This window comes from Ahaetulla prasina, chromosome 7, assembly GCF_028640845.1.
Source record: "Ahaetulla prasina isolate Xishuangbanna chromosome 7, ASM2864084v1, whole genome shotgun sequence".
In the NCBI taxonomy this organism is placed as follows: Eukaryota; Metazoa; Chordata; class Lepidosauria; order Squamata; family Colubridae; genus Ahaetulla; species Ahaetulla prasina.
In genome coordinates, this window is record NC_080545.1 from 50,066,786 (window position 1) to 50,307,930 (window position 241,145).

A 241,145-nucleotide genomic window follows, 5' to 3' on the forward strand; every position below is an offset into this window, starting at 1 on the left:
GCATGGGGTGCCTCGGGTGGAAGAGATCCTGGGAGGCATAATGCAGGCACAAAGCCGCCTGCCTTGGATCTTCCACAGCCTACCTTACCACAAGATACCCCATGCTCCATTTCCCATCCATTGGGTAACTTGCATATATGCCCACCACACAGCTGACTGACTTGCTGGCAACAAACAATGTGGAAGGAAAAGATGGGGTGTGCCTGCCTTTCCTGGTTGCTGCTGCCCTGCTGTGGGGAAAAAAAGGATGGGTTTCCTAGCCTTTCAGTGCTATAATTTCAATATTTGCATATCTTCAGAAAATTTTACCCTCTCCCCCCAAATCCACATTTCTTCAATAAAGAAAACAAAAAAAGCTGAGAATGATAGACTTGTCCAACTTTCTCCCTCCCCCACCCATTAGGTTTTGAAATTAAACTCCCCATCTCTGCCCTCCAATCTCTATCCCTTTCAACAGCTTAATTTGCTAAATATAGCGCATGCCTGGAAAAATCTGTAAATTACTTATCTTGACCCAGGCTGAAGAGAATGGGAAAGGGATGGTGCAAGGCAAAAAAATCTTTCTGAAGCAATCTGGGTCATAAAAGCAGTCACATAGCAAAAAACTTTGTAAGAACTCCGCTTTTGTCCCGTTTGCTGCACGTGTTGTGCTCTAGCTGGCTAAACTTTCTGAGCTGAATATTTTCTTCAACTCCTTGAAGCAAAAAGCTGCACTAGGGGCATAGGATAATGCTTTAGGATTACTTCCCATAAAATAGAAATATACAATTTCTATCAGTTTGAAGACATGGTGAAGACAAGGCTTGGCACTGCTCCATTGCATCACTTAAATCCTTAAAAACAATATCAAATGCTTGGCTTCGATTAATTTTGGGTTAGCTCGAAAAGTAATGAAAGTTTTCAGACAGAGATGGAAAATAATGTCTGGCAGTAACAAATACCTAAACCTATCTAATTCAGCATCATTTCAGAAATTATATAGATAATTTTAATTAATATGTGGGATGTTGTAGGAGACCATATGTCTTGCTGAATCAAAGACACAGCAAGACATATTTAGACATTGGGAATATAGTTTTGAAGAAAAAAGTTAGACCAATAAAAAAATACCAGGTAAAAGTACTCAAGGATTCAGATAACTAACAATACTGTTTAATGTTCAATGTGCAAGACAAATATCTAGGCTATGGTCAGCAACTGGGGAAGCAAAAAGGAGGGAATGGGATAATGTGTCACTAGAAAATTTTCTGATAATGTTTTTTTTAAATTTATGTTTAGTACTTTCTCTTTGATTTATTCTGCTGTCACTATCAAATATAGTCTTTTTTATTTTATATTTCACTATTTAAATAATAAAAACACCCAGAACTGTTTTTTGTGAGGAAGGTGGCCATATACAGTAAATGTGATAGACAAACAGACATTGTTAAAATAAGAAACTGGAGAGACACACCAAAGTCCCACATTGAACTACTAGTAGACTTTCCCTTGTCCTGAGTTACATGTGGGATAAGGATAGACACTTTAAACATTTAAAGTGACATTTAAAATTAAGTGAAATTTAAAATTAAGTTGGAATGGGATTGGAGTAATAATTAACAAAACAGGTGCAGATCATGCTGGCTCTCCAGTTTTAATTGAACCATGATTCTCTATAGAATGGTAAAGAATGTCATGTGTTCTAATTCATCCATAACTAGAGCCACACGGGAGTCCAGCAGTGGGTTTCACATATTCTTACCAGTAGTTCGCTCCACATGCACATGCTCGCTTCGCGCATGCGACTTCTGTGCATGTGCCCGGCCTTCTGCACATGTGCTTTGCTCGTGTGTGCACCTTCTGTGCAAGTGCCCAGCCTCGAAAACGTGGCTAAATAGGACAGTATTAGGCCGGGGGGAGCCCACCCATAGTTACTACTACTGGTTCGCCTGAACGGGTCCGAACTGGCTGAATACCACCTCTGGGATAGTCATTCATGCTATGAAAGATTTAGGATGAATAACATTAACTCATTAAAAAATTCTCCATAATATTGGAATGAGACCTCATTCCAAATGGCAGGCACTGTGACAGAGATTGTGCACTTCCATGGTTCTGATAGAGGGTATTATTTAATGGGAGATAGTGATTTCTCAAGTAACCAGGACCTATGCCATGATGGGCTTTACAGATAACAGCCAGCACTTTGAATGGCACCCACATGCAAACTTACAAGAAGTGGAAATTACAAACTAAAGACGATTTATTTATTTATTTATTTTATTTATTTATTAAATTTGTATACCGCCCTTCTCCCGAAGGACTCAGGGCGGTTCACAGCCAAGTAAAATAGACAATATATAAATACAGTTTAAAATACACTTAAAAAACTTATTAAAATTGGCCACAATTAAAATTTAAAACTAAAACCCATTTAAAACCCATAAATTTAAAAACTAACCCAGGCCAGCGCAGATAAATAAGTAAGTTTTAAGCTCGCGGCGAAAGGTTCGGAGGTCCGGAAGTTGACGAAGTCCTGGGGGGAGGTCGTTCCAGAGGGCGGGAGCCCCACAGAGAAGGCCCTTCCTGGGCGCCGCCAGACGACACTGTCGCTACCGACGGCACCCTGAGGAGTCCCTCTGTGAGAGCGCACGGGTCGGTGAGAGGTATTCGGTAGCAGCAGGCGGTCCCGTAAGTAGCCCGGCCCTATGCCATGGAGCGCTTTAAAGTCGTTCACCAAAACCTTGAAGCGCACCCGGAAAGCCACAGGCAGCCAGTGGAGCCTGCGCAGGATAGGTGTCATTCCGGGGCCACGAGGGCTCCTCTATCACCCGCGCAGCTGCATTCTGACTAACTGTAGCCTCCGGATGCCCCTCAAGGGAGCCCCATGTAGAGAGCATTGCAGTAATCCAGACGAGACGTCACAAGGGCGTGAGTGACCGTGCATAGGGCATCCCGGTCTAGAAAGGGGCGCAACTGGCGCACCAGGCGAACCTGGTGGAAAGCTCTCCTGGAGACGGCCGTCAGGTGTTCATCAAAAGACAGCCGTTCATCCAGGAGAACGCCCAAATTGCGCACCCTCTCCATCGGGGCCAGTGACTCGCTCCCGACAGTCAGCCGTGGACTCAGCTGACTGTACCGGGATGCCGGCATCCACAGCCACTCTGTCTTGGAGGGATTGAGCTTGAGCCTGTTTCTCCCCATCCAGACCCGTACGGCTTCCAAACACCGGGACAGCACTTGATAGCTTCATTGGGGTGGCCCGGTGTGGAAAAGTACAGCTGAGTGTCATCAGCGTACAGCTGGTACCTCACACCGAAACCACTGATGATCTCACCCAGCGGCTTCATATAGATGTTGAACAGAAGGGGCGAGAGAATCGACCCCTGCGGCACCCCACAAGTGAGGCGCCGCGGGGTCGACCTCTGCCCCCCCGTCAACACCGTCTGCGACCGGTCGGAGAGATAGGAGGAGAACCACCGATAAACGGTGCCTCCCACTCCCAATCCCCCCAACCGGCGCAGCAGGATACCATGGTCGATGGTATCAAAAGCCGCTGAGAGGTCTAATAGGACCAGGGCAGAGGAACAACCCCTATCCCTGGCCCTCCAGAGATCATCCACCAACGCGACCAAAGCCGTCTCAGTGCTGTAACCGGGCCGGAAACCGGACTGGAGCAGGTCTAGATAGACAGTTTCCTCCAGGTGCAGGGGAAACTGATATGCCACCATACTCTCTACAACCTTCGCGAGCGGGTTGGAGACCGGACGATAATTACCTAAAACAGCGGGTCAGGAAGGCTTCTTGAGGAGGGCCTCACCACCGCCTCTTTCAAGGCGGCGGAAGACTCCTCCAACAAGGAAGCACTCGTAATCCCCTGGAGCCAGCCTCGTGTCACCTCCCGAGTGGCCAGCACCAGCCAGGAGTGGCACGGGTCCAGTAAACACGTGGTGGCATTCAGTCTACCCAGCAACCTGTCCATGTCCTCGGGAGTCACAGGGTCAAACTCATCCCAGACAACATCACCAAGACCGCCCTCGGACGCCCCATCCGAATCGCCACAATTTTGGTCCAGACCGTCCTTAAGCTGAACGATTTTATCGTATAGATAACCGTTAAACTCCTCAGCACGTCCCTGCAACGGGTCATCCCGCTCCCCCTGGTGAAGGAGGGAGCGGGTCACCCGAAACAGGGCAGCTGGGCGGTTATCTGCCGACGCAATGAGGGAGGAGGCGTAGCAACGCCTCGCTTCCCTCAGTGCCACTAGGTAGGTCCTAGTATAGGATCTAACTAGTGTCCGATCAGCCTCTGAACGGCTGGACCTCCAAGAACTCTCTAGGCGTCTTCTCCGGCGTTTCATCCCCCTCAGCTCCTCGGAGAACCAAGGAGCCGGTTGGGATCTGCGCCGGGTCAGAGGCCGCAAAGGCACGACACGGTCTAAGGCCCCAGCCGCAGCCCGTTCCCAGGCTGCAGCTAGTTCCTCTGCCGTGCCGTGAGCCAGACCCTCAGGAAGTGGCCCAAGCTCCGTCTGAAACCTCTCTGGGTCCATTAGGCGCCTGGGACGGTACCAACGTACTGGTTCCGTCTCCCTGCGGTGTTGGGTAGCGGTCAGAAAGTCCAGGCGAAGGAGAGAGTGATCTGACCATGACAAAGGTTCAATGACTATTTCCTTTAAGTCCAGATCTCTCAACCACTGACCAGAGACAAAATCAGGTCCAGTGTGCCTCCCCCGATGTGAGTGGGGCCATCCACTACTTGAGTCAGGTCCAAGGCCGTCATGGAAGCCAAGAACTCCCGAGCTACCGTCGATGACGAGCCAGCAGATGGCAGATTAAAGTCCCCCATGACTAAAAGTCTGGGGGTCTCCACTGCCACCCCGGCAAGCACCTCTAGAAGCTCGGGCAGGGCAGCTGTCACGCAGCAAGGAGCCAGGTACGCGACCAGCAAGCCCAACTGACATCTACGACCCCACCTCACAAGAGGATTCACACCCGGCAATCTGAGGTACAGTGGTCTCCTCGGCTCTAGACTCTCTTTAATAACAACCGCCACCCTCCACCCCTACCCTGGGCCTCGGCTGATGGAATGCACGGAAACCCGGTGGGCACATCTCGACCAGGGCACGCCTTCAGTACCCAACCAGGTCTCCGTGCGCCTATAATATCCGTGGCACCCCTGAATCAGATCATATATTAGGGGCCTTATTGGCCACGGACCGTGCGTTGCATAACATCAGACGAAGGCCCAGGCTCTGAGAGTCTTGACCATCCGGGAAACGGGTGAAGTCAGGGGGATCGGGGCACGCGATCGCCTGCATACATCGAACGCGTGACCCCTTGCATCGATACGATACCCCCCTTCCCCCATATCTCCCCCTCCCACTTACCGTGCAAATAGACTCACCTCACACAAAGGAACGCACTCCCCATAACCTCCGAACCCATTTGACAGTCGCCACGAGCATGCGCTGGAACTGGTTTCCCTCCCGACGGGCTACCCCCATCACCCGCCCTACCCCTCCCACCCCTTAAAATTGCCCTGTCTAAAAACCCCCAAAGGCTCTTTCTTCTCGCATGCCACCTCTGTGGGTCCCAAGACCCGTCATTGAGGCCGGCCCTTGGTAGCGATATGGGCCATTCCTGCGAGGCGGGGGCACCTCGCAGGCGCAAGAGTTCATGTACAGTGTAGCGCATAGAAAAAAGTGCGAATCGACGAGGGATGCTAAGATGGTAAAATCCCAAAGAAATAAAATGGTGAATCTTCCAGCGGGAGTCCAGTTGGTAAAAGGACCGATGGAGCCGGAACCGGATAGCGATGACAGAGCAGGAACAGACAGGCCGGCAATCTCCATAGTGTGCCTATGGGGAATAGTTCTACAAGGTCTTAGTCAAGTAGAAGTGGCTCTCGGTCTGTCCGGGTCCATAGACCAGTCCAAGCTATTCCAATCCAGTCCAATCCTCTCCATAACCCGCAGATGGACATGCATGACCGACCAGTTTAGGTGATCAAAGTCCGGTATGGGAGGGGGGGGGAAGGGGAGGTAGAAATATGATGGAGCAAGCCAGGCCTCCAAGGGCCATTTGATGACACGCAAAACAGGCCACAAGAGGGGACAACCCTCAGCCATGGATCCGCCCTCCCCTCCCACCAGGGCCTCACCACACCCATCCATTGGTGGGACTGCCATACACAGGGCGCCGTTGGGCAGGCGCCTCGCAGTCCACAAGGCCTCGCCGGGCCCAACCAGCACCGAAGAAACTGGCGCCGATGGAGCTGGCGCCAACGGAGCTGGCAGGCCCACTGACAGCCAGAAAACGGGTCGGGATTCAAATCCACAACCCGAAGCTGTCAGAGCCAGGCCGGGACCGCCGCCGACGATCTCCCGTCGCTGGAACTTGGCCAGGATCGCCGGGGTCGCCGCTGGAATCGCCGCTGGGATCGCCGCTGGGGCAGGGCCGAAATCACCGCTGGGGCAGGGCCGCTGGGGCAGGGCCGAGCCAAGGCCGGAGCCCGCAACAAGCCGCAGGCCTCCTCGCCTCTCGCCTCGCCGCCTCGCCACTGGGGCAGGGCCGAAATCACCGCTGGGGCAGGGCCGGAGCCAAGGCGGAGCCCGCAACAAGCCGCAGGCCTCCTCGCCTCTCTCGCCTCCTCGCCGCCTCGCCACTGGGGCAGGGCCGAAATCACCGCTGGGGCAGGGCCGGAGCCAAGGCCGGAGCCCGCAACAAGCCGCAGGCCGCAGGCCTCCCTCGCCTCTCTCGCCTCCTCCTCGCCGCCTCCAAAATGGCCGCCCCTTCCGGACCGCCTCTCCGTCCCTCGGCCCGTTCTCGGCTGCCGTATGTCCCGAGAGGCCACAAACCTCTCCAGCGGCAGCCAGATAGATCATACCCACACCGAGGGACCGGAGAAGCCTGGTGAGTCAGCCGAAGTCTCCATTTCCTGGGAAAGCCACCATCGCCGACTCGAGCTCTTCTAAACCGCCACCATTCTCGCGCATGCGCAGAGCCTATATACATGGATATCCTGCTTGCTCTGCTACATTCTGAACCAACTGAAGTTTCCAAGTGGTCTTCAAGGCAATCCATATAAAAGCTGTAGTCAAGCCATGAGTTGACCAGGTCATGAGCAATGTGTCTCCTGATTTACAAAAGGGTACAACTGACACACCAGATAAATCTATACAAACAACTTTCACCTTCTTGACCACAGCTGTTATTTGCTCATCAAATGAGAGATGTGAATCCAGGAAGGCCTGTAGGTTGTGCACCACTCTTAAGTGGAAAAGTGCAACCCTATCCAAAAGGCAGAAGTGGAATATCTCTAGGTCTCTGTTTTTGTAGAATGTCTCAGTTTTTGTAGAAAAACTGAATTGGAGACAGTTCCTACCCATCCAAATCCATACAGACTATAGGCACTGGGGCAGAAATTTGGTAATCTCAAGTGGCCAGGCTGGGATTGAGACATATAATTAACTATCATTAATATATTGATAATGCTGACTTCCAAACTGGATGGTACCCAGTAGTGGTTTCATGTAGATTTTGAAATGGAGGGTAGAATAGAATCCTATGGCATGCCACAAAGAAGAGGCCAGGAGAGTAATCTGTCCCCACCCCCTAACCAATACCAGCTGGAACCAGCCCTGGAAAAAGATTGCTTTTAACCTAGCTCCACCAGAGTGGCCATAATCTACAAGTGTGACCAAAGTTGTCTCAGTACTAAATCTGAGCCAGAAACCTGACTAAAAGAAGACTAGATATTCTGTTTTCTACAATGTTTTCATCAACTACAGATCAATCACGTTCTCAAAAACCATCTTCCAAAAGGGAAGGAGACTGTATGATAATTATCGAAAGCAGATGGGTTCAAGGATGGTCTTGTGCGGATGAGAGGACCATCACCTCTTTCATGACAAGTGGTACTATCTCCTCTGTTAAGCTGAGAACACAGCATGGACATAACTGCAAGTTGGCTCCCTGGCTGCTTTTACAGCTCAAGAAGAGCCTGAAAAGAGGGCCAGGTTAATAGCAGAGAGGCCCTCCAGGGAGGGATGACTGCAGTGATTTGAAAAGCAATCAAAGAGTGATATGTCTATAGCAAGGGATGAGGTCAATGTCTGCCATTTCCAGATTCTGTATTAATGCCACCATGACAAAAAGCAACAAGTATGCAGACTACTAGTAACTTGGCTCAGGCCACAAATTCCTAGGTGCTCAAGTAACTTAAAGCATCTGGATAGCAAAATAAAATTCAAAGGACCAACAGCCTTGACAACCTGGCAACAAATCCAGCAGCTTAGTCATGGATGCTTCTGGGCAGCAGGGAGAGAGGTACACTATCAGCAATCACAGATGTTACTCTAAACCCAACTTCAACACCTCACATCTGGTTATCTGTGAAGCGAAGTCCTTGAAAGCTTGCAACAACTCACAAATGGCCATAGTCACCCTCCTCACCTGGGCTGTCATTAGGTACAGAACCTGAAACCCCAGTAGGCCCATTTCTCCACTGATATGAGAGATAACAGAACTAGCAACAACACATATATGGCAGAACCTGGCTCTCTTTCCCAGTTTTAATTTACTTTAATGAAACATGGAACTATCATTTTTTTATATATAGTATCTTTTTTCAAATTCAAAATCAAACATTAAAATACAAATTAACATAAAGGAAAAGGGAAACTGAGTAATGTGGCAAAAATGATATCAGACTTTTTTTATACTAAAAATTAACAATACAGAGATATTAATAATATAGCCACCTCTACATTTAAACAAATAACACCAATCTATCATATATCTTCAAATATTAAGTCAACATACTAAGAAAACAGTATTCATAAAATATCCTCTTAAATTCATCTAAAAGATAGTGAATTATCAAACGCAAAAAAACTTATAATTATAATGCTACAATAGTTCTCTAGTCAAATACAATCTAATCTTTAAATCGCAAAGTCAAAAGTTGATCTTGTAAGAAATCTCTAGTCACATGAAATTTAGTCAAATTATTGTCTCTAAACAAGCAGTCAATCTCAGGCTAGCTCTATTAATTTTAATCCATTCTTAATTAATTATTTAATTAATTAATTAATTAATTTTGATTCACATATAGACATGAGGTTGAACTTAGCCTTGTGGTACGACCGTAACAATCTGGAACTGAACACACTCGGAACTGTTGAAATGATGGTAGACTTTAGGAGAAACCTTCCATACTTCCATCTCTCACAATACTAGACAACACACTATCAACAGTAGAAACCTTCAAATTTCTAGGTTCTATCATATTGCAAGATCTAAAATGGACAGTTAACATCAAAAATATCATCAAAAAAGGACAACAAAGACTGTTCTTTCTGCGCCAACTCAGAAAGCTCAAACTGCCCAAGGAGCTACTGATCCAGTTCTGCAGAGGAATTATTGAGTCTGTCATTTGCACCTCTATAACGGTCTAGTTCGGTTCTGCAACCCAACAAGAAAGACACAGACTTCAGATGATAATTAGAACTGCAGAAAAAATAATTGCTACCAACCTGCCTTCCATTGAGGACCTGTATACTGCACGAATCAAGAAGAGGGCCGTGAAAATATTTACAGATTCCTCACATCCAGAACATAAAATGTTTCAAAACGACGCTACAGAGCATTGCACACCAGAACAATTAGACACAAGAACAGTTTTTCCCCGAAAGCCATCACTCTGCTAAACAAACAATTCCCTCAACACTGTCAAACTATTTACTAAATCTATACTACTACTAATCTTCTCATCGTTTTCATCACCAATCTCTTTCCACTTATGACTGTATGACTGTAACTTTTTGTTGCTATCATTAAGGGTTAAATTGCAACCTATGACCATCATTTGTGTTGTAAATGTTGTACCTTTGATGTATTTTTTTTTCTTTCCTTTTTCTTTTATGTACACTGAGAGCATATGCACCAAGACAAATTCCTTGTGTGTCCAATCACACTTGGCCAATAAAAAAATTCTATTCATTGTGGGTATATATTCTTTTTTCCATCTTTGGCATATAATAATCTTGTTGCCAATGTCACATATAAAAACAAAGTCCCATGTTTTTTCTCCACATGTGGAGAAAAGTGTGCTAGTCCTATTTTTTTTAAAATATAGCAATCCTTCAAAATAGTATTAATACTTTCTTTGAAAGGAAAATCTAATGCTCTTCAAACATCATTAAATATGTGCTGGTCAGGAGCCTGCCAAAGTCTTGAAAACACTATGGAATGGAGCACTCAGATATTATTTCCACAGTAGTGTATATCGGAGGTGGTAACATTTTGAGAGCTGTATGCAATGAAATTTCATTTTAATGTATACCACTTAGTGTACATTTAAAGTGCAAATAAAGTTATTCTAAGTCTAAGCTAGTTCTGCAAAAGCCAGGTGTCTCGTATCTCCTGCAGCACAAATGACATGAATATGGAGGCCAATTCAAGGGCAATGACTGCAGAAGGCCAAAGTGTCCATAGGTACTGTGCAGATTCCTATTTCAGCAGTATTGTAGCAGAAACTGGGTAGTAGAAGAGGGGAAACACTACTTTAAACCTAGACCAGTTAGGATAACTTTAAAGAGACACTTGAAGACAATGACACAAGGACATAGTTAAAAAACAACAACACTTATTGACCATGTTTATGTAATGAATAAGGGGATGTGAAGAGCAACCTTGAATTTTTCCTGTTTGATTGGCCAACTTAAAACCATTGCATCTAAAGACTGGATATATACATGCTTGATAGTACATTGAACTTCATGCAAATTATTTTTTAATAAATACAATGTAAATTTCGCTTGTCTCTATTCCCTTGTCTACTATAGAAATAAACCCTAACAATTCTTAGAACTGAACTTCTCATAAATCTTTTGGATTTTCATCTATGTTAGATACAAGTTATCTAGGTTAATGGATTCTAGTTTTGTGTTCTAATTTTGTGCGGAATTTCATGAATAATTTTATTTCAATTTTTCTAAAATTGAAGAACTATTCCTATATTTTAAAAAATGATAAAAAAGAGTAGTGTAATAAATAGTGTGATTTTATATTTCAAATTATACATAATGTCCTAGTTACTGTTTGTGTTGAAGTGCCTTAAATCAGGGAAGACAAGCCCTCTCAATGTCATTGGATGTCCAATTAGCTGGCCATATAGAAATTGAGATCAAACAGCATCTGGAGTGCCATAGATTCCCAGTCCTTGTTTTGAATAATTTTTTTAAGGAAAACTATACTTTTTGAATTGGGTTTATTTTGTTTTTTAAATAATAATTACAAATTTACATTTTAATACATCAACTAAGATATATCACATTTGCTCAGCCATGTGGTTGAATGAAAAACAGCAATTATGTATTGCTCAATGATCTCTATCTGTAATTTTATGTATTTAGATGCAGTAATAAAACCTATGTGATATGTCAGATTACTACTGCACCTGAATTTAGTGTGGCTTACTTTTGAAAAACACATTCAGACTATAGAATATTTCTTGTATGGTAGTTCCTCCAAACTACTACAAAATGTATAGAATTGGGTTATACAGACATAAAACAGTGATGACAGTGGATAGTCCAGAACTCTGTTTCCAATAAAATGTGCCAATAAAATATGTTGGGTGGATCTCCAATTTCACAAGAGGAGAATGATGGAATAAATTACAGACATTACTTTGATGTGAAGCCTACATGTTAGGGCACACCCTCTTTCTTCTTCCAGTGCTGTTTTGTCTTTTAAGGAAGTGAGTCATGAGAGAGAGCCTAAATTCTTCCACATAAATGAAAGAATGTGAAATAAATTTAGAGTGGGCGAAAAGGAAACCCAGATCATTTTTTCTATTCTATTAGAAATTATTGTTATTGACAACTTACTATGACACGTTTAACATTTTCCCAGGATTCCCGGTGGTGAGTTTGAGATACATATTTCGCTTGCATTCCATAGTTGTTTGGATTTCAAAGCTGTTCAAGATTCTCAGTAACAGGTAAGTGATATCAATTTTGCTATTCTACATATTTATTTCTTCTGTTTCAATCTATGTTTTACATTTTTCTTTCTACCTGTACCACTGTGAGAAAATTCTACAAAATCTTCTAGTACAAATGAGGAATGTTTTCTTAATATAACTAGTGTAGTTAATATGCTGACATGTTTAGATGACAGTCATGAATGTATAGGTAGTTGCACAACAATCTCATTGCATTTAAGAGAATTTTATCCAAAGAATTCTAATTCAAATATTGGATTTCTTATACATATCTCTTCCGAAGCCCTATTGAAATCAGCAAGGCTTACTGCCAAGTAATTGCATAGAGATTTTTATTTATATTTACTTAAATTATTAGCAACATTATTTCACACAATATTTCATATATTCCTTACATTTGATGTGTGCTATATTTCTCATGTGTGTATAGTCAATATGCTTACCAATTAACAAACACAATTATAAAAAAATGAGAAATTGAATGGAAAAGAAATAATAAAAGAAAATAGAATTGGAGGTCAAATCTGTTGCTGCTGATGCTAGTAATAGAAATAGTAGTTTGCAACATTAATATATGCAATTGTAGAAAGGTGGTCTAAGATACCGCCCAAAACTGTTATTAAATGTCAGTAGTAGTGATGCAAGAGAATACAATCCACTACCTTCCTAGGGAAAACAACTAAGAGGAACAACTCCCTAGGTTCTTTTCTGGTTCACATTGCATCTGGTACTTGCTGATCAACAGCACTTGATTATTGCTGAGATTCTTTAGAAGGTAAGCTTTGCAAAAGGCATTCAGACAGTTTGGTTAGGAATAGGCTTTAAACTGTAATTGTTTATCAACTTTTCTTGACCAGCTTTTTAGATTTATTATTCAATCTTTTCTCTGAGTCTTAGTCCTCTTTCACCTGTGTAATCTCAAAATATTTTATTGTTAGAAATGGAATCTTATATGTTCTCTTCCCATCTTCAAGAAGAGCCAAGATTTTGCATAGTCTTGATGTAGTATTTGGATATCAGTTACTGCATTTATCTTTATAAGATGTTTTCTTTATCTTGGTCTCCCAGTTGTAAATTAGTATTATTTTAAAAGTATTTAGCTAGGGGAATATTATGTTGACTTTTAAAAAATATAATTCTTAGGCCAGCATTTATTACAAATTTAGTTTTTCTTATTGACAGGTTTCAACAAAACCTGTAATAGTAATGTACATGTTAATGTGTCTCGCCAGAGGAGGCAAAAAGTTCATGAACAGTTTTGAAGTTCTGTGATAACGCTGATATATGTAAGCTTAATATAGGCAACCCAAAATGGACCCAGCTGTTTTAGGTAATTATCGTCCAGTCTCCAACCTTCGTTTCACGGCGAAGGTTGTAGAGAGTGTGGTGGCATGTCAATTACCCCAGTACCTGGATGAAACTGTCTATCTAGACCCGTTCCAGTCCGGCTTCCGGCCCGGATACAGCACTGAGACGGCTTTGGTCGCGTTGGTGGATGATCTCTGGAGGGCCAGGGATAGGGGTTATTCCTCTGCCTTGGTCCTATTAGATCTCTCAGAGGCTTTTGATACCATCGACCATGGTATCCTGCTGCACCGGTTGGAGGGATTGGGGGTGGGAGGCACCGTTTTTCGGTGGTTCTCCTCCTATCTCTCCAATTGGTCGCAGACGGTGTTGACGGGGGGGCAGAGGTCGGCCCCGAGGCACCTCACTTGTGGGGTGCCGCAGGGGTCGATTCTCTCGCCCCTTCTGTTCAACATCTATATGAAGCCGCTGGGTGAGATCATCAGTGGTTTCGGTGTGAGGTACCAGCTGTACGCTGATGACACCCAGCTGTACTTTTCCACACCGGACCACCCCAACGAAGCTATCGAAGTGTTGTCCCAGTGTCTGGAAGCTGTACGGGTCTGGATGGGGAGAAACAGGCTCAAGCTCAATCCCTCCAAGACAGAGTGGCTGTGGATGCCGGCATCCCGGTACAGTCAGCTGCAACCGCGGCTGACTGTTGGTGGCGAGTCATTGGCCCCGATGGAGAGGGTGCGCAACTTGGGCGTTCTCCTGGATGAACAGCTGTCCTTTGAAGATCATCTGGCGGCCGTCTCCAGGAGAGCTTTTTACCAGGTTCGCCTGGTTCACCAGTTGCGCCCCTTTCTAGACCGGGATGCCCTATGCACGGTCACTCATGCTCTCGTGACATCTCGTCTGGATTACTGCAATGCTCTCTACATGGGGCTCCCCTTGAGGTGCACCCGGCGGCTCCAGTTAGTTCAGAACGCGGCTGCGCGGGTGATAGAGGGAGTCCCTCGTGGCTCCCATATGACACCTCTCCTGCACAGACTGCACTGGCTACCTGTGGTCTTCTGGGTGCGCTTCAAGCTTTTGGTGACTATCTTCAAAGCGCTCCATGGCATAGGGCCGGGATACTTACGGGACCGTCTGCTGCTACCGAATACCTCTCACCGACCCGTGCGCTCTCACAGAGAGGGACTCCTCAGGGTGCCGTCGGCCAGACAGTGCCGGCTGGCGACACCCAGGGGAAGGGCCTTCTCTGTGGGGGCTCCCACCCTCTGGAATGAGCTTCCCCCAGGACTTCGCCAACTTCCCGACCTCCGAACCTTTCACCGCGAGCTTAAGACTCATCTATTTATTTGCACAGGGCTGGACTAGATTTTAAATTCAAATTGGTTTTAATGGGGATTTTATTATTTTTATTTTATTATTTATTATTGTTATTTTAATTATTTTAATTATTCGACCAATTATAATAAGTTTTTTAATGGATGTTTTATTTATATTTATATATATGTTTTTATCTGGTTGTGAACCGCCCTGAGTCCCTAGGGAGATAGGGCGGTATAAAAATATGAAAAATAAATAAATAAAATAAATAAATAAAATGTGATCAGAAAAAGGAGTCAAATTCGTAAACAGAAGAAAAATTACGTACATAAAGGAACTGTTAAGTAAATGGGATAATTTTCAAACAACAGTGATTACCTGCTATCAGAAATTTAACACTTTCAAGAAAAAAAATATGACTACTTTTGATATTCAAGAACTGGGTTTTTCAGGTCAAACCTGGGATTAATCTGATGGCATCCAATAAATAGGCAGAAGTATTAGGAATGTTTGATGCCTTAAGTTGACCAAAAATATTTTTTAAAAGGCAGAGGAAAATTATAATAATAAAGGACTAAGTGGATAAAAATGTTAAATCCAGTCTAAACATCTGAATGTGAGATGAACCATAATGTTACGTTACATTACATTACATTACATTACATTACATTACATTACATTACATTACATTACATTACATTACATTACATTACATTACGTGTGTGTGTGTAATCTCCCTTAGTGAGGCACTGCCTTGATGTCATTAGGGGGCTTGTATGGTCTGAGAAAGATGAGAGCTGTGCCAGAGGTTCAACCATATTGGACAATGAAGAGTCAATGAAGAGCCAGATGAAGAGTCTCTCATAAATAACATGGTGAAATGTAATTTACAGAAACCCATTCTGGATCAGTCATTAACTGAGTCAACAAAGACTCAAATGCTACCATGTTTCCCTGAAAATATGACCTACCCCAAAAACAAGCCCTAGTTAAGCCCTGTCCACCATCTGATTGTACAAGGTCGGGTGAGGCACAGGCATAAAAATTAAGCTGGGGTGGGGGTTTGGAACTGCTCCACGTGCCCCGTACCTGCTTACCTTAAGACTGCTGCAGCCAGGCCTCCCATGCCCGACACCTGTCATGCCGCTGCCCAACTTCTTCTGCAGCCACTTATGGCCACTTGTGACTGGATGCCGTGAGGTGCATTGCGCTGTTGCCGCCGCAAGTGGCAGAATGCAGCGAGGCTCGTTGCACTGGTGCTGTGAGCAAGAGGAAGCCGCAAGGCTTGCCATGCTGGTGCCACCGTGAACAGCATCAGCGCAACGAGCCTGGCAGTGTTCTTTTTTTTTATTATTATTTGAATTTATATCCCGCCCTTCTCCGAAGACTCAGGGTGGCTTACAATGTGTTAAGCAATAGTCTTCATCCATTTGTATATTATATACAAAGTCAACTTTTATTGCCCCCAACAATCTGGGTCCTCATTTTACCTACCTTATAAAGGATGGAAGGCTGAGTCAACCTTGGGCCTGGTGGGACTTCAACTTGCAGTAATTGCAAGCAGCTGTGTTAATAACAGACAGACTTAGTCTGCTGAGCCACCAGAGGCCCTTAGGTGAGTGAGGTTCTGTCACTCACATGGCACCAGCCTTGTGGCATCCTACCACACACGGGGACACCAATGCGACGAGCCTCATGGCATCCTGCCACTCATCATATCATGAGCGGCTGCAAGCAGCCACAGAAGTAATCGGGCAGCAACATGCCAGGTATTGGGGCATGGGAGGCATGGCTGTGGTGGTCCTAAGGTAAACTGGAAAGACATCCCCCGAAAATAAGACCTGGTGCTTATTTTGGGGCCAGAAAGAAAATAAGATGGGCTCTTAGTTTGGGGAAATACGGTATGTGGAGTTCCCAAAAATATGGTGAAAAATGGGTTACAGGACTTAAGACTGTTAGCTGAGCAACTGGGACCAGCAGCTGCAAGACTATTGGAACCAACACAATGAAACAGCCTTTTTTTCTTTTAATGACCCTGAAATCTCTTGCATCAGTGTGGAGTTAGAGCAACTGAATGGACCTGTGTGTTTACTGGCTGGATGCCCTTCCTAACACCTACTTGGAACTCACAGCAGATATTTTCTCTTTACACCCAGAGAGACAAATACCTGCCACTACCTAGGATTAAATTTACAGCCTCCAGATTGTCAGGCAAGAACTCCACCTTCATGCACCACACTGCTCCAAAGAAACTCCAAAAATACAACTATTAAAAGATGCCAATATTGTAATATCAAATATAAATAGAGGCTTACTGCAAGAAACAAATCAAGTAATGAACAGAATGGCTGCCATTATAATTGAACACCTTGAATACAAAATCAGAAAAGAAAACAAACCCTGGAAAATAAGATAAGTATGCTAAGAGCAGATGCAAGCAAGTTAAGACAAATGAAAGAAAAGAAGCTGAAGAACAAAGAATACCTAATGGACAGCAGAAATAGTGGGGGGACGGGCAAGAATTGGTTAGCACCAGGTGAAGATAAACAGCATGGTTTTGAGGTAAAACATCTGACTGGTCTCCACCCACTCATTGCCAAACAGTTTAACATACTGAGAGGATGTAAAATTGAAGATCAATCCAAGCTACATTCAAGTTGGCTTTCTTTCTCTTGCAGTTTTCCAAGATCATCTTGTCAATTAGGAGTTGATCTTTTGTTCTTCTGCTATTGGGGTGATTTCTTTTTTGCTCAGGTGGAAAGAAGTTGTTTTCAACTAGATGCTGTTGGGCTGCATCAACTATCAATACCATAATGGTTTAAACAATCCAATCCAGCATGTCAGTAGTACAAAATAAAGAATTTATAACAGAACACTATATAAATGCTAAACATTGAGTTCACACAATGTAACCTTGTCATTGCTTACAATTAAGTCCCTAGAGCCTCTTTGGTAATATATCATTCTATTTTCAGTTTATGCTTTTATATCAATATAAAAATTATCCCTAGAATTTTCATCATAATGTAACTCCTGCACATTATTTTTGCCATAGTGTATGTCTACAGCATATTTATTTACAACCAGATCTTAATCATTCAGGCTCCTGTTTTCTGTGTAGATCTTCATTCATATCTGGAAAAAGTACTACTATTAGCACATAATTAGCCATTTCAAAGGTTCACAGCTTTTATAATTATAACAGTCATTGCTATTTAGAATTAGAAGGCTGCTCAGCTTCTAAATTACCATAAATGGACGGCCACCCTCCATGCACTCACATGTAGCACTCACCCAACTGTTCTCCACAGCGCCAACCTGGGGCACAATTTTAGCACCTCTTCCTGTGTCAAGGTCATGCGAGGTTCTCACTTATCAATAGCAACAGGAATTGCCAGGCTGCTGTCACTAAGCAATACAATTGCATTGTGCTTTATGATCATATTGCTTATCCAATCCCAATTACCACCCTAATTCAAGGGGAATCTGTAGTTACATCCAAATCAACAGGAAACACAGATCCCATGGAACTTTAATGGTATGCTTCAAAAACTAAAACATGTTTGTAAGCTAATGATATGATTGTAAGAGAGACAGATCTAATCAGTTGTTTATGTATAGAATAAATAATTCACTGAACTGAAACATTAGCCACACTGTTCTGAATTAACAGGACAGGCTAGACTAAAATGGTATTGATAGTTTGGGATGGAATGTGCTATAGAAACCACTTCCAAGATGTTTTGCATTGGCATAATTGAGGTATATTCAGATATAAGTGATATGGTTCACCAGAAGACATTGGAGCAATATATTAATCTGAGTGATGAGTGGAACTTTAATGATTTCTAAATAATTGTTTACTTAGCTACACCACCCATTGTAGTTGACAAAAGTAGCCAAATTCTTAAGCACTAGTGTTTGCAAAAACCCTCTTGAACATTAAAAACGAAGTACAATGTCTTTTAATTGATAAAAATTTATAATACAATCCTACAGTTATCCATTTAGAAAAAGGGGTATGAAGCGGGTAAGAGGGAAATCGGTCTTCCTGTCTGCAGCAGTGCAGTCTTTGAAATGAAAGCCCATTTTGGCTTTGCCTGTAGGAGAGAGAGCAGGCCACAAAACATCTGACTAATTTCAAGTGGTCATTTCCTAGTTCCGGTGAAGACCGGTTAATTGATTATGTCCAATCAAGTCATTTTTGATTCCTAGGAACCACATAGATTTTCTTCGTAATGATCTAACCCTTCACTGTTTTTTCAAGCCTCCCAACGGTGCATTGTCATCACTGTAACTGAATAAAAACCAATAAGCATAGTTATGGGTTTCTTCTGAAAAAACGCTAGTCTTTAAAAATGGGTTTAATATTCTGAAAAAGTACATTCTGTTCACATATAACCATGAACAGAACGAAACACTAATTGTCTAGAGACCTGTAATTTACTGAGCACAGGTGTAGAGCCTCACAATTGCTGTTCGGAAATAGCCTGACCAACAGGTTACAGGTACAAAGGAGGGAATGCAAAGATCACTGGGAGAGTTCCTAATTGCTTTACCCCACACCCTTTTATGCCTGAGCATATTACTTGAACCACCAGACAAGTTAGTTAAACCTGTATTCTAATCATCCATCTAAGTTCACCCCATCCTGCAATCTCCCACATTGTAAAAAGAGATTGGTGGTTGCTTTCCCCCAGTAGGATGACACGTGGTAGAAAGAAAACTAAGATAGTCACAAATCCTAACTCGTCTGCCTTGTTACTGTGGCAGAATAGATCTCAGCAATCAAAGACACAGTATATGCCAACATGACTTTTTGCCAACTCAAAGATTAATAGACTTCATGGTGAGGAACAGCTCTTAGCAGTATCCCTATGGATATTTTTACATAACAAAAATAAGGATTGTGGTAAGTGAAATATCAGTATTTATATATTTTTAAAAAATATAACCAAGCCAATATAATCTTCATTAAAAGACAGAAAACAGCCAACCTACACTTTCTTTTTTACTGAAATAATTGTTCACTTTATCTAACAGGGAAGACCATGACTTTGTCAGAATAAATAGGAATGAAGTAGAAAGATGATGTTGAACTGATTCATATTTGATTGTTACACTGACACAAATATTTTTACCCATATTGATAAGGTTTGAGTCACAGATTTCAGCTGCTTGATTAAATTGACCAGAATTATAGTCTTAAATTCTTTATGAATAGTTGTTATAAATGTACTTAATTTGAACAATAGCAATAGCACTTAGACTTATATACCACTTCACAGTGCTCTATAGCCCTCTCTAAGCGGTTTACAGCGTCATCATATTGCCCCCAACAATCTCGGTCCTCATTTTACCGACCTTGGAAGGATGGAAGGCTGAATCAGCTTTGAGCTTGCTGAGATTCGAACTGCCAAATTGCAGTCAGCAGTCACTGTAACCACTGCGCCACCTCAATGAAAAGGTTTAATGCAAACTTACGTTAAAACAATATCGTTTTTATATATTTTGACAGTATATCCAGTATTAAATGCCAACAGTACATTATTTCATAAAAAATTATTTTAAGCTATTATTTAATGTAAATTTTAGACCGTTTGCAACATGTTTTCCTATTGTTTAAGCATTATATCCCAATTCTTTGCCCATTAGATCATGCAATGCTTTACATATTCAGTCTCCAAATTCAATTTCAACAACAGTTTATAAACCTTGGCAATAACGTGTTCATCATTACCACACCAATTTCCAATTCATTTTTTACAAAGTCAAATCCATACGTTTTCTAATTTAAATCTTTCTTTCAATTGTAAATATGTAAACCAGTGACAGACACATTCTTCTGATTCCAGTTCTTTGAATTTCAGGGTAGGTTCACCTTGATTAAAAAGTATTATTGACCATAGGTCCACCAGTTTAGCCTCATCATCATTTCTTTTCTAAAAAAAGGCTTCCTGAGGTGACACCTGAAGAGGTACTTTTCCAGAGATTATTTTATATTTGTTCCAAACCCTTAGAATGGCACATCTAACAATGATTGTTAAAATCAACATTTAACTTTGTCATACCATTAGGCGTGCCATCCAAATCTTAGTTCATGGCCTTCTAATTCAAATAGTCTCTTGTTTTAGAATTGCCCACTCTTTTATCCAGACCAGACAGGCATCACGATACAATTTCAAATCTAGTAAACCCAAATCTTCTTTAGAATGAAATTTATATTTTTATCTTGGTTTTTTCTTGCCATATGAATTTGAAATATCAATTTGCTTTGTTTAAAAATGGAGTCTCAGTTATAAGTATCAGTAAATTCTGAAATAAAAAAATAACATCTTTGATAAAACATTTATCTTAATTACAGAGATTTTACCAGGGATGAAATGTAAAATTTGTTACTACTGGTTCTGTGGGCGTGGCTTGGTGGGGTGGTGGTAATGTGACTGGGTGGGCGTGGCCAACTTTTTTTCTTTTTTTTACTTTTAAAAGCATTTTTTCTACAACCTCTTCAGCCGAAGAGGTTGTAGGAAAAATGCTTTTAAAGGGTTCTGATGATCTCAGCTGAGTTGCCTGATCGCCAGAACCTTTTAAAAGCATTTTTTACAACCTCTTCAGCTGAAGAGGTTGTAGAAAAAATGCTTTTAAAAGGTTCTGATGATCCCAGCTGAGCCGCTTGATCATCAGAGGCTTTTTTTTTACTTTTAAAAGCATTTTTTCAGCCAAAGAAAAAATGCTTTTAAAAGAAAAAAAAAACCTCTGATGATCGCATGGCTCAGCTGGGCATGGGAGTGGGCAGGGATTTTTGCTACCAAACCACCTGCTGCCATCAGTCCCAGATCAGGCGATCCGGTCTGAACTGGGAACATTTCATCCCTGAATTCTATCCAGTAAAGATAATTGTAAGTTATTCCATCTTCATACGTTTTTTTATCATTCCACACAGGTACAAAGTTGTTTTGAAGCAACTTTGGTATTTGTCAAAAGATACAGTATTTTTACCCTTTTCTCCACTTTGAAACATGACTTTTTGGTCAATATTTCATAATCTCGAAATGCCATATTCTTAACATTTAGTTTTTTAATCAAGTATTCTATTCCAGTTTTTGGATCTTGCAGAAATATAACTAAGTCATCATCAAATAGTCTCAATTTATAAACTTTTTTAAAATACCTATGCCTCTTATTTTCTCATGTAATATTCCTATTCAAAATTTCCAGCACCAATATAAACAAAGGACATTCTTGTCTCATACCCTTTTGAATTTCACACATTTCAGTAAAGTGTTCATTACTAAGGATCTTTGCTTGCTGCAAAGTACAAATCACTTTGTCCCAAAGGTGCTTTTTCAAGAGGCAACTGGACTTTCTTTGAAGACATTTCGCTTCTCATCTAAAAAGCTCCTTCAGCTCTGACTGGATGGTGGGGAATGGAAGGATTTATATTTGATAGCTGGACATTTGCATTCTTTTTAGAGAGTTGCTGAAGCCACTTGAAGATTTATCTGTGTAGTGCAAATGGATATGGAGCCTTCTTGGAACTAATGAAAGGACTGTATTGTACACAGGAGATAAATAATGTCTCTCTCACTCTGTTGAGAGAGGGTTGTTCAATTTTGACATAAATGGCCTCTTTGACCTCTCTTTCAAACCAGCAATCCTCTCTGTCCAAAAGAGTGGCCTTTGTCTTTTAAATACAGATGTTGTGATGATCTCCTATGTTGTGCCATGTGTTTATGAAGTGGTTGTGTCAGACCTGGAAGCTATCTTTCTACTTTTATGCCTTCAAGCTTCAGGCCTGCCAAAAATCCTACTGTGGGAAATTGGGAGTGGGGATTACATAGAGGGAAGAAGATATGTAGTCAAAATAAAATTCTTTATAGGAAGTCAAGGCCATGGTGCCCTGCAGCTGTGTTGAGAAGAATGAGGAGGTATCTTCTGTTCCGGACGGTACCTGATTGGATGTGTGGTGGACATGTGGGAGAGGGGCAAGGTCTTGAACTTTCTTTTGGGTGTGGAAAACCTGGAAATTCTCAGGATTCGGGTTTTCCCAGATGTGCCAATATGATATATCTAATAAAAGTTAGTTTTGAGGAACTTCAAGCCCCGGAGTTTGATTTCGTTGGGGGGTTTCCTTGGAAGCCTGACAGAATGTTTTGTTTCCTCAATGTACAGATCTGCACATGTTTCATTGCATTGTACATATACCATATTGCTTAGTTTGTGTCTGGGTGTTTTATCTCAGATTTATGTTGCTAAGGGATTGGCAAGCCTTAGACTTAAGAGTATTCTTGGGTTTAAAGCAGGTGAAATGCTCCCGGTTCGGACTGGATTGGGTGATCCGGTAGCGATGGGGGCGGGTAGTTCGGAGAACCAGTAGCAAAAATCCCTCCCCCCTCCCGCCTATGTTCACCCAATCGCCCGGTCCCCACTTGCCTACTTGGCAGTTTGCTGCTTCTTTCGGGCTCGCTCGCTACGTTGCTTTGCTTCGGTTGCGGCAATCAATTGCATCAGCTAGCAACTCAATCTGCCTGCCTGCAATCCATTTCATTGGTGAGCACTCAATCTGCCTGCCTTGTCCCTTAAATTGGGTAAGTAACTGGGGGGGGGGGAGCTTTAAAAAAATAGTTAATTGGGTTTTTTTTAGCAGTTTTTTTATTTTTTTAGACATAGCAATTTAAAGTTAAGGAAGTTTTAAATTTAACTGCTTTTATCTAAAAATATAAATAAAATAAAATAAAATAATAAAATATTTGTGCAGCTTTCTGAGATTTGGTGTGTTTCTGTAGTTTCACTCTAACTACACAAACACACAAAATCTCACAAAGCTGTATGTGAATCAGTTGTGTGGTGTTGTGTTGTGTGTATTTAAAGTGTGAAAGTTGGTTTTTAAGCTTTTTGTGGCTGTGTGAGGTTCCTGCTTCTTGAAGGGGCCATTTTCGGTGAAGTGCAGCTGCTTTTACATTGTGTGGGAGTCAATTGTGTTGTGTTGTGTTGTGTGTGTGTAAAGTGTGAAAGTTGGTTTTTGGTACCTCTTATTGTTTTGTGTACTTTATTGTTTTTATTATTTATTGTTATTGGCCATGCCCACCTGGTCACCTGACCACCAAGCCACGCCCACCAATTAAGCCACACCCACGGAACCTGTAGGGAAATTTTTTAGATTTTACCCCTGGTTTAAAGTGTGCATGTACGTTGTGTTGGCTGAAGATCCTTTTGAGTTTTTCAGATATTCCTGCAATGTATGGAATAACAATATTACTTTGTTTTTTGTTCTCTTCTTTGTCTGTTAAGGAGCAGCTCTTGCTAGGTCTTTTGGGGGATTTGATGAAGGCCCACTTAGGATCACCACACATTCTGAGAGCTTCCTTGATGTGTTTTAGTCCTTTTTCTTTCCCATCTTTTCTGGTAGGCAGGCCTTCAGGTCAGTGGTGTAGGGTTCTGTTAACTCCCATTTTCTGCTTTAGTGGATGGTGAGAATCAAAATGTAAATATTGATCTGTGTGCGGGGGTTTTCTGTAAACTCCAATGTTAAGGCTTCTTTAACATTATGTCTTCCTTAATGTGTAGTGCACAGTCCAGGAAGGCTAGACTATTTTCCTTAACATCTTCTCATGTCAATTTATGTATTTGTCCACAGAGTTGATATGTTTGGGAAATACTTCCAATTTCTGTGTTTTGATTGTGACCCACATATCGTCACATACCTATTCTAATGAGTGAGTAGAATTATTGTGAAGGAGTTTAGAGTGATCCTGAGGACACAGATAAATCTCCAAGTGGCCTCAACAGCTCTCTAAAAAATACAAATGACCAGCTGTCTGCAAGGAATATAAATCCTTCCATTTACTACCATCCAGTCAGAGCTTATTGGATGAGAAGTAAAACATCTTCAAAGAAAAACAAGAAAGTCCAGTTGTCTCTTGAAAAAGCACCTTTCGGACAACCATGACCTAGGTAACTGAGCTTCTCCATAGACATACAAATCACTTTAACTCCTTGAATAAATTTCTGCCTGAAGTTCATATCTTCCAGGGCTATAAGCATACAGACCCATTTAAATTGTCAAAGGCTTTCTCTGCATCCAAAAATATTATGCTTCTCATTATAGTATTGTAAGTATTCAATAATGTTCAAAACAGTTCTCACATTATCTCTAAATTGTCTTTTTGGCAAAAAGCCAGATTGGTCTTCATAAATATAAGACTGTAAGACACTCTTCATTTCCATCATTACTACATAGTACAATTTCAAATCCATAACTTCTTTGATCTAATTTAAATGCCTTTTTTCAATTGTAAATATGGAAACCACTGACAGAATATTTCTTGATCTTTCTGTAAAGGTAAATTGTATGATAAGAAGTTTTCCAAATTCAAATTAATCCAAAAAGAAAATTGCCTAAAATAAACAGGACATATAAGTATAGAGTCAACATTGCTTCCCAGCAGTACTGTTTAAAGTTACCCAAATCATTTTAAGGCAGGGTTCCCCAACATGATCAATATCCACCCCAAGGATCAATTGGACTAGTTGTTATTTTGTTATTATTAATAATAGAATTATTAGTTAAGTAATATTAAATTATTTTCATATAACAGATTTTTGGGGTTGATGAACAATCTAAAGAATCATGAAGAAATTAATGAGCTGAAGAATTGGACCACTTTTTTAAAGACTGATGGCCAAAAAAATCTTTGGCTGTCACTATAATCAATGTGCAAACATCTTGAAAATAAATTTGTTTATATTCACTCAGAGCTGGATGCTAGAGATATCTTTGGGAAAGGAATGGTGACCTATTAAGAAAGAGCGAAATGGCAACTTACTTCTGAGAAAGTGGAAAACAAGAAAGAAACACAAAATAGCCCTGCCTTTATTATATTTGGTATAAGATGGAATACAGCAAAACTTTGATATCAGTCTTCAGAGCCTCTCAAAATCTTCCTCTAAGATCAGGCAGCTCAGCTGTGACTGTCAGAGCCATTTTTTTTACTTTTAAAAGCATTTTTTACAACCTATTCTACCGAATAGGTTGTAAAAAATGCTTTTAAAAGTAAAAAAAGGCTCTAACGATCACACGGCTCTGCTGTGATTGTCAGAGCCTTTTTTTACTTTTAAAAGCATTTTTTACACTCTATTTGGCTGAATAGGTTGTAAAAAATGCTTTTAAAAGTAAAAAAAAGGCTCTGACGATCACACAGTTCAGCTGTGATCATCAGAGCTTTTTTTAACTTTTTAAAAGCATTTTTTAAAAGAAGCAGCAAGCAGGCGACCGGGTGATTAGGTGGGCATAGGAGGGGGGGGGCAGGGATTTTTGCTACCGGTTCTCCGAAACACCAACTGCCATTGCTACCGGATTGGCCATCTGGTCCAAACTGGGAGTATTTCACCCCTGATCTGACCAGTTCAAATATTTAAGATTCATCATTTACAGTTTCTAAAAAACAGATTAGGAACATAATGTGTTAAAGAGCCAAGGTGGCACAGTGGTTAGAGTGCAGTACTGCAGGCTACTTCAGCTGACTGCTAACTGCAGTTCAGCAGATCGAATCTCACTGGCTCAAGGTAGACTCAGCCTTCCATCCTTCTGAGGTGGATAAAATGAGGACCCAGATTGTTGGGGGCAATATGCTGACTCTGTAAACCGCTTAGAGAGGGCTGTAAAAGCACTATGAAGCGGTATATAAGTCTAAGTGCTATTGCTATTGCTATTGGTATAAGTTAAAATAGGAAAGAAAATGATAAGTTAGCATCTGTCTACCCTAGATGAGTTCATATCACCAGGACTGGATGGATTATACCCCAAGGTTCTGAAGGAACTGGCTGACGAGATCTCAGAACCATTAACTATATCTTTCAAAGATCGTGGAGCACCGGGGAACTGCCAGAGAATTGGAAAAGAGCAAATGTAGTTCCCATCTTCAAAAAAGGAAAAAAAAAATAGATCCAGGAAACTACAAAGCTATCAGCCTGACCTTAATACCAGGAAAGATTCTGGAAAAGATAATCAAGCAACACATCTGCAAACACCTACAAGCAAACAAAGTAATAATCAAAACATGGGTTTGTCAAATACAGATCATGCCAGACGAATCTTATTGCATTCTTTGTCAAAGCGTCAAAATTAATGGATCAGAGGAATGCTTTCGATATAATTTACTTGGACTTCAATAAGGCATTTAATAAAGTAGACCATAACCTACTACTTGATAAAACAGGAAAATGTGGGTTAGACAGCATCACTACCAGATGGATTCATAACTGGCTGACCAACTGCATTCAACATGTAGTCCTCAATGGAACTGCATCTACATGGAGGGATGTATGCAGTGGGTACCCCAAGGCTCTGTTTTAAACCCAGTACTCTTCACCATCTTCATCAATGATTTGGATGAGGGGATAGATGGAGAATTCATCAAATTTGCAGACAACACATGTTAGCAAGAATAGCCAACACTCCAGAAGATAGGCTTAAGACACAGAAGGATCTTAATTGGGTGCTATCTAACAAAATAAAATTCAGCGGTGAAGAAAGTAAGGTTCTACATTTAGGCAAGAAAAACAAAATGCTCAGGTATAGTATATGTCATACCTTGCTCAATAGTAGTAACTGTGAGAGGGATCTTGGAGTCCTAGTGGACAATCACTTAAGTATGAGCCAGCAGTGTGCTGCAGCTGCCAAAAAAGCCAACACAGTTCTAGGCTGCATAAACAGGGATAGAATCAAGATCACGTGAAGTATTAATACCACTTTATAATGCCTTGGTAAGGCCACACTTGGAATACTGCATTCAGTTTTGGTTACCATGATGTAAAAAAGATGTTAAAACTCTAGAAAGAGTGCAGAGAAGAGCAACAAAGATGATTAGGGGACTCGAGGCTAAAACATATAAAGAATGGTTGCTGGAACTGGGTATGTCTAGTTAATGAAAAGGACATGGGGTGACATGATAGCAGTGTTCCAATATCTCAGGGGCTGCCACAAAGAAGAGGGAGTCAATCTACTCTTCCAAGCACCTGATGGTAGGACAAGAAGCAATGGGTGGAAATTAATCTAAATTAAACTAAAGGAGAGAAGCAACTTAGAACTAAGGAGAAATTTCCTGACAGGTAGAACAATTAATCAGTGGAACAATTTGCCTCCAGAAGTTGTAAATGCTCCAACACTGGAAGTTTTTAAGAAAAGATTGGATAACCATTTGTCTGAAGTGGTGTAAGATATGCTGCCTAAGCAGAGGGTTGGAGTAGAACAGGGGTCTCCAACCTTGGCAACTTTAAGACTTGTGAACTTCAACTCCCAGAATTCCTCAGCAAAGCTGGCTGAGAAATTCTGGGAGTTGAAGTCCATAAGCCTTAAAGTTGCTAAGGTTGGAGACCCCTGGACTAGAAGACCTCCAAGGTCCCTTCCAACTCTTGTTATTCTATTCTATTTATGAAGGGGGAATGCAGATAAAATGTTAACTTTGCTTAGAAAAAAATCTCATTAAATTTATTACTGTTTATGCATTTAAAAGTGAAACTTGTAAAACTAAATTCTTTTCTACTTTATTTATTTATTTATTTATTTATTTATTTTGTCAAACACAACAGTATATATAAGCATGAAATAACCATATAAATTGGATACAATCAAGGGGAACATTAGGACAGGAACGGTAGGCACGCAGTTACGAAGTGCTCTTATGCACTTCAGGGGTTTGATTTGGTTAGGGAAGGACAGAAAACTTTTTAAGTACTGAAAATTGCTGGTGGGGTGACTGAGCTTCAGTTGTGTATAGCAATTGTAGGAAAAGCCAGCCATTTAGATGGAAGCAATGGAGCCCATAAAAAGAAAAACGTGTTAATGAGGAAGAAAGCGGCCTAAAAAGCGCCCGCGGCGATCTTAACTTTTCCTGATGAAAAATAAAGTTCTAAAGCTCAACTTTAACCCATTCATGAAGACGCATGCGCGTAAGAAGTAGACAACTAGAGATAGGAATAAAATAGAATGATAATAAATGTCCTACGCCGAGATCACCCTTGATTTGATAGTGTTTATTCCATTATCCATTATCACAAATTGGAAACGATGGCTATGATACATTCTTGAACTGCCAGTATAGATTAAGAAAATATAATTGTGGTGATTCATGGGGAAACCGCCCAAATGAGATGACAGTCGTCCTAATAAAAGCATCAATCAAGAATTCTCTGCTTTGCAAAATCCGATGTTACTTTAAGTAACCTTGTTTGAACCTAGAGATTCGTTTGCATGCTTTTGGTGGAGATGCTACGTATTTTTTTTTTACAATGCAGCCCTCTCCATGTTACTCAGAAGTTATTGTATGATAACCGGTCTTGATTAAAATATTCTCATATATATGCTGAATATTCTATAAAAAAATATTCCCACTCTCGTCCTCTGCTGCTGCGTTTAGCGTTTTGCCTCAGCAGAGAGGAAGGCAAGCTGCCGTCCAAAGAATTGATTTTTTTCCTCCTTATTCCCCGGAAGGAGGAAACCGAAGCTGCTCAAGATTAATTCGGAAGAGTCAGCCTTCGTATGAGTCTTTAGGCTATGAATCTATGGCCTTAGGGTTGCAGCTGGGTTCGGCGCTGATGGGGCTCCCGTGCCGTCTCGCCGGTTTGATCCGCGTCTCGCTGGGAAGAGGATGGAAGAGTATCTCCCTCCTCAAGAAGGTCGGCTGAAGCCAGGCGAGGCCCTAGTAGCCCTGAGGTGTGTCAGGAAAGCTGAGATGCAAACTCTGCAGGCTCTCGGCGCCTTTTAGGCGAGCCGCTCATGCTTCTTCCCCAGGACCGTCAGAGACGGAGCTGCGTTACTCGTAGGACCGCCGTTTGCCAACAGAGCATTTTAGGCTCTATAAATGAGTGGAATTAAATAAGAAGCCCGAAGTGGAGGGTAATGTGAGCGGAGGTATCTTTAAACACACGCGCGTGTATAGGTACAGCGAATTCATCGCAGTAATCGAACACTTCGCCGTTTATCAGAATGCCTGGAAGAAGATGGTGGCAATTTAACTGTTTCCCCATAGTTTACATTGTTGAGGGCTTCCCCCCTGCCTAGGCTCTTTCGATTTGTGTGCTTCCAAAGAGTAACTCTATCCTGTACTATACATACATGCCGGAAGTTTTTCCAAAGGGTATGACATATGCATATTTCCAATATTAAAATATATTGAAAATAGCCATTGAATTGTATACATTCTGGATATCTATTTCAATTTGGACTATTTATTTATTTATTTGTCTAACTTGTACAAGATAGCAGGTATAGGTTTAAACATAAACATAGGAAGTAAATACAGATCAATAGGGACAGTAGGACAGGGACAGTAGGCACCCTAGTGCGCTTATGCACATCCCCTTTACCGACCTCTTAGGAATGGGGTGAGGTCCACGGTAGACAGTTTGAGGTTGAAGCTATGAGAGTTTGAGGATGTAACAACAGAGTTGGCTAGAGCATTCCAGGCATTGACCAATCTGTTGCTGAAGTCATATTTTCTGCAATCGAGTTTGGAGCGGTTTACCTTGAGTTTGTATCAATTGTTTGCCCGTGTATTATTGTGGTTGAAACTGAAGAAGTCATTTACAGGTAAGACGTTGTAGCAGATAATTTTGTGTACTTTGCTTAGATCAGACTACAGAGGCACAGTTCTAGATTGTCCAAAATTTTGAGTCTGGTGGTATAAGGCATTCTATTGTGAGTAGAGGAGTGGAGTAATCTTCTCATGAAATGCCTCGGGACCTGATCAATTGTGTTAATATCCAGGCGGATGAGCTGTATTCAAGAATTGGTCTGGCAAAGGGTTTGTATGCCGTAGTTAGCAGTACAATGTTACAGGAGAAGAAGCTTCGTAGGATTAGGTTAACAATTCTTTATGTCTTTTTGGCAATGCTGTTAAAGTGAGCTCTGGGGCTTAAATCGTTTGAGATGAGTACTCCTAGGTCCTTGACAAAGTGAGGGTCGTCTACAAAATCGTTTCCGCCCAACTTGTATTCTGTGGTCTGATTTTTATTTTTATTATTTATTTATTTTTTTGCTAATGTGCAGGACAGAGCATATATTAGTTGAGCACAACCTCTGACACATAGTCAAAGTCGCTTTGTAGGGCAGCAGTATTGTCAGTGGTATTAAATAATTTTACGTCATCAGCAAAGAGGACACAGCTGCTTTTAATATGATCACATAAGTCATTGATGTAAAGCAGAAAGAGTGTGGGATCTAAAACATTGCCTTGGGGGACACCTGTTAATGGGTGCTGGATATGATTGGGCCCTCCCTATTTTGTCTATTTGTTGCCTGTTGAACAGGAACGTGGCTATCCCACTTGTGCAGGGATCCAGAGATGCCGTAAATACCTTTGAGGTTTGCATTGAATTGGTAGTGAATTATTAAAACTTGTAAGTTAACAGCAGAAAGGATAGTTGTATAGAAGATGATAACTTTTGACTAGTATCTTGTTTGCACAAGTTCTTTTTTTTAAAAAATAATAATACAGTGACAACAGTTTATAGCCTGTCACTCCAGATCTCATCTCCCAGTGTAGCTTTAGTAGTTTGGATTATCAGGTATCTTGAATAGGCAAAGGCAAACAGATAACTGGAAAGGACAAGTGGGGACAAAGGAATTTACCTTTCTTGACATCTTTGAAAACATTTACAGCAAAAAAAATGTACTTAATCCTTCATGTATACAAAATCACTTTTTCCAGCACTGAAAAACTAGTTCTTCAATTGTAATATTTTTTTCAACAAATCTTATTTTCAGGAACATATGTAGCTCTAATACAGAATTTGCAACCATGTGCTTTGTGAGTATCACCATAGAAAGGTATGGCAGATCATGTGGTCTCACAAACTACAGTGATCATGGATTTGATGGGGCTGAATTGAAGCCAATTGCTGGAGGCAGGAAATAAATTAAGAAAATCTAGGTTATTGATAGACAAAGAAAAGAAAGAAGAAAAGAGAATTTACAGGGCTGCAGTATAGGAAAGTTTGACCACTGTTGTGAAAACAGTTTAAAATTTTAAAACACCCAGATACCAAAAAAACCTCTCTGTGTTACACTAAGATTATGCCTGACACATGTCCTCTTTTTTCTGAATGATAACCCTATATTAGTGGTAATGAGTTTGACTCGGACAAATATTTGCAGTAGTAATAGTGCAAGGTGAGGAAGGATTCTACTTTACTCACCTATGCATCCCTTTTCTGCTATGTTGCATTCAAAATGTACTTCCTGAGATGAATTGCCAGCATTTATATTACAGGTAAGCACCCATGCCAAGTTACTTGTACACACAATAACAAAAAAACGTAAAATCTGAATGGTTGTCCTATTAAAGATTTAAGGCATTGCATTATATTTTAACTGGGCAAATTTGTACACAGATATTTTCTTTATCTCCACAAAGATAACAAAATTCTCCCCATGGAAATGTGTTTCTCATCATGGAAATTTAGTTCATTCTTTCTGACATTGTATGATTTTTCATATATTTTATTAATCTATATATATATTATTTATCTAAACATTTTCTGCTTTCTTCTATACACAGGTGATCAATTCTGGATTTTCCATGCTGTTTTATTCCTGGAATGATTTCAATAAAGATTACTTCAAAATGATAACAAACATCATCATTTTGAGTATACTTATATGTATTTCTTTATCTTTCTGGATTGTGTCCATGACCGCAAGCACATATTATGGTAAATTTTTAAAGTGATTACATATTTATGAAATGTTTGTTTATTGCATTCACATTTTAATTATTTTAATAGCTAATGTTGATATGTAAGCACACTTTTGCCATATTTCTATACCTGAAATATTTTAGGTTACTGCTGAAGTTTATCAAAAATATTCAACTATTCATATTAAAAACTATATATTTTAAGAACTTTAATATTTGAAATATATGTATAGCTAGTGGTTTAATTGGTAGTTAGTAGAAATAATGTATACATTATGTCAATAATTTATTTTAACTGATACTCCTTCCTCCTTCTATTTGCTTCACAATTAGGTATGTTCATCACCTTGAATTATTTATAAAAATAATAAAAGCTACATGTGTGTGTGTGTGTGTGTGTATAGCTGGTATTTTGAGAAAACAAAAATATCTATTTCTTAATTAAAATATTGTCATCTGTATGTCGCAGTGATATCTATCAATTAAAATAACTTTTGCCAACAGATTTTGGCAATGTAATTTCAGATGGTGTGAGACCTCAAAACCAGTGTTTCCATCTTTAGCAGCTTTAAGATGTGTGGACACCAACTCCCTAAATTCCCTAGGCAGCTTAAAGTTGCTAAAGTGAGAAACACTTCTATATAATGGTAACATATATTAGCCAATAGTCTAAACTGGATTGTTGCATAAATAAAATGAAAGCAATTAGATAGGATATGTTTCCTAATCTTCTTCAAAGAAAAGAGATAGTTACATCTGGTACATTTGGAATCCAGGATGTACATGTTTGTGGTTTAGTATGCATTTACTTTCTTTTCTCTTTTATAAGGCTTACAAAGCACTTCATAATTTCAAATTCATTAAGCATATTATAGCTTAATGTTAAGAAAATATGTTAAGGAGGCTATGAAAAAAAGAGTAAAACATACTCTCAACAATCTGGCTCCTCATTTTCCCGACCTTGGAAGATGGAAGACTGAGTCTACCATGAGCCGATCAAACTTTCGCCGCGAGCTTAAGACACATCTATTTATCTGCGCAGGACTGGACTAGAATTTTAAATTTTAAATTTGGTTTTTAACGGGGTTTTATTATTTTAATCATAATTTTAATATTCAGCCTTATTTAATAAGTTTTTTAATTGGTGTTTTATCTTGTATTTATATTTGTGTTTTTTATCAGGCTGTAAACCGCCCTGAGTCCCTCGGGAGATAGGGCGGATAAAAATGTGATTAAATAAATAAATAAATAAATAAACTCCTGGCAGTGGGTAGAGTCAGCCTACAATACTGCATTTTAACCAGTGGTGGGATTCAGCCAGTTTGCATCACTTCAGTAGAACCGATTGTTAACTTTCTGAGCAGTTTGGCAAACTGGTTGTTGGAAGAAATCATTCGGGCAGAGAACCGGTTGTTAAATTACTTGAATCCCATCACTGATTTTAACAATTCAAAATACTGCTTTTAACGTGCAGAGTCTTTATGTCTCAGTCACTAGCTACTGGCAGGGCATCCTGTTTCAGGTAAAACTGATTTGATCAGTTTATTTAGGTCCAGAAGGCCATCTTGAGAATTCAAATGAAATCAGCAAAGGGGCTAGAACCTGGTGGGGTTTTATCATGCATTGCCTCTATGCTTAACACTGGTTTCCAGAGATCTGGATGGTGCTGTCCCTTCTAGTTTTCCACTTGCAGTCATGACAGCGTTTTATCATAGCACATTTGATTGCTGAAAATGTAGAGGGTTGTTATGATTTTTATGTATTTTGTTTGATTATAAACTGCCAGGAATCTGTAAGAAGTTGTTAGTGTAAATATAGTCAATAGGTAACTAAATGAATAAGAACATTTTGGCTGTGGATGAAAAATATGTGTGAATTCAGAATGTTTCTAGATTCCACAAAGGGTAAAAATTACTTCCATTTTATGTCCTACAGCAGCAGCCTTCAACCTTTTGGGCACCAGGAACCGGTTCCCTGGAGAAAGGGTTTTTCCATGGACCGGAGGGGGCGTGGTTTTGTGTAATGCCTGCATCCCGTGGATGGGGCTTCACTTGTTGTATGGCCTGGTTGGTGGCATGCTGCGGACTGGTGCCAGTCCATGGATCAGGGATTGGAACCCCTGCCCTACAGGATAATTCTTCAATTGGCCCAATGTCATTAGAGGTTGTTGTTTTTTTCAAAGAACCTAACTGCTCACCTATCCCACCAGAATATTTTACTGTACTTGTATATAAAATGATACAATTTCAAGTGTATATTACTTAAAAAAGAATAAAAACTGCTTTTACTCTTCAACAGTTTTTAAAAAACATTATGGTTTGTACAATAGAATATTGGTCTTGACATTGTGTACTATTTTCAATATACTTTTTAGGTAGCTTGCGGCCAATTTCTCCATGGCGCTGGCTTTTTTCAATTTTGATCCCGCTAATAATTGCTTCACGAGCATTTAGGAAAAAGAGTCTTGATCATGGTGGAGCAATAGGAGGTATGGCTTTATCTCTTAATTTTGATTGTATAGATTTTTGAGATGTATTTTCCTTCACCTTTCAACTTAGCATTAAGATGATAATGTTTATTGTCATTATGCTTTTTTTAAAAAAGTTACCTGCATGTGCAAGCTTTCAGTTAAAATAATATTCTATTCTTACTGTGGTAATAATTTGTTCCCATCACTTTGCAGGGATAAATATACGTAAATTATTTATTATTTGATGTATCATTTGGCAAATTGTCTTCAGCATTCTGGATGGAAAATAAAGTAGAATTCAGGAGGTGGCTTGACTCTAAATCGATGCAAAACTATTTTTTACACCTCATATAATGCTGTCTAATCTAGATTACTATTCTGGGTTATGAGTTCTCATTACTTGAATAGATATTTATGTTCAAATTATGTAATTAATGTAAATATAAATGTTATTCAAATAATAAGTTACTCATAACAAAGATGTTACATTTAGATGTGTGTATATATTTATACCTACATGTACACACACACATATACATAGATCAAATTTCATCTGATATTAGATGAAATTTGATCTGTGTATATGTGTTTGTACATGTAGGCATATGTATGAATGTGTGTGTGTACTAATACATATTCAGTCAAGTTGTCCTATACCCCTAAATATCGAAAATAGTCTGAGGAAGCTTAGGATCCTATGTCTGGTTAACCAAAAGTAAGACACTGGGGTGCTTTTAGAAGAAATTTGATATTTCTTCTGATATCTGATATCAGAACAGGTAAATAAAGGTTATTGACAGTAGATTACTACGGCAGCTATGTAAGCTTTTTTCTTTGTATGTTTTAGCATATTCAAAATAATTTATTAATGTAGGCATACTAATTCTTTATTAGTACAGTCGAGAAAATTGCCTATACTAGAAATACTGTGCTAAAAAGCTGGGACTCATTATTGTGCAACCTTTTCTTTATGGAATTCATAGTCTAATTATGATTCTTAGCAAGTTTAATCTAACTTGTTTAACAGAAACCAATCTTGATTATTCCATGCTACCTCTTCAAGATGACCTACAGTTTTAAGTTACATAGGAAGAGTGGGAAATATAAGTTTATTTATGACAGTTTGTATGAATCTAGCATTTATAATAAAATTTGGAATACTGAGAAAAAAGGAATTTAGGAGACATACCAGATTCTATCAGAAACATCAAATGTAGTACGGTATGTAAAAAAAAAATTAATATGACTGTATCTTCAGATACCTGGATTATGAATGGATGATATTTTTCCAGTCATATTACCAGAATATTCTACCTATAAAGGTAGAAGCAACAGGTCTGAAGAGAGATAGGAACAGAACTAAAGGTGTAGTGCTTTCCTCCAATCAAGATAAGGTAGAATAATTAATGGGCATATTAATTGGAATGATGGCATTTAGACCATTACAAATGGAATGCAGAAACATGGGGAAGCTAGCTTAGTTTACTCCCATATTATGTAGAAATACTGCATACATACTGAATTTGTAGATCTTATTGCCTAATACTTTCAAAGATTATGTTCAGTACTATAGAAAAATGCAGTGGAATATCATAAAACAAGATATGGCTGGCTAGAAAACTGAATAGGAGTATTCCATACTGCCACTGTTTTGTGATTCTTTTTGATATTGTTACTAACGACATAGTGTTTTCTTTCTGCAAGATTGCTTTAACTTGCACAGTCTGTACAAAACAATAAAATTATTGGACTATTATTTCAATGTAGGTTGATGCCAAATACTTTTAAAAAGTCAAATAATTAAATTTCTGGAAGAAAATGATTGCAAAAAGTAAATTGTAATTTTTTCTCCAACTTTCCCTTTTCCTTTAGGTTTAATTGTTGGATTTATCCTCACTGTTGCAAATTATAGCTTTTTTACCTCCATGCTTATGTTTTTCATTACTTCTTCCAAACTCACCAAGTGGAAAGGAGAAGTAAAAAAGCAAATAGATTCAGAATACAAAGAAGGTAAGCTTTTATTTTAAGAAATTTAATAATGATTTCCCCTGATTTTAGGGAAGGAATGGTGTAATGCTTAGATTGGATCTGGGTAGGAAGAAGCTGGCCTTCTCCACTTCACTTTTGCCCTTTTCTTATCAGTCCACAAGATCCTGGAAATATTTCTTTGGGGAACAGGATTCTATTGAGAAAAAGGATGAATAATGTGTTTGGAATAAGAAAGCATTTGTGAAAAAATATGGAAACTTTTTTATAAGCCAGCACTGGTAGAGGCCAATTTTTGTGGTCTTTGGAAAGTTGCAAGTGGGATGGGTAGAAAAATATATTTAATCACCAATATCTACTGGAAGGCTAAATCCCAAATAAATATTTCTTGATATCATCTTTCTAATGAATCACCTGAATTATGCATGTAAACAACATAATAATTTTGTATTAATTTTTGCTTTGAGTTAAAATTGAAAACTTTAATGATTTGAGATAAGCATAGTATTATTCAATTTTTCTCTAAGTGTGTACTCTCCAGGCTACTAAATGTTTGTTTCCTCTTAACAGCTTATAGCTTCTCTGTTTGTATACAGGTGGACAAAGAAATTGGGTGCAAGTATTTTGCAATGGTGGTGTACCTGCAGAATTGGCTCTGCTATATATGATTGAAAATGGACCTGGTGAAATTCCAGTAGATTTCTCTAAACAATATACAGCATCCTGGATGTGTCTATCATTACTGGGTGCTTTGGCCTGCTGTGCTGGGGACACCTGGGCTTCAGAAATTGGCACTGTCATAGGTCATGAACCTCGGCTAATAACAACCTGGAAAAAAGTTCCTGTAGGTGAGCTTGAATTTCAAAATTATCTTAGCTGAATGAATGGTAGTAGATAGTCTCACAACATTCTAGATATGGATTGATGAGCATGTGATTTTCTTAATAATTTCAGTGACTTGCTTAACATCTGTAATAAAAATAGTCATAAGATCAACTCTGTTCACACAGTGACTTAACTTACAATCATAACAACTTACAATTAAAATTCTGGGTTCAATTTTGGTCACAAGTCGAGGATTAGTGTCTTCCTATTGTGAACTGTCCGTCAGGGAAGGCATTTTTACACATAGCTTTCTGATGCGCTTTCTGATTGAAATATGCCTGGAATTAATTTTATTGTGTTTAAAATGCCAGGCAAAGACTTTTTATTCTTGCAATTTGCTGCAAAGAAACTTTCAGTACTCTGTTGCTTTTATGTTATTATGCACTATGTATTAATCTGTTCTTGTAATATTGTAAGTCCCCTTGGAAAACTTGAGTTTGAGTAAAAACCTATATATATATATTATATTGGTATAATACAAATGTTTCTCAGTTCAACTATAACAATATCATCACTTGCTAAAAGCATAATGCAGTTCTTTGGGTGATACATTTGTGTCATGTATTAACCAGGACATTACTATTTAAAACAAATCTCAGTTGAATACAATATGGTAATCTGGTCACTGAAATGAACATGATTGGAATGCTGTTTGAAGTTCACTTATGGGTATGGTTGGTATCAGTATTAATACTGCATTTCTGGGAAGAGAAAAACTGAGCTTTGTTCCAAGTTTTTTAATTAAGTGGATTTAGCTAGAATGCTGCATCAGTGTTAGCACATGGTATTGCTGAGGTTAGTTTAAAATGGATTCTCCTTTTTGTCTTACTAGTTTGCTGTGCTGCAAAAAGAACAAAGATGGATATTGTCAATGTTATTTTATTTAAAATTAGATTATATTGACCAAGTACGTGCAATATGTCAGGTGCAAAATTATGTTATGCTGTATGTAATGCAAATTTTAAACATTTAGGATGCTAATTTTGGAATGTTTTATTTTAGGTACTAATGGAGGTGTTACTTTAGTGGGTTTAATTTCAAGTCTGCTTGGAGGCACATTCGTTGGCATGGCTTACTTCATTTCCCAGTTGATTTTTGTGAATGATTTGGATATATCTGCTCCACAATGGCCAATTATTGTGTTTGGTGGTTCTGCTGGTTTATTAGGCTCTATCATTGATTCCTACTTAGGAGCAACAATGCAATACAGTGGTAAGTTTTTAAATAAATCTTTAGATTAGTAGAAAAGTAATGTAATCTTACCATTTAGAACATGTAGGATTGATAACCATAGAGTAAGTTTATCTTAAATACTTTTGTTTTATATTAAATAAATTAAAAATACTAGTCGATATTGCTATTCCAATTAGCATCAGATAATGACTGAAGGAGGACGTGGTGGCTCAGTGGCTAAGACGCTGAGCTTGTCGATCGAATCCCTAGTGCCGCGTAATGGGATGAGCTCCCATTACTTGTCCCAGTTTCTGCCAACCTAGCACGTAAAAAATGCAAGTAGAAAAATAGGGACCATCTTTAGAGGGAAGGTAACAGTGCTTCGTGTGCCTTTGGCGTTGAATCATGCTGGCCACATGACTATGGAGAGGTCTTCGGACAGCGCTGGCTCTTCGGCTTTGAAATGGAGATGAGCACCACCCCCTAGAGTTGGGAGCGACTAGCACATATGTGCGAGGGGTACCTTTACCTTTACCTTTTAATAAAGACTAATGCTGAAAAATTCTTAACAAGACATAACAAACATTGTACTGAAGTTAAGCAACTTAGCTGGGAGCTTAATTTAGAGTTCGATTCTATTAGCATTTGGGGGAGTGGAAGTTGATATTCTTCCTAAATCTAAATAATTAAAACTATTCTAGTGAAAATGGAAACAATGGGTTTGTCTGCAAGTCTTTCATGAATCAATGACTTTTCTTGGACTTGCATAGATGCTGCCTTAAGACTTGCAGACAGGCTGTCCACAAGCACTTTCATGCACTCCAAAGTGTCTAACTGCAATCAGATCCAAAGCTGTGTGCAGCCCTGCTACCTACAACATTAAAATAACAGGTTTATAAATCCCTTGGCTAACCAACAGAAATATAAACAATTACACAAGAACAATTTTTTCCCTTCATGTTTAGACATGTCTAATCTAAAAAAGAACATTTTCCCTGTCTGAAATGGAATAGATTGAAATTAAAAGTTGATGGAGCGTCACAGAGCTGTTTTTGAAAAAAGTATATATAGGATTACAGCCTACCTTATCCTCAGATACATTTTTTTCAATCATTTGTTGCTCTGATGTCTAGTGTTCCACCTTCCACTAGCAATAAATCTCACAATTTGTCAATAGCTGGCTCAAAGTGAAGTAAACTCTTACCTGGGAAACTCTTACCTTGAGAATGACAAAATTCACAATTAATAGAAGAGTGATTTAATGGCAGGGTTTTTCAATAACGTATCTATCTCTTAGGAAAATTAAATCAGTTGCCCTTAATCTTCTACTATTGTCCTTTCTATTCAGTCAGATACAGGTCTTAATTTTGATCTTAATTGATGTAAGTATTATAAGACCTTATTATTTTAGCAGGCAAGCCACATATGAACTCTAGAAAAGTGGCTGAATTTTGTTCACTTGCTGATGTGGGTTACAATGCTACTGTAGAATATTAATCTCACAGTTTAAGTTTTAGGATATTGTGGTTGTTGACCATAAATAAATATTCTAGCCTTAAATTCTTTTTGTAATGATTGATTCCTGATGAAAAATAAGGAATACCATTTTATGTAAAACAGTTTTTTAAACAAGCATTTTGAGTGTTTAAATATTGTTTTCAATAAAAGTAAAATTAAGATCTTTACAATGGTTTTAAATTGTGGTCATTGGAACATATAGTTGATGCTATATTATGTTATTGAAGACTGTTTTCTCCATTTGGTTAACATGCTATCTTACTGCTTCTTCAGGTTTTGATAAACGTACTGGAATGGTTGTCAACCATCAGACAGAAAATGCAACACATATTTCTGGTAAACCAATCCTGGATAACAATGCAGTTAATCTCTTCTCCTCTGTAGTCATTGCTTTGTTATTGCCAGGAATAGCATGGGGATTTTGGCCAAGAGGATGAAGACAAGTATCGACTTGCATTTTTTTTCTTCAAACAAGCTGTGACCTAAAAGATTCTCCACCAAAAGTCTTTATAATTCTAGACTGGAATACATTCCTGCAACTGTTCTGAAAGCATGAGGAATCACTAGGTTATTAAAGTGATACTTCCTGCAGCAGTTTTAGGTAGCTAAGACAGATAGGAAGAGGCGGAGTCCTGATTTAATATTCTTCTTATGTAATAGACTATAGTTATCACTTGAGTTATTACTTGATAGAATATTTGATTGCACTTCATTCTCTATAATCTATTAGGCAAATGGGAACTTGGAAGACTAAAATAACCTGTGGATATAATGCCACTACAACTACCTGAACAAGTAAAGGATCTTGGTCTAGTGACTAAACTAAATGCTAAACTTTCCATATTATTTTGAAATCTATTTTTTTTGTGGGGACCTATTGTACTATAGCTAGTGAACTGACCACTCTAGGTACAATGTTCAATACAATCACAACTTTGCTTTTTGCCATTAAAATACTTTTTAAAATGTGTATAGTATGAAACCTAATACTGTCCTGTTGGTGCTTAAAGTTTAAAATTTAATTTATTGGGTTTAAAATATTATGCTTAAAAAACAAGAATTTATGCTTTGGCCACTGTCTGTAACTTATTAGCTATAGTTTTATCCTGGCATATAGAACAAATACTTATATTTGTTCAAAATTTGTTTGATCTTTGAGATGGATGTTGTATTTTAAATTGTAATAACTTACCACTGATATCTGAATAGATAGGTTTATTTCTTCATAAAGATTGGGCCAAAAGTGAAATTCAATTAAACTGAAAACAACTCTTACTGATAAATTACTTTTTATTTTTCCTTGTATAATTTTTTAAAAATACATTGGCAAGTTATATTACAAATGCAATGAAAATAGATAATAAAATCTTAATGCAACCCAAGAAATTGATTGGATTGATGAAGATCTGGTTAAAATATAGATATCAGTGAAGCATTGTGAATTAATTATAAATAAGAAAAATAGAAAACACAATATTTAATGGAATGTATGAGTTGGAGAGAGGAATGCAAATTGAAATCTTTTCTGTGCCTCGAGGTATTTATACATCATGATAGAGCAGTAGGCATCTTTTTTGAAAATACATGTAGAAAATGTGTCCCAAATGAAGCTCTTACAAATATGTTCAAATAAAAATGACTTTAAAATGGCAGTCAGTCTGTTTTGTTTAATCATTACAGAACACTGATATGTTGACAAAAATCATACAACTTTAATATCATTTTGGTTAACTTAACACTTTAGCTAGGATCAATTCTAAAAAATGGCAACTCTTTTTGCTATCAAGAATCATTATAGAAAAGCAAATTATCATAAAAGATGGACATTTTAACAAACACAAATTAAAAGTTAAGAATTTTCTATTTCACTTTGCATCAATTAACAGTCAAATAATGGAGAACATCCTCAACAAGTTCAACATTGAATTATATCTTCAGTGTCTCCTGGAGTTTGCCCAAATTCATGTTCATTTCATTAATGACATTATCTAACCATCTCATCCTCTTTCATTCTCTTCTCCTTTTGTCTTCAATCTTTTCCAACTTCAGAGTTTTTTCCAATGAGTCCTTTCTTCTTAACTGGTGGCCAAAGTACTTGAGCTTCAGTTTCAGTATCTGTCCTTCCAAAGAACACTCAGGGTTCATTTCCTTTAGGATTAACTGATTTGATGTCCCTGCAGTCCAGGGAACTCTAGTAAGTCTTCTCCAATACCACAATTTGAAAATACCAATTCTTTGGTGCTCAGCCTTCTTTATGATCCAACTTTCACAGCCATACATTGGTACTGGGAACCACAATGGCTGGTTCGTGTAAGATGTTGAACCCCAAAAGTACTTTTGGAACAGTGCATTTGTTATAATTATCATCACTTGGGTTGCTGCTAACTAATATACTGCCAATGACTTACACATCCTTTTTAGTTAAATTCATAGCACTAGCATTTAGCAATAGTACTTAAGACTGCCCCATAATGCTTTATAGTACTCTCTGGGCAGTTTATAGAGCCAGCATATTGCCTGCAACAGTCTGGATCCACATCAGGGGTGAAATGCTCCCGGATCGGACCGGATCGCGCGATCCGGTAGCGATGGCGGCTGCTGGTTCAGAGGACCGGTAGCAAAAATCCCTGGCCCCGCCCCCCCTGCCTCTGTTGAGCCGCACCATCTGCAGAGGTTTTTTTTTACTTTTAAAAGCCAGTTTTGCTTCAGCCAAAACAGGCCTTTAAAAGTAAAAAAAAAGCCTTTGAGGATCCCACCCCTCAGCTGCGATCGGCAGAGACTTTAAACTTTTTTTAAAAAAAATTAAAGTCTCCTCTGGCGATCTCACCCGAGTTCCTCATCAGCAGAACCTTACTTGTACTCTTACTTGTAGAAAACATGTTTTCTACAAGTAAGAGTAGAGATTCTAAGGCACTTACCTGATTACTGATGAACGCATGGCCACAGCCCGAAAGCAGTTTCAGTTGTTTTTTTTTAAAAAAATCCTTTAACTCTCCTAGCAAAAGGACAATGTAGAAAAAAAATGGCCCAAGGCTTTTTTATCCTGAGCCTTTCTGCTGTAGCCTTATCCCTCTAGAAATGACTTGTGACCACCACCTTTTCTGATCACCTACCAAATTGGACTATGTAAACCTAGTCTATGTAGGATTATTAGGAGCAGAGGTGGCGCAAAGGTTAGAGTGCAGTACTGCAGGCTACTTCTGCTGACTGCAATTTGGCAGTTCGAATCTCACCAGGCTGAAGGTTGACGTTCATCCGGTAAAATGAGGACCCAGATTGTCGGGGGTATTATGCCGACTCTGTAAACCTCTTAGAGAGGACTGTAAAAGCACAGTGAAGTGGTATATAAGTCTAAGTGCTATTGCTATTATCTAGCTACATTTGCAGAATTATAGCTGTAGTAGCATTAAGGAAGGGGGAGAGAAATCCATCTGTTCCATGGGCATATAGTCCTGGAAATAAGAATCCTAGCTTAGTATCTCCTTGATATGAAGAGTACCGGTACTACTTTAATGCAACTTATATTCAAACATGCAATCTATTTTGTCTTTAGCCACTCTTTGAAATGGATTCTGAAAATATAAGTATTTTAGACTGATCCAGATCTTACATTTTTAACCTTTAAAAAAATACTACTCATATGATTATTGATTATTCCCCTTTCCTAAAGCATCTGTGAATGCAGCGTCCTCTTAAATCTAACAAATACATTTTAACGTTGGTGAAATAGAGTTGTGTGTTAAACTCATTCTGTTAGAGCCTGTATTAATTTCCTCTGATCCAGGAGTAAACATACCATGTCTTAAAAAGAAAGCCAGTACTACTGTTTCTATATGTCAAAATTGAGATCTTTCACCAAGCAAATGTGGCTGATATTCCTTCATATGTGTCATCATTGAATAAACAAATTAATCATATCTGAATATGGAGGAGTGGAAATACTAATATATACCTAATATAAACATAGTTACAGAGCCTTTAATTCTGCCTCAAAATTTAATGATTTTCATAAAGGTGTTATTGAATAACAGAAATTGTGTTTTAAGTTAATGAAAATATTTCAGTATTTCCAAGTGAAAGAGACTGAATCCAAAACACTGTGGAACCCTATTTCTCATAAAAAGAGCAAATAAAAAAAATAAGCTGTTACACTAAGACTTTTTTTAACACTGATGAAATATGCCACAATATGCACACTTATACATCCCAGTTTAATAATTAATGTAAAAAATGTAAGCAAAAATAGTATAATGTTACTATTGTGTACTTTTTGCTAAACAGTAACAAATATTCCTCATTCAAAAACTATTCCATGGTTTTGTAAGTTTAATAGGCATTATTTTAAGCAACAAATGACAAGGAACTGCTGCCATTGGAATAGTTGTAACCTGAGACCGTTGGAGAGCCTCAATTCTGGTAGGATTGCCTTAAACTGTACTCAGGAGCAGGTTTGGGCTGGTGACAGAGCTATTGCTATGAGTTTAAAGGCTGTCAAATGAATACCCTGATCCAAAGATTGAGTTTATACACAGTTTTGCTGCCAGACTCTGCTCTGGCTAGACAAGCTGGCATTGTCTGATAGTTTTATTTATTGCAAGCCACACTATTGTCAGATTTATGCTTGGTTAAATATCTTAATACCCTAATATCTTGTACATGTATTTTGCACAATGAAGTTTCAGCATTCCTGTATCACATATTTCTCATAATGTGTGTCAAAATGTTGGGATGAATCCAGTTTATACTATTTAGGATCTAAACCTGAGTGTTTACTGTGAGATTAATTGCACTGAAACAAGCAAAAAAATTACATTTGACCATAGAGTTCAAAGATTTTTCTCTGCAGTAGTCTATCTGTTGTAGTGAGGAAGTAGAAACTAGCAGGTAAGAATTTGTAATAATAGAAAGATAAAGATAAAATAGAATTTAAGGGATTTCACAATGTTAGTATATGGTTAAATGAACTGATGTCCATATTCATGCTTGGTCAAAATACACATTAAGTCTTGTATACATATTTTGCAATGAACTATACTTTATATACTTGTTACTATGCATGCATTTCCAGCTTCATTCCTAGCCATTCATACCCTTCAAGATTTTCCACAGTGGTTGTAAGTGAAGGGAATACAGCATTGGCAACAAACACCATAGGAATTTGGTAGTTAGTGAAAGCATGATGAAAGTTTGAATTAGATTAGCTCCATCCCTTTGATATTCTGAAAATCCCTCAAGACTTGGTTATGTAATCAGGCTGTGAGCTGCCAGGAAAGCAGAGAATAGCTCAAATTGTCCTTTTGTTAGGTGCTTATTCTTATCCACCATTTGCTTAGGATTGGTATATTTGTTTTTATAATTTCTATTTTAATCTGGATTTTATATTTTTATATTGCTTATTTTTATATCTGTTATTTGATTGTTTATATGCTGCCCTTTATGAAAAGGGTGACTATATAAATTTGATCAATAAATACATAAACAAGCATCACCTGCCAAAAAATAGAGGTTCATAATGCATATCTTTGTATCACACTTCAATTAATAGAAATTCTATTTATTATACATGTGTAAAATTATTTATTTCAAATGCTTCTATACTGGTTTGTACAATTCTGAGCGGCTTATTTGTAAACAACCTTTTCTGGCTTTCCTATTTTTAATTAGTGATAAAATGAGAAATCTTCAACCTGCAGATGGAAGAATTAAACTGTACTTCCCGCTAGTCCAAAACAAACATCACCAAGGGTAAGAGACAATGTAAGTTATAGTTCAGGAACAAGTAGGGTCATAGATTCTCTCAGCTGTGATCTAAAAATTTTATTAAAACAAGCAATACACAAGGGAGACAGTTTTTATAATATATTTGAACAAAATAATTATAAATGATAGTGGCACAGAACATTAAAATATGGGAATAATAATGCTATATACAAGGCATTACATTATTGCCTCAATCTCTGGTGCTGACCATTTTGTATGCATGTGATTATTTTGGTTAAGATTTTCTTTTCTGTCCTGGCTGAAACAGTAACCATACTCCAGTGTAAAGTGTCATTAAACAACTAGACAAAAAAACCCCAAATGTTTAATGCTGTCGTGCTAGATATTTCAGAAAATTACCTGATATAATTTTCAATCATGAGTAAAACTGGATTATATAGGCAAAGACTGGTATAATATTTTTATAAGACTTTCTCATGTATATTTTAAGTTCTACCATTTGCTTAGATCAGTGATAGCTAACCTTTTCTGGACCAGGTCCCAAAGCACGTGCCCGAACTGTCAAAATGCAATGCCCCGTGCCCCTTCGCACGTGAACTCCCCCCCCACGCATGCGTCCCCTCTGTGGCAGAGACCAGAAGAGCAGCTGGCTGGTGAGAGGCGAGCGCACATCCGCAACAGAGCTGAACTGGGGTACATGTGCCATAGTTTAATTGCAATAATACTAGAGCAACTAATAGATTTAAACTTAATGTCAACCACTTTAATCTAGATTGCAGAAAATATGACTTCTGTAACAGAATCATCAGTGTTTGGAATACTTTACCTGACTCTGTGGTCTCTTCTCATAATCCTAAAAGCTTTAACCAAAAACTTTCTACTATTGACCTCACCCCATTCCTAAGAGGACCATAAGGGGCGTGCATAAGCGCACAAACGTGCCTACCGTTCCTGTCCTATTGTTTTTCTTTTCTTCTTCCTATATATATATATATGCTTATACCTCCTTATATTTACTCATATATATGTTTATATACTATATAATCTTTTTTGTATGATACCTACATATATTGTTGTGACAAAATAAATAAATAAATAAGTTTTGCCATCACGGACTTAGATGAAATGACTGCTCATTCCATCCCATATGAGTATTGATATACTATAACAGCATTAAAAATCCATCACAATAAACATAGATTACAATTATTTATTTTCTAGGTGCATTTGATTGCAATCTGAATTTTCATTAATATTGCATGAACTGTCATTTTAAACATGAAAAGATGTTTTGTTCAATAATGATTTACCAATGGGAACAGCACCACCTATTGGTTTCTTTATGCTCCAATTGGCAGTATGGAAAATCCAAAATGTGAAATCTCATTATAGCCAAATAAGACACATTAATATTTGAAAAGCCATTCATTTTTCAGTATACATCCTCTTTGTCCTGAATTTAGGACATCAGCTTGAAGGCATATATGGCAATGATTGAATATTTTTAATCAAAAATATACCCCCAAACTTCTTGCTTATCTTGAAGTAAGCAGCATTATTTTGAACATTATGCTTGCACCAACCCTCCATTATAAAAAAACAACTGATTTCATAGGTAAAAGATGTGACAATAAGAAATTCTAACATACTATATTTCTGATGCAACATGGGAGACCGTTTCTGCCTAAGCTTAGGCAGCTCTAAAACTCCTTTTAGGGAAACAAGTTTTTTTTCCACAGAAATAGATTGACCTTAAAGTAGTCTCCCTCAAAATCAAGTTCCTCTCCTGGTAACTACAAATCCAAATCCAATCCATACTATTATCTAGCTATTAATATATTATGTTGATAGCCGTAGAGCTTTGCAGACACTCATAATCTAGCCTACAGCTTTGGGAATTCAAATTAAATCTTTTATCCAAGTACTAACCAGTCTGACTCGATTTTCAAGATCATTCAAGGCTGGGTAGCTGCTACCCTTTGATGATGCCTTGATTTACCATGATCTGAAGATTAACATGGACAGATATTACCATGAATCATGAGTTCTTGCAAAAGTATTCTTTCTATAAAAGTTCCTGTAGCAATTCATCTGAAGTTAGAACTTTTCCCCTTGAAAACACTTATCTCTTTTCCTTCAAAGACTTCCTTCAATGCACATTGGAGGGAACTAAATAATTAAGTCCCCTAAATTTTCTAAAGTAATCTTTAATAAGACATAGTTTGAAATCTGGGAACAATTTAAAACTATGTTGTGGCCAACTCACCTTTGATAACTGTTCTTTGGTTGCTTTTGATTTCTTATTTGGAGTTCCTAGTTTTCCAATGCTGTTGTAAGAGCTATAGTTCCATTTGGGGGGGAAAATTAAAGACATGTATAATTTAAAGTTACGGTAATTATCACATTGAAGCCATGTTTAGCACTGCATCATGTGAAAAGCCATTATGATTTATTCAGCCAACACAATTAAAACAAGTCACTTAGTCTGCATGAAATCACAGTAGAATGGAACACCATGTCTACCACATTCATCTTATTTCATTATGTGCAGCATCAGAAATATTTAAAAATGCTTTACAAAGTTATATGGGCATAATTGAAGGCAAAGGTAAAAATATAAATCAACTTGATTTATAGTACCTTCATATTGTATCCAATTACATTTAAAAGTCACTCCTAAAAATAGAGTCTTTTTCATCCTAGCTGGATCATGAATTTCATTTTAAAGGTACAGATGCAAATAGATAAATGTACATATTTTTAAAATGTGTGCAAATTAATCTAAGTAATACCATGAAATGTACTAGAAGGGTAAGCATCAAGGCTGACAGTGTTTGATGTATACAAATCTTGCAACCATCCTTGAATTAAAACATTCTAATCAAAATGAAAACTTAAAAAATAGCTTTCTTCAGGAATCTGTAGGGACATATCAGATGTAGGTAGCTAAAATTATCCTAAGAAATGTGTGAAAAATTGATAGTTTTTAACAAACTTTTTAATATTTCAAGCTACCTGGAAAACTTCAGAGAAAAAGTGATCTAGAAATGTTTAAAACGAATTGGAAAAAAAATAATTTTGAATAATTACTTTGCTCGGTCCCTAAATGCATTTATACAGAGACAAAGGTATTGTGTTAAAGTAATTTGCTGAATAAGCCACAAGAATTAATTTGTATATTATTCTAAGCAGACACCACACGTACATGCAAGTTCAGGTTTTACATGCAACAGAATGGCAGCTGAATTTCACAGGATAATAGTATCAGGTTGATAATGACAGCTAGCAGCCTAGAAAATGTTTTTCCTCATACTTTTTGGTTGATAAACTTGTTTCATATTTTTGTTGCTTGCATCAGGTTGGTGGAAGCAGATTAGGAACGTATGAATCTTAGACATGATCCTATGATTTTCACATTATCTAGATTTACTGTTTGAAAATCTTTAATCTAAACAGGAAATATGTGGTCACCTTTCTTGCCACCAGACGATAGCCCCTTGCATAACAAATTACAAGGCGTGGTGTATGAGTTCCTATGACGCTAAATGAGCCATCAATGAAAGATAATCTGCATTTTATCAGCAACCATTTGTAAACAGCTACTTATAAATCAGCACGAATTTTTTCCGTTTTACTTCCTTGGACTTCACTCTTTACTCCCCGTTTGCTGTTCCCGAGTCTATGCGTACGCGGTCCTTTAGGATTACTGCCTCCTCCTCCATCTGACATAGACGTTTATTAGCCTTGAAGGGACCCAAAAGTTCTTCATAGAAAAAACGTTTACGGCAAACCGAAAAGATACAGGCCGTATTTTGACTAAACTTTTTCACACTTGCAATTTCTCTGCAGGCTTTCCCAAGACCAGAAGCAAACCTCATGGAAACAAAGTCCTGTAAACGTTCCCACTCCCACCCCAAGTATGAACACACAAAGATCACGGTTGCAGGAAAGCAACAGCCTTCTCCTCCAACCCTCCTTGTTTTTCGTGGACAGCCCTGAGCAGGAAACATTGCTTCAGAAGCAGTGACGCTGCAGGCCGACTTAATAACGGTCTATCTTCTCCTCTACCGCCGATAGCACACTCAGCCACTGGTACCAAAAGCCTACCCCCGTAGAAAAAGATGGGAGCGACACGGGCCCCACGGCTGTATCGCATCCACTTATAACAGATCTCACATTACCCGCGTCATCTCCGCCCGGCCTAGTTTAAGGCAGGGGTCTCCGACCTTGGCGACTTTAAGCCTGGCGGACTTCAACTCCCAGAATTCCCCAGCCAGCTTTGCTTTGCTTTGCTGGCTGGGGAATTCTGGGAGTTGAAGTCCGCCAGGTTTAAAGTCGCCAAGGTCGGAGACCCCCTGATTTAAGAGACTCAAGTTTCTCCTCTCCCGCTGGGTTTTTGGGGCGGAGCTTCGGAAGGGCGAAACGTCAGTTGCCAACGGCGCGTCGCGTGACCGTCCGTCGAATGACGTAGGAGGAAGAAGAAGAAGACGCCATTAGAAAGGAGGCTGAGCGAGACGCCCCGGTGTGGGAGGAGGGTGGCTCGGGGTTCCTCTCTCGCTCTCTCGCTCTCTCTCTTTCTTTCCCCCACCCTCGCCGCTTCGTTTCTCCTTCTGTGCTTTGCTTCCCCCTCGCAGTCTTCCTCCGCGCGGCCTCCTCTCCTTTCCCCCCTCCCCCCGCTCCTCTTTTACGGTTCTTCTTGGGCTCTGCCGAGCGCCCCCGAATCAGAGCGGAGTTGGGCGGTTTGCCGATGTGAGGCCGCGGGAGCGGCGGCCACTTCGCTGCGGATGGCGACGGCAGCGGCCACTTCGGGCGCGGGAGGCGGCGGCGCTGGTGCCGCCGCTGCTGCCGGCGGGCGAAGTTTCTCCTTCAAGGTGGTGCTGCTCGGGGAAGGCTGCGTGGGGAAGACTTCCCTAGTACTCCGTTACTGTGAGAACAAGTTCAATGACAAGCATATCACCACTCTGCAGGTAGGCCCGGGAGGCTGCAGTGTAGGAGGCCGCTCGGCAGGGGTGGAATTCGGCTTCCTTCTTTTAAGATGGGCTTGTTTCTCCTATCGCACTTTTGAGGAGGGGACGACAGTGGGTCCCCGACTGCTTTCCTCCCCCCCCCCCTACCTAATCCGAACAGCGAGAGAGTGAAGCGCTTCGAAGTTTCCAGCCCGGACCACCCACTGTTTAGAAAAATAGCCATTAATGTTTATCAAACCTACCTTTATTGGAGATAAATAAAAATGACTGTGTCAGACAACATGGAATCACGAAACGGGTAGTAGGAAAAGCTGAAAAAAAATAGGTAACATCGGTTCTAGCTTAGAAATGGTACAGTAAACTATTAATTTCTCTGGAATTTGAACACATTTGGGTATTTTAATGTACGCATGAACCAAAGCCCGCTCAATGTTCTGTTTTTCACTCCTAGTATTATGTTTCATAAGTAGGTCCTTATGAATCGTTTTACTATTGTAGAAGCCCAAACTTTAGAAGGGCAGTATCGTTAAAATAAATGTCCCATAGAGTTTTGCAAACTGATATTTCTGAAACTCTGTAATTCTGGAATTAAGGTAGAAATGATAGGTATTGAGAATAGAAGTAAATCGAAGTGACTGTGTGGCTTTCTTGCTGTATAGAAATACAGTATTCAATGTTAGAGATCAGCAGGAATTAATAAAATGTTATGGTAATTGTAGAATTTATTTTTTATTTCAAAATTGCAGAAATCTCTAAGACAGCTTGGTTGTTTATTATTTTTTTCTTTCAAGAATTTCACGTGATCATCAGATGTTCTGGATAAAAATTATACTCTGAAATTATCCTTATCTGACCTTAACAAGATTTTTTAAAAAAAACAACATACGTTTATCTATTTACTTTCCACTGACTAGTTTTCAAATTAGTTAATAAACATGTTGATTTATATATAGTAAAATCTTGAATGGTTCAGTAATTTGAAACTCTTGTTGCTACAGTTCATTTGCTTTGCCCATACTTTTTAGAGAATAGTAATGGAATAGGTTGTCAGATCTAGTGTTTAGTCACATGCAGAGCTGAAATAGACTGTGAATAATTCAGATTATTCTGAAGGATATATTTGTAATGATGCCTCTCCAAGGATACAAATAAGACCGTTTAAAAAGGAAGCTAAGTTTCCATACACTTCTATAACTAAACTTGATCAAGTTTAACTTTCATTTTCAGCTGTTAGGGTCCATATGATTCTTCAAAGGAATAGATTTCCATACCAAAATTCTGTGTTCCATCTACATTTCTGTTTAAGATGGCATTAAGGATAATTAAATTGAATTTATGAATACAGTACAACTGTATCCTTTTGCTTTCTAAAACAAACATGCAAGAGAGAATATATCCCATTTTTGCAAGCAATTATTGCAGTTATTTGTCTTCAGTACAGGAAAAACACTTCCCACTGTTCATTAATAAATCACAGGTTTATTTTGTTTCTTATTATATATAGGATATCAGTACTTTTAAATATGGAGTTAAACAAATTTTGCTAGACTTGTTAAGTAGATTCTTGGGATTTTACTTTTATCACTATTAGTTGAGTGAATAGAAACTTTGTGCACTTGAATGTTAAGATTTGTTCTCTCTTGCAAATGACCATTATAATGGGAAACTAGCAGTCTGTAGCTATGAATTAGTTACTGGGAGGGAATCCATTCTGGATATGATACTAGTTAAGGACTTCTTTTAAAATTGAGAAGTGTCAGTTCATAATTGCTAATTGTAACTTCCTCTAAAGATTAATTTTGTTGTTCTTTAACATCCTGCTCTTTCTCAAAGAAACCCCAGGAGACTTACATAATTCTTTGTTTCCATTCCATACCAGTTTTATTGCAACACTCCTACAAGACAAGTTATGTCTTAAAGCAGTCTGTTTTATTTTGTTTTGTTTTTTAAAAAACTACTGTAGTATAATCTAAAATGCAGCATTCTACAGTTCTGTTAATCTTGATTGTTTTAAACAGTGATTAATTAACCTGGTATGAAATTGGTTATGAAGGTAGTGCTCAACTTATAACAGTTCATTTAGTGTCTCTTCAAAGTTACAGTGGCACTTTAAAAAGTGTCTTGTGACTTTTTCACACTTACAACTATTGCAGCATCCCCATGGTCACATAATTAAAATTCAGATATTTGGCAACTGGCTCATGTTTATGACCGTTGTGATCATCTTTGTGACTTTCTGACAAGCAAAGTCAATAGGGAAGCCAGATTCACTTAACAGCACTGTTACTAATTTAACAGTTGTAATTATTCGCTGAATAACTGTGACAAGAAAGATTATAAAATGAGGCAAAATTCATTTAACTGTCTCACTTAGCAGTATAAATCTGGGGCTCATTTGTGATCATAAGCCAAGGACTACCGGTAATATGCTTAATGTAAACTGAGAATAAATAAATGAAAGGACCAGTTTGATAAGATTCAGTGTACCGGTGATTGAAACAAAGTTCATTTCTTAGATTTAACATGTGATTTTACATTCTTTTGAAGTGCCATCTAGAATATATTAGAATAGAATAGAATTTTTTATTGGCCAAGTGTGATTGGACACACAAGGAATTTGTCTTGGTGCATATGCTCTCAGTGTACATAAAAGAAAAGATACGTTCATCAAGGTACAACATTTACAACACAATTGATGATCAATATATCAATGTAAATCATAAGGATTGCCAGCAACAAGTTATAGTCATACAGTCATAAATGGAAAGAGATTGGTGATGGGAACTATGAAACGATTAATAGTAGTGCAGATTCAGTAAATAGTCTGACAGTGTTGATGGAATTATTTGTTTAGCAGAGTGATGGCCTTCGGGAAAAAACTGTTCTTGTGTCTAGTTGTTCTGGTGTGCAGTGCTCTATAGCATCGTTTTGAGGGTAGGAGTTGAAACAGTTTATGTCCAGGATGCGAGGGATCTGCAAATATTTTCAAATATTTGAATATTATATTCAAATATTATAACAGATTTTTCAGAGTTGCTTTATTATAAACTGAAAAAAGATAAGTCCATTTTTATTTATTTAAATGCCTCAGACCAATGCTGGCCTGCAAGCATTTGTCTTCTGGTGTTAAACCAGAGGTTGGTAGATGTCATAATAAAATGTTTTTCAAGCAGTCATTAACTTACAGTGTTACGTGTCTGTTATCTGCCATTCATTTTATTGTTGGTGTTGGGAAAGGCAGGGGGTTCTCTTTGTTGAGGAAATATCTTCATTCATGCCTCTTTTCTAAAATAATATGAACTGTAGTATCTTAATACTTTGTCCCAAATCAGATTGATAGGCTGTTGTCTGATTAAATTGGATTTAACCAGGCAGCCAGTTTTTATATCTTACAAAATCTGCTTCAGATCAGAATGTTAAAACTAATTAAACATTTTCCAGTTTTGAAATATAATCAGTTTATTTAACGTTTGCTTTATTACTGTATAAACATCTATTTTGTATACATTAAAGGTGACTCAAGGCAGTATATAGAATCAGTTAAAACACAATGTAACAATAAAAGAACTGAAAATAATATGATGGAGTTTACAGTGGGAATAAAAATATAAAGAAGCACCTGCCCGTTTGGGTAGTGTAGAACTTCACATATGATCTCCCAGATGTTTAGAATAGAAGCAGTATTCTCTGCAACACCTTAAAGCAACTGCATCTTTTTGTGAGACGAGCTTGAAGGCAATTGTGCAATATTAGAAAAGGATGAGATGCTTTAAGGTGCTGCAGGTAGTGTTTTACTTGTGTTGCTTCATACTTCACGGCATCTTTTGGAATTATGAGTCCAATATGCAGCACATTCCTATTCTTCACTGAAAGAAAGGTTTTATTCACAAGCTTTTATTTCTTCTCCATTATCCAAAAGAAGTACAAAATGCATCACAGACAATAGCTCTCTCAGTATGTTGAAATTTCTTGAAGTATTTCTCTGAACTAATCAATAATTTTGCCAAAAACAGAACATTTAATTCCCTAGTTAATATTTTTCACCCCAGACCTTCATTTCAGCAATAGACTTTCTTATAAATAACATTGTGCAAAGTGAAGAAAAGGAATAAAAAGTCATTAGTCAAAACTATAATATTGAAATAAATTAAAGGAATTGATGGAAATCTTATTAAATAAGAGGAAAATATAGATAACTTTAGTTTAGCACCATTTAAATCCATTTTTTTATTCTTGCAAAACATCGTTTCTTCTAATACTAGTCATATTTTTATTTAAGTTAGTAAAATGACCTCGGGGGCTTGTTTTGTTTTTATATTTACAAAACTCATTGAAATACATTATTAGCATGAATCAGTGAAATCTGGGCATTAATTTTATGGTGTTTTTCCACTTGCAGGCATCTTTTCTAACCAAGAAGCTAAATATTGGAGGGAAAAGAGTAAACCTTGCAATATGGGTAAGTGGTGTAATCATGTCATAATATTGCATTTAAATATCAAACTTTACTTAGGAAAATAATTTACTATTTGAGTAGATTAAATGAGATCAGTATTTGTGTATCATGCAGGATACAGCTGGACAAGAACGATTTCATGCACTAGGTCCTATTTACTACAGAGACTCTAATGGAGCTATTTTAGTTTATGATATAACAGATGAAGATTCTTTTCAAAAGGTAACTATACCATTTCCCTGTATCAAATAAGCAACCGCAGCAAGAACATTTTTTTTCCAAATTAAATTTCACTCTTATATTTTAGAAATAACCTGGTGGATAAACTTATCTCATTATACTGTGGACTTGAGTTGAATAAAAAGTGATATCTAAATGGGCTTATGCTCTGGAGGAATAGCATTAACTAATGAAATAGTGCTCCCAGATTTCACTGCATGATTCTGAATGTATGCTGAAAGTTGCATTGGAGAAAAGGTGCAAAGGAAGTCCCATTTTATAGAGTAGGCCTATGTGTCGATAATTGATTTAAAAGCATTTTTAATGTACAATCCAGAAGTAAGTTCCATTAAATTAAATTTAGTAGGATTTACTTCCAAGAAAGCAGTTATAAGATTGCAATTCCTGTAAAAACAAAAGAGACTGGGATTTCTGATTAGAAAATTTTAAAATAACTCTTTTAAAAACTTAAAAATTGTAATATTGAAATACATTTTCTTGTTACTTTCATAGGTAAAAAACTGGGTAAAGGAATTAAGAAAAATGTTGGGGAATGAAATTTGCCTATGCATAGTTGGTAAGATTTGAGTTTTTACATCTTATTGTTCACTTTTAGTGGAATGTTGCATTTAAATGATTGCATAAAACCTATAAGTTCTTTTTAAAAACCCTTTTAATTTTGGTACTGATCTGGCTTCAGTAAGAAAAATAATATCTAAGGATTGTAAAAGTAAACAGAAGGAAAAAATGGAAAGCAGAATGCCAGTAGCAAGAATATGAAAGTTTTTTGGGAAATTTCTGAATGTGTTTGAATCCCTATTACAATTCTGAGTCCATTTAGTTCTACACTAGATATTCTTTGTGAACAAGTTAGTATAAAATTGCTTTAGAAATAAGATTAAAAGGTTTCCCTGAACTACCCTGTTTCCCCCAAAATAAGACATCCCCTGAGAATAAACCAACTGGTCTTTTGAGTGCATGGCAATAAGGCCAAGCGCTTATTTCAGGGTTCAAAAAAATATAAGACAGAGTCTTATTTTCAGGGAAACACGGTATACAAATTACTTGCCATTTTGGGAAGTTCTTTGGTATCTCAAATTAAGTTTAGCTGCAATTTATCTGTTTGAAATAACCACAGCTTCCTGTTTAACTATATTAGTGAACATGTCTTTTAGAGATTAGCCAAAGATTTCAGAATGGAGCAGGATTCTATCATGCTATTCAATACTTTCATGGTGAAGAATTACAAAAATGTTTCAGCGTGTTCTTTTGTATTCTTGCTAATGTGATAATGTGAAATTGATAATGTGACAATTTTTGACAATAATTATAATAATAATAAATAATAATAATAATTTGACAATTCTGGATACCTGAATGGATTCAGATGTAGAAGAGTAAATGCCACTCATGCTAGAAACAATGAAGACAGAAATCAGTTAGAAACATATTGTTGATGTTGAGCAGATTGTATCTTTCTGATTTATTTTGAATATTAATGGAATCTGAATTCTTGACAGGTAACAAGATAGATTTGGAGAAGGAAAGACATGTGTCTATTCAAGAAGCAGAATCGTAAGTTTTTGACTCTTAATTTCAATACTTTCTTGAAGATGCCATCACATATAGAGCATACAGTAATCCTCATTTAGCAACTGCTTAGACAGCAACCAATGGCAGTTACAACAGAGATGAAATAGTAACTTTGTGACCAGTGCCTTTGCAGAATCTCTCTTGCACATGTTCATCATCACAATCGGTAGTAACCTGTTGTTCTGTGCCTGACCTGATTTTCTGCCCCGTCCCTCCCCAAAAGCTGGAGAGATTGCCTAGACATGATATTGCCCTGAGTTGCTTTTCTCTGTTGCACAGCCTATTCCTAAAAAGGGTTAACCACAAGTTAAGAAACTTAGCTTTGTGGTCTTAATTAGTTGATTAGAATGTTGGGTGAGCTTGCAGTTACTGCCTAAAATTGACAAGACCCTAATTAGTTTTACAGTAAAGGATTTAGTTTGCTTCTTAAATAGCTTTTTAGGTAAACAATTAGCAGTAGCACGTTTCTTTCCCTGTGTATTTCCCATTGAATGCCTGCTGACTGTCTTATAGTGCCGCCTTCTCCAAAGAATGTAGATACAAGAATCAATTCTGCTAATTACCCCAGCGCTGGGGTGACTATTCAAAAGGATATGGGGTGGAAAAAAAGGCTGTAAGAAATGTCCTTTTGTCCAAGTTCTTCACAAGTTGAATTCTGGAAAGCTTCCCCGTTGTTTGGCCTTATCTGGCTGTTTGTGGTTATATCCTTCAGGTAATCTTACTTATTTTGGCCCTGTCATGGGGAATTCACTTATGTTAGGAAGAGTTAGCAGTAAAAAGAAAATTAGTCCTCCAAAAACATGATGGCTGGACACCATCAAAGCTGATACCAGTCAGAGCATAGAACAGCTCAAAGAAGTAGTGCAAGATTGGCAGATGTAGAGAAACCTGGCTCATAGAATTGCCACGATTCGGACATGACTGAATAGATAATACCAACATCATTCTCCTCTTTTTGACATTTTAAAGCAAAGGAGAGTAAAGTGAAGTAAACTTGTAAGGCCAATCATGGTCATGTGATTTTTCACTTAGTGACTGCTTTGCTTAACAATGAGTTGCCAGTCCCAAGTATAGTTGCTAAATGAGGACCACCTGTATTCATATTTAAATTATGAAATATTAAAACATTTTATGCAATTAGTGTACTTAAAATCTACATTTACTGCCTCAATTCTGCTGTTACTTAATGTTATTTTCCTAGCTAATTTAAATAGTCTGTATCCAGATCCAAATATTTTATTATGATCAATGACCAGATGTAATTACAATTCAATTACAATTTACATGGAAGAAAAGACAATGGGATATTTTTCCTGTGCATTAGATGTATTAAGATTTACACGGTCTGTATAATTTGCTTACAACATAGAAAATGCATGCAAATTTTAATTTTCAGTCACAAGATAAGGTGTTTTTTCTTGCAGATATGCAGAATCAGTGGGAGCAAAACACTATCATACATCTGCCAAACAGAACAAAGGAATAGAAGAACTCTTTCTTGATTTGTGTAAACGTAGGTTTGTCTAATATATGGGTTAATGTTTCTGTTATGAAAGGAAATGCCTCCTGAACGATGAGCTATTGTTTTATATCCAGTTTTATTTGCACTAGATTTAAGCTATGTAAGACAGTTTGCATATGAATTTCTATTTTTTTAAATTAACATTCTTAACATAAACAATTAACAAAACAATCTTTAAACTTAAGGAAAAATAATAGAAACCAGAAGAGAAAAGAAACAACTCCATACAAACTAAGAATGGAAAGAAAAAAAATACTTTATATTTTATACTTAACAATAGTCACTCATTATTAATAAATACACTATTGTAAATAAATTACAAAACATTTATCATAAAATACCATAAACTTTCTGCCATAGTAACGCATATGGCTGCATCCTATTCCTTAAGAGGCCCTTAACTGGGCCTCTGGTGGCTCAGACTGCTAAGACAGTCTGTTATTAACACAGCTGCTTGCAATTACTGCAGGTTCAAGTCCCACCAGGCCCAAGGTTGACTCAGCCTTCCATCCTTTATAAGGTAGGTAAAATGAGGACCCAGATTGTTGGGGGCAATAAGTTGACTTTGCATATAATATACAAATGGATGAGGACTATTGCTAACATAATGTAAGCCGCCCTGAGTCTTCGGAGAAGGGCGGGATATAAATGCAAATAAAAAAAAAAACATTTGGAATAATACCACATTTCTAGTTTTTCAGTAAGATACTTTTAGCCACTTCCCACTCTTGATATAAACCATAATTCCTGATCAACAATCAGATTCCAAAGCCTTGGTATATACTTCAATTTCCCTACTTATATACTATCCCGCTAAGATACCAAATTATCACATGACCATGTGATATAAAACAGCAGTTTTTCATATTAAAATTTTGTAATTTTATTTAAGCACATTAGTGCAGGACCTTCTGTCCACATTAATATTCTGACATCACAAAGTGGTTATGATGCAATTCTGAATATTTTCAAACATAGTATATCATTGAATGTTAAAATAATGTTACTATTTAAAATTGAACTGCAGCATTTATGAACTAACTTCAAATATATTACATTACTTTATATTTTATACTTAACAATAGTCACTCATTATTAATAAATACACTATTGTAAATAAATTACAAAACATTTATCATAAAATACCATAAACTTTCTGCCATAGTAACGCATATGGCTGCATCCTATTCCTTAAGAGGCCCTTAACTGGGCCTCTGGTGGCTCAGACTGCTAAGACAGTCTGTTATTAACACAGCTGCTTGCAATTACTGCAGGTTCAAGTCCCACCAGGCCCAAGGTTGACTCAGCCTTCCATCCTTTATAAGGTAGGTAAAATGAGGACCCAGATTGTTGGGGGCAATAAGTTGACTTTGCATATAATATACAAATGGATGAGGACTATTGCTAACATAATGTAAGCCGCCCTGAGTCTTCGGAGAAGGGCGGGATATAAATGCAAATAAATAATAAATAAATAAATAAATAAATAAATATCTGTAGTTGCAGGTATACCATTATCTGTTCCTGTTCAAGATAATTTCTATTTATAGGATTAATGATCCCATCCAAATGGCATAATTTTCATATTTTTGTCTTTGTTTTCTGCGGTAGTACAGGATGAGGAGGATAGTAGATTGAGCGGTAATTGTGAGAAAAACAGTTGTAGGTCAGAAATGGCACTGCTTATTGATTAAGGCTCATAATTTGTAGCATGAAGTCATGCTTCCAGTAGCATGCACTTTGATTACTGGCTGCTAGACCCATCCTGGAACATGTGTTGGGATATTATATATAGAGAGGCAGGAATCACAGGTCTGCTAAAAAATGAACAAAATATAAGTTTAACTTGTTAAATTGGTGCTTGGCAAGTGTGATATTATTTAAGATATAGCCTCTTAATTCCATATGAGAAGATGATTCAGTTCCTGCTTATTTCTACTGAAATGTTAAACTTAATGCCTGATATATAAACCTAGGACAGAAAAAAAAAAATATGACAGTAATATAAGGCTTCAAAATACAGTTCTGCAGAAGTTAAATTTGGTTAAATAATAAGCATTTAAAAAGAATGGCAGGTATGAGATACTAACAGTGCTGACATTTAAATCATAATACAGTTTATGGACCACAAACTGTTTTATGGTGTTGCATCTGTTCCTTCTTATTTTGCAGTAACTACATAGGAAGAAATTGAAGACTACTGCTTATTACTAATACTGTGCATGCCCATTTATTAGCCTCATCAGAGTTTAGGAATCTTTTGGATACAGAAATATGGTGGTACCCATTAGCTAATGGGCTGCTGTAGAATAATCTGGGATGGTAATCACTGAAATAGAATGGTTATTATCTGAAAAGTGATAAGCGCTCTGTAACAGTGACATATTCAAATTGATGTTAGATAATTATCTTTGCTGTTGCATTTGATTCTTTGAAGACAATTTGACTAATTTTAGTTCAGTAATACACATGGGGTTTCAGATAATATTGGGTATTTAAAATTAGGTTCTGTTTATAAATTAACTTAAAAGTAAAGTGTGTTTAAAGAATATTTTACAAAATTTGCATATGTTACATTTATATAAAATATGATTAGCTTTTCTGTTCAATGATTAGAAATTCTCTAATATATTTTTGTATTGTAGGAATGATAGAAACTGCGCAAGTTGATGAGAGAGCACGAGGCAACGGTTCTAGTCAATCAGGAGCTGCAAGGCGGGGAGTACAAATAATTGATGATGAGCCAGCAGCTCAGAGTAGTGGAGGTTGCTGCTCCTCTGGATAATTGTACAAGAGACTGTGCTTCTTGCCCTTTAGTGAAGACTGCCACATTCAGAGTCTCATTCTTTATCAGTGGAGAATTGGAATTAACAGTATTTAAAATCATTTGTAACAATTCAATACCATTAAGTGCTAAACTAGTGGAGTATGTGACCAGAGAATTGGCATTTTCTACAATGATTAACAAAGCAAACCAATGGCCTTTTTACATATTTGTTTAATAATGAATAATATTGCATGTGAGAAGGACTTATGGCTTCATTTATATTTTCAATGAGATCATTATTTAATAACTTATACACCTTATTGGAATTAGACATTTTTTGCAGCTCTTTGTATTTTGTGGTAGATCAAGCTGTATCTCTTCACAATTGCAAATCCATTTCTTTTTAATTAGCAGATATCTGGATACTATTTTTGCAGGGGTACCATTGATATATAACTGCTTGACTACTTTGATATATTCATCTTGTACTCCATGCTGGTAAAATAAATGATAAATTACACATTAAATATTTTATCTGCTTTTATAAGTGCAGGTGCAGAAATATGTACACAAGTCTTGTCAGTGATTGTGAGGTGAAAAACAGTTGGTGGAAAGATACAAGTTCTATTACTTACTGCTGACTTTCTCTTTGTTAGATTATGATAATTAGTTTTCCTTGCTCTAAACTTTACATACGTTTCTAAATATTTTTCTAGAAGCTATTGATCTATAACACTCTCAGTCCAAAACATTAGTTGGAATGTTGTGAACTGTTAACTTTTATTTTTACTAATACAAGTTTGACATGGCTACAATACTGCTTGTAACACACAGAAATTATATCTGTGAATAAGCCTTTTTTTATCTGATCATCTCTAGGAAAGGCCTGCTCATAAACCTTCATTTGTCCTTATATTCTTGCTTCCTTATATATACTGTTAAAAATGGAAATTAAAATAACTTGGCTGCGACATATAAAAATTCATTAAAATGGATATGAATTATTGAACTTTGATCAGCTTTGTTTAAATCCACTTTTTGAGAGCTTCCAGTTATCAAGTATGTCTAAGGTATCTCTGGAAAAAAAATAGAAATACAGAAAGCATACTTGAAAGTGTTTTTGTTTCAGAATAATGTTACATCAAAAGTAGGACATTGTTGAGTTCCTGAAGGAAATTCCACATGGTTATTTGGTAAATGGGAGTATTTTGGCATGGAACATACATAATTTTGCTTTTAGAAATTTAATTGTTTGAGTCTAACTTCACTTCAGATGGCTTGAATTTTCAGTACTACGATGAATATAATGAATATGCAAGCTTAAACACTGAACACTGGGAATTGGATATACATCCCATAAAGGTCATTTTCCAGATTTTCCAAAGGCTTTTAAACACAGCCTTTAAGAGTGGCATTTTAGAAAACACTGCATGCATTTATAATACTATTAAAGTTGATGTACAAAAATCAGTGGAAGTCAACAAGAAGAAATTAACCGTCACGTATGGGCATAAACTGGGTAAACATATATGTTATACTCTGTACCTTAACCCCTACTGAAACTAAATTAAATGATTTGTTAAAATACATATGTTCAAATAGCTTGGTTATTGTGACTTCTACCATGTGCTGCTGTAAGCTACCCTATATTCATTAAATATATTTAGTATCTTCTTTTTAAAGCTATTTGTCTGAACTGTGTTTGACATAGACAATTATGAGTGTCTGTTCAAAGGCAAAAATGATACTTATTTTAGAAATAATGGTTTCATTTTTCATATTCATGATATAAAAAATCCTTTGGTTTTGCCTATTTTTCCCTTTCTTGTTAAATATGCTCTTGGAATGAACCTTGGTGCATTATTGTATAATTGGGCATTGGATGATTCAGAGAGCACCCACTTATAAAATTCTTTAGTAAGTGAGCACGATACTGCTGAAGTTTGAGGGAAGTTCCAGATTAAAATTGGTACCCTTATCGTAGACAAGAACACAATTTACGTAATGGAAATACTCTGGTTATACTTATAAGTTTCTTACTTCATATTCCTCCTGATTCAATACATGTAATAACTGAAAGTTTTTTCTATAAAAAACACTTTATACAAAGCTTTTTAGAAATAGAAAGTGAAAATGGGCATTTTGCCAATTAGTCCTTGTAAGGTGGCAGATACTGCTTACCAGTAGAAGCAAGCTGCAAGTTTACTTCTCAAAATCTTACTGGAGAACCATCTTTGAAAAACCATCTACTTGGCACTCATGACATAATTGTATGTTTTTTATTTATTCAATTTCTATCTATTTCATAGTGGCCATTTACACATGTGTTTGAAGTATACAGCTTTTAGGGTGATTCTTTTTTCCTTTAAATCCATGATCCCTTATTTATGTTTCTGATATATGTTTATGTTGGAAGACTAATGGAAGAATTGTGTATATTAGTAAACAGATGTTACTGATATGTTAACCTTATTAATGGTTTTATAATTTGTGTAGTGGATGCTATAGTCTTAAAAAAGAAAATACACCCTCTTGTGAGTTCTATGGTTTTAGATATTGGGATATAGTAAAAATCTTTTACCTATAAGTAGGTAAATACAACTTCAGATGTACAGCAACACATGACATTTTACACAATGTCATCTATTTTACAAAAAAAAAAAAAAGCCAAAACGAAGAGGGTATGTGTGAAAAACTAAGTACACTTTATGATTCAATAACTTGTAGGACCACTTTTAGCAGCAATAACTTGAAATAATCATTTTCTGTGTGTCTCTCACATCATTGTGGAGGAAGTTTGGCCCAATTTTCTTTACAACATTGCTTCAGCTCATTGAAGTTTTTGGGCATTTGTTTATGCACAGCTCTCTTGAGGTCCCACCACAGCATTTCAATAGGATTGAGCCATTGCAACACATTGATTATTTCCCTTTTCAGCCATTTTATTGTAGATTTGCTGGTGTGCTTAGAATCATTATCCTGTTACATGACCCAATGTCGGTTTAGCTGTCAGGCAGATGGCCTACATTTGACTCTAGAATACGGTGGCCAGTAAGCAACCATTAAATGAACCATTATATCCAATGAGAATTTTTTTTGCTCGAGACCAAAAGTAAAATCTGAAAAATGGCCAAAAAAAAAAAAAAGTACAAAATGATTATATGGCTGAAGCATTGCAAATGGCTGTAAGGGTGAGCCAATTGTCAAGTGCCCAAAGTGCAAACATGACCATGGGAGAGTATGTGACCATCATAACTTCAAAATCAGATCATACGTACTTTTTGTGAGTCCTTTCCTAACATACGGTCACACCTTTCAGTTTAAATCAAGGACTGACTAAGAATTTGATTTTAAGATATTGGTCCATAATACAGAATTGCTAGTTGGTCCAGTTTTAGATGTTTCAGTTTTAGATGTTCCATTATTGGGAACAATTTTTATATAGTTTGAGCATCTATTTAAAAAGCATTGAAATATTCAATTTGTTTAAGATAAGCTTCATTTCATGAGTAATTGTATAGTTGTATTAGATTATCAACATTCTCAATAAACAATAGATAGATATTGTATAGTATATACCATTCTTGCCCCAGCTCCTGCTTACCTAGCAGTTTGAAAGCATGCAAATGCGAGTATATAAATAGGTACCATTCACTGGGAAGGTAACAGTATTCACTTTGGCGTATAGATATGCTGGCCCTGCAACCACGGCAGCATCTTCAGACAACTCTGGCTCTCTCAGCTAAGAAACAGATGAGCACATCCTAGACTCAGACCTGACTGGACAGGAGAAACCTTTACCTTTATATTTAATTGAATAGTTAGATCATTATGACTGAGTGTGAATTTCATTGTGGTTTATTCATTAAGCCACTACATTTATTCAGTATACTGTACCAACAAAATATATCCTTTATTTCCAAAATGGTCTTAGAACATACACATATCCTTCAGGCATTTATTTAAAATAAGAATAAAGAGTAGGTGCAACAAGCACAATTTGCCTTCTTGCCCCCCAATCCTCCAATACAAGTGGCAGAGAGCATTCTGGGAACCATAACAATAAGTAAGAAATAATCCATAATTAATAGATGTGTCACACCCCCAGGAGCTATTTTGTAACATCCATGGAATGTCAATTTTTTAAATACCTACAGATCTGAAAGTTTGATGATCATGGAAGTAAAATATTTTTGGCTGGAATTGAAGATCATGCTAAGCCAAAACCAAATATAGTATATTATGGTATAGCATGTTCTGTCAATTCAGATGCTATAATACTCTTTCAGTGATCTTATTTTATATATTTTTCTTTTTTCTCTCTCTCTTTTCTCCCTCCCCACCGTTCTAAAATGGTAACTATGCAGACCCGACCCTACATTAATTATATTTCTTCAATAATCCCTGTACATTAACCATCACTCCATCTCTACCAAACCCCCAATTCCCTCCCCTTACCCCCACCCCCACCCCGACTTCCCAGAACAAAATGCAGGGTATCAAAACTAACAATCATAATCCAAAATAATTCCTAAATTATAATCTTTAGTCACACCACACTTAGTCACACCCTCAATTCCCCTCTCCTTCAAAAATATATCTAATACAAAATATTTCCTAAATTTACTCATATGCTATTCGATATTTTTTTATCTGATACTTATTTTGAATATAATCAATCCACATTTTCCATTCTAAAATATATTTTTCTAGTATATAGTCTTTCAAGTAAGCGGAGATTTTGTCATCTCTGCCAGATTTGATACTTTGAGTGTCCATTTGTTGTTTTGTTTTGTCCATTCTTGATTGTAGGTAATTCTTCTTTCTTCCAATACTGAGCAATCAAAAGTCTTGCGACTGTTATTAAGTTCAAAATCAATTTAGTCTCTATAGCTGTATAGTCCATAATTATTCCTAGTAGAAAGAACTGCGGAGTAAACTTAATCTTCTTTTTCAAAATATTCTGCATGATCCACCAGCCTTTAATCCAAAATACTTTAACTTTTTTACAAGTCCACCATATATGGTAATAAGTAGCATCTTCACAATCGCATCTCCAACATTTAGCAAGATCTAATATGTGTTTCTTGTAAACAGGTAATGTCATTTTTAAATTATTTCAAATAATGAAATACTTTCCTTCTCTTCTGCGGTGAATTCAGGCCATTAACATTCCAAGATAATAGTTTAATTACCATTATCGGCCAAAGGAAACTTTTGGAACAAAAGTTTTATATATTTTTCTTTATGCGCTTCCTAAGTACAGTAATTTAATTCATACCAGAAAACCCAAAAATTCACAATTTGATTTAGCAAGAGAAAATTAACATTCAAAATCAATCAACAATTAAATTATCTTATCAAGAATAGATATGATATGGATGTCAACAGAACTTGGCTTTTAATAGTAATTCATTAAATACTTGCAGCATCACATTATTTTATATATTTTCTTTTTCTCTCTCTCTTTTCTCCCTCCCCACCGTTCTAAAATGGTAACTATGCAGACCCGACCCTACATTAATTATATTTCTTCAATAATCCCTGTACATTAACCATCACTCCATCTCTACCAAACCCCCAATTCCTCCCCTTACCCCCACCCCCACCCCGACTTCCCAGAACAAAATGCAGGGTATCAAAACTAACAATCATAATCCAAAATAATTCCTAAATTATAATCTTTAGTCACACCACACTTAGTCACACTCTCAATTCCCCTCTCCTTCAAAAATATATCTAATACAAAATATTTCCTAAATTTACTCATATGCTATTCGATTTTCTATTTTTATCTGATACTTATTTTAAATATAATCAATCCACATTTTCCATTCTAAAATATATTTTTCTAGTATATAGTCTTTCAAGTAAGCGGAGATTTTTGTCATCTCTGCCAGATTTGATACTTTGAGTGTCCATTTGTTGTTTTGTTTTGTCCATTCTTCGATTGTAGGTAATTCTTCTTTCTTCCAATACTGAGCAATCAAAAGTCTTGCGACTGTTATTAAGTTCAAAATCAATTTAGTCTCTATAGCTGTATAGTCCATAATTATTCCTAGTAGAAAGAACTGCGGAGTAAACTTAATCTTCTTTTTCAAAATATTCTGCATGATCCACCAGCCTTTAATCCAAAATACTTTAACTTTTTTACAAGTCCACCATATATGGTAATAAGTAGCATCTTCACAATCGCATCTCCAACATTTAGCAAGATCTAATATGTGTTTCTTGTAAACAGGTAATGTCATTTTTAAATTATTTCAAATAATGAAATACTTTCCTTCTCTTCTGCGGTGAATTCAGGCCATTAACATTCCAAGATAATAGTTTAATTACCATTATCGGCCAAAGGAAACTTTTGGAACAAAAGTTTTATATATTTTTCTTTATGCGCTTCCTAAGTACAGTAATTTAATTCATACCAGAAAACCCAAAAATTCACAATTTGATTTAGCAAGAGAAAATTAACATTCAAAATCAATCAACAAATTATCTTATCAAGAATAGATATGATATGGATGTCAACAGAACTTGGCTTTTAATAGTAATTCATTAAATACTTGCAGCATCACATTACTTAATACATCTTGTAGCGTTTTATATACCTCTGCTGGTAATCCATCCGGACCTGGTGTTTTCCCCATTCTTTTGTCTATTGATTCCCTCCACTAATTCCATCACTGATATTCTTTTTTCTAGCATTTTTAAAATATTTTTTGGAATCTTGGGTATTTCCACTTTTTCTAAATATTGTTCTATCTTTTCCTCTGCAACTATCTCTTGTTGATACAGACCATTATATTATTTCTTAATTATTCTTTTCCTCATTTTTGTAACATACATTTCCATCTTGGTCTAATAATCAGCTTATTAATTGGTCTTATTAGCTTCTTTTCTTTCTCTTTTTTCATTTTATATGCTAGCCACCGCCTTGGTTTATTTGCATTTTCAGAAAAGTTTTGCTTTGTAGATTTTATTTTGTTCATCAGCTCTTCACTTTCCATTAAGTTCAATGTGTTTTTTCAAGTCCATCAGATTCTTAATCTTTTTATCTTGTGGATTTTTCTGTAACTCCATCTCTAACTTCTTGTACTCCTCTAATTTCTTACGCATTTGTCTATTTTGCTTATTCCATTTTCCTAAATATGTCATTGTCAATCTTCCAATATATGTTTTACTAGTGTCCCACACATTTTGTAGTAATATATCTTCTTTCCTGCTCTCTTTAAAGAAGAAAGTCAATTCTTTTTCCATGTATTGTTGAAAGCTCTTTTCATTTAGTAATTTTTTATTTAATGTCCATCTCATTTTTTTCTTGCACCCCTTCCATGTCATTGTTATTGGATTATGGTCTGCCCATGTACTTGTTTCTATATCAATCCTTTGTATTTTAGATATTAAATTCCGGATTCATGGATGGAGGCATATATAATCTTGATACCAAAAGAAGAGTCAGATTTACAACAAGTAAAGAATTACATGCCGATATCCCTATTAAATGTGGATTATAAAATTTTTGCATCAATTATACTGAAAGATTGAAAAAACTTAAATGAATTTATACATATGGACCAAATTGGTTTCTTACCGAAAAGGCAGAGACAATATGCAGATTATATTAAACACTTTGGAATATTATGAAGCACATTCAGAGAAGCAAATAGCGTTGCTGTTTTTAGATGCACAGAAAACATTTGATAATGTGAATTGGCAATTTATGATAATACGGTTAAAAATGATGGACTTTGGGATAGATTTATAAATATGATTAAAACTATATACCAATTGGCAAAGGTGATGGTAAATGGTGAAATGACAGGAAAAGTGGATATTAGAAAAGGAACAAGACAGGGATGCCGTTATCTCCGTTGTTACTCATATTGACATTAGAGATTTTAAATAGAAAAGAGAGGATAAGGATATAAAAGGAATGAAAATTTAAAAAGAAGAATATAAATTGCAAGCATTTGCAGATGATTTGGTGTTTATTATGGAAGATCCAATAGAGACAGCTCCAAAGCTTCTTGAGCAAATAGAAGAATATGGAGAAGTAGCAGGATTGAAAATCAATAAGGATAAAACAAAAATATTAGTAAAAAATATGAGAGGAAATAAAAAAGGAAATAATGGAGAAATTGGACATTCAAATATTGAAGAAAGTGAAATATTTGGGCATTCATATAACATCAAGATGTGTAACTATCAAGGAAGATAATTACTATAAATCGAAAAAACAAACTGAAATAGACTTGGGAGAAATGGAAGAATCTGCAACTATCATTAATGGGAAGAATAGCATTAATCAAGATGAACATATTACCAAAACTGTTATTTCTCTTTCAAATAATACCAATAAAATTGGAGAAAAAGTACTTTGAAAATCTGAAGAAAATAATATGGAAATATGTATGGCAAGGAAAAAGAGCAAGAATTAATATAAAAATGCTACAAGACACAAGAACTAGAGATGGGTTTGGATTACCGAACTGGGAACTATATTACCAAGCAGCAGCATTAACGTGGATTAAAGAATGGATTTTATTGAGAAATACAATTATTGATGTTGGAGGGACATGATTTACAACTAGGTTGGCATGCTTTCCTATGGTATGGGAAACAAAGGATATATGGATATTTCCAGAGACATTATATAAGAAATGGTTTGTTATTAGTGTGGGAGAGAATGAAAGAAAAACATTATTTGAAAATACCAATGTGGCTTTCAACAATAGAAGCTTTAACATACCCAAATATTGTAAATATGGGGAATATTGTTAGATACAAGGATATTTTAACAGAATGGAGAGAATTGAAACAAAAGCAAGAGTTAGAAAACCAAGGGATTGTGACAGATTGGTATACAAGATTGCAAATACAATCAAGATTTGAAGCAGATCGTAGACAGAATGGTTTTAATTTGGGGAAATCAGAATTGAATGAGATATTGATAGGAACAGATGAAAAAATGATTAAGAAATTATACAATTAACTATTGCAAATTAGATTAGAAGAAGTAGCTAAATGTTGGAAATGTCGTCAACTGCCGGGATCATATGTGGTGGTCATGTAAAAAAGCAAAGAACTATTGGGTTAAAATACAGATATGGTTAGAGAAAATGCTACAGCAACGTATAGAGCTAAGATATTCTTATTGGGAATACTACCAGAAAAATATAGTAAAGAAGATACATATTTAATTATTCACATAATAACAGCGGCTAGAATAGCATTTGCAAAAAACTGGAACACAGACAAAATCCTGTCAGAAGGAAAGATAATAAAGAAAATTTTAGAATGTGCAGAAATTATAGATTAAAATTGAGAATAAAAGATAAAGAGGAATCGATGTATTTCAAGACATGGGGAAGTTTTTATGATTGGTTAGAAAAGGAATATGAATAAAGATTTAGAGATGAAGTGGATAAGGAAAAAACAAATAAGAGAAAAGACAATAAAAAGAATAGAAACTCAGATGATGCCTATGTAAATGGAAAAAGGGGAAGGGGAAGAGAAAAAAATGTTATTATAAAAGTGTACATGAATGATAAAATAGATGTAATTATTAAACAAAAAAGAATTTGAAATGAAGATGTATGGAAATAGAAAATCAGGGCTGCTCAAATACCATTCTAGACTGAATTGAAAATGGAAACAAAAAAGGAATGGGAAAGGAGAGAGTAGAGAGAGAGGGAAGGCGAAGAGAAGAGAGGAAAGGAGAGAGAGGGATAGAAAAGAGGGGAAAGGAGAGGAAGAAAAGGGAGGGAAAAGAAAAATAGGAGAGAGTGTTAGAAAGGGAGGAAGAAGTGAGGAGTGGGGGAAGGGGAGAGGAAGTAGAAAAGAGGAGGAGGAGGAACGAAGAAAGTAGAAAGGGACAGAAGAAGGAAGAGAAGAGAAGAAGAAGAAAAAGAGGAAAGGTTGTGGTAAAACAGAAGAGGAAATGGTAAAAGAGCAGCCCCGAACAAATAAAAATGAAAGTTAAAGGATAAGAAAATGATCAATGATGGATAAAGAGATTGTATATTTAAATATGTTTATGAGAAATAAAAAAATGTATATATATAAAAAATAAAATTATGCAGGGTGGGTCATAAATCTGTTAACAGATGCATTGTGATTTCACTGTAGAATGAAGACTATGTTAGCCTACAGGGTCAAAAATCAGACTGGTTGCATTTTTTTCAGGCTTAAAAAGTATTAAAAGGTATGGTTTTTCATGACCTAGCCCTAGAGCTTACTTTGATGCATGAAGTAGCTAAACTGATGCAGAATTTAAATTAGGATGAAGTGGTGGAAGGAAGGAAGGGGAAAATAGGTTATGCAGATGAAGTTTACGTGTGAAAGATATCAAGTAATAGTAATATGTCAAGCACTTATTTTGTTTGTCCAGGATGTGGATGATTGAAATCTGATGTATGCGAGTTCAAGAGTCTCAGTTGTGCTGCTAATTTTTCTGAGCAGGCTTACACATCCATATAATATTTTATGGTGAACTTTTTTGAATATAGATCAAATCTATGGATGGTGGGGTGGTTATTATTGAGATTTTAATGGAACTTTGAGATATACTTTTCCATGGATTCAGATGATGAAAATGTTAATAAATCTAAAATAATGAAGGGTTTAGGGAATAAGAGTGGATAAAATTGTCCTGCTGATTTTCAGGAATATGTTTCTGTTAGATTCGGGCAATAACGAGGCAGGAGACCAGATGAGTGACAACAGCTCTTTAGTTTATAGTGAACCCAGCAACCAACAACGGAAAAACCCCTCTTTATATACAGTTCAGTCGGAGGCTTCAGCCAATCAGCAACGTGCTATTTCCCGCTCTATTTTCCCTCCAAAACACTTAAAGATACATTACACTCCTTCCCTCCCAGAAAACATTTTACCCCTATTTACATGAAATTAGCATCTTATTTCTCTACGTAGTCACGCAAGTAGACTGGGCGTCTCCTAACTCTTTCGGACCTGCGCAATTCATTCTCTGGGAGTGAGTCGAGCTGGCCGGAGGGACTGTTTGTTCCTCTCAGCTCCTCCTCTAGGCCATCCGGCCCTGGATTATTTGCAGAGTCGTCCCTGCTTTCTTCAGGAGGGACCGGTTGGTGTCGCTGGACCTCATCCAACTCAGATAAGTCCCGCGTTTGCCCCGGGTTTGAGTTAGCGGTGGATTCGAACATTGGATAGTCAGGGCCTGTTTCGTCTGTCTCTGGATTTTTGGTTCTTTTCCTTAATTGGTCTATGTGGCGCTTCCAAACCCGGCCATCCTCTATCTCTACCAGATACGATTTGGGCCCGGTTATTTCAAGGATTGTCCCCTTTACCCAATTTGGGCCTTCTCCGTAATTGTGTGCCCATACTGGACTTCCCACTGTCATTTCTCTTGTTTTACCGTGTGTCCCTTTGTACCCGTCTGGGGTGTAGTTTGGGTTTAACCGGTCTAACGGGCACCTAAGCTTCCTCCCCATCAGTAGCTCTGCTGGGCTGCGGCCAGTTGCTACACAGGGGGTTCTGTGTTGTACTGCTAGGAAGGTGTCAATTTTTAATTGCCAATCGCCTGGCCTGATTCTGGACAATGCTTCCTTTGCGCTCCGAACGAAACGTTCTGCAAGGCCGTTCGTCGCAGGGTGGAAAGGCGCCGAGAGGACATGCCGGATGCCCTCTTCCGCCAAGTACCCCTCAAATAGGGTCGCTGTGAATTGCGGACCGTTGTCGGAAACTAGGGTGTCGGGTAACCCGTGGGTTACAAATAGGCGCCGAAGGACTGAGATTACGGCCTCGGCTGTCATGGATCTCATAAGAATGATTTCCAGCCATTTGGAATAGGCATCGACTACCACTAGGAATGTTTGCCCGTGGAAGGGGCCGGCAAAATCGATGTGGATCCTAGACCATGGGCCCTGGGGTTTCTCCCACTCTCGAGTTGGGGCCGTTGGTGGTAGTGGTCTGGACTCCTGGCAGGCTTGGCATTTTCCTACCCTGTCACTAATCTCCGTGTCCATCAAGGGCCACCACACATAGCTCCTTGCTAAACCCTTCATTCTCACGATCCCAGGGTGGCCCTCGTGCAGGAGTTCCAAAACTTTTTTCCGCAATTTCTCCGGGATCACCACTCTATCCCCCCAGAGCAAACACCCTCCTTGAGCCGACAACTCCCCGCGTTTCTTTACATATTCCTTAAACCGCTCGCCCGGCGCAGCGGGCCATCCTCTTTGCACCCAACCAATTACAGTTCTTATTGTAATGTCCTTGTAAAGCCGAGCCACCTCCTTGGAAGTGACTGGACCAGAGTCCAAAGAGTCAATTAGCAGGACGGGTGTGCCGGAGTGGGGTCTTGATAGTCTCTGGTAATGGGCATCTGCTCAAAGCGTCCGCATGCCTAACTCCTTTCCTGGCCGATGCAGTAATTTGTAAGAATCGCAGCCAGAAAAATAGTCCATCGGGTCAGTCTAGGCGAAAGTGCCACGGGCGTTGGGCGATCGCCTGCCAGCAGACCTAGTAGGGTCTATGGTCTGTGACGATTTCGAAGTCACGACCAAATACATATTCATGGAACTTCTTTACCCCGGAGACTATGGCCAAGGCTTCTCTATCTAGCTGGCTATAGTTTCTTTCAGCCGGTGACATTGTTCGGGAGTAAAATGCCATAAGGGGTTCTGTGCCACTTGGCAACCTGTGGCTGAGCACAGCCCCACCCGTGGGAGATGCATCACAAACTAACACCAATGGCAGCGTGCCATTGTATTGAATCAGTAGGCTATCGCTAGACAGAAGGTTTTTTACTGCTTCGAATGCCCTAGCTTCCGCCTTTCCCCAAGACCACACAGCTGTCTTTGTTAGTAATTTGTGTAGCGGTTCGGCTATGGTCGCTTTATTTTTCAAAAATACCGCGTAAAAGTTGACCAGACCTAAGAATGCCTGTAACTCCGTTTTGTTTTGGGGAGCTGGGGCCTTCCTGATTGCCCTAACCTTGCTCTCAGTGGGGTGGATTCCTTCCCTGTCTATCCGGTAGCCCAGGAATTCCACGGATCCCACCCCGATCTGGCATGTATTCAGTTTAACTTTGAGACCGGCGGACCGGAAAATGCCCAAAACTTTTCTCAGCCGTACCCCTAAGTCTTCTAGATTGTCGGCGGATACCAGTACGTCATCAAAGTACGGTACCACCCCGGGGAGTCCCTGCAATAGCCGCTCCATTAGGTTCTGAAATAACCCTGGAGCCACACTAACCCCAAACTGTAACTGGGTGCATTTAAAAGCACCCCTGTGCGTTACGATTGTTTGTGCTTCGGCCGTGCTGCTATCTACGGGTAACTGCTGATAGGCTTGGGCCAAGTCTAGCTTGGCGAAAACCTGGCCTTGCCCCAAAGAGTGCAGTAAGTGTTGTACTACTGGGACGGGGTAGGCACTCTTCTGCAACGCTTTATTAAGCGTTGCCTTGTAGTCAGCACAAATCCGGACCGACCCGTCCGGTTTGATTGGGGTGACTATGGGTGTCTCCCACTTCGCATGGTCAACTGGCACTAGTATTCCCTGGCTTACTAGTTTGTCCAGCTCCCGGTCAATTTTGGGCTTTAGGGCGAACGGAACCCTCCTAGCCTTTAACCGGATAGGGGCAACCTGTGGGTCAAGGTTAAAGGAGATCGGGGTCCCCTCGTACTTGCCCAAACAGTCTTTGAAGACGTCCCCGAACTCCTTCATTAGTTCGTCTTTTAGGTCGACGTCGTTTCGGAAGACTCCGGTCACTCCCATGCCCAATGCCCGGAACCAGTCCAGTCCCAACAAGCTCAGCAAGGTTCCGTCGACCACGGTGATGGGCAGGGTCTTGTTGTGCAGTCCATACTTGACTTGGACGGACGTTACCCCTCGGACGGGGATGCGATTTCCTTGGTAATCTTGTACCCTTAGTTTCTGTGGTTGCAGCTTGCGCTTCGCGATGGCTGGCAAACGTTTCACGAGAGTGTCCCAGGACATGATCGTGATCGATGAACCGGTGTCCACTTCCATTCGGCACGGCACCCCTTCAATGTGCCGTGGCTGCTTGGCCTACTCTCACGGCAGTCTGATTAAGTTTCGCGCCTTTTTTGAATCGACCAATCACGGGCCTCTTCGGCGTTCCCGCGCTCTGATTGGTCGGTTTGAATTTTTGGCGGGAAGGTTGGGGCGCTCGAGAGGCCTGCGCTATGTGCCCCTTCCTTTCGCACCGCCGACAAGTCGCATCCTTAAACTTGCAGTCTTGTCGTTTGTGTTGTCCCCCGCAACCCGCGCATTCGCCCCGGTCTTCTTTCTCTGGCCTCCCGGTGTGGAAGACTTCTTCCTCTTCCTCGCCTTCCTCCTCGGCCTAGACTTCCTCATTGTGGACCGGGGTTGTTTTCGCCCCAGTCCCCGGCGCGATCGGCGTTTACAGGGTTTCTGCCGCTTGGGTGGACATCTCATGAGCCCTGGCTTCATCCAAGGCGACTGCCAGTGTTAGGTTGCTTCTGGACAGCAGCCGCCGTCGCAATCGGATGTCTCTGACCCCGCAAATGAGTTGGTCGAGTAATGCGTCTTCCAAGTCTCGATATTCGCAATGGTTGGCGGCTTTTCTCAGTGCTGCCATGTACACGCGAATCGATTCGCCCTTTCGTTGCATCCGTTGCCGCAATTCGAACCTTTGAACAAATTTTGAGGGCGTCGGTGCATAGTGAGCCCGAAGGGCGGTCTGCAGGGTTTGCCACGGTACCGACTGTACCGGCGTTGGCTCCGAAAGCGACTCTGCGGTGTCGAAAACTTCCGAATCGCAGTGGCTTAGGAAGTACGCTCTCTTCCTGTTGTCGGAGACCCCCTGGAGTTCGTTTGCTTCGAGGAAACACTCGAAACGAGCCATGTATGACCCCCATTTTTCTTTGGTTGGGTCGAATGGCGCTGGCGGTGTGTAGCTGGACATCGCTGCTATCCGCCCTTATTTTGCTGGGTTCGCGTATTCCTGGTTAGCTCAGCTCTTTCCTGGCGCTCTTTTGCCTCGAGATCCCACCTTCGTCGCCAGTGTTAGATTCGGGCAATAACGAGGCAGGAGACCAGATGAGTGACAACAGCTCTTTAGTTTATAGTGAACCCAGCAACCAACAACGGAAAAACCCCTCTTTATATACAGTTCAGTCGGAGGCTTCAGCCAATCAGCAACGTGCTATTTCCCGCTCTATTTTCCCTCCAAAACTCTTAAAGATACATTACAGTTTCCGCTAAAGATAATGCAGCTATAGTTGAGTATAGAGTTACACAATCTGGTGACAATTTGTATGCCTTTAGGAATTTTTCTTTCATTAGATTGCTTATGTCTTTCTGAGAAGTTATTGAAGGATCTGAGGATAGAAATTGGTAGAATTTGATGTTAGTTACTTCTTGGCTTCCTTGCTCATAAAGAAAACTGTCCCTCCTTTGTCATCTTATTTCATTATGATATTGTTATTCCTGATGCTTTAGAAATATCTGGAAACTACCTACACAATGAGATCATAGGTCCAATTTGATTCCCAGCACCTATTAAAAAACTGACCACAAAAACAGAATAATAGAATAGCACTGGTTGTCAGGTACAGCTCAGCTCAACCACTCAACTACAGTCTATATTGGACAATGACATTGCAATTTCTCAACTATGGGCAGAGATTTATACTTGCATCCAACCCGAAGAAGTGTCTCACAAGAAATAGGACAAAGATGCTAACAAGGGAAGTAATCCCTCAACAAACCCAGAGGTCTTCTTTGCTCATGCATTTGTATCAAAATAAACAATATATTTTCCAACAACTTCATAATAAAGATTAAAGATATCTTCACATGCTCTTACTTTAACACAATACAAGCCATCATCTACCAGCAAGGATCTAGACCAGTGAAGGCTAACCATTTTGCCATCGCCTGTCAAAAGCGGGGGGAGCGGGTGGCAGGGGGATAGCACATACGCATGCTGACACCCATAATGCAATGTTCCCCCATGCACCTTGCCCCCCCCATGCAAGTGCATATGACCCCCTCATGCTCCCCCTGCCCCTGCATATGCGTGCCCGATCCCCCCCACGCTTCCACCGCGCCACCCCCTCGTGGCCTATTTTGGACCTAGTAGGCCTCCCTGAAGCCTCCTGGGGCCAAAAAAGGGCAATCGGGGGCACACTGCACCCCCCCATGCTCCCCCACCCACCGCGCATGCATGCATGTCTCCCACATGCGCCCTGCCCCTGCACCAGAGACCAGAAAATCAGCTGGCCAGTGGGAGGCGCGTGTGCATGCGTGGTGGAGCTGAGTTGGGCTATAGCTCACGTGCCCACAGGGAGAGTTCTGGGTGCCATCTGTAGCACACACGTGCCATAGGTTCACCATCACAGATCTAGATTAACTAGCTGCAGCCAGCTTGGCTTGGCCAACTCACTATTATCAAGTCACCACTGCCAAGTTGCCACAGGACAACTCCACTTGGCCAACTTAAGTTGTCCATCGGGACAACTTGCCATAGATGGCTGGAGATAGAGCCAGGTAAGTGAGTGGGCAGGTAGTATGGCAGTCAGGGGCTTCCCATTTTTACAACCCTGCCACTGCCGCTGAGTTCTGGACCAAAGAGGCCAGGGATGGTGGTGTGTTTGTGTGTGAAAATAGGATGCACCCAACCACCACTGCCTCCCTGCTCACTGCCGTCGCCATCCCCAACCTCTTTGGCCCGGAGTTTTGTGCAGCTGCAGTGGCCAAGGTAGGGTGTGTGAAAATGGGTACTTCTGACCACTGTCACCTCCCTGCCACCCACTGCGTCTGCTGTTCCTGGTCTCTTCAGCTCAGAGCCTGGCATGGTGGCAGCAGCAGGGTGTGTGAAAATGGGAAGCTCCTGGCTGCCACTGCACACAGTTGCTCACCCGCCCATCTGGCTCTCCAACAGTCCACTGACAGGCAGACTGTGGATAAATGGAATGGAGGTAAATCTGTGCCACTATCATCCTCCGAAGAGTAATCGGCCTATCGAGAACACACCAAGAACAAGACATGTAATACTCTGGAGGTCTCCAAAACCACACACAAAAACCTTCAGAGTAACGTCTAAGGAACTAAAGGCTGCTTATGTATTGGTGTCAGTGTTCATGAGACTGCCATCAGAATACTGAAAAGTTGTGCGTTGTCCCAAGGAGGCAACTGGACTTTCTGGTTTTTCTTTGAAGATGTTCTGCTTCTCATCCAAGAAACTTCTTCGGCTCTTGGATGAAAAGCAAAACATCTTCAAAGAAAAACCAAAAAGTCCAGTTGTCTCTTGAAAAAAAGCACCTTTGAAACAACCATGACCTGGACGACTGAGAATCTCCATAGACAATGAAGTGCATTGCAGGATTGCAAGGACAAGGACAATACTCTCAACCCTCTTCCCCCCAAAAAACAAGTACTGCTCATCAAGCTGCTCGTTTTCAGCTGGTAGAAGACCACATGGATAAGCCAAGGCTATTGGAAGACTATTCTATGGATGGATTACACCAAAAGAAATTCTTTTACTTGGTGGTTGTATCATAGTTTGGGCCAGTTTTGTAGCCCTTGGACCAGGATGACTTGCTACAATTTATGGAACAGTGAATTCTAAATTGTACCAGCAAATTTTACAGGAATATCAGAATATCTGTCCATTAACTGAAGCTCAAGAGCATGTGGGTCCTATGTGGCAAAACAATGTCTCCCGAAACACACAAGTCATATATCCAAGAATGTATAAAGCAGGAGAAACGTAATTTTTTGGAATGGTCAGGTCAACGTCCTAACCTTAATCCAACAGAAATATTATGGAAGCATCTGAAGTGGGCAGTTCATACAAAGAAGCCCACTAACATCGCTGAGTTGAAGCTGTTTTGTAAGGAGGAATGAGCCAAAATTCTTCCAAATTGATTAGCAAGTTTAATCAACAGTTACTGGAAACATTTAGTTGAACTTGTTGCTGCCCAAAATGGACATATCAGTAACTTAAGGGAAAGGTCAACATATTTTTCCACACACAAACGTGGGTTTGGATCATAGGGCTGGGAAGTGGCTCAGGCTGCTAATGCAGCCTGTTATTAACACACAGCTGCCTGCAATTACAATTACTGCAGGCTCGAGTCCCACCAGGCCCAAGGTTGACTCAGCCTTCCATCCTTTATAAGGTAGGTAAAATGAGGACCCAGATTGTTGGGGGGGCAATAAGTTGACTTTGTATATAAATATACAAATAGGATGAGACTATTGCCTTACACAATGTAAGCCGTCCTGAGTCTTCGGAGAAGGGCGGGATATAAATTCAAAAAAAAAATCTTCAATAAATAAATGGAAAAGTATTATCTTTTTGATTTATTTAATTGGATTCTCCTTATCTAAGTTTAAGATATGAAGATAACAGATAACATTTTAGATCATATTTATGCAAAAACATTGAAAATTCAAAAGGGTTCACAAATTTTAAACATCACTGAATCTGCAATTTGCTTTTAAAAGGTATGACTTACAACATTTCTTGGATGAGAAGGCAATATTGATAATTAGACTTTCTATTTATTCCTCAAAACATTTCAAATCACATGCTCTGTACAGTATTGCAAATTCTTTCATTTGGAATTCCGAACAAGAATTGATATTGTTAGCATACATGGCAACTTTTCCGTTTTTATTATATTATCAAGAGATGGGGAAAAGGTGACACATGATCACAACATCAGAATCTTACAGGCTGCCATGCTTGTGTTCCTTTTGAATATTTTCCAACTGCTGTATTCCAAAGAAGAGAGATGCTCAGATCTGTTATATTTTTAAATCGTATTTTCCTCTTGTGTTAAGAGCTCAAGCTCATCTTTATGAATATAAATGCACATATAATGAAAGTGATCTTTCACGTGAAACAAGTATCCTTTCTTCCTATACAACTGTATGCTTTAACATCAGGCACCTTTTTACTAGTTTTATGCTGGTGGTAAAGTTGCCACTATTTTTCTGCCACCATTGCATGCAATTTATTCAAGCTTTATCAAAAGTCTCTAAGACCAGCTTCTGGAGAACAACACTTGAATATAATTCATCATGATTTGTTTGCTTATGATTTTGCAACTGTGAAAGAGACTAATACCTGTATTTCCTGATATTTAAAAAAACTATTATGAAAAAGCCCTACTAAAATATACTAATGAAAAGTAAGATTAAATGATTTAACAAGAATACACATGTAAACATGGGCTCATATTTGGTCTTTTCTGGAATGTAGCTGTGTGGCACCCTACTCTGAAGGGACATACATATAATGAAGATAAGTTTGTCCCATTCTGTTTGTGCATTTAATAGTGGACAAAAGTTTGGAAACTAACCAATGTAGAGGAGGAGAAATCAAAGTAATTTGCTGACTGAAAAAATATAGAGGAAGGAATGTTAAGATGTAGTAGCCCTCTTGAAAAACAAGATTTTAGTCAAATTTAGGTATTGTCTTAGAAATGTAATGCTAGTATTCCTGGGAGCTGTAAAAAAAAACACACCTAGAAGATATAATGCTGCTTCTGACTATAGTTATAGTCTTTCAACTGTAGTCACTTTAAGAGATGTGGACTTTTTATTTATTTATTTTGTCACACAGTATATATAAGCATAAGCATGAAATAACTATACAATATATAAGCATATATATGAGTATTTAGTAACTATATTAATTGGATATAACGAAAGGAAACAATAGGACAGGAATGGTAGGCACGTTTGTGCTCTTATGCATGCCCCTTACAGACCTCTTAGGAATGGGGTGAGGTCATTAGTAGAGTTTTTGGTTGAAGCTTTGGGGATTTTGGGAAGAGACCACAGAGTCCGGTAGTGTATTCAAAGCATTAACAACTCTGTTACTGAAGTCATATTTTCTGCAATCAAGATTGGAGCAGTTAACATTAAGCTTAAGTCTATTGTGTGCTCGTGTATTGTTGCAATTGAAGCTGAAGTAGTCTTCAACAGGAAGGACATTGTAATAGATCAGGGGTCTCCAACCTTGGTCCCTTCAAGCAAAGCTGGCTGAGGAACTCTGGGAGTTGAAGTCCACAAGTCTTAAAGGGACCAAGGTTGGAGACCCCTTTAATAGATGATTCTATGAGTTAAACTCAGGCCATGTCGAAGGCAGCATAGTTCTGAATTTTCTAAACCTAGGATTTCAAGACTGGTGGGATAAGGTATTTTGTTGTATTCAGAGGAGTGAAGAACTCTTCTTGTAAAATATTTCTGGACACGTTCAATTGTATTGATGTCTGAAATGTGGTATGGGTTCCAGACAGTCTTCAACTCCGAGAATTCCCCAGCCACCATTGCTGGGGAATTTAAAGTGGCTGAATGGCTACGGTTGAGAAAAACTGGTATATATTATCATTCCACGAAAAGTCAAGCTCATCATTCTACTCCAATACATAAACAGACCGAGTACTGGAAATGACGCTCACAGGAACGGCCCAAACCGTGACAAACGGCAGGTAGAAGCAGCCCCAAAACAAGCTCCTCCCTTTACTACCCTCGTTGGTTTCTGTCACTACTTACTGCGCAAACTCCTAATCCTCCTCTCCCTTGCGCATGCGTTGAGCCGCCGATACCGGTGAGATTCGGTTGGGTGGGGGTTGTTGTGAAGCTGCTGGGAACACGTGAAGCAACGTCATCATAAACATTAGTAGCCAAGATGGCAGCTCCGGCAGGGGGAAAGGTAAGGGAGAGGAATAAAAATCTTTGAGTCGCGGTGACTGTAATGTTGCCTTGAGAGCAGAGTAAATTTCATTATGGGAGCTCTAAAACGGTTGGGACGGAAATCCCGGACTGAGCTGGGAGGATGTCAGGCCGCCGGCTGAACCGGTCTTGCTTCGAGGGGTGTCCTCCGGATTCGTCGGGGCAATAGCCCGCAGACTTCGGACGGGGCTGGATCTGGTGTCAACGGAGGCCCGAGGCTGAGGCGTTTTGCCCTCGTTTGAAGAGGAGGACCGCCTCTTGACCTGTCGGAATCGGGACAGGTGTATGACACGTGAAAGATTTCCCGCATATGTGATCAGGTTGCGGTTAAAAGGAAGGGGCATGGCTTGGTGCTGTTGAACAGGGAAGTAGTGCAAAGGAGGTTTGGGGAAGAGAACATACCCTCAGCGCCACTAGAAGGCTTTCGTTTTACGGTTTTCTGTAACTTTCCTGTTTATATGTACGTTTCTGAATGAATCGTCAGGTGGAAGCCAGCCCATCCTTTTTACTGCATTCTGACCTGTTAGGCTCGTAGGCTTTTTGACTGATTCTTTCAAAGGAGCTGTCTGATACGGTTAAATTGCAGGAAAAACAACAACCCTGATTTACAAAACTTCCCAACACAAATCTGTCTTTTTTTATTCTGGTATTTTAAAAAAATGATATCAACCTAATGATTGTTTGGAGGCTCCAACTAAGACATCTGAGAAATAGATGGAAGGTGGACTACTGAGGTGCTTAGGATCTACTGAATTAAAATAGAAATGGTTTAAATGGGGGTATTTTTTCACCACAGCATTGCCATATTTATATGGTCTGGTACATATAAGTGATGTATAGCATTGGGTAGTCATCCACTTTTACATTTAGATCATTTTCAGTGGGAGCACAACTGTTTGCTTCTCAGATATTTAATTCTTCTCCAAAGCTAGTAATACTTCTCAATGTAGAATATTTCCAGTAACTAGGAATCAATGTTTGCGTTGTTGGATTATAGCTTTCAATCCATTCTGATTCAATAAACAAATACCTGAACTCAAAAATTTTATTTTTATTGCTTAATGGTACAACTGGAGTATAAACAGAAAAGATATACAAACAAAAAAAGAACATTCCTAAAAACACATTACAGGTATGTAAAAGCAACTCAATTTTAAACAACACATTAAATATTAACTGCATAATATATCAATCAGTTTTCTCATTAGAGATACATTGAGAGTGAATGGATTTAGATCTAGGTGATAATTTTTCTCAACAGCAAAATTATTTGGCTCCTTTCCCCAAGGTAGCTAAAATTCATCAGTTGATAAATCTCAAGTTTTCATTATCCAACTTTGTACCAATTTTTAGACTTTATATATCTTTCTAAATTCATATTAGCTATTGTATAATGATTAAACTAACAGGACAATTATAGGGCATGTGTCAGTGTTCTTAGATTTATTACAATACTAGCATAAAAAGTTTTATGCACAGTCCTTAAATGGCCACTAAGATGTTCAGCAAACATAAAAATAGTTTAATGAAATTCATTTTAAGATTATAAGAAAGTTTATTTAAATTCAAGACAATTGACTTACTGTGTTGCAACCCTTCACAGAGTTCTTGCAAACTATAAAATCTATCTTAATAATACTTTTCATATATCTGTACAAGTAAACTTGGTGTCTTCCAAAATACTTTTCAATAGAAGGAATGCATCATTTCTTAAGCTGCTTATGTATCACATCAAAATTGAGAAATCAAAATAGGTTTAAATTGAATGTAGTTCATTCAATTTAACTTTCAGTAATTTTAGGGAATCCAAATTCTTCTTAGAGTACATGTAATGTTTTAAGGAATGTTTCCAAGTTGGCTCAAATATTAATAGCTTTTTTTATTCAAATATTTGTTTTAAAAGATTTTGCAGTGATTTTTCAAGTTAAAATTATTCCAAAATGTTAGTTATTTCAAGTGAACAGAGATTAAATTTCCATCTGTAAATAGATGGAAGTGCCGACTGGCGACACCCAGGGGAAGGGCCTTTTCTGTGGGGGCCCCCACCCTCTGGAACGAGCTTCCCCCAGGTCTTCACCAACTTAAGACACATCTATTTATCTGCGCAGGACTGGACTAGAATTTTAAATTTTTAAATGTTTAAATTTTAAATTTGGTTTTAAATGGGTTTTATTATTTATATCTCTATTTTAAATATTCGGCCTATGTAATAAGTTTTTTAAATTAATGTTTTACCTTGTATATATATATGTTTTTTTTATATGGCTGTAAACCGCCCTGAGTCCCTAGGGAGATAGGGCGGTATAAAAGTGTGAATAATAAATAATAAATAAATAAATAAATAAATAAATTCCAAAATCATCAAACCTTGGTCATTACAGGAAATGCCCTAAATACTTGCAAGTGGCAAAAAATGTGATTTATTCCAGCCCACTGTACCCACAAAATATCATTTGATTACATAATAAAACAAGCTGTTGGATCCAAAGACAAATTAATAAAAGACATCCTTGATAAATTTCACAGAACTTCTTCATGTTGAGGTTCTCAAACAGTAATCAGACCTAGGATTCCAGCATTTTTTTATCCTTGGTCAAAATATCTTCTGCTGCTTTTCGCCAGAAGCTTTCTTCTCTCATCCAGAAATGGATTGAATTACTCCAGCAACTAAGTTAAAAATAACCATGGCAATATTGTCCAAAAGACATTGACAAGGAGGGTGAATCTATTTCAGTTTGAGGGAAAAGCAGTGCTAACTCATTCCATACATAATATCCAGGCTGACATCTGTTCGTGTCCTGATTTTGCCCTTTAGACTGCAATTTCTATATGGTACTTACCGATTACAGTTACTGAGGTGGAAAGAATGTCTACAGGACTGATTTTAGCTGGAGTTGGCCACCCTAGGTTGATAGGTATGGAAGGTAGATAGGTTACAGAATTTTTATGGTTTTTTCCTCCTCTCCCACCAAATTTTCCCTTGGAGATCATATCAGATTTTCTAGGGTTATGCTGGCTGGTAACTTCTGATATCGTATATAGTATATTGGTAAGATTTGTTTAGGAATGAAAAGAAAATTCACTTACATTTATTCATTAAATTATTATTTATTTATATTTATATATTTTATATATTTATATATAATTATTCATTATTCACTTTAACATAAGGTTTGAAAAGTCCTATCTTATTTGCAAAGAAATAATTTTATTGTAATAACGCTATCTGAAAAAAAATAACATACTCCCAGTACAGTTACTCTAAATACTAAACAGGAGAATCCATTTTCCAGAAATTAAATCTGTACAATAGAGAACTTTTGTATACCATGAAGTCACTGCGTTGATTTAGGGTTTTCTGCCTGTATTTTCTATCTCTAAAATATCAATGAACAGTTATTGCCTGAAGCTTGCTACCCTTTTATAAAACCAGATTGTGCAAGATGAATTTCAGGAGTAATATACCAGGAGTAATGTAGTTTGCAATCTTTGTCTTGCCTTTTGTATCAGGTTAGTTTACTGGTTCTTAAACTTTTCTTCACCACAGACCCCTTTAAATACCTTTTATGGCCATGGACCCCCAAGACAACTCAATATTTAAATCATAACATTTCTTCAAGCCTTCATGGACCCCCTGTGACAACACTGCGGACCCCCAGAGGTCTGCAGACCACAGGTTGAGAACCACTGAGTTAGTTAATTTCTGGGTTATAATTTTTTAACAAATAGAATGGGTCTCATCAGGGTGGATTTGATTTAAATCAAGTTGATTTAAATCACGATTTAAACCATGATTTAAATCACTAGTATAAAAACTTGATCTAAATCAACTCAATTTAAATAATAATTGTTAAAGAGCAACTGTCCTTTCTGTCCCACAGCGACTCCTCTGACCCCGCTGTTGACTCACTGATAGTCCCATTCACTTTAATGGGATGGCTGGTGATGCGGCAGTGACACAACAAGGTGAGGGACGTGATGGGCAGCATGCCTGCTAACAGGCGCTGCCATGATGGATCTGAAATGACAGGTGCTTTTTAAATGTAAGGAGTCATTCTTGCTGGTAGTTAAATCTTTAATATTATTATTTGCAAACAAAATGAAGATTTCCTATTTAGCTTGCAGAGCTTGGATTCATTGAATGAGTTTACCAAAAATGTAAATATTGCAGAATATACAGCCTCATGCTACATTACTAAGCTCCATTTCATGCTGAATAAACTAAATTATTTATGTATCTTAAATAAAAAATTATCTTTAGATATATTTTTACTCCAAAAGCATTTTATTAAAATAAATTGATAAAAATAAAAAAAATCAATTTAAAATTTAAAAAATCCGATTTTTAAATATTTTTTTAAAAAAAAAACATTGATTTTTTTATCCACTGTGGTTCTCATGAGCCTAAGCAAACCTAAAAGCCTCCCATCTTTGGTACAGAGAAATATAGTACTTGGTTTGGAGATGGGGAAAAATCCTCAAATATTTCTTTCACTTGTAATCATTGTTAAAGTTACAGGATTATCATGACAGAATTGGTAGGAAGTTATGTTATCAGGCAATGATATGTGTTCTTTCATTTTATGATATAAATGCGAAATAGTTAATTGGCTGGTGTGATGTAGGAAATCCATTCACTTTTGCTTGGTTTCTGAAGCAATGATTTATTTTGAGCAGAGGCATATCTGCATACGAGTGTTACATGTGAACCTAAAAATGTTCATGTGTTGCCAGTGCCATGATTTTAAGGCTTAGACAACTGGACAAGAAGTTAAATCTAACACTTTCAGATTAATTATCTAAAATATAAGCAAATCCAATTTAGTTTAACTTGAATTTAATGAAATAGATTCATAAACATAGAATATATCTTAAAATATTTAAAGGCATGTCTCTTCCCATTTGTTTCTGTCCTTGAAAGCCTGTTCCAAGGGTCCATGCCCTCTGAAGTGGCTGGTGGCAAGGGTCCATGCCTGGGAAGTGGCTGATGGGAATGGTCTTTTTTAAGGGTTGCTTATTTTCATATGAAGCATTATTTTCTCAGAACTTTTAATTATTTTTCTATTTGAGCTTCTGTGTAGTATTCTGTTTTAACTAGCCTGCCTTTTTTATTTCTGATATCATTATTTAAAAGCTTTAAATCCATAGCTTTTTATTTTAATAGTTCCTTGCCTTATGACTAACAAGCTTTAGGAATCAATAAAAGTGGACTACACTGTTTCTGAGCTCTTGATTTTAGTATAGCTTGTATTGCAAAATTAGTCTTGTTTATTTTTCCATCCATAACATTATATCCCCAGGCATGCTATGTTCTATTCTAATAGAAACTCTGCCCAATTTATTACTTGACTGGCCTAGTGAGTATGCAATATAAGCTTGTCATTTTCTCTGAAAGACCCAAATTGCATTACAGTAATTGGTTTTGTCCCCAGAGCAGGCTCAAAACAGATTGCCAAAAAATCTCTTAATGAAACAACTCTACTTTATTTGTTATTTTTGTTTTTTATCTTTTAGATTGTATATGAGCAAGGAGGAGTTTTCATTCATTCTTCAAGTGAAAATGATGAAGATCATGATGCTTTACAATCTGGGTTATTGCGAGTCGTTGAAAAGGTTACACATCAAAATGTAGGGTTTTCTCTTTTGAATATAACTGTATAGTATGTTGCCTGTGAATTTACCTTCCACCGTTTATGAAGGATGACAGATTGTTTGTATAGAATAAGTTAATATTATTTTGCAAATAGAAACATACGACATTACTGAGTTACTTTGTGAATAATTGCATCATTTATGTTTTAGGGCACTGAGGTGATAATAGATTGGAGACCTCTAGATGATTCACTAGACTCTTCTAACATTCTATATGCTAAAAAGGTATGTTGCTTATTTGTAGCATTTTTTGTTAAAGCTAGGGGTCCCCAAACTTGGCAGCTTTAAGACTTGTGGATTTCAACTCCCAGAATTCTCCAGCCAGCATAGCAGGCTGAAGAATTCTGGGAGTTGAAATCCATAAGTCTTAAAGCTGCCAAGTTTAAAGACCTCTGCTTTAGAAATATACCTTAGAAAACTGAAATAAAAATAAAACGAAGGTTGAAACAATCAGATTGCCTCACAAATATTTTATATTTTAACTCCCAGAAGCCCTAATGAATATTTCTAAGGGTCAGAATTTTGAAATTCCTTTTCTAAAATATCAAAGTAAGCCAGATCAGGAAACAAACAAACAAGTAGAACTCTGCTGTACTGATGCAGGTGATTATAACATAATCTTCAGAGTTTAATATATTCTCTTCATGTTTTATCAAAGAGACTCAAGTTGGGACAACTTTAATTGTCTTTCTCACAATATCTTGTTTTCCTAGGCATAGCTCATGTTTTTTAATAGTCTCCTTCTCATAGGTCATCCCTCTGGTCCTTTATAAGGATAGGTAATATTTTGATTCTTAATCTTTTTAGAAAACAGAGGATCAGAATTTGTGAATGTTGATGCAGATGCCATATATCCATGTGACTGTTTTTCTGTGATTTTCTTTTTTAATTGCTTTATCTTTATAGTAAGCTAAGTGATAAGAAACAACAATTTGACTTTTGAATTAACGGAATTGTGAACTGAGGACTAATTTCTCAGTCATGATCGTGAAGATGGAAGATTGTCTTTCCAAGCCTAAAAGGTTATTTGCACCATCCAATAATAGATTATCTTGGGAGGAAAAGAACTTAGAAAAATTATTTCCTTATCTCTAGTGGGCGTAATCACCACAGAAAGCAATAATATACAGCACAATTACTATGCATGTTTATTGACTCAAAGCTTGAATACAGTTGTCCTTTTAATATATTTCTCTATTCTGGCATATCTAATTGGAGATACAAATTGTTGGTCAACATGATTTTAATTATAATCAGGTTATTTCTTTTAATACTCTGGTAATTCCCAAACATCTTGTAATTCTTTGATTTTCTAATGTTGAAAAGATAAGAAATAACAGATAAAAAGCAGCAAATGAAACAGCAAATTGTAGAATGTTTTATATTTTATACAGACCCTTATACACTTCATGTACTTTTCATAACTTACATATAGAATTTCTCTTTGTCTTCAATTACAATGATAATGAACTTTGCAACCAATACTTGCATTTACGACATTTATAAGTCTGTAAAACAAAGGGAAGTAAGATTGTAAGCACAGACACAGTTTCACTTGGCGACTGCTTCACTTAATGACTGAATTGCTGGTGCCAATAGCATTCCTAAACAAGGATTATTTGTAGTGCAATCCTGTGTTCTTCTGTTGAGAATTAAGTGTCAGTGGGTTTTATATTCAGCTAAGCGTCTTTAGGATGACAGCCTAACACTGCAATTCTGTCACAGTGTATCAAAAATACCCAGAATGAATACTATCTAATTACTTAATGTAATACCAATCTCACTAAATCAAATGAAGATAGATACAACAAGATATATTTTTCTGACAGTGATCACTGGGCTCCTTGCCAAAAGAAAACCGGGATAATTACAAAGTCCACAAGTTTATAGCTGATACACTTTGAAGTGATACATAGAACTCCTTTACAGCAGAAAGTAGACTTGATAATAACATGGGTTGATCTTAAAATAAGCTGACCTGCTGTATCTATTGTATATTCTGCTTTTCTGAGCCGGCTCCAAACCTGCCTTTTCTACTGATAGCACTTGCTATCCATAGTTTGACTTCCTTCACAGAAAAAACAACCTGATTTTTTTTTATCTGTCTCTTACCTATCCAGAGTTTCAGTTTACCTGCTCTGCCTAATCTGCACTTTAGAACCATACTATATATGTAAGGCAAGAATATTATTTGTCCCTTACACCAGAGGAAGACTCAGCTTACAAAACAGAACTTCTCTTTGTTTTCTATTTTGTAATCTAAATGTGTTGGACTCTGACAAATTGCTTTGGATTAATCTGCTGATAGAGTACTGTTACAATTTTAGAAGACAGTTTGGGGAATGATCAGCTGCCCATTGTTCCATTCTTGATCATGGAAATTCATGTCCTCAATTCTTGGTATTTTTATCTGTCATACTTTGGTGTTCTACTCTTTGGTACATCAGTGTTTTAGTTGACCCTGCTATGTTATTGCATTGTCATGCACTTTTGCATTCATATGAATTGAATGTCATTCATTAGCCTGAATAGTCACAGTTCACTAAGCTTTTATAGTTTATAGAATTATATTCCATTATTATCCATCATGATTATTTGTGGGATAAGCCTACAAAATGATTACAGTATGTTGAAACATGAATTGTGTCTGCTTCAGCTAGTGTTTGGTTCTTGTATATTCTTTAAATGTATTATAAACTTCATAGATTCTGGGCCTTGTCATGAGAGAGATAAATCTCTCATGTTCTCCTCTGCTACTGGTATAGAAGACAGATATCTTGGTTGACATCCAGCATTTAAAGATTTTTGATTTGATTTAGAGATGCTTCAGAGAGATAGCTCAAGCCTGTGAAATGATTTTGTGAACTAATGCAGAGCCTTGAAGAATATTATACATTTGTGTAAGTAGTAATCATTAAAAAATATTCCCAGACCATAAGACTAGAAAATCAAGGGTCTTTGATTTTTTTAACTATAACATGACAGCTTGCATTAAAGTTTTAAAGGAAATCTGTCATAGTTTGAACTTTACATACCGTAGTTCACATTTGTTGTTTGTTCAGCTATAGATGTATGAACTCTTTTTTTGTTTATTTGTATTGTTTGTGGGGAATGGAAAGCAAATTACCCCACTTATAGTTCTACTATGTCATTTGAGAAAGAAGTTGCAAAAGCATAAAGATGAAATGGGACTAATGCTCTAAACAAGCCAAGGATTGAATAATGCTATATCTGAGCAAGACTATTTTTCTTCTGAAGCTAAAATGCTGTTTTTTTTCCTTTCCTTGAGCTGAACTATAAAACAAAGTTTTATTATTTCTTGATTTGCAGTTTTCTTCAAAATAAATTGTTTTACACCTTGGCTTACTGCACTTTTTTATTTTAAATATGTATATGACAAAAATGATGTTCCTTGAACAAATTTGCTTTATAGTTGTATACAGAAAATTTGCTTTTATAAGTAGTTTACAAGAAAAATGGCTGCTGATGTTGTTTTGATATTTTATTTAGGATTCCAGTTCAGTTGTAGAATGGGTGCAGACTCCTAAGGAGAAGACTTTCAGAGGGCCAGAACATATGAACAGTTATGAAGCAGAATGGGATATGGTCAACACTGTCTCTTTTAAAAAGAAGCCACATTCAAATGGAGGTACTTAAGTAACATCGTTATTAAAATATGAAAGTGACTTTATTGCTTGAGCCCTATGAGATATGTTCCTGGGTATAGAGCTTTTTACTCCTGGTACTTGCTTGCTGCTGTGCTTGTGAAATTTATTTCAGCTAATAATGCTGATCATCTGTCTTTCATAACAAAGGTGATTCTGAATTCAGGTACGTATACAGAAAAATAATACTTAATTAATTCACTGAAAATATTCCATCTGTAGCAGAAGACTCATTTTGGATAGCGAGATGGGTGGCATATAAATTTAATAAATGAAAATACAATGCATCTGTATCTGCTAAAGGCATTTTTATTTACAGAGAAGCCAGTTACTCATCCATTAGTTTTTATTTATTTTTTGTTATTGCTGAAAATTGTTGACGCTGCTTTCATAAGATTTCTATACATTATTCAAATAATTTGAAACAAAATGACTGTGTGTTAAGATATCACCTTAGGACTTAAAATATATGTGTTGTGTGTAAGCTTTGTTAATTGCAGAAAACAAGACTCTAACGATATTTTTAATTTACTTATTACAAAAAGTTGTTATATAGTGAAATCTTATTTAGTGGATCTAGATGGGTGGGCTTTAGATTTAATGAATTAAATTCTACTGACTTCATTTGGAACTAAAAGGATGTTCATTTGTTAGAAATCTATATGGACAAATATGTCTGTGCATTATTTGTTTATTTTTACAGTTTGTTTATGTCTCATCCCTAGTGGACCTTGGACTGTGAACATATATTATAATAAGGAATACATTACCTTAAATCATTAAAACAGAAATAGCTCATCATCTAAGAAAACATTATGCATAAGAAAAGGAAAATGTAAGGGCATTTTTTTTTCTAAAAAAGTAGTACTTATCAGTCAGCCAAAGCATCATTATAACACCCATCAGTGTCATTTTACTAACCAAGAGTCTGTAGAAAGTGATTTTTAGGGGAAGTATTGATTGCTATTGAGGAAGAATTTTACAAATAAATAAATAAAAATGGCAACTCAGTACAGAATCTCTAAAATTATGGTTTGCTGTTGCAGACCCCCATTTTGATGCAATTTGGGCAGTAAACAGTATTCAAAATTTCATCAGCAGAAAACCTGGAGTCTGAAGATTTGGTTTCCTAAAACATTACAAAAAGCTTGGGAAGCAAGCAACTATGCATTATTAGTTGATTAGGAGATTGAGAGTGATCCTGGATACGAGATCATGAGGGAAGTAGGAAGAATTGGATCAGAGAATGAAGAGTGGTGAGGAAGAGGAGGAAAAGCTGCCAACACAAAAAATAAAGTTGTCTATAATGAATTCATATTTGAATCATCTGGTTTCATACATTTATTCCTCCTCAGGATTATTACCTCCATTTATGTATTACAAGGAAAATAATCATTCAGAATAAACATGCTTAAAAGATTAAATGTACAGTTGTGAAACCAGTTAGCACAGTGGTGAAATGTGAACCGGTTTACTACCGGTTTGCTGGTTGTGCATGTGTGCTGCGCGCGCATGCGCAGTGCACACCATGCACAAAATTGTGCATGTGCGCAGTGCACACCATGCACAAAATTGTGCATGTGCGCAGTGCACACCAAAAGGAGGCATGCGGTAAGTAAAACAGCATGCGGGGGTGTGATCAGCTGTGGCATGCAATCTTTTTTTTTACTTTTAAAAGCGTTTTTTTTAAATGCTCTTTGGCCGAAGAGGTTGTAGAAAAAATGCTTTTAAAAGTAAAAAAAAAGGCTCTGATGATAGCGCAGCTCAGCTGTGATCGTCAGAGCCTTTTTTTACCTTTTAAAAGCATTTTTTACAACCTATTCGGCTGAATAGGTTGTAAAAAATGCTTTTAAAAGTAAAAAAAAGGCTGACAATCACATGGCTCAGCTGGGCATGGGTGGGGGGTGGGGGGCGGGATTTTTGCTACCGGTTCTCTGAGCCTCCTGCTGCCATCGCTACCGGATCAGCCGATCCAGTCCAAACTGGGAGCATTTCACCCCTGAGTTAGCACATTTAGTTTCTTACAATGTTTGCAAAGCTTCATAACATAGAATGTTAACAGATAAACTTTGTGTACGTTATTCTTGATAATTACTCTACGAGGAGGTTCCTTTGTGATTTACTATAATGCTTCCTTTATTGCTGTAAGACAGCATGTGTTTAGAATTGCTCAATAGAAAAGAATGCAATTAAAAAAAATAGAATAATAGAATAACAGAATTGGAAAGGACCTTGGAGGTCATCTAGTCCACCCACTGCTTGAGCAGGAGATCTTATATCATTTCAGACAAATGACTGTCTAGTCTCTTCTTGAAAGCATCTAGTGATGGAGCAGCCAAAACTTCTGAAAGCAAGCCATTCCATTGATTGATTGTTCTCATGTTAAGAAATTTCTCCTTAGGTCTAGGTTGCTTCTCTCTAAATCTTTGAAAACATTTGATTCACATGTTACATCATTAAGAATTTATCCTGATCATTAGTCATTGGTAAAAAGACAGTTCACTAATTATATAGTAATTATATGTTTTATTTATCTTCTTGAATAACAAAGAACCAGTAACAAATGCTAATGTTACTTACCATATTTTTTGGAATATAAGACGCACTTCCCCCTCCTAAAAGTGGGTGGAAATGTCTGTGCGTCTTATGCAGCGAATTGCTGAAACCCCACCCACCCGCCTGCCTCCACCCTTTGGCCTTTTTTTGGCCTTTGTGTGTCGAGTTTTCAGCCTCTGCATACCCTGTTTTAGACCCTCCAGGTTATGAGGATTGCCACAGCACTTAGCTGCCGATCGCTGCCTCCATGCGTTGCATTTTCAGCCTCTGCATGCCCTATTTTTGGCCTCTGCGTGTTGTGTTTTCAGCCCGTTCCATGCTGCCTGGAACTGGCCGAAAACGTGACACGCAGAAGCCAAAAACAGGGAGTGCGGACGCTGAATATGTGACCTGTGGCGGCCAAAAATGCGATGCACGGAGGCGGCGATTGGCAGTGATGTGCTATGGTGATCCTGGCAGTCTGGAACGGGTCTAAAATGGAGTGTGCAGAGGCCGAAAATACGATGCGCGAGGGCCAAAATCATGACACACGGAGGCCAAAAATGTGATGCGCAAAGGTGGTGATGGGCTGTGGCGATCCCTGCAGCCTGGAACAGCTGATTGGTGGTATTCCAGGAGGCTAATCCAACCGCCAATCAGCTGCTCGTGCTGAATTGGGCTACAATAATGTACTGAAGCTGACCAGGCTGTTTGCTGTTTGCTGCAATGACGTTAGCCAGATGAATACCGATGGATGCTGGTAGGCAGAGGCAGAATTTTTTTTCTTGTTTTCCTCCTCAAAAACTAATGTGCATTTTATACTCTGGAGCGTGTTATACTCCAAAAAATATGATATTTATGAAACGTGTGCTGCCTATTTTGCCAAAGGCGACTCTATAAAATATTTTATAGAATCGCCTTTATTTTATTAAAACGTTTTAAATGTGTTTCATCAGATTTCATGATTTCAGCATATTGTTTTTCACCTCTTTGCTATCAAGTAATCAAAAAAGGATTTAAAAAAGAGGATTCAGTAATAACATGATATTCCATCTGTTCTCCATAGTGGTAGGACTGAATAGGACTGAATCTGTCAGAGTTGTTAACTCCTGCCCTTGTTGCGAGGGGCTTCCAGTTTTTGACTCAGTCCTTCAAACTGGACGGACTTGTCTGACTGTTTCTTTTGTTACATTTCTGGTTGGTGTTTCTTTTTCTAGTTTAGAATTTATGGACTTCTAAAATTCGAATTGTGAGTGACAGGGCTAAATCCACACCTTGGTTGGATCGTGCCCTTCCCCTGCGGCTAGCTTCAGCTTTGCCTGCTAACAGGGTATCCCGTCTCCCTGGCAGGTATTTTCTTGATTAAACTGGTACCCGAGTCTCCGTTGAACAGTGGGCGATCAGGAGCGGCGTGGAGTTTCGTGCTCCTGTGGGAGCTGGGATTGTGGTCTTGAGGAGCTTTCACACTCCCCTGAGCCAGAAAGATCTTGAGTGGAGCTTTGTGCTCTCGAGCGGGCTGGTCAGGTGGCCATTTTGTCCCTTTCAACTCGGAGAAGCCACTCAACATTTCAATCTGTTGGAGGAGCTTCACGCTCCCATTTCGCCTGCCTGCACATTAGGCGATAGCCCAGTGTTTTCTCTGGCTTGGCGGCGGCGGCTTCAGCAAATTGGGATACAGCCGTTTTTGTGGAGCTTCAAGCTCTCCCTTCTGCTGCCATAGGAGCTTCACGCTCCTCTGAATAGTGATGAGCCGCCATTTTGAGCTTCATGCCCAAATTCGTTTGGCGCAATTGCGCTTCGGAGCGGAGCCCCGTGCTTCTATTTGATAATTCTGACCCTTGCTGCCTTGAATTTTACTTTGGACTCTTGACCCTTCAGGACTTGGCTTGGGTCTCTGCCCTTAAACAGCTGCTGCAACAGGACCGTTGCATCCTCAGTGGATGGTGCTGCCCCACACTTGAGCGGCCATTTTAGGAGGCCCCTTTTAGCTGATGCTTGAGCTGCCCTCACTTCATTGACTGACAGTGCTTAGTTGGATGTCCTGTTGTCACTGGATCTTTGCGGACTGTGTCAAGTGCTGGTGATTCCTTGGCAGTGCAGAACAATGTCTAAGGTGCTGGGCAAATCAAAGAATGACCAAAAGGTTGAAGCAGCCAAGCTGGCTGACTTGGTTCCAATGGACACGTGCCCAGGGATGTCTCAGGCCAGCAGTCCAATGGACGGGGCCATGGGCAGCAAGGGCTCATGCTCCCATCACAAGGCTCATAGTCACAGTAAGGCATCTCTCTGGGATGAGAGGCACAGGGATCAGGCCCTGCAAAAGATCTGCAACAAGGCCAGCAAGCATGCGGCCTCAGCCTTGGTACCCAAGGGTGAGCCTTCCCCTTCCTCCCATGAGCAATCTCTTGGAGTGGCTCCGGACTAGGTTTCCATCCCAAACTGTCCTTTGTCAATTTTGACAGCTGGGTTGTGGGGACCCACAATTGAAACATCACCACCACCTGCGGGTGATGCGGCTTCCGTTCGGGGCCAATCTTTGGGCCCTCCTTCTGCCCACATCCCAGTGCTGGCAAGGATCTCTGATGTGCAACAACAGGAATTTATGCTTCCTGACAACACTCAGGATATTATTTCCAGAGCTATACAGTAGTCACTATCAGCTGGGTATCAGCAGCCCAGTAGGGCATTTTCTGAGATGTCCGTCGTATCTGGTTAACCTGTCGATAATTGTCAGGATGATCTTCTGTCCTTTCTGTCCCTGGCTCCTTCTCATGGGAGCAGTCCATCGCTCCTTGAAGAGGTAGAGCACCCAGATCTTTCAGAGGATGTTACCAGCGCAGCCTGCTTTTACCGGCCTCTTCCCACTGGCCATTTTTAAATTTTTGCTCTTCAAAGCATCTAATGCAGTGCAACTCGATTCCCCTTCTGCTGGGGATGCTCCCCCACCTTCACGTGAGATGTCGAATCCCCTATTTTTGGAACCAACTAAACCTGTGGATGCTCTTCCTGCACCTGGCTTGTTCCTTGATGTTGTCCAATGGCAGGTTGGCCCTGGTACCTTCTTCCTCTGATAGGTGGTTCTTCAACATAACACCGGAATTGGTGGCATTGCTCCAAGTTCCAGCGGTGGACGCCCCAATAGCCTTACTGCCAAACACCTCCATTCCGGGTGAAGTGGATGAAGGGTTATGCCTGGAAGAACGACGGTTGGACCAGTCCAGGGGTGAAATGCTCCCGGATCGGACTGGCTTGCGCGATCCGGTAGCAATGGCGGCTGCTGGTTCGGAGGACCGGTAGCAAAAATCCCTGGCCCCGCCCCCTCGCCTCTGCTGAGCCGCACCATCAGCAGAGGTTTTTTTTTTACTTTTAAAAGAAGGTTTTGCTTCAGCTGAAACCTGCCTTTAAAAGTAAAAAAAAGCCTTTGAGGATCCCGCCCCTCAGCTGAGATCGGCAGCCTTTAAATTTAAAATAAAAATAAAAATTAAAGGCTACTCTGGGGATCTCACCTGAGTTCCTCATCAGCAGAACCTTAAAAAACATGTTTTCTGTAGAAAACATGTAGAAAAACTCCTTTTACAAGAGTCTAAGACACTTACCTGATTACTGATCGACCTCATGGCTTTTCTCACAGCCGGAAAGCCCCACTTTCGCTTTTAGCACCAGACTGAACTAATCTAAACTTAGCTAATCTATTTCACCACTGAGTGATTAATGCTGTCTGCCTGAGGAACTCTGGGAATTGAAGTCCACAATAATAAAAAAAATAAAAATAAAATATTTGTGCAGCTTTCTGAGATTTGGTGTGTTTCTGTAGTGTTTCACTCTAACTAGACAAACACACAAAATCTCAGAAAGCTGTATGTGGTATTTTGTGTGTGTGTGTGTGTGTGTGTAAACTGTGAAAGCTGGTTTTTGAGCTTTTTGTGGCTGTGTGAAGTGTGAAGTGCAGCTGCTTTTACATTGTGTGTGAGTCAGTTGTGTTGTGTGTGTGTAAAGTGTAAAAGTTGGTTTTTGGTACCTCTTATTGTTTTTTTATACTTTGTTTATTATTTTTATTATTTATTGTTATTGGCCACGCCCACCCAGTCATCTGAACACCAAGCCACGCCCACCAATTAAGCCACGCCCACAGAACCAGGAGGGAAAATTTTTAGATTTCACCCCTGGACCAGTCCCTTCAACAAATGCACCAGGAAGCAGCCTGGGCAATTTGATCAGCCACCACGGTGTCGTTCTTGTTTTGGTTGCGACAGCTACAAGAGAAATTGCCAGCAGATGACACCAGACAGCAGCAGGATCTTAATAAGATCATAGCTGCAGTTCAGTTCTCAGCTGATACTACACTAAATTCTGCCCACTTTGCTTCTAAGTCCATGGCTTCCATGGTGGCATCGCATTGCCTGGTCTGGCTCCAGCATTGGCAGGCTGACGCCTGTCATAAATAACACCTCGCTTCTGCTTCCTTTAGGGGAGCCTTTGCTGGTGGAGGCGAAGAACAAGAGTAAGATGCTGCCTACATCTCAGCAAAGTGGCGACTTCGGCTATTCCCCCTTTTCTTCAGGCTGCCCTTTCGGGGATACGATTGGGATGCTAGAACCTCCCATTCCCAAGGGTATTTTGGGCCTAGACAGAAGGGACATCAAGACAGGCTGTCTCAAGGTAGAACCTTCCCAGGCCCTTTCGAAGGGGAGGAAGTCATTTGTTCCGATGCCACAGATAACTGCATGTCCAACCCTCCCATCGGGGGCAGACTGGCTCTCTTTGCTGACTGATGGGACAATCTTACATCAGACATCTGGGTCACGGATACAGTAAGATCTTGTCTATCCCTTGAATTCCTCTGCACCCCTCCTCCGAGGTTCTTTATCCTCTGCCCTGTCTCTAAAGATAAAAACAAAAAGGTTTTCATGGATTTGGCCATGCAACACCTTCTGGACATTAGAGCTATCCAGAAGGTACCTGAGGATCAAGCAGGGCAGGGGTTCTATTCTCTTGTTTCTCAATCCCAAGTTCTTGGGTGGGTGGAGATCTATTCTAGACCTTAAAAGTCTGAACCAATACCTTCTGTATAAATGGCTCAAAATGCCGTCTCTTCAATCTATTCTGGCTGGTGTCAGGAAGGGCAACTTCCTCACCTCTATTGACCTCACTGAGATGTATTTGCACATTCCAATATTTTCCCCGCATCGCAGATTTCTTAGATTCTATTATGCCAGTACTTGCTATCAGTACCATGTGTTACCCTTCGGGCTTTCTTCTGCTCCCCGTATCTTTATTAAGGTATTATCTGCCTTAGCGGCTCACCTTCGAGACCTGTCCGTGTCCACTGTTACTTGGATGATGTTTTAATTCATTTCTCTTCTAGACAGCTTTCCATAGAGGCTCTCCAAGTAACTATTCATTGTCTCAAGGATCACGGTTTCTCTATTAGCATGGAGAAAAGTCAGTTGACCCCTTCGATTCGCTTGCTCCATCTTGGGGCGGTAATGGATTCACTGGAGGGCAAGGTATACTTGTCGCAGGAGTGGCAAGTCAGCCTCAAAGAGCTAGCTAGTAGGGTTCAGAAAGAACGTAGAGTTCTCTTGGCACTGCTGTCAAAGCTCTTATGCAAAATGGTGTTGGCCATTCATATCACTCCGTGGGCACGCCTTCATGCAAGAGACCTTCAATGGTTTCTTTTGCCTTTTCAGAAGGCAGGCAGAGGCAATTCACCAGCCAGGGTCCAGTTTCCCCTCAGCATCAGCAGATCTGTCACCTGGTGGAGGTCACTGGCCACATCCAAGGGGTGGCTGTTCCACAAGCCTCATCATCTGATGCTGACAAGAGTCACCAGCCTCTTCAGTTGAGAGGGTGCATCTTCAGTCACAGGTGGCTCAGGGCAGATGGTCGGACCGCGATCTGCAACAAGACATCAATTGGCTGGAACTGCGAGCAGTTTATTTAGCCCTTCTGCACTTTCAGCAGTTGATCACCGATGAACAGGTGTTGGTACTCACCGACAATGTGGCCACGAAGGAAAAAAATGCCGGGGGGCACCAGATCCACAGGTCTGATGTTGCAGGCCAAGAGATTAGGCCTCTGGGCAGAGAGACATCTGCGCTCCTTTACAGCGGAGCACATCTCTGGGGTGTCCAACGTGCAGGTGGACTGGCTCATCCGGACAGTTATCGACCACATGGAGTGGTGCCTGCACCCGTCTCTCTTCCGGGACCTGGTGTACTGTTTTGGCATCCCAGAGGTGGACTTGTTTGCTACCCCAGAGAATGTGCAGCTCCCACAATTTTATTCGAGGTTTCCGACTCTACAAGCGGAGGGAGTAGACGCTCTCCGCAGCCCATGGCCATGGGGACTCCTGTACGTGTTTCCCCCTCTACCATTCCTTCCGAGGGTGATGTGGAAAATTCTGGAGGAAAGGGCAGAGGTCCTAGTTCTCGCGCCTCATTGTCTCAGGAGGCCTTGGTTTGCCAACCTTAGGACATTGTCAGTGGCTCCACTCTGGAGGATCTTTCAGGGAGTTGCTTCGCTCAGCCAGGGGGCATTGGTCCACTCAGATCCACAGTCGCTCCAACTGACTACCCGGCACTTCAGCGGTACGCTCTGAGTGGGTACAATTTATCCTCCAGGGTCATCAGGACTATTCAGGCTTCTCAGAGGCCTTCCACGGAGCATATTCTGCCTCTTGGCGGGCCTTTTGTACTTGGTGTGACCACACCGGTATTTCTCCCCTCCAGGCCTCAATAGCCCATTTCTCCAGGATGGACTGGATAGTGGGCTATCACCTAACACCATTCGGAGGCACGTGGCAGCTCTCTCATCTGTCCTGACTTGTGGGTCTCTTTCTTCTCTGTCTCAACATCCCACCATACGGAGATTCCTGAAGGGTGCCACTAATTCATGTCCCCCCGTGGTAACAGGTACCCTATATGGGATGGGTTCATACTGAAGGGGGGGTCTTCTGACCAGACTGGGGCCCGCTGGTAGTTAGGGACAATCAGCTTTGGTAGGTCCCATTCCTGGCTGCTGTCTCCACCACTATAGAGAAGTGGCGTTGGTCTTACCTGAGATGCACATTCTCGTTGGGTGGAGACAGCAGCCAGCCCCACCCTTAGTCAGTCTAGTCTTTATTGCTAACTCTTTTTTTCTCCCGACATGTCGAGTCTGTTTCTTCATCTTCACCAAAAGCTGGAAGCCCCTAGCAACAAGGGCGGGACCTAACAACTCTGACAGACTCAGTCCTTCAACGGAACAGATGAGTACAACCCATTCCTGGCTGCTATCGCCACACAACGAGAAGGTGTGTCTCAGGTAAGACCAACGCCCCCTTCTAATTAGAAGTACAGTGTTTCTGAGAGAGGTAAAATTGAAATTGAAGAAATGATAATTCAGTTTTGGGTTGGTTGGGTGCTCTGTGTGGTACCTGTGAGTATTTTTGGAGCGTTTTTCATTAACTGAAATTGGTGTGTTACTTGATACCTCTCTTGATAGAATTAACCTTTCTTTGATAATATCTTATCATAAACATGAGAAGGTCCAGATTGTGTGTTGATTCATCTTTCACAGAAAGAGAACTTTGGTACCAAAGTGATCTACTTTCTTCTATGACTTCCATACTTCCTTCTCAATACATGGATGCTAAATCCTTGATTCCTTGTTCATGTTTAAGTGATATGATAAAATGATAAGAAATAATAATTAAAAACTAAAATATGTGAAAATGGGACAACCATTTGCTTTTTTATATTATTCACATTTAGCCAGAAAGTATTGAAATATCAAATATTTATTTTAGAAGAAATTTTTCCAGTTGCAAGGAAATCATAATTATGGTCAAATATTGCAGTTGTGAAAATGCTCTTTATTTTTTTTATCCTTTTAGATGTTGCAGTTCGTACAACTGGCGAGAACAAGTGGTCCTTCCTTTTCAGTTTAGCAGATTTAAAGTCAATTAAACAAAACAAAGAAGGAATGGGATGGTCCTATTTGGTATTCTGCTTAAAGGATGATGTTGTCCTTCCAGCTCTTCATTTTCATCATGGTGATAGCAATTTATTCATCCAAACACTTAGAAAATATGTGGTGCTTTGTGAGTAAGTATTCTTGGGTTTAAACAACAACAAAAGATGTACTTACAATGGTACTTAAAAGTTTGTGAATTCTTTTGAATTCTCAATATTTCTGCATAAATATATTCTAAGATGTTATCTGTTGTCCACACAAGTTCTAAAATTAGATAGAGAGTACCCATTTAAACAAGTGAGTTGCATGGGAACCAGCATATTATTCTATATTATAACTTTTTCACTAAACTGAGAATTGCGTTCTTTAAAGCTGGATTTAACATTCCTCCCTTTGACACTTCTTAAAGGCAGGTATAGTAAAATCCCTGTAGCTGAGTGTATTTGCCCATGTGGTGATGAGGAAATTGAAACCATTTCACATGTATTATGCTGTGAATTTTACAGAGATAGTAGGTCAATCTACATTGTATCCCCAATAGATAAATTCCCTGGGAGACCAGATAAATTTCATATTAACTTTCTCACTCAGGATTTAAAACTATTCATTACATGTGGAGTAGCTAAATGTTGTGTTGCTGTGATAAAAGCAAGATATAATTGGTTAAATATATATTTATCTTTGTTTTGAATGTTATTTTTGGTCTGGTGCATCTCAACTAATAAATTGTAGAAGATTTGTAAATTTTATTTTTTATTTTATATATCAATGCTCTAGATGTATCTCCCAGGTAGCAGTTGTATTAACAGTTGTTAATAGAGGAGTGAATGTTATATTTTGTGATTGTTCTGTCCCCCTCGCCTCAGTCCGAGCGATGACTTAATTAGCTGGCACTATCAGCTCTGGCAGCAAACTAGCCAGCGTCTGGCAAGTGTCTCTGTTATCTCTCTTGATGAGTCAACCAGGAACAAACAGTACTTCAGCTCTAGTTAAGCAGTTGATTTGCTTGCTACGAAGAGGTATAGCTTGCTGCTTTTATATCCTGTGGGGTGTGGCTCCATGACTCAGCACTTCCTAGGCCTGCCCCACCCCTGCTTCTGTTGTTCCCGCCTCCCCTGCCTACGAAACCTAGGGTCCAGCCAGGCCTGATTGCCATCAGCCGGGTCTGGAAGCGTGGCCTGTGGGGGGAAAGAGTCAGGACGGAGCCCTCATCTCCTCCACCTGGCCTGCCTCTGGCTCCTGGAGCTGAGCCAGGGAAGCGGGTGCTCCCGAGATAAGTCCTGATGGCCCTTCCCCCTCACTTTCCAAGTCACTTTCTGGCAGGGGGCCCGGCTCGGGGGCGCAGACACAACAGTGATTCTCCTAGTTGATAGTATATTATTGTATTTATTTGCTTCACTTTGGTTTTATTATTTTAATTTTTTGCTAGTCCAATAAATATGATTATTGAGTGAGTCAAAAACTTTTTACTTGTTCATTGATTTATTGAGTGAAATGATCCAAAGCCACATCAAAGCTACAGACAAATGTTTGTGACTCATTTATTTAATTAACAAATCTATTGAGTTTTAAGACTTGTATGTAGAACAGATAATAGTTTAGATCGTATTGATGCAGAAATATTGAAAATTCAAAATGGTTCAAAACTTTTAACCACCTGTGTAGATTGTAGAAGCAGAGTAAATTTACGAAGTGACTTTTAATGCATAATGATACAATAAAACATTTGGTAATTCTTTTGAAGATCAGTAATATAGAGCACTGGTTTTTAAATTGTTTAAGCAATTATCCCTTTTCACAATTTTGAATAAGTCATTACCTCCACAAAAAATAGATACACTGTTGTTTCAATAATATCAGTCCCAAACTTGATTCTTACCTCACAAGCAAGCAATTACAAATTGCTTCATTAGCCCCAGGATATGCCCAAATTACCAAATTATCTAAAATGCAATTTGCAAAAGTAGTAATAAATTAAAATAGACTTTTAAGCAGTCTTCTGTGTGTCTCCCAAGAGATTTTCCACCTTAGTTATTTCCTTGCTCCAGGACAAACTTCTTAAATTTTTAATTTGTATGTATACAGTAATATGAACAACTTCATATACTAAAGGATTTAATTGTAGAAAACCTCTAGCCTTTAGTTGATTTGGTATTATTCAAGTAAATGACAAGACATTCCAGAGTTCTTTGGAATAGTCTGTTTGCAAAGATGAAATGTTTGCATGTGTCTAATCTATTGAACTCATGGAAAAATTGAATTTGAAAATAAATTGATTTTGTTATAGATGAATATTAGACAGTAGGTGGCTAGTTTCTTTTGACACTGAGAAATCTTCAGTGTGAAGATTTCTAAAGCATGACATTAGCAATAGGAGTAATGGGATTGGATGGAGTGAGCTTTGAATCCATATCTGACTCTGCAGAAACTTAAAATAAGCCACTGACCATCCATAATTGAGTATTTGTGTTCTCTCCTGCACTCAAGATGAGAGTTATTCATTTTAAAAGAAAAACCAGTAAAGCTAAATAATATTATTTTTTCTTTACTTTATCCCTATAGAGCTTTGAATATGATGCATTATCTGATTGACCAATTCAACAACTTTATTAATCATTGGTTTCAAATTAAAATTTTAAATCAATGAGGAAAAAAATTAATATTGGGGGAGGATGGGGGGGACTAAGTTAATGATGCTGGAGCAGTCCTTATGTCCATAGTAGCATTAATGTAAATAACTGCTCTGAGCAAGCTAAGTAATTCTCATTTATCGTAAACCTTAGCAAAGGCACGTTTAATTAAAATGCAGCCATTTTAAGGGGTTTTCATTTTGATAGTTTAGCTAAACATGACTCAGTACAACTTTTGTTTCCTGTGCCATATTAGCAAACCACAGTTTTTGTTTATTAACATCCCATTTTCAGAAGGCCAAGATACAATCTTCTGTTGAATTTCATATCCTCTGTCACAGATACATCCACTCACGTTAGTATTGAAGAATGATAAGATTTATTAAAGTCTTAAGCTTTAATAACAGAATAGGTGATAGTTCCCCCCCCCGGTATATTAAAAATATTAGTATTTTGTTTCAGAAACTGGCAGTAGTGAATTTAAGTCTAAAAGTAACAATCAAGTATTTTCAACTTCATTACCAGTAATGTAATGTATGCGTAGAAAATGCATACATATCTACCTAAAGTATTATATGAACAGTTCATAATCTGTAGCTGCTGTTTTTTCAAATGCATGTTTTATAGTTATCCTTAAAGGTAAAGGTAAAGGTTCCCCTCACACATACGTGCTAGTCATTGCCGACTCTAGGGGGCGGTGCTCATCTCCATTTCAAAACCGAAGAGCCAGCGCTGTCCGAAGACGTCTTCCTGGTCATGTGGCCGGCATGACTCAACGCCAAAGGCGCACAGAACGCTGTTACCTTCCCACCAAAGGTGGTCCGTATTTTTTCTACTTGCATTTTTACGTGCTTTCGAAACCGCTAGGTTGGCAGAAGCTGGGACAACAGGAGCTCACCCTGTTACATGGCAGCACTAGGGATTTGAACCGCTGTGCTGCCGACCTTTCGATCGACAAGCTCAACGTCCTAGCCCCTGAGCCACCGCGTCCCTTGTAGTTATCCTTAGCTTATCCCAAAGTATGAAACAATTATAGAAGGAAATGTAGAAAAATATGCTTTTTCTCCCTTCTCAGATCTGAACAGGATAAAAGAGTTCTTGTGAACTATCAGAGTATTTCACAGTCCTTTGAAAATCTCCTTGATGAACCAACATGTGGCTTAATACAGGTTAGTATAATGTATTATTTATGGTGAAAATTAAATGTAAGATTTAAGATATTAAAATAGCTGTTGTCGTTTTTTTTGTTTTTTTTTAAAAAACCAGGGGTGGGGTGGAGTGGGAGAAGCCAAAATCTTGCAGTAAGAGAAAGCTTGCAACTTTATTAAGTTTTATAAAAAGCCTAATATGCGCATAGTCATAGACAAAAGAACCCCTGAAATCTGGAAAGGATGAGTGACTAACATACATCAATAAGCCCGGGGTATAAAGCAAGAAAGCCAAGCAGTAGCCAGAGTGAGGAGAAAAGAGCTTAGACCTATGGCACGACCTATAGGAGTCCCTGAAGGCTGGGGACAGCAAAAAAGTCCCTTCCTGTCCAACCGGAAGTTGGGAAATGGGCCGTTTCTGGCCTCCGGAGGGTCTCCAGGGATGTGTGGGTGGGAAAGGCCATTTTCGCCCTTCCCAGACTCATAGAGAGGCTCTGGAGCCAGGTGAGAGAGAAAAACAGGCCTACCAGGCCATTGCATGCCTGAAGTGGGGGGCAGCGGGGGATCACAAGCGCATGCTTGGGGATGAGGTACATAGAATTATGGGTGTGGGCACACGTGCGTGCAACTCCCCCAACACCCCCCTCCTGGTACGCAATGACAAAAAGTTAGCCATCACTAACCTTTTATTGCTGTTCTCCTGAAGATGGAAACGTATCTGTAGAGCATATACCCATTCCTGACAAGCAGAGTAGTACAAGGCAAAGACATCTGCTGAAAACCAAATGGTTTCAGATCCTTCACTGGAAGTTTCTGAGACTGAAGGTGAAAGCTAAACCAACCGAGCAGAGCCATGGGTAAATGTTATAAAAAGTATGCTGCATCAGCAACAAAAGAGATGGGAAGAGGAGGTGGAGAAAATGTTGAAACTGGGAATAATTGAACCATCTCAAATTGAATAGTATTCCCCTGTTTTTGTTGCCATCACAACTTACGCAAAAAGTAACAAATAACTAAGGCAGAATATCAACAAATAGCCCGAGGCTGTAAAGATGAAGTGAGGAAAGCTAAGGCTCACAACGAACAAAGGCTAGCGACAAAAGTAAAAAATAACAAAAAAAGCTTCTTCCAACATGTTAAAAACAAGAAAAAAGTCAAGGAAACAATTGGCCCATTGCTGGGAGAAAGTAAGCAAGGAGGTGACAAGCAACAGGGAGAAAGCAGATCTACTTGATTCATTTTTTGCATCTGTCTTTACACAAAAGGAAGAAACAATCCAACCTATCAAAAACAGCACCACAAAAAACAGATTAGGACACAAGTTAAAATAGGGGAAGAAAATGGTAAGTGAACACCTATCTACCCTAGATGGTTCAATTTTTTTTTTTTTTTACATTTATATCCCGCCTTTCTCCGAAGATTCAGGGCGGCTTACATTGTGTAAGGCAATAGTCTCATCCTATTTGTATATTTATATACAAAGTCAACTTATTGCCCCCCCAACAATCTGGGTCCTCATTTTACCTACCTTATAAAGGATGGAAGGCTGAGTGAACCTTGGGCCTGGTGGGACTCGAGCCTGCAGTAATTGCAAGCAGCTGTGTTTAGTAACAGGCTTCTTACAGCCTGAGCCACCCACGGCCCTAATCACCAGAACCAGATGGATCACCAGAACCAGATGGATTACACCCCAAGGTTCTGAAGGAACTGGCAAATGAGATCTCAGAACCACCGAACTATATCTTTCAAAGATCCTGGAGCACAGGGGAACTGCCAGAGGACTAGAAAAGAGCTGATCTAGTTCCCATCTTCAAAAAAGGAAGAAAAAAAAAACAGATCCAGGAAACTACAGACCTATCAGCCTGACCTCAATACCAGGGAAGATTCTGGAAAAGATAATCAAGCAACAAATCATTGAACACCTAGAAGCAAACAAAGTAATAACCAAAAGCCAACATGGGTTTGTCAAAAACAGATCATGCCAGACTAATCTCATTGCATTCTTTGACAAAATGACAAAATTAGTGGACCAGAAGAATGCTGTCGATATAATTTACTTGGACTTCAGTAAAGCATTTGATAAAGTAGACCATAACCTACTACTAGATAAGGTAGAAAAATGTGGGTTAGACAGCATCACCACCAGATGGATTCATAACTGGTTGACCAACTGCACTCAGCGTGTGGTCCTCAATGGAACTACATGCACCTGGAAGGAAATATGCAGTGGAGTACCCCAAGGCTCGGTTTTGGGCCCAGTACTCTTCAATATCTTCATCAATGACTTGGACAAGGAGATAGATGGGGAACTCATCAAATTTGCAGATGACACCAAGCTGGCAGAAACAGCCAACACTCCAGAAGATAGGCTCAAGATACAGAAGGATCTTGACAGACTTGAACATTGGGCGCTATCTAACAAAATGAAATTCAACAGTGAAAAAAGTAAGGTTCTACATTTAGGCAAAAAAACCACAAAATCCACAGGTACCGTATACTGTATGTGGTACCTTGCTCAATAGTAATAACTGTGAGAGGGATCTTGGAGTCCTAGTGGACAACCATTTAGATATTAGCCAGCAGTGTGCAGCAGCTGCCAAAAAAGCCAACACAGTTCTGAGCTGCATAAACAGAGGGATAGAATCAAGATCACGTGAAGTGTTAATACCACTTTATAATGCCTTGGTAAGGCCACACTTGGAATACTGCATTCAGTTTTGGTTGCCACGATGTAAAAAAGATATTGAAACTCTAGAAAGAGTGCAGAGAAGAGCAACAAAGATGATTAGGGGACTGGAGACTAAAACGTATGAAGAACGGTTGCAGGAACTGGGTATGTCTAGTTTAATGAAAAGAAGGACTAGGGGAGACATGATAGCAGTGTTCCAATATCTCAGGGGCTGCCACAAAGAAGAGGGAGTCAAGCTATTCTCCAAAGCACTTGAAGGCAGGACAAGAAGCAATGGGTGGAAACTAATCAAGGAGAGAAGCAGCTTAGAACTAAGGAGAAATTTCCTGACAGTTAGAACAATAAGTGGAACAACTTGCCTGCGGAAGTTGTGAATGGTCCAACACTAGAAATTTTTAAGAAAATGTCGGATAGCCATTTGTCTGAAATGGTGTAGGGTTTTCTGCCTGGGCAGGGGGTTGGATTAGAAGACCTCCAAGGTCCCTTCCAACTCTGTTATTATGTTATGTTGTGTTGCGTTGCGTTGCGTTGTGTTATGTTATGTTATGTTAAGTGCCTTTATACACTAATTAAATAGCTATCTGATGCCTAGTATAGAAGGTCTTCTAGGTAGACTAAGTAATACCTAGGTAGACTAAGTAATATCTCTCTACCATCATCTTGACACCTGGATTTTGACAAGCACCATTAAAGAAATCAAGGGTAAACCTCCCCCAAACCCCTGTATAATATGGCAGGTCGTCTGCTTCTAATTCCGTTTAGTGACAGAGTGATATACTCACTCAGCACTCATCTAGGGAAGGAAATCTAATAGCTGTCCTTTCCTTATCTGGGAATTGGGATGAGAAAGAGAAGGGGGAGTACTCCAAAGAGAGGCTAACACTGCGGAGATAGCCGGCTTTCCTATGTATGGTGGAACCTTAAATAAAAAGGAATACTTCCTGTGTTTTATGGATTGTGTAGATCTGTAATGGAGAAGTTGATCTAGTAGGTAACTTAAACCCAGATTGTTTTAAGTTTTTTGTGTCAGCAGTAAGATATTGAAACTGGCTATATAGCTGATTATGCGGCCAGCATTATTGTAAATGTAACATGTATAGTCCATAATACACAGCATCCTGTCTGCAAAATTCTGCACCAGTTGCAAATTCTAGATGAAGTATTCCAGTTATCCGTCTTAATTCTGTTTCATTAAAGACACACACCCACACACCTTATTTTAATGTAATATTGTGATGAGTCTTGTCTTCATCATAGTACCTCCCCAGTTCTTCATATGTTCATGCATAGATCCAAATAAACTTTACCTTTGTTTTTCTTAGAAATTGAAAAAGGATCCTTACACAACAACAATGGGAGGATTTTCCAAAGTGACAAACTATATTTTTGATAGCTTACGAGGAAATGACTCAGTAAATCAGCAGCGGCCTCCATCAGAAATGGCAGATTTCATTAGTGATGCTATTCCGGGACTAAAAATAAATCAACAGGAAGAACCAGGTTTTGAAGTCATTACACGTGTGAGTTTTAAGTTCTTGGAAATTTATATGGTAACAGGACATTCATCTGATGGTTTTAAAATTAAGGTCTTGGCAATAATGTAACAGATTTTTAATGCATGTCTTAGATTGATTTAGGAAAACGACCTGAAGCTCATAGAAAGCAACCAGTATCAGAGTGGACTAAGCATATGGATTCTGAAGGAAGAATATTGAATGTAGACGTTATGAAACAAATGATATTCAGAGGGGTAATATCTTAAGTTATCTCTTTTTTATTAATTTTTGTTGTTTTTAAAATAATGACAAAAAAGAAATAGAAAAAACTGCAAAGATGAAAATGCATACATTGTCAAAAAAAAGTAAAACACATAAAGTGCTTTTAAAGAAAATGGAAAAAAATATAACAAAGGAAATTTAAAAATAATAATATATCATTTTAACAGTAAATTACAATTCTACATATAGTTGTCTAATTGACCACACCTACTGGTCTATCTCCATACCACTTGAACAGCTGCCTAAATCTTTCAAAGCAAAGACAAAACTTCCTTTGTTACTGTACTTCATAATGATTTTAAAATAAATTTTAAATCACTAAAATGCAATGGTTTAATAACTGTACCAACTGTAGGAAGTAATATTACTTCTAAAGGATTCTCAGTCTAAAAACTGATGATACAAGCTAAGGGAAAACTAGAGAGGTGACAGAGAGAGATAATGTAGAAACCAAGTGTTGGCAGGAGAGACTATTAATTTTTTATTAGTAAACAGTGTTGTAAAATTAAGTCTGGGAAACCAAAATAAGTAATATTATTAAAAAAAGATAGAACATTAGCCTACTTATGAGACCTTGACTACCTTACAAGAAATGAAACAAAGAACTTTGAGCAAAGAACCCAGAGAAACTGTAAATAGCAATTAAGTATGGTAGTGCTACCCTTGTAGAATGACTTGGTTTCTTTGTTCCTGGTCTTCGTGTTTTACTTATAAAGGGTCTAGTTTTACCTTTATCCCTTTTTTTTTTGTCCAAGGGGCTTTGTCATGCTTTGAGGAAGGAAGTGTGGAAATTCCTGTTGGGTTATTATTCATGGAATAGTACAAGGGATGAGAGGACAAGTATGCAGAAAAGGAAAACGTAAGCATGATATATTAAAACAGTGACATGGTAGCGGCATGTTTAAACAGAAAGCAGCAAAATTGTGGTGGCTGGATATTATGCCTTTCTGCGGGATTAGGGAAGATGGCTTCCCTAAGATGGTTTGTTGGCTAATGACATTATGAGTGGTTGTACTAAGATTTGGGGGGCATGTGGAGTTGCTTCTATTTGGGTATGTTAAATCTAAGATTTGCACACTGATTTTATTTTGTCAATTATCTTGACAATAATGCATGTGTTTATAGTTTGCTGGTTTGCTGCCAAAGTTCTGTTGTATTTTTTATGATATTCCTTAGCCCCCAAAAAGAGTGATTGTCCATTCCTTCACTAAATAGGTGCAACCAGGCTTTAGAATCAGGATATCTGTTGTGTGTTTGGAGGACATATTAAATACTATCACCTAGATTGTGAAGTTATATTTTGTGTTCTTAAAGAATTATATAATTTAAAGACTAAGCAAAAGTCATAAAAGTATAAATGTTATTCCCACGCAAAGTAGTAACTACCAACTAGTTACTTGCAAATGAAAAATGTTGAACTATCTTTCTTTTAAATGCTTCATATTTTAAATTATACAATATCTTTATCATGATTTCTGATTTTTGTAATTCTTCAGAGATGAGTATTTCAGGATGAAGCTTCAGTGGAAATCTGTCAGCGAAGAACAAGAAAAAAGAAACTGTAGACTGAGGGATTACAGAAGTCTTATTGGTAATTTTTAGAAGTATAAAATTCCATAAGATACAAATATTAAAGATAAATGTTTTTTTCCTATTAGATGAAAATATACTGTATATTTTTAAAAGATTATTTCAGATCATCTGAGTTGTTCAATTCTTTTCCCTTCCTTTTTATCTTCACATGTATACAGGTAACTTCCTAAGGAGATGCACAATATAAAGTAACAATATAATGGCCTGAGTCCATTCATGCATTTCTATCATAGTTATTTCAGTATGTTAAATTAAACTGGGTTTTTTTTTAGTCTGGAATATAAATCAATATCCTTTTAAAAGCTCTATAAGAGGCTCTTTTGCTTGCTTCTTTATTTAATTAATCTATACAGTTGCCCGTTTGCCGTGTAATCATGGTGGCTAACAATAGTAAACCAAAAATTATAAATATATTGCACTGAGGACAAATTTATACAAGCAATTGAAATTCACAAAACCTACTGACCCAGTGTCTAGGGGAAAAGCCAGGTCTTTAAAGCCTTTCAGAAAAGGCAAGTGCGGTCAGAGTCATCTGGATCTCAGGGGAAATTTTGTTCTAAAAGACAGAGAAGGATGTCTCCTGGGTCCTGCAAGATGACACTGCTTGAGTGATGGGACCTAGATTATGCCAACCCTCTGAAATCTTATTTCAAGTGGAACCAATGTTGTACAAGCATTGGCATAGAGACAACACATTGTTTTCCAGTAGGTTTAATTGAAAATCAGATTGTAATGGTGTGAATTATATGGCATATTCAGTGGCAGAAAAGCATCTAAACACTCAGCATAACAATAATTAAGCTACATAATATGATAAAGTTTCCCACTGATGTCATCTGATGTCAGAACAAGAGTCACTTTGGTGTAGTGCTTAAGTCATAAGCTAGAAACCACCATGAGTTATAATCCTGCTTTAGGCACAAAGCCAGCTAGGAGACCTTGGCCAGTAAATTTTTCTCACCCCTAAGAAGGAAGCATTTTTTTTTAAAATTTGAATTTATATCCCGCCCTTCTCCGAAGACTCAGGGCGGCTTACATTGTGTAAGGCAATGGCAAACTACTTCTGAAAAACTTTGAAAGAAAACTGCAGGGACTTGTTCAGACAGTGTCTGAGAATTGGACATGATTGAAAGGAAGAAAACAACAACACAGAACATCCAATTGGAACCCCAACAAAATTTAAACTTGACTGCATATCATTTTATTACCATTAAATATAAAACAATACCATATACCTAGAGTTTGAGCCACATTTAACATATTTAAAGTATATATTTGTTTCATTGATTTGTTTTATTTTGTTTTAATCGCAACTTTCTATAAAATGTAACGTTTAGAAAGGGTTTGAAAATTTGTTTACTGGTAATCTTCACTGGTCACTTAGCAATTGTTTAAAACTGGTCACTGGTCACATAATTGCTTAAAATTATGATGGTTCCCCCAACCATCAAGACCCAATTTTGAAGTTTCAGCATCGCCTTCCCCATGGTCACATGACTGCATTTTGGGCAGCCAGCAACCGTCCTGCATTTATGGCGGCTTGCAGTGCCCTGTAATCATGTGTCCGTGATTTACAACATATTTGATGAAAATGGGGTGTTTACTTCCAGTTTCCAGTAAAAACTGTCCCATGGTGAATGGTAGGTTCGCTTAATGACTGTGATGTTTGCTTAACATTGTGAAAAAGGGTCAGTTCACATCATGGTCACTCACCTTATGACTGTCACAACTTACAACCATAATTCCCAGGCTCAATTTTAACTCAAGAACTATTTATATTAGAAATAATTTTGAGACAGAAATATTTTTTCTTTCAAATTACTATATTTTTAACAGCTGTTTTAATGCCTTTATTTTGCTAGCTATTTTAAATTCAGCAGTGTTAAAAATGGAAATTGAAAGATATAGTCTTCAAGCTGTTTTGAAAATTCATTAAATCTATGCTTTTTTTTCTAGAAAAGGATGTAAACAGAACTGATAGAACAAATAAATTTTATGAGGGTCAAGATAATCCTGGATTGATACTGCTTCATGACATTTTGATGACCTATTGTATGTATGACTTTGATCTGGGTAAGTAAAGCTTTATTTTTTATTGACCCTTTGAAGTATTATTTCTTGAAATTATTCAAAGACAGTCTGATATATTCAATTTTAAAATTTTAATTAAGAGAAGAATAAGAAAAAGTAAATTATATTAGGTAACATCTTAAAATGCAGAATATATCTATAGTATATTTATACTGTAACCTGTCATGGAGGTCTAGTACTATTAGGCATTCTCACTTAATACTTTATAAAATACTTATTAAAAAGTATTGTAAATTTTAAAATTGTATTTATTTCTATATCTTGATTTGTGTCTGTTTATCTGTGTGTTGTATGTATGTATCTATAGATCAGTGGTTCTCAACCTTTATAGTGCTGCGACCCCTTTAATACAATTCCCCACGATGTGGTGACCCCAGCCGTAAAATTATTATTTTTTTAGGCAGTGATCTCAACACGCCTCAGCAGCAGCTGAAGGGGGGGAAAGCGGCAAACTGATTTTTTGAATTTATCGCGCTTGAAGCCGTATTGGCCAGCGATCTGAACTGCTTGCGATTGCCTTGAGGACGGAGGCATTAAAGTGGAGACTCCTCCCCTATTAGGTTTATCACGCCTGAAGCCAGATTAGACTAGCGATTGGGAGTGATTGCAGCTGGCTTGAGAGGGAGACATCAGAGCAAAGATTTCTGTCTTTTTTAATTCATCGTGCCTGAAGCTGAATTCGCGATTCTTCGACTCGCAAGTATACTTCCCATATTTCCGTTGGTCTTAGGCGACCCCTGGCAAATCGTCATTCGACCCCCAACGGGGTCACGACCCACAGGTTGAGAACCGCTGCTATAGATGGATATCTTTTCTAACTATTTGTTCTTAATTCCAGAATTTGTCACCTGAGAGAAAAGAAATGTTCAACAATTCATTTTTTTTTTCTTTTAAGGATATGTTCAAGGAATGAGTGACTTACTTTCACCTATTTTATATGTGATGGAGAATGAAGTGGATGCTTTCTGGTGCTTCGCATTGTACATGGATCAAATGGTAAATATTTTCATCTTCTGTATTATTCTATTAAGTTAAGACTGAAAAATATTATTCTCTTAGTAGTATATTCAGACATAAAATTGCTTTTCTTTTCTTTATTTATTTTTTTATAAAAAAAGTTTTATTTCCATTTTCCAACAACCTATTCAATGTATAGTCTCTTATTCAACATTAATCATTAACTTTCATTTGTTACTTATTCGGGCCTGCTCAGCTACCACTTCCTTCCTTAACACAACCTTTCCGCCTCCCTTCTCTCTTTCACTTTTCTACTTCCTCTCCTCCTTCCCCACTCTTCTCTTCTTCCACCCTTTCTAACCCTCTCTCTTTCCCCTGTCTTCTTCCTCTCCTTTCACACTCTTCTACCTCTCTCTTTCCTACCTACTTTCTTCCTTCACTCTCTCTACTCCTCTCTCCCTTCCCATTCCTTTCTGAAATGGCAGCTGAGCAGCCCCAATTTTATTTCAAATTATTTCTATTTGTTAATTACATATCTTCAATCATTCCTGTACATTAATCCTTCATCTTCCACCCCTTCCCCTCCCTCCCGCCCTTCCCCCCTGAGACTTCCAAGAACAAAGTACAGGGTATAAAATTAACAATCATAAATTAAAATACAACATAAATCATAATCCACAGTCACTCCTCTCTCTAAAACCTTAACTCCCCTTCCAGAAACAAAAAAGTACATTCTTCTTCCAATCCATTATATATCAGTCCATTCCACTCCTAAAGTCTTCAGAATCTTCCGATTAAATTGGTATTTCCAGTTAATCGATAAAATACATAGTTTTTAATATCCAGTCTTCATCGATCAACACCAAAACAACGTTCCATCTTCCAGTATTCATCAGAAATTCTTCTATAATATACCTTTCTTCCTTAAACAGTCTCTCAAATATAATTCATATTTCCAGCTTAAATTCTTAGATTTTACTATCCAATCTCCAAAAATAAACAGTATTCTATCTTCTCATATCTTTGATATCACTTACATACATCAAATAGCATTACTAATATTAATATTAAACCTATATTGTATCCAAAATATATCAATTATAATAATTAAACTCTTCAATTTACCTTACATATGTCAAATAACATTATTGAAATTACACCTATAACTTATATCCAAAATATATCAATTATAACAATTAAATTCTGTTTGACCAAATGGCAACATTACATCCATAAACAATCTCTCAAATATAATATTTAATCCAAATTCATAAATTTTACTATCCTCCAAAATTAAACAATATTCCATTTTCCCATTTCTTTGTACCTCACATATATCAAATAATATCCCTAAAATTACATCTATAATTTATATCCAGAATAAATCAATTATAAAAATTAACATAATCAAATAACATTATTAGAATTACACCTATAATTTATATCCAAAATATAGCAATTATAACAATAACACTACTAAATAACACCTATAACATATCCAAAATAAATCAATTATAAAAATTAAACCCTATATTAAAAAAAAACAACCCATCACAATCACATCTTAAGCATTCTCTCTCCCCTTGTCTTCAATCTTACACATTTTCCACCATCTGCTCACAAATCAACTTAACATCTAGCAATAAAGGATTTCCAATCTTTAATACATTGGTGTAAAAATCTCTTGCTTTAAAAACTGTATTAAGAAAATACTTTCTTCCTTTATAATTCACTGTTAAGCCAGCTGGAACCTCCCATCTAAAATATATCTGATGTTTCTTAAGCTCATCCACTAAAAAGGCAAATTCTTTTCTCTTTCTTAATATTTTAAGAGGAATTTCCTTCATCATTATTATATCTTGAATTATAATATTTGAAATTTATTTTTATAAAATGCTTGTAAAATTTCATACCTAATCATCTTAGTTGTAAAATAAATAACCACATCTCTTGGTAATTGCTTCTGCCTTGCCAACCAAGAATTAACACAATAGATTTTTTCAATATTAACTTCAAAATCTTCTGGTTCCACTCCATTTATCTGAACAAAGGCCTGAGTAAAAATCTCTTTTAAATTTTCCTGCCTGCATTCCTTTAATCCCCTCACCCTTATAGCATATTCCATTAATCTATATTGTAATATAACCCTTTCTTCATCTGCCCTATCCACCTTAACCTGAATATCATCTATTTTATTCTTTAAATTCAAATTAATTTGATTCGTTTGAACTTCCTCTATTTTCCTTTGCAAGTCTAAATTAATTTGATTAAGTTCTCCTAGTCTTTCCTCCATCTGAATACTAGATATCAATAATGGCATAATTGTATCCTTTACCATTTTCATATCCCTCCTCTGCTCTTCCACCATATCTTTAAAATCCGATATTTCTTTCTCCATTTCATTAAATTTTTGATCTATTTCTAAAAGATGAGCCTCCAAAAGTTCCTGTAAAAAATTCCTTAAACCTTCCTTGATATCTTCTTTTAATTTCCGTATCTGAACTGAAGAAATTTCCAAGATTTTAGTAGTAGTTAATTCTGTTTGCTTAAGAGCCATTTTTAAACTGTATAATCTACCAAAAAGAAAAAAAACAATTCAATAAACTTTTCTTCTTAAACACTGTGATAGAAAAAAAGGTAAAAAGAAAAAAATCATAAACAGTTATTTCTTAAAGTTAAAATTAGTAAAGTCTTTTTAAATTTGTCTGCAACCACAGTCTTAAAATCTCTTCCTTTATCCTTTTGTAGTTATATTTAAAAATCTCCAACAGTCTCTGGCAGAAATATTAACTAATTATAGTTCTTCCAATTAATTCCAACTGTCTTTTATCAAATAGAAACAGCGGCTTTAAGCATCGCTAAAAACACTGATGGCTTTAACAAACAGCTCTTTAACTTTCACTTTCCTTTGTGTATTGCGAGCGCCATTTTAGGTCCACTCAGGTTGAAAGTTAGTTCAAAGGAAAGCTATTTAAAGACCGAAGTTAAGATTTATTACTTGCAATTCCTCCTGCTTCGTTCTGTCTGCGTTGAGTTCTCTTTAAAAATAATCCTCGGCACAGAGATGGATGCGGCTTCTCGTTCTGTATAAACAGAAGCACCCTGGGTACAGAGCTTCATCAGGCTGGAGGGGGGCTCTCACCCTTCGGTCCCCTGGTTTGATTCCAGGGGCTCCCGGGAAGCTCTACCCAAACCTGATCACTCTTCTCTTCCCCTTTTCCCGGGGGAAGAATTTTCAAACTGTGTGACAGCTGATTTGCGCTGTCAGAGACAGTTTGATGAAACCCAGGGCAGACAATCCCAAAGGGATGTCCACGAAGCCTGCGTTGCTACCGGAAGTCCCCCATAAAATGGCTACATGAAGTCAGAAACAGATAAAATATTCTGAATTGTACCTATATAATCAAAGTGTAAAAATTGCTTTTTTAAAGGAGTCGGCACATATAATTTGTGACTCTTCAATTAGTAACTTGAATCTGGTTGTACTTTCCATTGTAGTTGATCATTGTTACATTTGTATTTAAGTCTAAGAACTATTGCCAAATTTTTTGTTCTCTTCCCTCCTGAGCTATTTTCCCAGGTATTATTTAAATTATAAGCTAGTAGATAGCAATTGATTTTGCCAAACATTTGTAAGCTGTTCTGAGTCTCTGTGGCTGAATAATAGAGTAAAATGCTTAGAGTATCTGAAATCAGACATAGTAATGCATTGAATGCTTGTTCACAAGGATTTTGACCTAAAATATACTGCAGTATGACTAGTATAATTGTAGCTTGATTAATACTAAACTATAACAGGAAGGAGGGTAAAATTTATTTTGAGAATTCCTTTATAGCTGTTCTTTCTGCTGAAAAGAGTGAAACTCATACAAGGTTCGTTCATTAATAAATGTAAATGAACTTTGGGTAGATTTCATCTATGTATAGGTATAGCTATATATTTATCTATATGTGTGTGTGTGTGTGTGTGTGAGAGAGAGAGAGAGAGAGAGAGAGAGAGGGAGGGAGGGAGGGGGAGGGAGGGACGGACAGACAGAGAATGCACATACGTCCTCTACATTTTCATTTAAAGCCAGCAGTTCAGCATACACAGTGGAATTCTGTGTTCATTATAAGGCAGATAATTATTTCTGAATTATTATCATGTAATAATACTAACATCTGTACTCTGTTAATATTATCCCAATTATTTTCAGAATACAGCTGTCATACATTTTGTGTACATGTATATAACTTCAGTGAATTCACATACATGGACAGCCATATGTGAATACATCTGGGCAAGTCTATGACAACTCACCACAGCCAACTTGCTACATCAACTTGCCACATTGCTATGGCTAATTTGCTATGGTCAATTTGCTGTGGGACACTTTCCCATGGCCAACTCGCTGCGGGAGAAGAGTTACGCTAATACCAAAGAAATAGTGGAATAGAATAATTAAAGAAAGGATGCCAAAGGAGGAACAAAATGAAATGTGAATGTCACAAATTAAAATATTTTTTAATTATTTTAATTAAATTGAAGTGTTGAATTGTCCCACAATGAGCTGTCTCATGGTGAGTTGGCTGTGGTGAGTTGACTGTGGCGAGTTGTCCCATTCTGCCTGGCACACATAGTGCAATCTGTTTAGAAACAGATGGAGGTAGCTACACTAACCATAGTTTTCATTTATGTTTCTGTTAAATTACATTATGATATCAATTGAGAGATTAACTTCATCCTTGACATCCTTTCGATGTTTTCTCTCAAAACATGGTTGTGTCAGCAGACCTGGGAATCTCAAGGAAGTAGCAATTTGATGAGATCGTTGCATTGTTTTTAACATCAGTTATCTCCACTATCTTGTTACTAATAACATTATTGATGCCTTTTAATTTATTTATTTATTTATTTATTAAATTTATATACCGCCCTTCTCCCAAAGGACTCAGGGCGGTTTACAGCCAGATAAAAACACAATTGCACAAAAATTAAAACACTTTTAAAAAACTGATTCAATTAAGGCCGAAACAAAATTTAAAACTATAATTAAAACCATAATAACCCCTATTAAAATTACTTTAAGCCAGACCTTCAGCTCGTGATGGAAGGTCCGGAGGTCAGGGAGTTGTCGTATCTCTGGAGGCAGCTCATTCCAGAGGGCAGGTGCCCCCACAGAGAAGGCCCTCCCCCTGGGGGTCGCCAGCTGACATTGTTTGACTGACAGCACCCTGAGGAGGCCCTCCCTATGGGAGCGCACAGGTCAATGGGAGGCTATTGGTGGCAGTAGGCGGTCTCATAAATAACCCGGTCATGCCATGGAGCACTTTAAAGGTGATAACCAACACCTTGAATTGCACTTGGAAGACCACTGGAAGCCAGTGCAGCTTGCGCAGGAGAGGTGTTATATGGGAGCCTCGAGTTGCTCCCTCTATTACCTGCGCAGCCCTATTCTGGACCAGCTGGAGCCTCCGGGTGCTCTTCAAGGGGAGCCCCATGTAGAGAGTGTTACAGTAGTCCAGGCGGGAAGTGATGAGGGCGTGAGTGACCGTGCCTAAGGAATTAGTTTTTAACATTTGGATTTTATTATTGTTTTTATGTAAGCCACCGAGAGTTGCTTAATTATGAGATGTGGCTGTATAAATGTAATAGATAAACAAGCAATTAAGTCCAGAATTAGATCTTAACTTAAATATGTTTAAGTTTCTGAGTACTCACATAAAATATGTTTGTCATCTGTCATCAAGCATCAAAATTTTGAAGAGCAAATGCAAGGCATGAAAACACAGCTAATTCAACTGAGCACTTTACTTCGCTTATTAGATAGTGGATTCTGCAACTATTTGGGTATGTATACTTTTTTAAAAAAAAATTCTAGATATTTCTTTACACCATTTTCTTGCATCAATTATTTTATTAGTTTTCAAGAGTCTTTGGTTTTAGATAGCAACTTTCTTTATGCATAATCTTGACCCAAGTTTTTTTAACCATGTTTTGTAGAGTGTTAAATTTATATTTATCAACAAATAAAGTGGTTTGTAGAGCAAGCCATCCTGGTCCACACATCTCTAACCCTAAAAAGCAGTCTTTATGCCCTAGAATTAAATATAATTCAGATGACTGTTTCAGCCTCTTTGTTTTATTCTATTTGTATTTATAGTTAAAATAACTTTAGGTATAACTTTGGATATTACTGCATTTTTCCTGAACTAACAATGAAACAGTTATGGCAGTATTATATAAATTACCGTATTTTTTGCTCCATAAGACGCACTTCCTTCTCCCAAAAGTGTATGGAAACGGTGCCGGTCGTTTGGTGACTAGTAGCCGGGCCGTAGCGGCGAGGTCCTATTACAGTGCTGAACCCCGCCACTTCTGTCTTTGTCATTACTCACCTTTTCTGTCTCTTTTCCGCAGTGCCGGAGTCAATAGGCAGAGCTGGCACATGAGAGGACACCTATCTGTGGTTCTCTCAGGCTCTGCCTGATATTTTTTTGTCTTGTTTTTTTCCTTTAAACCTAAGTGCGTCTTATGGTCTGGTGCATCTTATGGAGTGAAAAATATGATACCATGTTTATTCATAGCTTGATTATTTCACCCAATAATTTCTTTCTAATTGTCTTTTATTGTGAAGTTAAAATAACCTTCTAAGAGGACTTATGGATGTATTTCCCCCCCCATTTCTTTAGAATCTCAAGATTCAGGCTATCTTTATTTTTGTTTCCGATGGCTTCTAATAAGATTTAAAAGAGAATTTAGTTTTCAAGATATTCTTCGCTTATGGGAGGTAAGATGTGCTTTATGACAACATTTAACTTTTGATACTCAACAAGAATGTTCAAATTTTTAAAAACATACTGAATATTTGTCATATTGAAAAAACATACTGAATATTTGTATTTGCACAGAATACAATTTAAAAAAATTACCTAATGAAGTGTACATAATGTTCTTTAGCCACACCAGCATGATACATCAATACATCATGATACTTCTAAAAGCAGATGGATCTGGATTCATTTTTGTATGGATCTGGAATTTTAAAGGGAAAAGTTAAGTTTCTACAATCTCTGCTCCTTAACATTATCCTTTCTTACATATACTAAAACAGCAAAAATAAAGAAACTGAAAAAGCCAAAATCTTTGATATGGAAGACATAAAAATATGCTGTCAGGCTAAATTTTTTGTATCCCTGATACCAGAAAGTAACAATTTGGTAGAAGGGTTTGCCTTTATTTTTTCTCAAAATGGTGACTTAGACCTTTTTTATATGAAAAATAATTTTATCATTAAAAATGAATAAACTAAAACATACGCAGTATAGAAAAATTAAATAGAGGACACTCAAGGTACAGATACTGTTAAATTTTGTAAAGAAAAAAAAAGATTTATGCATACATTGAGATCAATACACATTTCAAAGCCAAAATTATATAATCCTGCAGAATCAAAATTTTAGTTTTTTTAATCGCATAAAATGGAAATCATAACATTGATATCTAGTTGAAGGACAGAATCTGGAAAGAATCAAGTTTCCTGGAACAATCTGAGTCACATATATATAGATGGCTATAGCCATTTATCCTTGGATCTGGTGTTCAAACTATCACACATCAAATCTAGGTCATGCCCATGTTATTTCATTGCCTTCTTTTGAATCATACTGCTGAGTATTAGATGTAGAATTTTAGATGAGATCTATCTAATGTAGAAATACACCTTTTTAAAACTGTAATATACTCTAAAATATTATTACTGTCCAGAGCCCCTCTATGAGAAAGATGGATAGATAAGTTTGATAAATAATTAAAGTTATCTTTTTTGGGTAGCACTGCATTGTTGATTGAAGTTCAGCTTATCGAATAGTTCACATCTGAAATTTTTAGTGTGTATCAAAATGAGCAAGGTAAAGGTAGTTTTCTCTGTCCAGTCTTGTCCAACTCTAGGGCGCAGTGCTTATCTCTGGTACTTGACTGAGGGAGCCAGCGTTGTCCGAAGACATTTTCCGTGGTCATGTGACCACCATGGCTATATGTCAAAGACACACGGAATTCTGTTAACTTCCCACTGATGTGGTAGTTATTAATCTACTCACATTTTTGTATGCTTTTGAACTGCTAGGTGAGCAAGAGCTGGGGCAGGAATGGGAGCTCACCCCATTGTGTGGCACTCTGGTCTCAAACCTGTTTTTTAGCACTCCCTTATTAGCAGCATAAGAAGAACCTGTCTACCTTACTAGTTGGAAACCAACTGTGTTACTTTTTATTAGATTTTTTTATTCAACATATTTATTCATTTATTACAAGCAGTGTAGTGGCCTAGTGGTGAAGACACTCAAGCCCTACTTGGAAAGTTGACAGCTCAATCCTAGGTAGGGGCAGATGTTTCTGTTAGTGCTCAAAGAAAAAAAATATCTGCTGCAAATTCCATATGGCATCAAGAAGGGCATCCGGCTAGTAAACACTCAGCTCCCTCCACCCACCCCTCTTTTAAGGGATTGCAGGGTTGTAAAAAGGGAATTTTAAAAATTTATTAATTTATTAAATAATGTACCCTACTACCCTGCACTACAAACAAATAAATATTTTCTCCCCATCTTCTGTACTTTTTGCAAGAGATGAGATAATGTCCCATTTGTAAAAAAATAAAAATAAAAAGAGACAAAGACTACTGAGCTGTCAAATGTCAGGAGCAAACATGAGAAATATTAATGAAACCATCTAATTTCTCAACACTTGCTTTTACATTATCAGAATTCTTGTTCGTTTTTATTCTTCTCTTGAAGAATATATAGATTCATTCTTAGTCATGCTGAAGTAGTTTTGTTTCCTGACTGTCTACAGTATGTTACTTACCCTATTATGCCAATTTTTGTTTTTGTTCCCTGATTTTCTATAACATGTATTCCATTGTAATAATTTTTAAGTCTCATTAGAGATATCTAATGTTAGTTGTAGAAGGCTGATGCTAACGGCATATTGATTGCTCTGCCTTTTTTCTTGTCAGGGCCTTCAGAAAAAGCTGTAATAAAAAATGAACTATACAGACAAAATACAATACTCTGTTCATAAATTATATAGATAAGGGTTTCATTAGAACTACCAACATTGAAATAGTCATAGCATTTAATGAAATCAATAATTAAAAGTTATCTTTTTGGGTAGCACTGCATTGTTGATTGAAGTTCAGCTTATCGAATAGTTCACATCTGAAATTTTTAGTGTGTATCAAAATGAGCAAGGTAAAGGTAGTTTTCCCTGTCCAGTCTTGTCCAACTCTAGGGCGCAGTGCTTATCTCTGGTACTTGACTGAGGGAGCCAGCGTTGTCCGAAGACATTTTTCGTGGTCATGTGACCACCATGGCTATATGTCAAAGACACACGGAATTCTGTTAACTTCCCACTGATGTGGTAGTTATTAATCTACTCACATTTTTGTATGCTTTTGAACTGCTAGGTGAGCAAGAGCTGGGGCAGGAATGGGAGCTCACCCCATTGTGTGGCACTCTGGTCTCAAACCTGTTTTTTAGCACTCCCTTATTAGCAGCATAAGAAGAACCTGTCTACCTTACTAGTTGGAAACCAACTGTGTTACTTTTTATTAGATTTTTTTATTCAACATATTTATTCATTTATTACAAGCAGTGTAGTGGCCTAGTGGTGAAGACACTCAAGCCCTACTTGGAAAGTTGACAGCTCAATCCTAGGTAGGGGCAGATGTTTCTGTTAGTGCTCAAAGAAAAAAAATATCTGCTGCAAATTCCACATGGCATCAAGAAGGGCATCCGGCTAGTAAACACTCAGCTCCCTCCACCCACCCCTCTTTTAAGGGATTGCAGGGTTGTAAAAAGGGAATTTTAAAATAGATTATTTAGGAAAAGTTAGGGTTTCTTTTCAGATACAATTATAGAGAACTAAATTTTAATTCTAGTGGTGAAGACACTCAAGCCCTACTTGGAAAGTTGACAGCTCAATCCTAGGTAGGGGCAGATGTTTCTGTTAGTGCTCAAAGAAAAAATATCTGCTGCAAATTCCATATGGCATCAAGAAGGGCATCCGGCTAGTAAACACTCAGCTCCTCCACCCACCCCTCTTTTAAGGGATTGCAGGGTTGTAAAAGGAATTTTAAAATAGATTATTTAGGAAAAGTTAGGGTTTCTTTTCAGATACAATTATAGAGAACTAAATTTTAATTCTAGTGGTGAAGACACTCAAGCCCTACTTGGAAAGTTGACAGCTCAATCCTAGGTAGGGGCAGATGTTTCTGTTAGTGCTCAAAGAAAAAATATCTGCTGCAAATTCCATATGGCATCAAGAAGGGCATCCGGCTAGTAAACACTCAGCTCCTCCACCCACCCCTCTTTTAAGGGATTGCAGGGTTGTAAAAGGAATTTTAAAATAGATTATTTAGGAAAAGTTAGGGTTTCTTTTCAGATACAATTATAGAGAACTAAATTTTAATTCTAGTGGTGAAGACACTCAAGCCCTACTTGGAAAGTTGACAGCTCAATCCTAGGTAGGGGCAGATGTTTCTGTTAGTGCTCAAAGAAAAAATATCTGCTGCAAATTCCATATGGCATCAAGAAGGGCATCCGGCTAGTAAACACTCAGCTCCTCCACCCACCCCTCTTTTAAGGGATTGCAGGGTTGTAAAAGGAATTTTAAAATAGATTATTTAGGAAAAGTTAGGGTTTCTTTTCAGATACAATTATAGAGAACTAAATTTTAATTCTAGTGGTGAAGACACTCAAGCCCTACTTGGAAAGTTGACAGCTCAATCCTAGGTAGGGGCAGATGTTTCTGTTAGTGCTCAAAGAAAAAATATCTGCTGCAAATTCCATATGGCATCAAGAAGGGCATCCGGCTAGTAAACACTCAGCTCCTCCACCCACCCCTCTTTTAAGGGATTGCAGGGTTGTAAAAGGAATTTTAAAATAGATTATTTAGGAAAAGTTAGGGTTTCTTTTCAGATACAATTATAGAGAACTAAATTTTAATTCTAGTGGTGAAGACACTCAAGCCCTACTTGGAAAGTTGACAGCTCAATCCTAGGTAGGGGCAGATGTTTCTGTTAGTGCTCAAAGAAAAAAAAAAAAAAAAAAAAAAAAGTGACCACGCAACATTGAAATAGTCATAGCATTTAATGAAATCAATAATTAAAAGTTAGCCAACTATTTTTCTCCTGATGTGATTATCTCTCCAGAAAAAATAATAATTTGGTGACTGGATATTATAGATATAATCAGTCTTAACTGACATGTAAACTGAACGATGATTCAACTCAAATATCAAATACAGGCTCACACAGCTGTTAAAGAAAATGTAAGAGGTGAACTAACGCAGTGAGCTTTATTTAAAATGAGTTGCATTTAATTTTATTTAAAAGATTTGTATGTTTGCCCTTCTTAATATTTTTTTATTAAAATGGCCAGAGTCTTGTCTTTTATTTATCAGCAACTTTAATGTTTTACCAGGTGATGTGGACAGATTTGCCTTGTCAGAATTTCCACCTTCTTATATGCTGTGCTATTCTGGAATCTGAAAAACAACAAATAATGGAGAAACATTATGGCTTCAATGAAATACTTAAGGTATCTGTTAAATTGAATTAAATTGAGACTATTTTTCTATCCTTTCTGTTTTGGATTTGCAAAATGAATAGCATTTCATTCTAGAAATAGAGCACAACAATGATGAAAATCATCTTGAATGTATTTGGGTCAATATAAAAGGGGTGAAAAACGATATTGCCATAGGTCTATACTATAGGCCACCCAACCAAACAGAGGAAGTAGATGAACTTTTTGCTAGTCAGCTAACTTAAGGTATGTAGGAAGCACATCACAGTAGTAATGGGGGATTTTAACTACCCTGACATCAACTGGGAAACAAACTCTGCACCAAGTGGAAAATCCAACAGGTTCCTAACAAACCTAGCAGACAACTTTGTTTCCCAAAAAATAGAGAAGGCGACAAGGGGGTCAGCCATATTGGACTTAATTCTCACTAACAGAGATGAAATGATAGAAGGTGTTGAAGCTACAGGAACCTTGGGGGCAAGTTTAGGGCCGGTTTAGCTCTGCCTGGTAAGGCCTGTTATTAAGAACACAAAGCCTGCAATTACTGCAGGTTCGAGCCCGGCCCAAGGTTGACTCAGCCTTCCATCCTTTATAAGGTAGGTAAAATGAGGACCCAGATTGTTGGGGGGGCAATAAGTTGACTTTGTAAATATATACAAATAGAATGAGACTATTGCCCTATACATTGTAAGCCGCCCTGAGTCTTCGGAGAAGGGCGGGGTATAAATGTAAACAAAAAAAAAAAAAAAAAAGTGACCACGCAATATTGGAATTCAACATTAAGCAAATACAAGTAGTAGAACAAAGTCAAACTAGAGTCTTGGACTTTAAGAGAGCTAATTTCAATAAACTTAGAGAGATCTTGAGAAGGATTCAATGGATGAGAATCCTCAGGGGGAAAACAACTCAAGAAGCTTGGGAAATTTTGAAAAGTGAGATTATAAAAGCACAGTCTAACACAATACCAATGAAGAAGAAAAATAGTAGATCACAAAAGAAACCAGCATGGATGCATAAAGAACTATCTGACAAATTGAAAGACAAAAAGGACAAATATAAAAAGTGGAAAGAGGGGCAAATAACTAAGGCAGAATATCAGCAAATAGCCCGAGCCTGTAAAGATGAAGTGAGGAAAGCTAAGGCTCACAATGAACAAAGGCTAGCGACAAAAGTAAAAAATAATAAAAAAAGCTTCTTCCAACATGTTAAAAACAAGAAAAAAGTCAAGGAAACAATTGGCCCATTGCTGGGAGAAAGTGGCAAGAAGATGACAAGCAACAGGGAGAAAGCAGATCTACTTAACTCATATTTTGCATCTGTCTTTACACAAAAGGAAAAAACAATCCAACCTATCAAAAACAGCACTACAAAAAACAGATTAGAAACACAAGTTAAAATAGGGAAGAAAATGGTAAGTGAACACCTGTCTACCCTAGACGAGTTCAAATCACCAGGACCGGATGGATTACACCCCAAGGTTCTGAAGGAACTGGCAGACGTGATCTCAGAACCACTGAACTATATCTTTCAAAGATCCTGGAGCACAGGGGAGCTGCCAGAGGACTGGAAAAGAGCTGATGTAGTTCCCATCTTCAAAAAAGGAAAAAAAACAGATCCAGGAAACTACAGACCTATCAGTCTGACCTCAATACCGGGGAAGATTCTGGAAAAGATAATCAAGCAACGAATCACCGAACACCTAGAAGCAAACAAAGTAATAACCAAAAGCCAACATGGGTTTGTCAAAACAGATCATGCCAGACTAATCTTATCGCATTCTTTGACAAAATGACAAAATTAGTAGACCAGAGGAATGCTGTTGATATAATTTACTTGGACTTCAGTAAAGCATTTGATAAAGTAGACCATAACCTACTACTAGATAAAGTAGAAAATGTGGGTTAGACAGCACCACCACCAGATGGATTCGTAACTGGCTGACCAACCGCACTCAACGTGTAGTCCTCAACGGAACTACATCCACATGGAGGAAGTATGCAGTGGAGTACCCCAAGGCTCTGTTTTAGGCCCAGTACTCTTCAACATCTTCATCAATGACTTGGACGAGGGATAGATGGGGAACTCATCAAATTTGCAGATGACACCAAGCTGGCAGGAATAGCCAACACTCCAGAAGATAGGCTCAAGTTACAGAAAGATCTTGACAGACTTGAACATTGGGCGCTATCTAACAAAATGAAATTCAACAGTGAAAAAGTAAGGTTCTACATTTAGGCCAAAAGAACAAAATGCACCAGTACCGTATATGTGGTACCTTGCTCAATAGTAGTACCTGTGAGAGGGATCTTGGAGTCCTAGTGGATAACCATCTAGATATGAGCCAGCAGTGTGCAGCAGCTGTTAAAAGAGCCAACACAGTTCTGGGCTGCATAAACAGAGGATAGAACCAAGATCACGTGAAGTGCTAGTACCACTTTATAATGCCTTGGTAAGGCCACACTTGGAATATTGCATCCAGTTTTGGTCGCCACGATGTAAAAAAGATGTTGAGACTCTAGAAAGAGTGCAGAGAAGAGCAACAAAGATGATTAGGGGACTGGAGGATAAAACATATGAAGAACGGTTGCAGGAACTGGGTATGTCTAGTTTAACAAAAAGAAGGACCAGGGGAGACATGATAGCAGTGTTCCAATATCTCAGGGGCTGCCACAGAGAAGTGGGAGTCGGGCTGTTCTCCAGAGCACCTGAGGGTAGAACAAGAAGCAATGGGTGGAAACTGATCAAGGAAAGAAGCAACTTAGAACTAAGGAGAAATTTCCTGACAGTTAGAACAATTAATAAGTGGAACGACTTGCCTTCAGAAGTTGTGAATGCTCCAACACTGGAAATTTTTAAGAAAATGTTGGATAACCATCTGACTGAGATGGTGTAGGGTTTCCTGCCTGGGCAGGGGGTTGGACTAGAAGGCCTCCAAGGTCCCTTCCAACTCTGATGTATATTGAAGATATAGAATAAGAAGTGAGAGAGGGTTAATGAATGTTAGTAGTCAGCCGTAGTTTTTTTGTGATGAAAGATGTTCAATGTTGAATTATTTATTAAGAGTTTTTATAAATCAGATTATTCATATACAGAATGACGGTTATTTGATTTATAAAGCATGTAGTAGAGTGAGTTTCTTGTTCTGAAGCAGCCACAAAGCTTCTTATGTGCATTGCTCTAGGACAGAGGCGTCAAGGTGAAATAGGAAGTTCTTGGTTGAGTGAAATTAAGCTATGGAATAATAAAGTTACCCATGGTTATAATACAAGCAAAACACTCAAGTCTATTTCAGTGTATTAGTTCACAGAAAAATGGCAATCCATATAGTATGTTGTCCAATCTTAGTAAGCAGCTTGTTGGCTGTGGCCTAGCAAAAAGAACTGGCCAGCTTAAAACAATTGTATCAAGAATACTAAATCCAATTGGTGTGTAATTTATGTACCATACTTTATCCAAAAGATATTTCGAAATTTAGAAAAAATTACAGTATATTTCCAGTGAAAAGAAAGATTGGATAAATAATAAGAATGTCACATTGTTACCATATTCTCTGTATCTAAAATGCTCCTTCAATTTTAAAATAGATTATTTAGGAAAAGTTAGGGTTTCTTTTCAGATACAATTATAGAGAACTAAATTTTAATTCTAGTGGTGAAAATGTTTTAAACAAGATAGCAATAACTTTTAATAAAATATGCTATATATAAATTAAAAATAACACACCAGCTTTTTTGAGGCTGACCTTTTTTGCTTTATTTTATAAGCATATCAATGAATTGTCTATGAAAATGGACGTGGATGATGTACTTTGCAAAGCAGAAGCTGTTTCTATGCAGATGATGAATTGCAAGGTAAACAGTGAAATGTATTTTATAAGCATTCTATGAAGAAATCATGGGTTGTTCCAACTGATCCTTCAAAAGGTGGACAACAGTGTTTGGAAATATAGAACACACAGAGTGATTGCCTATCTTGCTGCTGCTTTTCCTATGGCAACTTTGTCTTTTAAAAAAAATATATCATTTTTATATTGCAACATGTTATTATACCCTGTCCAGAGTCCCTCTAAGGGAGAGATGAGTGATTTAAAAGTGAAAAATAAAATGAAACAAACAAATAAATACATCTTACTTTCAGATTTTGCATTTCCTCTATTAGGAAAACATAATATGTTGCGGAATTCCTTGAGACTGAACCTTTTCCCCTCCTTTTTCGTTAACTTCAAGGTTGTGTGCACACGTGAGACAAGATTAAAGAAAAGCAGTAAGCCATATTAATGTGCAGCATTTCCCTAGCCTAGGAAAGTAATAGGTTCTGTTGCAGTATTGTGACTCCTGGCTATTGTATTTTGTTGCTTTTTTAGGGCTACTTGCTACTCACTTTTTCCTATCAAACAATAAATTGTATAATTTGATACTTCATATATCTACATTTATAAGTCATGTTCATGTCATTTAATTTAGTTCTGCATTAGGAAGTTTGGTATTTTTGGCTGGGATATTGTTTCAAAGGGTATAATTAGAGAGGAATAACATCCTAGCAATCAAAAAGAACTTTTGTCTTCTTTTCTTCAAAGGAATTACCTCAAGCAATTTGTGAAATTTTGGGATTAGAAAATAGTGCTATGACAACACCAGATTCAGATGCTGGGGAAGATGAGGCTGTTGATGGGATGAGTTGCCTTGCATCAGCATATCCAAACGTCTCTTTGCCTGTTGCTGTTGCCAACAAAAGAAATGAAAGAATTCAACAAGTGATACACACAGACTCCACAAACTAATGCTTGTGTAATTGGTTGTATTGTTCAACAGGCAGTTTATTACAACTGTTTTGTTTCGGGCACTTGGGTTGATATTTTGTGTTGACTAAGCTTTAATGAATTGGGAAAGAAATCATGTACTGTAATACTTCTGCATCAAAGCTTTACATGACATTATTTTTATAGTTTCTTCTACCAAAATAGCCTTCCGTTTTTCCAGTAACATTCCTTAATACATTTGTATAAAAGTGCTTTTTTTTTGTCTTCAATGAAATGAGAATCAGGCAGTGTGAATGGCATGAAATAAGGGATCTATTCCTTGTATTTTGAAAATACCTGGGCATGGATAGTTTTTGGATATCATTAAAGTGTTACAACTCTTCTATACTATTTCCTAAGTTAAAGTTGGCAACTTCCATAACACAGCTTTGTAAATGAAAGGATTGTGTTCTTTTTCTAATGTTTACAAAGACACTTAAGTATTTGTGCGGACTGAATGTAGATTTGAAATGAAAATTTACATCTGTGAAGTCCCTGATCCTGAGTTTTGCATAATCTAGGATGGCATTTTTACATTTCGCACCTTTCTTATGCATACATACTTATGCTTTCAGAATTTCAGATGTATGAATATTAAAGGATAACTCTATTTTTGACTAAAATAACTTTGGTTGGTAATTCAGACAATTTTGTCCAGATTTTAATATACAGTTCAAGCCTAACTATTTTTGAAAACCATTTTTCTAAATAAGGATACATGTCTGAATATATTCAGGTTCTCAACTTAATATTCTTAGCAAGGGTTTCTTGCTCATTTAACTAATAATGTTTATCTTTGCTGAATAGTAGTATTACTGTTTAATAATAACCAATCTAAATTGCCTTTATATTAGACTAAACTTTTTGAGAACGGATAAAAATAAAGATGAAATTTTAATTTCCTTCCTTTGGTTCTGCCTAAGCTCGCTCTGGTGACTAAGCAAAACCTGGAGTTTCCTACGGTAGATAATTATATGCATATGAGAAAAATATAAGATTATACTATGCGATTATTTGATGTTTTACAGTAATGTAAAATATAATTTCATGTATTTGTTTCTATCTGAAGAGTATTGTACATATTATGAAATAAAATGCAAAGTTTACTTAAAGATGTTTAATTAAGACATATTTAGTTGAAAACCAAAAAAAGAGTTCATACATTTCCAATGTTTCATGAGAGACATTTAGTTCTTTTATGGCATAACACTTTGGTTATAAAATAAACAGGCTAGTGATGGAAAAAATTAAATTCCTTGTCCTATAGTAATCAGTGGGGTTGTATTCGTAAATAAGCAGTTGAATTTTGGTTTTCTGAAGATAAGCTTGAAAACACAAATGTGATCCTCATGACATTTGTCAGGATCTAGAAATCCCTTTTTCGTAATGACTTCCTAATCCATGTTCTGGTAATAGAAAATCTGGCTTGCTTTCTCCAATATGATTAAAGGTAGCAGGGTAGCTGTAGGAAAAAGGGAAGGAAATATTAAGTCATTCCCAATTATCAAATGCAATCTGTCTCCAAAAGATTCGATTTCTTGTATATGCATTCTGAAAAAGAACTTCCGGAGAGTGAAGAAATATGCTGTGATTTTGGTTGCTCAAAAGATAAAGCAAATGGTTGCATTAATGTGAGAGAACTGATGAAATGGCAAGTAATTAACACAGATATCAGAAGGTGAGATCTCTGTAGTCCTTGGCTTTAATTTGTTTGGGATTCTTATCTTTTATCAGTTAATAACAAAATACCCCATTTGGCAAATGGCAAGAAAGCAAGACCCAGCATCTCTAGGTTTTCATTTCCTGCTTACAGGAAATAATTTTTGGATTATCTTGCCCTTTTTGTTCTCTCATAGAACTTTGGCTTTTACATTATCATGTTAATACAATTGCAGGATATATATTTTTTCTACTGCTGTCTGTTGGCATGATTCCAAAATGAACACAAAGCTGACATGGAATCTCTCTCTCTTTCTCTTTCTCTCTCTCTCTCTCTCCCTCTCCCTCTCTCTCTCTCTTTCTCACACACACACACACACACACATACACACTCTTTCCTTAATACTTTCTTTCCACGTCCTAACATAGAAAGAAATCTGGAAAGTATAATTAGGATATTTATACGCATAGTAGGAATTCTTATTTTTTTCCATTTTATTTACCTTACATGACAACTTCATTATCAAAACCATGCTGTATATATCTTCCTAAAAATAGTCAGAACTGAATGATTGTAACACAATAGTCCCAGTGATAATATTTATTTAAAAAATATCTGACATGCATAAAGCCTGTCTAATTTAAGTCAGCCAGTTGGAATCAGAGGAGACTGTTAAGGAAGGTAGTCCCACCATTTACAGTAGATGCAACCACAGGCATCCTCATGCAACCAAATTAGCTCTTCAATAGATATAGGAGTGGGACTTTAACGAAGTAATGAGCATTATGGCACTTGTCCCATAATGAATTGTTAGAATTCTAGAAACCTATATCTAAATCGTGCCAAAATTCTTAGGAATTTAGCTTCACCTGTATTTGATTAAAGAACACATCCATGACTCTAAGCAGAATTGCCTAATTGGATTCTTATTTTCTGGAATTGGATAATAAAATATATTTAAACATTTGCACAATCTCTACACTTCAGAATTCATGCACTAAGTAAAATTTATTTTTATATATGATACTTCACCAATAAGTAACAGAAGGATGCCTTTGGTCTAATGTCAGTTGCTAAAGTCAATCTTTCACACAGTTGCCTCATTTATATATTCAAAGTAAGTAAAGGAGGAATGGTAACTCAATAAAACATCTATATAATACTTCTAATCCTGTAATCGCACTCATTGGATTATAGTGTGAAGGCTTCTGACAAAATTAAAACACTTCTGGGAAAAGTATCAAATTCTCTTCATTCTTTTTTAAAATGTAATGTTTATTCAGTGACATGAAAGGTGTATTTCTTGTTAACTGAAACATCAAGCTGCCCATCTTGCTTTGAGTATCAATCTTTGTAATGGAATGCCATGCAAATGTTCAAATGGCTCCCTTAGAGAAAGTGCTAAACCATTTCTGAGGTCTACTGATAAAAGTATAGTACTTTTAAAAAATAGTCCAAGTCCAAGGAAGCAAACAGAAATTGCTAGTTGCTGTATAAGAGGACAGAAGAGGAGTCGAGAAAGAAGTGTGCTTCTCTGCCACTTTCATGTGACAATCCTCATCAGTCTTTCATCAGTTCTTCACGAGGCGTATATAAACCCTTGCTGGGGGAGGTGAGAGGCACTTGAAGTGTTTCTTGTTCAGCATCAGAGTGCTGAACAGCTGGACAGCTCCCTGCGGGCAGCATTGCAAGCCTGTTTCCTTCTGCTCTGAACAGAAAAAACACAGTAGGGCTCCCACCATGCAGCCAGCAATGATGATGTTCTCCAGCAAATACTGGGCGCGACGGGGCCTTTCACTGGACTCAGCTGTGCCTCAAGAGTACCCATTATCCAGGAATGTAACTGTAAGTATCAAGCGTTTAAAGATACCAAACCATTATCTTGTCAGATTGTTTTAGAAATGTTCAGGCATTTCCAGATGACTGTTCTTTGGGGCCTTTTTACTGAACAAATTTATTTGTTTGCTTGTTCAGAAAAAGCTTAGGAATCATTACTTTCTCTCTGCAACACAATTGTCTCATTACAAATTATCAATTTTTTTTTTAGAGAAGACATATTTTTTGAGACAGAACTTTAATTTGATTGTAGCCTTCATTTTTGTGATGAATGTTCCTAATGGTGGAAGTTAATCCAGTCTTTGTGTTGAAGACTTACTTTCTCTGCCTTCGATGTTTTTTAAGTCCACATTTTCTAGCCACTTACAGCAACTTATATATATATAAATACATTTGGAAAGTAAGTTTTTTCCCCCAGGGAAAACGGTTGAATTTACATATAAGATTAAAAAAAAAAGATTGAATGCATTGCTGAAATCATAAAACACAGGGATGGCAGTCATTGTGGCTGTCATTTAAAATAAAAGCAGAAGGGTATAATATTTCAAACTATGTGAATACATAGTATACTACTATTACTACAACAAATCATATTATGATCTGGCCCTCTATTAAAAAGATGATAAAGCTTTTCTTGAAAATTCAATCATACCTCTTTGGGCTTAGTTTTATACATAAAAGAAGACATAGAGAAGAAACAAATCTACCTGTTACACACAACCTTTGTTATAACATTAAAATGTTTAACCCTAAATAAATATTGAAATTCTACACATTTTACAATGTTTCCTCAAATAATTTAAGATTAAGAAGCTGGTTCTTGCTCTCTGATGGTGTTATTGTCACAAAGTTATTTCTGTGTGTGTGTTTATACTTACATCCATCTGTCTATATATCCATTTCTATCTGTCTCTAGGATGGTGGTAATGATGATGTTTCCTAGAACAGCCCTATTGGCTGTTTTCAATTTAGCAATCCACAACTATATTGTGATTCTGATTATGTTTCCTTCACAAACTGGCTGGCTATATTGTAATATAATGGACTTGTACTTCTGTATATAAAGCCTCATATTGTACACAATTATATATGTCTTATCACATTTACTTCACATTCTCTGATTGTTTGAGATATCGACCTTTTAGCTTCTCCCAGAAAGTATTTCATTTTCATAAAAACTAAACATGCTACATCATTTTTTATTTGGGTTAAGATAGGCAACGTTTGAGAGACTCTCTTAGGTGTATTTTTTAAAGATTACTAAAATACACTATAAGTATGTATTTACAGCATTTTAGTAGGGTTTTTAAAATATCATATAGCTGTATAATCACTTGATTGTGATGTTAAGACTAGTGTGGTTTTCTTAAGCCAAGTCTAGCAGATTAGTTCAATTGATAATTTAACAGCAGTTACTTTGTATAAAAAACTTCTAAATTTATGTAAGAATATAGGTTGTTGTGAACAAACACCATATCTAAGTAACATGTTTTACTAGATTAGAGCTACTGCTAATTTCTATGTTGGTTTTCTTGATCTTCATGGTTTTAGGTGGACAAAAGTAATTATCACAATTCTAAATGTTGTTTGAAATGTGGCAGGAAACAATTAAACATGAATTATACTTAGGAATAGCCAAAAGTTGAATATGAATATTTTTGGGAAGTTATCAGTGTAGATTATTTTCCTTTCCAGAGCAAAATAAGGTACTTGTTATTTTTTATTTAAGTGTAGCACAAATGCATAGACTTGTGTTAAACTGATTGAACTTGGCCTGTTCAGTTAGGAATCCTCCAAATTACATGGATAATTATTTTCTATTTGGAGGATTACATGCAAACCATATGACAATTGAAACATTTCTGTTTAACTTCATGCACAGTATAGCATCTGTTTGGGAGGCATAATTGGATAGAGTTTCTCAACTTGTATACCTTCTATTCATATAAAAAACCCCAGAAAAATACATATGGTTGTCATGACAATTTGCAAATTTTTTGCAGGCTAGGTGTACCAAACAAATACATTTTGGGGGATTATTTATTTATTTTTCCAAGGAATAGATTTTTTAAACTTATAATCAAAGACCTGAAAATCTCAATAAAAGGATTTTTGTATTGTTTGACTAACCAATAAAATATATGTATTTAATATTTAAATAAAGATTAAATGCTTGTAAAATGATAGAACTAAGATAAAAGAGTTCAGTTTGATAAACTTTACATGTAGTAAAAGAAATTTTTGCAACACTGACAGAGATATCATTTTGGTCAAATGACGGTAAATATCAAAGGTAAATTTAAATTGAGTGGCTGTAACAATTGCAATCTATTCAAGTATTTGCCACTGCTTATGTGTCCCTAAGAACCCTTTGCTTTATCTTTCATGCTAACTATACTTGAGCAACAATAAGGAATGGCTTTCAGTAGATTTTTAAAACTCTCCTTCCTACATTAGCTGCCTCATATGATTAAGAGAATTCATTGATGTTAATGGAAATAGCTCTAATGAATATCCTCATGTTAAAGGATACTAAATTCTTATCAACCAGGAACTGAAGCATGCTAATGTTGATGCCCATTGAAATTATATGGAGATATATGGCTTGCTTTTTGCAAGTTTACTGAGAAGTAATAAGGAAAAAAATAGATATGAATGAGAAAGGAGATTGTATTGAAGAAACCAAGAAAGGAATAGTAGAAGGAAAATTAAAGGAGAATACTGTCATACACTTTATGAAGCAGCAAATCCAGCTTTATTGCTCAACATTAAGTTGAAAAGGAGCCTAATGATACAGATCCCTAAAAAAGGATATCTGTATAATAATAATTATTTTTAGCAGAAAAATAGATCTACAAATTTTTAACTCTAACCACTGTAAAAGATATTCAAATGATGTGTAATATATCCTGAGATAATCTATAAAAGTGAAAGTTGGATTTTAAAGAAGCAGAATAGGAAGAGCTTATACACTTTTGAACTTTAGTGTTGAAGAAGATACCCAAGAAAATCATAGACAGCCAAGAAAACAAACGAAGAATCATCAAATCAATCAATCCAGAGTTCAAATGATGAGACTCAAGTAATCTTACTTTGACACATTATGTGAAGACCTAGCTGTCTGAAAAAGGTTCTAATGCTAGGAAAACTGAAAGGGAAAAAGAAAAAAAGGAAGATCAGCTGCAAGGTGAATGGATTCAGCTAGAGTAGTACAGCATGGCGAGAAAAGGTTAGAAATAGATCATCAGGGAGAAAATCAATGTGATCATTTGGAGTTACTTAAACAATAAAATCAATCAACACTAATTTAATTGTCTTTTCATCGATCCCACTTCAAATGAATGCATATTCATGATTCAAAATTAAGCTTCCTAAGAAAAAAAGGCAGAGATAGGATGGCCTTGACCATTCTCAAAATACTTTAGAAGTTGTTGTACCCTTATAGCAGAAATATGTAAGCTTCATTTAGCCAAGGGCTAAAATATTAAAATTCTAAATATTACAACACTTAGACTGGGAGAATAGAATAGAATAGAATAGAATAGAATTTTTTATTGTTTTTTTTAATTGTATTTTTTATTTAAGTGTGATTGGACACAAAAGGAATTTGTCTTGGTGCATATGCTCTCAGTGTACATAAAAGAAAAGAAAAGATAGGTTCATCAAGAATTCTAAGGTGCAACATTTAATGATAGTCGTAGGGTACAAATAAGCAATCAGGAAACAATATCAATATAAATCATAAGGATACAAGCAATAGAGTTACAGTCATACAGTCATAAGTGGAAGGAGATGGGTGATGGGAGTAACATCCCCCAAAGTGAAAGGGCAGAATAACAACTTTGATTTAAAGTTATCTAGGTTTAACTTATCCTACTCAAATTAATGTTTATTTTTATATCTTTAATTTTAAAATTATATCATTTGTAGTAAACTTTGAGGACCCTCTGGAGGCATCATCCAGGACTTTGTTGATAGTACAAGTTCTGAATATCCAAGTTATATATCCTAATTAACCATGTGATTGGAAGTAAACAGCTTTTTGTTAGATTTGTTAGTTTGTAGGCAGATAAAAAGATTGAAACCTTTCTATCTTGGAAATATTCAGAGGCTGTTCAATCTTTGCACTCACGAATAATGACTGATATGAGTGATTGAAACAGGATAAGAATTACTATTGGTCCACAATCAAAGATCCAGCTATTAGATGCATAATATTAATGTTCTGTAAGTTTTATTGATTCCCCATTTGACTCCAGATTAAAATAAAGATACTTGTCCATGTCTTTAATAGCATTGTAGATAATGATTTTGTTATGCAGAAAAGAGTAGCTGTCCCCCATGTTTGTTCATTCGTTCATTCATTCATTCATTCATTCATTCATTCATCCATACATCATTCAACATCATGACATTGTTAGCTTCTGTGTTACAGCCTGTATATTTAATTTCCTGTAGAGTGTCCGCTGAATAGGTTATTATAAATATAATAAACAAATATCTTCTCTTATTATAATCAGTTTCATAATAAGTGAGACTAAATATTCTCTTCCTTCATCTCCATCCAATAATTTTAATTCTTTAATTATAAAGTTAGGTTAAAACATTAAAAATGTAAGAACTGTAAAACAAGAGAAATAGTAAATATTTATATAATGGTATGAAATATATAAAGTATGAACATTTTGAATAAAAAACTACTAAAAGCACATTTTAAAAAAATTATATAAGTATATTTTGGCTATTTAAGTAAGCATCATATTAAACCTTGTTTCAATTCTTTTTTCCCCACATAATAAATGTTGAATAAATTGCTATGGTATCATTTAACTGTTATTCTAAATTCCTGCTACAGATGGGCAATGCTGAAAGCAAGATAATCCATTCAACCATGTGATCAAATATTTCCTTAATTAAACAAAGTTAATTGTGTTTTAATTAAAGTAGTGTAAGGGCATTCAGTGTTGATGAAAATTATGAACAACAATTTTTCATCACTTTGATATAGGGGATGTGTTGATTTTTCCAAGGAATTGTATTTATATGAGAAATTTCACTTTGAAAAATGTCTGTGGAGATTCTCAGTCATCCAGGTCATAGTTTACTCAAAGATGCTTTTTCAAAAGGCAACTGAATTGTTTTTTCCTAAGGAAGAAGAAGACATTTTGCTTCTCTTCCAAGAAGCCTAATTGAGTCTGGCAATGGAAAGATTACTTCTGACAGAATGGGGGAGGAGGTGGAAGGATCGTATTCCTTTGCAGTCATCTGATTGTTAACACTCTCCCTGAGAGCTCTTGAAGCTCAAGCTCACCTGTATCAGAATGCAAATGGGGGTGGAATCTTCTTGGAACAGCTTCAAGGGCTGCATTGTAGACTGGAGATAGGTGGTACCTCTCCCCCTCTGTTGCGAGAGGGCTGTTCAATTTTAACATTAATGCCCTGTCTCTTAATAGAGACTAATGTTAACATTGGGCATCCCTCTCTCAACAGATAAACCCCCAAATGGTCTCAAAAGCTCTCAGGGAGAATGCTAATGACAGATGACTGCAAAATAAATAAATAAATAATCCTTCCACCACCACTACCCATCCTGTCAGAACTAATCCTTCCTTCATCCCCACCATCCTTCCAGAACTCTTGAAGCTTCTTGGATAAGAAGTGAAACATCTTCTTCCTTAGGAAAAAACAGTTCAGTTGCCTTTTGAAAAAGCACCTTTGAGTTCACTTTGCAGAGTTGTTCTTCCATATAGAACAAGTTTTCATCCTATATAGAAAGATGCTTTAAGCCTGTTTTGCACTGAGCCTGTAAGTATGAATTGATATTTTTAAAATATGTACAGGTAATCCTTGAGTTACAACTGTAATGGAGCCTCCTCATAATGATTCTAAGCTGTTATGGTCATAAAATGGATCTGTCAAGTGATTGACCCAATTTTACTTTTTTTGTGGCGTCAATATCCAAATCGTCCTTTCATTTTATTTATCAAAGCTTAGGAAGTTTTCTCTGTTCTTTCCCTCAACCAATAAATGCTTTAAATTGTTGCTCAGTAAAACCATGCATTTTAGCCTTCCCCCAGCCCTATTGCAGACCCACTAGAATGAGAAATTCAGTTGTAAGCAAAAATGAACAAATCTTTCTAAGACAATAAAGAAAGTGCAAATTATATTTTCTATCAACTGCTTCTTTTATAATTTGAAAATTGTGCTCTTTGACTCTTTCCCTGGAATTCAAAGGCACCTGTGATGGAAAAGGGATGTAATGTTCTGCACATGATTCATGTTTGAATTTATAATGTAGACCTCAGACTCCATAAATGTTTTCCAAAAACTTGAGAAGTTTTTATTTTCAATAGGGAGCAAAATGTTACTTTTAAAAATAAAGAAAAACTGAGATTATAACAGCTTTCATTCCACAATGCTCTTTTGTTAATTTCATTTAGAATAATCTTTCTTTTATGTTTGCAACCTATAATTGCTAACAATCTGTAAAGGCCCTGAATGTGCTTTTTAAGAAAGAGGAAAAAAACCTAAGCAAACTTCACTTTTCAAAGAGCTGTATAAATTCTAAAATCAAATAGAGGAAAGGTTAATTATTGTTGAGGGGTACGTGGAAATGCTTATGATCTGTATTTTCTTTCAGCTAAACAAAACAAATTCTGGTAGAAGTGAGGATAAAAAGGCTAATAAAGGTACAAGCAAGAATGAGTCAACATCTGAAGGTGGTAAAACTGCTGTGGTGTTTTCTTTAAAAAATGAAGTTGGTGGCTTGGTAAAAGCTCTCAGACTTTTCCAGGTAAAAATTATTTTACTATTTATTTTCATAATAATATATTGATTGAAAAATGTGCATCGTGTTTGTATAAAAGATAATGTGCATGTTATGTCTATCACTGCAAATCACAAGACAGTAGATTCACTTACCACACCAATCGGTTGATTAGTGAGTAATCCAGCTGAGTTCACACACTGTGCTTGACCATTCCATGATTTATTAGCCAAACTGCCTTGGTTTGCACAATATGAACAATTAAAGTCAAGCAAACCACATTACAGCATAAAGTGAAGCTAATCATTTTATCATATATTAACTGAAAATCAGAATCTTGCTTCTGACATGCTAGAAGTAATTGTTTATTATGAATTGGCTTAGTAATAGTTTTGTAATTATTAATATCCTTGGATACCAAGATTGGTAGCAATACCTAGAAATGTTTTCTGTTAGCTTCAGCTAACATAGTCACCTAGAGTATGTTAGGTCACCAACCTTTCAGACCTCAGGAACCACTAAATTCATAATTTTAAATCCGGCGGACCACTAATACGCTCGTTGAAGCGCCTGGACTCCCAGTGATGGGATGGGGTCACTCAAACACTCAAAGAGCCATTTGGACCTGTTTCCCAAGAAAACAAAACACTGGAATCTCTCATCTCTCTCTCCCCCCTCTCTTTGTCTGTCTGTCTGTCTCTCTTTCCCTCTCACACATCTCTCTCCCCTTCTCTTTGTCTGTCTCTTTTCTTTCTTTCTTTCTTTCTTTCTTTCTTTCTTTCTTTCTTTCTTTCTTCCTTCCTTCCTTCCTTCCTTCCTTCCTTCCTTCCTTCCTTCCTTCCTTCCTTCCTTCCTTTCTCTCTCTCATCTTTCTCCCCTCTCTTTGTCTGTCTATCTCTCATCTTTCTTTCTTTCTCTCTCTCTCCCCTTTGCCTGTCTCTCTCTCCCATCACTTGTTGTCTGTCTGTCTCATCTTTCGCCTCCCACCTCTCTCTCTCCCACCTCTCTCTTTGTCTGTCTCTCTCATCTCTCCCCTCTCTGTCCATCTGTCTGTCTGTCTCATCTCTTTCTCTCTCTCTCTCTCTCCTCCTCTCTCTTTGTTTGTCTATCCCTGTCCTCATCTCTCTCTCTCTCTCTGTCTCTATCATCTTTCTCTCTCTCATCTCTCTCTCTCTTTGTCTGTCTGTCTGTCTGTCTGTCTCTCATCTCTTTCTCTCATCTCTCTCCCCCTCTATCTTTGTCTGTCTATCTGTCTATCTGTCTGTCTGTCATCTCTCTCATCTTTCTCTCCCCCTCTGTCTCTCTCTATCATCTCTCTCTGTCTCTGTCTCTCTCTCTCTATCATCTCTCTCTCTCTCTCTCTCCCTCTCTCTCCTCCCTCTCTCTCCTCCCTCTCTCTTTTTGTCTATCTGTCTGTCTCTATCATCTTTCTCTCTCCCTCTCATCTTTCTCCCCCCTCTCTCTTTGTCTGTCTGTCTGTCGGCACTCTCTGCGTCTCACGGGTGGTTCTTTGGCCTTTGTTGGTGCTGGATGCACCTCGGTCACTTGGGAGACGCACGACCTGCTCTCCGCCCCAAGACATTCACCCAACCCAGCTGCAGCAAATACTCCATGTCATAATGGGCTCCAGGAGAAGGGGACGCTATCTCTCTCACTGTGAAGCATTCTAAATTTAACTACACTGCAAGAGCAGAGGGCAGGCCATGGAGGCGCCAACAGCAGCAGCAGAGAGAAACATTTGGGCCAGGCCAGTGTCTCGGGCCCGAGAGGAAGTTGCACGTCTCCCCGAGATACCGAGGTGTGCGGAGCACCAACAAGGGTCAGAAGAAATGCCTGCAAGACCTATCAAGAGATGAAGCTTTCACTCATGCTCTGGAATATGGAGCAAATCTCCATTCCCCACCCTTCACTTCTCAGGCCAGGCAAGGAATGACTGGGAGGGCAAGGAGCAGGGACAGCCAGTGGTGGGATCATCCAACAGGAAGCCACAGCAGGGGGAAGAAAGAGCCGTGGGTTGCTGACACCCATTGCTTTGGCCCGACTGCACCCCCCTTGCACCATTACCTTGTTCCGGATGGTGAGGGCTGCACTATTCCTTGTAGGTTGCATCTCCTGCAAAGTTGCAAGTTGCACGTAGCTCCCTCTATAGCGGAGATTTCCAGCCCCACCATGAGCTGCCTGGCCAGTCCCATATTCCAGAGCTCTAGTCACAGGACTGGCCATTGGTCATCCCGGAGCAGCTCGGGTGCGCTGCAGACCACCAAAATTTCCTCACGGACCACCGATTGGCCAAAATATCTAGTCCTGTCTGCCTCCTTTCTTGCTTTAGTTACACTCGTTTCAGCTACTGCAATTTGCTTTATATCACATGAAGATAAATTTCAGAAGTTGGAATATTTTAACTGAGATTCATAGATCAGCTCTTATACTATTTAACTTTATTACCTAATTATTTCTGCATTCAGTTTAAAATACTAGCTTAAGCATTTTAAACAATCATAAGTACCCTGAAGTCTAAATCGAACACCATATCTAAATTTAAATTTCTCTGGAATAAGTTCATGGAATTCACAATTGCAATTTAGGGTTGCTAGTTCTGTTATTTGATTTGCAAGGGCCGTTTTAAAAAACATTAGGTCTTGACGAAGTTATACATCTAGCCAATGTTATGCATCTGAGCTAGTCAGCTATATATTGTAATGTTTTACTAAAATAAAACATAGTATTTCAGTACTTAGATAATGAAAAGTAGTAAGTCTTGGGTTGATAGGGATTTCTATGCTGTGGAATTTTTATCATGCATTTGGTCTTCTGCTTTAGGAACGTTATAGATGACAGAACAATGCTAGTGTATTACCAAACTATTTCATTTTTTTATTATGCTTGTCATAAATTTGGTATGGAATTAGTAGCATCTCTAGTAAATATGAATGATGGTTTAATATGAAATTGCCATGGTAAATCAATTTTAAATTTTAATTATCCTAAGGTATTTATATTTTTCCATGGAGGTTTATAATTTAATAAAGGAGTGAATGCAATAATAATTTTATAGTAGTTTATTTCTGGCTAATGCACAAATAATTAATTTCTTTTAATAGAAATACCTAGATATCTATTCTAAACTACCACCTGTTAAGACCTAAGCATTTAATTTCTGCTGTTCCTCTGCACTGTTAACTCTTTTTTTAAATCTGTTTTCAGGAGAAGCATGTGAGTATGGTTCATATTGAATCCAGAAAATCCAAGCGAAGGAATTCAGAGGTAGAAATATTTGTGGATTGCGACTGCACCAAGAAAGAATTCAATGAGCTCATTCAGCTGTTAAAGTATGAAACAAACATTGTGACTCTGAATCCTCCAGAAAACATCTGGACTGATGAGGAAGGCAAGGACTATTGCTTCTTTTCCTCATCTGGGTTCCCCCCCATTTTATTATGAAATCAGCCCAATTATATGAAAAGAGAAAAATGTTTGATTCCCTTCCATCTCGTTTTTTTCCAGAGCTGGACTGTGTGCCTTGGTTTCCCCGGAAGATTGTTGAATTAGATAAATGTTCCCAGAGAGTTCTTATGTATGGCTCCGAACTAGATGCAGATCACCCTGTAAGTGTTTAGAGACAATCCAGCGAAGCTCACCAAATAACCTACTAATAATGTAGCAAATGATTTAAATGAATGAATGCAATACATTAAGCAGTTTTGGTCCAATCTGTTTCTTAAGTACAGATCTCACATTTTGATTTGTCCTCTGATATATCTCTGCCTTTCTGGAACGTTCATATGTTAGATTTAGATGGGTTTGTGGATTGCAGCTTCTGTTTCAGAAGTACACTAGAGAACTTTGAGAGGCAATTTTCATTTATCTCCATTGCAAACAATGCAAGAGTTATAGTTCTAAATCGTAGTGATATTCATGCACACTGCTGTATGAGCTTTTAAAAATATAGATATTAAATTAACATTCCAGGGACTGTGGGAGGCATATGGAAATCTGGTAACACTCCAGGAGATAATTATAAATTAGAAATCATAGCATACTTTAGCAGGAATGCAGCTGGCACATAGGGTCCTTGTGTTTTCCCCTCCCTTATTTTTAACACTTTGGTCCTATTTCAGCTCATGTTTCACTGTCTGCAGGCCCACATACTGCCTGAAACCATTGCATCCAAAACTTGAGGAAATCAACCCATTGATACTGTTTGTCTTGCTTTCATTATTGCCTCTGCTTACTCCTCACAGAATAAAGTCAGCTTTTAGTAAATCATCTAACTCCTAAATCATCCAACAGTAGAGATATAATACCGTGTATTATGTAAAGCACACAGAAAGTTACTCTGCAACTATCACTACGCCTACCCTCATTCCCTGTTCTTTATAGGATTATGCTAGAGGTGAGAATAGTGCTTTCATTCCAATACTGAGTATTTGCACATAGGCATTTAGTAGTATTTTGGAAATTTGAGGAAGGTCTGTCATATTTTCTCTGGGAACTTCTCCTGCTATCTCAATCATCCAAGACATGGTTGTCCAAAGGTGCTTTTCCAAGTGGCAATTGGACTTCCTTGGTTTTTTACCCTTAAAAATGTTTCACATTTCATCCAAGAAACTTCTTTAGTTCTTAGTTTTTAAAACTGAAGAAGCTTCTTGGATGAGAAATGAAATGTTTTCAAGGAAAAATACCAAGAAATTCCCGTTGCCTTTTGGATAAAAATCATGGAAATTTGTGCCCATGATTGATCAGTTTCTTCAGGGAATGTTGGGGAGTTCTGTGCAGTATGGCTGTACAATACTTTAGATTCAGTTATTCCAAAGGTGTTTTTCAGAAGGCAACTGGACTAGGGGTGGGTTCTACTTACCTTTACTACTGATTTGCATCGTGCCCGTGTGTGCGTGCTTGCTCTGCTTGTGCGTGCGCACGCTCTTCTGCGCATGCGCAGAAGAGTTTTGATGATGTTTGGGTCAATGGGCGGAGCCTCCCATCGGTTTTACTACCGGTTCTATAGAACCAGTCTGAACCAGGGGCAACCCACCACTGAACTGGACTTTCTTGAAGCCCAATAAAATATTGCATATTTAATATTTTGGAACCCAAGCTCAACTCAGCATTGTTTTCTGAGAATAAGACCTCTAATGAAATAAAGTCAGATGCAAGGGCCTTCAAAATTGCTTTATGATCCAGAGAAAGTTAAAATATACTTGATTATTTCCAGTCAATAAATAAATGAAAGACATCAGATTCTACATTCCTTTGTTCCATCTTCACCCAAAGTCTATGGAGATTTTCAATTATCCAAGTCATGGTTGTCCCAAAGATGCTTTTTCAAATGGACTTTCTTGGGGCTTTTTTCCCTTTGAAAATGTTTTACTTCTCATCCAAGAAGCTTCTTCATTTCTTAGTTTTTAGAATTAAAATGTTTTCAAGGAAAAAAATTAAGAAAGTCTAGTTGCCTTTTGGAAAAACATGTTTGGGACATCTTCACCCAAGATCCATGGGACACAGAATAGGCAAAGATAACAGCAGTTTTTTGCCTCCATTCCACCTGCCACACAATCATCTTTTAGCATGTGAGAGGATTTGAGGCAAAGACTGGTAGAGGAAAGATACCTCCAATAAAAGCACTATTAATTACTTATTAATGTTGTTAATTAATTAATTAGTTAATTAATAAATGTTCTGATTTTGTCAATTTACTCATAAGTGATTCTAAGAGGCCTTGGTAAGATTTGAAACTTGAAAGACAAGGTAATCATAGCAAGTAAATAATACAAAGAGAAAAAAATCTCTACTTAGCAGATACTTGCAATTGTAGATATAGAAAAGATAGAGCAAATTTTGGAAGCTAAATCTTAAACATGCTTGGGGTAATTACTAAAAGATTTCAATTTGGGAAAAGTTGTTTCCCCCCCTTGGATGAGGGTAAACTGCTTTCAGCTCTGAAGGTGTTATGAATGAGAATGTTCATAAGTATTTAAAACTTGGATGATTTAAATTAACCCTCTTTTCTATCACTTCCCTGCCTCTTTGGTATAAATTAATTATTTTTATTTGCTTCAGGGATTTAAGGACAATGTTTACCGACAGAGAAGAAAATATTTTGTAGATGTTGCCATGAGTTATAAATAGTGAGTACTCAATATTTTTTAAACTTTCAATTTTAAAGTCTTTATCCTCAAATACAAAAAAAGATACGCAGCCCTCTTTTTCTTGAATATAAAATTTGCAATAGGCAGATGGTGATCATTAAGCTGTAACTATTTATATTACCAAATTGGCATGAGGAACAAAAAGTTGAGTTTATTTGGACTGAATTTTGGAACATATCAGTATTGGTTCATTCAACTTTGTTTTGCTTTCATAAATTAGCCATCTTTTCTAGCCTAAACAGGATTGAAATTAGGATTTCTGCATGCAAAATGTAAGTACTATCTCTGAATTCTGGAACTGTAGTTCTTTTCCATTGTGCTTCTGGCCATGACAGCATGCATTTACAGCAATGGCTCAAGAAACTGGACAGCTGGGTTGGATTGAACTGAAATAGTTATTCATGATATGAGTAACAGTAGACCAATTGACTTGATCATTATATCTAAGGCTTAAAAGGGATAGTGGTATCTGGAGCAAATGCAGCTTTCATTACAATGATGATGCAGGTAGTCATTGATCAGTGATTGTCTTATTCAGTAACCATTCACAATCACAATGAAAATGGCCAATGTCTGCATTTGCAACTTTTGTAGGCAGGTACAACCTTTGTAAAGCAAAGCAAATCTGATGAAAAATCAGAAGTATAGACACAAAGCAACAGCTTTGCTTAATGACCAAGTTGCCAGCCATTGTCACTAAATGAGGACTACCCAAACACGTGTTATGATGTCATAATGCATAATCGTAAGATTCATCACAAGGAGCCAAATTTGTATTATATCTTATTGTGATACATGCTCTGTCACTTTCGCTCTGTGTTCCCTCAGAGATGCTTCTGCTTCTTTGTTCAATAGATGGAAAGATTGAAATGGGTGGATAGGCATTCTCCAGGGAAAGTTTAGTTGCATGTGAAGGTTTCTGTCTGCTAGTCATCCCTTTTCTGCACAGAGGAGAGCACTAGCTATTGAGAGAGGGTGGACTGCCTCTACCTTTTCCTGATATGAGTAGCCCATTTATTTATTTTTCTCTTTGATATAGCTGCCCATTTCACACAGGTGATTCATTGGCTTGATGGTGAGAGATGTTTCCCCTCCTTTGGATGCTTGAGTCCCAAGACAAATAGCTATAATTCTGCCTTTCCCAGTGTGGCTGTCCCGCAGATCTATAGACATTAGGTATCAAAGCTAATGCCAACTCCCAGTAAAGGCAATTACTGGAAACAGTTCTGTGTCAGAAAACATTCTGGAAATTGAAGCATAGTCTTGAAAAGGGGTTTGGATTGCGGAGACTGGCGATATGTTTTGAAAAGACAGATCTTGTCAAGCACTTCTTTACATTTATGGTTTCCCAAAGGCTTTTTCTTCATGCCATATGCTCTGCCATCAGATTGATGGGCTCCTAGAAAAGGATTTATATAAGATGTGCTTGCTTGCTTCCTTATTTATTTACATATATTTCCTACAATAATTTCCCCACTAGCAATGTACAGCACTTTCTAAAGTCATCCAACCTTTACTTGTGCCAAAACAGCAGTATGAAGACAGGCACTATATCATATCAATAATGGCTAGGCGGATGGTATAAAAATACTATAAGTCATCAGTGAGGAAATGGTATACATTTATATACATTGCCTAGTAGCAATAAATGACTAAAAAAAATTCCAAAAGCAAAATATAATATTAAAACAGAATGATCATAAAACTCTAAATGGCAGCATGGAATTGCAGTAAAGAGAGAAAAATAAAACACAGAAAACATAAACCCTGGGAATGCTTCCAGGGAGTTTATCTAAGCCTGTGGATATGTTGTGATTGGTTGCATAGTTATCAGATAGATATTCCACCCATCACAATGCTATGAGTGGAACAGGAGAAATTGGGAGCACTGTTTTAATTGGTATATTTTAACGTGTGTCATATGCAAATTAAACTGTAATAAACTGTCACAGATAGCTCTAAAGAAATGGAGGATTGAGACCAGGAATTGCTAAAATTTTGATTTTTTTTAGATACTCTCCTATCTCATTATCCAAATGTCTCTTAAATCATTTGCCATTATGGGCATGCTTTATGCTGGTACTTCTTTGCAATGATTTAGCAGTGATAGTTCTACTGCCCCATCCAGTTCTGATCTTCCTGCCACATATTGATTACTCTTCTATTGCACATGTGTTGATCTTCATAGCACCTTCCTTCCCTCCTTCCTGTTACTCCATTTTTTGATCTTTCTACCACTTATCTGTCAACTTTTAAAATATTTTTCCACCTCTCATCAGACTACCAAGCTACCACCTATATCCACAATCCATTTATGTAACGTATTGATTTAAAAAAGTAGCAACTGCCCATGATCCATCATGCACACAAGCACACATATTTTGGAAGTCCGGGTTTATATTATAAGTTCTTCTCAGGCCCTTTTGCGGGCCTTGTTTTGGATCCAAATAGGGAAATGTAACCTTCTATTTCAGCGATGTGTTCCCAATACTAAGCCTGTATTAAATAAGCAGACTCACCTAAGGTCTGAGTTGACATAGTGGTCTTACTCCAGTCTCCATTTTCAATACATATCGAGCTTCATCTCCAATTATATTCAGTCAGAAAAATTCAGGCCAAATTTTAAAGGACACCAATAAAATTAAATTCATAAACTTATATAGTTGCAGTCTAATATATGTAAATTTACTCCCAGGCCAATCCATCTGAGTTCAATTGTGCCTTCTCTCACCAAAGAAAGTATGTATAGTAGGCTTCTCAACTTAATTTATATGCAATAATATCAATTCCATAATATCTTTAATACATTTGGAACTTTTTCTCATAAATATGTGTCATTTATTCATTCATTCATTTGTTCATGGCAGACCAAGCCCACAGATTGAATTCATTATTATTCCCAGGAGTTGGTAAATTTCCAGCACAACCTACAAATACCTGCTGTTTTGCAATTTTCTTGTCACATAAGTTTCCAAGTCAACCTAATTCCAATTGTGTTCTCATTTTACTTGTAATGGGGCAAACTTCACACTTCAAAGCAGGCACATTCTAATTCTATGTACTCTTCAATTTGATGGTTCCTTTTTCAATTGTGAATCCTTTCTTTCCTTCCCCTCCAACTCCTTTGTGGATTCACTCCATTCCTGAATATTATAAGCAAAGAAATGGAAAGGGGGAAATATTTCTTTTTGTTGCAGACAGGAAAAGAGCATGCCTAAAAGCTTATAAAAATATTTATTTTATGGACATATATATGAAATGAAGAATGACTAACAAAAGAAGAGGGAGGAAATTTGTATTTTACAGAGCTGTTCTTCCCTTTGTATGAACTACCACTGCCTTATTAGCATTTAATAAGGATCTCCTGAATACAATACTTTAGTGCATAAGCTCCTGGATTTGGTTTAGGAACACATAACTAGTTTCAGGCTGGGCTGACCCATTTTTTTCTTGATTACCTGCTGCGCCAGTTTTTCTACATTTAATGTAAGAAAATAGAAAATGTTGAAATGTGTGTACAATATGGCTTAATCAACACATGCTAACGAGTAGCGACTCCCCCTATCCCTGGATAGATGATTAGTGCTGTTTTTCAAAGCTTGCTTTAACTCTTTCCACCAGGACAGTATTTTCTTCTGAATGATTACTCTTACAGCACTGTACATTGCTCTGATATGCTGTGAGGTTTTATTTTTCGTTGTTCTATTGTCCGTGTTCTCTCCTCTATGCATTACCCTGTGTGTAGTTTGATGTGCAGCTAAACCCTTTTATCCTTTTATAAGCTAGACTGTAAATGTAAATCTTGATTCTTTATTAAAGAACAGAATAAGGTGAAACAGTGATGCTGAGTATGGGCTACAGATTTTGTCTTCGGAAGAATATGTGTCCCAGACTAAGGTGGATTCTTCTGAATGTTTCTGTTACCTCAGAACATTACAAAATGGAGTCTGGCTTCTCGGGATGTAAGGATACTCAGTAGGGTCAAAAATACTCAAACCAATGTTCCAAACAGTGAAAGGTTTGTCCCCAGACACTAGATGGGGCTCAACACATGCCAGATAACAACAACAGTATATATACATAATTGTATGCTGGAGGCATGACACCCTACATCTGTGATATGTTGTGCAGCATTTGTTTTCATGAAGAATCCATATGCACCTTAAAACTAAATGCACGGTTAGTTAACTTTCTGAGAGAACTAAAATGGAATTTGACTAAACATATATGGGAAGTATTGAATATAGTTGAATATGTCTCTGGGAGCTAAAAAAATAATTTTAATAATCTCCGAGGAATGATCAATATCATTCCATAAAAGGAGAAGCTAATGAGAAAAGGAGCTAAAGAAGGCAGGAGTGCATAATGAAGGAAATGTAATTGTAAACAATTCCAAGAAAGAAGAAAAATGTCAGAAGAAGCCAATATGGCTGCACAAAAAGCTTGGGGAATATCTAAAGCCCAAAGAGAATAGAAATGGTCAGAGAGGCAAGAAATTCACCAAGGAGGAGTGCAAACATGAATCAGGAAAGCTGATAATTAGATGATGAAGCAAGTGAAGAAATAGGACTTCTTAGGCTATGCTCAAAGGCAAAATGACAACAAAGAAAAGGCATCACTTGTTCATCACTTATTGTGGCTTAGTATACTGCAGTTCATATTGTTCAGTTAGCTCATTGGGGAGAGAAGGATGAAGGGGCAGACTGAAGCTTGAGATTGATAGAAAGATGGCCAAAGAGTATCTGTTGAGCGCAGGACCAAATTAATGTCATCTTGGGGAATGAAGGAAATTTCCAGTGTGAACTTTAATGTCTTCAATTGGAAAAATCAGGGAAAGCTGGCAAAGTACAGTATATTTGCCAGATGTTGTTTCTACATTTTCTGTGTGGGATACTACTATATTTTTTTCTCTTATTCATGACCCAGCAAGCCTCTTTTCCAGGGACAAAGCTGTTAAATAATTGCAAGGAACAAATTATCATATTCTTTTGAAAGAGTAGAAATTATTTGTTTACCTTTTAAACTTTTATTGTGCTGTTTGTATATTAATACTTTTCTGTAAGTTTTAACATGTTCAATCTATAGAGCTCTCTTTTTATTACGTTTACATTTTAGGTATTGTGTTGATTATATTTTAATACTTCTTTTGCAACTTTAATAAGAGCTAGATAGCTAAATTTCTATACAGGATCCCCCTCCTACACACACATTTAGCATAATCCAGGTTCCAAATTATTATGTAAAAGCAAAATTCAAACACAAAATATGAACAATATCATGGTTTCCAAATTGTTCACCAAAATATATACCGAGAAGGAAAAAAACCCTCACCTTTTAAAAATTCCCAGCTAACGGTGGACATTACAGAATAATGAATCGTTAGATTTATTTAGCAGACAATGTTTATCAACATTACAACACTATCTATATTTTATATATCATGGCATAATCACAACTAGAATATTTTGCTATCTTAGTTTTCCACCCAGGCTTTCTATCTACTAGTCATGATTCTCTTATGATATGTTACTAACATTCCCCTTCCCCTTCCTAGCAATACTTTGCTACAGATATTGTGTTGTTAGCAAAAGAAAAATATGAAAGGCTGGGTGGGATAGGGGTGAAAAATAGAAAGCTACTTGTATTTAATCAAAATTTCCATAATTTTGTGGAACTGGAAGAAGCCAATATGGCTGCACAAAAAGCTTGGGGAATATCTAAAACCCAAAGAGAATAGAAATGGTCAGAGAGGCAAGAAATTCACCAAGGAGGAGTGCAAACATGAATCAGGAAAGCTGATAATTAGATGATGAAGCAAGTGAAGAAATAGGACTTCTTAGGCTATGCACCGGACAGAATACCACCTAGACAGAATACCACCTAGACTGTCATTTGGTGCTAATTGCTGTTCCATTCTTTGTTTGCCCTCATTCTGGACTAGTACCATCTGTTATCATCCTGCCATTCGGAGATGGAGCCTCTATTTTGCCGATTCTTAGTCTCAGCTGCTACACATTATACTTCTTATGAACTCTTGCGCCTGCGGTGCCCCGCCTCAGGGCCCTCCTCACTATCGAGGCCGGCCTCCATGTGGTCTTGGGACCCACAGAGGTGGCATCACGAAAAGAAGAGCTTGTGGGGTTTTTAGAGAGAATTTTAAGGGGTGGGAGGGTAAGGGCGGGTAATGGGGTAACCCGTCGGGTGAGGCCAGTTCCTGCACATGCTCATGGCGGTTTTCTCTATCAGGTTCGGAGGTTATGGGGAGGAGTGTGTTCCTATCTGTGAGGGTGGTTCGATCGACACGGTAAGTGGGAGAGGCAGGTATGGCGGAAGCGAGGGGTCATATCAAGTTCCGGGAGCGCGTGCTCGATGTCTGAAAGCGATCACGCGCTCCGACCCCTTGGACTTCTCCCGTTCCCCGGATGGTCAGGATCCTCAGAGCTTGGGCCTTCGGCTGATGCTGTGCAATGCCCGGTCCGTGGTGAACAAAGCCCCCCTTGTTTGTGACCTTATACAGGGGGGTTCCGCGGACCTTATGGGCATTACGGAGACCTGGTTGGGCACTGAAGGGGGCGTGCCCCTTGTTGAGATGTGCCCGCGGGGTTCCCGTGCATCCCATCAGCCGAGGGCCCAGGGTAGGGGTGGGGGGGTGGCGGTTGTGATTAGAGAGAGTCTAGAGCCGAGGGAGACCACTGTACCTCAGATTGCCGGGTGCGAATCCCTCTTTGTGAGATGGGGTCGTAGGTGTCAGATGGGTTTGCTGATCACGCCTGGCTCCTTGCTGCGTGACAGCTGCCCTGCCCGAGCCCCTGGAGGTGCTGGCTGGGGTGGCAGTTGAGACCCCCAGACTTTTAGTCATGGGGGACTTTAACTTGCCATCTTCTGGCTCGTCATCGACAGCAGCTCGGGAGTTCACGGCTTCCATGACAGGCTTGGACCTGACCCAAGTAGTTGATGGCCCTACTCACATTGGGGGTGGCACTCTGGACTTGATTTTTCTCTCTGGTCAGTGGTTGAGAGATCTGGACTTAAAGGAAATAGTCATTGAACCTTTGTCATGGTCAGATCACTCTCTTCTTCGCCTGGACTTTCTGACCGCCATTCACCACCGCAGGGAGGCGGAGCCGACACGTTGGTTCCGTCCCAGGCGCCTGATGGACCCGGATGGGGTCCGGACGGAGCTTGGGCCATTTCCTGAGGGTCTGGCTCACGGCTCGGCTGAGGAACTTGTTGCGGCCTGGGAGCGGGCGGCGGGGCCTTAGACCGTGTCGTGCCTTTGCGGCCTCTGACCCGGCGCGGGTCCCAACCGGCTCCTTGGTTCTCCGAGGAGCTGAGAGGATGAGCGCGGAGAAGACGCCTAGAGAGTTCCTGGAGGTCTAGCCGCTCGAAGCTGATCGGACACTAGTGAAGTCCTATACTAGGACTTACCTAGTGGCATTGAGGAAGCGGCGTAGCTCGCCTCCTCCCTCATTGCATCGACAGATAACCGCCCAGCCGCCCTGTTTGGTGACTCGCTCCCTCCTACACCAGGGGAGCGGATGACCCGCTGCAGGGACGTGCTGAGGAGTTTAACGGTTATCTATACGATAAAATCGCTCAGCTTCGGGATGGTTTGGACCAAGATTGCGGTGATCGGGTGAGATGCTCGAGGGTGGTCTTGGCGATATTGTTTGGGATGAGTTTGACCCTGTGGCTCCTGAGGACATGGACAGGTTGCTGGGTAGGCTGAATGCCACCACATGTTTACTGGACCCGTGTCCCTCCTGGCTGGTGCTGGCCACTCAGGAGGTTACACGAGGCTGACTCCAGGCGATTACGGTCGCTTCTTTGGTGGAGGGTGTCTTCCGGCCGCCTTGAAAGAGGCGGTGGTGAGGCCCTCCTTAAGAAGCCTTCCTGACCCGCTGTTTTAGGTAATTATCGTCCGGTCTCCAACCTTCGCTTGGCGAAGGTTGTAGAAATATGGTGGCATATCAGTTCCCTTGCACCTGGATGAAACTGTCTATCTAGACCCGTTCCAGTCCGGTTTCCGGCCGGTTACAGCACGGAGACGGCTTTGGCCGCGTTGGTGGATGATCCCTGGAGGGCCAGGGATAGGGGTTGTTCCTCTGCCCTGGACCTATTAGACCTCTCAGCGGCTTTCGATACCATCGACCATGGTATCCTGCTGCGCCGGTTGGAGGGATTGGGAGTGGGAGGCAGGTATGGCGGAAGCGAGGGGTCATATCAAGTTCCGGGAGCGCGTGCTCGATGTCTGAAAGCGATCACGCCCGACCCCTTGGACTTCTCCTGCCTCGGATGGTCAGGATCCTCAGAGCTTGGGCCTTCGGCTGATGCTGTGCAATGCCCGGTCCGTGGTGAACAAAGCCCCCCTTGTTTGTGACCTTATACAGGGGGGTTCCGCGGACCTTATGGGCATTACGGAGACCTGGTTGGGCACTGAAGGGGGCGTGCCCCTTGTTGAGATGTGCCCGCCGGGTTTCCATGCATTCCATCAGCCGAGGGCCCAGGGTAGGGGTGGGGGGGTGGCGGTTGTGATTAGAGAGAGTCTAGAGCCGAGGGAGACCACTGTACCTCAGATTGCCGGGTGCGAATCCCTCTTTGTGAGATGGGGTCGTAGGTGTCAGATGGGTTTGCTGATCACGTACCTGGCTCCTTGCTGCGTGACAGCTGCCCTGCCCGAGCTCCTGGAGGTGCTGGCTGGGTGGTAGTTGAGACCCCAGACTTTTAGTCATGGGGACTTTAACTTGCCATCTTCCGCTCATCATCGACAGCAGCTCGGGAGTTCACGGCTTCCATGACGGCCTTGGACCTGACCCAAGTAGTTGATGGCCCTACTCACATTGGGGTGGCACTCTGGACCTGATTTTTCTCTGGTCAGTGGTTGAGAGATCTGGACTTAAAGGAAATAGTCATTGAACCTTTGTCATGGTCAGATCACTCTCTTCTTCGCCTGGACTTTCTGACCGCCATTCACCACCGCAGGGAGGCGGAGCCGACACGTTGGTTCCGCCCCAGGCGCCTGGTGGACCCGGATGGGTTCCGGACGGAGCTTGAGCCATTTCCTGAGGGTCTGGCTCACGGCTCGGCTGAGGAACTTGTTGCGCCTGGGAACGGGCCGCGCGGGGCCTTAGACCGTGTCGTGCCTTTGCGGCCTCTGACCCGGCGCAGGTCCCAACCGCCCTTGGTTCTCCGAGGAGCTGAGAGGATGAAGCGCCGGAGAAGACGCCTAGAGAGTTCCTGGAGGTCTAGCCGCTCGAAGCTGATCGACACTAGTGAAGTCCTATACTAGGACTTACCTAGTGGCATTGAGGAAGCGAGGCGAGCTACGCCTCCTCCCTCATTGCATCGGCAGATAACCGCCCAGCCGCCCTGTTTGGGTGACCCGCCCCTCCTACACCAGGGGAGCGGGATGACCCGTTGCAGGGACGTGCTGAGGAGTTTAACGGTTATCTATACGATAAAATCGTTCAGCTTCGGGATGGTTTGGACCAAGATTGCGGTGATGCGGGTGAGATGCTCGAGGGTGGTCTTGGCGATATTGTTTGGGATGAGTTTGACCCTGTGGCTCCTGAGGACATGGACAGGTTGCTGGGTAGGCTGAATGCCACCACATGTTTACTGGACCCGTGCCCTCCTGGCTGGTGCTGGCCACCAGGAGGTGACACGAGGCTGGCTCCAGGCGATTACGATCGCTTCTTTGGTGGAGGGTGTCTTCCGGCCGCCTTGAAAGAGGCGGTGGTGAGGCCCTCCTCAAGAAGCCTTCCTGACCCGCTGTTTTAGGTAATTATCGTCGTCTCCAACCCGCTCATGCTAAGGTTGTAGAGAGTATGGTGGCATATCAGTTTCCCTTGCACCTGGATGAAACTGTCTATCTAGACCTGCTCCAGTCCGGTTTCCGGTCCGTTACAGCACGGAGACGGCTTTGGTCGCGTTGGTGGATGATCTCTGGAGGGCCAGGGATAGGGGTTGTTCCTCTGCCCTGGTCCTATTAGACCTCTCAGCGGCTTTCGATACCATCGACCATGGTATCCTGCTGCGCCGTTGGAGGGATTGGGAGTGGAGGCACCGCTTATCGGTGGTTCTCCTCCTATCTCTCGACCGGTCGCAGTCGGTGTTGACAGGGGCAGAGGTCGGCCCGAGGCGCCTCACTTGTGGGTGCCGCAGGGTCGATTCTCTCGCCTTCTGTTTAACATCTACATGAAGCCGCTGGGTGAGATCATCAGTGGTTTCGTGAAGTACCAGCTGTATGCGGATGACACCCAGCTGTATTTTCACACCGACCACCCCAACGGTTATCAAGTGCTGTCCCGGTGTCTGGAGGCCGACGGGTCTGGATGGGGAGAAACAGGCTCAAGCTCAATCCCGCCAAGACAGAGTGGCTGTGGATGCCGCATCCCGCACAGTCAGCTAAATCCGCGGCTGACCATCGGTGGCGAGTCATTGGCCCCGATGGAAAGGGTTCGCAACTTAGGCGCCTCCTGGATGAACGGCTGTCTCTAGAAGATCATTTGACGGCCGCCTCCAGGAGAGCGTTCTACCAGGTTCGCCTGGTACGCCAGTTGCGCCTTTCTGGACCGGGATGCCCTATGCACGGTCACCACGCACTCGTGACGCCTCGCCTGGATTACTGCAATGCTCTCTACATGGGGCTCCCTTGAAGGGCATCCGAGGCTACAGTTAGTCCAGAATGCGGCTGCGCTGGTGATAGATGGAGCCCTCGTGGCTCCGTGATAACACCCATCCTGCGCAGGCTGCACTGGCTGCCTGTGGCCTTCCGGTGCGCTTCAAGGTTTTGGTGACCACCTTTAAAGCGCCCATGGCATTGGGCCGGGTTATTTACGGGACCGCCTACTGCTACCGAATACCTCTCACCGACCCGTGCGCTCTCACAGAGAGGGTCTCCTCAGGGTGCCGTCAGCGAGGCAATGTCGCCTGGCGACGCCCAGGAAGGGCCTTCTGTGGGGCTCCCACCCTCTGGAACGAACTACCCCGGACTCGCCAGCTTCCGGACCTTCGGACCTTCCGCCGCGGGCTTAAAACATACTTATTTAATTGTGCAGGACTGAGCTAGTTTTTAAATTTGGTTTTAATTGGGTTTTAATTGGATGTTTTAATTAACGGGCTTTTTGAATAAGTTTTTTAACTGTTTTTATACTGTATTTATATGTTTTTAAATGCCTGTAAACCGCCCTGAGTCCTTCGGGAGATAGGGCGGTATATAAATATGATTAAATAAATAAATAAATAATAAATATGCTCAAAGGCAAAATGACAACAAAGAAAAGGCATCACTTGTTCATCACTTATTGTGGCTTAGTATACTGCAGTTCATATTGTTCAGTTAGCTCATTGGGGAGAGAAGGATGAAGGGGCAGACTGAAGCTTGAGATTGATAGAAAGATGGCCAAAGAGTATCTGTTGAGCGCAGGACCAAATTAATGTCATCTTGGGGAATGAAGGAAATTTCCAGTGTGAACTTTAATGTCTTCAATTGGAAAAATCAGGGAAAGCTGGCAAAGTACAGTATATTTGCCAGATGTTGTTTCTACATTTTCTGTGTGGGATACTACTATATTTTTTTCTCTTATTCATGACCCAGCAAGCCTCTTTTCCAGGGACAAAGCTGTTAAATAATTGCAAGGAACAAATTATCATATTCTTTTGAAAGAGTAGAAATTATTTGTTTACCTTTTAAACTTTTATTGTGCTGTTTGTATATTAATACTTTTCTGTAAGTTTTAACATGTTCAATCTATAGAGCTCTCTTTTTATTACGTTTACATTTTAGGTATTGTGTTGATTATATTTTAATACTTCTTTTGCAACTTTAATAAGAGCTAGATAGCTAAATTTCTATACAGGATCCCCCTCCTACACACACATTTAGCATAATCCAGGTTCCAAATTATTATGTAAAAGCAAAATTCAAACACAAAATATGAACAATATCATGGTTTCCAAATTGTTCACCAAAATATATACCGAGAAGGAAAAAAACCCTCACCTTTTAAAAATTCCCAGCTAACGGTGGACATTACAGAATAATGAATCGTTAGATTTATTTAGCAGACAATGTTTATCAACATTACAACACTATCTATATTTTTTATATATCATGGCATAATCACAACTAGAATATTTTGCTATCTTAGTTTTCCACCCAGGCTTTCTATCTACTAGTCATGATTCTCTTATGATATGTTACTAACATTCCCCTTCCCCTTCCTAGCAATACTTTGCTACAGATATTGTGTTGTTAGCAAAAGAAAAACATGAAAGGCTGGGTGGGATAGGGGTGAAAAATAGAAAGCTACTTGTATTTAATCAAAATTTCCATAATTTTGTGGAACTGGAAGACGTCAATGAATAGGTATGTGAAAATTGATTATTATGTATATATTATGTATATATATTATATATATTATATATTATATATATTATGTATATATATTATTATGTATTATAAATATGTATATTTATGTTGTTTTTAGATGGCTGTACACCGCCCTGAGTCCCTAGGGAGATAGGGCGGTATAAAAATATGAATAAATAAATAAATAAATAAATAAAATAAATAAATTAAATTCTGACAGAATTGGTGAAAAGCATGGATTGGATTGACAAGTACTAACTCCTTTTGAAATAGCTATTTGGGGGATTGACAGTTTAGAAAATGTAATTGGGCAAACTACTGTTTTCTCAGTGTTTGTTGTTCTTGATTTTTTGTTTTAGTGGCCAACCAATTCCTAGAGTAGACTATACACCTGAAGAAATAAAAACTTGGGGCGTGGTATTCAGGGAGCTTTCAAAACTCTATCCTACTCATGCTTGTAGAGAATATTTGAAAAATTTCCCATTACTCACAAAGTACTGTGGCTATAGAGATGATAATGTCCCACAATTGGAGGATGTCTCTATGTTTCTCAAAGGTAAGCATCAAGCTTCGTTTCCAGGTAAGGAAAGTACTATAAAAGCAATTACATAAAGCATGTTAAAATCTAATATTTTTCTTTCTCTTGATATGTCTGTTTGTCTTAGAACACTTCCATTGCATCCTTTCAATATTTATACCCCTCCAAATCTGTTACTAATAGTTTGAAACAGATTTTTATTAGATTCCTCTTTGCTGCTCAAAACATTCTATGTGCATTGTCTTATCTATGTTTAGATAAAGAACACCACAAACCAACCTGTCTTCTTACTTTGCCTGTATCAGATTACTTGTACATACATACTCATATATACCTAAGAGACAGTGGTGAAATTCAGGTTTTTTTACTACTGGTTCCGTGGGTGTGGCTTGGTGGGCTTGGCAGGGGAAGGATACTGCAAAATCCCCATTCCCTCCCCACTCCTGGGGGAAGGAGATGGTATTTGCTGGTTCTCTGAACTACTCAAAATTTCCACTACCGGTTCTCCAGAACCTGTCAGAACCTGCTGGATTTCACCCCTGCTAAGAGAGTGTTATGAGTGGAAAATACATGGGAAAGGCTGTTAAATATAAACATATTTCTTGAATCCTTTCTGCAAAAGTTTGGGAGACCAGCTCATTTGGGAGACCAGCTAACTTTTGTATTTGAAATTCCCTATGACATGTGAAGCTGAAATGACATCCATGCTAAAGATATTGTAAGCAGGAATTTTAACCAATAGTCATGACCATACTGGAATGTGTTGAACTTAAGGACTAGTAGAGTAAAGAAGATATGCTGTAAGCCATCTAGTATATACAAAAAGTAAAACAAAAATACCAGGAATGGAGAAAAGCAACTGCAGTGAGCTGGGGAAGAGAAGTTCATTGTGCTGCTGTGCTGAGGCCTGGAGGAAGTGGTAGACTGTGGAATCTGGAGGGCAGAGATTACAGGGCTGTTCTGGGAGCCTTTTTTGACTGATGTTTCATGTGCTGCAGTCAGCAAGAGTTGTTGAAACTCTGATGAAAACTAGGCTTAGATAAAGCAAATGACAAGCTTTCTACTTTCCTCTTATAGTTTTGGTCACTTTGACAGCTCATTGAACACTTTATTTCCCCATGCCTTTGATAACTTTGTTTTTCTTTGTAGAGAGAATAAAGTTATTTGTGGGCCCTTTTGTAGTGATCCTGAGAGTTGGTATTTTTGATGACATATAAAATGTAATGATGGGGTTAGGTGGGAAATGAACTCTCTGTTGATATTAAAAATACAAGAAAACTACAGCAAAGTACTCTGATAATAAAAAAAATCAGAAAAACACCATTTCAATTGAAAGTATTTATATTTAGTATTTAGTTTGAAAAGCTAGCTCTGCCACCTTTCTTTATTGTATCTTTATAACTGTCCTTTGAATCTTGAGAGGCATATCTTTCAATGGTGCCTTTTGTCTACTTCTTTGTGTTCCTAAGAGATTCCTTTCCCCCCCATTTGCTCAAAACTATAAAAGCATCGGAAGGTCCATAGTATTCACTCAGCCTATGACATCAGTGAAAATTGCAGGGCAGATTGGGTGGGTGGGGAAAATAAAGCCAGGTGTCTTTTTTTAAAAAAAGAATGTATTAATGAAATAACAAGGAGTCAGCTTCAAATCACAGGAAGTTTAGAGTGACCCAAAAAAGAGAATTTTCCTAAAGAAAATGGCAGTTTAAAGAGGGGAAATGAGATTTTATATTTGATGCACTTAGAGAGAAAAAGGTTACTTAGAACTTTCTGGTAAGAGGAAAATAACCAACAGGACCATCAATATCTAAGACTAAGACAGCAGTATATGTTAGGAGACTGTAGCAATTTCTTGTAATAGACAATGTGTTACATGGTTTTTTATTCATCTACTAGGCTTTCCAGCTGCCTTCAGAGATGGAGCTTACTGGCAATTTTCTTCTGAAAAAAACATTCAGCCCAGTCAGTTCTTGTTCATGAAATAGGAAATAGGATTGTTGGGTTTTTTTGTTTTTGTTTCAGGCAGCAAAACATCATAGCCATTCCAGAGAACTACTTTTTAACTTAAATATAGTTTTTGGACCATCAATCACAGTTGTAAAAGATTGTATGCAGCCTATTATATCTCAGTGAAGATTTTTTAAAAATGATTTCAAAGGAAAATCTAATAGTGGCTGCTCCACATCTAGAAGATTTTACTTACCCGTATATACTCGAGTATAAGCCGACCCGAATATAAGCCGAGGTACCTAATTTTACCACAAAAAACTGGGAAAAACTATTGACTCGAGTATAAGCCTAGGGTGGGAAATGAGGCAGCTACTGGTCAATGTAAAAAATAAAGATAGAGCCAAGTAAAATAACATGAATATTTATTTGAACGAAAATTGCAAAATGTCTACTCTGCAATTGTGCTGGGAAAGCCCAGGGTTGCCCGAGCATGAAAAAGCAAGAGAAGATAGTAAAGCAATAACCCAGTTCTCAAACCGCTTGTTCCAGCCTAAAGTATAGGGTCAACTAGAAGAGCGATCCGGAGAGAGAGTTCTGAGGACTGGGGCAGGGAAAGGCCGCTGAGGAAGGAGGATTCCCAGCTCTAAACAAAGGGAAATCCCGGCAGACCCCCACGGGAAGGAAGGGGACGGGCTGACTCACCGAGCATCTGGCTGAAGAGCAGCTGCTCCAGGTCGCCCAGCACGGTGACTACTAGCTCGAGCGGCTGTGCGGGGTTCCCGAAGTACATCGAGACGTAGACTCGAGTATAAGCCGAGGGGGCGCTTTTCAGCACAAAAAACGTGCTGAAAAACTCGGCTTATACTCGAGTATATACGGTATATTTGTATTTTATATGCAGGTAGTGGGGTATGATGGAAACAGTAGAAAAAATAAAATCTTATAAATTTTGGAAGATTTCATATGTACAAAGGACGCTCTTTCCTGAAATAATAATGATATGACTATTTTTGGGATGTGTTAAAATTGACCTTGTCAGAGGATTTAACTCCTGCCCCTTTAAAACAGATTCAAATTGTATACCACTTATAAGGCAAACTGCACCTCCAAGATTCCAGATAATAGAGAGATTATTGAAATTTCTGAGAATTAGGTACACATGTAGAGATTACTTATGTTGGATAGATTTTGCTTAAAATGAGCAACTCTGGATAAATTTGTAGAATTATATAAGTATGGAGTTAGAAAGACTATTTAGCCAATGAAATGTATTACCCTGCTCAAGAAAGTAATTCAAATTAATATGTCTACAAAAGATGGTTTGCAATTTCTACTTGAACAAATCCAGTGAAGGGAAGCCTATTGTTATTCTTGGCAACTGATTTCATTGTCAAACCTCTCTTACTGTTAGGAATTTTTTTTACCATTCAATGGGAATCTACCAAATGAAATCCATTATTCTATGTCCCACACAATGACCTATATGACAATCTTAAAATTTGTAAGCTGCCCAGAGTCACCTTTTAGGGGTCATAGGCAGCATAGAAATTTAATAAACAAACAAACGAATAATAAATCTTACAAATTGCTGTGGTATCCCATTAAGCTTTCTCTTCTGGTCCTAATTTCTTTAATCTTTCATTTTAGTTAGTTGATAGTTCCTGATCATCTTTATTGCTCTTCTGTTCCAACTCATCTTAAAATATATATTCTAAAACTGGACACAATTCTTAAAATGTGATCTGAGCAATACAGTTTAAGGTGGAATAATGATTTCCCATATTTGGAAATACTATTTCTGTAGTATTAAAATTGAATTTGACTTTTTTTCCAGACCTATCCCCCTTCTGAATCATATTCAGTTTGTAATTAATTACTATTCCAAGATCTTTTTCACAAGTATTATTACCATCCTCTGTTGTGCATTGGATTTCTGTTTCCTAAACGAAAACCTTTTATTTCTGTCTTCTAAATTTCACTTTATTGCTTTGAAACCATTTTTATCTCCTATCAAGATAATCTCTTAGGGTATTAAAAATCCAATCAAATTTTGACATCTGCATATTTGATAAGCTTCACTAAATGCTTGCTAATTACCATGTCATGGGGTGCTTTGTCAAATGCTTTGCAGAAATTATTCTCATAATCAATTAAAGAAGTTACCTAGTCAAAAGAATAAGATAAGGTTATGGCAAGGTTTGTTCTTGACAAACTCATACTGACTTCTGCTAATTGTTTTCAAGGTGGTTAAATTGTCTTTAAGGTATTTACAGATTGATTTCTTTATGAACTGCCCTAGAATTTTCCCAGTATTGATGTCAGGATGATTGATCTGTAATTTGCTGAATCTTTTCTTTTCCTTCTTTTGAATATATGGAAAAGCATTAATTTTTAATACAGTTTTATACTACAATCTGAAATGTTATGTAAATGATGAAATGTGAATAATAATAATGTTTTGAGAAATTTCTCCTTCTCCTGCAATGTCATGATCCAAGTACAAAATGAGCAGAACTTGTACCACAAATACTAAAACACTGTTCATCATTTCATACAACTTATCTGTTGTTCAGGATTTCACAGTGATGATACACAAGACTTTCAGCAAATTCCTATGATGCAATTCATCAGGCCTGGGTTAACTAAGCTCTAAGTGGTAAAGTGGTATTAACTTTACATGTTTCTATTAGCCTTGGGTAAGATATTGGATTAGAAGATCTCCAAAGTCCCTCCAATTTATGAGTCTATGGTTCAGCCTTCAGTCCTGCTCATTTTTTATAATTATAATTTATAATATTTTTTTTGCTGGAGAAGCTAGAACTAAAATTGGATTTGAATGGTTTGCTATTTCTTTCTTTCTTGTTTTTAGACCAGTTTGCCATACTGAATAGTTGGTATACTAATTTCTTTTTGTTTTGAGCATAACTAAAGAAATGTGGGTTTTTTTTGTTAATATCCTTCAGTAATCTCAGTTAGACTAAGTGTTCATTTTCACCAACATTTTTGTATAGCCATATTGGCTTCTGCTATCTTCCATTTTGTCCTAATTGGAATTGCTGGCAGTTATGCTTCTAATATCTCCTCCCTTATGAATTCCATCTTGAACTCATTAATTTGTCCTCCCATGGAATCCTACTTATCATTCCTTTGAGTTTATTAAATCCTCATGTTTGAAGCCCAAGTTTTGATTAACTCAGTTTTAGTCTCCCTATCAATCAAAGCATAACTGATCCTCTTATGACTTTCTTTACTCTCCACCTGATAAGGACACAGTTGGCAGCATGGCAAAACAGGAATTTCTTAAAAGACCTAGGCTTATAAAATTTGCCTCCCAGTAAATGTTGGACTAATTAAAGTTTCTTAAAGTTCATGTATCTTTGAAAAATCTGCAGTTTCATTTTGGAAGGTATTATCCACATTATCTTTTTAGTTGGGAGGGCAATAGTAGATAACAAGAATATGTTTATTTTTATTTCTTCATTCACTTGCTTTAATTCAGATGATTTCTAGCATTCAAAAATCCATTCATCTGGAAATCTAAGCAGAGATGGATATGTTTAATATACTCTCTTTTTCTTGCCCGTGTTCTTTTGGAACAAATGGTATCACAAACAGCATTGCTATCTTCTCATCCTGGGAATCTCTTGACCCTTGTCTCTGTGACAGCATATTTGTTCTTATGTACTGAGTTTAAGTTCATTTTGTTTCTTTCCTTTACTTTATGGCAGTGATCCTCATGGTTTCTCTACCTACTAAATAAGTTCCATGAGTTAAGTAAACTCTGTTTTGTAAACACTGCAGTCTTATTCTTTACTGCTCAAAGATAAGTCCCATCTGTTGGATAGCAGCCAATGTAGTATATTGTGATGCTAATAATGAACAATTATTTTAAAAGAAATTTGACAATAGTTACTTGTATCAATCAATTAGAATATGCAAACATACATAATGAAATACAATAATGTTGATTTTTCTTCCACTTCAGAAAGGTCTGGTTTCACAGTCAGACCAGTGGCTGGATATTTGTCCCCTCGTGATTTCTTAGCTGGTCTGGCTTATCGAGTGTTCCACTGTACGCAGTACATACGCCATGGTTCGGATCCCCTTTATACTCCAGAACCGTGAGTATCATTTGTGATAAGGCATTACTGCAATTAGGGTTTACCTTTCCACATACAACCTGAGGTGGCACACAGGGCCACAACATCTCTATCTTCATAATAATTTGGCAAAAGTAGGTTCAATACTGTGGCTTAGTTTTTCCAGAGTCACTGAAAGTCGGGTGGCATAGTAATAATAATTATAATTATGATAATAGCTGATGATATGATAACTGGTAATAATAATAATAATAATAATAATAATAATAATAATAATAGAATAGAATAGAATTTTTATTGACCAAGTGTGATTGAACACACAAGGAATTTGTCTTGGTGCATATGCTCTCAGTGTACATAAAAGAAAAGATACCTTCATCAAGGTACAACACTTACAACACTTAATGATAGTCATAGGGTACAAATTTAACACTTAATGATACAACACTTGGGCCTCTGGTGGCTCAACAGACTAATGCAGTCTGTTATTAACACAGCTGCTTGCAATTACTGCAAGTTCAAGTCCCACCAGGCCCAAGGTTGACTCAGCCTTCCATCCTTTATAAGGTAGGTAAAATGAGGACCCAGATTGTTGGGGGCAATAAAAGTTGACTTTGTATATAATATACAAATGGATGAGACTATTGCTTAACACAATGTAAGCCGCCCTGAGTCTTCGGAGAAGGGCGGGATATAAATTCAAAAAACAAGACAAACAAACAAAAACAACAACAACAACACTTAATGATAGTCATAGGCTACAAATAAGCAATCAGGAAACAATATCAATATAAATCGTAAGGATACAAGCAACAAAGTTACAGTCCTAAGTGGAAGGAGATGGGTGATGGGAACGATGAGAAGATTAATAGTAGTGCAGATTTAGTAAATAGTTTGACTATTATGCTAGTTTTCGTTAGTTATGATTTGATAATTACAATTACTAGGATAATTAAAAAAGTGGCATAAACCAGCAGTGGTAGTTCCAGTGATTGGTACACTGAATGCCATACCAAAAAATTTTGGGACCCTTAGAAAATCTGCACAATATTTGCCAGTTTGTTAGTGTGGGACTGAAGAGATCCAAATTAAGGTCACCACTCAGCTATAGAATTCAATGAATCATTTGGGACAATTACTAATTTTCAGTTCAAAGTAGTTTATGAGATTAAAACTGGAGAAAGACATCCTGTCCAGTGCCTTGACTCTTTTGAGAAAGGGCAGGATAAAAATTCAATTATAAACTCAATAAGCAATAAACTTTAGGGAGAATAAAGCAACCTCCAATGACTGGGTATTCTTAATATCACTCAGAAAATAGCCATAACAATAACATTTTTTATCAGTAGTTTGTATTTTGAGCCATGGGACGTTTAAATGTTCTTTTTAGTGATTTTTCTTGTATGAAACAAGAAAGTGGAAGATTCCACTTGAATTAGGAGAAGGAGTTTAAGCTTCTCCATCATATCTTGCCTCAGGAGATGAGTTTCTGCTCATATGGAATAGTTATTTCTGCCAGGGCCAGTTTTATTTTACTTTGTATTTATTCTTAGAACCTTTTCCCCTTCATATACTTCAGAAATCCAAAAAGGGTGGCCAAACAGCATCTTTTTTGGTGACTGTCAGGCCTCCCCCATCATTTTGGGGGTTTAAAAACTTAAATTGGTTCTTGTAGTTTCATCTCTGTTTTAGGGAGGTTGGAGGGGCAAAAAAAGTATACTTCTGTCTCTGTAATCCATCCCTAAAAACCCTGGAAACCCTTTCCTCCATTTAATGCCCACTTCTGGAGTATAAGCCTTGATATACCATGCAAAATAGGAAGCAACCAGGATACAACTGAATGTTCTTTGTTTTCTTATTATTCTTTAGTGAAAGACAATCCAAAATATGGGTCATTGATACTCTTTGAGCTTAATTGTTTTCTTGCAGATATTTTGTTACCCAACTAGGTAACATTATCAGTGCTGATAGCTAGCATTGATAATGTTACCTAGTTGGTATTGAAACAACTATAAACAAACAACCAAACTCAGAGAGCACCAAAGACCCCATGGTTCAATCCTCAGCTACAAATATTCTCTTCTCTTGATAATAATCTAAATGGTGCTGCAATTCTAATACTTTTTGCCATGAGATTAAGTCCCATTGATTCAATGAAACTTCTTCAGACTGAACATTGCATTTGATTGCAGTGGAAATGTATTTTTTACTTTATTATATATCTTTCAGCTCTTGCTAGGAGATATCGTATCATTGGTGCTGTTACAATAAAGTTTTTTTAATGAATTCATAAAAACCTGAGTCATGCAAATTGTCATGTACCATAACAGAATGGCAAAATATTGAATAAGCACTAAATGGCAGCATTGGTTTCTCTTGAATTTCTTTGCTGCTATCTAGAGGCCATATGAATTTTTAAGAAATATATATTTTATTGAAAGTTCTAACAATAATTAAGAACTGATACAACTCAAATAGAACAAAAAGAAGAGACAAAGGGAGAAGAAAAAAAGAGAAAATGATAAAAGTGCAGATTCTTTTTTTTAATTTGCATTTATATCCCGCCCTTCTCCGAAGACTCAGGGCGGCTTACACTATGTTAGCAATAGTCTTCATCCTATTTGTATATTTATATACAAAGTCAACTTATTGCCCCCAATAATCTGGGTCCTCATTTAAAAAAGATTTAAAAAGGAAAAGGAAATAAAAATAAAAATTTATTCTTTTTTCCCTTCCAGATCAATTTTTTTCCAGGAATATATTTAGTTTAGCCTTTAGGATTATTGTGTTTCAGTAGTGCTGATTTGTGTATAAACCTTTGATAGTTTCCCATGGCAGTATTTATAATGAGATAAATGATATAGGATTGAACTGCAGGGCAAAGTTCTGGATTCTGCAGCCAAATGATTTTTCAAAGAAAGACAATTGGGGACAATGACAAAAGAAGTCCATGATATAAATACCATGCATATGTGACAAGGTATGCCAAGTCTAATACTTTTAGCACAGGCCTACATAGTGAATATTGAATTAAAGATACTGTTGTTTTAAAATTATAATAAAACTAGGCTAATTCTGAAACAGGATTATAGAAATGTTTTTTCTTTTATCATGACAATATCGTGATTTATGTACACTTAAAAGATGGTACTCCATATACTCAAAAGAATCTCTGTCCTTCTCTTGGGTGACTAAAATGAAATAGCTGCTGGGGAATTAGTAAGCAGACACTTTCTGCTTATTAAGGAGTTAGTTGTATTAATTCATTCCCGAATAATCTGGAAACAGGCTAGATCAGCAATGATGGATCTGGTCACATTCAGAAATAAGTTGAATTGTTAGAAATTGTTAGAAATGAGAGATGGTATCACATTCAGAAATAGCAGGACCAAAATGCATTTAACAGAGCAATCAAATAAAACTCTCACAAGTAAACATAATTTAATAGTAACTAGTGAAACCAGTGATAAAATGTTGCATTGAACAGTTGTAATTTAGGGCAGTCTACTTCATTTCACTCTTGTATACTCCAAGTTTCTGGACTTCCTACCTACAGTCATTTAGCTTGGCTTTTTTTCAGACGGCATTTTATTTTCAGGAGCAGGGTTTCGTTGTTGCTCTTTTGCTTGGCAATGCAAGAACTGAAGCACTGCAAAACTCGTGAGGGTCATGAGTTCTGCTGCTCAGATCAACACTCTGCTCCTGAAAAGAAAACTTATTAGGATATCAAGTCTTGAAATCAATAAAGGCAATTCCATTTCTATTCAAGAGTCAGTAGTGGGTTGCTCCCGGTTCACCCCGGTTTGGGTGAACCAGTAGTGGTGACAGTGGGAGTCTCTGCCCTCCCAGACATCATTAAAAGTGCTCTGCACATGCTCAGAAGTGCCGCATGCTTGCATGCTACTGATAGTGAACCGGTAGCGCTGGAATTTGAAACCCACTGCTGTCAAGAGTGTTCATTCACACACTTCCTTTAGGATAGGTGTGGTCCCAATATGTTGAACATACTGATTGGGAATACTAATTATAAGTCACTCAGAGTCATGTATTCAATATAGGTGAATAAATAGAAATCAGCCAACAATACTTGGAGAGGAAAGCTGATTTTTAAAGATTTTCTTCCTTCTTTATTATTTTTATAAATAACTCAAGATGACAATCATACCTAGTACGCTTTCCTTCTCCTATTTTCCCCACAACAGCAACCTTGTGAGATGAGTTGGGCTGAGAGAGTGGCCAGCCCAAAGTCACCAGCTGGCTTTCATGGTTTGTGTAGGGTGGGACCAAAAGTCAGTCTCCTGGTTTATAGCCAGGTGCCTTAATCACTAGACCAAACTGGCTCTCTTAGTGGAAGCCTTATTAGTGAAAAGAAAGGGATGTATGTACTTGAATCATGAGTTTAGATTATGTTTATTTAGTAACGAGACAAGCTTATTCCCAAAAGTGGAGTCTCTTATAAAAAGCACAAGGTGGCAGTTCAGAACCAGAAATGAATGCTAAGTCTATGAGATCTAAATCATAAACTCTCTTACACTGGTTCTATATTGTAAAACAGTAAAAAAAAGAAAACAAACCATTTGGGAAAACAGGCTTCTTAACGCCTCTATTTTCATATTCACACACAGCTTCTTAATTGTTCTGATCCTTACATACACATCTGTGATCTAATCAACAAAAACGGATAGGTTGGTATGAATAACTCATTGCCCTGACTAAGGGGAGGGTGTCAGAAATATAATGGGGAACTAAATATAATACTAAAAAAAATAATGATGAATATAGAAATAAATACATCGACACCAACATCCCCACACACAAACACACATTCATAATACCGATACTATTTTTTACTTGTGCAAAGAGACAATGGGAGCTTTTTTAAAAGCTATGAACAGCAAGAAGGATTTAAAAAAAATTAAATAGAAGCATTTATTTCCATGAAAGCTGGTTGGTATTTTATGTCTTTTAGACCCAATTCATATTTTTTGTCAAGAGAGAGAAGTGAAAATAAAGAAATAAATATGCTGTTTTATTGCTGCAAATAAAAAATTCAACTTTTGAAGCAACCTTTATGGCAGTCCTCTTTCATTTTGAAAGAGAACATACTTAACATACTATTTGGGAATTGTTGCAGTGCTCTATGTGAGTTTATATCACAATAGTTTCAGACATGTACTAACTAACATTGCATTTTTTTTCTATGGCAGGGATACATGCCATGAACTCCTGGGACATGTGCCTCTGCTTGCTGACCCCAAATTTGCCCAGTTTTCTCAAGAGATTGGCTTGGCCTCTCTGGGAGCATCTGATGAAGATGTCCAAAAGCTTGCCACTGTAAGTCACCATCATTTAAAATGTGAGATTTCCTTCTGTGTTAAAAATCTGCCAGTTCTTCTAAATTTACTAAATGTAGGGGTGGGGGAAACCTAGTCATTTCCATCATCCCCAAATATAGGCTGTGTTCACACGATGCACTAAACCAATTGTTTTCACTAATTTCAGTATCATTTGGTGAATGAATACTGAATGTGGCCGTGTGTTTATGAATCTTTTTTTAAAATTTCTTTTTGTCACAACACTATACACAAACAAATGTCATAGATAAAACAGCATATCTTGAAGAATATATATATATATATATATATATATAATTAAAATTATGCATCAACTATATTAATTGGCTATAATGAAGGGAACAATAGGACAGGAACGGTAGGCACTTTTGTGCTCTTATGCACGCCCCTTATAGTCCTCTCAGGAATGGAGTGAGGTCAATAGTAGACAGCTTTTGGTTGAAGATTTTGGGATTTTGAGTAGAGACTATGGAGTCAGGTAATGAGTTCCAAGCATTAACAACTCTGTTACAGAAGTCATATTTTCTGCAATCAAGTTTGAAGCGGTTGACATTTAGCTTGAATCTATTTTTTGCTCATGTAATATTGCGATTGAAGCTGAAGTAGTCTTTTATAGGAAGGATATTGCAATAGATGATTTTATGTGTTAAACACAGGTCATGTCGAAGTCAACGGAGTTGTAAGTTTTCTAATCCCAGGATTTCAATAAGGTATTTTGTTGTTTTCAGAGGAGTGAAGAACTCTTCTAGTAAAATATTTCTGGACTTGTTCTATTGTGTTTATGTCAGAGATGTGGTATGGGTTCCAGACGGATGAGCTGTATTCAAGAATAGGTCTGGCAAATGTTTTGTATGCTCTAGTTAGTAGTATAGAGTTTTTTGAAAAGAAGCTGCGTAAAATTAGGTTTACAACTCTCAGAGCCTTTTTTGCTATGTAGTTGCAGTGGGCTTTGGCATTAAGGTCATTTGATATGAGAACTCCAAGATCTTTGACAGGGTGGGGGTCGTCAGTTAGGTAATGTCCATCAAGTTTGTACTTGATGTTGGGGTTCTTTTTTCCAATATGTAAGACTGAGCATTTGATGGTTGAGATTTGGAGTTGCCAAGTTTTAAACCAATCAGAAATTAAGTCGAGGTCTTCTTGAAGGGTAGAAGTATTATTAGTGGTATTAAATAGTTTGACATCGTCAGCAAAGAGAACACAATAACTTGAGATTAGGTCACAGAGATCATTTATGTATAGTATGAAGAGTGTTGGTCCAAGAACACTACCTTGGGGAACGCCACTTTTGACAGGAACAGGATTTGATATAGCGTTGCCAATTTTGACCACTTGTTGTCTGTTTGAAAGGAAGGCATTTATCCAATTGTGAAGAGGTCCCAAAATGCCGTAGGATTTTAATTTAAGGAGTAGTTTATCATGTACTACTGAATCAAAAGCTTTGCAGAAGTCTATGTAGATTGCATCTATTGCAATCTACATAGCTAATTAATTAATTAATAATTAATTAATTATATAAATTAATTAATTAATTATATTAATTAATTAATAACTAATTAATTAATAACTAATTAATTAATAACTAATTAATTAATAATTAATAACATAACTAATTAATTAATTAATCTAGCTAATGTTGGATTATTTAACAAGCTATGGTCAAGTAGGCTATTGCTTAGTATGGTGCCTAATTAGATGACAGAGCCCATTCTTCTCTGGCAATACAACTATGCTACCTTTAATGGTCATTTACCTCCCTCCCTCTCCAAAATACCCCGAAACCCTCCAGAACAGTGGTTCTCAACCTTTATAGTTCTGCGACCCCTTTAATACAATTCCCCACAATGTGGCGACCCCAACCATAAAATTATTTTCGTTTTGAATTTATCGCGCCTGAAGCCATATTGGCTAGCGATCTGAACTGCTTGCAATTGCCTTGAGGACGGAGGCATTAAAGCGGAGACTCCTCCCCTATTAAGTTTATCGCGCCTGAAGCCAGATTAGGTTAGTGATTGGGAGTGATTGCAGCTGGCTTGAGAGGGAGAAATCAGAGCAAAGATTTCTCTCTTTTTTAATTCATCGCGTCTGAAGCCGAATTCGGCTAGCGATTTGAAGAGCAGCTGGCTTGTGGAATCAACCATTAGAGTGCGATTCTTTGACTCACAAGTATACTTCCCTTATTTCCGATGGTCTTAGGCGACCCCTGGCAAATCGTCATTCGACCCCCAACGGGGTCCCGACCCACAGGTTGAGAACCGCTGATCCAGAAAGTGCCTTTACTTTACTGTTTTCGAGTAAACAGTAGTTTACTAGTCCCATAATTTCTTGCCAGCTATTGTCCATACTCCTTAAGAACCTAGGGAATTATATGAATTGTGCATCCAATATATCTGAAACATACCTCATTGATAGAAAACCATTTTAGGATGCAGATTTGAATAGATGTATTTCAGACCCATTTCAGACCTGTATTTTTCCAGTTAAGCTTTTGCAAACTACATTGTAAAGGAAGTGTACCAGAGGTGGGTTTCAGCAGGTTCTGACCAGTTCTGGAGAACCGGTAGTGGAAATTTTGAGTAGTTCAGAGAACTGGTAGTAAAAATTCTGACTGGCCCTGCCCCCATCTATTCTCTCACTCCCAAGTCCCAGCTGATTGGGAGGAAATGGGGATTTTGTAATATCCTTCGCCTGGAGTGGGGTGGGAATCCAGATTTTACAGTATCCTTCCCCTGCCATGCCCACCAAGCTATGCCTACCAAGCCGCACCCACAGAACCAGTAGTAAAAAAATTTGAAACCCACCACTGAAGTGTACATATTTTTATAGTAGCCTATAGATAAAATGAAGGTGAAAAATAAGGCCTACACCAAGAACATAGTGATTTCTGAAAGTATTGCAATATTGTAGGCAATTGTACACATTCAGTGGACAGGGATGCATTATAGTTCTGCCTGATGTACAAAAAGTAAAAATGGATTTGCAGGAGTGAAAAAATTTTGTATCAGAATTCTACACGTGAATCCAAATTTCTTTGAATACAGGTCTCACAATTTTTTTCTGTTGAAAGTTATGGAAAGAAAAATCCTTAAGCTTTTTGCACTGAAAATTGTGTTCCCTAATTTTTTTCTGTATGGATTTTAAAAAATCAATTATTTCAAAAATGATCTTTATATTAGCTTTCACTAATTGCTTCTTTTAAAGTACTACTTACAAATATGTCCAATTAAAACAATTGCTGTCAGATGCTAATTAACTTTTTTCTAAGTTCCCCCCCCCCTTTTATTCTGAAACTGTTTTCAGTTCCCAGTCACTTATGTATTAAAAACATATTTTTTTATTGCTATTGATTGTGCTATTTTAAGCTAGTGCTGAAAAATGGAAATTAAACAATTGGTCTCTTTGTATAAGTTCACAGGAATGAACTCAGATGCTTCTACAGAGGTAATCAGAAAAGTCAAGATGGTGGGCATGATGGTGGGATCAAATCCCAGTCTCCTTTTTTATATGTTTTTTGTGTCGCATGTAGAAATGCAGGCTTTGATTATGCCCAGGTAGGGAGGGCATAAGAACAAAGAATGTGTAGGATGAGGTCAAAACCCCAAAGGTGCTTTTTAAAAAAAATGTTTTGCTTCTCATCCAAGAAGCTTCTTCAGTTCCAACTCTGTTGTTGTTATTGTTGTTGTTATTATAGTTCTAACTGAATAGTAGAGGGTGGAAGGATTCATATTCCTTGCAGTCTTCTGGTCATTAGCATTCTTTCTGAGAATTGTTGAGGCCATTTGGAGGTTATCTGTGTCTTCAGGGTCACCCGTGCAAATGGGAGTGGAACCTTCTTGGAACTGCTGAAAGGACTGTATTGTAAACAGGAGATAGTGGTATCATATCCCACTCCCATCTGTTTCTCTTTGATCCACCATTGGTTTGAAAGAGGAGTCAAAAGAGGTCATCTATGTTAAAGTTGAACAGCCCTCTCTCAACGGGGGGCGGGGAATACAATGATGAGGTCAAAAGTTAAGCTAGATTTCTGAGCACGGAGAAAGGGCGTGGCTCTGCTGAAGTGCACAAGTCATGTTTGTGGTATTGGTTTATCCACTGGATCTGTTCAGGAATATTGTGATAACTTTGTCAGTGGATTATATGTTTTAATCCTTAATTCAGGAAAACAGAGGCATGCACAGGATTTGATGCCTTCATTAAAATGAGCAGAAAGGGGGCAGAGCTTGCATCATGGCAACTATTGGCCTATCCTGTAGATGCTGCTGCTAAGAATGAATACAGTGCTGGTTTTAATTAAAGAGCCGAGTAGAATAATGTTTGATAAAGTATATATTCTTTAGCAGTATGTCAGGGCTTGATGAGGAAGAGGGGCATCCTCTTTCCATCTGTGAAGTACTAGGATGAATAGTTTTTAAAAGTTAAAGAATTATCATCACAGAGCTACACAAACATATCAACACTGGAATTTTTTGAAAGATAATTGTTTGTAAGCCAAATGTGATTACCATAACCAATAATTGAACAATTAAAATTTGAAATCTATCAGTTACTATCCTGAAGAATTGAGAATACTGTCTTCAGTGTAGCTCACCTAGCATTACTATAAGTGGCTTGGAAATAACTTCAAGATTTAAGTTGGGAAGAATGCATCTGCCAGGAAGCCCAATATCATTTAGAGAATCTGTGTGAAAATTCTAGAACTGAGAGCCAAGGATCCCTGTTCCTAATGCTATACAGTGCATGCTTTAATTTATATTCTCAAAGGTTATAGGTAACTGAAAGAAGAAAGCAACACACCTCACCCCCTACAACATTTCAGAGAAAACTAATGGCTACAGATGCATAGCAAAGTTAACCAGAATAATAAACAGATACTTAGCATTTATATAGTGCTTTAAAGTGCATAAAACGTTTTGCAGATGTGGCCATTAATTTTTACACTAGACAATATAAGCATGCCAATTCTTAAGAAGGTCTGAAAAAATATTGATTTGTTTAAAGCAAGTAAATGCATCTGTGATGGGTGAAGCATTTAAATGAGAATCTTTCTTAGCCTATTCAGTTGACACCTTAAAATGTGGACCACCAAACAGCCCTCTATCCTCTCATTCATGCTGGTGACATCAGTGAACTGATAGTCATCCATGACATAAAGTAGTTGTCTGCAGAAAGAAGTTTCACATACCTATATGCAAAGGCTGGTATACAGTCTGAAATCCTATAACATCAAGGTTCCAGCTCCTAGAGAGTACCTTCTCAACCAACAGCCAAAACAAATCTAGATTCATATGTTTCTTGATATTCCATCCTTCCAGGATTTAATTTTAGTCTGTTTGATTCCATTCATTCTTATAGTCTATGGATTCTGGTTAGGATCTCTATCATACCTCCTCTTGGGGTGGAATAAAGTTATAAAAATGGAGTGTAACTCTGTCATGGTAGTGAACCATTACCTCCCTCACTGAAACATTTAGCACTCTTCAAGTCCAGCCTTCTGTTGCCTCCTTGGCAATTTGAACAAGCCACAAGGGGCAAGAATCTAGCTCAAAGATGGCTGAATTTATACTATTGAAAAAACTATCCACTTTCTCAAATTCCACAGTTCAAGAGAATTCCAGACATCTCTACAAGTACCTCATCTCATTCCATATTGCCACTGGACAGCAGGTTGTGAAAAACACCAGCAGTATGCAGAACCTTTCTATAATGATAAGCATACTCATCAAATATACTCATATCTAGTATATTAATAAATCTCTCAGATAATTAACATGCCATTAATCACCCTATTCATCTTTTCTTTTTGTGAGTGATATCCCCCCTCTCTCCTTTTTTTAGAGTGGCATCTGTTGCAGCACCCAAAACCTAGTCAGGCAAATTTCCAACAACCAACCCATTCATCCTTGCCCAGTCAAGTGGAGCACAGTTCTAAATAAACATGTTGAGGATTGCAGTAGCTGTCATCTGATGAATAAGCTGACTCACAGTCATAACTAAAAGAAAAATATAGAAGGAAAAGGCAGAATAGAAGTATTCTAAACCACAGACTGTGTCATGTTTGCAAGACATATTATTGCCATGTGAAATGCCAAGGACTGTCATCGTGTGCTGGGTTAAGTCCACATTTTATCTTGTGTCCTTTTATTTCTGGAAGCAGCATTTTCTACTTTTCCCCTTAGCTAAACACAGAATGGAGAGCATGTCTCTCCTTCTGCTGAATGTACATAATGCTACAAAAATATCAGAAAAAATATTCCCTGCATGGCAAGTATTTATTACTTCTTTATTACTGCAATTTAATTTCATGCCTTCTATCTGAGTGCTTTTAAGATGGCCAACAGTATTGCCAGAATAGTTAGTTATAAATAAAATCAATGAACAGTAACATAGAGCTGAAAATAAAACACAATCGGTTGACAAATATGTGGGGAAGGGAAAGCTGAAGCTGTATGGTGGCTTATAGGGTTTTAAACACTTGTGGGAATAGTGGAAAAATTCCTTTGTGACTTTATAGATTAATTCTGTATCAACATCTTGTAATGTTGCTTCACCATTGGCACTTCTGATGGCTATGAAAAGAATAATTGTGCAGCTGTTCATTTGCTTAAATAGTTTGCAGATACGCAAGGGTGTCTTGCATTTTTGACTGCTTGTGATCAAAGCTTTTGTTTGGTTTTGGTTTTTTGCTGCAGCTGTAGACTTAGTTAAAAAAAAAGCTTCATTGCTAAGAGCCAAAACACCAGATATTCACATGACTGCAAACTCTGTTCAGCCAAGCTGGCCCTACTGTTAGGCAGAGTGAAGTTGCTCTCTAGGCAGCTGATTTTGTGTCTCATGATTGGGCAGCAAATTGTCCTTTATATTTTTATACTAAATCAACTGTGCAGTCAAGGCTGGACCTCAGAACTGAAACCCCAGATGATGTGGTCCAGATGGTACCTCAATGACCTAGTGGTGGTAGGGAATAGATGATGAGAAATAGCAAAATGGTAACACATTAGCCAAGTTGATTCTGGTTGGTCTAGTATTCTTTCTCTCTTCTTATTTAAAACCTACATGATAATGTAAGGCTAGTCGGACATGTTCAGAGTTATAAATGCTTTTTTGTTTTGTTTGGAAAAAAATATCTATTTTGATAGCAAATTAGTGTTCATTCCCATATTCCCAGACAGTTCACCTGTCTGGAACCCATACCTCATTTCGGACATTAATACAGTTGAGCGTTTCCAGAAATATTTTACAAGAAGAGTTCTCCACTCCTCTGAATACAACAAAGTACCTTATGCCACCAGACTTGAAATCCTGGGTTTAGAAAATTTAGAACTACGCCGCCTTCGACATGACCTGAGTTTAACTCATAGAATCATCTGTTACAACGTCCTTTCTGTTGAAGACTACTTCAGCTTCAACTTCAACAATACATGAGCACACAATAGATTTAAGCTTAATGTGAACCGCTCCAATCTTGATTGTAAAAAATATGACTTCAGAAACAGAGTTGTTAATGCCTGGAATGCACTACCAGACTCTGTGGTCTCTTCCCAAAGTCCCCAAAGCTTTAACCAAAAACTATCTACTATTGACCTCACCCTATTCCTAAGAGGTCTGTAAGAAGCGTGCATAAGAGCACCAACGTGCCTACCATTCCTGTCCTAATGTTCCCTTTGATTGTATCCAATTTCATATAGTTATTACATACTTATGATTATATATACATTTATATATCGAATAGCTATTTCATGCTTATGCTTATATATACTGTTGTGACAAATAAATAAATAAATAAAAAAAAATGTTTATATACTTGAATTAGTTGGATTGTAGTAACACAGAAGCAGTTATAAAGCATGGAAAAGGGGAAATATTAGTTAAGGACACATCTTCAGGGCATTCAGTCCAAGGCATAAAGCAAAGGTTTGCAAAATCATATGGCACTCCCTAAAACAGCAAAACTTTCAGAGTCTTCCAAAATTTATTACAAAATCATGAATTTAAATCTTTCAGAAAGGAAAAATATCTCCATGTTCATACTTATACCTGCTATCTTGTATATTTTGACAAACAAACAAACAAACAAATAAATAAAATAAAAAGGTAAAGGTAAAGGTAAAGGTTCCCCTCGCACATACGTGCTAGTCGTTCCCAACTCTAGGGAGCGGTGCTCATCTCTGTTTCAAATCCGAAGAGCCAGCGCTGTCTGAAGACGTCTCCATGGTCATGTGGCCGGCATGATTCAATGCCAAAGGTGCATGGAACGTTGTTACCTTCCCACCAAGGTGGTCCCTATTTTTTCTACTTGCATTTTTACGTGCTTTCGAAACTGCTAGGTTGGCAGAAGCTGGGACAAGTAACGGGAGCTCATCCCGTTACACGGCAGCACTAGGGATTCAAATCGCTGAGCTGCCGACCTTTTGATCGACAAGCTCAATGTCCTAGCCCCTGAGCCATTCATAAATAAAATAGTCAGATTTTATATGAAGAGTAATTCTAATTAAGTTACAGTTTTTCATTCTGGTCTCATCCTCTTTCCCACACCACGTCATTTAAAGGCCAGGGGCAGAATTTGGCACAGAAAACCTTGAACACCTCTGGTCTAAATTAGTTGACTATATGATTGTTACTACTTTAAATACTCATGGGATTTTCTGCCTCAAATCCTGAAATAACTTAGTGAGCCTTGCACTTCAGACTACAAGTGAGTTGAAGGATTTTTGCCTCAGAAAAATAGGAAGTGTAAAGATTGCATCCCTCCCTTTTAAACTAAATATTCTATGTTAATAAAATCAAGTGCAGGTAGTTCTCAACTTATGACTGTTAGTTTAATAATGGTTTTAAATTATGATGGCCTTGGAAAAAGTTCTTTACAACTGGTACTCAAACTTACAAGAATCACAGTATCCTTGTAGCCATGCGATCATAATTTAGATACTTGGCAACTGGCTTGCATTTAAAACCTTTTGCAGCATCTTGTGGTCACTTTTTTTGCCAGTTTCCAGAAAAAAAAAGTCCACTGAGGAGCCAGTTTCCAGCAAAAAAAAAAAAAAAAGTTGATTGAGGAGCTGGAGTCACTTAACAATTTGCTTAATAACTCTGGTAAAACAGTTGTAAAATTGGGTCAGATCATGTGATGACTTGCTTTGTGACTGCCTCATTTTCAATGGATTCTGATCCCAATTGTGTCATAAATCAAGCACTACCTGTATTGCTAACACTCTGGCTTATAGTTTTATGCAGGCATTCCTTTGCATTTAGGATTTATTTTTGAGAAAATATTCAAAACAAAGCTCTATTTGGGCATTCCCCTTAAGAATCCTTATGAGAAGAAGGGACTTCACAATGAAGGCATTAATTTGCAGTTATAAATTAGAAAATAACTTTCTACATCAACTTTAGCTCATTTATATTGCAGGAGTCAGTGCAACATAATTCTGATCAAGATCCATATTAAAACAATGCCCAACAGTTCAATGGAAGGCTTATCAAAATATAAATTTGCTTTGTTTTGAATTTGCATCAGTTCTTTGTTAGAAGTTTTCAAAACTCAGGAAAGATTTTGTAAGCCTTCAAAATGGCCTAAATTAATAAGAATCTTGATATGTATAGTCAACAGAATTGCTTTTAATGTAATGAAAATAGTATTCAGCCTGAAAAAATATGCAGAAATGCAGGCAAAATGATTTGATTTTATGGCTATTAAAATCTTTGGATAATATTCCTTGCCTTTATCTATATATATATCTTGTTAATTCCCAACAGATCAAATAGGGTGCTGTTTTCATTACATAAATTAGGGAGATATGTAGAGAACAAAACCACCCAGATACAGAAGTTTAGAAATGTGTAATGTGCACATTCTGGGTGTTTTTGGGTGATATTTTTAAAAGGCTCTTATAATGAGCATTAACCAGCATGTCAACTTTCAGGCACAAAAATGTAATTGATTTTGATAGTCAGGCTAATAAAAGAATAATGCGAGCCTGACAAAGCATTTTAATGCTCATTATATCTGCTATGTTCTGGGAAAAAAACATCATCATCATTAAGAATTTGCAGAATTTGCAGTCAAAGTCCTCGGCTCACATTAAATCACTCATACTGAGAATGTGTGATCTTCCAAAGCAGGGAGAGAATGGTGAGAAAAAGCAAGGGGAAAAGACTGCTTTTAGAAATAGCCTGGCAACTATGTAATCTTCAAGAGTAACAGATATAATTAAGAAAGTAAATCAATCCCAAAGCATTTGCTTTAATTTGTATGTTTATCTAATTTTCTTCCTTAATGACACTTATAGTCTACTGAAATTAGACTAAAAAGGAAGTATATATGGGGGGAATACTGACCCTCTTAATGCAGCAGGAATGAGTTTCAGCTATAAGCTGTTTTAAAAGTCTTCACTGATTAAAAAATGGTTTGCCTGGAAAAAATGTTTTTAACCCACAGTTCAGACAGCTAATAAATAAAGTGTAAGGTCACAAATTCATAAAAACTCCATGGATGACTTTTGGCTGGACAGTTTCTTTACTGAGAAATAGGGGTGCTATTCAGCAGGTTCTGACAGGTTCTGGAGAAACTGTAGCAGAAATTTTGAGTAGTTCGGAGAACTGGCAAATACCACCTCTGGCTGGCCCCAGAGTGGGGTTGGGAATGGAGATTTTGCAATATCCTTCCCCTGCCATGCCCACAGAACCATTAGTAAAAAAATTTGAATTCCACCACTGGTATAACCTCCCCACAGGGTTACTGTTGTAAAGAAAAAATAGAGGAGTATTATGTATATTTGCAGTCTTTTCTTCACCACAGATCCCCTTTAAATATCTTTTGTGGCTATGGATCCCCAAAACTTAACTCAAGATTTAAATCATAACATTTCTTCAAGCTTCGCGGACCCCCTGTGATGACATTGCTGCCCCTCAGGAGTCTGTGGATCACAGGTTGAGAACCACTGGTATATACTGTATTGAGTTTCTGGAGGAAAGGCAGTATACAATTTTAGTCAAAAAATAAAATAAAGTGCTGGTAAAGCATATTATTGTCCCAATTCCAAAATTTGGAATTTGACAAATGTTAGTAAGGTTAGTAAGGGACGTGGGCAGGCAAGTTGCTGATTGTGACCTCTGATTTTGAATGATACATTTATCCTTATCACAGACCTAGGGGAAAGTAGGAGAACATCAAAGTGTTTAAGCTGCAAATTCATAGGCAGTCTAAAAATGTGCTTAAGTAAAGAAGTTAATGACGCCTATGAGATGAGTTTCAAAGTTTATGTACCATTGTCAGAGGTATAGTCATTGAATAGCAAGACAAAGATGTCCAGGAATTCAAAGCAAATTCACGGTTCCTTGATAGAGGTTGTTTCCTTCAGCCTTAGCTGAGCCTGCTAGGTTATGTACACTTTTACATGTATAAACTGAGACCCTTCCAAATTTAGTAAAATTAGCTTGCAGCTAATGCTTTAGCTAATGGATTACACATAGCTAATGGTCCATGTAGTTCAGGTTTGTCTCCCCTAGCTTTCTCCAATTTGGGAAACCTCAAAAAACTTGATTGTTATTGAGATTTCTTGGAGTTAAAGCTCCCACATCAAGCATAATTCCACAGGAAAATTTCTGTAGCAATAGCCAGTCTTTCCATGCTCTATCTGAAATTACTAGGAGTTGGAGCTAATGCCTTTCATATGCAAAGCACACAAAGGTACAGCTCATTCTGTAACAAATAAGTGTGACTGATTGAAAGCTTATAAAATCAGAACACATAAGGCCAAGGAAGTAGTGTCACCCCTTTGTGTATATTCTCTTGACTAATGTGGCTAAAAGCATTCAGATCTTTTATCCATATACATCAAAGTAATTTCTCTTCCCCCAAAAAATATACTTTTCTTAGTGTTCATATTATTATGTATTAAAGAAGACTCTTTTAATCACTACTTTCTGTGCATGGCTAAATCAAATTTGAGTAACAATTTGATCTTTTATCTCTTTGCTTTGATGCTGGATATCTGGTTAGCTGAACAAGTGAATGAAAATTGGACTAAAATGTTTAAATGTCTAGGTTAGGCTTAATAAATTACTGGAAGATACAGTTAGGAAGAACTGTCATGGAATTAAAAGGTATCTGGTATGGCTAATAATTTAATTATAGCACTTTTTCTAATGGAAGTGTGAATTGATCTCTTTCCCAGAACAGCTGGGAATTCTGTCATTGTCTTCCATTTAAATTTAGCAACTGTGTAATGTTAATAAATTTACATATCAATTAATCTGGAACTTATTTATTCTTACATTTTCATAATGGAAGCAATATGTTTTTAGAAGTAAAAAGGAAAACTTGTATTATTACCTTCTTTGCTGGTATATTCTAGCTACACATAGCAAAGATTGCCTCATAAAATCATTAACAAGCTGCTGTGCTGAAACATTTGCATGGTTTGTACAGTTGAGGGCTTCAAAATGATCTGGAGTGAAAATGAACAGATTTTGGTATATCTCTTTTTTAAAAACTGAGATCTCTGTAGCTATATGTTTACTTAGGGATTCAGTCAGACATAACCTGAAACAGACATTGCCACCATATTTATGATCGTTCTTAGAAATTATATCAGTGCCCCCAATTTTTTTTAAAAAAATACAGAAAATTCTGAGATATCCATTGCGCAAGATTTTAGCAATTTATTTTGAAAGATTTTGCATGAAAATGCTAAAATTTCATATAAACCCAATTAATATATTGTAAGTGATTAAGATTCTCACTTGAAATCTTTAGGGCTTTTCAGTTAAGACAATTTTGTGAATTTTTCAGAATGCTACAATTTATCTGCTACTAGAAAATTCAAAACTACTTTTGTCAATTCCTTTTAACCACTAGAGTGAATATCTGTGTCAGCTTTTAGTGTGAGAAAACAGAGCCTTAAACCATCTTTCCCAGAAACCCCCCTTTTTTGCATCTTGGGTCTCTTCTCCTGCCTTAGGATAGTGACTTGTTAATTCATGTGACTGTCCACCTATCTTCCAGAAGGTGCCTCATCTGACTAGATTTAACTAGTTTACACAGTATACAATAATCAAAGGTCTAACGTTTATCAATATTGTATCATAAATGTTTATCAATTTCTGCAGAAATTAAAAAAAAACCTCTTTTAAAACAGGTGTTCCCTGTTTTCCCTTTCCTTTGAAATTCCAATCAGTTAATGCTGAGGCTGGGAGAAAATGTTACACCCTATTACTTTCTGATGTGAATTCAATAGTTTCAGCCTCTAGTTTTAAAATAATAGGATTTCCCCCCACTTCCAGAACAGAGAGGAGTTGGATGGGATCTCTATGTGTTTATCTGCCAAAACCCAAGTCTTACCTGTATAAATGACATCTCCCGGCCTTGTTGAGAATTATAGACCAATCTCTCTTTGTTGTATTACATCTAAAGTCATGGAATACATTATAAACCAATCCATCACCCTCCACTTAGTGGAAAAAACCTACTTCCTGATAAGCAATTTGGTTTCAGGAAAAATTTGTCATGTAATCTGCAACTCATACACTGCAAAAACATCTGGACCTCTCAACTCGACCAGGGCAAAGCAATAGACACAATTTACATAGACTTCTGTAAAGCCTTTGATTCAGTAGTGCATGGCAAACTACTTCTGAAACTAAAATCTTATGGCACTTCTGGACCTCTGCATAATTGAATAGCTGCGTTCCTGTCAAATAGGCAACAAGTGGTCAAAATAGGCAGCACTCTATCAAATCCTGCACCTGTTAACAGTGGTGTTCCCCAAGGCAGCATTCTAGGTCCAACACTCTTTCTGCTTTATATCAGTGACCTTTGTGATAAAATTATAACCACTGTGTCCTCTTTGCTGATGATGTTAAACTATTCAACACCACAGACTACTACTCTTCAGAATGACCTAAACTATGTATCTGAATGGTTCTCCAAATCTTTGCTAACAAATGTTTAGTCCTGCACGTTGGCAATAGAAATAAGAACATCAAATATTTGCTGGCTGGAAACAATCTAAAAGTTGACCCACACTCTGTAAAGACCTAGGAGTACTCACTTCAAAGATCTAAGTCCCAGAGCTTATTGTAACATCATTGCAAAAAGGCATTAAGAGTTGTCAATTTTATTTTATGACGTTTTTTCTCTGGTAACGCTATACTTAAAGCTAGGACATATAAAACCTTTGCCAGACCTACACTTGAATACTGCTCACCTGCCTGGAATCAATATAATGTATTGATATTTCAGACATCAATACATTAGAGAGGGTCCAGAGATATTTTACTAGAAGAGTACTCAAATCTTCTGCTTGAAATAAAATTCTCTATATCACCAGGCTTGAAATTTTAGGTCTGGATAGCCTCGAACTACACCGTCTACGTTCCAATCTATGTTAGTTTATAAGATTATTTACCAAAATGTCCTACCTGTAAATGAGTACTTTAATTTCAACCGTAATAACACAAGGGCTATCAATAGATTCAAACTCAATGTAATTCGCTCTTTTATTGTAGGAAATAGGACTTCTGCAATAGAATAGTAAATGTCTGGAACACTCTACCTGATCCTGTTGTTAGTCTCGCTAATCCCTACACCTTTTACCTTAAATTGTCTACCGTGGACCTTTCATGTTTCTTAAGAGGTCCGTAAGGACATGCATAAGTGCAACAGCATGCCTACCGTCCCTGTACTACTATCCGCATTTATATGTAATCATTCTATGTGTTTATGGCTATGTATTGCCTATTTATATCCTTTTATTTGTGCCAATTTTTTCATGTGTCCATGTCTATGTCTATACTGTTACTTGTTTCCTTGTACTTGTTGATACAATTTATTTATTAAATAAATAAATAAATAAATAAATAAATAAATAAATAAATAAATAAATAAATGTGTATTCAGACTCAGATGCTGGCTAGTTAGAAATGTGTGCTGGCTGGGAAGTTGCCTCATAACATTCTCATGTGAGAGTTTTTACAACCATGCCTAGAGCTTAATGAGCCATTGGAACATAGTTATGAGAGAATGGCATTTGTGTCTACTTAAGCAGGGGTTTGGGAGGGAACCCAGGCATCTCCAGATAACAAATGGAATTGAAAAAGAAAATTTCTATCTTGGAATTTTCCCATGCTTAACTGTGACATCTAAAGTTCAGATAAATAGCTGATTCTTTATCACTTCATATTTTAAATGAACTTAATTGTTTCTCATTAAGATGTAAAATCAATTCTTTTTCAGCTGGGGATTTACTACTTTGTTTTCAGAAGTTTAAAGTATATTTCATTAAGCTGCCAGTCAAATATACAGAAACAGCACTTATGAAAAGCTCAAATAGAGAGACTTGCATTGACGTTAGAGGTAAAAATTGATCCAACTAATAAGATCTTAATATGCTTTGTATCTCAGAGAATTTGCATGATTTATTTTGTCATATTTAAGGAGGTAATGGAATATTACTAAGTGGTATAAAATGTACTGCTAGAAATATAATATATATATATTGCATATGAAGACTTATCTTACAACTTATTTTTATTGTATGCTTTGTATCCTTAGCTGCTTAATGATAAAGTTACAGACTTTTGATTGTTAAAGCAATTTGTGTTTATAGCACTTTTTGCATGCATGCAAAACAACAATGATGACACTCCAGCAGATGTTGAGGGCTATTATGCAAGTTCAGATGAGAGAAGTCTTGATAAATAGAAGATTCTAGTTTTTATAGAGTAGGTTATGACATAATATTAATCACCACCACCATCCCAAGTTGATGGCTAGAATATGTGATAGGCATTGATCCACCAGCTGTGGCTTCTGTTACTCGGGAAGATTGTAAACATGGGCAGGCTGAAAATAAGCTAGGGCCAGAAGAAAAGGAGACTGCATTGAAAGCACTTGGAGCTATAGATGTGGCTTTTATTATCTATAATCTTGCAGATATGCAGATAATAGAGACCAAATTTCAGTATGTACATAACAATTTGTGTGTAGCCAGTTTTGATTGTGTTTATTATTTTATGCATATGTAAATCAATGGATGGACTTTTACACATATGTAAATATTAGAATAACAAGGGATCTTGAAAGTCTTCTAGTTCAATCCCCTGCTCAAGCAGGAAACTCTATTCCATTTCAGACAAATGGTTGTCCAATCTCTTCTTAAAAACCTGCACTGATGGAGCACTCACAACCTGAAGGCAAATCTGTGCAGAGCATTTACAATTATAGGTAGTCCTCAATTTATGGAGGCAATTGGGACTCTGCAGTCTCAGTTGTCATTGTTAACTCCCATGCTAGTTACGTAAGGCAACTTCCTGTTGGCTTCCCCAGAACCAAAATCAGGAAGTTACAAGTCCCAGGCCAGCAGGCAGGTAGTGGCTATTGCCAAGTGGGAGAGGAGTGAGCGAGATGCAGGAGAGGCTCGGAGACCGTGCAAAAGAATCTGAGTCATGGAGGGAGTGAGAAGATGCGAGGGGAGGGTCAGAAAGGGCACGCAGAGGTGTGAGGGAATATTAGCTCTATCTTTATTATAAAGTTATATTAACAGAATCTTGCAAGAGTGAAAATATTTCTCTCTTTCCTTTTACTCTCTGGCAAAATAGGGAGCGTCCTTCTGAAACATTTCTCAATCCTCCTGTGGGGTGAAATATCTTTTACGCAACAGTTGTCCAGTCTGGAGCTGTCGCTCCTATCTTCCAAGTAATTTCCACATACCATTACAGGTACAGTCTCCCAAGGGACTTTGTACAAAATGCTTATCGTTTTATATACACATATGCACAGCAGGAATACTGTGCCTCTGAATTATATAATTATATAATTATTTTGCAATGTTGTTAAAAAGTTAGACCCCCAGTTCCCACCCCCTGCTCTTCCTTGCCTATTCAGTGATGATCTATTGTGCTATTTTTCTTTTATTGTTTTTTTAATTATTATTAAATCTGTTTGCTGCCCATTTCAGAGCTTGACAGTAAAGGTAAAGGTTTCCCTGTCAGTTGTATCTGACTCTAGGCTACGGTTTTTTGGCTGAGGGAGCCAGCCTTGTCTGAAGACAATTTCTGTGGTGATGTGGCCAGGATCACTATACACCAATGCTATTACCTTTCCACCGAGGTGCTAGCTACTAATCTACTTGCATTTGCATGCTTTTGAACTGCTAGGTGGGCAGGAGCTGGGCCAAATAATGGGAACTCACCCTCTTGTGCAGAGCTCAGGTCTTGAACTGCTGCCAGCTCTCCAGCTGACAAAATCAGCATCTTTAACCACTGAGCCATTATGCCCCTAGTTTGAAAGTAAATTGTCTGTCTGCCTGTCTATCTGCCTGCCTGCCTGCCTGCCTGCCTGCCTGCCTATCTATCTATCTATCTATCTATCTATCTATCTATCTATCTATCTATCTATCTATCTATCTATCTATCTATCTATCTATCTGTCAGCCACACAAAAAAGGCTGCTGTAAAGAATGGACCTTTGAGATAAAATGAAGACATCCAGGTCAAAAAGTCATTTCCTATTGGGGGGGATGGGATTTCTACAAACTTCCAAGGCAATTGCGGAAGTGGATGAGAAAATTGAAACACCGTGTTTCTTTTTCCTTTAGAGGCCATTTAAGAATGTATTATATCCCACATTTCAGTTAACAATGGCAACTTATCCATTTATTGTTGCTATAGCAGATGCAACTAGAGTTAGGGCCATGAAAACTAGCCCTAACTAGGTGCTTCCTCTGTGTTAGTTACTTAATTAGGTCTCTTGAGACCTAACAAATGAATTCACCTCATAACCCACATCTGGGTGATGAAAGCAGCAATTCTCTTGTCACCGTTTCCACAGCTGTAACTACTAAGCAATAACAGGAGGAAGGCCATTGTATTTTACTTTGATTATCATTCCACACTGAAAATGCCAAAATTAATTCTGGCTAGAAATCCATTTTAAAAGCAATCTGTTTGATAACTATTATTTCTGAATTCTGAACTGGGAAATTTGACATTCAAAGGCAGCATGACTATTAGGAGAACAATCCTATCATCTAGGTGAATAGAAGAGGCTAAAAGTGGAGGAAAGATTTATTTTTCAGAAGCTCTTCAGCATCATTTCATTGGGCAAGGTCAGGTACAGGAAAAGCATGCCTCCAACATCTCAAGGATGACAATACTTTACATCTGGAACTTGCAATATCCCAATTTTAGATTTTAATAGAAGATAATAGGAGAAACAAGGTGTTCAGCCATATAGGACTTTATAGAACGCAACCAATTTCCTTGAATTGCACCTATTATATATTGTATCTACTACAGCTTGTAGAACATGTTACTTGATCAAAGTACTCACATGGCTGCACTCTGGACCATTTACAGTCCCTCTTTTGAGTAGTCTTCAAATCCCCATGTAGTAGACCAAATGAGAGTCTTCAAAGTCCCATAGAGTCCACTGTAGTAGACCAAATGAGGGATAATCTGGATATATTAAGAGCTGTGGTGGTGCAGTGATTAGAGTGCAGTACTGCAGGCTACTTCTGCTGATCACTGGCTGTCAGTAATTTGTCAGATCGAATCTCACCAGGCTCAAGAATGACTCAGCCTTCCATCCTTCTGAAGTGGGTAAAATGAGGACCCAGATTGTTGGGGGCAATATGCTGACTCTGTAAAACCGCTTAGAGAGGGCTGTAAAGAAGTGTGAAGCGGTATATAAGTCTAAGTACTATTGCTATATAAGTGATTATGAGAAAGGTCTCCAGATCTAGAAAAGGATGCAGTTGGTGCATAGAGATGGAGTTCTGCAAAGGTCTGGTCAGGACTGTTACCTGCTTATTGAGCAGGAACTAAGGGTCCAGGAAAAACTCCAAATTATGTTCTAGAGGAAATGCAACTTCATTTCCAAACAAATTAAAGATGTTAACTCTTTATAATCAGAAGGTTGTTGAAATCAAAGACTCTTGGTCTTGTCTAGGCTGAACTTCAGTCTGTTCCCTTACATCCTTTAGGCACCAGCACATAACTTCCACCTTATAGCTTGCCTGAGCTGGGTTATCATTCTCATATGATATTTCATTTAGTGGCATTGTATAGATTGAGCTGGAAGAGTTCAAACCTTGTAAGGTCCCAATAGCAAGGGCCTTGGGCTAGATCTCTCCCTTCTCGCTCTCAATACTGACTGCAACTGTTTCCAGAGAGAGGAGACAAAGCACTTGAAGAAGAAAACAATTTTGTATTTCTACAGTCCCTTAAACTGTGTTAGACAAAGTGTATCTAGATTATGTTGGGGGACTTGTAGTTAAATTGCTACACCTAATATCCATTTACTTATCTATTTGCATTAGAATTTTTGAGCAAATTGAAAAATGACATATTTGTCTTTAATAATTAATGCTACTCTAGTTTTACTGCCCATGTAAAGTGACACAATAGAAGAAATTAATTCAGTTCCTGTTACTAGTTGCCAAATATGCTCTATCAACACAGTGGAGGATTAAAGTATATCTTTCTTTGGATCAATGATAATTACATGTGTCAGAAATATAATCAGTTTAAAAATTAGCAGCAATGCATCTTAAAAGAACCTTTTTAATTAAATATCATTTTATTCATCTTTGTTCTCCATCTTTTGGTTGGATCAAGAGAGTATTTCTAAGAAATTATCTCTCTCATGTGAATATATTATTGTATTGAAATACTAAATATGGATGGGTACGTCAACATTTGTATTTCCTAAAATTACCAGTATTTTTTATCTACACATTCTAACCATATGAAGTTTTTTTGTTTTGTTTAGCAGTTTATGTAGTTTGTCTTCTTTTTTGTTCTTTTAACTTTGGAAGTTTTGTTTCTTATTATATGAAAACAGTGGTGGGCTTCAAATATTTTTACTACCGGTTCTGTGGGTGTGGCTTGGTAGGCATGGCTTGGTGGGCATGGCAGGGGAAGGATACTGTAAAATCTGGATTCCCACCCCATTCCAGGCGAAGGATATTACAAAATCCCCATTTCCTCCCGATCAGCTGGGACTTGGGAGGCAGAGAATAGATGGGGGCGTGGCCAGTCAGAATTTTTACTACCGGTTCTCTGAACTATTCAAAATTTCTGCTACTAGTTCTCCAGAACTGGTCAGAACCTGCTGAAACCCACCTCTGTATCAAAAGCAATCTTTTGTATCTTCCACCTTCAAACTGCTTAGTGTTGCTGCTTAGAAGCATTGATGACAGATGTGTCTTTGGCCTCAGGCTGAATATTAGACTTGCCTCTTTTTCTGGTGTGTATGGGGGGACAAATTTTCTATCCTTACATATACAGTATATACATTACAATATGATTCTGAAGTGCATATTTGGCAGATCAAGCAAGCAAACTCTGGAGGAAGAGGAGGCAGATAACAAAAATCAGGTTGCCTTTTCTGTGACGTTAAGGAATTTAAAATATCAGTATAATAAAGAACACTGTTAATGTTAGCAAGTGCTACTATCAATAGAAAAAGAGGTTTGGAGCCTACTTAGAAGAACAGAATTTAACGATGCTGCATTACCCCATAGTAAGGTCAACCCCTTTTATTATCAGATTCTACATTCCTGTTGTAAAGGTCAGGTTACAATTTGCATTGGTTCTATACTGCATCGTAACTCACATTTATAGTTTACACTTAATTGTTTGTTTAGCCTATTTCTTCCAGATCAGGGTTCTAGGTGATATACAATATAATCAATAAAACTGACATTGAAATCAGAATTAATATAAGATTGAAAAGTTTTAAAATTATAAATATAATATAAAAATTCAAAAAGGTGAAAAATTCCAAGATGGGGAGTTAGTAGTTCTTAATACAGGCATGGGTATATGTTTCCCATGGGGCCAGCCAGCCTCATGGTTGTGTGGGCCTCTATGTCCCCACACAAGGCCACAAAGCCAAGTTTTGACCCCTTTGGCCAAGAGATTGGGGGCTTTCCCCATCTCTGAGGGCAGAATATTTCTCAATGCAGGGAATGCAGAGAAGGCCCTCCTCCTAGCCCTCACCAGTAGAATTTTGTTGACTGATAGGGTCTGTTGCTGACCGAGTGGGATGAGCTGGTGTGATGGGTGAGGCTGATTCTGTAAGTAGCCTGGCCCTATGCCATATAGAGCTTTATAGATAATGACCATCATCTTAAATTGGACCTGGAAGTAAAACGATACCCAATGCAGTTCAGAGGGCAAATGTGTCATAAGTGCTCTTATGTATAGCTTGTTGTAGTAGGACTACTACTACAGTTGGGAGATGATCAGGATGAGAGTAACCACATTTATACTAATTTACACTGCTTCGGTGAAATATCACCTGAAAACTTATGGGTTTTGGGATTCTCCTATGTTTCTTTGTCGAGAAGCCCAGTACTCACTATAGATTTGCATGCTAATAAAAGATGTTTTGTTACATCTTAATAGAGAAGGAATGGCAGAATCTGGGGAAGAAATCAAAAGAGGAATCAGCCTAGGGCAGGGCTATCGAACTCCTGGCCCACGGGCTAGATGTGTCATGCGCTGATCACGCCCATACCCAGTTTAGCAAAGGGGAAAAAAGGTCTCGATATGTCATGTGACGCCACCGTGAGTTTGATACCCCTGGCCTAGCGTCTCTACATAACTACAAACGGATTAAATCCAGCCCCCTTTGAATTCTCTTGATCTTCATCTAATGACAAGATAGTGCTGTTAGTTGACTAGATTCTTATGTTTAACTGTGATGAGTTATAAGTCAGTTTAATTGAAACTTCATATGTGGTCCTGATCTTTTGCACCTGATACATCTACCTTCATGTGCTTTTTAGTTATTTTAATTATATTACATTCCTTATGGATATTTTTGACACTCTTCAAGGCACCACAGAATTGCAATGTAGGCTGTCAGCCTAAACACTCTTACTTGGACATAAAACCCAGTGGGGCTTAATTGTCAATAGAAGACTGTAGGACTGAACTTCAGGTAGTTCTCATTTAGTGTTGAATCATTAAGCATGATGATTGCTAAGTGACTGTGTGACTGTGCTTATAATCATACTTCACTTTCTTTTCTTTAAAGACCTGCAAGATTATTAATGCAAACATTAGTTGTAAAGTTACTTTTTCATCACCATTATAACTATGAAACTTTTAGCAACTATTAATTGCTAAACAAGGACTATCTTTACTAGCGACATTGATTATATCACTGATAGTAAGTATTCTATATTGTTAAGCACTTATATATATAGAATGGGACTATATTTGATCACAGACAAATCACTATAATTTATGATTATGAAACTAAAGATAACCTGAAAAACCATTTAATTTGACCTTGCTCATCCTTAATTAAAACATGATCCCTATTTAACTCATAATAGAATAGAATAGAATAGAATGGAATGGAATGGAATGGAATGGAATGGAATGGAATGGAATGGAATGGAATGGAATAGAATAGAATAGAATTTTTTTTCATTAGCCAAGTGTGATTGGACACACAAGGAATTTGTCTTGGTGCATATGTCTCAGTGTACATAAAAGAAAAGATACCTTCATCAAGGTACAACATTTACAACACAAATGATGGTCAATATATCAATATAAATCATAAGGAATACCAGCAACAAAGTTACAGTCATACAGTCATAAGTGGAAAGAGATTGGTGATGGGAACGATGAGAAGATTAATAGTAGTGCAGATTTAGTAAATAGTTTGACAGTGTTGAGGGAATTATTTGTTTAGCAGAGTGATGGCCTTCGGGAAGACTAGACATGTTCTTATGTCTAGTTGTTCTGGTGTGCAGTGCAATTAAGAAGTAAAAAATAAAATTACTTATTTATTTATTTATATATGAGAGATTCCAGTAATCAATTTAATTGTTTTTTTCCTTTGGAATGTGTATGCATTTTTATTTATATCTGTCCTAATCTGCTTTCTAGCTGTCAAATATTTACTTCTCTGTGGTCTCACTTTCATCACTTTCAAAATGAAATATAGGGAGCAGTTTTGCTGGGAGCTGAGTTTGCAGCTATTTTGGAAAACTGTTTTCCTTCTTTGAGGCCAGGGATTTGATTTGATTTGATTTGGTTCTGTTCTGTAGAAATGCAATTGTTGCTGTCCTATATTTGCAATTCTTGTTTGTTTTATTCCTTTATGTGTCTGTTTCCATTAGAGAGTTTCTGTGGTTCAGTTTTGAAAAGAGGGCCACGTGTCTCTCTTTGAACCTTTATCTATGGCCCAAAGACACTGATACTCTGACATTGATAGGTCTGCAGAGATACTGGACAAAGTCGGATGGGATTCTAGCTAAATGGAAGGGTAGTGCTGGATGGAAGGGGTAGGCAAAGATATTTTAGACACAAACTGTATTTCTGTCAAGGAAAGCAAGGGGAGAAGCAATCAAGTCCATGCTCAGGCTCTAGTAAGGCACTCTGCCAAGCAAAAGAGTGTTCTGGTCCTGATAAGGCAGTCAAGGAAATAAGGGAGTGTTCTGGCAGTGATGACTTCAAAAAGTGGTGATGCAGTACCAGGTGCTCTCTATAAAATATTTTTTAAAAAATGAACTTTTTAAATGTTCAACTGAAGAAAATACTCAACAGATTTGCTCCTCACCACAAACTTGTTTCAATATTATTTGCCTTACATTCTAATTAATTATTCTACAATGCCTGTGATGTTTTGGGAAGAGTGAATATTTAGGTGAATGACCTTCAAATCTAAGGCCAATTGCTGCTGTTGCTATTGATTTGTTCATGTAGCATACTGAGACTTGCAATAATTTACTGAATCCCCTCAACATTTTTACTTGGCCCCAACTCCCACAAGTCTTTATGCAAATAAGAGATTTCTATATTAAAGCAGCCATTATTGTTGCAGAAACAGCAGCATGTTATTCTTACAGGGCATCAGTGCTCCTACATTCCTGGAAAGATGGCAGAGAACTAGATATGAGTAAAATATGAGTCAAATAGATATGAGTCAAATCTTCTGGCACAGAAAATGTATGCCAGAAATATATCAACTTAGCGAGCAGACCAGAGACTTCCAATTTGCTTTTTATTTATTTGTTTATGGAAGAGAGAAAAAATCCTTCAGTAATTAGGGTGAGATATTTGGTTATTGGCCAACAATTACATATTTCTATTTACTTAATAGAAATAGCACCTCTTGATTGAGTATCAATGCTACATTGCTACAGATCCCAGGGATACCAAAAGTGTCCAGATAATTTTAATGGCAAGATCAATTCTCTCAAATTTTGGATGACATTATTGGAAACTATCCTAACACAGATTAGTTTGAGGAGCTTGTATATAGGTATCAAAGTCCATAATCATAACAGAATAAAAAATAAATGTGTAAAGTTTTCTGACAGGAACATCTGAAAAAAAAAACATGCCTTAGTTTGGAGAAGACTTTAAGTTTCTCTTTCATTAGAAGTTGGGCTACATGAATATATTACTTGTTCTATTCTGTTTCATTTGTTCATCTTCCCTTATGAACAAAAATGGCTACTTGCAAACTTAATTAATTTGTTCATAATATCTTTCTTGAATATTTATAATTTCTATAGATTAAGAAAGTGTTCTTCCAAAGATAGTGAATCTCCAAGTACAGAACTGATAGAAAGAGAAAAAAAGTCATGGTTTTTGGCCATATTATGATTGGATAAAGCCAAGTCTCCTCCTCAGTAAATACTATTTTGAATGACTTAGGATGTTTAGCACAAATGATTGCAATGAAAAATAGAGATCCATATTTTTCTTCTACCTAAAGCTGGATCTGACTGCTGTTTCCCTTGTAATCTACTTTTCTTTAGAAGATGGTGGGCACTATTATCACTGTACTTGACTAAGGTCAGCTATAGTTAAAGTATAACTAGGTGTAGAAAAAGACAAGAAGAGTCCTTCTGGTCAGTCGAAATAACTGTTCCACAGTGGTGAAGCTGGGAAGCCTACAATCAGGAGATGAATATAATAGCTCATTCCTCAGTTGTGTTTCTCAACAAATGTCCAGAGATCTACTGTCTCTGTTATTAGAAGTAATGTATAATTATAACCATACTAAGAATACATACTTTGTATAAAGCAGTACTTGCATTATCTCTCTTATGTTCCCATTGTTGGCTTTATTGGACTATGGAGATAAGCTATGCTCCTTATGTGCACACATGTTCTTGTCTATAAAGCATAATAATCACATTTGCTATTCTGACATCTTGAGCTATGGCAGTGACACTCATAGGTAGGTGAGGTCATATGATAAAGTTTAAATGTTCCATGACAAGATTGAATGTTATATTTCTGCCTTGTCACTAGCAAGATAAGGCAGCCTTCTTCAGTCTGGGAATCCTACAGATGTCTGAATTCCCAAATATTACAAGCAGCATTGCCATTGCTGAACATTTGGGGAAATGAAGTCCATACTTCCAAAATGCACCCAAATTAGAGAAGCATAAAGAGTCACAAAATAATCTGTTTTTTGTAGTTACAAGAATAAAGTCTTGTAGTTAATTGTGCATGTTACTGAGCAATACAGTTGAAATTCATATAGCAGCTGGCAAAAAAAAAAAAAAAGACCTAGTCACAAAAGTGTTACCCACCTTGGGTAGGACGCAATCGCTAATTATTGTAATGCATTCATGTAAGTCCAGGTTATTTTTTGCTGTTTTGTTATTGTTGTTAACAATATTTTTGTTATGTTCAAACAAGATCGCTCCTATTTGTCAAAATTGATAGAGCACAGCTAAATCCCACATTAGTAGAATAAATTCAGCCCCTGCACCGTGAAAGGAAATTATGTTTCAATGATCTTGTGAAAGGTAGCATTACCAGTGAAGAATAGCAAAGGATAGAAGAATATGTATTTTCCCTTCATGTATTTTTGTGGCTTGGCATTCAGAAGATTCTTTTCCTACGCAGTCTGGAAAGGATGTCAAAAGGCTGATTCTGTTTCCTATGAGATAAGTGTGAACTACTTTAGACAGCCCAAACTAGAACAACAGCTTGAAAAGGAAATGAACAAATGTTCACTTAAGCCACTCCAGAGAACTCTGAATATAAATGAATATGACACACTTTTGAATGTCAATTGGAAGGGGAGTTGCGTTCATTTCATATTGTTCTTTCTTTAGAATGCCAGGTTAAATTAATAGGAATAACTGCCATCTCTTTGAGCCTGACAGAGATAAGAAAGAAATGGTGAAGTCATAAATGTGAAAGCTTCCAAATGTCAGTTTCAGGGTGGCCTGTTCCTTTGGCCCAAGAGGGCTACCTGTGTAATTCTGTGATCATTTTACTACCTGTAATATTTTGCTTTAATGCAAAGCAGCCCAGGGGAATTCTAGGCTGAGCAAAGCAGCCTTTAACACTTTCTTCACCAGCTGCCTGTTTATTCCCCGTCATTTTTCATATGCTTTCTTTCCAGCTAGGAGGACATTTTCCTTTTAATATAGGTGGAGATGTTCTCTTCAGACATCTTCCTTTTTTTCCAATCAGCTGGTGCCTCCCTGGACCACCAATCAGCCTGAAAGGAGCCATGTGTTTTGCACTTCAAAAACAGTGGTGGACAATGATTTAGTTGACACCACTGTTTTTGAACTGGCTTGTTTCAGGCTTATTGGTGCTGACATGATTTTTTTATTTACAGTACTTAAAATGTGGTAATATCCATTTATTTATATTCACATGTCTCTTGCGTTGCCTCTCTTTTAAAGAAGGCAAAAAGACAGATTATGTCTGGCCTTTATTTTGTAGTTAGAGAGATCCTATAAAACAGAGAAGGCTGACAACAACCAATTAACCCTTCATTACTTACCCGGTGACTTTCATAATATACATGGATTTCATAATGAATATGGATTTCAGGGATAGTATGATGATGCATAGTTTTTTCAGTAAACCACGGTTAAACCAACCATGACTTAAACACAATATGTAAACCTGATCTATGAATTCCAGTGGTCATTATTTTAGTTCAAAGCAGTTTATCCTTGGCACCCAAATCATATGCAGCTCCTCATAAACAGGTTTATAACAAGGGGTGTCTGCAGCATGCTGAGATTTTATCAAAACAATGAAATATTCAGTGACACCATAATGCAATCTCTGGCTTTATCTATTTGCATGCAGGTGTACAATTTGCATTAATATATTGTGATCCACATTTTGTCAATTGCCTTTGTCACTGTCACCTCACCTCCCAAAATCATTATGTTTATTTGCTTGAGTTATACTCCAGTTTTCTACTCTAGATGGGCTCAAACCATCTGAGAAAAATGTCAGAACAAATCTTTTGAATTTAATAGTTAAAGACACGGTTTAAGCACTATACTAAAATTAATTAGCAATTATATTAGGGTGAAACATGCTATTTTCTAGATTCTGGATTTTCATTTGCAAGGCAATGAGGCTAAATGCAGTTCCTGGAAGATAGCATTCCATGGTTTAGGAATATGCAGGAGAAGTTCCTTTTCATGTGACAAAAAGGAGGGCATATTCAAAAGGATCTCTGTAGATGGTAATGACTGGACAGATATATAAGAGGAGAGGTTGTGTTTAAGAGCTCTAATACAGGTTATAGCATTTTTATCAATAAGTTGAAGATTAGTTCAGCATCTCTTCAGTGATAAAAAGAGATATTCCAAATTACTTGATCATAAATAAACATGAAGAAATGAATAATCACAAAAGGACTTTGAATACTGTCTCTAATAAAAGTAGAGATGGAGAAATACTAATGGGTTCTGAATTGCTCTTTAGCGGTGCTGCTACCAAATATTATTTTAATCTAATGATTTTATGCTGATCCATAAGGTTTAGCTGTTTGCAAGCACCAATAGGACTTTTGCTGACAGCAAGACTGAAATGACACTGCTTTCTGGTTTCGTTTATGGATAAGAAATAGGATATGGGAAGAAGAGATCATTTGTTATGTTTTAAGAGAAGGTGATAAGTTACTAAAATTGTTTATACTTCATCACAAATTGTTCTGATGAAGGTGGGAAATTATTTCTTATATACTTCTTTTTCTTCTATATTCTATATTCTAATTTTTTCTCTTTCTTCCTTTTTTCTTTCTCTATTTTTATTCATTTAATTTTTTAAATTTGTACTAATTTTTACTGTTGTATTGTGTATAATTCTTAAAAAAATATTAAGAAGATTAAAAAAAATCTTAAAAATGTGCAACTCTTGCTAAGCCGATAATCTGGATTCTGTGACAATAGTTTTTTTATTAAAATGTCCCTCTGTCCCTTTTGTTTAGTCAGTGTGTATTTATCTTTCTCCCTGGTCACTGAATGTATGAGAAAAGAGTGGGAAGACTGAGCATCATAGCTAGCTTTATGCTGTCTTACTTCTCCCCCTGCCATTTTCCCAGCACATTTTATTTTAGGCAATGACCTAAATCTTATTTTTTATGAACATTGTTTTCTTCTTTTTCTTAAAATATAAATACCTTATGCTGAGGTAAGGATCAAATTTCCAACTCTTCAGGTTATTCTATAATGCAGATTTTTATTAGTTTTGCACATTTAAATGGGGCAGTGATAAATGATTACAGGATAGGATTTACATTTTGTAATTTATCTGCCATATATTATATTGGCATTTCTAGAATCAATAGAGGATTTTATAACTGACTTGTCCCCATAAAGAAAGTATTTCCCTTTGGCTTTGCCATCTCTAATTTATAATTGTTATAGCACAAGGGCTCTTGCCACTCCCCTGAATCAAAGTCAAATGCTTGCCTCAATCAGGCAGATGGGATGTCCAAGTGCAATAAACTTTGATCAAGTTAATCCAGCTAATCATTTTATAGATGTATAATCTTCGGTTTTCATCAGCTAAAATATTTCCCAGATTTCCAGCATAGAATCAATTATTAATAAATGAATTATAACTTGCATGATAAAGTTGAAGATGGCCAGATCAACCTCAAGTTTTTATTTTCTAGTTCCTGATTTGATAAATGCTGTAGAAGTGCAAAAAAGTCCATGTTGTGCTTCTAGTAAATTATTGGGTCAAAATCAGTAAGTGTGCTTAGGATAGGAAGCTTCATTCCCCCTGAAGTGCTGACCAAGCATAAACTGTATTTTGCTAGTTTTGCAATCATTGTCATTTATTTATTTTATTTATTTATTTATTAATCATATTTATATACCGCCCTATCTCCCGAAGGACTCAGGGCGGTTTACAGGCACTTAAAAAACACATAGATACATAAATACACTATAAAAACAATTAAAAAACTTATTCTATAAGCCCGTATTTTAAAATATAAAAAATAAAACCCAGTTAAAACCCATAAATTTAAAATCTAGCTCAGTCCTGCACAATTAAATAGGTATGTTTTGAGCCCGCGGTGGAAGGTCCGAAGGTCCGAAAGCTGACGAAGGCCGGGGGGGTAGTTCGTTCCAGAGGGTGGGAGCCCCACAGAAGGCCCTTCCTGGGCGCGGCCAGGCGACATTGCCTCGCTGACGGCACCCTGAGGAGTCCCTCACTGTGAGAGCGCACGGGTCGGTGAGAGGCATTCGGTAGCAGTAGGCAGTCCCGTAAATAACCCGGCCCAATGCCATGGGCGCTTTAAAGGTGGTCACCAAAACCTTGAAGCGCACCCGAAGGCCACAGGTAGCCAGTGCAGTCTGCGCAGGATGGGTGTCATCGCGGAGCCACGAGGGCTCCATCTATCACCAGCGCAGCCGCATTCTGGACTAACTGCAGCCTCGGATGCCCTTCAAGGGAGCCCCATGTAGAGAGCATTGCAGTAATCCAGGCGAGGCGTCACGAGTGCGTGGTGACCGTGCATAGGGCATCCCGGTCCAGAAAGGCGCAACTGGCGTACCAGGCGAACCTGGTAGAACGCTCTCCTGGAGGCGGCCGTCAAATGATCTTCTAAAGACAGCCGTTCATCCAGGAGGCGCCTAAGTTGCGCACCCTCTCCATCGGGGCCACTGACTCGCCACCGATGGTCAGCCGGATTTAGCTGACTGTACCGGGATGCCGCATCCACAGCCACTCTGTCTTGGCGGGATTGAGCTTGAGCCTGTTTCTCCCCATCCAGACCCGTCGGCCTCCAGACACCGGGACAGCACTTGATAACCGTTGGGGTGGTCCGGTGTGAAAAGTACAGCTGGGTGTCATCCGCATACAGCTGGTACTTCACACGAAACCACTGATGATCTCACCCAGCGGCTTCATGTAGATGTTAAACAGTAGGGCGAGAGGATCGACCCTGCGGCACCCCACAAGTGAGGCGCCTCGGGCCGACCTCTGCCCCTGTCAACACCGACTGCGACCGGTCGGAGAGATAGGAGGAGAACCACCGATAAACGGTGCCTCCCACTCCCAATCCTCCAACCGGCGCAGCAGGATACCATGGTCGATGGTATCAAAAGCCGCTGAGAGGTCTAATAGGACCAGGGCAGAGGAACAACCCTATCCCTGGCCCTCCAGAGATCATCCACCAACGCGACCAAAGCCGTCTCCGTGCTGTAACCGGGCGGAAACCGGACTGGAGCAGGTCTAGATAGACAGTTTCATCCAGGTGTAAGGGAAACTGATATGCCACCATACTCTCTACAACCTTCACGCGGCGGGTTGGAGACCGACGATAATTACCTAAAACAGCGGGTCAGGAAGGCTTCTTAAGGAGGGGCCTCACCACCGCCTCTTTCAAGGCGGCCGGGAAGACGCCCTCCACCAAAGAAGCAATCGTAATCGCCTGGAGCCAGCCTCGTGTCACCTCCCGAGTGGCCAGCACCAGCCAGGAGGGGCACGGGTCCAGTAAACACGTGGTGGCATTCAGCCTACCCAACAACCTGTCCATGTCCTCGGGAGCCACAGGGTCAAACTCATCCCAAACAATATCGCCAAGACCACCCTCGAGCATCTCACCCGTGTCACCGCAATCTTGGTCCAGACCATCCCGAAGCTGAACGATTTTATCGTATAGATAACCGTTAAACTCCTCAGCACGTCCCTGCAACGGGTCATCCCGCTCCCCCTGGTGTAGGAGGGAGCGAGTCACCCGGAACAGGACGGCTGGGCGGTTATCTGCCGATGCAATGAGGGAGGAGGCATAGCTACGCCTCGCTTCCCTCAATGCCACTAGGTAAGTCCTAGTATAGGACTTCACTAGTGTCCGATCAGCTTCCGAACGGCTAGACCTCCAGGAACTCTCTAGGCGTCTTCTCCGGCGCTTCATCCCTCTCAGCTCCTCGGAGAACCAAGGAGCCGGTTGGGACCTGCGCCGGGTCAGAGGCCGCAAAGGCACAACACGGTCTAAGGCCCCCGCCGCGGCCCGTTTCCAGGCCGCAACAAGTTTCTCAGCCGAGCCGTGAGCCAGACCCTCAGGAAATGGCCCAAGCTCCGTCCGGAACCCATCCGGGTCCATCAGGCGCCTGGGACGGAACCAACGTATCGGCTCCGTCTCCCTGCGGTGGTGAATGGCGGTCAGAAAGTCCAGGCGAAGAAGAGAGTGATCTGACCATGACAAAGGTTCAGTGACTAATGCATGATGAAGGCCTCTTCTGCATATCTCCAACTAGTAAGACCTTGACCTTTGCCAGTTGGACCTGCAATACTTGCTGATGTTGTCAGTCCATTTTGTTTTAGGTCTTTTTTGTGGATGCTTTTGATCAAGTGGAATCCATTGTATGACTGCCTTAGTCTACCTTCCATCAGTTCTTCTTGTTATGTAACCAGCCCATTTCCATTTCAATTCTTTTACTCATTTTATTTTTTATATATTTTATTTATTTTGTTAAGCATGTATTTTATGACAGATACAAGTGTAAACATAATTATAAATACATGTAAAGCATACAAATAAAAGAAAATATTAGGAAAGGGATGGTAGGCATGCTGGTGCGCTTATGCAGGCCCCTTACAGACCTCTTAGGAATGGGATGAGGTCAATAGTAGATAGTCTAAGGTTAAAGTTCTGGGGATTTGGGGAAGATATGTTATATGTTTGTTTGTTCTCTAATCCATTTTCAGGTCTTTCTATCTTGTCTTGTGATGCTGAGCATGCATCTTTCCATTGCTCTTTCTGCCACTCATAGCTTTTGCATTGATTGTTAGGTTAGTGTCCATGTTTCACTGGCATATATTAGAACAAGTATCACACACTGACCAAAAACTTTTCTCGACATAGGGTAAAGTTGTTCTTGAAAATTACACTTAACTTGCCAAATGTCTCCCAACCACATTTAACACGCCGTCCAATTTCTGGTTTTTGTATCACCTTCATTGAGATACATGGGCTAAGGCAGGGGTGTCCAAACTTGGCCTCTTGAAGAGTGGTGGACTTCAACTCCCAGAATTCCCCAGCCAGCATGAGCTATAAACATGAGCAAGTTGCTAGCTGGGGAATTCTGGGACTATATGTATATGTATATGTAGTGGTCTACTACATATAGTTCTTCTCCAGATATAGCTCTTTTTCCTTCTTTGGTGAATTTATTAAACATAACCTGGCTATTTTTAGATTTATTTTTAAGGCCAAAATGGGTCTCCTGCTTTGTGCCGCTCTTGTATGTGTCTTTAACTCTTCTGGTGTCTTGTCAGAAGAAAACATCATCATCTGCAAATCTTAAGTGGTTTAAACAGCTGCCATTGATTTTTATTTCATCTTTTGTCCACTCTAGTTTGCGAAATACTTTTTCAAGGCAGGCTGAGAAAAGGATAGGTGATATTGGATCATCATGCCATACACCTCCTTCTATGTTGATTTACACTTTAAAATTGTCACTATTGTTTTGCATATACTGATTGTAGTAAGTTTATGTAAGCAGTTCTGTGTCTTGGTTGATCAATGCATTGATTATTGCTTGCTGGAATACTGAGTCAAATGCCTTTCTGTAGTCAATGAAAGCCATGCACAGAGGCATAGTGTATTCATCATGCCTTTCAATGACTTGCTGAACAACTTGGATGTGATCCATTGTGCTGTGGCAACCTTTGAAACCTGCATGCATACTAAAGTCTCAAAAGGCGATTATCAATCTTAGCTTTTCTCTATATTGACCAAATAACACAGCAGTATAGTATTGGTGATAATTGTACCAAAAGAATGACAAAGCTAATAGGTTACCTTCTAATTGCCATTCTATCACCGTCTTAAATATATTTTCGCAAACTGTATATAAAATCTCTGAAAGGAATTTTTCTAAAGAAGCATAAAGCATCCTTTTATAATGTGATTTAAAAAGACCTTTAAAGCAACATCAAAATAAGTATTAATTATTAATTATTAAATAATTAAATAATAGCCTTACCCCACCCTGACTTTAACTGCAATTATATTAGCAAAGTAGTTCTAAAAAAATCCAAGTTTACTGGCATGCCCATGTAGCCCGGCCAGAAAGAGAAAATAAAAGGATATTGGTAGGGCAATTACAGGTAGCCCTTGATTTTTGACCACAATTGCTCTCAAAATTTCTGTGGCTAAGCGAGGCAGATGTTAAGTATGTTTTGCCCCATTTTATGAACTTTCTTGCCACAATTGTTAAGTTTTGCCCCATTTTATGAACTTTCTTCGACAAGTGTTAAGTGAATCACTGCAATTGTTAAGTTAGTATTATGGGATTAAATGAATTTGGCTTCCTCATAGACCTTGCTTGTTAGAAAGTCGGAAAAAGTGATCACATGATCCCAGGACACTTCAGCTGCAGTGATGGGTTTCGAATTTTTTACTACTGGTACTGTGGGTGTGGCTTGGTGGGTGTGGCTTGGTGGGTTTGGCAGGGGAAGGATACTGTAAAATCTCCATTCCCTCCCCAATCCAGGGGAAGGATACTGTAAAATCTCCATTCCTTCCCCAATCCAGGGGAAGGATACTGTAAAATCTCCATTCCCTCCTCAATCCAGGGGAAGGTTACTGCAAAATCCCCATTTCCTCCCAATCAGTGGAGAATTGGGAGGCAGAAAATAGATAGGGGCCAGGCCAGTCAGAATTTTCACTACCAGTTCTCTGAACTACTCAAAATTTCCGCTACTCGTTCTTCAGAACTGCTGAAACCCATCTCTGTTCAGCTGTTTTAAATATGAATCAGTTACCAAGCATTCAAATTTTGATCAAATGGACATGGGGAAAATAACTTCTTTCAGTGTTGTTGTAACTTTGAGTGGTCACTAAATGAACTGTTGTAAGTTGAGGACTACTGTATTGTTGGAATTTATAAAATTAAATGAAAGTTATCAATAAAGTGGCAAACTTTTTATGAGCCTTGTGTATTTGTAAAAGTATGTTGTCTCAAACAAACTATACGGAAATATGGAAAAGCTAGTCTTTCCATTTCAGAGGAGATTTTAAACATTGCAAGCCAGCCAGAACCATACCTTTTGCTTCATTACATTAGATGTTCTAATAGTTAAACGATGAGGCAAATTATGCAGCAAAAACTCTGTCCATTCATTTTGTAAGAACTATATTCCCCTTCCTCTTCTTTGTTTTTAGCCAATGGACAGTGACAGCTTTGAGTGACATTCATGTTGCCTGTAGAAAGAGCTCCTACTTAATTTTTTATTCCAGGGACATTTTTTTTTCAACTTTACATGATATGAAATTATTATGCTACCTCATAAAAACATTTCATTTCGGAAAGGTTTTAGTATAATTGTAATTGGGCTATAGTATATATAGTTCCCATTTTAGCTAAAAAGTTGAACAGTATACTAATATTTTTAATTGTACAATCAATTAACTAATAACTAAAGAAATTCAATAAATAAATAAATAATATTGATTGCTGTGTGTTTATATAGTATTAAGCTGCTAGTTTTAACTTCTTTTTCCCCCTAGATGAGGTCTCTGCTTTCATATTATCTGACCTGGGACAATGTGGCATGCGGTTGCTACTAATTACTTTTTCTCATGTTGTGTTCTAATAGAATTTTACCTGAATCTGTGGTTCGTTATGTGTAGAGCATAGCCTGGGGTTGGCTGCTCGATGAGCTTAAAAGCTATTACCAAATTGATGGTAGTCAAGGGAAAATGTTGATGGTGAACCATGGAAAATATTTGTTTACATAACCTCTTTCCTTCTTATATTAGTGGTCAAGGTGGCTAATATTTATTAGAAAAAAACGGTAAAAATAGAATAATAAGATCTATAACAAGAAATACACCTAATTTTATGGAAAATACAATTTATTTCCACTACATTTAACCAAAGATTTTCCTTGCATTTAATAAAGGAGGATTAGGATTAGGAGTTGTTCCACTGTCTGTCAAAAGTATTTACTTAGAAATCCAAACGAATTTTATATATTTTTTGCATATTATCGTACCCTAGACCAGGGGTCTCCAACCTTGGCCACTTTAAGCCTGGCAGACTTCAACTCCCAGACTTCAACTCCCAGCAAAGCTGGCTGGGGAATTCTGGGATTTGAAGTCCGCCAGGTTTAAAATGGCCAAGGTTGGAGACCCCTGCCCTAGACAATATATAGCTTAAAATGAGCAAAGGAATATATTATTTTTAAGAATACTTTATTATGGTTAGTGACCAAAGTTGAATAAACAAGACAACTAAACCTTTTTTGAAAAAGGATTGATTAGATGAAACTAGTTTACACCACTATTTTACACTGAATAGCAATGGTGACTGAGCATGATCTACTTTCCAAAAAGTCATCTCTGAGATGTCTCTTAAGGGAGAAAATATAAAATTGGTATCTGTTTTGCAGTGTCTGGTACAGGTGAAAGAGGTGCAGTCCAGTCTTTATGCCAATGTAATAACAGGAACAATGTGCATGCAATATTGATCCAGTTGCTTCCAGAATTCATCAGCTTAAGTGTTCTTAAGATATGACAGATATGTCATTGAATCTCCCTTCCAAAAGAGGGGAATGTACTAGATGTACTAGATCAAATCTGATAAATATAAAAGCAGGGGCATAGAATGTTGGTGAAATAATTAAATACTTTGAATTGTTTTCTTAGCATGCCTAAACTATACGTAGATTTCTAGAGCACAGCTCCAGTTCTTTTGTAAGTCTTAAATTGGGAATCTGCTCCTTTATTTTTTGACAGAGCTTTTGCATAGCCAGTGTAGATTAGATTTTTTGTTGAAAATCCATATAGATTGTTCAGTTAGACTATTTGAATTAGTCAGAATAGGATAAAGTTCTTTTGCAAAGTCAAAGAAGCAAGAAAGCTTTAAAAGAAGAATAATTCAAGCCAATATCTCAGATGTGAAAGTCACATTTGGGCCTTTTATGAAGTCAGACCTGTTTCTCGTCTTCATAAAGATTTAGAACCCTATGTAGATATGTAGTGTAGGATTATTAGAAGTTTGATTGGACAACTTGAGGGCCTCACAAAAGAATATAGAACAGGAAATAGTACTTTCGTTATCCACACTGCTGCCCAATCAAGTTTTCCCAAAACAAATTGACTGATGAGGTAGCAATGACAAGAGCAGATTTCAGTGATACCAACTCTTCTTGGGAAGCAAACTTTGTCAAGCATTGTCATTCCAAAAATTCCTAACTTGTGTTACTGAAAACTTTCTTCTTCAGATGGTGAAAGAACAAAAGGATCAGTTATCTTCAGTTTATGCTGACCAGCAAGAAAGACAATCAAGGAAATGGAATTACTAGGAAATTTATTAAATTTGTTTGCCACCCATTTCACTGCAAGGTGACTAAGAAAATCAATGTGATACAATCAGTTATGATATCATGCCATCATCTCTACTATATCTGAGTATTTATAAACAGGAGCTTATAAATAAACTATTCCTTCATTGTACTAGGGCAAGTGGGGGATTAACAATCATGACCCTGGAACATTTTGATTTTGGTTCTTCCAGGAGATTGGATTTGATACCTTAAAAGGCTCTTTCCAACTCTGAAAATCAATTAATTCAAACATTAAATTTCTGTATCTATAATTACCGTACTTTTCAGAGTATAAGGCACACTCCCCCTACCAAAAGAGGGTGGAACTGTTGGTGCCACTTAAAAAATGAATACAGCCATTTTTGGTCTCCTGAAACCCTGCCATGCGCGTCCCATTTTCATGAAAAACAGGCCTGTTTTTTGCAAAAATGAGAGGCACAGAGGGTTTGGAAGACCTGCAGAATGCTCCTGGAGGCTGGGGAGGGCAAAAACATGACGCAGAGGGAGGGTTGGGAGGCCAAAAATGGGCCCATTTTTTGCAAAAATGGGGTAGGCAGAAAGTTTTGGAGGCCTGCAGAGTGCTCCTAGGAACTGGGGAAGGCAAAAATGCAACACGTGGGGGGGTTTAGGAGGCCAAAAACGGGTCTGTTTTTCACAAAAATGGGTGTTTTTCACAAAAACGGGCATTTTTGCCCTCCCCAGCCCCTAGGAGCACTCCTCAGACCTCCCAAACCCTCTGCGTGCCCTGTTTTTGTGAAAAATGGGCCCTTTTTCATGAAAAACAGGTTCATTTTTGGCATCCCAAATCCCCAGAACATCACGTTTTTGCCCTCCCCAGCCCCCAGGAGCACTCTGCAGGCCTCCCAAACCCTCTGCGTGCCTTGTTTTTGTGAAAAATGGGTCCTTTTTTCACCAAAATGGGACACACAGAGAGCTTGGGAGGCCTGCAGAGTGCCCTGGGGGCCAGGGAGGGCAAAAACTTTCTTGTTTACCTCTTCGAAATCTTGGTGCATCTTATACTCTGATGCATCTTATAGTCTGAAAAATATGGTAATTATTTATTAAGTTCAGGAGATCTGTCTTGGAGTGTAATTGCATGTTTGGTCATACAAGGAATTGGGCTTACTCCAGTTGCAGTCTTAAATATTAACATAGGAATAGAGTATATGGAAATTGATGCAATACTAACTATGCTCACTGTTATTGCTGGGATCAGTAGTTTGCCATTCCATAGAAGTCTGTAAGTTCTCCATTGGCAGTAGAGATAAGTATAAGCTATAATGTAGTGAGAATATGGTGATTCTATACTTATATTGATTCCAGTTTTTGTGAAGAGTGGAGTAATACATCTGAGAGCAATCTTCTAGTATTATAGGAGGAAATTGAGTACAAGCAACTTCATTTGCTTCATGCTACTGGAATTTGGTTTTTTGCTTATTTTTACGTGGGGTTTGCACTAACAATGATTAAAAATAGTGCTATAGCAGATGAATTCTCTCAGCAGGACTTTCTATATTTATTGCTTTGTTTTTTAGCTTCCTGTGTTGGGTTAGCATATTCAAATTTAAATATGAAAGCAATATTTTTGATCATGCTGTTATGTAAAAATGAACAGATCTTAATGCATAATTTTCAGAAAATATCTTTAGCTATCCTAATAAAACAGATTCCTTGTGCCCAGTTGTATTGTGGTCCTCAGTCTGCACATTAAAATACCTGCTAGACAGGTTCTTTCAAAAAGAGGTAAAGACTAAGTTTTCTCCTTAACTGAGCTCAGGATCCAATCTCTTTAAAGTCAAATCACAAACCCATCAAAAATATTGTAGAGGGGCGAGATGCAATCTGTTGCAATCAGAATAGCTTCTTTGCATTCACAACTGAAACAGCTGGACAACTTTACAGAACATTGCAGTTTTATTTATGCCCAAATGTGTTTACTTTCTTTGTTTTGTTGCCCAAAGATTTGGAAGGGGGCATTTAAGTCATTGAATTCCAACCTCCATTCAGTACAAAAATCCAGTTTAAAGCATTGTTATTAGATTGATTCCCATCTTTGACCACATCCAATGAAGTGGACCTCAGCGCCTCCCTTGATAATTTCTTCCACTATAGTGGAAATAATCTCATCATTTGAAAGAGTTTCATACCTAGATCTACCACATCCATTAATCACCTTGAAATTATACCAAATAAATATCAGTCCTCTTTATGATAATTCTTCTTTGTACTTGAAGGGGCATCATATTCCCCATCCCTCCCTCCATCTGTTGGCTTTTCTCAAGCTTAATCTGCTCAGTCTTTCTAACAAGACCTTGATGTACCTGCACCATTTTTCTTAATCTTTCTTAAAATGTTTCCAGAATTGACATGTTATTGAAGTGAATCCGTCAGATGAAATAGAAACATAATTTCCTGTAATTCAAAACATATTTCTGCTGAAGAAGACTAAATTGCATTTGACCTGTTAGCCATATCAAACGTCTCATTCTTATTTGGTTTATAATTAAGCATAATTCCAAAATTCTTTTCAGTGGTAATAATTCCAAACCAGGTGTTCCCCATCCTATACTGGTACATTTATTTTTTTTCTAAACAAAAGTACATACACTTTTTATATTAAATTTTATTCTGTTATTTCTTTATCTCTAATTTTTAAAAACTGGAATTTTGTCTTTTGTTTTTTATTTTTAGAGCTTTAGCTATCCCCTAGTTTTGTGTTATATGGAGATTTTTTTGATTTCTTGATTATGAAGGCATTTGCTGAAAAGTCTAAGATTCAGGATTGAATATTATAGATGCTATTTGATATTGTACTCCAATTTCATGAAGAAAAACTGATGCACATTGTTTGAATAAGGATGCCAAACCAGCTGTGAAACCACCTACAAAGCATGTTATTCAGGCCACGCTAACAAGTTTGTTTGTCCAAATGATATCAGATACTTTGTCATCTGCTTTGTGGAGTAATAATATGTTAAATCCACAGCATTCCCACAATATATTAAGAAACCTATATAATCAAAATGAAATAAGATTAGTTTTTTTAAATAAGTCCATGTTTTCTTCTCCTAATCACTATAGAAGCTTAAAGAAAAATTGCTCTATGTTATCCTAGGGAATCTTAAAAGGGACACGGTGGCTCAGGGGCTAGGATGTTGTGCTTGTCAATCAAAAGATCGGCAGCTCAGCGGTTCGAATCCCTAGTGCTGCCGTGTAACAGGGTGAGCTCCTGTTACTTGTCCCAGCTTCTGCCAACCTAGCAGTTTCGAAAGCACGTAAAAATGCAAGTAGAAAAAATAGGGAACACCTTTGGTGGGAAGGTAACAGCGTTCCATGCGCCTTTGGTGTTGAGTCATGCCGGCCACATGATCACGGAGACGTCTTTGGACAACGCTAGCTCTTTGGCTTTGAAACGGAGATGAGCACCGCCCCCTAGAGTCGGCAACGACTAGCACATATGTGCGAGGGAAACCTTTACCTTTACCTTTAGGGAATCTTTCCAGGTATTGATGTCAGATCTGCCTGTGCAATTTTCTTCAACTAAATCTGTCCATTCTGATAGGAAAATATAACAAATTACTGCCAGCCATGTTATTTTGTCTCTGCTTTAGCTATATTTTTAAACCATTGTTGTAACGGCTTTCCTTTGCTGATTTCTAGTCCCCAAAAGATGCATGACAAGAAGTCATGGCTTCATCATATAAATCCATATGCAAGTTGGAAACTTTTGTTTCTACTTATCAGCTGCACTTCTGCTGGCTCTGCAGATTGCATTGATCATTTCCACAGCAGGCTCCAGTTTAATGGCCCAACAGAATAAACTCCCTGCTGATTATTCCCTTGTAGGACTTCCTTGGCTCCTGTTGCCATTAATGGAATAGCTTCCATTGGCCCAAATTCAAGATGTCTTTGCACATGAGTAAGCATCATTTGAAGTGGAGAGTAAGTTCATGCTTAGATACATTTAATGAAAATAATGGGAGTATACAAAATACTTTTATAATAAAAATGTATCAAACTATTGTAATATATACCACAGGCATGAGCATCTTACGAAGCTTATGAGCCTTAACATACCTATCTACCACAACTTTTTGATGTGTAGAGGCAAACATTTTCAAAATGGATAAAGAGAAAACTCTTCATATATAGAATGACCCACCATTGATTTCTGCTATTTTATGGTCATAATATTTGTAGAAAGAACAATGATATATTTAATCAAACAAAATACAAGCACCAAAAGCATGTTTGTTAAATCATGCAATTTGTTTGAGAAATGCTTTTAGTTACTTGCTTTTAAATTAAAAACAGTTAAAAATACTAAAAACCTTTAGTATTTATGTAAAGAAATTGTTTTCTTAATCAGCAAGCTTTATTACTGGAATAGTTTCCCAAACCATACTAAAAACAAACAAACCAATACTCAAAACATACCCAAAAAAGGATATCAGCAAATAGAATTTCCTGAATATTTGGAAAGGTGAAAATAATTGTATTAAAGACTAATGATTTGAAGATGGCAGCATTGGATGAGATACTTCATTTAATGGTTTAACAAGCCTAGACTGAATCTGCCATAGTTTGTATTCAGTAAAAGTATTTTAGTAGCTTTTTCATGGAAAAGAGTTTAATCAATATAATATTGATGAAAATTAGAATTTGGCAAATACAAACCATATAGAACTACCAGGAAATTTTGTTTTTCCTTATGTATAAGATTGATAACTTATGTTTATGGGCAATAATGGTGTACTAATACAGCTGGTTTGTTTATTCAGTTAAACGTAGTTCAGTCAAATAATGAAGTTGCATGATGTATGAACTATTTATAAAGCAGGATTTAGTTCTTGTATTGCTCTGGGTATGAAAGATTGTAGGAAGTCTAGCAAAAGTAAAGAACATTTCAGTTACTTAAAGATACACTACTCCATTGAAGATGAAGGTGGAAAATTCCTATTTCTAAGTAAGATTTTGTATTTACTGCTGACCAGCATTAAAGAAACCTTACTGAGATATTGTGTACTTCTTGGTTCCTTGATCTTATCCAGCTGTGTGTGGCTTGACAATGAGGAAGAGAGAAGCCAAAGTGCCTCATTAAGGCAAAATCTTCAGTATTGTCTCCTGTGGCCTCCCAGCCTGAGGACTGCCCTTCTGCTTTTCTTGGATTTAGAGAATATTTTCCCAGTACTACCCTATTTTCCCGAAACTAAGACATCCCCTGATAATAAGCACAATTGGGCTTTTGTACACATGGCAATAAGGCCAAGTGCTTATTTCAGGGTTCAAAAAAATATAAGACAGGGTCTTATTTTCAGGGAAACACAGTATATCTCTTCCTTCTGTATTATAGAAGCAAAAATATATAATGACTGTATTTCTACAACTGAACTGGCTACTAAATTAGCCAGTTTTCTGGTTTGTGCAATACACTGAATCATAAACTGACCAAATGATTTATATAACTTACTGAGACACACAAAAATAAAACCAGACCAAAGTCTAGCAACCTTTGCATATTGTAGAAATATAGCAGGTAACTTTGTTTAAGGAAACATAGCCAAGTTAAAAGTTCTAAGAAAGTGAAGACAAGTTTGAAACATTAAGGAAGTTGTTTTTTAGCTTAGCCCGCAGAGATTTCTTTGGGAACTGTCTATGGTCCTGATTTATGCCTAATAATCATTCTCTTGTCTAAGGGAATTGGGAATCCAGTCAGAATTGGAGTTGATTTTTTTTTTAATTTACATTTATATCCCGCCCTTCTCCGAAGACTCAGGGCGGCTTACAGTGTGTAAGGCAATAGTCTCAGTCTATTTGTATATTTACAAAGTCAACTTATTGCCCCCCCAACAATCTGGGTCCTCATTTTACCTACCTTATAAAGGATGGAAGGCTGAGTCAACCTTGGGCCTGGTTGGATTCGAGCCTGCAGTAATTGCAGGCTGCTGTGTTTTAATAACAGGCTATCTTACAGCCTGAGCCACCACGGCCCCTATTTCAATATTTTTATGTGTATATGTTAATATCTTAGAAGGTATGGCTTTTATCTTGATTTTATACTTTACTTCCCCTCCCCTCCTCTTCCCTTTCCATTCCAAAATCTTGGGAATATACCATATTTGTCTTTAAAAATCCTATTTTAAATCAAATAAATAAATAGACACCGAACCAACAGAGAAACAGGTTTTCGACATCTGTTGCATTAAAAACAGAAAACTGAAATAGATAGAATATACATTATATATTCAGCCTGTATATCCTCTTTGGAAGCTGTCCATGTTAAATTATTTGCGTATATTTATTTGTCTGTGTTTATGAACCATGCAGACAAAAGCTGTTAAAATTTCACAATTAAATCCATAAGAAAGTACATAACTAGGCTATTGGATGATTATATTTAAATAAATAAAGGCACGTATCTTGGTAAAAAAAGGGCATTCACAATCTAATGGAGATAAAGGCCATGGAAATCCACAGCCTAGTGGACTAGAATGGTCTTGCTCCAATGAAGTGCTTCATACCATAAAGCAATGCAATTTTATTGACCAAGATAAAATGGCAATCAATTTTTCCTTAACAAAGTCCTGTACATTGCCTAAGTCCTTAGGTGTTAGTAATACTTTGCTGAGGTAAACTGGAGTCTATGTGATTGGCTTATACACAAATCTTATAAACAAATAATGTTTCCAATATTCAAAAGATATTTCTGCACATAAAAAGATGGCTGGACATGTTGAAAGAGGCTTCTGCTTCTGGCTATTGAAAGTGTCAAATGAGGCAGTAAGGATAGAAAAAAAAGCAGTATAATTTACCATTATTATTATTATTATTATTATTATTATTATTATTATTATTATTATTATTATTATTATTATTAATAATTCGATTTTTATACCGCCCTTCTCCTGAAGGACTCAGGGTGGTGTACAGCCAAATATTTGCTTTGCCTGAAGAAACTTACTGTACTGTGAAGCTGGTTGAAGGAGGTAATTCACTTAGGGCTTTGTTGAAACAGAGCACCCTTCCAGAGGCCATCAGGTTAGCAGCTACCAACTGTACATGAGAAATTAATTTTTGAAATTAGAGTGAGGGTGAGGGTAATAAGCCCCTGCTAAGGTGATCTATGGGAAAATATGACCAAAGTCTATCTGTCTGGTGCAAATACAAATCCGTTGTGGTGGGATGAACGGATTCAATTAAAGTTTATATAAACAAAGCAGCTTCAGAACTATGGCAATTATAATATTGCATTGTAAGCTGTTTGGTGTAGTGGGTAAGGTACCAGGCTAGAAACTGGGAAACAGTGAGTTCTAATCAGGCTTTAGGCACAAAACCAGCTGGGTAACTTTGGACCAGTCATTATTTCTCAGTCTTTGGAAGCAGGCAATACTGAATCGTTTTAGAAAGTTTACCAAGATATCTGCAGAAACTTGTTCACAAAGTCGCTAGGAGTCAGGACTGAGTTAAAGGCAGCAAAAATGAAAAAAACAACAACCCACTTCTTATCATAGAGTTTTCCTCTGTGACTTCTTTGGCAATTTCTTGATTGGGATACTTTTTTACTTGATTATTTTTTTTTTATTGAAAAAGTTTTACAATAATTTTTTTTTTAACAATTATCTCCCCCCCCTCCCATCCCCCTTCCCCCCCCCCCCCGTAGACTTCCCAGAGCAAAATTCAGGGTATAACATCTAACAAGCATACACTAGAATACTACAAAAACTATAACCCATGATCTCTTTTCTCCCTTTGCTCCGTTAACTCCCCTTTCCCTTTTAAACAAATACACAAATACAATACATTCCCTACAATCACTCATAAGCTATTTGATACTTTTTAGTCTGATACTAAGACATTGAGCTTGTCAATCAAAAGGTTGGCAGCTCAGCGGTTCGAATCCCTGGTGCTGCCGTGTAACTGGGTGAGCTCCCGTTACTTGTCCCAGCTTCTGCCAACCTAGCAGTTTCGAAAGCACATAAAAATGCAAGTAGAAAAAATAGGGACCACCTTTGGTGGGAAGGTAACAGCGTTCCGTGTGCCTTTGGCGTTGAGTCATGCCAGCCACATGACCATGTCTTCTGACAGCTCTGGCTCTTTGGCTTTGAAACGGAGATGAGCACCGCCCCCTAGAGTCAGCAACGACTAGCATGTATGTGTGAGGGTAACCTTTACCTTTTTAGTCTGATACTTATTTTGAATATAATCAATCCATTTTCTCCATTCTACTATATATCGTTCTTGTGAATAATCTTTCAGGTACACAGAAATTTTTGCCATTTCTGCCAAATTTGAAACTTTAAGTGTCCATTCTTCAATTGTAGGCAATTCTTCTTTCTTCCAATGTTGCGCCACCAAAAGTCTTGCTGCTGATATTAAGTTCAATATTAATTTAGTCTCTATTACTGTACAATCTGTAATTATACCTAATAAAAACAATTGTGGAGTAAACTTTATCTTCTTTTTCAAGATATTCTGCATAATCCACCATATTTTAATCCAAAACGGTTTGATTTTTTTACAAGTCCACCATATATGATAATAGGTAGCATCATCACAATCACATCTCCAACATTTAGGTTGCATATTTGGATACATACATGCCAGTTTTTTAGGGTCTAAATGCCATCTATAAAACATTTTATAAAAATTTTCTCTTAAATTTTGTGCTTGAGTAAATTTAACATTCCTAACCCAACTTTTCTCCCACGTTTCCATCATTATAGGTTGTTGAATATTTTGTGCCCATTTTATCATACAATCCTTAACTAATTCCGTTTCTGAATCTATTTCTGTCAATACATTGTATAACCTTTTAATATGCATTTGACCTTGATCTCTAATTTGTTTTACCAATTTTTCCTCAGTTAGCGCAATACCAATTTTCTGGTCAATACTCCATCTAGATTGCAATTGTCCATACTGAAACCATGTATAATTTTTCCCTTTTTGTTTCAGTATATTCAAAGATTTCAATTGTAATTTACCCTTTTCTACAAGAAGAAGCTCTTTATAAGCAATCCTCTCTTGTTTTTGTTCTATATTTATATTCTCTATCGCATGTCTAGGGATTGCCCATATAGGCATATTGTCTAACTTACATTGATACTTTTTCCAAACCCTTAACAAAGCATTCCTGAGAATATGACTTTTAAAAATATTATCTATTTTCTTATCATATACTAGATAAACATGCCTTCCATATAACAGATCATGACTTTCTATATTCAAAATTCTTTCTTCTGTTAAATTAAACCAATCACAAATCAATGACAAAACAACTGCTTCATAATATAATTTCAAATTAGGCATTTTTAAACCCCCTCTTTCACATATATCCTGCATTATTTTTAACTTTATTTTCGGTTTTTTACCCATCCAAATAAAGTTGCTAATCCCTTTCTGCCACTCCCGCAAATTTACACCCTTTTTAAGTACTGGTATCATTTGAAACAAGAATAAAAACCTAGGCAAAACATTCATTTTTATTGCTGCTATCCTTCCCAGCAAAGATAATTGTAACTTCTTCCAATTCTCCATTTCCTTCTGTACCTTCTGCCACAACACCTCATAATTATTTTTATATAATTTCACATTTGAGGCTATAATATATACTCCTAAGTATTTGACTTTTTTAACTATTTCATAGCCAGTAACTCTTTCTAATTCTTCTTTTTGATGTATATTCATGTTTTTAGTTATCATCTTTATCTTCTGTTGATTCACTTTAAAGCCAGATACCTTACCATATTGATCGATTATATCTTTCAAATATATAGCTGACTGAATAGATTGGGATAAAGTTACAACCAAGTTGTCTGCAAATGCTCTTAATCTATAATCTTGCTGTCTAATTTTTATTCCCATTATGTGATTTGAACCACATATTTTATTTAATAACATTTCTAAAGTTAATATAAACAATAATGGAGACAAGGGGCATCCTTGCCTTGTTCCTTTTTCAATTGTAAAAGATTCTGTTAAACTACCATTAATTATTATTTGTGCTGTTTGTCTCTGATAAGCTTTAATTGCTTGTATAAAATAGTCTCCAAACTGCATCCTTTCTATAACTTTAAATAAAAATTGCCAGTTCAATGTATCAAAAGCTTTCTCAGCATCCAAAAAGAAGAACGCTGCGGGGACTTGGCTATTCCTTTCCAAGTATTCCAATAGATCTACAATCTGTCTCATATTATATCTCATTTGTCTCTATTTGATGAATCCTGATTGATCACTATGAATCATTTGACTCATGACTGAAATTAATCTATTTGCTAATATCTTAGCAAAAATCTTATAATCAGTATTAAAAGCGATATTGGGTTATAATTTTCTGGTTTACTACAGTCTTGTTCTTCCTTCGGTATCAGTGAAATAAAAGCCATTCTCCATCATGGAGGCACTCCTCCTCCAGATTGAATTCTGTTAAATAATTCCTTATTTAAGGAATTAATGGTAATGGCTCTACCATTTCCTCTTGTAAATTTTTATAATAAGCAGCCGTTAGGTCATCTGTACCTGGAACTTTACCCATTTTCAACTGTTTAATTGCTAAAATTATTTCCTCTATTGTTACAAGTTGATTCAGTTCCTCCCTTTGCTCTGATGTAATTTCATAAATGCCTTCCTCTTGTAAATATGTATCTATATCTATTTCTTTAATTGAATCTCTAACGTATAACTTTGTATAAAATTCCAAAAAAACTTTTTGAATAAAGTTCTGTTGATATACTTCTTTACCTCTATATTCTATTTTACCAATAGTACGTAGTTTCTGTTTTTTCCTTAATATATAAGCTAGCCACCTACCAGATTTATTGGCGTTATTAAATGTATTATGTTTAGCATATTGTAAATTAGTTGCCACCTGATCTGCCACCATCATATTAAATTGCCCTCGTAATATATTTATTTACTCTTTTATTTTCTCATCTCCAGGACTCTTTATAAGTAACTGTTCTCTCTTTTTAATTTCCTCCTCTAATTCCATTCTCTTTTTCTGTAATTTGCATCTATATTTGTTATTCATATATATTAAAACTCCTCTCATATAGGCCTTGCTTGCATCCCAAACCATCTCCACAGAGGTACCCTTGTGCATATTCATAACAAAAAATTCTTTCATTTGTTTTTTACATTCTTTTACATTTTCTTCATATCTAAACAAATTTTCATTCAACCTCCACGATCTCCTAACACCTTTCCCCTGATCAAATTCTATCCACACAGGACTATGATCCGTCAAAATCCTTGGACATATCTTAGTCTTCTTCACCCTGGAAAGCAAATCATTGGTAATTAATATAAAATCAATCCTTGAAAAGGATTGATGTCTGAAAAAAAAGTATTTTTCTTCATTATTCCGTTCTCGCCAAACGTCTATTAGTTCTAAGTCATCCATCATATCAAAAAAGGCTTTAGGTAATTTCGCACGACTTGAAATATTTTGAGATATGCCTTTTTTTATCTTTTCGAGTATCCAAAACTCCATTCCAGTCTCCCATTAATATATGCGATTTATAATCCCAATGTGTTATTCTATTATGTAAAAATTTAAAAAAAAATTCTTGTTGATTGGGTGCATAAACTCCAATTATAAGTATCTTTTCCCCTTCCCTTAAAAGTTCAGTTGCAATATATCTTCCTTGAGTGTCTGCCTCAATTAACTTTGCTATTAAGCCCTTCTTTAAATACACAACTGTACCATTTTTTTTCTCTGGAGCCGCTGCAACAAAATGTGTACCAAGTCTTGAGTTTATCAGATATTTTTGATCTGATGTTCTAATATGTGTTTCCTGTAGACAAATTACATCATTTTTAAATTGTTTCAAATAATGAAATATCTTCTGTCTCTTACATGGTGAATTTAAACTGTTAACATTCCAAGATAAAAATCTAATTGTCATTTTTAGCAAATGGAAGTTTTTGGAGCATCAGCTGCCAATCCTCCCAGATCTTCGACCTAGCTCCTCCCACTGCTTCTGTTTTAATAGTATCTTGAACTGCCCTTAGAGTTTGTTGAATCTTTGCTTCTTGTTGCATATGCTTAGTGGCAGCTCTGGTCTGCCTTTGTTCTTTTGAACTTCCTGAAACTTGCAGCAAATCTTCCTCCATAACTATAACCACAGAGTCATGATGTACCGTCTCTTTCCCCTTCTTTCTCTCATCAGAATCCCTTCTACTTCGTCTTTCTGGTGACGGTGGGCTTCCAGCTTTTAACACATTAACATAATAGTCTCTTGCTTTCAAAACTGTATTAAGTTGGTGTACTTTCCCTGCTTGAAAAACTATTATCCGAGCTAGAATGTCCCATCTGTATTCCAGCTGTCGTTTTCTAAGTTCATTTACCAGAAAGGCAAACTCCTTTCTACTTCTCAGCATTTTAGGAGGAATTTTCTTCAATATAAAAATTTCTTGGCCAGCTACTTGTATTTTCCCTTTATAAGATGCCTGTAAAATTTGATTTCTGACTCTCCTAGTAGTAAAATATATAACCACATCTCGTGGCAGCTGTTTTTGCTTCTTGTTCTACCCTCAGGTGCTTTGGAGAACAGCCCGACTCCCTCTTCTTTGTGGCAACCCCTGAGATATTGCAACACAGCTATCATGTCTCCCCTAGTCCTTCTTTTTATTAAACTAGACATACCCAATTCCTGCAACCGTTCTTCATATGTTTTAGCCTCCAGTCCTCTAATCATCTTTGTTGCTCTTCTCTGCACTCTTTCTAGAGTCTCAACATCTTTTTTACATCGTGGAGACCAAAACTGGATGCAATATTCCAAGTGTGGCCTTACCAAGGCATTATAAAGTGGCACTAACACTTCACGTGATCTTGATTTTATCCCTCTGTTTATGCAGCCCAGAACTGTGTTGGCTTTTTTAGCAGCTGCTGCACACTGCTGGCTCATATCTAAATGGTTATCCACTAGGACTCCAAGATCCCTCTCACAGGTACTACTATTGAGCAAGGTACCACATATATGGTACTGGTGCATTTTGTGTTTTTTTTGCCTAAATGTAGAATCTTACTTTTTTCACTGTTGAATTTCATTTTGTTAGATAGCGCCCAATGTTCAAGTTTGTCAAGATCTTTCTGTAATTTGAGCCTATCTTCTGGAGTGTTGGCTATTCCTGCCAGCTTGGTGTCATCTGCAAATTTGATGAGTTCCCCATCTATCCCCTCGTCCAAGTCATTGATGAAGATGTTGAAGAGTACTGGGCCTAAAACAGAGCCTTGGGGTACTCCACTGCATACTTCCCTCCATGTGGATGTAGTTCCGTTGAGGACTACACGTCCTCTTCTGGTTGTTTCCCCAAAATCTCTGCAAAGGCCTCTGAAAATATTTCTTTTAAGTTTTCTTGTTTATTTTCTTTCAGTCCTCTTATCCTTAAAGCAAATTCCATTGCCCTGTATTGTATCAAAACAAGACTTCCGGGTGGCTCCGTTCGTGATGGCGATGGTCTTTTAGACCGCCAGCCTTGGGATTGTGTGGAATCGCTAAGGCAGTGCCAATCAGCTGTCTAGCGATTCGGAAAATCTTCCCCGTGGGAGAAGAGGGGAAGGTGAGTTCAGGGGTAGAGGTAGAGCGCCCTAAGAATCCCTGGGATGATTCCAGGGGTTCGGAGGAGAGGGCTCCCTAGGAAACCCCGAAGAACTCCAGATCCAAGGCTTTTCTGCTCGTTAGCAGAACTAATCACCACGTCCACTCCTGGGACCAATATTGGATTACAAATTGATTGTTTACCAGGAGGAGCAGAATCAGGAGGATGAGCTGTGGCAAGTAACAATCCTTAGCTTTCCAGATACTTTGTTTTTTGTTAAAGACAAGAACGGAAACGCAGCCATTGAAGTAAGAGGCTGAAAGTGAAAGTGGGAAAGTTCCTATTGTTTAAAGTGCTGTGTCACCAGAGACTATTGGAGTGCTTTTAAAAATAAAAATAAAGAAAAAAGGAGAGACTTTATGATAGTTGTTGAAAATTAAAGAATTTTTATTTTATTTTATTGACTTTGATTAAAATATAAATGTAGAGATGGCAGCTAAACAAATAAAAGCAAGCTCTACTAAGGGTGCTGGGCTATTCCCAGCTCATACAGCTGAAACAAAAGTATTAAGCTTAGAGACACTACAAGACAACCTGAAGGATTTTGTGAAAGAGTCTCTAGGTTTACAAGCCTCTCTTATTGAGGAGAGATTTAAAGAGATGGTAGAGGAAATTTCTGAAATTAAAGAGGAGGTTTCAGAAATTAAGGAAGGAAATAAGGAAATAAGAGAAGGAATTAATATAGCAGTTCAAAGTCTGGTATCGAACATGATACAGTTAGAGGAAAGTGTGGAGGAAATTAAGCAAGCTAATTTAAAGTTGGAAAATAAAATGGAGGAGGTTCAAACTAAGGTGGAGAAGGCAGACAACTTGATTATTGATCTGATGTTAATCTTAGAGTTAATCTATGCTCATCTGGCTGTTGATTCCTGGTGAAGAGATGCTTAAGTCTTTTTGTTTCCTTTTTGGCTTGCTAATTGTCTTTTTTGCATAGTAGTCCATATATATTGTTTATATGTATGAAATTCCCTAGCAGTTTTGGACTTGGCTTAGTCTAGGATGATCACAGCTTCCCATTTGAAACTATGGTCAAGTCTGTTCATGTGTTATGAAATTAAAGAGTTTTCATCATGTCTCCTGACTGCTAACTGGTGTTCATGGATCTGTTCTGTCATCTGGAATATTCAAAATATTCCTACAAAATGGATATCCATGCATAAGTTATCATTATCATAAAGTGCCTGACCACTCAACCTAATATAGCACAACCAACACAATTCCTTAAAAAAAATAATACTGACATACAGTTTAATGATTGCAACAACCACTATGTAAGACAAACAGGCAGAAGATTGGCAGGATCTATCCATGAATACCAACTAGCAATTAGAAGACATGATAAACACTCTTTAGTTTCACAATATGTAGACAGACTTAACCATAGTTTCAATTGGAAAACTATGATCATCCTAGACCAAGCCAAATCCAAAAATGCTAGGGGATTTCTAGAAACCTGGCACTCAGACAAATTGGTCATCAATAGACACATAGACATAAACAACATTTACACACTGTGGAAAAGAGACAATCAACAAGCCTAAAAAGGAACAAAAAGACCTAACCGCTTCTCTACCAGCAATCAGCATTCAGATGAGCATAGATTAACTCCAAGATTTTTTTTTATTAAAAAGTTTTACCATAATTTTAACAAGTATTTACCCTTCTCCTCCCTCCACCCCCGCTTCACCCAACCCCCCTCCCCCCGGACTTCCCAGAGCAAATACAGGGTATAGCATTTACCAATCATAAGCTAAAATACGCTAATTATTCATAAACTCTCATCCCTCCCCTAGAACCATAACTCCCTTATTTCATATAAAAGAAAAAAAAAGAAAAAAGAATACTGTATACAAATACAATTATTACTTTCTGCTCATTCATATGCTATTTGATACTTTTTAGTCTGATATTTGTTTGGAATATATTCTATCCATCTTTTCCATTCCACTATATCTCTTTCTAGTGAATAGTCTTTCAGGTACGCTGAAATTTTTGCCATTTCTGCTAAGTTCGTTACTTTTAGTGTCCACTCTTCAATAGTAAGCAGATGTTCCTTCTTCCAGTATTGCGCCACCAGTAGTCTGGCTGCTGATATTAAATTTAAAATTAATTTAGTCTCTATTGATGTACGATCCATAGTTATACCCAATAAAAACAATTGTGGAGTGAATTTTATCTTCTTTTTTGAAATATTTTGCATAATCCACCAAATATTTATCCAAAATGCTTTGATTTTTTTACAGGTCCACCATATATGATAATAAGTAGCAAACCCCACTTCTTACTGGCATTGATTATGTTACCTAATTTAGATAATAAAATACCTGCAAGAAAACAGCCAAACTCAAATAGCACGAAGGTTCCTTCATTTCAACCCTGAGCTACAAATATTCTTCTTTATAGGTTTTGAAGAATGGTTACATAAGTACTATATACACTTTCACTCTTTAATAAAATTCACATTCTGCTTGTGAATTTTTTTCCCAGGGCCTCCCTTAGGGTAATATTTTGAATGTTCTATTAAAACACATCTAGCATTTGCATTCTGCAAATCTGGGTAGCAGATTTACAGATGTGTTCTTGCATTTATTTATTTCACAATAAATCTGTTCGTAAACAATGGTGATTTTTATTAGGGCTGTGCAATTCTTCTGATATAATTCCCCAAAGCTACTTTGAATAGCACAGATGTGAAAACACACTAGTTGCTTGCAACACTTTAGACTAACTGTGACTTTTCCAGGAATTAGATATTGGCTGCAGTTGGTAGCCTCATGATTCAAAATAAAAATGCAAGTGCTTTAAAAATATCACTTTTACACTGTGCATAGCCTGCAACAGCCTTTTTGCCATTGAATCTGAAGAACTGCATGGTCCTAATTCAAATCATGATTTACACTAAATAGATTTATGAAAACCCCTGGTATTCATGGTGTTTACTATTTGGTAGTTTTCTTTCACAACATTTATTTAAAAACAAAAAATAGTATGAGGAAGGGCTTGCCTGGAGACCTGTTTGATTTCTGAGTGTATATAGATTTATTCTAATATATGCATGTGTGTGTCTGTGTATTTCATTTTACAGTGTTATTTCTTCACTATTGAATTTGGCCTTTGTAAGCAAGATGGACAACTGAGGGCTTATGGAGCAGGCCTTTTGTCTTCTATTGGAGAGCTCAAGGTACTGATGTAAACAAAACTCTATTATTTATCACTAGAAGCCAGCTCTATGATTTCTACATATTTCTCATGTGTGTGACTTACACTGAACTCATTGTTGCTTTAACTTTACTTTCAAATCATCCTGGGAGCCATTGGGCTGAAGGGCAATATATAACTGTTTCTAAGAAATACATTAGAAAAGCTATGCAGTTTCAATTAAACCTTGTAGAAGAACAATGGGAACATTCGATCATAATGCTAATCTGGGATGGAAATGATTTTTTTAAAATGCTAATCTCAAATATATATACCTTGACATATGTATTAAGGCATGTGTCATACTTCAGTCTGATTCTTGTATTTGAATGTGATTCAAGCAAATTACCCATTTGAATTAGGTCAGGTGCTTCTGAATTAAATCAACTATCTGATGGACTTTGTGATATGCATGCATACTCTTATCAGATCAAATCTTTGATTTTATTTGATTCTTTGGATAACCTCTTCACACTGAATTGCAAATTCAAACTGAATGTCTTCATGAAATTCAAAATTCAAATTAGAACTTGGTTCATTTACATCCCCACCCAGTACCTATATTTAGTAAATATTGCCTTACACTATGTAAGCCGCCCTGAGTCTTCGGAGAAGGGCGGGATATAAATGTAAATAAAAAAAATAAAAAATAAATAAATTGATTTTCCAGCTTCATTTAAATTTTTGCCATATTCTATGACCTGTACTAGTATAACAAATATAATTTTGTTTCAGTCCTTTGCAGTAGAAACATTGGAATTTAAACTGTAACAATGTTCAAGCAGTTAAACAAGAAGCCCAGAGTCCCAAATATGGCATCTTGGCAGCAATCCTAAACTCTAGTGGTAGAGGTGTACACAGTAGCAGTTATTATCTACAACTTTGATTATGCCCATCAATTGACAAGTCAATATGTACAGTTATAGTTATGTTGGAACTCTTAAATCTATTTAAGCATAACCCCTACAAATTAAACCTCTAAACTTCTTGACACTGGTATTCCAGGTGGCACATTAGTTTCAGTCTAACAATCATTTTGCCAATAAAGTTAAAAAAAAGGTGCTTGTGCCCTTAAGAAAATTCAAACTTGCTGTACAGCCAAGATTTATTTATTTATTGAAGACATTTATATTCTGTCTTTCATAATATATACCCCAAGGCAGCTTGCAACACAAATTAAAGTAATAAATACAGCTAGACAGAACCAGTTACAAATACCAAATCCACTAAAAATGAGTGAGTATATGATAATATTGTTGGTGTTTAAAAAGTACTTACGCGTTAGTGATATCCAGGTTAAATTTAGGAAGTAATGAACTCTACCTGGAGTAATTCGAAAGCTAGTTAAGCAAATTTAAACTAGTGCAGAATATGGCTCATTAATGATGCAGGATTCTTGAAATGTGTGATATCTCTGTTGTGCCAATTATCAGCAGTGCATTTTAAAAGTACGTAAAAAGTATTGTTTTTTTAATATAACTTTTACTGAAACTTAAAAAAAAAATAAGATAAAAACTTATTCAAATTAATACAAAGTAATGAATAAAAGAGAAAAAGAAAGCAAAGAAAAAAGTTAAAATAGAAAAGAAAGAAAAAAGATTACAAAGCAGTGATTTCCAATATTTTTCACAATTATAAGTATATTTTAACCTCTCTCTTTAAAGTAGACTTGGACATTTTACAGTCCTTGAGCCACTTCCAGTATTTTGGATGTTCCTGTCTGGCATCAGCAGTGTTGGGGGGGCAGGGAATCAGTGGCTGAGTGGCATCGGTTGGGGCAGGGTGACATCGGGAGGGGGGAGTGGTAGGAGCAGGGCATCAGCAGGGAGGCATCGGTGTTGGTGGGGGTAGGGGTATTGGGCGGGGTTTCAGCCCTCCACAACAATCCCAGCTATTCATGCATGCCCTTGGGAAAATTAATTGCCCTCCCCTGTTCTAAATATCATATTACATAATATTATTTCCATAATCTAGACCAGGGGTTTCAAACTGGATTTCTTCGAGGGCTGGATCAGCATTGTAGTTCTCCTCCATGGGCCAGAGGGGGGGGGCAGATAGTGGGGGAGATGGGATAGATGCTTCCTGCAGCACCCTGCTGGGCAAATGGGGTGTGGGGGGCTGTGCACAGACACCCCACACCCTGTTCTTGGCCTCAATGGCCTCCTGCAGCACTTTGCTGGCCAAAATGGGGCACAAAGGTATGTGCGCGTCCTCCCCATGCCTCATATTTGGCCTCCATGGCCTCCTGCAGCACACTCCTGGCTGAAAATGGGTTGCGTGGAAGCACTGTGTGGTTCCTGCATAGCCCGTTTTTGGCCTCCCCAGCCTCCTGCGGTACTCTCCAGGCCAAAAATGGGCCATGGGGGAGCGCATGTGGGCCTCCATGGCCTGTTTTGGTCAGCAGAGGCACCACAGGCTAGTTCTTTGATATTTCCAGGCCAGCCCTGTGGGCCAGATTTAAGCACCCTGTGAGCTGGATCTGACCTGAGGGCCTTAAGTTTGACACCCTTGATCTAGACTAATGTTTAAAACCCTAAATCAAACATTCTGTGTTTTTTTTTTTGCTTGCATCAATCTCCATGAATAAAATTCTGTAATATTATCTTCAACTTTTCAGCCCATACCATGGTAAAATTTTATTATAAAAACTATAATAATTATATTACAATAACTATATTATACTTATCACTCAATAAAAATATTGGCCATTAGTTTCTTGTTAATGTTAAATCCCATCTCCCTGTAGGATTGAAACTTCTACTTTATCATTCATTTGTTTTAAGTCTGCACCCAGTTTCATCATAGATTCTTCCGAACTTCTTCTTGATATCTTTTTTTTATTCCTGCAAATCCTTCTTCTATTTCCTTTTTAAGTCATTTTTTTGCCAAATTCTTCAAACTTTTCCTGCAATAAATCTGGTGAAATGCCCTTAAGCTGTTCTAGTGAACTTCTGCCTCTGTCTGCCAGTTCAGCAGATTTTCTTGTGACTGCTGTTGTGAGAAAGTGAAAATATGCCAATTACTACAGTGAAAGTAAAAGGCTGGCTTCTGTTTTCCCCTTATTTTGCTTCTTACTTACTTTAGTTCCAATTAGCTCTCCATAGTTACAGTCTCACTGCTTACCTCACATTATCCTTATGTTCTTGATTTAACAAAAAACAACCAGCATTCCCACAAAGATCTGGTCAACAGGTCTAATTAATTTTGCTATTTTCAAAGGCACTTTAATCAGAAAAAATATTTTTTAAAATGAAATCACTGTTTTAAATTAAAATAGAAGTTTTTCCCTCTTCTAAATTTAAAAATGAAGACACTCACTAAGAATCTTTGATTTACATTGCCATTTGAAATATTTGTCTTAAATCATAAAGTGTTTAAGAAGGTGAGACATTTGCTGGTTAAATATCCAATTAAGGATGCATACCACTTAAGGATATGTTGGTTTTTACCTACAAAACTAAATTGTTTGGACTCATTTTGGTTTGTGTAGTCTTAAAAACTATGAATTGAAGGCATTCCTTACATCCCATTCACTGAAAAAACATAGTTTATTGATATAAAGGGCATTTTCAGTGTTTCTCACACATTTTTAGAACTCTAATTTAAAAGATGTAAACATGAACCTGGCAATATAAGCAATCAGATATTTGTTAAATTTATTTTTCCCATGTTAGCTAGGATTTGATGTTGTAATTTGAACTGATGCTATTTTTTATTTTTTCATCTTTAATAATAGAATGTTGACTTGGGTGGTCTTTTTTTATTATCCTAGCTTATGCTGCTAATTGGGCTATTAAAGTCACTGCTCTTTCTATAGGCTGTTCTTTATACAAGGGCGTTTAAATTGTCTGATGAGCTTTACAAATCAAAAATTATTTTCTGGGTATAAGACTTACCATGAAAGGGTCTGGCTCATGCAGAGATATTAGAAGTGCCTTAAAGACAAAAGAGGCTGGATTATAGACTCTCTTAGTTGAAGTGTAAATTTAATAAGTGGGATCCAACAGCCAAAGAAAAAGGGTGCTTAAAAACTGATGTGGGAGTACATTTTTAAAAAGCAGTCCCTAAAATGCATTTCATTAGATATCAAGATCTCACAACCCACAACTCAAAGAGTGGCATATGTGAATACAGAAGTGGGTTTCTTTTCTGTGTAAAGTGTCCTGAACTGATTTAACTTATCAACTGAAGAAGACATGTGTAGCTCAGGGTTGAATGCTTGGGGATTCCGTTGGTGCTCTCTGAGATTAGTTGACATAGCCTGCCCTTGATTTTGCATGATTTTCTTGAACTCCTAGAGCAACTGTAAATTCTCATGTGTAATTCAGAATCGTTCCTATTTTATCTGGGATCTTTCCATTGGTAGATAAAACACACCATAGTTTCTCTTTGATTTTTAAATTATTGCATTGTTTTTTGAAGGGGCAACTCCTGTTGTATGAGGAATAACAGGAAGATCAAGCTCATTATAGGGATCCTGGATCCAGTTAGGTTCAATGTTGGAAAAGCAAGCTTCAAAAATTCTGACAGGATTTTGGTTTGAAATTACCTATTTCAGTTATTTAGGAATGTATCTCCATTTGGGAATTTCTGTTGTAGGATACATGCTCAGGCAATACACAAATATCTGAAAACGTGTCCTATAAATGAGGATGAAATTGCTTTTTTGGAGATGTAATTTGCTTGAAAACTAACAACAGGGCACCTGCTGTGAATGACTGATGCTTATAGCTTTGGAATAAGCTGCCTTATCTAAATTTGATTTCAAAAACAAATGTTTAGTTATATAAATATTTTTGGCATCTGGTTATCTCTTTTTGTTTTGTGTCTTAAAAAATTATAACCAAGACTTTTTGTTGCTAAATTCCATATTTTACAAGCATTTTGTTCTTGTAAAATGCCAGGATAGAAAACAACATTAAGTTTTGCTAGAGATATGTGACACAAGCTTTAGAGTGGCTGACTGTTGCCTGGAATTATTGCTCCTGTTTAAGTACTTAGGCTAATTAATTGAATCTATTTTATCATTCTTTTTATGAGGTATCTTAATGCTGGATTAATTGTAGATGCCTGCATGCATATTTATGTGTGGGACAATGAAAAAGAAGTCATCAGTTCACAGCCCAAAATCCATTTAATTTTCAAGACTGTTCTTGTGTTGCAATGATGCAATATTTAGAAGAAATCCACAATTTTTACTGGTATGCATTTGAATTCTGAGTATTACTCAAGCTTCATGTTTAGACAAATTTGTCTAGAAAAAACCTTGTTTTCAAGGGTGGGAAGGACTTCAGATTCAATTCCTGAAAAATCCTTATAGCGTGTAGGAGCATGCACACAGCAAACATTGCAAATGTTTTTTTTCTCAGGATCATGTGCCTGAATTCTGCAAGGCTGCCATGTGATTCTACAAAAAGATGCAGCTTTTGAAAAGAGTTGCAGACAGTGCTAAATTTATTGCATATTGCTTCATATTCCTGGGCAGGAACGCCTCTTAATAAAACACTTTTTGCCCCTAACATGTCTCTAACATCTTTTTAAAGATTTTTAAATAATTTTTAAAAATTATTAGTTAATCATTAATTTAGCTGTTTTCCTGTTCTGTTCAAGTAGGAGTTGTGTAATTTGTAGCATCATGGTACACCTATCACTGGTGCATAATATGTACCCCTCCAAATTTCAATTTCAATTTATAAAATGCAAGCCACTAGAAATGGCAATTTCACTTTTGCATAATTTTATCTTTAATCTTGATCCACGCAAATCAGTATTTACACCTATACCAGCTCTCTAGAATATCTAACTGAAATCTTTCCCAGCTCAGTATGAAGCGGCCAGGAATTGAACCTTGGGCTTTCTACAAACAAAACATTGTCTAATAGTAGACTTGAAAAAGAAAAACACATAGATGCTTTGTCCTATTTACCCAGAGGGCTTTTCCACAGTCAAAAGACAAATCAAAGATTGTTGAAAGGAAAGAGAAAAAACTTGATTTTTTGATATTTCCTAACTACTGGCTTCATGCAGACTTCTTGTGGTTTACAACAATATACAATCCATCAAAACAAACTAAAAACAAAATTTGGCATTGAATGACTTCTTTATTCATCAATAATCAAAAAGTTTACAGAAAAGCCCGACCTTGACCGCTGTTTGAAAAGCTGTGAGGGTGCCATCTCTTACGGAAAAGGAATCCATTAAATAAGGGAATAACACAAAATGCGTGCAATGTACTCTGAACCATCTCACTAGGAGGTAACTTTCAATGTACTCTTTTGTTCTAAAAAACCCTGGATGGGTTGGTTCTACTTGAAACATACAGTCCAGAAGAATTCCAGGTATTAAGCCGTAAAGGATTTTAGAAGTTAAAATCCACACTTCAAATTGCCTTCAGAAGCCTCCTGGAAGCCAGTATAGAGTCAAACCATTGGCATATGGCACTGGTGGCTGTCATTTGACAATAATGGGCTGCTGTGTTCTGCACCATCTGCAGCTTTAGAAGAATCTTCAAAGGCTGCTCCAGGTAAGGGGTATTACTGTTGATTTTTAATAGGTGATGACAAGAAGCCTTCCTCAAAGCATCTGCTTCAAGAAGGAATGCAACTACTTCAATACATGGATTCCTTCTGTCTAGCTAGCCATAATTCTCAAACTAACAGAGGATCCACACAGACTGATTCTTCAGAGAAAGACTACCTACACAGAGTTTATTGGAGCAGCTTATTTCTTCCCATCTGCACATAACAGCTTCCAGACATTGGGTCAGAATGTCCATCTTTTCTTCTGTTCAGCAGGTGTGATGTTTTGTAGCTATGTAGATATTAAATACTTTATTTAAATATAATAATAATCCCCCAGTGAAACACAGTGGTGTGGTTGTGGGGCTTATGTGCTCTCAGGAATATGAGAGCTGTGCCAGAAGTTCAGCTATACATGACAGGTCTTATCACAGGACACAGAAAATGAGTATTTTTCCCATAAACAGTATGGTGAGATATAATTTTTACAGAAACCCATACATGATCAGTTATCATCTGGGTCAACAAGAACTACTCTAGGTGTTGGAGTTCCTGGACATCTAAGGACAAGATGGCTGGAGAAAAAAGTATTGTTGACTAGCAACCAGGTCCAGCAGGTGCAAGACTATTGGAAGAAAGTGTGTTTACCAGTGGTGTGTTTACCAGTGTACCAGTTTACACCGGATCAGGCGAACCAGTAGTGGCGGCGGTGGGAGGCTCCACCCACCCGCCCGGATGCTTCTGTGCATGCGCAGAAGTGCTGCGAGTGTGCACACACACACACAAGCGAACTGGTAGTGACGGGATTTGGAACCCGCTCCTGGTGTTTACCCATCGCAGATATATACAAAGTCTGAAAACAAATAATGATCTATTATTACAAATCAAGTCCAACAAGAAGAGATTATTTGAAATGAATGCATCAGTTCTGGAAAGAACAACATCTAGAATCAGAAATAACAGAAAAGAGATTAGAAGATCAATAATCATTTTCATTCCTAAACCAGGTACTCGTTCCTCTTTCCTCCTTCAGAAAAAACAAATTCTTTATTTAAAAAGAATTGAAGTTAAGTATAAATGAGCATCTAGAGCAGCACAAAAGACAACAGAATATGGCTGCCTGCATTGAAGCTTGTGCCAAAGAAACAGGTAGCGTTAAAAGATGCAAATACGCCTATATCAAGTGTAAGCACCAACTCACTGTAAGAAACAAACCTTCTAATGTACAGAATGGCTGCAGTTATAACTGAATACCTTGGATGAAAAATAAAAATAAAAGCCAATCAGTGCACCACAAAATGGAAGATCAGGCTGGAAAATAAGATCAGCGTGCTAAGACCAAAAGCAAGCAAACTAAAACAGATGAAAGAAAACAAGCTGAAGAGCCAAAGAATATCTGACAAAAAAATATCACCTAGAAACAAGGAAGATTAAGGAGGCACTGGGAATAACAAAGCACAAATATAGTTACAGCAAGTATAGTTCAATCATGTTCAATTCTTGGAGACTGCATGGACAAGTCTCTGCAATTTTTTTGGCAAGATTTTACAGAAATAGTTTGCCTTGTCTACTTCCTGGGGCAAAAATACTAAAAAGGACTCTTTTTAAAAAAAGTAAATAGGTAGACAAATTATTATATATTTCAATTTTATAAATCAAGTTCTAGAATGGTTAGTGACTAGTTGTTTTTTAAGAAATTAAAGTTGGAATCTAAGAATTATGGAACATACGGAAAGGGAAATACCCCAATTTTTATTTTCATGAACATCCATGTCCTCATATATAAAAGTACCAGATATGTGCATATGGAGAAAATAACATATATGTATAGCTGTGCAGTTCAAGATACTGTATTCACTATAACATGCAACCTTTATAATTAATTTTTTATTAAATTTCTTTTTAAAAAAGAAATATTTGATTAGTACTTTCTTCCTGAACCGAGATAGAGCAATTCCTGTACCATAAGTTGCAAACTGGACTGATTAGAGCAGAGTACGATATTCCACAAATGTCCAAAGCCTCTTGTTTATTCCCAGTTCTTTACATTATTCTAAAAAGTTGTATATTCATCAAATTCCATGACTTCTAAACGTCACTCAGTTTGGTTTTAAACAAATGGTTATACAGTGAATGCTCTTGATGAACTGTTAATTACCTGTCAATCTACCTTATATTAAAAAAGAGCAATGAAAATATTCATTATTTATTTAGAACTTTTCAAGTCTGAAACAAACTGGTGTTATGTGATTCTGGAAGTGAAATATAATTTTTATGAATGTGTAATATGGGTAAATATCCATATATTGCTTCTGCTTTTGAAGAATTTCTAATATTAGTCATAGTATGGGAATACTTGAAATATTTATTAATAAAATGATCTTTGTTTCAGGTGTGATGATTTAAGTTATTTTTCATATATAAAACAAAATTATTATATTCGTGATGCAACTAGCACTATTCTTGATGGTGTAATTACTTGAGGGGAAGGAAATCTTAATAGATAATAAATAAATTGATAAGTTTAAGATGCACATCATATTCATTCTGGGAAAAAAAACAATTATAGGTGAATCATGTGAAGTGGAGAGCATTCTCTGCTATAAAGCTTGGGTGCATAGAAACACTTGAGGTTTCTGTCATGTTACTTAATATTTGATGTGGTGTATTTTGCAGCATGCTCTGTCTGATAAAGCCAATGTGAAAACATTTGATCCAAAGACAACCTGCTTGCAAGAATGCCTTATCACAACTTTCCAGGAAGCTTACTTTGTCTCGGAAAGTTTTGAAGAAGCCAAAGAAAAGATGAGGCAAGTTGTTTCTATGACCCTTAAAAACAAATCCCAGATTGAATTTGCTCTTATCTGTAAGTGCAGAAATAAGAGTTAATGTAATTCTTTTTTTATTTTTATTTCAGGGATTTTGCAAAATCAATCAATCGTCCCTTTTCTGTTTATTTCAACCCCTACACCCAAAGCATTGAAATTCTGAAAGACACCAGAAGCATTGAAAATGTTGTCCAGGATCTCCGAAGTGACCTGAACACAGTGTGTGATGCTTTAAGCAAAATGAATAGATATTTGGGTATCTGATTTCTTAGTGATGTGGTTTTGAAGAATAGCTAGATGCTGTAACACCATTATAAACTACAATGGCCATTTTAGCATTGTCTATTTCTTCTCTAATGCATGGCTACCACATTTGCTCTGTGTTCTCTTCTACGTATATGTAACTTGAAATACACCAACACTAACCTACAAATATTTAAGGAAGAGGATTACACAGTCTTTTTTATCAGCTTGCATAAATTTCAAAAAGCTTCCTTTCCATATTTACAGAGTTACAAATAGCATTTGCTGTTATATCACAAAAGAACTATTAAAGGCAAAATGTCATCAGTCAATCATACATGGGAAGTTAAACTTTAGTAAGTATTATATATTTTTAAAGAAAATCCTCATGCTTTTCAAAATAAAGTCACTAATTTCCTGAAGATAGTAGTAAATAAAACCAAATATTTTTTGAAAAAACCCAAGATGATGCTCTTAGAAAATAGGCAACTCTGTGTAGAGAGGTGTGTTTCAACCTGAAACTATAGAATTTCCCTGAAACTTAATTTGGGCTGAAGCACATCTTTCTATGTAGCTGTCTTGTACTTCTTGCTGCTAAGTAGGCATTTTAGGAGCACAGCCATGTTTTGCTTCTTGTAGGGTCTGGCAACATATTTTCTAACACATTTTACAAACAATATAATTTTAGCCACCATAGATGCTGACATGATATAGACCAACATTTTGCCCAATCATGGACTTTAAACCAAAGAGAGTATCATCACTGATGCTAAAATACCACATCCTGCCATAAGGCTGGGTATCTTTGCACTAATCCATTTTAATTAGCTGGACTCATGGAAATGAATCTCATGTCAAATTTCATCATTCCTCACAATTTCTTCTCTTCTGTCAACCTCAGTTTGGAGCTACATACAGAACAAATCAGCTTCTTCGATGTCTCAGTAAAACTTAACAAAGAACATATAAACATTATGTTAGACAGAAAAATTACAGATTGCCCTGCATAGCCACATGCTTTCAGCTTCCATCTAGAACATATCACATCTATCATCTATACCAAAACTCAATGCTCTATCCACATTTTTTTGGACCCACTTGAGATAGATACTTAACTGATGAAATTAAGCTAAACACCAGGAAACTGAACTACTCACCCTATGAGACCAATAGAAAAATCAATAGAGTCAGTTCCATTCCCAGAGAGGACCTGTTAAAAGATAGAATATAGAAATAGCATAACAGAACACCACTGATTATCACCTACAATTCACAGTTTAGGTCACTCAAATACATTATTAATAATCTATACCCCATTGTGAGAATCAGCTTGTCCTACTGGTTGAGGCATCAGGATAGAAACTGGGAGACTGAAGTTCTAGCCCTGCCTTAAGCATGAAACCAGCAAGTTACTCTCAATCTAGGAAGCAGGCAATAGCAAACCATTTCCAAAAGAAAACTTTAGGCACTCACCAGGAGTTCACACAGACATACACAGACATAGACACAGACAGACAGACAGACAGACAGACAGACAGACAGACACCCACCCACACCTAAGAAGTATACTTTCTTGGAGCCTGAGTGGCAGATCACTCATACTTGCAAGCATAATAGCAATAGCACTTAGACTTATATACCATTTTATAGTGCTTTACAGCCCTCCCTAAGCAGTTTACAGAGTCAGCGTAATCATCTAACCTGAAGTACAGTAGAGTCTCACAAGCAGCAAGAAACAATGATGCCAGATACAGATGTCTATTTTCCCCAAACAATACCATCATGGCCCCAAAATGTAATCACACAAGTTTACAGGTGCCTTCATTTAGTCTTCCTCCAATGCAATATTTGCCAAAATGTCCCTCTAAGACAAATGGGCCAGACTTTGCACACAAGAATTAATGAACACAAGTTTGAAGTCCCAACTCAAAGCAAAGAGAAAGTATTATTAAAACACTTTCAACCTCCCAGGTTATTTAATAGCAATCCAAATTAATAGACCCTATTTCCACCACTGAGTGAGAAATTGTTGAACTCACGTACATTGTATAGTTTCAGGCAATTTCAGAAGATTGCCTTATCCACCAACACTTTGGGTTTAAAACACATTACAATAGTTAATTCTTAAGCATTAGCAATATGCAACCTGAAGCTGCATAACTGACTTTTTCCTCATTTTCTGTCCCACAAAATTAAATACTAAAATAGTCTAGGCACTCAGATGATGAAGTGAACTGCAGCTCATAAAAGGTTATACCTTTTAATAAAATTAGTCAGTAACAGTGCTACCTTTTTTGACTGTTACTAAATAAATTGGCACATTCTGATCCAGACTGCATTTTTTGTGTATCCTTTGAAGGTAATTTAATTAGAGCACAGTTAGCAAATCCAACCATGAAACTGTTAAAGCACCAATAGAAGAGGATAATTGTAGCTCAGGGTTGTACTGTGGGATCCTTGATGCTCTCTGAGCTTGCTTGTTTTCTTGCAGATGTTTCTACCAAATGTTTCATTTCCAAACGTCACTGATGATGTTACCTAGTTTGGTAATGAAAAATCAGCAAGAAAACAACCAAGCTTGGAGAACACCAAGGACCCCACTGATAAAGCATTTCTGACTAAGGAAGACTCCTCAAAAGCTATTTGGAACTAAAAGACACTTGTTGCAATGGATGCTGTTGGAACTTCAGGCACAGAGCTAAATCTGGAGCAGTTCTAAAATTAAGAAAAGGGAAAGAAATATAACTTTACCTTGAAATAAGTAAAGTAGCAACTCCCACATACAGTATAGTCAGCAATTCATACCATAATAGCTGGTTCTGGCAGTTATTCAGCACTTGATGACTGTAACTTCAAGTGATAATTTACATGTAAATGACCTTCCCGTCAACTCAGTCAGTGCTTTGCAATGAAGTCATCAAGACTTGGATAGTCAAGATATCTGGGACCATATCTTTATATAATGTTACCTATAAATATAACAGTTAAATGTCTTCCCTGGTATGGATTTTATTTTCTTTAAGTTGCTGGATTTCTTTGCCAAAAAGCAATAGAGTATATATTTTTATTTTTCCACAATGAACATAGACTTGTTTTCTATATTTATAGGAAGCCACTAAAACATGGGAATAGAAAATGATGTAATTATTTCTTATTGCCCTCTCACCATCTTTCTGAATTTTGTCATTACCTTAACTGATTAGTAGTTTATTCAGCAGTATAAAGGAAAATAAATCTGTGGCTGTATAGGGTAATATAGTGATTATAAGGTAAAGATCACACTTTTTTTCCTGTATACACATAATTTTTAATAGTATTTTACAGATTTTACTCAGTCATATAGATATTTGGGTTTATTCTTCATGCCTTGGAGGATGCCTGAGAAGGGTCCATAAGGGGTTTACGGTGCAGACAACTGTGGGCTTTGTCATAGGCTTCCGAGCATATATGGTACTTGTAATCCTATCCCATATTCTGCTGGCTGATAGATTAAAGGAGATAATAAAATGTGTCAATAGATATGATGCTTTACTGGAACATTTAATCAGACATAATCTTCACTAAATAGCAGATACATAATGTATTGTTTGGAACTTCCTTTTCACTGTATCCCATAATCAAGAGATATAATTGATGATAGTTGTGAGTGTTATGTGTGATTAGCTCTAAACAGAGACAAGCTCTGATTACAAACAGCTTTTAAAAATTCAAATCTTAATTTGCAATTGAATGTGACAAATTAATCACTAACTCCATTCATCTCTGGAGCAAAATGGTAATTCTAAATTAGCTATGGAAATCATGCCATCATTTCTCCTTGCTTGCAAAACTCTGGGGTCATTGTGTATTCCTCGATATATTAGCTGGATCTTTTTATATGGAAGCTTTCTAAATGTCTTTCTGCTATGCATATAGGGTTCCGTTTTTTCCTGACCAATGGAAACTTCCATTCTGATTCTTCACAAATAATCTCTAAGAATGGAAGTCTTACTTCTGTCACAGCAACTGTAATACAAGAGATGAAAGCAAACCTGGGCAAGCCATGTTTATGGGAAGAAAGTCCCAATAATTAATACTTTCAAGGCATAATTTAGAATAACTTGGAGTAACTTGGAATTACTGAAATTTATGGAACTATTTGATCATATAGAAACAAGTCTTTTTATAATATGCAGAATATAAACATATTATAAAGGAAAAAAGACGAAGGTAGTATTATCCTAAACAAACATAACATCTGGAAGAATGTCATTTTGATAATTTGAAACCATTTTTGTATGTCCATTTGGTTATTTGAAATTCAAATGTATTTTGTTTAAAATATTTTAAAATATAAAATATTTTAGGTTGCCTTGTGTGGGAAACACTTCAAAGATAAAAATGCTTCAATAATGGATACGAGCTGAATAAAATAGTGATTAATGAAACAAGTGTGATGGTAACACTACTAAAACCAAAACAATTGTCATTGATAGCAGTAGCATAAAGCCTCAAGAAGTCTTTGAAAAATAGTCATGAATTGCAGGTGAGGTAAATTACTTTAAAATATTTTCAGAAGGAGAAACTGACGAAGTAGAAGTGGAATAATCATATTACACATTTTAATCACATTTGATTATAACTATAGTTGAATGATGTGCGGATCTGCTTATTTTATGGGATGTAGCTGTCACTATGCTTCTTAAAGATCTAGTATAGTCAACTTAAAAAAAATGGTTAGCCATCAACTGAGACAGTGTTCCAAAGAAACGGGACCATTCCAGATAATACTTTTCCTTTTAAGTTATCAACTTGATTGTAGTGACAGTTTTCTATTGCTTTGCATAAAGCAGCTCTCCATTTTGCGGCCTGAAGAATTTTGGCTTTTTTGGGGGGCGGCATTTATCTGTTTGTTTGTTATGTGGGAGGGGGCTTATATACCTTTATGATCCAAAAGGAGTGCTTTATTATTTGGACTGGATTCAAACCTGAATATTTTTCATCCTTATGTTAGAAGTCTGTTGGTGCGATACAATGTCCCTTTACCCAACAAATAAAATTATTGCAACAACAACTTTTGCTCCTATTCTTGCTATAATTCACAACTGGAGAAAAAAAGATACTCTTGGTATTTATAAATGTTTACTATGTCTCTTAACTCAGAGAACAGGCTACATTTGCTTTTTTAATTTCATTTTCTTAAAATAATTTTATTAAAGATTACAAATACAAAGATTAAAAAAACTAATACAAAGAAAAAGAGGGGAAAAAAAGACAGAAGATATATAAACATGACTCCTCCATCTCTCCAGACAAACATAAACAATTTGGCTAACTTAACACCTTCTCTATGGTAATATTTCATTTTTTAAAAAAAACTCTTCTTCCCATATCTCAACCCATATCAATGGTCAAATTACAAAAAAACCCCACATAAATCAATCCTATTTAGCAAAAGTTCTTAAATTCTATCATACATTTTATTCTTAATCAAAAAATTCAATTTTATAGTCCAAAGTTATCATTTTCTCTTTGTTTTCTCTCCCCACTTAAAAACAAATCTTTAAAGCCCTGTCATATAATCCCAAAAAGAAATCCCAATAACAGTTATCAGAAACCAGTATGTGTATGTGTATGTATATGTACATGTAAACCTTATCAAACAGATTATCTTTCTAAATCTTTCTATATTTAAAAAAACTTGATCTTTTGTCCCATCACGTAGTGTCCCACAAGATGGTTTCCTATCAGCTTTGTCTCCTTTCTGGAACAGCTTGAGCAGTTCCTCTTTTTTGCTTCTCAGAGTTTCCTTGCTTCAACAAATTCCTTTTGGGAATCCAAACTAAGAGGGCATTCCTAGTCACTCTTCTGATTTATCATTGGTATGTCCCCTTAAATCTATGTTGATTTCATTTTCCAGTTCTATAGCTTTTTTCATATTATTTGCATAATCCAGCATTTTTAAAACTCCAAATCCAGAATCAAATCAGTTTCTCTTTTTATCCAATAAAACTTGTTGTTCTTCTATCTCCTCTGTTATATTGCCACAAAATCTTTTAAGTAACTTCCAAATAAATTGTCTTCAAACAGTCTTAATTTGTTTTATAGCAGGGG

General features: G+C 37.6%; 4 protein-coding genes across 12 annotated transcripts; all 4 read left to right on the forward strand.

Annotated features, from left to right (window-relative positions):
• The first annotated feature begins 11,717 nt into the window (after positions 1-11,717).
• Positions 11,718-41,987, forward strand: TMEM19 (transmembrane protein 19). Of its 7 annotated transcripts, none has more exons than XM_058190501.1 (7): positions 11,718-11,985; positions 32,166-32,319; positions 34,678-34,791; positions 36,646-36,783; positions 37,356-37,607; positions 38,647-38,856; positions 40,609-41,987. In XM_058190501.1, the coding sequence occupies exons 2-7, from the start codon at positions 32,187-32,189 to the stop codon at positions 40,770-40,772; spliced, it is 1,011 nt and encodes a 336-aa protein (XP_058046484.1). In that variant the 5' UTR covers positions 11,718-11,985; positions 32,166-32,186; the 3' UTR covers positions 40,773-41,987. The 7 variants fall into 7 exon arrangements, with proteins under 7 accessions (XP_058046484.1, XP_058046488.1, XP_058046489.1 ...); XM_058190505.1 differs by lacking the exon at positions 11,718-11,985 and adding an exon at positions 12,648-12,763; XM_058190506.1 differs by lacking the exon at positions 11,718-11,985 and adding an exon at positions 19,498-19,519.
• An 8,537-nt stretch (positions 41,988-50,524) lies between these two features.
• Positions 50,525-63,254, forward strand: RAB21 (RAB21, member RAS oncogene family). The gene is made up of 7 exons (XM_058191875.1): positions 50,525-51,023; positions 55,423-55,482; positions 55,594-55,701; positions 56,212-56,275; positions 57,219-57,273; positions 58,716-58,804; positions 61,459-63,254. Exons 1-7 carry the CDS (start codon positions 50,841-50,843, stop codon positions 61,596-61,598), a joined length of 699 nt encoding a protein of 232 aa, XP_058047858.1. The 5' UTR covers positions 50,525-50,840; the 3' UTR covers positions 61,599-63,254.
• Positions 63,255-82,145: 18,891 nt separating this feature from the next.
• Positions 82,146-132,452, forward strand: TBC1D15 (TBC1 domain family member 15). The gene is made up of 17 exons (XM_058191870.1): positions 82,146-82,272; positions 87,807-87,920; positions 88,095-88,169; positions 91,455-91,593; positions 102,021-102,231; positions 105,806-105,899; positions 109,890-110,087; positions 110,195-110,317; positions 111,101-111,204; positions 111,842-111,936; positions 113,895-114,011; positions 114,925-115,025; positions 120,717-120,816; positions 121,659-121,756; positions 126,444-126,560; positions 130,313-130,399; positions 131,125-132,452. The coding sequence occupies exons 1-17, from the start codon at positions 82,249-82,251 to the stop codon at positions 131,326-131,328; spliced, it is 2,001 nt and encodes a 666-aa protein (XP_058047853.1). The 5' UTR covers positions 82,146-82,248; the 3' UTR covers positions 131,329-132,452.
• Positions 132,453-132,585: 133 nt separating this feature from the next.
• TPH2 (tryptophan hydroxylase 2) lies at positions 132,586-235,073 on the forward strand. Of its 3 annotated transcripts, XM_058191873.1 has the most exons (12): positions 132,586-134,864; positions 137,771-137,775; positions 141,483-141,635; positions 144,813-144,996; positions 145,113-145,213; positions 147,666-147,733; positions 160,487-160,683; positions 166,601-166,736; positions 171,923-172,049; positions 225,351-225,446; positions 234,658-234,791; positions 234,899-235,073. In XM_058191873.1, exons 1-12 carry the CDS (start codon positions 134,747-134,749, stop codon positions 235,071-235,073), a joined length of 1,494 nt encoding a protein of 497 aa, XP_058047856.1. In that variant the 5' UTR covers positions 132,586-134,746. The 3 variants fall into 3 exon arrangements, with proteins under 3 accessions (XP_058047856.1, XP_058047854.1, XP_058047857.1); XM_058191871.1 differs by lacking the exon at positions 137,771-137,775 and having other exon boundaries at positions 132,586-134,851; XM_058191874.1 differs by lacking the exon at positions 137,771-137,775 and having other exon boundaries at positions 132,586-134,845.
• The last annotated feature ends 6,072 nt before the right edge of the window (positions 235,074-241,145 follow it).

Bases quoted from the DNA above. Each gene is read 5' to 3' on its own strand.
- RAB21 (XM_058191875.1), top strand. From the start codon at position 50,841: ATGGCGACGGCAGCGGCCACTTCGGGCGCGGGAGGCGGCGGCGCTGGT. The intron at 51,024-55,422 runs GTAGGCCCGGGA...TTCCACTTGCAG, and splicing joins AGCATATCACCACTCTGCAG to GCATCTTTTCTAACCAAGAA. The intron at 57,274-58,715 runs GTAAGTTTTTGA...TTTTTCTTGCAG, and splicing joins TCTATTCAAGAAGCAGAATC to ATATGCAGAATCAGTGGGAG.
- TMEM19 (XM_058190500.1), top strand. From the start codon at position 29,170: ATGGCCTTAGGGTTGCAGCTGGGTTCGGCGCTGATGGGGCTCCCGTGC. The intron at 32,320-34,677 runs GTAAATTTTTAA...TATACTTTTTAG, and splicing joins GACCGCAAGCACATATTATG to GTAGCTTGCGGCCAATTTCT. The intron at 38,857-40,608 runs GTAAGTTTTTAA...CTGCTTCTTCAG, and splicing joins AGCAACAATGCAATACAGTG to GTTTTGATAAACGTACTGGA.
- TBC1D15 (XM_058191870.1), top strand. From the start codon at position 82,249: ATGGCAGCTCCGGCAGGGGGAAAG. The intron at 111,205-111,841 runs GTAAGCATGATA...GTAATTCTTCAG, and splicing joins AGTATGCAGAAAAGGAAAAC to AGATGAGTATTTCAGGATGA. The intron at 111,937-113,894 runs GTAATTTTTAGA...TTTTTTTTCTAG, and splicing joins GGATTACAGAAGTCTTATTG to AAAAGGATGTAAACAGAACT.
- TPH2 (XM_058191873.1), top strand. From the start codon at position 134,747: ATGCAGCCAGCAATGATGATGTTCTCCAGCAAATACTGGGCGCGACGG. The intron at 144,997-145,112 runs GCAAGGACTATT...GTTTTTTTCCAG, and splicing joins CATCTGGACTGATGAGGAAG to AGCTGGACTGTGTGCCTTGG. The intron at 234,792-234,898 runs GCAAGTTGTTTC...TTTTTATTTCAG, and splicing joins GAAGCCAAAGAAAAGATGAG to GGATTTTGCAAAATCAATCA.